This window comes from Hyperoodon ampullatus, assembly GCF_949752795.1.
Source record: "Hyperoodon ampullatus genome assembly, chromosome: 10".
NCBI lineage: Eukaryota > Metazoa > Chordata > Mammalia > Artiodactyla > Ziphiidae > Hyperoodon > Hyperoodon ampullatus.
In genome coordinates, this window is record NC_136923.1 from 73,734,133 (window position 1) to 74,022,490 (window position 288,358).

At 40.5% G+C, this 288,358-nt stretch overlaps 4 protein-coding genes and 1 pseudogene across 8 annotated transcripts; 2 read left to right on the forward strand and 3 right to left on the reverse strand.

Annotated features, from left to right (window-relative positions):
* Window positions 1-21,752: 21,752 nt before the first annotated feature.
* On the forward strand, window positions 21,753-136,211 carry UBR2 (ubiquitin protein ligase E3 component n-recognin 2; the record flags this gene model as incomplete). Of its 4 annotated transcripts, none has more annotated exons than XM_079713355.1 (47): window positions 21,753-21,830; window positions 31,106-31,365; window positions 56,190-56,268; window positions 58,103-58,216; window positions 64,816-64,946; window positions 66,899-67,037; window positions 67,763-67,825; window positions 72,073-72,193; window positions 73,975-74,082; window positions 74,428-74,516; window positions 75,447-75,545; window positions 80,895-81,058; window positions 81,148-81,247; window positions 83,355-83,483; window positions 86,175-86,358; window positions 87,473-87,534; window positions 88,387-88,497; window positions 89,621-89,686; window positions 91,002-91,124; window positions 91,265-91,328; window positions 92,280-92,404; window positions 94,907-94,959; window positions 95,838-95,940; window positions 97,174-97,222; window positions 98,001-98,155; window positions 100,111-100,213; window positions 103,012-103,121; window positions 103,228-103,308; window positions 103,649-103,827; window positions 104,570-104,769; window positions 106,987-107,080; window positions 107,885-108,046; window positions 109,562-109,665; window positions 110,373-110,451; window positions 113,326-113,474; window positions 113,885-113,940; window positions 117,592-117,688; window positions 117,944-118,011; window positions 119,252-119,387; window positions 119,918-120,008; window positions 121,385-121,515; window positions 128,455-128,563; window positions 130,763-130,819; window positions 131,141-131,218; window positions 131,959-132,129; window positions 134,410-134,511; window positions 135,962-136,211. In XM_079713355.1, the coding sequence occupies 47 exons, from the start codon at window positions 21,753-21,755 to the stop codon at window positions 136,101-136,103; spliced, it is 5,268 nt and encodes a 1,755-aa protein (XP_079569481.1). In that variant the 3' UTR covers window positions 136,104-136,211. The 4 variants fall into 4 exon arrangements, with proteins under 4 accessions (XP_079569481.1, XP_079569483.1, XP_079569482.1 ...); XM_079713357.1 differs by having other exon boundaries at window positions 109,565-109,665; XM_079713356.1 differs by lacking the exon at window positions 75,447-75,545 and adding an exon at window positions 75,616-75,714.
* Window positions 136,212-142,538: 6,327 nt separating this feature from the next.
* PRPH2 (peripherin 2) lies at window positions 142,539-156,948 on the reverse strand (the record flags this gene model as incomplete). Its single annotated transcript, XM_079713788.1, has 3 exons — window positions 142,539-142,751; window positions 145,864-146,110; window positions 156,368-156,948. The coding sequence occupies 3 exons, from the start codon at window positions 156,946-156,948 to the stop codon at window positions 142,539-142,541; spliced, it is 1,041 nt and encodes a 346-aa protein (XP_079569914.1).
* Window positions 156,949-174,955: 18,007 nt separating this feature from the next.
* TBCC (tubulin folding cofactor C) lies at window positions 174,956-176,248 on the reverse strand (the record flags this gene model as incomplete). The annotated part of the gene is made up of 1 exon (XM_079712471.1): window positions 174,956-176,248. One exon carries the CDS (start codon window positions 176,246-176,248, stop codon window positions 175,217-175,219), a length of 1,032 nt encoding a protein of 343 aa, XP_079568597.1. The 3' UTR covers window positions 174,956-175,216.
* Window positions 176,249-202,275: 26,027 nt separating this feature from the next.
* On the forward strand, window positions 202,276-284,281 carry BICRAL (BICRA like chromatin remodeling complex associated protein; the record flags this gene model as incomplete). The annotated part of the gene is made up of 12 exons (XM_079712750.1): window positions 202,276-202,364; window positions 251,961-252,006; window positions 252,638-252,686; window positions 252,775-252,843; window positions 256,329-258,008; window positions 273,376-273,481; window positions 274,322-274,422; window positions 275,491-275,552; window positions 277,039-277,184; window positions 278,274-278,368; window positions 281,326-281,428; window positions 283,491-284,281. Exons 2-12 carry the CDS (start codon window positions 251,966-251,968, stop codon window positions 284,279-284,281), a joined length of 3,243 nt encoding a protein of 1,080 aa, XP_079568876.1. The 5' UTR covers window positions 202,276-202,364; window positions 251,961-251,965.
* LOC307058949 (mitochondrial inner membrane protease subunit 1-like) lies at window positions 234,820-235,362 on the reverse strand (annotated as a pseudogene). Its single transcript has one exon. The product of its transcript is annotated as a mitochondrial inner membrane protease subunit 1-like (transcript).
* Window positions 284,282-288,358: the final 4,077 nt, after the last annotated feature.

Below are 288,358 nucleotides of genomic sequence, written 5' to 3' on the forward strand. Positions count from 1 at the left end.
ATTGAATTTTCCTTTTCTAGTATAGCTCCTCTGATCTTGTATCTTTTCATGATGGCTCCTGCTGGTCAAACACCAATCCTTGATGTATGTGGCATTATTCCCTCCGTTGGGAAGCAGCATGACCTTACAGCATGAGGTCGCTCCTTATGCATCAGCTATGGACAAACTGAACACATAAGAAACTCCCAAACCAGGGTGGGATGTATAATAGAGAACAGTCACTTACTCTAATTAATAGTATTCAATTTTACAGTCTTTGCAGACAGAAAGTTATATGGATATAAGCTCAGCTATGGAAGGATTCAACTATTGTAGCCACTGGCAACAATAAGTAATGGACTGAAACAAATGCCTATAGTAACTGATGTTTACAGACCATAGATGACTGGGTGTGATTTTTAAAAATATATATATATACTAGTGCCCTTTTAGCAATAAAAAGTGAACACATCCATCCCTTCTAGTCTGCAATGAGTTTAACTGACTCAACTTGGGAGGCTGGGAATTCTGTTCCTGCAAGTTCCAATACTGGATGCCATATTGAACTACTCCCTTGACAGTGGGAAAAGATAGGGCCATTTACCATCCAGGGAAGAGAATAAGTGTCTCCTATGAGAAATCTGGCAAGGCTAAGAGGAAAGACCTAAAGGTATTGACAGCAGAGGTTTCCCAGCAAAACGTCCCAGACAGATCATCCTACAGCAAATTTCACAACTGATACACCCTACTCATGCTTTCAGAGCATCTCATCAGATTTTTAGTCCCCCACTCTTAAAAATGAGCCAACAACCACAGATTACAGCTTCTAATATGAGAAATAGAGACGAAAAGTAACAGAAAAGAAGAAACCTGGATAAAACCGAAGCTATACAGGAGGGAAGAAAGCTCCAACAACAAAACAAAACCAAGCCAAAACCACACCTATAATTGATATCCTCAGAGACACACTATTGAAGCCATAAAATAAGAACAAGATATTCTTGTAGAGATGTGGATGGACCTAGAGACTGTCATACAGAGTGAAGTAAGTCAGAAAGAGAAAAACAAATATTGTATATTAATGCATACACGTGGAATCTACAAAAATAGTACAGATGAACTGGTTTGCAAGGCAGAAATAGAGACACAGATGTAGAGAACAAACATATGGACACCAAGGGAGGAAAGCAGGGTGGGGCGCGGGGGTGGAGGGCCTGTGGTGGGATGAATTGTGAGATTGGGATTGACATATATACACTAATATGTATAAAATAGATAACTAATAAGAACCTGCTGTATAAAAAAATAAAATAAAATTCAAAAGAAAAAAAAGAACAAGATATTCTTTAAAGGAGTCAATGAATAAAACTGAATTCCTGGAAATGAAAAATGGGAAGAAGAAATGAAAAATTCACTAAAAAGACTGAAGATGGGGCTTCCCTGGTGGCGCAGTGGTTGAGAGTCCGCCTGCTGATGCAGGGGACACGGGTTCGTGCCCCAGTCCAGGAAGATCCCACATGCCGCGGAGCGGCTAGGCCCGTGAGCCATGGTTGTTGAGCCTGCGTGTCTGGAGCCTATGCTCGGCAACGGGAGAGGCCACAACAGTGAGAGGCCCACGTACCGAAAAAAAAAAAAAAAAAAATGAAGATGAAATTCAGGAAATGTCCCAGAAGGAAAAGCAAAGAGGCAAAGAGATGGAAATAAGAGACAAACGATAAGAGAAATAGAAGACTAGCCCAGGAATTACAGGAGGAAAGAAAAAAGTAGAGAACACTATTTTTAAAAATGAATTCTTTAAAATTTCCCAGATGGTAAGGACATGAGTTTTCATACTGAAAGGGCCCTCTTAGTGCTCAGCATTAATGAATGGAAATTGACCCACATTGAGTCACATCGTTGTGAAATTTCAGAACTCTAGGAATAAAAAGAAGCTCCTTTAGACGTCCGGAGATAGAAAAACTGATCATAAATAAAGAATCAGAAATCAGAATGGGGACTTCCCTGGTGGCACAGTGGTTAAGAATCTGCCTGCCAATGCAGGGGACACAGGTTCAATCCTGGCCCAGGAAGATTCCACATGCCACGGAGCAACTAAGCCCGTGCGCCACAACTACTGAGCCTGCACTCTAGAGCCCGCAAACCACAACTACTGAGCCCATGTGCCACAACTACTGAAGCCTGCACACTGCAATGAAGAGTGCATGCAGCCCCAGCTCGCTGCAACTAGAGAAAGCCCGTGCGCAGCAACGAAGACCCAACGCAGCCAAAAAAAAAAAAAAAAAAGAAAAGAAATCAGAATACTTTAGATTGCTCAGTAAACATATTGAAAGATAGAAGACAACTGGGAACTGCCTTCAAAATTCTGGAGGAAAATTATTTCCAACCTAGAATTCTATACTCAGACAAACTATCAGTCAAGTTGGAGAATAAAATAAAGATAATTTCATAATTGCAAGGTCCCAAAAAAGAATTTCTCATGCAACCTTTCTTTGGAAACTACTGGAATACATGGTCCAAAACGGGGGTGAATCCAAGAATGAAGAAGATAAGAAGACATAGGATCCAGTAAACAGAAGCTTCAGCACAGGAAGGATGAAGGGAATCTTAAGGACAATGCAGACGAGATTCCAAAGAGAATGTGAAAAGAGATTTCAGAATGTTGGCTGCGTACCAGACGGGGTGGATCCAGGCTTTGTGGAGCTTGAAGCTTATACAATTTGGGGATCCTCTTTAAGAAAATAAAATACAGGGCTTCCCTGGTGGCGTAGTGGTTGAGAGTCCGCCTGCCGATGCAGGGGACACGGGTTCGTGCCCCAGTCCGGGAAGATCCCACATGCCGCAGAGCGGCTGGACCAGTGAGCCATGGCCGCTGAGCCTGCGTGTCCAGAGCCTGTGCTCCGCAACAGGAGAGGCCACAACAGTGAGAGGCCCACACACCGCAAAAAAAACAAAAAACAAAAAACAAAATTACAAATACAAAGTTAGGTTTGAAAATGAATATGTAGAATGAGAAAAGAAATCATAACAAACTATAAATTTTAAAGAGCTGACAAATACCACAAACATCACACAAATCCAGAAAAATAGAATATTATTTTTATGAGTTACCTACTTGATTCATGTGTCTAATACTTTTTTTTTTTTTTTTGCGGTACGCAAAAAGATGATCAAAAAGTATACAGCGTACACTTAAGAGTTTTACATTTCATTGTATGTAAATTTTACCTCAAATGGAAAAAAGACAAGGATTGTAAAAACATATATTGATCTCCTATTAAGGATAGGCATGCTGAAGTAGTTGGTGGGAAATGTACTGACATCTGCAAATTGTTCGGTCTGATATGCATCAAAAAAATAAGATGAATTGATGGACAGAGAACTGGATAGATGGACAGATTTGTGATAAAGTATAGTAAAATGTTAAATGTAGAACTTAGGTGGTAGGTATATGGTATTGTAAAGTTCTTGTAAGTTTTTCTATAGGTTTAAAATTTTTCATAATAAATTATTGGGGGAAAAATTATGCAGCTGAAAAATATAGAGAAAAAAGTATTAGAGGGTTTCCCTGGTGGCGCAGTGGTTGAGAGTCTGCCTGCCGGACGGAGCGGCTGGGCCCGTGAGCCATGGCTGCTGAGCCTGCGCGTCTGTAGCCTGTGCTCTGCAACGGGAGAGGCCACAACAGTGAGAGGCCCGCGTACCGCAAAAAAAAAAAAAAATTTGTTTTTATTATCAATAGTAGAGATGTATGAAATAAGCAACTTTTACATATACATAGTACTGTTTGTAATAGTGCTACAGGCTTAAGCAGAATTCTGATAAATTCTATTTATGTGTTTCCCACCAAAGAAGAAAAACTGTACAGTGCATTTATAATTGTATGTGTTGCACTAATCAGTATCCTCCTGATAGGAGAAAACTAAATTACTGGAAACTGAATCCATCACTTATAATCTCCTACATCTGGTGAATGGAAAAAACTGTTCTACTGACTAGTTTCTGGCTCCTTACATTCAGATCTTGTTTCTCTGCCCCTACACACCTATTTCTGCTGTCAGGCACCATAGGACATGTTCATATCTTGCTATAACCTCTGACCCTGCACCTTCATGTTACAACCCAGGGTGAGTTAACACAGTAGAAGGTAGGAATATTCCTATAGCAATTCCTACTGGGATGACTGACAATAACTTAACTTTATACAGATGTGACTTCAAACTACATAAATAAATCCAACTAAATCCAAGTTAAATGGATTTCCAACTTACTTCCCCTTGGCTGGATTCCAAAACTGCAATGTGAGAGAAATTGTGACAGAGGGAAAGCTGGATAGGAAAGAGACAATGTATTTAACCAAAGTTAAAATATCTTACTTTGCAAATTATACAGAACTCATCATGTGGATACATTGCTAAGGCAAATGAAAGCTCTTGAAGCTTAAGCTTCATAGTGTCATGGGAAATCCACTGCTGGCTCTAGGCTGACAGGGCAGCCAGTCCATTTTGGAGGAGGTCAGAAAACTCCAGCAGAGATTTCTACAAGATAAAATTTATAGACAACTGGATGTGACTCAGTATAATGAGAGACTTAGACAATCGGTGGAGAATTAGGGCTTGAGCATTCTGGTGTGCTCAGAGAAAATGATGAAAATGAAAAATAAGACAATTATTAACTCCATGGAAAATAAAAAGTTGTTCAGGAAAAGAAAAGTCATCAAAATTTACTGGATGGCTCAGCTATAAATAATTTTTATCAGCATAATAATGTAAGCTCTGAAAGTTTGCCTATCTAAATTACAATATAACTGCATTAGGAGGGTGGAGGAATATGAAGTGTATAGGTACATGGTGAGGGCAGGGGATGAAAGAGAGTGAAATCCTCATCTTTCCTAACAGGAAGTGCATAAATGATGCCTAAAATGGAAAAAAAATCAAGAAGCAGTACAGGGGGACTTCCCTGGCGGTCCAGTGGTTAAGACTTTGCCTTCCAATGCAGGGGGTGTGCGTTCGATACCTGGCCGGGGAGCTAAGATCCCACATGCCTCGCGGCCAAAAAACCAAAACATAAAATAGAAGCAATATTGTAACAAATTCAATAAAGACTTTAAAAATGGTTCACATTTTAAAAAAATCTTTAAAAGAAAACAACAAAAAAGAAGCAATATAAGGAAGCTATTTTGAGATGTGGAAGCAGTTAAAATAATTTAGTGTTTGCCTCTGAGAAGGCAGAAGTTGCGGGAAAGGGACTAGGGACTGCTCTTTCTTTTCCTTTATCTTTTCTTTCATTTTTTTTTCTTTTTAACAAACTTTGTAGAACTATATAACTGTTGAAATTTGCACATAAATAATTTTGACAAAAATTAAAAATTAAAATACACTCATATCCTGTAATCTAGGGATTCTAGCTCTAAGATTTTATCTAACCCACAGACATACTCACACATGTACATAAATTACATTTTTACCAGGTCATTTATTGCCTATGGTCTGTGAGAACAAAAGATTGGAAATGATCTAAACATCATCAATAAGGGATTGTTAAATAAATGAAACATATATCCATTGGAATACTAGGTAGCCTATTTAAAAATAAGGCAACTCTATGTATCCTGATATGGAGGAATCTCCTAAATGAAAAAGCGAATACAGAAAATTTGCATATATGCTACCACTGGTATAAAAACAAAAATAAACACGCTTGTAATGTACAGAAACTCTCTAGAAGGATACAGAAGGAATGAAAACAGTAGTTGTCTCCAGGAGAGGGAACTTAATGGCTAATGGAAGGGATAGGAGAGTGACTTACTTTTCATAACTATACCCTTCTGTACTTTTAAAACTGCAGACCATGTGACATTATCTATTAAAAAAGTAAAATTTTAATTAAAAAACTTTAATACAAAATGGAAAAACACAGAATTAATTAAATGAACCTAAGGACAAGGCAAATGGATATTTGCTAACTAGTAACTGTATCAGTCAGGGTTCTCCAGAGAAACAGAACCAATAGGGACATATCTCCACCACCAAGCTTGATGTCAGTAACAGCCACAGGAAGAGAGAGCCTCCAATTCACTTCCAACTTCTAAATCTCACAAGAGCACATATAATTGATGAAATTTAATTTGTTTCCTGGACTCTAGTTGCAAAGGAGGGTGGGCAGTATGTTTAGCTTACCACACTTAGTGAATGAAAGCATATCAGGAGATGACATTGCCTGGGGAAGCCAATCCACAGCATTTGCCGCAGTAACTAAACTTGTGAAGGTGGTTTCTGAGAGTCTGATATAATAGTACCCATACCTGGCAGCCTTAAGCCCTTGTCCTTTTTGGGCTCGGTGTCATTAGTTTTCTAACACCTTTGTAAAGCCAGAAAGACACCAGAACTTTTCTTTCATTTTGCTTCCCATAATGACCAAGTACAATAATTTACATGCCTTAAAGCATATATTGCACCTGTCAAAGAAAAAATAATTATTCCTGACACTTGTTAAAGATGGTAAGGAAAACTTTATTCAAAAGGGGCTACTACAATGGGGTTTTGCAGTTGAGGATAGAAAACAAGCTCAACTCTGAAAACAACAAGGACAAACAGATATTTATAGCCAAGGAGCAGAGTGGGGTCAATGAGTGGAAAAGTACTAAGAGGACATCAGGGCTAGGGAGATTCTTGCTAGACCAGCTCAACAGGGTTCTTGCTGAAGGCAGGCCAGGGCGATAAGGCAGCAAGGATGGGAGATGAGGAATTTGATCAAATATCAACGTGATCAGACCAAGGGTAGGAGTTTCTTGCTAAACTGACTCAGCAGGATTCTTGCTAAAACTGGAAGAAGCAGGCTAAGGACAGAGCCCAATTCCTAGCCAAAAAGAGGACTCAGAGGAACCTGACGAGAGATTGGTCAGGGAGAGGGTCTTTGTCACACTGCTCAGTACCCAATGGACAGAAATAATTGGGGAGGGGATAGAATGTGCTAGTTGGACAACTCTGCCTCAGAACATGCCATGTGACAATCCTTCCCACATCTAGAAGAAAGATGGCCTTAACAAGCTGACTTTAAGAAGCAGAAAACCACACTTGTAGGAGATCATTTATATCAGTGACAACAGATACAGAAAATATGAAATATTCTTCAAAATCTTTGCCTATATAATGTATTCATTTGTTTACTTTTTTCATTGCCTGAGGACTTTTTAGAGACCAGCTGTTTTATAACTTTCCTATTAAAGATTAGAGGAAAGCTACTCTTTTTTTTTTTTTTTTTTTGTGGTATGCGGGCCTCTCACTGTTGTGGCCTCTCCCGTTGCGGAGCACAGGCTCCGGATGCGCAGGCTCAGCAGCCATGGCTCACGGGCCCAGCCGCTCCGCGGCATATGGGATCCTCCCAGACCGGGGCACGAACCCGTATCCCCTGCATCGGCAGGCGGACTCTCAACCACTGCGCCACCAGGGAGGCCCAGGAAAGCTACTCTTAACCCCCAAAGAGGAAAAAAAAAAGTTGCAGTTTACTGTCATCATGGTCAATTATCTCAGTATGAAAGAGGGAGGTGGATAACCTTGTCCCCAAGAAAAGCAGAGCAGGTATCCACAGACTTAACAGTAGATGGACCTACCTTGGTGTGACTCTCCTGAGATGGAAAGATCTCAGCTCAGTGTTTTGAAACAATTCAAGAACACAAGTTCTCAATCTTTTACACATGGCTTTTAAGAAGGGTCAATTAATTATTTTAGGATCTGTCAAGGAAAAGGGAGACTGGATTTTGACATACTATACTTGAGCTTGGTTATTTTAAATATTAAAAATAATAATAAATTAATTTCCCTAGAAGTAGGTCCATGGGGGAGCAAAATGGCATGGAAAAAATATGAGCCTTGGAGACCTTGGAACTCAGGAGAGACTTGAGTTCAAACGCCAGCTCTGCTACTAATCGAACTATGTATCCTGAAATGATTAGATATTTCTGCATATAAAACCACCTCAAAATTCAGTGGCTTAAAAGCACAATCATTTAGTTCACAATTCTGCAGGTCAGTAATTTAGGCCAGTTCTACTGGTCTCCCGGGAGTCCCTCAGGTGCCTGCAGGTACCCACAGGTCAGCTAGGTGGCTCTGCTTCCAGGAGTTGGCTGGTTGTTAACCTGTGTACTGCTGCTTTCCTTCCTGTGCTCTTATTCTCCAGCAGGTCAGTCCAAATATGTTCTCACGGAGAAAGCAGAGGTCCAAGAGAGAGGGTGGAAGTGTGCAAGACCACATCTAGGGACTTAGGCTTGGAACTGGTATGCTGTCACTTTCACCACATTCTGTTCTCTAAAGCAAGTCACAAAGCCAGCCCAGGTTCAAAGGTTGGGAAAATACGCCACTCAAAGACTGGCAGAGTCACACAGACAAGGGAGTAAGTACAGGAAGGCCATTAATTAGGGCCGTAAAACTGAATCACTACCACAGTGACTTTGGGCAAGTTATCTTATCTTCATGTGCCTCAGTTTCATCACATCTTAACTGAAAATAATAACATGTATCTGAAAGGTTGTTTTTTTAACTTTATGTTATTTTTGGCTGTGTTGGGTCTTGGTTGCAGTGAGCAGGGGCTATTCTTCATTGCAGTGCACGGGCTTCTCATTTTGGTGGTTTCTCTTGTTGCAGAGCACAGGCTCTAGGAGCCTGGGCTTCAGTAGTTGCAGCACACGGGCTCAGTAGTTGCGGTGCATGGGCCCAGTAGTTGCAGCACACGGGCTCTAGGGCATGTGGGCTTCAGTAGTTGTGGTGTGCAGGCTTGGTATTTGTGGCTCGTGGGCTCTAGAGCGCAGGCTCAGCAGTTGTGGTGCACGGGCTTAGTTGCTCAGCGGCATTGGGGATCTTCCTGGACCAGGGATCGAACCCATGTCCCCTGCATTGGCAGGCGGATCCTTAACCACCGCGCCACCAGGGAAGTCCCTGAAACGGTTTTAGTAAAGAATAGGAATAGGGCTTCCCTGGTGGCGCAGTGGTTGAGAATCCACCTGCCAGTGCAGGGAACACGGGTTCGAGCCCTGGTCTGGGAAAATCCCACATGCCGCTGAGCAACTAAGCCCGTGCACCACAATTCCTGTGCCTGCACTCTAGAGCCCACGAGCCACAACTACTGAGGCCTGCACACCTAGAGCCTGTGCTCTGCAACAAGAGAAGCCACCGTAATGAGAAGCCCGCGCACCGCAACGAAGCGTAGCCCCTGCTCACTGCAACTAGAGAAAAGCCCATGCACAGCAACTAAGACCCAATGCAGCCAAAAATAAATAAATAAATAAATTTATTTTTTAAAAAAAGAATAGGAACAATATAACAGTTACTATTACTAGTGAGCATAGCATTTATCAGCCTATCCGAAAACGTTTTGCCATAAAGCCATAGCTTTCTTATTGTTCTTGATTCATTCCAAGTCTGTTTCAGCCTCAGGGCCTTTGCACTTGCTCTTTCCTTTGTTTTCAATGCTCTTGTCCCAGATTTTCACATGACTACCTCTTTCTTTTCACTCAGGGCTCAGCACAATTTTCCCTTCCTCAGATATGCCTCCCTGACCAACCTATCTAATAAAATAAATTTTAAAAAAATTTAAAAGTTCTATTTATTGATTGATTTTTGGCTGCATTGGGTCTTCGTTGCTGTGTGTGGGCTTTCTCTAGTTAAGGTGAGTGGGGGCTACTCCTCACTGCGGTGTGTGGGCTTCTCATTGCAGTGGCTTCTCTTGTCGTGGAGAATGGGCTCTAGGCACCCAGGCTTCAGTAGTTGCAGCACGCGGGCACAGTAGTTGTGGCTTGCAGGCTCTAGAGCGCAGGCTCAGTAGTTGTAACGCACGGGCTTAGTTGCTCTGCAGCATGTGGGATCGTCCCAGACCATGGATCAAACCCGTGTCCTCTGCATTGACAGGCGGATTCTTAACCACTGAGCCACCAGGGAAGTCCCTAACTTCTTATTATACAGACTTTCAAACAATATTCTTCTTCTTAGCATCATCCTCACCCACTTTCAGAGTAACATGGTGCTTCATTTTTCTAAGTTTTTCAGAGTTCTGGATATGAATTAGCTTGAGTCTGTGTTGCTCTACTGCTGTCTTAGGTTTCAGCATTCACTGATTGCTAAGTCAGTTACTTCTCATCCATGGGCTTTCTATCTTCCAAAAGTTTGGTGCTGTCATCTCCATACCTAGTCTACCTTTCTTTTTTTTCATCTTTTACTGTCATGAGGTATTCAATGTGCCATGTCTAACTGAAAGCTCGAGATTAGGGTTTAATGCCCACATACGAACAGAAGATAAGACTTTGGACCCAAGAAGCATGAATTGAAACTGAGATCCCTACATAAAGCCAGAGCTTTCAAAGGAATGGAATATCAGTGAAAGGATAGACTAGGAAAAAACTCATTGACTGGCAGAGGAAAATGACAAAGAAGCTTTTAAACTGGACTCTGAGTAGGAAAAATAACTCTCCCTTAGGAATTTATAAACAGGAACAATGTCACACAATTGAATTAATACTATTAGGGAATCACCAAGCCAAGAAACTGATGTAAAAATTGGTCCTGGGTATATGATACTCCTAGTGTGCCTGGTCCTGAGTATATGATATTCCTACAATACCTGGCCTTGTAGAAGCAAAGGGAAAATTATTTTGAAGATACATGCTCTTAACACAGGCCTCTTAAGATTCCCACAGCTAATGTTAAGCGAAAATGATCTCAAACTTGATAATCACAAAGCACAAAGGAACAATCATTTAAATGAGGATCCACACAGACACAGAAAGTAAGATTCAATTCCCAAGGTCTTTATAAATACAATAATCTACTTAACACTACTGAATAAGCATTTTCTTAAGTATTAAAGATATAAAAGAAAGATTCAGAGCCATAAATAAATAATAAGACATTATGAAAGAACAGGAATCTTTGAAAATGAATTAAATATAATTTCTAGGAATGAGAAATGAAGTCACTGAAAATAAAAACTCAGTAGATAGTTAATATCAGATTAGACACAGTTGAAGAGAGAATTTGTATGCTAGAAGATATAACTAGAATGCAAAACAGTTAAAAGTATGGGAAAATGAAAAAGAGATAGATAGTCATGGAAAATATAAAAGGAAGTCAAACAGAATTCCACAAAGAGGGCTTCCCTGGTGGCTCAGTGGTTAAGAATCTGCCTGCCAATGCAAGGGACACAGGTTCAAGCCCTGGCCTGGGAAGACCCCACATGCCGCAGAGCAACTAAGCCTGTGCACCACAACTACTGAGCCTGAGCTCTAGAGCCCGCGAGCCACAACTACTCAGCCCACATGCCACAACTACTGAAGCTTGCATGCCTAGAGCCTGTGCTCCGCAACAAGAGAAGCCACTGCAATGAGAAGCCCGTGCACTGCAGCGAAGAGTAGCCCCCGCTCACCACAAGTAGAGAAACGCGCGCACAGCAATGAAGACCCAACAGAGCAAAAAATAAAAAATAAAATAAAATAAATTAATTTAAAAAAAAAAGAATTCCACAAAGAGGAAATAGACAGAATGCAAGGAAGGTAATATTTGAAGAAATAATGGCTTTGGAGAGTTACTTGACCATATACCTTAGTCCACAAAGTTAATGTCATCAAATACCAAAGATCTATATCATATAGACCGTGTTCTCTGCCCACAGTACAATACAATGAGAAATGAGTAACAAAAGATAACAATGCCAGAAGTGGCCAAGATTGCAAATAAGGAAAACCCTAAGCTCACCTCCTCCCACAGGCACACCAAAATTACAAACTCCAGAACTATGATAAAATTAAGCAAATATTGGGCTTCCCTGGTGGCGCAGTGGTTGAGAGTCTGCCTGCCAATGCAGGGAACACGGGTTCGTGCCCCGGTCTGGAAGGATCCCACATGCCGCAGAGCAGCTGGGCCCGTGAGCCATGGCCGCTGAGCCTGCGCGTCTGGAGCCTGTGCTCCGCAACGGGAGAGGCCACAACAGTGAGAGGCCCGCGTACAACAACAACAAAAAAAAATTAAGCAAATATTGATGAAAAAGTCTGGAAGACTAACAGAAAAGATCTTCTTCAACTAAAAATATAAAGAAGGAACCACAACAAGACAGGTAGGAGGGGTGGAGACGTGATATAGTCAACACCCATACCCCTGGGTGGGTGACCTACAAATAGGAAGATAACTACACTTGCAGAGGTTCCCCTCAAGGAGCAAGAGGTCGAAGCCCCACATCGCTCCCCAGCTCAGGGGTCCTGCATCAGCAAGATGAGCTCCTAGAATGTTTGGCTTTGAAGGCTAGCAGCACTTACTTTTGGGAGAACCAGAGGTCTGTGGGAAATAAAAACTCCAATCCTAAAGGGTGTGCACAAAACCTCACATGCTCTGGGACCCAGGGAAGAAGCAATAATTTGAAAGAGGCCTGGGTCAGACCCACCTGCTGATCTTGGAGAGTCTCCTGGGAGAGGCAAGAGGCAACTGGAGCTCACCCTGGAGACACAGACACTGGTGGTAGCCATTTTAGGGAGCTCATTCTACGAGGACACTGGTGCTGGCAAGGGCCATTTTGGAATCCTCCCTCTAGCTTATTAGAGCTGGGACCTGGCCCCTCCCACCAGCCTGTTGGCACCAGTACTGGGACACCTCAGGGTGAGCAACTAGCTGGGGGATGGGGAACACAGCCCCACCAACTAGCAGGCTGATACTAGACCCAGAACCCTCTTCCCTGCAACCACCCACCCTGGAACCCAGCTCCACCCATCAGTGTGCCAGCACTAGCCCTGGGACCCCATGGGGTTCCACAGTCAGCTGCCTCATGACCCAGCCCCACCCACCAGCAGCTGGCAGCCTCCACACAATGCAGGGCCTGGCAAACAACCAGACAGGGGGACAGCCACACCTATCAGACCACCCACAGTAATCAGCCTGCCACACCAGAAGGACCCATGCAGCCCACATAGGGGGTACTCCTAAGGCATATAGCTCTAGTGACCAAAGGGGAGTGCACTGCTGGGATACATAGGATGCCTCCTAAAAAAGGCCACCTCTCCAAGGTCAGGAAACATAAGCACTTACCAAATACACAGAAATAAAAACAGCAAATTAGGCAAAAATGAGACAACAGAGGAATATATCTCAAACAAAGTACAAGATAAAACCCCAGAAGAAGAACTAAGTAAAGTGGAAATAGGCAATCTACTCAATAAAGAATTCAATGTAATCATAAAGATGTTCAAAGAACGCAGGAGAAAACTGGATGAAGAGAGTGAGAAGTTGGAAGTTTTTAACAAAGAATTAGAAAATATAAAGAAGAACCAGAGATGAAGAATATCGTAACTGAAATGAAAAATACACTAGAAGGAATCAACAGTAGAGTAGATGATACAGAGGAACAGATTAGTGAGCTGGATGGCAGAGTAGTGGAAATCACTGAAGATGAACAACAACAATAAAAAGAATAAAAAGAAATGAGGACAGTTTAAGAGACCTCTGGGACAACATCAAGCATACTAACATTTGCATTATAGCGGTCCCAGAATGAAAAGAAAGAGAGTAAGGGGCAGAGAACATATTTGAAGACATAATAGCTGAAAACTTCCCTAACCTGGGAATGGAAACAGATATCCAGGTCCAGGATTCACAGAGAGTCTCAAAGGCTATTATCAGCTGATGTTTCAGCATAAACTCTGCAGGCCAAAAGGGAGTGACATGATATACTTTAAATGATTAAAGAGGAAAACCTAAAACCGATAACATTCTACCCAATAAGACTTTCATTCAGATTTGATGGAGAGATCAAAAGTTTTATAGACAAGCAAAAGCTAAGAGCTCAGCACCATCAAACCGGTTTTCCGAGAAATGTTAAAGGAACTTCTTAAAGTGAAAAAGAAAAGGCTACGAATAGAAATATGAAAATTAAAAAAGGAAAAATCTCATTAGTAAAGGCAAATATACAGTAAAGATATTAAATCAACTATGTATAAAGCTAGTAGGAACGTTAAAGGACAAAACTAGTAAAATCAGCCATATCCATACTAAGTAGTTAAGGGATACACAAAACAAAAAGATGTAAAATATGATGTCAAAAACACTAAACGTGGGTGGAGGACAGTAAAAATGCAGGGTTCTTAAAATGCATTTGAACTTTAGAGATCAACAACTTAAAATAATCACATATATATAGATTTCTATATATAAACCTCATGGTAACTGCCAACCAAACATAACACTAAAGATAGTCATCAAATCACAAGGGAAGAGAGCAAAAGAAGAGGAAAGAAAAAAAAAAAAAGAAGAGGAAAGGAACAACAAAAAAGAACTACAAAACAACCCCAAAACAAGTACATACCTATAAGTAATTACTTTAAATGTAAATGGACTATGTTCCAACCAAAAGACACAAAGTGGCTGAATGCATATGAAAACAAGACCCATCTATATGCTGCTGACAAGACACTACTTCAGATCTAAAGATGCACAGATTGAAAGTGTGAAAATAGAAAAAGTTATTCCATGCAAATGGAAATCAAAAGAAAGCTGGGGTAGCAATGCTTATATCAGACAAAATAGACTTTAAAACAAAGATTGTTACAAGAGACAAAGAAGGACATTATTATACATACATAATGATCAAGGGATCAATCCAAGAAAAAGATATAACAATTATAAATATATATGCACCCAACATAGGAGCACATAAATACATAAAGCAAATATTAATAGACATAAAGGAAATTGATAATAACACAATAATACTAGGGGACTTTAACACCACACTTACATCAATGGACAGATCATCCAAAAAGAAAATCCATAAGGAAACACTGACCTTAAATGACACATTAAACCAAACAGACTTCACTGATATATATATAGAGCACTCCCTCTGAAAGCAGCAGAATACACATTCTTTTCAAGAGCACATGCAATATTCTCCAGGATAGATCACATGGTAGTCCACAAAACGAACCTCTGTAGATTTAAGAAAACTGAAATCATATCAAGCATCTTTTCTCACCACAACGTTATGAGACTAGAAATCAACTGCCAGAAAAAAACTGCAAAAAACATAAACACGTGGAGGCTAAAAATTATGTTACTGAACAACTAATGGATCACTGAAGAAATCAAAGAGGAAATTAAAAAATACCTAGAGGGCTTCCCTGGTGGCGCAGTGGTTGAGAGTCCGCCTGCCGATGCAGGGAACACGGGTTCGTGCCCCGGTCTGGGAAGATCCCACGTGCCGTGGAGCGGCTGGGCCCGTGAGCCATGGCCGCTGAGCCTGCACGTCCGGAGCCTGTACTCCGCAATGGGAGAGGCCACAACAGTGAGAGGCCCGCGTACCGCAAAAAACAAAAACAAAAACAAAAACAAAAAACCTAGAGACAAATAAAAATGAAAACATGACAATCAAAAACCTATGTGACACAGCAAAAGCAGTTCTAAGAAGGAAGTGTATAGCGATACAAGCTTACCTCAGGAAACAAGACAAATCTCAAATAAGCAACCTAACCTTACACCTAAAGGAACTATAGAAAGAAGAACAAACAAAACCCAAAGTTAGTAGAAGGAAGGAAATCATAAAGATCAGAGCAGAAATAAATGAAATAGAGACTAAAAAAGCCCAATAGAAAAGATCAATGAAACTAAATGCTGGTTCTTTGAAAAGATAACCGGAATTGATAAATCTTTAGCCAGACTCATCAAAAGAAAAAGCAAGAGGGACCAAATCAATAAAATCTGAAATGAAAAAGGAGAAATTAAATGAACACCACAGAAATATAAAGGATCATGAGAGACTACCATGAAAAACTATATGCCAATAAGATGGACAACCTAGAGGAAATGGACAAATTCCTAGAAATGTACAATCTCCCAAGACTGAACCAGGAAGAAATAGAAAATATGAACAGTAATGAAATTGAATGTAATTTAAAAAAACTCCCAACAAAAAGAATTTGAAAAAGACTAGATACACATATATGTATAAATGAATCACTCTGTTGTACACCTGAACTAACACAACATTGTAAATCAACTATACTCCAATATAAAATAAAAATTAAAAAAAAATCTCCCAGCAAACAAAGGTCCAGGACTAGATGGCTTTACAGGTGAATTATGCCAAATATTTAGAGAAGAGTTAGCACCTATCCTTCTCAAACTATTCCAAAAAACTGCAGAGGAAGGAGGGCTTCCAAACTCATTCTATGAGGCCAGCATCACCCTGATACCAAAACCAGACAAAGATATCACAACAAAAGAAAATTACACGGACTTCCCTGGTGGCGTAGTGGTTAAGAATCCGCCTGCCAATGCAGGGGACATAGGTCCAGGAAGATCCCATGTGCCACGGAGCAACTAAGGCTGTGTGCCACAGCTACTAAGCCTGCACTCTGGAGCCCGTGCACCTAGAGCCCATGCTCCACAACAAGGGAAGTCACTGCAATGAGAAGCCCACGCCCTGCAGCGAGGAGTAGCCCCTACTCGCTGCAACTAGAGCAGCAACGAAGACCCAATGCAGTCAAAAATAAACAAATTAAAAAAAAATACTCAACAAAATTTTAGCAAACCAAATTCAACAATACATTAAAAGGACCATGATCAATTGGGATTTATCCCAGGGATGCAAGGGTGGTTCAATACCTGCAAATCAGTGTGATACATCACATTAACAAGTTGAAGAATAAAAACCATATGATCATGTCAATAGATGCAGAGGAACCTTTGTCAAAATTCAACATCCATTTATGATTAAAATTATCCAGAAAATGGGTATATAGGGAACATGCCTCAACGTAACAAAGGCCATATATGATAAGCCCATAACTAACATAATACTCAATGGTGAAAAGCTGAAGGAATTTCCTCTAAGATCAGGAACAAGACAAGGATGTCAACTATCACCACTTTTATTCAACATAGTATTGGAAGTCCTAGCCACAGCAATCAGACAAGAAAAAGAAACAAAAGGAATCCAAACTGGAAAGGAAGAAGTAAAACTGTCACTGTTTGCAGATGACATGATACTATATGTAGAAAATCCCAAAGATGCCACAAAAAACTACTAGAACTTATCAATGAATTCAGTAAAGTTGCAGGATACAAAATTAATATACAGAAATCTGTTGCATATCTATACACTAGCAGTGAACTATCAGAAAGAGAAATTAAGAAAACAATCCCAGTTATAATCCTGTCAAAAAGAATAAAATATCTAGGAATAAATCTAACTAAGGAGGTAAAATACCTGTCCTTGGGAAACTATAAGACACTGACAAGAGAAATTGAAGATGACACAGATGGAAAGATACACTGTGTTCATGGATTGAAAGAATTAATTTTGTTAAAATGACCATACTACCCAAGGCAATCAACAGATTCAATACAATCCCTATCAAAATACCAATGACATTTTTCACAGAACTAGAATACATAGTTCTAAAATTTGTATGTAAACACAAAAGACTCCACATAGACAAAACAATCTTGAGAAAGAAGAACAAAGCTGGAGTTATCATGCTCCCTGATTTCAAACTAAACTATCAAACCATTGTGGTACTGGCACAAAAACAGACACACAGATCAATGGAACAGAAAAGATAGCCCAGAAATGAACCCACATTATATGGGCAATTAATCTATGACAAGGAAGGCAAGAATATACAAAGGGAAAAGACAGCCTCTTCAGTAAATGGTTTTTGGAAAACTGGACAGAGCTACATTCAAAAGAACCAAACTGGACTACCCTCTCACACCATGCACAAAAATAAACTCAGAATGGATTAAAGACTTAAATGTAAGACCTGAAACCATAAAACTTCTAGAAGAAAGCATAGGCAGTAAGCTCCTTGACATTGATCTTAGTAATATTTTTTTGGATATGTCTCCTCAGGCAAGAGAAACAAAAGCAAAAATAAACAAATTGGACTACCTCAAACTAAAAATCTTGTGCTCAGCAGAGGAAACTATCAACGAAGTGAAAAAGCCACTTACTGAATGGGAGAAGACATATGCAAACAGTATATCTGATAAGGGGTTAAAGTCTAAAATATAATATACAAAGAACTTATACAGCTCAACATCTGAAAAACAAACAACCTGATTAAAAAATGGGCAGAGGATCTCAACAGACATTTTTCCAAAGAAGACAAATAGATGGCCAACAGGCACATGAAAAGATGTTCAGCATCACTAGTCATCAGGGAAATGCAAATCAAAACCACAATGAGTGGGGCTTCCCTGGTGGCGCAGTGGTTGACAATCCGCCTGCCAGTTCAGGGGACATGGGTTTGAGCCCTGGTCCGGGAAGATCCCACATGTCGCGGAGCAACTAAGCTCGTGCGCCACAACTACTGAGCCTCTAGAACCCCTGAGCCACAACTACTGAAGCCCGCATGCCACAACTACTGAAGCCTGTGCACCTAGAGCCCATGCTCTGCAACAAGAGAAGCCACTACAGTGAGAAGCCTGCTCACCACTACAAAGAGGAGCCCCTGCTTGCCGCAACTAGAGAAAGCCCATTTGCAGCAATGAAGACCCAGTGCAGCCAAAAATAAAATTAAAAAAAAAAAACACGAGATAACACCTCTCACCTGTCAGAATGGCTATTATCAAAAAGACAATAAGGGCTTCCCTGGTGGCGCAGTGGTTGAGAGTCCGCCTGCCGATGCAGGGGACACGGGTTCATGCCCCGGTCTGGGAGGATCCCACATGCCGCGGAGCGGCTGGGCCCGTGAGCCATGGCCGCTGAGCCTGCGCGTCCGGAGCCTGTGCTCCGCAATGGGAGAGGCCACAACAGTGAGAGGCCCACATACCGCAAAAAAAAAAAAAAAAAAAAAAAAAAAAAGACAATAAATAACAGGAGGTGGAGAAAAGGGAACCCTCATGCATTGTTGGTGGGAAGGTAAATTGGTGCAGTTACTATGGAAAACAGTACGGAGATTCCTCAAAAAATTAAAAATAGAACTACCATATGATCCAGAAATTCCACTCCTCTGTATTTATCTGAAGAAAATGAAAACGCTAATTAGAAAATATATATGTCCTCCTATGTCCATTGCAGCATTATTTACAATAGCCAAGATATGGAAGCAACCTAAGCACCTACTGATAATGGATCAAGAAGATGTGGTACACATATACAATGGAATATTACTCAGCCGCAAAAAAAGAATGGAATCTTGCCATTTGTGACAACATGGGTGGTCCTAGAGGTTTTTATGCTATGAAAAATATGTCAGACAGAATAAAATAAATACTGCATGATTTCACTTATATGTGAATCTAAAAAGCGAAACAAATGAACAAATATAACAAAGCACAAACAGTGCTATAGGTGCAGAGAAAAAACAGGTGGTTGCCATAGGGGAGCAGGTGGGAGGAGGAAAGAAAAAATTGAGGGAGATTAAGAGGTATAAACTTCCAGTTGCAAAATAAATGAGTCATGTATATGAAAAAGAAAAGAAAAGATCACAATGCCATACACATATGAAAAATTTAAAACATACTAAAGAATGATAATGAAAACACTATATACCCAAATTTGTGTAATGTAATTAAAGCATTATATAATGGAAATGTACTGCGTTAATAAATCTGTGATTCTTGAAGTTGGTCCCCAGGCCCACAGAATGACCAGGAACTTGACAGAAATGCAATTTCCAGTCTCCACCCAAAATCTATTGAATCAGAAATTCTGAGAGTGGGGTCCAGAAACCTGTATTTTATCAAGACCTCTAGGTAATTCTGATACATGCTCAAGTTTGAAAACCACTGCCTTAGATGTACATACTGAAAAAAAAAGAGAATGGTTAATAGCAAACATCCAACTCAAGAATTTCGAAAAAAGGACATTAAAAATCAATCCAAAAAGAATTTAAAAAAATAATAATTTCTTTACAATTTTAATGGCTTTAATTCTATATTAGGACTATTAAAGAGGCATTATCTTTGCTTCTGGGTTGTAACAACCCCAGTTTTCCTCCAGATTGACTCTGACTAGGGAATGCATCAGTGCAAGGAAGTTGGGCAAAGAAGAAAGTAACATATAGAAGAACATTTCAAGATCTCTCATTCTAGATATCTATGCAGATAGATGCATCCTGTTTTTTCTGGATAGAATCATAAGAAAGTATTAAAAAGGCTTTTCTTTGGGGAGAGGGACTTGGGGTAAGAGGCATAGTTTTGTTTTCCTTTAAAAATATTGAATATTTCCATTGAGCTTGAAGTTCTAATCTTATACATATATTAGTTTTATTTTTAAAAGTGATGACAAGGCTTATTTGGACTGTGGGATGATGGGTAATTTTTATTTCCTTAAAAAAAGAAACTTGGTTAATATTATACTTTTGTTAACAACAATAACAACAACAAAAACATGTCTCAAACCTGGATTGGGTCAGAATTTTTTTTGCCTAATGTAATTCACAATTTCTTTGTGGGAATAAATCAGCATGCCTAATAAAATGTTAAGCAATTTTCTGATAACTCTAAAGGAATTGGAGACTTGTTCTAAGAAATCCACTCACCCAAGAGTGGATTAGTCAAGAGCCTAATTACCTCTACCCAAACGTAATTTTCTTTTGTATCTAATCTAACAATGATTATTTATTTCTATAAAATGTCCCTATCAAGAGTAAACCTTTGAATTGGCTTGGTAGACTCCTCCTCTGCAGCAAGATTTCTTATAAATTTTAATAAACGGTCATATCTAAATCACTTGGAAACGTTTCCTTTAACACCATTTTAACATGTTTTAAAACCTTCAAAAACCTGAGAAATGTACACCTCGGTTACCAGTCTAAAGAATGAGGGGGGGCTTCCCTGGTGGCGCAGTGGTTGAGAGTCCGCCTGCCGATGCAGGGGACACGGGTTCGTGCCCTGGTCTGGGAAAATCCCACATGCCGCGGAGCGGCTGGGCCCGTGAGCCATGGCCGCTGAGCCGGCGCGTCCGGAGCCTGTGCTCCGCAACGGGAGAGGCCACAACAGTGAGAGGCCCGCGTACCACAAAAAAAAAAAAAAAGAAGAAGAATGAGGGGTTGATGGATGACAGAGCCATAGAACAAAAGGGATAGAACAACGTAATTCATTCATTCGACAAGTATTTGAGTTCGTACATATGCCAGGCTTTGAAAAGTACTCGAGTTCTGCCACGTGCCAGGCACTGTTCTAAGCTCTGGGGATACAAAAATGAACAAAGGGTGTTAAGGGAATAAAACTCAGTACCACACATGATCTCGCGCTTCTGCCTCTTCCCTGGTGGGCGCTTCTCGCCGCTTAGTCTACGATTCTTGCCGGGCACAAAAGCCCCGCCCGCCCGCTTACCTGCCGTTTGCCCAGGCTCTTAGGAGGAGATGGACTACAACTCCCACAATGCCATCCTGGGGCCTCCTTGTAAGGGCTCCACCTTTTCCCTGGCCGTGCGGACGACGACTACAGTTCCCAGAGTGCTCTGCTTCGCCTTTTGGGTGTTGTTGCCCCTTTCCCGGAGCGGGACGCGGTAGAAGCGGGCAAGAGTGCCAGGCTTGGGTTCTCTGTGTCCTTCCCCGGGGCAGGGACGAGGCAGTGACTTGACTCTGGGCGCAGAGCCCGGGAGGGAGCGCAGGACGCGCCGTCCCTTCTGCCTGGCTCACCTCACACTACTCTCCGTCTTTTCCACCCGCGGCCGCCTGGGTGGCTCGGGACCGACCGCCCCGGGCAGCGGTGGCGGTCTCGGCCGCCGGGGCTGTGGCGAGGCCGCGGCCCTCGGGGCGGCGGTAGCGGCGCCAGCGCTGGGGAGGCGAAGGAGGGAAGATGGCGTCGGAGCTGGAGCCCGAGGTGCAGGGCCTAGACCGGAGTTTGCTGGAATGTTCGGCTGAGGAGACCGCGGGGGTGAGTGCCGGGACCCGGGCGGGGACGTCCGGCCGTCGCAGGCCGCGCCCCGGGGGAGGAACAGATTACTGGAAATCCCGGAGCGGCCGGGCCCTGACTTGGGGTGACGACCGCGCTGGCCCCGCCGGCCTCGCCTTGTTGGTAACGGCCTGGGGAGGCCCCAGATCTTGCCCCTCTCCTTCCTTCTTTATCCACGAGTAGCCCGCAGGGCTGCTGGGTGCACTAGCTACCCTCACGTTCCCTTTCGCTCTTCCATTATTTCTACTTTCCCCCACACTCCCAGTAAGTCCCCAGCACAGGGCCTTTGCCCTTTATGTCAACTCTTAGAAGAGGGGAGGGAAAGACGCTTCCTGTTTTTTTGGGTACTTTGTCTTCCTGATTCCTTTGCCTCCTCCTCTGAAACCTGCTACCTTATTTTGTTTCTGGGACCGCCCTAGGCACCAAAGGATGCCAGCGACACTGTTCACCCTCTTTACCCCTTCAGCGCGTTTTCGCACCGGTTTGGTCAGTCTACAGCGTTGATGAATGTGCGGAAAGTAGTGTCTTGACACGTTCACAGAGTGTGAGAAAGTGGTAGTGGAGACTGGGAGATTAAGACAATAATTTGTCTAGGAGTTGGGGGTAGTTGGATGGAGAACAAACGTTATATAACTTTGAGAGAGCAGCTCTCAGTACATGGAAGCTAATAATGTGAGGTTTGGTCACAGCATAGTGGGAGCAGTTATGCCCCAAACTTAAAGCATTCAAACCTAGTCTTGTACTTAAACTGTAATACGAATATGCTGTATAAGTAGCAGAGTTGTAAAATAATTAATAAAACTCGATGGTATCTTTCCTCAAGGACAAGGGAACACCCCCTAGAACAGATTGTCCAGAATGATTCTGAATGGGCCAAAACAGCTGAGGCCCCACCTCTAGGACCTCCAATTTAAAAAGCTGATAGGAAGGGAGTGACCTTTGAGCCCAAGTCAACAATCTGAATGTTAGGAACAAAATTCTCGTGGGGCGCTGTGGGGCTGTTGGTTAGTGAGGAGTTATTTTGGGTGAATTGATGAGGACACTAAAGTCATAGTGGAAATAAATGTCAGGAGTAGAGGTGAAAAGTTTAAAGAAATACATTGTTGAATGATGCATCTTTGTTTGTTGGTTTGTTTTTAAACCAACTTGTTTAGTCTAGTTCTGTTTTCATTTACTTTCCGCTTAGTATTGCAACAACCCAAGGATTTTCCCCATCTGCCTTTTCATTTATCAAGAGGTTTGAAAAAGAAAACGAAAGCAGTGTTCAAAGTAAACAGTAAAATGGTAATGACAGCTATTCCCTATCCATGTGATCTTATCAGTATCTAGACTGATAGCTAATCTGTTATTTACCTCAAAAATTTTTTTTTACTCCCACCAAATTTTGTCTGTTGACCCAGTGATACAGGCTATGTACTCTGTTTTTCCAATGCTAAAAATGCAAGCTGCCATACACCTGAAACTAACACAACATTGTTAATGGACTATACTCCAATATAGAATAAAAATTATAATAAACAAATAAAAGTGCAAGCTATCAAGTGATTAGAGCTTCTCCAGTTTGTTGAGGTTCCTGAGGAAACTAGTTATAAAACTGGTGCTAGAGAGCAATGCTCCTAGTCCTTGTGTAGTGAAATTCTCAGATGTAGTGGGGGAAATTAAGGAAAATGCAGTCAAAATTTATAAATTTGGACTTAATTCGAGTTTGTGAAGTTCACAGTCTGAGCTACATTTTAGTTTTGCTCTGTTTACTCTTCTTTTTAAATTATTTATTTATTTATTAGGCTGCGCCAGGTCTTTACTTGCGGCATGCTTGATCTAGTTCCCTGACCAGGGATCAAACCCAGGCCCCCTGCATTGGGAGCACGGAGTCTTAAGCGCTGGACCACCAGGGAAGTCCCTTTGCCCTGTTTACTTTTAAATGACTTTCTGAACAATAAGATTAAAAAAAAAATTTAGTCTGAAGGCCAACAAAATTTCTTAAAGAAGATTTCATCTAATATTAAAATACAAGATTCTTCCAGCAGTATAATTTGCCCTTACTTTGTGAGGAGTTTATTGTTTGTATTTGATTAAAACAACATAACACTTTACTGTTCTTTCAGCTTAGGCCCCAGCCCAGCCATTTATCATAAATTAAAATTAATTGGGGGACTTCCCTGGTGGTCCAGTGGTTAAGACTCAGTGCTCCCAATGCAGGTGGCCCAGTTTCAATCCCTAGTCAGGGAAGTAGATCCCACATGCTGCAACTAAGAGTTCGCATGCTGCAACTAAATATCCTGCATGCTGCAACGAAGATCCCATCTACCGCAACTAAGACCCAACGCAGCCCAAAAAATAAATAAATATTTTTTAAAAAATTAAAATGAATTAGTAAAGTTTTCTCCAGTAAAAGTAAATTTTAGAGAGGGTAAACAAGCAAAGCAGTTATTACAGCCTTTAGACCTCTGTTGCTGATAATTTGTTAGGATCACATCCATCTAAAGTTACTTAATAATGACTAGTGGCATTTTTTGCACAATTTATTTACACACTTGCTTTTCTTATTTGTATTACAAGGAGGAAGGGCTTTTTGTGATCCCATCTATTCTTACTCGAATGCCTCACAAATAAAAGTATTTAAGTACTCACTTCAATAATTTTAAGTTTAGGATATTAAAGTGGCCCTTTGTTGTAGTTTTTTCTTTTCCTTGATAGAGTTGATTCTACAAGTATGACTTCCCCAACACTTCTTGACTCTATCTACATTTCATGCTCCACAGATCTGATTGTATGTTCCAGTGGATGATTATGATTTAAGAAGTACATATATTGTTTTTCCCCAAATCTGAAAGAAATACATATTCATTATAAAAGTCTTATGTAGAGTATTATACCTATATTGGTTACTTTTTGCCTTAAAATTTTCAACAGTTTTATATAAAATTCACATATCTTACAATTCAAGTGAGTGGTTTTTAGTATGTACAGAGTTGTGCAGCCCTCACCACAATCAATTTTAGAACATTTTCATCACTGCAAAAAAGAAATCCTATATCCATTAGCTATACACTCCCCATTTTCTCCTAACCTCCCAAACTCTAGGCCCACTGCTGACCTATTTCTTTGTCTCCATAGATTTGTCTATTCTGAAAATTTCATATAAACGGAATCATGTAATATGTTGTCTTTTGTGACTGGCTTCTTTCACTTAGCATAAGTTTTTAAGGTTCGTCCATGTTGCAGCATGTATCATCAATACTTCATTCCTTTTTACTGCCAAATGATAGCCATTACGTGGATATACCATATTTTATTTATCCATTCATACGTTGATGGATGTTTGGATGATTTCTACTTTGTGGATATTATGAATTGTGCTATGATGAACATTTCTGTACAATTTTTTATGGGGACACATGTTTTCATTTCTCTTGGGCATATACCCAGGAGTGGAATTGCTGGGTCAGGAATTGCTAGACTAAAATGGCTGCATCATTTTACCTTCCCACTAGCAGATGTGAAGTTTTCAGTGGGTTTTTTCACGTCCTTGCCAGCACTAGTTAATTGTCTGTCTTTTTGATTATAGCCATTCTGTTAGGTGTAAAGTGGGATCTCCTTGTAGTTTGATTTGTATCAATATTTCCCTCGTGACTCCTGATGTTGAACATCTTTTCATAAGCTTATTGGCTATTTGTATATCTTCTTTGGAAGTGTCAATTCAGATCTTTTGCCTATTTTTTCATTTTGCCTTTTTTTGTTTTGTTTTTTGCCTATTTTTAAATTAGATTCTCGTTTTTTATGACTGTTTCTGTATTATTTTGATTTGTGAATGTTTTTACTTCATTTCTAGAACTCTTAATATGATTTGTTTTAAATTTTTCTTAGTTCTAATTTTTTTCTTAGTATAGTCCCGAAAGCTCCATTTTGGCCCTAGCAATTGTTGTTTTAGATTGTTGTTTTGTAGTTAACTTACATGTTGGTTATCCTTGTTCGAAAGCAAAATCAAATGTGCTTAAATAGAGTACAATTTTAATTTGGCATAGAATAATAATTAGATACTGTGATAAAAGACTAACCCCTAGGGATTCTTTGATTTTTGTGTTTATTGTACTTGCTCTCTATACCAAGGCTGAAATTAGCTTTCAAAAAAAGGAGAGCTCCTGCAAACATTGTCATAACATGTTTACTTTAGTGGAATGAGTTGACAGTTTCTCTACTTCCGTTATTGAGGACTTCTAATAAGATAGTGCTTATTACTCTGGTGTGCACATTAGTGTGACAGCCACAAGTGTCTGAAATATGGACAGATTAACATGCAACCAAATTAGAAATATCAATAATTCCTCATGTTGAAGAAACAGTTACAGTTAGCTTATGTTACTGAGATCTGATATGAAAAGCTATAGGTTTTCTTTCTTTTGAGAAATATGTCAACCATTATTCTTAAAGACAGCCAGAAATTTTTTCCTCCTACTCATTCTCTCTTCACTTTTTTTTTTTTCTAATCTATAGTGTCGCTCACCACTAATTCTGTATTTCTGGTATAGATTTTTTCATGTAAAGGTGTCTTGCTTTATATATTAAGTGTTTAAACTTAATAAAGTTAAAATCCCAAATCAGGTGTTTTTTTGTTTGTTTGTTTTGTTTTCCGCGCAGGCTTTCTCTAGTTGGTGGTGAGCGAGGTCTACTCTTCGTTGTGGTGTGTGGGCTTCTCACTGCGGTGGCTTCTCTTGTTGCGGAGCATGGGCTCTAGACATGTGGGCTTCAGTAGTTGTGGCACACGGGCTCAGTAGTTGTGGTTCACGGGCTCTAGAGTGCAGGCTCATTAGCTGTGGTGCACTCTATGTGCTCTGTGGCACGTGGGATCTTCCCAGACCAGGGCTTGAACCCGTGTCCCCTGCATTGGCAGGCAGATTCTTAACCATTGTGCCACCAGGGAAGTCCTGTTAGGTGGTTTTAAATGGAGCGTATGCCTGCCTTTCTTGAAATAGACTTTTGTGTCTTGTTAATAATTTATAATAATGTATAATAAAAGATATTTAGAGTGAAATGCTTGTTTTACTAATAATATATTTTGTATAAGGCAGCTGATTTTTTTTTCTTAACCAGAAGCTGATATTAGTTTCTGAATTTTTTGTTCAAGAAATCTATGAACAGATTTGACCCATCAGTGTTGTTAGAGCCACAAGACAACATAATTTCTTTTAGAAAGCATCACCCTTTATCCTCCCTGGATTAAAATTCTGCAAAAGTGAAATTTTAAGAGAAATGGGAACATAAAATATAAAACAAAAAATTGCTGTTAAAATAAAACCTTTAAATGTGTTGTAAATTAAACTTGAAGCATAGTTTTCTAGGATTGTGGAGGTGAATTCTTGAATTTTAATGCTTAATTTTTCATCCATAAACAATAAATTGCTTAGGATAATTAGACTGCATTCATATTTTGAATTAGGGTTTGCTGACAATGGGTGAAAACCCCTTTGATGTGGCCAAAAACATGTTTTTTAGCTCAAAGAATTAGATTTTTGTTTGCTTTTTGGTTGACTCTGTCTTTTACTATTGACTATCTTTTTTTTTTTCCTCGTTTGTTTTATAATTACTGAACTTAATGTGTGTGTGTGTATAATTTTGATTTGGAGCCACTTCTCCTTGTAAGACCTTATACTCTTGTCCTACAGTGTTAGACATCACTTGAACAATCTTTAAACCTATGGGATTGTCTCCCCAGAAGTACTGTTTTAATAGTAATTTAGTCTCTTTCCTACTTGCATAAAGCAAACACAGCAAAATTAGTAACATTTAGAAAGGATTGTTTCACTTCTGGGGTGAAAAGTTTTTCACTGTTATAAGCTTCCATCCAGCCCCTTAACTTATGAACGAGATTTTTACATTTTTAGGAAAATTTCTCTAAAATGTATATATCTCCTCATGAATATGTAAAATCTCTCTATAAGTTATTTTTTCAAAGGAAGGAAGTGAGCTGAAGATTGTGCAAGTAATAGTTAAAAAGAAGACCGTATACTCTTGTTTTAACAGTGTTAGACATCACGTAAGCGTAAACTTTTTTTTTTAATTAATTTTTTTTGGCGTATAGCTGCTTTACAATGTTGTGTTACTTTCTACTGTACAGCAAAATGAATCAGCTATATATATACATATATCCCCTCTTTTTTGGATTTCCTTCCCATTTAGGTCAACACAGTGCATAAAGTAGAGTTCCCTGTGCTATACAGTATGTTCTCATTAGTTGTCTGTTTTATGCATAGTATCAATAGTGTATATGTGTCAATCCCAATCTTCATAAACTCTTTTTTAACAAGGATGTAATTTGAAATTTAGGTTGTAATCTATAGGTAAACATTGGACTTATGAGTTAACAGTTAACTGCATTTTTGTAGAAGTGAGTTGTTTCATATTTTCTGATTTCAAATTTTCACTTGGTTTAGAGCCAAAATGAGCAGGTCTTAATTACATAATTTGTAACTAAATAAATTATGTTTATTTGGAAGACAAATAAACACATAGATGGAATTGGCATGGGAGGCAGGAATAAATAAACGACAGAATATAGGGGAAAGCCTTAGGACTTAAGGAAATAGAAAGAGAAAAGAAAGGAGGTGGTTTGAAGGATGCCTATATAGGACTTATTTGGTTTGGTTTTTAAGAACCTGCAGGCCTGGATCTGCTTTATTTCTGCGTCCATTGAAACCACGTTCCATTAAAGCCAAACATCTTTCTGTAATGTCAATGTTAAGTGACAGTCAGTAGTATATACATATTTATAGTCATTCAGTTAACGGATTTTACTAACTGCCCACTGGGGCTTGGTTCTGTTTTAGACATGGGGGGTAGGGGAACAGGAGATGGGGGTGAAGAATAGGCTAAGAAGACGTCTTAGAGAAAGTGAAACATAAACTGAGATCTGAAGAATGAGTAGATAACAGCCCTGTAAAGCAGAGAGAGAGGAGCAATACTGATCAGGAGGAGGAAACTGGAAAGTATGATACAAGGCAAAGGCCCTTGTAAACCGGGGGTCCCCAACCCCCGGGCTGAGGACGGGCAGTGGTCCGCAGCTTGTTAGGAGCCGGGCTGCACAGCAGGAGGTGAGCAGCAGGCGAGCCAGCGAAGCTTCATCTGCCGCTCCCCATCACTAGCATTACCATCTGAACCACCCCCCCACCCCCCGTCTGTGGAAAAATTGTCTTCCATTAAACCAGTCCCTGGTGCCAAAACGTTTGGGGACCGCTGTTGTAAACCATGTCAGTGGACCTGATTTGATCCTAAATAGACGGGGAAGCTGAGTGACATGATCAGATTGGCATTTTGCAAGAAACACTCTGGTAGTTCGTTTGGAAAAATGGACTGTAGAGGGACCAGGCTAGTGGGGATTACTAGTTAGGACACAGTTGCATTAATCCTTGCAAAAGACAGGAGTGGGGAGCTTGGACTAGGGTAGTGGAAGTAGTGCCACCAGAGATGGAGAGAAAGAAATGGATGGATTCAACAGATACTTAGGAGGCCTAATAGACAAGACATGATGACTAATTGGATGTTGGGGTGAGGAAAGAAGATTTCTGAGTTTTTCTGGTTTGGATACCTGGGTAGATGCTGGTGTCTAAAATAGAGAAATGGAGAAAATAGCAGGGTGTTTTTTGTGGTGTGGGAGATCATGAGTTCAATTTTGGACATATTGAGTTGGTGTCTGAAAGGAAAAACTGTTTCTTCCTTTTCTTTTTACTCTCACATCAATACTTCCGGCCACCAAACGTGTTGGGGGGGGCGGTGCGGTTTCCCACACCAGGCAATTCTCTCGTTCTCAGCAGACACCAGTTGGGTGTCCTACAACTCAGTCAGTTCTGACACTGTACACCTGCAGTTAGCATCAGATCCGACAGATTAATGGCTCAGTCCCACAAGGCTGCCCCGCTTCACTACTACAGATGCCAGTCACAAGCAGTGGGTCCTCAGGTTACCCACAACTTACGTTACAAATTAGGGGGTTCCCATAACCCCCTCTTTGGGTTCGATAATTTTCTAGAATGGCTCACAGAACTCAGGGAGACAGTTTATTTACTAGATTACTTGTTTATTATAAAATGATACAACTCAGGAACAGCCAGATGGAATAGAGCAAGGTATGTGGGAAGGGTTGCGGAGATTCCATGCCCTCTCTGGGCGTGCCAGCACCTCTGCGTGTTCATCAACCAAGGAGATCTCTGAACCCCAACATTTTTGGATTTTTATGGAGGCTTTGTGCCTCCATAGGCATGATGATCAAATGATTGGTCATTAGTGCTTAACTCCACCTCCAGCACCTCTCCCTTCCCTGAAGTTGGTTGGGGTGGAGGCTGTAAGTCCCACCCTACTAATCATGTGGCTAGTTCCCCTGGCAACTAGCTTCCCATCTTTAGGGGCTTTCCAAAAGTCACCTTAGTAATATCAACTCAGGTCTGATTGAAGGGGGCTTGTTATGAATAACAAAAGACATTCCTTTCACTTTTATCTCACTTATCACTTAGGAAATTTGAAGATTTTTAGGAGCTCTGTGCTAGGAATGAGAAGACCAAATACATTTTTCTTATCATAATATCACAGTATCTATTAGATATCTAAGTATAATTATCACAGGTAGTAGGACATGAAAGTTTGGGGACAGGGAAAAGTGACTTTTTAAAATGCTTTTAACAGGGAGAGCAAAGGAGAAAGGGCTTACGGAGAGGTTGATCAGGGAATAAAGATATAATCTATAGAACAAACTCTTGTGGACTGACATTCATAAGATACTGGCGTGTCCTTTATAATCATTGAGAAATAGAATTAGTGTATTGGCTGTTCATGTTCACTGTATGCTCTTCCTGTCAGCAAACTGACAGGAGAATCCAAATCACAATCAGAATATCATTTGAGCAAAGCATTAGAAATTAGAAAGGAAGTCAGATGGGCTCAATGACTAGTGCCTTATAAGATGATATGTTGTGGTCATTTTCCTGTATTGCCTACAGAAGGTTGGTTCAGGAGTCATTTTGAGGAGATGGGCTCGTTTCACTTTACTTTCACTTTAAGTAGAATTTTAAAATACTGGGCATTTTAGTAAAATTCTAAATTGAGTTTTATCTTTTTTGGGGAAGAAGACATGCAGTGATGAATGTCAATAAAATAATTTATAGGACTCATCATTATTTCTGCATCTAAAAGAAAATAGAGTATGTTTATTCAAATTAGCAGTTTATTGACCTTGTTTAAAACTCTTTTTTCTTTTTTCTTTTTTAAAGAAATGGCTGCAAGCAACTGACCTCACTAGAGAAGTGAACCAGCATTTGGCTCACTATGTACCCAAAATCTACTGCAGGGGTCCCAACCCTTTTCCACAGAAAGAAGACATGTTGGCACACCAAGTTTTGTTGGGACCAATGGAATGGTACCTTTGTGGTGAAGATCCTGAGTTGGGATTTTCAAAACTTGAACAAACAAACAAACCTTCTCATCTTTGTGGTCGTGTTTTTAAAGTGGGAGAACCTACATACTCTTGCAGGTAAGATATTGTCATTTTCTTTCTTTCCTTGTTTTTACTTGACTTTTTTTTTTCCTGAAACCTTACATTTTTGTTTTCATATTATGAAATATCAGTATTATATATATGTATATATGTGTGTTAGTTTCCACAACAAATATATGTGTTTTAATAAATTATTATAAACAAACATTATATAATTATTTTCCAGGTCAAGATATAGAACATCACCAGCATTCCAGAAACCCATTATGTACTTTCTTCCTCCCCCATAATTAGCTCCTACCTTGACTCTTGTAATAATCACTTCCTTGCTTTTCTTTCTTTTTTTTTTTTTTTTTTTGCGGTACACGGGCCTCTCACTGTTGTGGTCTCTCCCGTTGCGGAACACAGGCTCCAGACATGCAGGTTCAGCGGCCATGGCCCACGGGCCCAGCCGCTCCGCGGTATGTGGGATCCTCCCGGATCGGGGCACGAACCCGCGTCCCCTGCATCGGCAGGCGGACTCTCAACCACTGTGCCACCAGGGAAGCCCACTTCCTTGCTTTTCTTGATGGTTACAGTGATTCTTTTTGATGTTCGAATTACCCTACATTTGGCCTTTGAGAGCCCCATCACACTAGCGTCTTTGTCCTTTTCACATGCCTTTATTAGTTTTTGAGTGCCTCTTCGCTTTCTCGCATAAGATGTCCACACCTCACTTTGTACTTACTCTGACCCGTATGTAGAATCAGCCATTTATGCAGGGAATTTCCTTTTAGTTGGGAATGTTAGTTAGAAACCATGATCTGGGTGCTATATGTACTTACTGCTACTAGGTTGAGTTTTTTGGGGTTTTTTTTTTTTGATTTCTTGTTGAGAATTAAGTATACAAGGGTAGAAGATGGAGAGGAAAAGAGGAAAGTGCTCTGTCTCCCGTTATGACTATCTACTCCTGTTTCTCAGAACTAATCATTGTTAACATACTTTTATGTGTCCTTCCAGAAATTTTCTATGCATGTACGTGCCCACATATGGGGCTATCTTAAACATACACATACGCAGACATACATAGAAAAGGGAATATGTTAGCTAAATTTTCCTTTCTCTATTTAACAAAATCTTGACATTGACATCTGTCCATATCAGCTGATAGAGCTAGGTAATAGTCCATTGTTTGGATATACTATTGATAGAGTCATTTTTTTTCTTAAGACTTTTTCCCATACAACTTAAATTTAATAAGCTTAATTTTGGTTAAGACCTCCAGGTGTCTATGGTAATCTTTCTTTATCAGCGTGGTTAGAATACCGATAGAGATCTTTTTATATATTGAAAGGCTGTTAGATCTAGTCTTTTTGTCTATACAGAAACCTCTTTGAGTCCTTTATTGGTGTTTGGAGCAATAGATCTAGTTCAACCTCATGATTTCCAGATGAGAAAACTGAGATCCAGTTGTTGTAGTACCATCCTTTGTAGCAAAAAGATCCAGTTCCAAAGAAGGCATTTGTATGTCATGTCTTTTAATCTTCAATCTGGAATGTTGCCTCGGTTTTTCTTTGACTTTCATGATCTTGACACTTTTGAAGATTACAGGCCATTTATTTTGTAAACGTACATCAATTTGGGTTTGTCTGATACTCTTCATGATTAGAGTCAGGTTGCCTCTTTCACAGAAATATTGCAGAAATCACGTGTTCTCATTGTATCCTATCTAGTAGCATATGATTTTGATTTGGTTCAATAACTCTTTAAGTTTGATCACTTGATTAAGGGGATTTCTGCAAGGCTTCTCCACTGTAAAGTTACTCTTTTTCCCTCTTTAATCAGTAAGTATTTGGTGGGGAGATACTTTGAGACTATTAAATATCCTGTTTCTTATCAATGTTCAGTTTTTTAATTTATTTATATCAGTATATGTTCATGGAGCTCCATTATTCTTGTGGTCAAAATTGTTCTAGATTTGACCAGTGGGAGGCCCTTCAAGATGTCTTTGTTCTTTTTCATGTCCCCATCATTCTTTGAGCACATCCTTTTTCTTTCTGACACAAGATATTTTGGACACATCTTGGGCTTTTCCCTACACCAGCCCTGAAATCAACCATTTCTCTAAGGAGCCTAGTTCTTTTTCAGTAGAGATTAATGTTCAGAAATAAGATACTTAGTGTGCCTGTTGCCATTGGTATGTCACTAATCCCAGGCCCTGTCAGTGGATCTATGTATCTGTAGGTCTCTCTAGTTCCAGTCTAACACCACAGGATTCTTTCTTGTTTTCTTCCTTTGCATATTTTAACTCCCTTCTCTGCTGATGTCATATGTGTCTATGTGTGGGTCCATCCCAGGGGAGAACAGGTTGGGTGCAGGTTTGAATGCTTTGTAGGAAGGCCTTGTTTAAATTGACAGAGTTCTGAGAGCTTCCATTACTAGAAGAAGAAGTAGGAAGAATTGTGTTTTCAACAGTGTTCATGGAATAGGCTTTTGGGAGTTTGGAGGAGTGGAGGTGGGATGACGGGAGGAGGAGTATATCTATTCCCTCAGTGAAAGTGGTGCACTGAAAAGCTGTTTGCCTGTACTTGAAGATTAAGTGTGCCTAAAGGATTTGTGGATGAAACCAAGTCAGGGATGATCTCAGCAGAGTTTTCCTGTATGTGCATGGTGGAGTTTGGATTTGGATGTGTCAGTCTGGAGTTTCTTTGAGATATAAAATCATTTCACTAGACCGTGGAGGTATAGGTTAATCCATTCATACCTATCCTGGGACTCTAACTATATATTTAGAGGATGTATAGAATTAATGAAAAGGAAGGCACCTTGGGTAAGGGGATTGCCTCATGGTTTGAGGAGAGCATTTTCATTTTCATGACATCATCTAAAGGGTCACAAGGATACATTTATTAAGGATAGAGGACACCAAGAACAGCATTAGCCACTGCTTTTTAAAAATTAACTTGAAAAACTAATATAATAGGCAAAACATGTATTTGGTTATGTCTCTCAAGAGGTACAAAAGTATATGCCATGAAAGGTACCCTCTCCCACTCCTCCCTTAATTTCCCTGTTCCCTTATCCAGAAGTGACCACTGTTACTAGTTTCTTGTGTATTCATCTAGATATCATATGCATATCTAGATCCAAACATTTATACTTTTTTCAATAAATGCTAGCATACCACATAAACTGTTTTCATCTTGCTTATTTCATTTAAAATTTGTCTGTCAGATTGTTAAATAACATATATAGAGAGAGCTGACTTTGTCTTATCTTTTTAATGGCCGGTTATTCTCCTGTATGGATGTTCTGTTCTGTACCTACTTGTCTTGTATTAGTAGACATTTAGGTTGTTTCTGGGACTATAAATAATACTGCATTATTATACTTCGTGTGTGTCTTTGTGCACGTGTAGAAGTATATACACAGGATACATTCCTAGAAGTAGAATTTCTGGGTCGAAGGATGCATGCACTTATTTCCTTTTAACAGCCAGTAGCAAAAACTTACAAAATGAAAAGGAGATATAATACGCTAGTTGGAGGAGGAAAGGCAGAGTGGAGGACAAACAACAGAAACTGCTATAGTTACGATGGAAGAGATTGGAAAATGTCTTTCAGCTAGCCTTATGAGGGGAAGAAACCGGGGAGCAGAGGATAGGCTGTGGCAGCCAGAAAGAAGAGGCAGATTGGCCAATTCCCTGAACTACTGAAGAAAGAAAGCAGTATCTGGGGACCTGCACTTGGACAGACAAGTAGCCTGGAATGGGGGAGAGGGATATAATATATGATGGCCCCACTAGGACTCAAGTTTGAACCAGACTCTTAGAGGATATTTCTAAACTTTGTTGTGACTTGAAGTTGGCCAACTCCAGGTTAAGGGCCCAGACTTCCACAAGACTGTCTAAAATACAGCTGCAAGTTTGGGGATCCCCAGAGCCATCCTCAATTCTCATCAGCTGGCTACAAATTTCAGACATCTCCATAGACTACTTGAGGTTGCATAATTCACTTAGAACAACTCACAACTCAGGAAAATGCACTTATGATTAAAGTTTTATCATAGCAAAAGGACACAAATCAGAACCAGCCAAAGGGCAAGATTTGCAAGTGCAAAGTTTTTATTGTCCTCAGTGACATGTTATTATCCTCCTGGCACATTAATGCTTGACAACACGCAGAGTATTGCCAACCAGAGAAGCTCACCCAAGCTTAGGTGTCCAGAGTTTTTATTGGGGTTTCATTATACAGGCATGATTAATTGAATCATTGCCCACATGACTCAATATCCAGCTCCACTTCCCTTCCCAGAGGTGGGGCTAATATTATGTGCCTGAAAACCCCAGCCCTCTAATTACGTGGTTGGTTTTTCTGATATGGCCAACCTCCACTCTAAGTTATCTCATTAGTATAAACTTTCAGATATGTGGGGGAGGGGTGGGAGCATGACTAGCAAAGACACTGCTATCACATGGGAAATTTTGAGGATTTACAGGTTACCTCCTAGGAACCCTAGACAAAGGTCAGCCAAATTCTTTATCACACAGTTGTTGAGAAGGTAAATGAGGTCCTTTGTGTAGTGCTTTCCACAATACTTGGTACATAGTAAACTCTTAGTAAATGGCCATGCTGGGGTCCTGAGGATGAATGTCTTATGTTAAAAGTAGGTGTTCCCATGAAACCCAGGACCCTGATAAAATGACAATGGAGTCTATTACTTGGAAAGATGAAATATGGTTGTTGGAATTCTGGGAGAGTTTGTAAACTAGACCCTTCAGGATAAAGGTGACTTATGTCTATAGGGTGGAGGTTTTCTTTAACCAGAAAAAATGATATTCAGGAGTCTTTTATGTTTAGTACTTAGAAAAGGAATCTGTGAAGGGAATTAGGTTAATTTTTCTGTTATTCATTGTTTCTAAAATTGTGTAGGTCCCAAATTATCTCTCTGAAGCCTCTGTGATGTCAGAAAAAGCTGTGTTTTCAGGCAGTGGGCTAATGTTTATATTTATCTGTACTTAGTTCTCTATTAGGAAAAATGTAATCAAACCTGTCACTTGTTATTTCTTTCTAAATAGAGGTGGTTGTTTTTTTGTGTTTTTTTAAACATCTTTATTGGAGTATAATTGCTTTACAATGTTGTTAGTTTCTGCTTTATAACAAAGTGAATCAGCTATACATATACATATATCCCCATATCTCCTCTGTCTTGCCTCTCCCTCCCACCCTCCCTGTCCCACCCCTCTAGGTGGTCACAAAGCACTGAGCTGATGATCTCCCTGTGCTATGTGGCTGCTTCCCACTAGCTATCTATTTTACATTTGGTAGTGTATATATGTCCATGCCACTCTCTCACTTGGTCCCAGCTTACTTACCCTTCCCTCTCCCCATGTCCTCAAGTCCATTCTCTACGTCTGCATCTTTATTCCTGTCCTGCCCCTGTGAGGTGATTGTTATTAGGGGCAATCATCTTAGTGTTGATGTTGATCATAGCTGTGTATATTTTGACATCTCATAGCCATTAAGAAAAATAAAATACTAGTAAAATATGAAATCATACTTTGGTGTATGGTTTACATTTTAACTTAAACTAAGTTAGATTTAGTTCCATTGTTTTTGTTGTATAGTTAAATTAAAAACATTCTTTTTTAACATTTAAAAACTTACTGTGTGAATGTTATAGATCACCAGAATTTGGGGTTGGGAGTTACGCTGCCATCAGTTAGGACTATTCTTAGCATGTGTTTCCAGATAGTACTTTATGATGCTTTATTATAAACTTTATTAAACAGTTTTGCTTGTTTAAATTTTTTTAACTCCGATTCTGTCAATAATGATGGATAAGGTTATGCTAAAAATAACAAACAACCCTACAATCTCAGAGACTTTAAATATCCAAAATACATTTATTATTCAGACTGTGTGACCAATTCAGATCAGTGGGGGTGATGAGTGGAGGGTTCTACTCTAGGTAGTTACTTCATACCATGTAACATCTCCATAAACTTAATGTTTTTAGGGTTCACCACAGCAAGGGAAGAGGAGGGTCTTGCACAGCAAATAAATTGCTCTGGCTCAGAAATGATGACCATGCCTACATCCCTTTATCTAGAACTAGTTAGAAGGCCTCTGTCCAACTGCAAAACAGGGCAGGGAAGTGTAATTCTCCTATGTCTGGAAGAGATGCAAACTTGGAAGTGGATGAACATTAGAATTGTTTTCAGTGATCTTCAGGGTTTGGGGGTTATTTTTCCTCCCTCACAGAGTTGTTAGGATAAAATGAGATAATGTGTATAAAAGCACTTGGGGAACTATAAGGAATTTTTGTATGTAAGATTTTTTAAGCCGAATACTCAGTCTTAAAATACATTACTGAGCCATGAGTAATAAATATCTTAAGCAGAGGGATAGAGATGGTTTCATTCCTTTTCTGTTTGGAAATAAAAAGCTCTAATATGGAAGAACCGCTTATTTCTAGTAAGAAGAGTTGTTTGTTAGTTTCTTGCTTTTAACACTTGATCTCTTTTTAGGACAGTTCTATTTTAAGACTTTTTTTTTGGCTGTGTTGGGTCTTCATTGCTGCATGCGGGCTTTCTCTAGTTGCGGCGAGCAGGGGCTACTCTTCGTTGTGGTACGCGGGCTTCTCATTGAGGTGGCTTCTCGTTGCAGAGCACGGGCTCTAGGTGCGCAGGCTTCAGTAGTTGCGGCATGCAGGCTCAGTAGTTGTGGCGCGCAGGCTCTAGAGCGCAGGCTCAGTTTTGGCACACAGGCTTAGCTGCTCTGTGGCATGTGGGATCTTCCCGGACCAGGGCTCAAATCCATGTCCCCTGCATTGGCAGGTGGATTCTTAACCACTGCGCCACCAGGGAAGTTCCTAAGACTGTTTCTTTTTAACATGAATGGTCCAGAGATTGAAATGAACGCTGTGTTAGTTTAAAAAATATTGGTTACCTCTAATTATGGATGTGACACATGAATGAAATTATACTGTTTGTATTGTAAATGTGGCTTTTTTTCATGAAACAATTTGTCTTAGAGATCTTTCCCAGTCAGTATATATAAATCTACATCATGCTTTTAACTGCTGTATTTCCATAGTAAGGACAGGCCATGATTTATTTGAATGCCCTATTTATTAATGAAATTAGAAATCAGTAAATTTTAGGATTTTTTTTTCCGTAGCAAACTGCACCACAAAGAACATTGTGTACTTATTTGTACACTTCTCTTTTTATACCCGTTTCAGTATTTTCCAAGGGAGATACCTAGAAATAAAATTTCAATGCTGTGTATTATCACTGTGGCCTTCAATACATTGGAATTTCCCTTGTCTACCTTGCTCTCTCCAACCTAGGAAAATAACAGGGAGTGGGAAGTCGATATCTCCTAGATAGGTTGGATTCCTGTGGTTGTCTAAAATGAATCTTGTATTCTTGGTTTGGATATTTGTGATCATTTTTATTTATTTACTTTTTATGCACCAGTTTGGTGCAAGATCGAACATAGGAGTATGTGGGGTATAATATCAACTTTACACGTCTGCCTTTGTCCAGACGTTAGGAAATAATAGAGGTATGAATAGATTACCGGTAATCCTTTCAGGTAAGGAGACTTGGATTTATATCACCAAAGTTTTCCTATTGATACCCTATTTGAGTTCTTTATTTTTTAGGGGAAAATTTACATATTTCAAAAGGCACAAATCTTAATTGTACATTTTTGACAATAGTTAACCTCATGTAACTCACATCCTCCCAAGATAGAGAACATTTCCATCTAACTAGAGATTTCCTTGTTAACAGCTCCAGCCCTTAGGTAACCACTATTCTGATATTTTCACCTTAGATTAGTTTTGTCCATTCTAGAACTTCATCAAAATGAAATCATACTCTTTGGTGCCTGGCTTCTTTTACTCAGCATAATATATATCTGATTCATTCATGATCCTATGATTATTAGAGATTGTTTCCATTTTTATTGCTGAGTAGTTGTCCATTGTATGAGTGTATTGTAATTGCCCATAATCCATTGTACTACTGATGAACATTTGAGTTGTTTCAATTTGAGGGTATCATAAACAAGGCTTCTATGACTTCTTTTTTATCAGCTCATTCTACTTTTTGGTAGATACTTTAAATATTTAGAGCTAAGGAAAGTGGTTTATTTCATGAATCATATCAGCTTATGCCAACATTATATTAAAAGCAACATATTAAAGTATTAGGCATTATTATTTTGTACTCAGCTATAAATCTGTGTGTTTAAAATACCAAATAAGGGAATTCCCTGGTGGTCCAGTGGCTGGGACTCCTCACTTCCACCTCAGGGGTCACAGGTTTGGTCCCTGGTTGGGGAACTAGATCCTACATGTTCCACTGCGCAGCCAAACAATAAAAATAAGATAAAATAAAATAAAATACCAAATAATAAATCTTACACTATTAAAAATCTTCAGCTTTTTATGGAACATTTTAGGAATATTAAGACACCATTAAAATAGGCTTTTCTAGACTGTTATCTATGAGAGGGCACTCTTAGCTGGCTACAACCATTTGCAAAACAAGTCTTTTTGTGGACATATATTTAAATATTCATGGATAAATCTCCAGGAGTAGAATTGCTGTGTCAAGGGGCAAGTATATTTGAACTTGATAAGAAACTGCCAAAACTTTTTCTAAAATATTTTTTTGTTCCCACCAGTAATGTTCCACTTGCTCCGTTTTCTCACCGACATTTGATGTCAGTCTTTTAAATTTTAGCTGTTCTGTATAGTGATATCTCAATATGGGTTTAATTTTCTCTAATGACTAATGATGTTGGTGCAATTTTGCATGTGTTCATTGCCCATTTATCTAATGAAGTTTTTGTTCAAGTCTTTTGTCTGTTTTTTATTGGCTTCTTTATATTTTTTATTACTGAGTTTTGGAGTTCTTTATATGTTCTGTTTCTTTGTGTTTGTTTGTTTGGTTTTTTTTTTGGCCATGCTGTGCAGCTTATGGGATTTAGTTCCCCAACCAGGGATTGAACCCGGGGCCTCATAAGTGAGAGGGCAGAGCCCTCGCCACTGGACTGCCGGGAATTCTCTGGAGTTCTTTATGTGTTCTGGATACAAGTCCTTTGTCAGACATGTTTTGTGAATATTTTCTCCCAGTCTGTGACTTGCCTATATGGTGTCTTTTTTTTTGGCTGCATTGTGTCTTCGTTGCTGTTCGCAGGCTTTCTCCAGTTGCGGCAAGTGGGGGCTACTCTTTGTTGTGGTGCAGTGGCTTCTCTTGTTGCAGAGCATGGGCTCTAGGCGTGCGGGCTTCAGCAGTTGTGGCACACGGGCTCAGTAGTTGTGGCACACGGGCTTAGTTGTTCCATGATATGTGGGATCTTCCCGAACCAGGGATCGACCCCATGTTCCCTGCATTGGCAGGCGGATTCTTAACTACTGGGCCACCAGGGAAGTCCCTATACGGTGTCTTTTGATGGCAGGGGTTTAAAATTTTGATGGAGTTTAACTTACCAACTTAAATTTTATGATGATTGTTTCCTGTGTTCAAAGAAATGTCTGCCTTCTCCCAGCTGTCAAGGACATTCTCTCGGTTTTCTTCTATAAACTTTGAAATTTTAGATTTTATTTGTGGGTCTGTGATCTGTCTCAAAACTAATTTTTTTTTGTATGGCTTGAGGTGTAGGGGTTGAGTTTCATTTACTTACTACATGTGGGGATCCAGTTGTTCTAGCACTGTTTATTCTTTTGCCCATTGAATTGCTTTGGTACCTTATCAAAAACCATTTGCCCATATGAGTGTGGGTATATTTCAGAACACTCTAATCAATTCCATTCATTGATATGGCTGTTCTTATGCCAATAACCACGTTAACTTGATTACTGTAACTTTGTAGTAAACTTTGAGTTGATTCCATTTTTGTTCCTTTAAAGTTTCATTTGTCTATTTCAGATCCTTTGCATTTTATAAATTTTAGAATTAACTTGTCAATGTTTATTTTTAAGAAAGACTGCTGAGATTATGATCAGGATTGCATTGAATCTATAGATCAATTTGGGAAGAATTAACGTTTTAACAATATTGAGTTTTCCAATCCATTAACATCTTATATCTCTCCATTTATTGAGGTCTTCTTTAATCTCTTTTAACCGTGTCTTTTGTTTTTATGTAGAATTTATACATACCTCTAAATATTTTATGATGGTATTCTTTTTTCTTAGGTTTTTTGTTTGTTTGTTTTTGTTTGTTTTTTATTTTGGTGGTAACACGGGCCTCTCACTGCTGTGGTCTCTCCCGTTGCGGAGCACAGGCTCTGGACGCGCAGGCCCAGCTGCTCCGCGGCATGTGGGATCTTCCCGGACCGGGGCACGAACCCGTGTCCCCAGCATCGGCAGGCGGACTCTCAACCACTGCGCCACCAGGGAAGCCCCTAGTTTCTTAGTTTTAATTTCAGTTTTCTTCTGTGAATATAAAGAAATACAGTTGGGTTCTGATATTGATCTTGTGTCCTGTGACGTTGCTAAATTCGCTTAGTAGTTCTAGTAGTTTTTGTTATCTTCTGGGTTTTGTTCCTTAGGATTTTTGCGTAATTGTGTCCTCTCTGAATGGACAGTTTTATTTATTCCTTTCCAGTCTTTCTGCCTTTTATTTTTTTGTGCCTTATTGCACTGGTGAAAGTAGGACATCCTTGCCTTGGATGGGAGGTATTCAGTCTTTTACCGTTAAATATGATGTTAGGTATAGTTTTCTCATATACACCCTTTATCTCATTGCGGACTTTCCCTTCTATTTCTAGTTTGCTGAGTGGTGTTTTTGTTTGTTTGTTTTTTGTTTTTTTATAAATGACTGAATGTTGTCAGGTGCTTTTATTGCATCTATTGAGATTGTCATAATTTTCCTTTTTTATTCCATTAATGATTGCATTGACTGATATTTTTCCAAATGGTTTTCATTAGTGAGATAAACTCTACTTGATTATCATGTATTGTAACTTTTATATATTGCTGGATTGAGTTAGCTAGTGTTATATTAAGGTGTTTTTGTGTCTGTACATTTCATAGATTACAGACACAAAAAATCCTTAATATAACACTGTCATAACATAAACCTGTCAGAGCAGCAAGTGCAGAGATGGGGCAAGCTTTCAGGTTGCTTGATTCAGTGGCTCAATCATATCATTCAGGGCTCAGCTTCCTTCTCCCTGTCCTCTGCCATTCTTTTTTTAAAAAAAGTATTTTAATTTCATTGGAGTATAGTTGATTTACAATGATGTGTTAGTTTCAGGTGTACAACAAAGTGGTTCAGTTATACATACACATATATCTTTTAGATTCTTTTTTCATATAGGTTATCACAGAATATTGAGTAGAGTTCCCTGTGCTATATAGTAGGTCCTTGTTGGTTATCTGTCTTTTATATAGTAGTGTGTGTATGTTCATTCCAAGCTCCTGATTTATCACCACCACCCCCACACACGTTTCCCCTTTGGTATCCGTAAGTTTGTTTTAGATATCTGTAAGGCTGTTTCTGTATTGTAAATAAGTTCATTTATATGTTTTTTAAAAATTAAAAAAGAAAATAATAATATAAACCTGTCACTTTCTTGTAATGTCTTCATCTGGTTTTGGTAGAGCAGAGTTATGCTGGCCTTATAAAATGAATTGAGAAGTATTCCTTTTTCCTATATTTTTGAAGAATTTGTATAAAATTGGTATGAGTTCTTCCTTCAGCATTTGAAGAATTTTCCAGTAAAACAAACCACTAAGGCCTGGTATTTTCTTCAGAGGAAGTTTTTGATAAATTAAATTTCTTTGATACTTACTAGAGTCATTTAGAACTTCATTTCATCTTGTGCAATTTTGGTACACTGTACTTTTCAAGAAATATGTTTCATTGTATAATGTCAAATTTATTGACATAGAGCTGTGCATATTTCCTTATGCTGTTGATATCTGTGGTATCTATAGTGAGGTCCCCTCTTCCATTCTGATATTAGTAATTTGTGTTTTCTGTCTTTGAAAAGATTAATAAAACTGATTAAAGAATCAGTTTTTGGCTTTGTTAGTTTTCTTTTTTATCTGTTTTGTTTTTTTGATTTCTACTTTTATTCTTTCTACTTACCTTTTGATTTAATGTGCTCATATTTTATTCTTTAATCCATGGGTTATTTAGAGGCGCATTGTTTAATTTTCATATATTTGAGACTTTCCTAGATATATTGTAACTGGTTTCTAACACAAAGTTCTGTAAGGTTGCAACCTTTAAATTTATTGAGACTTGTTTTATGACTTAGCAACATGGTCAGTCTTGTACATTCCATATGCACTTGAAAAGAAGGTGTATTTTGCAGTTGCTGGATGAGTAATCTATAAACGTCAATTAGGACAAGGTGGTTGATTGTGCCATTCAGTTCTTCTGTACTTACTGATTTTTATGACTGGTTCTTTCAGTTACTGAGAAAGGGGTATGAAAATCTCCAAATGTGATTGTGGATTTGTTTACTTCTTTTAGTTCTATCAGTTTATGTTTCATGTATCTAAAAGCTCTTTTATTAACCACATACATAGATATTTATAATTGCTATATACTTATATATTTTATCATTATGAAATGTCAGTGACCTTTATTAATTCTTGTACTTAGTCCTTGTCTTAAGGTCTATTTTATCAGATGTTGATATAGCCACTCCTTTCATAACATATCAGTGTTATATATACTTTTACCTTTTTCAGTGGTTGCCCTAGAATTTGTGATATATTACAACTAACCCAAGTCCCCTTTGGTTGCCTGAGAAAGTTTTCCTTTCACCTTCACTTTTGAAGGATAATATTGTAGGTACAAAATTCTAGGTTGGTAGGCATTTTTTCTTTCAACACTTCAAATATTTCACTCTGCTTTCCTGTTACTTGCATGGTTTCTGAGGAAAAGTCAGATGTAATTCTTCAACACTTCAAATATTTCACTCTGTTTTCCTGTTGCTTGCATGGTTTCTGAGGAAAAGTCAGATGTAATTCTTATCTTTGCTCTTCTGTAGGTAAGTTGTTTTTCTCTTCTGGCTTCTTTCAGGATTTTTTCTTTATCTTTGATTTTCTGTAGTTTGAAAATGATATGCCTAGGTACAAGGTTTTTTGGTGTTTTTCCCACTTGATGTTCTTTGAACTTCCTGGATTTGTGGTTTGGTGCCTGCTATTCATTTAGGGAAATTCTCAATAAATGTTGTTTTCAATATTCTGTTTCTTTCTCTCGTTCCTCTCTTTTTTGTATTCCTATTACACATATGTTAAACCTTTTGTAGGTGTCCCATAGTTCATGGATATTCTGTTGTGTTTTCCTTCCAGTCTTTTTTGTCTTTGCTTTTCAGCCTTAGAGCTTTCTTTTTTCCCCCAAGACGTATATGTAAAGGTTTGGTTTTTTTAACTTTTTATTTTATACTGGAGTATAGCAGATTAACAATGTTATGATTGTTTCAAGTGCACAGCAAAGGGAATCAGCCATACATATACATGTATCCATTCTCCCCCAAACTCCCCTCCCATACATCAGCCTTAGAGCATTCTGTTGAGATATCCTTAAGCTCAGAGATTCTTTCCTCGGCTATATCCAGTCTACCAATAAGTCCGTCAAAGTCTGTCTTCATGTCTGTTTCAGTGTTTTTGATCTCTGGCATTTCTTTTTGGTTCTTTCTTAGGATTTCAGTCTCTGTTTATATTGCCCATCTGTTCTTGCAAGCTGTCTACTGTATCCATTAGCGCCGTTAGCATATTAATCATAATTGTTTTTAATTCCAGGTCTGGTAATTCCAATATCTGAGTCTGATTTTGATGCTTGCTCTGTCCCTTCAAACTGTATTTTTTGGTCTTTTAGTGTGTCTTATAATTTTTTCTTGATCGCTAGGCATGTGATATACTGGGTAAAAGGGATCTTGTAAATAGTCCTTTAATAATGTGGTGGTACAAACATAGAGAACAGACTTGTGGTTGCCAAGGGAGAAGGGGGTGTGAGGGAGGGAAGTGTTGGGAGTTTGGGCTTAGCAGATGCAATCCTATTGTATATAGGATGGATAAACAACAGGGTACTACATTATAGCACAGGGAACTATATTCAATATCCTGTGATAAACCATAATGGAAAAGAATATGAAAAAGAATATATATATATGTATAACTGAGTCACTTTGCTGTACAGCAGAAATTAACACAACATTGTAAATCAACTACACTTCAATAAAATTTTAAAAAAACAAAAGCATCTGCTAGAAAATGTATAACAGAAAAAAAATAACGTGGTGGTAATGGGTCAGGGAGTAGAAGCATTCCATAGTCATGTGATTAAGTCTCAATCTTTTAGTGTGCCTATACCTCTGAGCTGTGAACTTCACATGTGTTTCTCAGTGCCCCCGCATTCACCCTTTAGTTGGGACAGGATGGCTAGAGTGGGCTGGAATTGGGTATTTCCCTTTTTTCAGGTCAGTTTGACTGATAATACCCCAGCAGGTTAGGCTCTGATTAAATAGTTTCTTCTGCAGGCAGACTTTGCTAAGAACAGAATGCTCTGGAATATTTCAAAGTGGTTCCTTTTACCCTTCTGCTGGAAGCACGAGAGAATTTTTCTCTGATATTCACTGTGAGAACCTAGTAGAACTCCAGGAAATTAAACTCACTAAAGTGTGGGACCCCCAGTGACCGAGTCGCTGGAATTTTTATTTTTTATTTTTTTGGCTGTGTTGGGTCTTCATTGCGGTGCACAGGCTTCTCAGTGCGGTGGCTTCTCTTGTTGCGGAGCACGGGCTCTAGGCGTACGGGCTTCAGTAGTTGTGGCTCACAGGCTTCAGTAGTTGTGGCTCATGGGCTCTAGAGCGCAGGCTCAATAGTTGTGGTACACGGGCTTAGTTGCTCCACGACATGTGGAATCTTCCCAGACCAGGATCGAACCCCTGTCCCCTGCATTGGCAGGCGGATTCTTAACCACTGAGCCACCAGGGAAGTTCCCCTGGGATTTTTAATTTTTCAAACTTGATCACACTGAGCCTTCAACAGCTGGTTAATTACAGTTCATGTTTCCCTACCTCACCACTGGTTCCTGTGCAGGTTTGTGCTAGTGGCTTTCTGCTCTCATAAGTTGTGATTCTCTGTATTCACCTGTTGGTCTCTCCCATTTTGGGGTTAGCAGTTTGCCCTATGACTTCACTTGTCTTACAGATCTAAGAAGAGTTGTTGATATTTCAGTTTGTTCAGCTTTTTACTGTTGTTAGGACAAAGTGGCGACCTCCAGACTTCTTACATGCTGGGCTGGAAACTGCAAGTCTGTGCTCATTTTTTTAAAGCATATTTTCCTGAATATAGAATTTTGGGTTGATACTTTCTTTTCCTTTTCAGTGTTTAAAGATCCTGTTCCACTCCTGACCTCTATGGTTTCTGATGATAAGTCAGCTTTTATTAGCATATCTATATTCCCTTATGTGAAATGTGTTGGTTTTCTCTAGCTGCCTTCAAGATTTTTACTTTATCTTTGAATTTTAACAGTTTGATTATGAGACACCTAGCTATATGTTCTTTGTATTTATCTTCTTGGGGCTCCTTGAGTTTCTTGGATCTGTAAGTTGATGTCTTTAACCAAATTTGGGAAATTTAGGTTACTATATCTTCAAATATATTTTCTGCCTCGTTTTTGCCACTCTTGGGACTCCAGTTACAGTATAATTGAGGGACTCTAATTAGTACAGCAGTGCATATGTATAACCTATCAGTATAAACTTATTAATATAAATATATATGTAATATGAGTATATTTACATATAGATAGATGGTGCGTGCTCTAAACATTTTAATAAAAGGGATCCATGATCAAGAGAGTTTGGAGATGGGTGCTTTTACCAACCCCCAACTTACCTTTAATATAATGGCATTTAATGACTGGTACAGTAACTATGCACATTTGTCTTTTCTGTTAAATGATGGGCTCCTAGAGGACAAGCCACTGGCTTTACTTTTCTTAATAATTATATAAAAATATAAAGACAGTGGTTCTCAGATTTTTAAAAATCCAAAAATGTTATCTGTGAGAGGCAAAGTAAAACAGAAAGTTGCTAAAAATAGGAATAGAAACAGTGGAGAAAAATATACCAGGCAAAAAGTATGATACAAAAGAAAGCTAAAGTAGCAGTTTTCATATTTGACAAATATAATATTTATGGTAGAAAACGTAAGGGACACAGAAAGACAGCCCAATTAAAAAATGGGCAAAGGATTTGAATAGACGTTTCTCTAAATGTTCCGGTTGGTTATAGTTGCACAACCTTGTAAATATATTAAGAACCACTAAGTTGTATACTTTAAGAAGGCGAATTTTATAATATGTGAATTATATCTCAATTTTTAAAAAGTGATCTGTATATTTGGTCTTAAAGACCAAACCTCACTTAATTCTCAAGGCTTAGAGCCATGCAGATTGTTCTCCCACTATATTTATTGCAAAAAGAATTAGAAACAAATAACAAAAGAGTAGGTTAAACAAAGTTTGGGAACTAACATTAAGTAAAAGAAAATCACTGAAATTACTGAGGAAATTTAGAAACAGAACTGAATATAAGATTACATGTTGAAATTTTGGGGACATAGCTAAAGTAGTATTTAGAAGGAAATGTATAACTTTAAAATGTTTGCCCAAAAAAGAAAGGTTAAAAATAAACTATACAAACATACATTTCCTGGCTGTGTCTGCTGAAAGAACCTAGAAACAATGAAACTACCATAGCAGTGAGCATACCCGGTACCCACATACTGGTTTCTAAATACCATTGTCCAATAAAAAGAATCAGAGTTCCATGGAGGAATGATTGATTCCAGGGCTGGAACAAGGAAGATTAAAAAATAAGCCTGGAACATGTTATGTTGCCAGAGGTAAGAAAGTGCTCAAAAAGAAACAGGGCCTGTTGAAAGGGCATGGGGACCAAACTGAAAGAGTTCCCAATGGCCACAGCTAAAACAATTTGGGTAATGAAATAAGTAATGATAGTATTAAATTATAACCCATAGAATAAAATAAATATCCATGAGTCCATACTCTTTGAGTAAATAAACGGGAGAGAAGGGATGTTTTCAGTAGTTTTCCTGTATTGAAGAGTTACAGTTAATAAATAAAACAGAAAATCATCATTAGGCAAGTAACACAGTAATAATTGTAGTCTAGATCCATTGGTAGATGCTAAAGCTAGTGGATGAAATTTTGAGGAGAAATAGGAGGATGTTTGCATAGTCACAAAGTATCTCCCCAAATATATTTAATTACAAAAGGAACAATAACAACTTTACAGTGAAGAAATCCGGCAGACACCATCTTAATGAAGTGAGCAAAGGTAACATCACCAGTAATAAAGCATATCAAATCAACACGTGCCCCGTGTTATGATGCACTGAGAAAGACACAGCATCATTCCTCTGGTGTTTTTGCCAGAAATGCATAACTCAATCTAATCATGAAAACATCACAAACACAAATTGTGGAACATCTGCAAAATAACTAACCAATACTCTTCAAAAGGGTTATGGTCTCAAAGTCAAGAAAAGACTGGGGAACTGTCAGTCTTTTGGAGATTAGAGGAGAATAAGGAGAAATTACATCTATTGTAATGTGGGAGCCTGTGTTGGATCCAGAAGAGAAAAAAATGACCTTAGTGGGAAAACCAATGATATTTGAATAAGGTCTGTAGTTAACAATATTGTACCAATGTTTTTGGTACAATTTCCTTGTACAGTTTCCTTGTACTATGGTTAACATTAAGGAAAGCTTGGTAAGGGTGTAAAGGAACTCTACTATTCTTGCAATTTTCCTATAAATAAAATTATTTCAAAGATAAAAAAGAGGGCCTTCCCTGGTGGCGCAGTGGTTAAGAATCTGCCTGCCAATGCAGGGGATGCAGGTTCGTGCCCCAGTCCGGGAAGATCCCACATGCCGCAGAGCGGCTGGGCCCGTGAGCCATGGCTGCTGGGCCTGCGCGTCCATAGCCTTTGCTCCGCAACGGGAGAGCCACAACAGTGAGAGGCCCATGTACTGCAAAAAAAAAAAAAAAAAAAGATAAAAAAGAAAAATAAGGTAAACATTGAGTTCAAGAAGTTTGTAGAAATAGAACAATTGAGCACACTCAAAGGAAAAAGAAGAAAGGAAATAAAAAGATCAGAAAATGAAGTAAAAAGTTGAGATACTTACTCTTTGGAATTTTTAAGGTAGTTTTCTGAGAAGACTGAGTAAGAAAAGAGAAGATGCACATGTATAAAATTCAGAATGAAGATTGAGACGTACACTCACTGCATTCCTTTTAGTGATGTCATTTCTTGCCGAAGCTGGGCCTTCTCCGTTGTTGTGATTAAAAAGCAAATACCTGTGGAATAAGAAATGAGGGTGGCGGTATCCAGTCTGATTCTAAGATTTGAGAAATTATGCAGTGCCTAACAGGTACTAAGTTTTTTGAGTCTAACTGTTTGACAAATAGAATGATGAGGTGTTTCATTTGGTCTAGTGATACCCTGAAAGAAACTGTTGAGGCACTAAAGATGCCATGAACTGAGAAAGTTTGACAACCTCTGAAATATGAGAATTATGAATAAGTAAATGCTAAAAAAAAAATTGAAAATGTAGATGAAATGGATAAATTTGTAGGAAAACGATAGGCAACTTGAATATAGTATGAAAACATTGGAATGGTAATCAAAGATCTTCCCTCCCGGGCTTCCCTGGTGGCGCAGTGGTTGAGAGTCCGCCTGCCGATGCAGGGGACACGGGTTCGTGCCCCAGTTCGGGAAGATCCCACATGCCGCGGAGTGGCTGGGCCCTTGAGCCATGGCCGCTGAGCTTGAGCGTCCGGAGCCTGTGCTCCGCAACGGGAGAGGCCACAACAGTGAGAGGCCCGCGTACCACAAAAAAAAAAAAAAAAAAAAAGATCTTCCCTCCCAAAAATCGCATACCTGGATGACTGTGTATGGGTGAGTTCTATCAAATTTTGAAGGAACAATTAATTCCTTTCTTAAACAAGTTACTGCAGAAAAGAGGGCAAGAGTGAAAACTGCCTAACTCTTTATGCGGCTACTTAATAAGCTTGATTTGAAACCCTGATAAATTCAAGAGGAGATATTATAAAGCCATTTCCCTTATTAATGTAGATGAAAGGGATCCTAAATAAAATATTAGCTATCTGAATCCAAGAATATACTAAACGAGTGATGCATCATGATCAAATGGAATTTAGTTCAGGAATCCAAAGATAGTTCACCTTTAAAACAATTATTGATGTAATTCACCATTTTAATAGTTGAGAAAAGAAAAATGTTTTTCTGATTTGATTCAGAAAAGCATTTTATGTATTTCAATTATTGTTTGTGATTTAATTCTTAGCAAACAAAGAATATATAAGGGAACTTAATTGAGTATTTGTATATTGGATTTTTAAAAGTTTTTTATTATAGACAGTTTCAAACATAATAAAGATGGGTGAGTGGTACAATAGACGTGACAGGTAATCATTGCTCAGCTTCAGCAATTATCAATGTATGGCAACTCTTTTTAATCTATATACACACACATACACTCTCATACACTTTTTTCGTGCCCTGCTAGATTATTTTGAAGCATGTTCCAGACAACATGCTCTTTTTAATCAATACTGAGTATGTACCTTTTTTCTCTCTAACCATTAATATCCTAAAATAATTAACACTAATTCCTTAATATTATCTGCTGTCTAGCAGAGTTGAAATTGTCCTGATTGACTCATAACTGTGAATTCAGAGTTCACACATTGCATTTGGCTGTTATTCTTCATTTTTTCTTTTAAACTGTAATAGCTCTTTCACCTCTTTCCTTCCTTCTTTTTTCCATTATGTTGCTAAGAAACCAGGTCATTTGTCCTATGGAATTTTCCACATTCTAGATTTGGCTGATTGTGGCCCCATGGCGTTGCTTAAATGTTTCTTTTTTCCCTGTCTTTCCTCGAAACAGGTAGTTAGGCTTGATTAACTTCTATTATTGGGGGGGGTAGATAATAATTTCATAATTATTGATGCATAACTTTTTTTTAAGAGAACTTTATTATTTTTATTTATTTTTGGCTGCGTTGGGTCTTCGTTGCTGCGCGGGCTTTCTCTAGTTGCAGGGAACAGGGGCCACTCTTCGTTGTGGTGTGTGGGCTTCTCATTACGGTGGCTTCTCTTGTTGTGGAGCACAGGCTCTAGGCACGCGAGCTTCAGTAGCTGTGGCGTGTGGGCTCAGTAGTTGTGGCTCAAGGTCTCTAGAGCACAGGCTCAGTAGTTGTGGCGCACGGGCTTAGTTGCTCCACGGCATGTGGGATCTTCCCGGACCAGGGCTCGAACCTGTGTCCCCTGCATTGGCAGGTAGATTCTTAACCACTACGCCACCAAGGAAGCCTGATGCATAACTTCTTAATTCTTAATATCAGGAAGTATATGATGCTTGGCTGCTTTTGTTAAAATTGATCAGTGGGTTTAGGTACCTGGCACATGCAACCATCGTGAAGGTCTCCAGCAGCCTCTTATTTATTTATGTTTTTTGCCGCGCCACGTGGCATGTGGGATCTTAGTTCCCCAACCAGGGATTTAACCTGTGCCCCCTGCGTTGGAAGCACGGAGTCTTAACCACTGCCAGGGAAGTCCCTCCATCAGCCTTTTTACCTAATGTTTTAGCAGTCACTGATGCTTTCTGCCTGGATTGTTATTCATTAGGGGGTAGCAGAATGGTGCTACTCTAATTTATCATCTCTTCTTTGTTTATAAACTAGTCTTCTATGAAAGAAACAGTCCCTCATCAATCCTTCGATAACCCTGAGGCACAGTTTATATAGGAAAGACAAGATAAATGCTTAATTCTTTCTAGAAGAGCACTTTCTTTTTTTTTTTTTTTTTTTTTGCTGTACGCGGGCCTCTCGCTGTTGTGGCCTCTCCCGTTGCGGAGCACAGGCTCTGGACGCGCAGGCTCAGCAACCATGGCTCACGGGCCCAGCTGCTCCGCGGCATGTGGGATCTTCCCAGACCGGGGCACGAACCCATGTCCCCTGCATCGGCAGGCGGACTCTCAACCACTGCGCCACCAGGGAAGCCCTAGAAGAGCACTTTCTTAGTACCTACAGTGAACATAATACTTAGATGAGCTTACTTTAATATCTAAAGACAAGGATGCCTACTATTACTGCTCTTATTTAACATATTACTAGAAGTCCTTGTCAACAGTATAAGGGAAGAAGAATAACTATTGTAAGGAAAAAGATAAAATTGTCATTATGTACAGACAGTATACACATTTACTTCAGGGGAATAAAACAGAGTCAGCAAACTATTAAAACTGCCTTGAGGGCTTCCCTGGTGGCGCAGTGGTTGAGAGTCCGCCTGCCGATGCAGGGGACACGGGTTCGTGCCCCGGTCTGGGAGGATCCCACATGCCGCGGAGCGGCTGGGCCCGTGAGCCATGGCCACTGAGCCTGTGCTCCGGAGCCTGTGCTCCGCAAGGGGAGAGGCCACAACAGTGAGAGGCCCGCCTACCGCAAAAAAAAAAAAAAAAAAAAAAAAACTGCCTTGAGTTCATCAAGGGTCTTAAAAATCAATACTATTTATTTTCATCATCCTTAACCAACTAGAAAATGAAATTTTTAAAAAATGTGTAGGGCCTCCCTGGTGGCGCAGTGGTTGAGAGTCCGCCTGCCGATGCAGGGGATACGGGTTCGTGCCCCGGTCTGGGAGGATCCCATATGCCGCGGAGCGGCTGGGCCCGTGAGCCATGGCTGCTGAGCCTGCGCATCCGGAGCCTGTGCTCCGCAACGGGAGAGGCCACAACAGTGAGAGGCCCGCGTAGCACAAAAAAAAAAAAAAAAAAAAAAAATGTGTATCATTAAAACAACAAAACCTAGAAAGTGCCTAGATATTAGTCTAATCAAGAATACACAGGCCTCATTAAGAAAAATTTAAAACTTCAATAAAAGATACAGGAAATAATCGTGGACATGATAATTTACTCTTATAAGGATGTTATTACTTCTGAAGTTTATCAATAAATTCCAAGTAATCTCTGTCAAAATTTTAGCTGGGTATTTTCGAGGAACTCTGTAAACTTATTGTGTAGAAGAATAAATAATAATTCATGAATAGTTAAATCAACCTTTAAAAAAGGAGAATAAAGGGGAATTTACCCTATCAGATATTAAGATATATCAATACTACAAAAAGCCATAGTAATACAGGGTGGTATAGTATAAGAACAAACAAATAGATCACTCTTAGAGAGCTTAGATAATAGACCCAAGGATATATGGGAACTTAATGTGTTATATAGGTGACACCACAATCAATAGGTAAAAGTTAGGTTGTTTAGTAAATGGTTTTAGAAAAAGCAGCTCATTATATATGGAGAAGTAAAACAGTATCTCTATCCTATATCATATGCAAAGGTAGATTCCAGATGGATTAAACACCTATATGTGGAAGATAAAACCAAAAGGTTTAATAGAAGAAAATTGTTTTCTTTAAAAACATATATATTTTCGTGACCTAGGGCTGGGGAAGGAACTTCTAAAACCTCAAAGCACAAACCAATTTGTGTGTAAATTTAATTGCATCAAAATAGGGAGCTCTATTTAACAAAGGACCCCATGGGCAAAACTAATATACATGTGACAAATGGGAGACAATATTTGCAGTGTTTAAATTGCCAAGTGATTAATGTCCTCTAAACTAGACTATATAGGAAACTCCTGCAAATGAACAAGATAAAGAAAGCAATCCCAGCAGAAAAATGGGCAAAGGATATAAACAGGCAGTTTATAGAAAAGGAAATCCTCAAAGCAGTAAGCATATGAAGAGTTGCTCAAATGTATTAGCAGTCAGAGAAATACAAATTAAAACAGTAAGATAGGGGCTTCCCTGGTGGCTCAGTGGTTAAGAATCCGCCTGCCAATGCAGGGGACACGGGTTCGAGCCCTGGCCCAGGAAGATCCCACATGCTGCGGAGCAACTAAGCCCATGTGCCACAACTGCTGAGCCTGCGCTCTAGAGCCCACAAGCCACAACTACTGAGCCTGCGTGCCACAACTACAGAAGCCTGCACACCTAGAGCCCGTGCTCTGCAACAAGAGAAGCCACTGCAATGAGAAGCACATGCACTGCAATGAAGAGTAGCCCCCGCTCGCTGCAACTAGAGAAAGCCCACGTGCAGCAACAAAACAGCCAAAAGAAAAAAAAAAAAACCACAACAAAAAACAAAAAAGACAGTAAGATATTTCATATATGTTAAGCTGGCACATATTAGCAAATGAGATAAAAACCAAATGCTGATGAAGATGCAGGTTATAAAAACTCTTACACACTGCTGGGACACATGTAGCCACTCTGGACAGTAGCATGGCACTCAGAATTAAAACTCTATATGTATATGACCCAGCTATTCTGCTCTTGAGTTTATATGCCGAAGAAAATCTCAATCAGATCCATAAGAAAACATTTACAGGGATATTCATTGCAGCATTATTTGTGGTAGAAAGGCATTAGAGGTAATCCAGGTGTCCGGTGCAGGGATAGTAGAGAGAAAAAATGTTTTGAATACATGCCATGGCATATTATATACCAATCAGAAGCAGCAAATCAAATGTACACATACAAAATGAATGGATTATGTTACAGAAGAAAAAGAACAGAATGAGATATAACACAGTAAGATTTGCACACATCAAAAATACATGCACTCGGGGCTTCCCTGGTGGCGCAGTGGTTGAGAGTCCGCCTGCTGATGCAGGGGACACGGGTTCGTGCCCCGGTCCGGGAAGATCCCACATGCCGCGGAGTGGCTGGGCCCGTGATCCATGGCCGCTGAGCCTGCACGTCCGGAGCCTGTGCTCCACAGTGGAGAGGCCACAGCAGTGAGAGGCCCGCGTACCGCAAAAAAAAAAAAAAAAAATACATGCACTCAGTAAACAATAAGGATTTACTGTATAGCACAGGAAACTATATTCAGCATCTTGTAATAACCTATAATGGAAAAGAATCTGAAATATATATATATATATACACACACACATATATATATCCAAATCATTTTGCTGTACACGTGAAACTAATAAAATATTGTAAATCAACTACAGTTTAAAAAATAAAAATTTTTTTTAAATACATGCATTCAAAAACATTTTGCAAGAACACACACAAATTAAAGGGCACACAGTAGGCATAGTAGGGTGGTTGCCTATGCGATACAGAAACAAGGATAAGGGGAAATTTAAAGATTTTCATGACTCCCCATCTCATTTCATAGAATCATAGAAATTATTTAAGATATGATCTGTAAATGTATCTAAATTGCAGTATGATAAAAGCAAATGAAATGATCAAAGGCACCACTGTCAACCCATTCACTTTGTGGAACTCCTACTCCCCCATCAGGATGTCTTATGAACCATAGGCGTTGTGTGACCATCAGATATACAGACCGAGTGTGGAGGCCCATGTCAGCCTGTATACTGAACACTTAATATGTTATTGCCATTTAAATTAGTTAAAATATCTTAAGAATTTATAATATTTAAAATCTATCCCATATACATCTGTGTGTTTTAATATAAAATAGAATTTCCCTCAATATTTAGGGAAAATTGCCATTCTAGTAATATGTGCCTTCTAAGACCCCCTAGTGCACATCCAGTATGAGAAGCAGGTTCTTAAGCTGACTCCATTGATCAAAGATCTGACAGATCTTTGGGAAAAATAATTTCTTTTCTTCTAACACTAAGGCATTTCACTATTCTGGCTCTTCCAAGATGGATTCCAATTTGAAATATTATGTGGTAAAATATACAGTTATTTTATGACACTCTGATTTTTTTTTTTCTTTAACTTTACAGAGACTGTGCAGTTGATCCAACTTGTGTTTTATGCATGGAGTGCTTTTTGGGAAGTATTCACAGAGACCATCGATATAGGGTTAGTAATATCCAGATAATAACCACACCTAGTATTGAATTTTATACTCAGTACCTTTTCTTTTTAAAATTCCAAGATTTAACACTGAAACAGGAGAGAGTGGTTTAAGAAATGTGTTACTCAAATACCATTAAACATACGATGGCATTGTAGAGATGAATTATGAATCCAGATTTCATGGAACACATGGTTTAAGATTAAAAGACTATAGATAGCAGCTCTTTCAGTATTGGTTTTCAACTAGTTTTGTTATTTTTTTAATGTTTACTATCTTTATAATTCTAGGTTTATAAAGCAAGTTATCAAAAATTAGAGGATAAAGGTGAGAGTTAAAATGCAGGAGGGAGGTTCTGAAGGGAGATGAGTGAGCAATTAAGTAAAAGTGACAGGATTATACCTTTAAGAAATGGTTCTATCTATTGGTCAGCTTCTACAGAATTGTCATTTCTTAATATTAAAGAGGCATCTAGTACAATGTAGAAAAAGGCCAACTTCAGAACATAAGACTAATCAATTTTTTTTTTTTAACTGCTGTAATGCAATCAGTACTTTTCCAAAAATCAAGTATGTTTGTTTTTAAGTCAGGGATACAAAATACATAGGCAGATTATTGCTAAGCCTGTCCTGGTTCCTCTACTGGATGCTGAAGACAGAGCTGTGAGCATTCAAAAATTTAGGGAACTGTTACTAGCTGGAATTTTTCACCCTAATCTCAAATAAAAATAGAGAAGAAATATTGCAATCTTCTTACTAATTCAAGACTTTTGATTCAGGACTTTTCCTCCTGTTTGTTTTTATTTACTCTACCCGAGTATTGTTAACAGTGAACTAAAACAGCTGCAAAATTGAATTCATATTTTTATATGTTCTTTTTATTTTCATAAATCAGTAAGAGAATCCTAGTTTCCTTTAAACTGTTCTACCTATCTTTGGTTACCAGAACACACATAAAAGCTATAGGGTGAGGTTATCATTTTCCATATGGCTGCCTGCCCATGTTTCTTGGCATATATCTTTGCAGCCCCTAAGAATAACTGTCATTTGTGAGTTTACATTAATTACCCTGTGATATGTAACACACAAATACTTACTTTGGGCAAAATATGAAAGGCTCTTTCTAAAATTGCCTTCTCATACCCATCCATAAACTCTCACAGTATTTTTTAAAAAAGCAAAATTTCCAGTCTACTAATTATTAAATAATAGGTTTTATCTTGCCAGATTCCTTGAATCATTGCTACGTCTTAAGGAAGCATGAATAATTTTGAAGCCCACAGGTGGTAAAAGGTTTTACGACTAGGCACTCCTTGTTTCCTTTTCAAAGAATGCTATTTAGAGAGTGTTAGAAAAGAAAAATAAACTATTTCTATAGTTTTTTTGGTCACTTTCTCTAATGCAGATGCACTCTTATTAGACTTTTGTAGAAGACAGCAGCTATAGGAATCTTTGTCACTCTTGAATCTGTTATGTTATAACCTGGTAGCCTAGATACCAACAATATACCAATTTAGCCAAAACCTAGCAAGAAAACCCTTGTTATTTTCCTAATTAGGAAGTCATGCAAGTGGACATATTTTACCTCTTTAAAATAGCTGTAGCTTGCTAGACACTACAGAGTAGCTTATTTTATTTTGAAATCACTTAAATTAGCCTATAGGCTTATTTAAAATCAGCTTTAAAACATTGAGAGGTTTGGCATTTTATTTAATTTTATCCCTCCAAAGAAATTAACACTTCAGCAATGTTATTTCCTTAGCACTTGATATTCCTATTTATAATCCGATAGCCCTCAGTAAATACTTATTGACAAGATACTTTACAATTTTTTTTCAAGATGACAACATCAGGAGGTGGAGGTTTCTGTGACTGTGGTGATACTGAAGCTTGGAAAGAGGGTCCTTACTGTCAGAAACATGAACTTAACACCTCTGAAATTGAGGAAGAAGAGGTAAAAACATTTTCACAAAATTGTTCCTAAGGAAATACTGTCTTAACCATGTGTTTGAAATATTTTCAGACATAAGCATTAGGTTATAATATAGCAATGGATAAGTAAAATATCAGTAGTCCTCTCACTATTAACAGTGACCAAGTATATACTTCGAAAGTTTTTTGCATTTTATGGATGGCATACCATTACTAGTAGAACACACTTGAAATTCTAGAAATTTAATTTAATTTGGACTTTTGCATTTGTTTGTTTTATTTTAAGCATATATGAGTTTTTTTACGTCCTCATTTATTATTAAAGGGATTATTTTTCCTATATATGTAGATCAGTTAACTTAGTTGGTTTTTGTTTGTGTTACGAGTAAGACTTTGTAGATCAGATACCTTTCTTTTCTGTAGTCCGACATGGCAGCCAATCCTACTCATCATCTCCTGGTAAATCAATGTCATTGGATATGTGATGGGACCAAACATTGGGATGATAGCTCAATACAAGTTATACTCGTTCTAGCTGTAAATATGTGCTTTCTAAAATTGTTGTTGATCCTTTATTATTTTTCTCTAAATGATACTTGTAATGATATAATAGGCTCTCACTAAATAAATACTTGAAACTCTGCCGTTTGTGACAATCTGATGTTTGATTTAAGATCGTTATTTCAGATTTTAATTTTAAATGGCAGAGAGGTGGGTACATTAAAAGAACGTATGCATTGTTAGTAAGTAGGTCTGATACCAATTTGGGGCAAGTGGACATTAATAGTCCTTCCTAGTGCACGTCTTCCTGGTTTCAAGATATTTTAACAGAATGACCAGAGAACTTATGGTGTAGGACAGTATCTTTTAGACTGTGTTTCACTGTGTTTTAGACAGATGAAAATTTGTGCAGAATGATTCAGTGCTATAGAACACATATATATTTGTTGGTGTTTCGTTTGCTTTGTGCATGTGCTTTAGGATTTGCTACAGAGAGATGCCAAGTGATCAGGGTTTCAGATTTCTCCACTGCAATTGGAGCAGCTCTGTTTTTATCTCTTACATACTGGGTTGGCATTCTGTATATAAAAATATAAACAAGGCAAACAAAGACATATTTGGAAAAAATGGTTTTGCTTTTGAAAAAAAATGGAAAGCTAGTGTAAAACTTTAGGACTGGGAGAAAATATTTGCAAGTCATATCTGATAAGTGTCTGGTATCCAGAATATATATCTTAACAACTCAACAACAAAAAACACAATTAAAAATGGCCAAAGGACCTGAATAGACATTTCTCCAAAGAAGATGTAATACAGGTGACCAACAAACACATGAAAACATGCTCAAGAGTATTAGTCATTAGGGAAATGTAAATCAAAACCACAGTGAGATACCACTTCACACCCACTAGGATGGCTGTAATCAAAAAAGTGGCAAATAGGTGTTGGCGAGGCTATAGAGAAACTGGAACTCTGTACAGTGCTAGTGGGAATGCAAAATGATTTAGCACTGTGGAAAACAGTTTGGCTATTCCTCAAATGTTAAACATTGCCATGTAAGCCTGTAATTTCACTTCTAGGTATACACCCGAAAGAATTAAAAACAAGTATTCAAATAAGTACATGCACACACATTAGTAGCAGCATTATTCATAATAGCCAAAAGGTGGAAACAGTCAAAATGTCTATCAGTATGTGAATGGATAAACATACAGTGTAATATTACTTAGCTGTAAAAAGGAATGAAGTACTGATACATGTTGCAAAGTGGATGAACTTTCAAAACATCATGCTGAGTGAAAGAAGCCAGACTCAAAGGGTCACATACTGTATGATTCCATTTATGTGCAATATCCAGAATAAATACATCTGTAGAGAACACAGACTGGTGGTTGCCAGGGAATAGGGAAGGGAAAAATGGAGAAAAACTGCTTAATGGGTAAGGGGTTTTACTTTGTTGAAGTGATAGAAATGTTTTAGAACTAAATAGAGGTGATTGTGGCTCAACATTATGAATGTACTAGACACCACCAGATTGTTCGCTTTAAATTTTCTAAGAAAAATTACAAATCTGCCTGCAGTTACTCTCTTGGCTTTATCCTCATACGTTAGTGGGGTAGCTATCAAATAATGAAGACTTTGGTTAGTTTCCTGAATTTTTAGAAGATGCCAGCAAAATAACCTGCCTGGCTGAAATTGTATGGTCCTGCCTGGAGAATATATATTCCAGCAACTTGACAGAGAATCGAACCTCCAGACTTTGCCATTTAATTCCTATTTAAGAATTCAGTTAAGAGAAATGAAGTCTTTGAGAAAAGACTATAAGATATTAAAAAGATAACAGATAACATTATATTTAGCATACCTGGTCCCCACTCACTAAATCCATACATTATCTAGGGTTTTTCTATTTTATGCTTGAAATGGAAGAAAGCTATATAATATTTGAAATGAACCTTTTTAGCCTGTCATAGAATTGTTTTTATTGAATATAATTTTTTTGTTATACATTCAGCCTACATTTTAAGAAAAAGTTGTAAAAAATTTTGATTATATACTTCTGTTGGGGTAGTGTTTAGAAGTTCCACAGGTCTTCTCAACTTTTGGCATTTGAGGTGGGACATTCTTCATTGTACAGGCCAGGGATCAGCAAACCCTGGCCCCACAGGCCGGATCTTGTCTGCAACCTGTTACTGGCACCACCATAATCCAAGAATGGTTTTTATATTTTTAAATAGTTGAAGAAAAATCAATAAGGGTAGTATTTTGTGGCATGTGAAGATTTATGTGAAATTCAAATTTCATTATCCATAAATAAAATTTTATTGCAACACAGCCACGCTTAATTGTTCATGTATTGTCTGTAGCTGCTTTTCCACTACAACAGCAAAACTGAGTAGCTATGACAGAGACCCTGTAGCCTGCAAAAACTGAAATACTTAGTGACTCTTTATAGAAAAACTTTACTGACCCCAGGTGTACACTGTCAGAAGCACTGTGTTTATTATACCTAATTCCCACTCATTAAATGGTAATAACATCTTCCATCACCATGACAACAATAAATGCCCAACTAGTTTTCCAAATGGGCCCTTGAGCATGGGGGGTGAGTACGGAGGCTGGTGGGATGGTACCTTTCCTAGTGTCTCCTTTGTTGATCTTTATAAAAACCGTAAGAAATTTGTCTTAGGTCTCTGCATTAGGAAATGTTACGTTTCTCTTGGTGTGAGTCTGGTAACTGACTGTGTTTCCTTTTGTTGGGGCATCTTGAAAACAGCTTGTCTGTAGTAGCTATATGGAAATTTATATGATTGGCATTTATAAATAGATGTTATCTTGACTTCAGTTTATTTTCCTTCCTTTATTTTCATTTTACCTGCTTTGTATATCTATTTTTTAATACTGTTTTATTACACTGGATGTATTCTAGTTGCTGAAGGGTCCAAGTGGTTAGGACTCCATGTTTTCACTGACAAGAGCACAGGTTCAATCCCTGGTCGGGCAACTACGATCCCGCAAGCTGCACTTGGCCAAAAAAAGTTGCTGTAAATCCTTTTCGAAATGAAATTTAATTCAATAACATATAATAACTGAATGAACAACCTCAGTGAAAAATTTTTTATCTGAAATTTTCACTTATCAATGCTGCTTTCATCCCATTTGAATACAGAGCAGTGGTAACTAGTAGCTGAATATCATGCTAAATACGATTCTTGGTTTATCTCATTTAATTCTCAGAACAACCCTGTAAGATAAATACTACTGTTACCCATATTTTATAGCTGTGAAAGCTTGAGTCTTAGATTAAGAAACTTGCCTACAGTGTCCCACACAGTAAGTGCTAGAGCTGGGCTTTAAACCTAGGTAGTATAGACAACTCTGACAGTACAGTATACTGGTTTTTGAAAACATTTTTTGGCAGTGGAATTTTTTTAAATAAAATTTTAATTAAGAAATCCCAATAATAAAACAAATAAAAGCAGTATTACTAATGAATTTATTTTTATAAGTTGGAATGTGTATTATTTCTTGTTAGAAAATCGATTCATAACTTTGGTTTCTAGTTTTAGTTGGACAGTGTGGAGAAAACCCTCATTCATACCTTATTTGCATATGACAACAGTTAAACTCTATTATAATATGTGCTTACTTTTCTTTCTTTTTTTTTTTAAGATTGATTGATTGATTTTTTTGGCTGCATTGGGTCTAGTTGCTGCACACGGGACCTTTCGTTGCAGCTTGCAGGCTCTTCATTGTGGTGCGTGGGCTTCTCTCTAGTTGTGGCGGCAGGTTTTCTCTTCTCTAGTTGTGGCACGCAGGCTTCAGGGCGCGTGGGCTCTGTAATCATGGCGCGCAGGTTCCAGAGCGCATGAGCTCCGTAGTTTGCGGCACGCAGGCTCAGTATTGTGGTGCATGGGCTTAGTTGCCCTGCAGCATGTAGGATCTTAGTTCCCTGACCAGGGATCGAACCCGCATCCCCTGCATCATAAGGCGGATTCTTTACCACTGGACCACCAGGGAAGTCCCAACCACAGGTAACCTTTTTAACAGCATGCTATTCTTCTAGTTTGGAAGAAGAGTAAATCAAAGTTGACTCACAAAGGCTTGCATTCTCTAACATAAATGTCACCAAAAACAATTATTAGTCTTAGATAATACAACATAGGATAAGATGGTTATTTATTTTCTCATTCCAACTGACTTATGCTGTGATACGAGCACTTGGAACAGAAGTCTTTTCAAATAGAGTTTAATTTACCATTGTACACGAGTAGACTTGCACAGCCTAGCATCTCTTCACTTCAGAAATAATGTTTCTTAGTCAGTAACCCATTTTCAAGAAGTTAACATGTGCATACAAAGATGGCAGAAGAATCTATATCCATAGGCCATTTAAAAATTTGGATAATCATGGGCTTCCCTGGTGGCGCAGTGGTTGAGAGTCCGCCTGCCGACGCAGGGGACGCGGTTCTTTCCTCGGTTGGGGAAGATCCCACGTGCCGCGGAGCTGCTGGGCCCCTGACCATGGCCGCTGAGCCTGCGCGTCCGGAGCCTGTGCTCTGCAACGGGAGAGGCCACAACAGTGAGAGGTCCGCGTACCGCAAAAAAAATAATAATAAATAAATAAAAATATGGATAATCATATGTTTTTAAACTGGTGTGTATTTCAAATAGGAAACATCCCTACCAGGCCCTGGGATTTTTAGAACAGAGTTTGGACACTACTGGCTTGGATTCTCAAGAATTGGTGGTTGTTTCTTTCCCAACACCATTTAATTCTTATATATCCTGTTTATCATAATTCTTCAATCCTCTAAATGTCTTGTATTATGGGACGTAATTGTAAGAAATGGAATGACTGTATAGTGAGATAGTATCACGAAGAAAACTGAGTTTTGGTTCTACTTTCTATTTTAGTACAGTGTGAGGTTCGTATTATGATTAATAGCCACTCTTTTATGAATCCCCAGAAGGTACCAGTTCCAATACCTACTTTGTAACAGGAGGTTTTGCCATGTTAACTTCTAAAGTCTCCATAAGAAATAGTAGCAAACCCTGGTAGCAGTATAAAAAAAATTTTTTTTTGATGGGACATATAAAGCAGTTTATTGAGAAGAGTTATAGGTAAAAAGTGCTGTAAGACTTTGGAAAATCATTTTCTTACTTTACTTCTTCTTACACTCTTTAAGCCCTAGACCCATCTCCTTTAGGAATCTTTGTCTTTTTTCCTTCATCCTGGATATTATTCTCCTTCTCCATTTGTTTTATATCAGTTCCACTAAGCTGATCCTTGGTGAAGATGCACGAAAATGTTCTGTATCCTTATGTATATTTTCAAGAATGTGCTGGTTCCCATTCCATGATGTTGGAATACATTGATTTTCTTATTGAGAGATGAGTATAACACTATTTAGCCATTAAGCTAAATAACATGTTTAGATTTGATAAAGCATTAAGATTAGATTGTGTAAAACATTTTGCCAACCTTGACTGAAAGATAACCTTAAAGTATGTTTATAGTAATACTTTTCTACATTAACCTTGAAATTTAGTGGCTCATTCACTGTTAAGTCTAATGTACGAAGTTCTCTGTTAAATACATACACAACTTGACTCGCTGAGAGAAGGTGAGTGATTCTTAACAACATCGAGGAGCAGTTTTCTGACCTTGTTGACTTCTCCCCTTTAGAATCCTCAAAATCAGGTTCTCCTTTATACCTATAAAACTAAATATTACTTGTCCATCCTTAGATAACATTCCTTTGCTTATTCTGGAAATTGGGGATTAGAGAGATGTGAAGCTGTAACCATGGTTTGATGTTAGGTTTTAAAGATCCTAGAATGCCATTCTAAAATTTTTAGATTTATTTATTAGGCATTGGAGTGCCGTGGAATATTGTGGTTCATATGATTCAGTAATATGGATTATTATGAACAGAATGTTTTAGGAAGTTTGATTTGCTGAGATGTAACGTATAGGATCAAATTGAACAGAAGCTGAAGCTGGAAGATCGGTCAGCTTTTTACAGTAGTATTTTGAGGAGGGAGGCAGAATGGGAAAAAGGAGAATTAATGTACATTTAACATGGTTGCTTTTTTTTTTTTTTTCTGTTCTTTCAGGATCCTCTTGTGCATTTATCAGAAGATGTGATAGCAAGAACTTATAACATTTTTGCTATTATGTTTCGGTATGCAGTAGAGATATTAACCTGGGAAAAGGAAGGTGAATTGCCACCAGATTTAGAGATGGTGTAAGTACAACCCATTTATTCCTTGTATTTGTATTTGCTCACACTCAATTTTAACCATTTTGATTCTAATTCCTCAAATTAACTTTAATACAGCTAGGATAGAACATAATCTTTTTTAATAATTAGTTTTCAGCATAATAATAACCTTGGTTTTATAGTTTTTAAATATGTGTGAGCCATTTAATTGGTAGAGGTTTTTCCCTGCTGTTGCTTTCGCTGATTTATAGCCATATTTTAGCCACATCAAGGCTCTACCACTGGTTTCAAGCACAGACATTTTTCTCTTCTTTGTGTGATAAAGCTGTTAAGTTAACTCTACAATTCTTTTTGTTTGTTTATGAGATTTGATTAGGGAATGAGCACTTTGATCTAAGTGAGTTTTCTGCTTTGACTAAATGCACAGATTCAATTTTAACCATTTTTGATTCTAAATCTGTATAAAATTTATTCTACACTTTGTGCTTCTTTTAGAGTACATCTAACGTTTTTACCATTTGTTCTTAGATTATTGAGGAGATTGCAAATTTGTGACCAGAGAGCTGGATTCTGCTATAGCTGTATTAAGGTTAAGGGCTTACTTTTCTGCATGAATGTGCTTGCCTTAAGCAGCCTTCTCTTCTACTTTTAATTCTAGCCAAGCTTGTTGGAATTGTATTCACAGTTAAGGTTGAATACAAGTGAGAGTCTAAAGGACATTGGTGGTGTTTCTTTTTTGCTTTCTCAACAGTGTTCCAAATAATTAGGTTGTAGGTTGTTTTTTAGTAAAATGAGGAGTTAGTATTCCTTTTTTGGAAATGTTGAAAATGGCTTAGTTACCTCATGCCTTTATCTTCATGTATTTTGAGTTGGAGACCAACTAAGATCTAAATCTGAGATCCAAATTTAGACCGTAGAGAATAGAAGAGTTGTGTTTTTATTTTTCTGTTCCATTGTAAGTTTGGGACCACCAGCATAGAAGGGAAAAGAATCTAACTTGCATCTCTTGTAATGTTTTCCCATCTTAGTAAATGGCATTTCATCTACCCAGAAACCTGAGTCATGCATATCCACTTAGATTTCAGGTCCAGCTGGTTCTCCCTCTGTCAGGTTGTTTACCTCTATTCATCTCCATTACTACTCTCCTAGTCCAAATTGTGTTAATTTCATCCTTGGACAACATGACGTCCCTAACTAGACTGCCATATCCACTTGTGTCTCTCATGGTCCATTCTCCACATATAGCCAAAGTGAACTTTAAGACAAATCTGACCATAGCTCCTATTTCACTCTTTCAAATCTTTGATTGCCCTTAGGATGGCAAAATCGAAATCCATTACAAGGTCTTTAAGATTTCTGCCTCTCTCTAGACTAATCTCCTCCTTCCTCCCTGTGCTCCAGCTCCCAGTATTTACCTTTGCCACCTCAGGGCCTTTGCTTTCACTTTCTTCTAGCCCATGGTTTCTCAACCTTCGCACTGTTGCCTTTGGGGGCCAGATATTATGGGCTCTACCTGGTGGACTGTAGAATTTTTAGCAGCATCCTTGGCCCTTACCCACTGGATGCCAGTGGCACTCCCACCCCAGTCATGACAACCAAAAGTTTCCAGACATTGCCCAGTGGTCATCTATGGAGGGTAGAGGAGAATTGCCCCAATTGAGCACCACTGATAGCCAATTCTGACTTCAGCTCTCAAATTACTTCTTTGGCAGTTCTCTGAACTCCCATACTGGTTTTATCCCACTCTAGCATCCTATCCTTCTTGATAAAAGCCAGTTCACATAGATTATATGTATAGTATCTATCTTTCCCACCAGCCGGTAGTGTCATAGAGTGTGGGGACCGCAGATGGCTTCATTACAGGTGTGTGCCTAGTACCTAGCACGTTCCCTAGAACAAAGTGTGCTCTTAATTAATCATCCTGGAGCAAGGTGATATGCAAATAGATAATATATAATTAATGTTTTATCCCACAGAGAGAAGAGTGACACCTACTATTGCATGCTGTTTAATGATGAGGTTCATACCTATGAACAAGTTATTTATACTCTTCAGAAAGCTGTTAACTGTACACAAAAAGAAGCCATTGGCTTTGCAACTACAGTAGATCGAGATGTAAGTAATTTCATTATATTGATGTCACATAATAAATTAAACTTTTAGTACAGATAAGTTATCTTAGAAAATTGAGTTAGAGGTATATATGTTTAGGCTATTTTTCTTTAATTTCATATGAATATTGACCCAAATATATATTGGGTATAACTGTAAGCTATTGTCAGAAAGTTTAGGAGGAAGCATAGATACAGTTGCTCTCATCCTACACAGTGGTTAGAAATATTCAGTTATGAAAATAGAAATTATAGCAGCCTAGAAGAATAAATGTTGTGTTGTTCAAGGATAACAACTTGAACTTATTAATGGCTTGAAAAACGTTACGATAGCTTTGAAGGAAAATATTTTAATTTTTAACTTAATGAATAGAATAAACATTGTAGATATTAAAAATTGACCAAGGCTTCCCTGGTGGCGCAGTGGTTGAGAGTCCGCCTGCTAATGCAGGGGACACGGGTTCGTGCCCTGGTCTAGGAAGATCCCACATGCCGCGGAGCGGCTGGGCCCGTGAGCCATGGCCGCTGAGCCTGTGTGTCCGGAGCCTGTGCTCTGCAACCAGAGAGGCCACAACAGTGAGAGGCCCTCATACCGCAAAAAAAAAGAAAAATTGACCAGAGTTGTTATGTGCTCAGATAACACTGTGTTTATTTGTTTACTGTTTCAAAAGTTATTAATACTGAATATAAATATTTTTACAAGTTAATTTCAAATATCTTTATTTACAGGGACGTAGGTCTGTTCGATATGGAGACTTCCAGTATTGTGAACAAGCAAAATCAGTAATTGTGGTAAGTAATTTAAAAATATGTCTACACTCTTATTTTTTATTAGTATAAAACTAGTCCCACATTTTGGTGTATATGAACACATTTTTCTGCCTTCCTGAATGTAAAGCCACATCAATCAAAAATCATGTTTGGGGGCTTCCCTGGTGGCGCAGTGGTTGAGAGTCCGCCTGCCGATGCAGGGGACATGGGTTCCTGCCCCGGTCCGGGAAGATCCCACATGCCGTGGAGCGGCTAGGCCCCTGAGCCATGGCCGCTGAGCCTGCACGTCCAGAGCCTGTGCTCCGCAACGGGAGAGGCCACAACAGTGAGAGACCCGCGTCCCGCAAAAAAAAAAAAAAAAAAAAAAAAATCATGTTTAAATATATGTTACTTGAGCATTGCTTATTGCTTTATCTAGTTTTTTTTTAAGCTATGTAAGATTGATACAGAAAATGAATGTTTAGATGAGATATATATGTATATATTTCTGTCTTCTTATTTTTTATCAGAGACATCTTAGAAAGATTTTTGCTTTCTGTTTTGTTTTTGATAGGGTTTCACATTACTTTTTAGGAATTAAACTGGCCTTTAGCACCAAGATTAGAATTCAAGGGAAGTTGTTTCTTGGTACCTAATAGCAAGGTATGCTGCATATCCTAATAGCATTTAGTGTATAATTTATCTGAAAGAAAACTGTTCCCCACATTTAGATTTATTTTTTAAAGTTATAATTTATTATTTTTAACTATTCCATGTAACTGCATTTTATGTAAATGTCCTTTTAAAATATAATTTTATATATTGTGAAATATTTTAAATATACAGATGAAAATAGAGGTAACAGTAAATGCCTGTGTGCTACATTATACCTTATTTTCTTCATACATATTTTAAATAAATAAAATAGTATAGAGGCCCTTGTATTATCCCTTCTAAATCCCATTCCCCTTCCTCCTTCCCTAGAGATAACTACTTTCATTAATTTATCTTTCGTTTTCATACATGCCTTTATATTTCATCTGTTAAATATCCATCCATATTATATGTATTGATTTGGAAATCTTTAAACATTATATAACAAGATTCATACTGAATATATTATATTGCAATTTGCCTTTTCATTCCAGTGTTGTTTCTAGATTTATCTGTGTTGATACATGTATCTGTAAGTATTCCATTGATGACTATACCAAAATTTTTCCATTTTCCAGTTGATGGACAATTAGGATATTTCCAATTTTTTTCTATAACTATCAGTCCTGCTGTGGTCATTTTTTTGTCCTCTTGTTGCATAGAAGCAAAAGTTTCTCTAGAGTATATACCAAGAAATGGAATGTCTGAGCTGTTAGCTTTTGAGCATTTTCAGCTATACTAGATTTTGCCAAGTTAATCTCCAAAATGGTGGTACCAATATACATTCCAACCAGCATTGAAGTAGAGTTCCCATATCTCTACTGCTTTGTCAAAACTATATATTGTCAAATTTTTTTAATTTTGCCAGCCTGATGTGTATGAATGGCATCTCATCAGTTAAATTTGCACTGCCTTGATTACTGAGTATCTTATTTCATATTTATTGTATTGGTCATTTAAGTTTTCTGTGAATTTCTTGTTCATACCCTTTACCCATTTTTTTGTTATTAGGTTATTTGTCTTTTTCTTACTCATTTGTAGGGGCTCTTTACATAATCTGAATCCTGATCTTTCGTTGCAATATCTTTTCCTAATATGTGACTTATTTTAAGCTTATTTGTGATGCTTCTCCTTGAGCAAAAGCTTTAATTTTAATGTAGCAAAATATATTTTTCTCTTCATGAGTTTGTGTCTTATTTAAGAAATTCTTTATTGATAACTGGACATACTCAATTTAATAATACATCAGAAACTATACTGTGGTTGTATAAAAAGAACATTCCCATTCTTAGGAAATGTATACTGAAGTTTTTAGGGATAAGGGGACATTATGCATGTAACTTAACCTTCAGTGGGTTTTTTTTTTTTTTAATGCTTGTGTGTGTGTGGAGAAAGAAAGATAATGTGCAAATGATAAAGCAGTTGGAATAGAATGTTTACAGTAGATGAATCCAGGTAAAGGAGAAGGTGTTTTTTTTCCCTTTACATTTGTTGCTTCATAGTGTTATTTCAGTTTTTCCCTAAAAAATCAGTACTTGTAATCTCTGGTGGTGTCTGCACAGATATACTATATGCATAATATAGAATAGAAAGTCCAGAAATAGATACTAATATGAGGAAAATCTAGGAAACAAGTACATTCTAAGGGAGGAGGAGAGCTTCTTAACCAAGACTAGAACCCCAGGAGTTAGAAAAGAACTTATTTTTGGCTACATAAAAACTTTGCATGGCAAAATATTATAAAGAATGTCAGTAGACAGTAGATTTAGAAAAATTATTTCTAATTCAAAGGATAGACTTTAATGTTTATAATAAACAGAGCACCCATAGATTATCAAGTAAGGAGCAAACAACAAAATAGAAAAATGGACATAGGGTATGAAAAGACAGTCACAACAGAGAAGATCTAGGTGGTAAACATATGTAAAAAGAGACTCAAACTCCCTAGTTTAGTGAACTGACAGAGATTTCATACCCAACAAGATGGAGAAATTAGAGTGATAAAGTACCTTGCTGGCAGAGATGCAGAGAACAGAAATACTTGTGTAAAAATAAATTGCTACCACGTAATTGGAAAACAATCTAGTAGCTTCTATTATCTCTCCTAGGAATTTATCCTGTAAAAATATAAGCACCAGTTAGTATGTGTACAGAGATGTTCAGTACTATGTTTTTTTGTAGTCATAGAAGACTGAAAACAGAGACTATGAATGCCCTTCTCTAAAGAATGTCTAAATAAATCCACACCACAGAATATTATTGAGTCATTAACAACAACAAAAAACTGTTAACACAAAGATGCAACAGAATATGTGTAGTATCCCATTTTTTGTAAATCAAAAACCTTTATGAATGTGTACATATATAATACATATAGATGGATAAAGTATGCAAAGGTGTACTGTGTTAATGTGGGTTATGGAGATGGGATGAACTGGTGGGTAGAAAGATGATCCAAGCAAAAAAGGAAAAGGGGGGAAATCATGTTAAATTAAAAGTTTTGATAGACTTAAATAGACATTTATCCAAAGATGGTATGCAGATTGCCAAAGCACAGGAAAACATGCTCAGTATTACTAATCACTAGGGGAATGCAAGTAAAAACCACGGTAAGATACCACCTCATATCCATTAGGATGGCTATTAAAAACAAACAACAACAACAAAACAGTAACAGAAAATCACAGGTATTGGCAAGGATATGGAAAAATTGGAACCCTCGTTCACTATTGGTGGGAATGTAAAATGGTGCGACCACTACGGAAAACAGTATGGTGGTTCCTCTAAGAATTAAAAATAGAATTGCCATATGATCCAGCAGTCTTGCTTCTGGGTATATACACAAAAGAATTGAAAGCAGGGTCTCATGTTCATAACAACATTATTCACAGTAGACAAAAGGTAGAAGCAACTTTAGTGTCTATCAATGGATGAATGGATAAACAAAGTCTATACACATACAATAGAATATTATTCAGCCTTAAAAAGGAAGAAAATTCTGATACATGCTACAGTGTGGGTGAACCTTGAGGACATTATGCTAAGTGAAATAAGCTAGTCACAAAAAGATATTATAAATAATGTATGATTCTGCTTGTATGAGGTACCTGGAGTGTTTGATGGGTACAGAGTTTTAGTTTCGCAAGACAGAGAGTTCTGGAGACTGGTTATACAACAATGTGTGCTTTACAGAACTGCACACTTAAAAATAGTTAAGTTGGAAAGTTTTGTGTGTATTTACTACAATTTTTTTAAAGTATTGATAACATCACATTTGTGCAATGAAGTAAATTATTTAAATTAGTGTGTAATTACATTAAAAAATTAGTTTAAAGACATAAAGCCAATTTAAGCATTTAAATAATTTATAATTGGTGGGGCAGATTTTCAAATATAAGACCAAAAATTCAGGTTACTTAAAGCTCTAACTTCTTACTTTTTTATAAGAATCCTAAGATTCCTTCTAGAAAATTAGAATACGAGTAAAGCAAGCCACATGGTATTTTTCTTACACACATACATGAAAAACTCCCCTATAATGATGAGAGTGTAGCTATATTAAATAAAAATATTAACTTCTTTCTCTAAAATAGCCTTTTTAAGTTTGTTTTTTCATCCTGCCATTTCTTTTTAAGAGAAATACCAGTAGACAGACAAAGCCACTCAAAGTTCAAGTTATGCATTCGTCTATTGTCGCACATCAGAATTTTGGTTTGAAACTTTTGTCTTGGCTGGGAAGTATTATTGGATATTCAGGTAGGTTCATACTTGTGCTAATTGACTTAAAAATGAGCTCATATGCCTTTGCAAAACTGTTTTGGAAAAAGTAGCAAGTGGAATTGTTTTTTTGCTTTAGTTTCATGTTTTAAAATACCATCTCATAATATTTTTATACATAGAAAAAAATCTGTTTCCTACTTTTGATCCACGGGATCTTTTTATATGCATACAGAGGAGTCTGTGTTCAAATAAATGCAGGAAACGGTGGGTTAAACAATTGTAAATGACTATAATATGCTAATGAAACCTAAATCTTACCAACTTGATAAAAGAACCTATTTCTTAATGGCGTATCCTGTGGAATTCTCTTCCACAAAGCAAGCTGCATAATGCTACTGTATATAAAACCTAAATGATTAACTGTTTAAAGGATGTCTTTGTTTTGACTTCTACGACTTGTGGTTACTAATATTTGCAACCCTGAAAATTTGCAAATTTGAAGTTACTGTGTATTTGAGTTTTTGTTTTTCCACAGTCTACAAATTAGATAATCTTTTAAAAGTAGTGGTAAACAGAATTAAGAACGTCCAATGCCAAAAATACAAGTTTGTTGTGTAACACTGAAGAGTAAACTAGGAATCGATCTAAGCTGTCATACTGTTCTTCAGGCAAGAGAGGTGGTTTGAATAAATGACATTCCAATGTTTGCTATAAAGAAAATTTCTAAAACATTTGTATTAAAAGGCTACTAGAAAGAGTATTGCCACACTGTGAATTGACAGGTGAAAATATGGAGGTGTGGAAATTTAGGAGAACGTGTTTGTTTAATCTAAATGTCTTTCCAATGATTTCTCTCATCCTCTTTTTTTCTTTTTTTTGGCTTTGGTGTTTTCCATTGGATATCTATATGCCAAGTACTGTGCTACAGCATTAAGGAATAGTATCATGGAAGCAGTTTTCTGCTGAAAATTTTCTTTGAGAAAATGTATTTACCGTCAACAATTTAAAGACCTTATCATCTATTATTTAATTCGTATATAAAGTTTTCTCTTTAGCCTTGTAAACAATTTCTATTTGGTGACTCTTAAAATTAAATTTTAAAGTTACTCTATTTTTTAGGGGTTTTTTTCGGATTATTTTGCATGCTTGTAGAAGACTTAAAAACAGTGATTTTAAATATAAAATATGAAACTAGAAGGTGTTAAAGTTCTGGTTTTATTAATGCTAATATATAGTTTTTAAGTTTAGCATTTAGAATATAAGGGAATTTGCCTTCCAAAACCCCTCATATAGTAGGTGTACATAGTGTATTTTTGTTTAATGAAGAACATTTTACATAACATTAATAAAATGGACTGGTATATATTAAAGTACAGAGGTATTCTTTCTTTTAAATGGTAGCACAATTTTATATTATACCTATCTTCAGTTACCATGGGATATGTAACAATTTTACTGTAACCTGGTTTAATTAGCATAGATGCTTAAAGAACCATGTTTATTTCAGTGGCTTTTGGGTTCTTTGTTGTTTTTTTAAATTCTTTACAGCATAAGAGGTCATTGCTGTTCTGATACACATGTATTTTGGTATTCTGGAATAAGAGTTGGTGTATAATGCAAGATTTGGAATTTTTCTCTATTTTGTGAACATGTTAATAAAATAGTTAATATGTTTACTTTTTCTGAATAAATTTGACCTTTAGTTTAAAAAAAAGTAAGACTCTATAGTAGATCCATTTGAAAATTTCTACTAATATGTCATTTTATTTTAATATTTGAACTTACTGTTTCTTGACTACCTTTTTTCTTGTTTTAAGATGGTCTTCGCCGAATTTTATGTCAAGTTGGTTTACAAGAAGGGCCAAATGGTGAAAACTCTTCTCTAGTGGATAGGTTGATGCTTAGTGATTCCAAATTGTGGAAAGGTATGTATCTTAACTACTTTTAAGGTATAGGGGAACTTACACAAGTAATTGGGATGTTAGTTTCTTTTTCATTTGGGGGGGTATCTAATAAATATATTTATGGTTTTTAGAATTAACACATGCAGTCTTATTCTTTGGGGAAAAAACAGATTTGGGGATCCATGATCCAAATTAAATCACCTTTATGTTTTGTTTGAAAAATATATTTAGAAAAACTGATTAAGGAACACATGTAGAGTGTTGCTCTTGACACTTAAAATACAGTTGATCATATGAAAACTTTGGAAATGTAATTTTTGGCTTGTTTGATACATCCTTATCTTACATCTGCTCTTTTTGTGAAAGGTGCTAGGAGTGTGTATCATCAGTTGTTCATGAGCAGTCTACTTATGGATTTGAAATACAAGAAACTGTTTGCTGTTCGATTTGCAAAGGTAAGTAGTTTCTCACTTTTAAAGATTAACAAAACAGGTTATATACAGAGTAACTGTAGTCCATGATTATATCCAGTGTTTGTAAAATTAACAGCTGATAGTAGTATGTCAGTGCATTGATTTTAAATTCTAAGAAACTTCATAAATGATCTTTTTATCTTTCATCAATAGAATAAAATTCTAGCAGTGAGGTTTTTCTTATTTATCATCTGCCATGATAATGTGAATATCCATCTCTGCAGTGTGTATGATGTGAAATGATAAATGAAGACTTTAAACCTATGTCATTGAATTATGTTATTCCTATTAAATTTTGTGTAAGAAAAGATAATTTTAGTTGAAACGACCTGTATATTTGGATGTGATTTAAGAATCATAACTCTAGGTTGTTGATATTATTGAATTATGTTCTTCTCCCTTTCAGCAGCATGCGATTAAGCTAACTGCTTGGTTTTTTATTCACCTGAATTAGGGGTTATTAACAAAGGAAACATACAAGAATCATTTGGGGAGCTCTTTCAAAATGCATGTGTTTGCATTCCATTCTCAAACCTACTGAAGCAGATTCACCAAGAATGGGGCCCAAGCATGTATACTTTGAAAGAGCCATCAGGTGACTCTGATAGGCATCCAGAAGTAATGAAAGTCTGGTTTAATCAGAGACAGTGTAAAGCTACTGTGATTTGGCTCCACCCATGTACAGTGACGTCCCAGGATTTTAGTAGCTGTTACTCCTATTTGAGCTCACAAATTGCCACTGTGCTAAAGAAGATTGTATAGTGAATCGATATTTACACAGAGTTTAGTTGGTACATTCCAGTTATCATTCTCATAGAATATCTTATTGACTCCTCCAGCACTGATTTTTCATTATAATCCTTAAACATTGGTCATTGTGGATTAGAGGTGAATCTCCCCCTTGTTGTTTAGAATTACCAGCAGTTGCAGAGAGATTTTATGGAGGATGATCACGAGCGAGCAGTGTCCGTGACTGCTCTGTCTGTCCAGTTCTTCACCGCACCTACTCTGGTGAGTAGTGCTTGCCTTTTCTTTGTAACTGATAGTTGGCACTCCTTGCCTTTTTTTGCCTTCTTAATAGAACTATGAGCGTTTGCAGAGTGATTATGTGACAGATGACCACGACAGAGAGTTTTCAATCGCAGACCTCTCGGTTCAGATTTTCACAGTCCCTTCACTTGTAAGTACTAAAAGACTAAGAAGAATTTTCTTGTTTTCCATTAGAAGAAGTAAAGCCTTAAAATAATAGAGAACTGAGATCTGTATATTCCTGAATAGAAAAATATTTTATTAATGGGTGATCAGACTTCAGATGCCTTCAGTCATACTAGAACATGTATCTTTGAATGTGTAATCTGGAGGGGAAAGTCATTTGAACTTAATCTGTACTTTCTCATAGTACTTCCCCGAGGTTTTGAACTGATGAGTTAAAATTAAACTCATTAGTTTAACACATTTATCCATTAGAAACAGCATATTGTGGGAATTCCCTGGCCGTCCAATGGTGAGGACTCAGTGCTTTCACTGCCTGCAAGTTCAGTCCCTGGTCGGGGAACTAAAATCCTGCAAGCTGCATGGCGCGGCCAAAAAAAGAAGAAACAGCATATTGTGTATAATCTCACATTCTAAGAAGCCTCCTTTTCCCTGCTAAGGGAAAGGGTAACTAAGGCAGTTGAATCATGATGATTGGGTGATCTTGTACTAAGTTTCACTAGTTGTTCCAGGAGGCATCACTATGTTTTAGTTCTGTTGAATAATTTATTAATATTTAATTCATTTAAAAAAATTTACTGAGCACCTATTATTTATTGGCACAATTCTAGGTTTTTGCGAATGAACAGTGAACAGACATGGGCCTTGGCCTCATGGAACTTACAGTAGGGAGGGAAAGACTCACATAAATGGTAACTAAAATTATAATAAAAACTGAAGAATTCTGTTGTTTTGATAGAGTAGGAGAGATCTGACCTTTTCCCACAGTTCAGAAGAGGATTCTGTAGGGAAGGTAACTTTATGCAGGAGCGTGAGGAGAAATCATGCATAGGAACCAACACTTGAGAAAATCTTGAAGTAGGGAAGAGAAGAGAAGGGAAGAAGTACGGTCGAAGATCCTTGAACACAGAGTTAAATGAGACCAGAAACATAGGCAAGGGCCTAATTGTATGGAGTTAAGAGTATTCTACAGTTATTTTATTAACAAGGTGTTATGTTCCAGATTCTTTTTTTAATGACTGTTTTTTCCCCAGATTATTTTTATGTTCAAGGGTATATTCTAGGACAGTTGAAGCTGTCTGAAGTCTATTTAGCCACTAATGAGATATTTTGCGCCAAATTAAGGACTTCGGTTTTTCTCTTAAGAACGTTGGAAGGCACTGAAGAGTTTTAGGTGGCACTTATATCATCACATTTGTGATTTTTAAAAGATGATGCTTCTTGTAATTTGGAGAACAAATTTGCAGGAGCAGTAGTGGATGTGGGAAACCTGTGGGGATTGTGGCAGCAGGTACAGACATTGTGAGAGATATGTAAGTAGTGAAATCTACTGACGGGCCACATGTTGGGTTTGAGGAATATTAGGTTTGGTGAATGATTGGTTGTTGGGTTTGAGGGGAAAATATAAAGGTGATTGCTGGGTTTCTGACTTTTGTAACCAAGTGGAGAATGAGTAGAACTTATAAAAAGGGAAAGTGTTGCTTTCAGTTTAGTCAGGGATGAGTTTGAGAAGCCTCTGAGACAATCCCATGTGTATTCAAATCTGTTTCTCTCCTCAATTGATCCTTTTGTCCATTTCCATGCCAGTACCAAGTTTTAATAATATTAGCTTACTATTCCATTTTGATATTTTATAGAGCTAAATCTTCTTTCATTATTCTTTTCAAAAAAATTCTTAATTATTTTAGGCTTTTTTTAAGAGAAGAACTAAAATCAGTTTGTCAATTTCAGAAACCACATTAGGGTTTTTGACTGAAATGATGTTGTATTTATAGATAATATGGGAAGAACTGATATCTTTGCAATATTGAGTATCCCCATCTAGGAACATAACTTGTCCTAAAAGTGTTTATGTTTTATATTTTTGACACTATTGTGAATTATTCACATTTTTAATCTCACTATGGCTAATATGTAAGGAAACTACTGATTTTTGGGCTTCCCTGGTGGCGCAGTGGTTGAGAGTCCGCCTGCCGATGCAGGGGACACGGGTTTATGCCCCGGTCCAGGAAGATCCCACATGCCACGGAGCGGCTGGGCCCGTGAGCCATGGCCGCTGAGCCTGCGTGTCCGGAGCCTGTGCTCCGCAACGGGAGAGGCCAAAACAGTGAGAGGCCCGCATACCGCAAAAAAAAAAAGAAAACTACTGATTTTTATATATCCATCTTGTATCAGTCTGGTTTTCTTATTAACATTTTCTCTAATATTTTGTGTTGATTCCTTGGAATTTCTAGTAATCTACAAATAATAATTTTTGGTTTTTTCTGATATTTCAACCTTTTATGTTTCTTGTCTGACTCCTTTAGTTAGAAGCACTAGAAAAATAACATGTATTCATTTATTCAGAGCATATTTATTTAGCACCTTTATTAACTAGGCACTGTTTGGGGCTCTGGAGATAAATATAGCAGTAAACAAAAAAGACAAAAGACCCTGTTCCCATGGGATTTATAGTGCAGTTGGGGAGAGACAGATGTATATAATATTTACATATTTATATATTTATTATAAATCAAATGTTGAGAAGTGCTGTAAAGTAGGAAAGCGGGTTAAGGGGTTAGAGAGTGACAATGGAAGGGTCATATTTTATACAAGGTTATCAGAAAGCCTCTCAGAGAAGTGGTGTTTGAACAGAGACGTGAGGGAGTGAGTGATGTGACTAACTGGTGACAGAGCCTCCTAGGCAGAGGGAACAGCAAGTGCAAAGTTCTGAGATGAATGTGCACTTGGCATTTTGGAAGAAAGAACCCAGAACAGGCCAGTGTTGCTAGAGTGAGTGAGGAGGAGAATGATCCATGAGGTCATTGAGTCTGGGGATAAGGGGAACATGGGAGTGGATTAGTGCCAGACCTTGAAGGCCATTGTAATACAAGTACTTATATTTTTTGTCTAAAGAAAGTAGAAAAAGGGAAATAGTAAAGAACAGAAATTAATAAAACAAAGTAAATGCACAAAAAAGATTTTTCTTTGAAAAAAAAGGGATGGGGGTAGATCTCTAGAAAGTCTAGTAAGAAAAACAAAAATTTTTATTTAAAAAGGACTACAAAAAACTACAAATCTTACAGATTTTAAATAGAAAATAGGCAATATTAGGATCAAATTAATCAATATAATTGGAAATTTGGATGAAATGAACAAATTCCTACAAAAAAAACACAGGTTGTTAGAAGAGAAACAAGAAATAGAAAATTTTAATTAATATAAAAATCTTCTCACAAAGAAGTCCCCAGGCCCAAAGGCTATACTGGGGAATTCTTCCAAATATTTAAGAAAAAAATAATACCTGTCTTATATAACTTTTTCTAGAAAACAGAGAAAGAGAATATACTTGCCAATTTAATTAAGTCCTCTGTAATCTTGATACCAGAACCCAAAAATTACAAGAAAAGAAAATTACCATTTAATTTCTCTCACAAACGAGGTTGCACAGATTGAATCAAGCAATATAGAAAAAGGATAATACATCACAACCAAGTTTGGTTTTATTTCCTTAACGCAAGAGTAGTATACCATTTGAAAAAAAAAATCAACTGGCGTAATTCAACTTATTAACAGACAAAAAGGAGAGAAAAGATCATATTAGATGCTTTTCCTGAATTCATGATTTAAAATGAACGAAAAATACCTCATAGCAAATGAAATAGGAATGAAAGAATTTATTTAATCTGATAAAATACCTGAAAACAAAGTAAAAACCCAAAGCAAACATTATGCTTGATGGCGAAATAGTAAAAGCTTTTCCCCGAGACCAGAGTTTTTTCTTAGGTCAGTGAAATCACATATACTCATTTAGTTGTCTCAAAATTGACTAATATGGCAAACAAGAAGGAAAATCCTTTTACTTAACTTGTCAGCACCTCCCCTCCTTCGAACTTGAACTTAGTCTTCACTGTCTAGGAAAATTAACAGAAATTAATCCTATTGACTTTTGAGCTTTTGGGGGCCTAAGTCCTGGCAATGGGATGATGATTTAAGAGTTTTTCAAAGGTATGTTTAACTATATCGATTTTCTCCTTATCTGATGACTTTACAGCTTAACCTCTACATTAGAATACAGTTTTACTATATTCTTAGACATCTAACTTCTGCATTGTTTTGTCTTCTTTGAGGGGTTTGGTGATATCAGTCAAAATTTATAATGTATATACACCTTAACCCAGTAATTCCACTTCTAGGAAATTATTCTATAAATATCCTTGCAACTGTACATAGTAGATATTTGTTGCAGTATCTTTTGATATAAATAGCATAAGACTGGGAAAAACCCACATATCTCACAGTAAGGGCCTGGCTAATAAAGTATGATAGAAAAGAGTACTGGGGATAATTTAAAAGAATGAGGGAATTTATATGAACTGGTATGGGACAATCTCCAAAATATATCAAGTGAAAAAACCAAGTGCAGAACAGTGTTTATAATATGCTATCCTTTGGGCAGCGGGGGAGATCATTATACATACCCATACTTACATCTACTTAATAACAGTTATCCATGTACTATAAATGTATATATGTGTGTATATATGCATACACGTATATATTATATACACACCATCTCTGGAAGTATATGCAAGAAAACTGCTAACAGAGATTGCCTTTGCAAGGGGGACTTTGGGAGCTAGGAGACTTAAGTTTTTACCTGTTTTTTGCATCATTTAAGTGTATTTGCTTATTCAAAAATACATTAATGTGTATATCTGTATCTAGAAAGAAAAACAAAAAAATAAATCTCAACTAAGATTAAGAGGAAATAATGGTTTCGTACTGAGTTCTACAGAATCTGTGATATAAACCTGTGAATCCTAGAATAATTATACCATACCATTATAGGTGTCTAAATGTCTCAGTTAAGGAAAATTTGCAACCTGGTTCAGATCCCCCACCCTGAATTGTCTTTGAATAATGAGCCTTGGATCTGTCTCCTTACATTCTGGCATCTTTCTCCGTGATATAATTGTTGCTTCATACACGTGGCAATTGGAGTAAGTAATTGTTATTTAGAAATACACAAAAATGCATTTATGATATTACATAGTTGTGTTGAAAATGGTCTAAACTGAAAGAGCTAACCAACATTGGTGACTTTCTTTTTTAGCTTTATGGTAAATAGTTTTTTATTACCATGTACTCTGATATACTTTGTCCTAGGCTCGGATGCTCATCACAGAAGAAAACCTAATGACCATTATCATTAAGACGTTTATGGATCATTTGAGACATCGAGATGCCCAGGGCAGGTTTCAGTTTGAACGATATACTGCTTTACAAGCCTTCAAGTTTAGGAGAGTTCAGAGCCTTATTTTAGATCTTAAGTAAGTTTTCACTTAATTATTGAACCAGTTGCAACTTGTAAAAGGTCATTGTTTGTCCATATATCCATTGCTGTTTTTGTGTTGTTCAGGTATGTGTTAATTAGCAAACCAACTGAATGGTCAGACGATCTGAGGCAGAAGTTCCTAGAAGGATTTGATGCCTTTTTGGAATTACTCAAATGTATGCAGGTATGTATAAGCTGACACATTTCAAAAGTGAAACATTTACTTTCTCCCTTTTTCGGTTCGCTGAACTAAATACCTTTCTGTCTGTGCATTTTTTTCATACTGGGCACATTTTTTTTTTTTTTAATTTTATTGATTGATTGATTGATTGATTGATTGCTGTGTTGGCTCTTCGTTTCTGTGCGAGGGCTTTCTCTAGTTCCGGCAAGTGGGGGCCACTCCTCATCGCGGTGCGCGGGCCTCTCACTATCGCGGCCTCTCTTGTTGCGGAGCACAGGCTCCAGACGTGCAGGCTCAGTAATTGTGGCTCACGGGGCTAGTTGCTCCGCGGCATGTGGAATCTTCCCAGACCAGGGCTCGAACTCGTGTCCCCTGCATTGGCAGGTAGACTCCCAACCACTGCGCCACCAGGGAAGCCCTGGGCACATTTTTAAAAGAATAATTTGGATAGCTACAATTTGGATCAAGAAGCTCCTCTTAATTGGAAACTCTTAGAAAGGTGTAGAATGCATGAGATCCCAGCAGAGGTTCTGACATCTGCTGTACTTCTGTATTTGGTTATTCTTTTGGTTACCATTAATGTTCTTTCCTTGAGGGTTGCAGATGGTTTTGTTTTGAATATGCTTACATGGAAGTATTGTCAAATTAGTTATTTAGGAAACTATAATGTTTGTCTTCTTAATATTTCCATATTTTTCTTTCATTGATACCATATTTATATGATATAGTATAGAACTCCCCCCCCCCATTTAATTTTCTTTTTGGAAACACTTCAGTATACAAAATAGAATCTAGAAGCAGAAACTGGTATAGTTAACCAGTTTTTTGTTGTTTTGGTTTTGTTTGTTTGCTTGTTTGGGGCCATGCCTCGAGGCTTTTGGGATTTTAGTTCCCCAACCAGGAATTAAATCTGGCAGTGAGAGCACAGAGTCCTAACCACTGGACTGCCAGGGAGTTCTCCTAACTGTAAAAAGATAGTTTCAGAAAATCTGAGGAATATCATTATGATTCCTTTAGTAGCTTTCTGGCTCTCTTAAGAAAGGAATAAGCAAAGTTAACCTGTCATTTTTAGGATATATTCTAGTTCCCATGTTGGTGGTGGTTTCTGGGTGTTTTATTATAGTACTTCTATTTTTTTCCTTGTACCTATAGAAAGAGTATCTACCTTGATCATTTTGAATACTTGAAGTGTCCTGTATTTTCTATTATTTTTAATCAGTTCCAGTGCACCAAGGTAGTTAGGCTAGTTTCTAAAAAAGTTATATTCTTTTGTATTAAAAGCTGTTTATCTTTTTCTTGTTTTGCTTTCTTTCAGTCTCTATGAAAACTTTATTTATTTATTTATTTATGGCTGCATTGGGTCTTCGTTGCTGCGCGGGGGCTTTCTCTAGTTGTGGCGAGCGGGGGCTACTCTTTGTTGCGGCGCGTGGGCTTCTCATTGTGGTGGCTTCTCTTGTTGCAGAGCACGGACTCTAGTCACGCAGGCTTCAGTAGTTGTGGCTTGCGGGCTCTAGAGCTCGGGCTCTGGAAGACAGGCTCAGTAGTTGTGGCGCACAGGCTTTGTTGCTCCACAGCACGTGGGATCTTCCCAGATCAGGGCTCGAACCCGTGTCCCCTGCCTTGGCAGGTGGATTCTTAACCACTGCACCACCAGGGAAGCCCTATGAAAACTTTTAGTTACAGATTACAAATAAATATAAAAATTTTATTTTAGTGTATTATAAAACATATTTATAAATTCAATAGCATTTTAAAGGTCTGTCAAGTTTCTTCTGACAGTTTTTTCTATGGATGATAGAGCTAAAAAGGGATTTGAAGGATTGTTGCAGTGAAGTATATACATTTTATTGTCTAAAACATGTAGAAGATTGCCTCTAAAATAAGTTGTTCTATATTTTACTGGGATTTTTTATTTATAAAATTTTAGAGAATGTTATATAAACGTGTTATTTAAGAAGTTGGACTTCTCATACTACTTGAAACTTCCTGTTAGAACTTTTACTTTATATGTTTTTGTAATCAATATTTCTTCTGCATTATTTCTTAAGTTTCGATGTAAAAGAACAGATGTAATTTTAGTTTGTTTAAAAATCTTTTCATTCCTTTTAAGGGAATGGATCCAGTTACACGTCAAGTAGGACAGCATATTGAAATGGAACCAGAGTGGGAAGCAGCCTTCACACTACAAATGAAATTAACACATGTCATTTCAATGATGCAGGACTGGTGTGCTTTAGATGTGAGTCTCTTCTGGGGTCAGGGATAGGAGATAAATGGAGGAGAGACAGAGATAAACAATTTCCTAAGTAAAATCTGAGGCAGTTTGGAGAGGATAGTGGTGATATGTTCATAAAACAGCATATTTTCTGCTTTCACTTGTATATTCAGTAAAAGTTCAAATTCTGAAACCTTTGAAAATCTTGGAAGTTAGATAAAGGAGGGTATAACCCACACACTCTCTCTTCTTTTATGTTACTATCTTTTATATATATATATATATAATCCCATCAAGATTTTGAGCATATAAAAAGAAGTTTATAAATTTATCCAAAAATGAAATTTTACTATTGGTACATTTGTCCTATGTCTTAAAATTATTTTGGCCTTCCTTTGGCTATAAAATCTAGATGAGAGCTTGTGTAAGTTGGGAGGTCAGAGAAGGCTTCTGTGAGATCTGAACTATGTGTCAGAGTTAACTGATCAAAGAGTAAAGAATATTCCTGACTGAGGGACAGCTGCATCATGCTCTCTGATGAGAACGAGTATGGTTCCAGGAGCTGTGAGAAGGCTCTGGTCAGAACAGAGGTTGAAAATAGTGAAGTAAACAGGTGCCTGGCTTTGCAGGGCCTTGGAAGCCATGGAAAGAAGTTTGAATTTTATTTTAATTAAAGTGGGACGCCATTCGAGACTCCCAAGCAGAAAAGTGACATGATCCAATTTACATGTTTTTAAAAGTTACTCTGTGTGGAGAATGGATGGAAGAGGGTAAGAGTAGAAGCAGGGAGTTCAGTGGAGACATGTTGGCTTTCCTTTGAGTTACTGGAAATAATCAGTGGTCAGGTTTGAGAGAAATTTAGATGAAATTGCCAGCTTGGTAATAGACCGGACAACCGGGAAAGAGGAAGAGAGCCCAGAAATAAACCCACACATTATGGTCAATTAATCCACGACAAAGGAGACAAGAATATGCAATGGAAAAAAAATGGTCTCTTCAGTAAGTGGTGCTGGGAAAACTGGACAGCTACATGTAAAAGAATGAAATTAGAACATTTCCTCACACCGTATACAAAAATGAACTCAGATTAAAGACCTAAATGTAAGACTGAAAACCATAAAGCTTCTAGAAGAAAATTTAGGCAGAACACTCTTTGACATAAATCATAGCAACATTTTTTTTTTGGATCTGTCCCCTAAGGCAAAGGAAACAAAAGCAAAAAAGAAACAAATGGGACCTAATTAAACTTAAAATCTTTTGCACGAGAAAGGAAACCATCGACAAAACAAAGAGACAGCCTACTGAGTGGGAGAAAATATTTGCAAATGATATGCCCAATAAGGGGTTATTATCCAAAATATATAAATAGCTCAATATCAAAAAAACAAAATTGGGCAGAAGACCTGAATGGACATTTTTCCAAAGGAGACATACAGATGATCAATAGGCACATGAAAAGATGCTCAACAGCGCTAATCATTGGAGAAATGCAAGTCAAAACTACAGTGAGATATCACTTCACATCTGTCAGAATGGCTGTCATCAAAAAGACCACAAATAACAAATACTGGCGAGGATGTGGAGAAAAGGAACCCTTGTACACTGTTAGTATGGATGTAAACTGGTGCACTGTGGAAAACAGTATGGAGTTTCTTCAAAAAACTAAAAATAAAACCACCATATAATCCAGTAATTCCACTTCTGGGTATTTATCTGAAGAAAACAGAAACACTAATTCAAAAAGATACATGTACCCCAATGTTCATAGCAGCATTATTTTCTTTCCGACTCACTTCACTCTGTATGATAGTCTCTAGGTCCATCCATGTCTCTACAAATGACCCAATTTCCTTTTTATGGCTGAGTAATATTCCATTGTATATATGTACCACATCTTCTTTATCCATTCCTCTGTGTGAAGTAAGTCAGAAAGAGACAAACAAATTTCGTATATTAAAGCATTATTTACAATTGCCGAGATATATGGAAGCAGCCTAAATGTCCATCAGTAGATGAGTGGATGAAGAAGATGTGGGGGGGTGTGTGTGTGCAGGTGTGTGTGATGTAATATTACTCAGCCATAAAAAGGAATGAAATTTTGCTATTCGCAACAACATGGATGGACCCTGGAGGGTATTATGGTTAGTGAAATAAGTCAAACAGAGAAAGACAAATCCTGTATGTTATCACTCATATGTGGAATCTTAAAAAAAAAGCAACTAGTGAATATAACAAAACAAAAACAGAATCACAGATATAGAGAACAAACTAGTGGTTACCAGCGGGGAGAAGGAAGGTGGGGAGAGGCAAGATAGGGGGGATTAAAAGGTTCAAACCACTGTGTATAAAATAAATAAGCTACAAGGATTATGCTATAGCGCAAGGAATATAGCTGATATGTTAAAATAGCTGTAAATGGAATATAATCTATAAAAATTTTGAACCACTCTCTGTACACCTCTAACTAATGTAATTTTTTAAAAAAAATAGGGAATGAGGGAAAGGATTTTGGAATGACTTCCAGATTTCTGCAGCTCTATAAAGATGTCATTTACTGAGACAGGGCCCTGGAAGAGGGAGCAAGTTGGGAAGAAAAGATTGAGTTTAATTTTGCCCATATTGATATTTGAAGTACTTAATACATCGTTGAATTTGAGGTGCTTGGTTAATGTTGTAGAAACCTTTGAGTAACTTACAGAAAACCGTCTTTTTTAGGAAAAAGTATTAATTGAAGCTTACAAGAAATGCCTTGCTGTATTGACGCAGTGTCACGGTGGTTTTACTGATGGTGAACAGCCAGTCACATTAAGCATTTGTGGACATTCAGTGGAAACTATCAGATACTGTGTTTCCAAAGAAAAAGTTAGCATTCACCTTCCAGTTTCTCGGTTACTTGCAGGTAAAGCATTTCTCCCTAAAAGAGAACCCTGAAATTGTCTTTTAAATTGTTGTTTGTGGTTAATATTTATTGAATACCTACAATGCATTTTTCTGGGAGTTTCACATGCATTAACTTATTTAATCACAGCCTATGAGGTGGGTATTGTTAGGTTTATCACAAATGGAAAGACTGAGACACGGAGGTGGCTCGCTTAGCGTCACACCACAACAAGTCAGAGTAGGGATTTTGAGGTAGTTTGGCACCAGAAACCATGTTTGTAATGACCATACCATAATGCCTCTTCAGACTTCTTAACTACATATACCACATGTTTTATTGTTTATCTCAGCCCAGCTTCAAAGTCTGTGTTGTTAGGATTCAAATTGGTCTATCACATAAGTGATTGCTAATAAATTGAAACCACCCTATACTTTCTCTCTCTCTAAGCTGTTTCTTATTTATTGATAACCTTTTTAATCAGCAGGTTGGAGTGAGTCCCAAATTGGGGTGATAAGATTGTAAAAAGCGTTCTCCGTTTAGACAACAACATAAACAGGACAATTAATTCTTAGTTAACAGAATTAACTAAGGTTGAGCTATAAAAGAGCCCTTTGCAGTTAGGGACTAAAGAGGCTTTGATCCTAAACTGGAAGTTCTGGGGAACTGAATTCTGAGGTCAGGATCAGTGCAGACTATGAATTCCATGGCCAGTTTCTCTGTTCGGTAGCCAGGAGGATCACTCACTACTGTACTTTAAATGGAACAAACTTCATGATCCAGTGGAATATGACTCTTAAAATTGGTATACAAGTTGCTTTGATAGTTATATAGCTGCTTTTGCTATGTTTGTATGTCTAACATTTACTTCTGTAAAATGTCATCAGTGTATGTTGGTACATGTAATTAAGACTCCAGTTCAAGTGTGCCTTTAATTCTGAGGTTCGTGAGAATAACAATTGAAAAGCTTCATTTATGGGTGCAATTCATTTTATATCTTAATGTGTATCATGATAGGTTCCCAAAGAGAAACAGAAAAGAAGTTAGCTATAAAGTTGAGTGAATATTTAGGGTTTTTTTTTTATCTGAATGATTTTCACTTATAGAAATACTTTTTTATTTGTTCTCCATGCAGGTTTGCATGTATTGGTAAGCAAAAGTGAAGTGGCATATAAATTTCCAGAGCTCCTACCTCTAGTAAGTAGTGCTGTTTAAAAGTAGATATCTATTACAAACCTCCAATTAGATAATAAGTCATGGGAATGTAATATCCAGCATAAGGAATATGGTCAATAATATCATAACAACTTTGTATGGAGACGGATGGTTACTAGACTTATCACGGTGATCATTTCATAATGTATGCAAATATCAAATCATTATGTAGTACACCTGAAACTAACATAATACTATACATCAACTATATTTCAGTAATCAACAAACAAATAAATAAAAGTAAATATTTACTATGTTCCACGTACTTGAAATCACTTTGAAACAAACTACTAGGGTTCTCCAGAGAAACAGCCAATAAAGAGTGAGTGAGTGAGTGTGTGTGTGTTTGTGTGTGTGTAGGAGACAGAGATTGATGTATTGTAGGGAACTGACTCACATAGTCATGGGGCTTGGCAAGTTTGAAATAAGCCCGGCAACCTGGCAGGCTAAGAGTTTAAGAGTTGATGTCACAGTCTGAAGTCCAAAGGTAGTCTGGAAGCAGAATTTCTTCATCCTTGGGGAAGCCTCAGTCTTTTCTCTTAAGGCCTTCAACTAATTGGATGAGGCCCACCCATATCATGGAGAGTAATCTGCTTTACTCAAAGTCTACTGATATAAATACTGATCACATCTGCAAAATGCCTTCACGGCAACATCTACATTGGTGTTAATCAAACATTGGGTACCGTGGCCCAGCCAAGTTGACACATAAAATTAACTATCACACAAACATCCTTAAAATAATTTTGACTTGTATTTTATATAAAGCTTCTGTCCCTATAAACCAATCCTCTTTATAGAGTTGAGATTTTTGTGGTTTTTTTGTATACACAGAGTGAACTTAGCCCACCCATGTTGATAGAACACCCTCTTAGATGCCTTGTTTTATGTGCCCAAGTACATGCAGGAATGTGGAGAAGAAATGGTTTCTCTCTTGTAAATCAAGTAAGTGTTTTTTAATTCTACGAAGAGTTTTCAGTCCATTCTTTACCTTCTGTGAAGGTTATAATTTTCAGTGTACTTAGTCACTGAACGTCATCTATATTAAAACTGTTTGTGGCCCCTGGAAACAAACCTTAAAAGAATTTTTTTTAAAAAAACTGTTTGACAAAAGAAATGTAACCTTAAACCAAAGGTTTTTTAGAGTTTTAATTCATATTTTATTAAGAAACAATATCAAAAGTAGAAATGAGTTTTATTTTCACTTGCAGTCATTTTTAGAACAAAGTTGGATATCTTTAAAACATAAAAAATCTGGGGACTTCCCTGGTGGTCCAGTGGTTAAGACTTCGCCTTCCAGTGCAGGGGGTGTGGGTTTGATCCCTGGTCGGGGAGCTCAGATCCCACATGCCTCACCGCCAAAAAAACCAAAACATAAAACAGAAGCAGTATTGTAACAAATTCAATAAAGACTTTAAAAATGGTCCACATCAAAAAAATCTTTTAGGGCTTCCCTGGTGGCGCAGTGGTTGAGAGTCCGCCTGCCGATGCAGGGGACACGGGTTCGTGCCCCGGTCTGGGAAGATCCCACGTGCCGTGGAGCAGCTGGGCCCGTAAGCCATGGCCACTGAGCCTGCGCGTCCGGAGCCTGTGCTCCGCAACGGGAGAGGCCACAACAGTGAGAGGCCCACATACTGCAAAAAAAAAAAAATCTTTAAAAAAAAAATATGGATTTCACTTACTTAAATTAAATTGGGTTAAAAGATAAAAGTTCTGTTAGTATAGCTCTGAAATTGAAGTTTTAATTTTTAAACCTCACCAAGGCTTGGTATAGGATTTTTCTGTTTTTGATAGCTATAATAAATCTCACTGAAAGAACTTTATTAGGAGACCCAGAAAGTTGGCTGCAAAATGTGAACCATAGAGTGACTACTATAATCTGGAAATTTCTAATTAACTAATCTCTACTAAGATAGCATTAACTGCTGGGGAAACCACATTACGTGTGCACATTTGTGTGTTCATGCTCACGTGCACAAGAGCCATGTGCTCTTTTGGTGAGTGGGAAGAGGAGGGAACTGCACAAATAAAAATCTGTTTACCCAATATAATTACTTTTTTTTTTTAGATTTATTACTACCACAATGTGAAATGCAGACGTGAAATGTTTGACAAGGATATAGTAATGCTTCAGGTAAAAAGCATTAAATTTAAAGGTTGTGGGGAGTTTTTCTTCTTGTTATTTCCACAGGACCCAATCATTTATGATCACTCTCAAATCTATAACTGCAGCCTAGCTCTTATCTACTAAGCTCCAAACTCATATGGCTAACAGCTGATAGAACATTTCCATCTAGTTTCCTGGACACATCTCACAGTTAACATATTCAAAATAACTCTTGTGTCCTCCATATGTTCTTCCTATCTTTGAGGTTTCCCTACCTTAGTGAATTATTCAACAATCTGTAGTTATTAGAGTCAGAAACCTGAAAGCCATCCTTTCTTCACTGTCGTCTGATTAAAGACCCAAATCCCTCAAACTGATTTTCAAGGCCTTCAGTACTTAGCTATGTTTAAAATTCCCTGAATTTGTCATACTCTCCCGTAAGTCTTAAAATCTGCACATTTATTTTGTTTGCTCCCTAGATTGCCCACCCCACCTGCTTCCTTTTCTGTTTACCACATATAATGTTGTCCTGTGTGTCTTCGTGTTTAGAGTCACTTTCTCCAGGAAGCCTTCCCTGACACACTAAAATGTGGCTTTGTGTCCCTTTTGGGAGGGCCCATAGCATGATGCTTACCCCCACCATAGCATTCATAAGTCTGGATTGTAGTTGCCTATTTACTTTTTGTCCCCTACACTAAACTGTGGCAACTCTTATCTTGTTCCTTTTTATGTCCATTTTACATAGCACAGTGCTTGTCACAAAGTAGTGTTTCCATATTATTGCTGAATGGATTTAGAAATTATAGAAAAAGTTACAAAATGTAAAATTCAAAAAAAAAATTATTGGTTCAAGATAAATTAAAATTCAAGTTGATTGAGAAGCTATACAAGAATTATAGGAGAATTAAAACTAATATTAAAAAGCTGTCATTTCACTTAGTATAGCATTTATCACTAAAAATTAGTTTGAGTTCTTGATAAGAGTTTAATATGATACATATTGTTTTAAATGCTAGAAGTTTTATTACCATACCACATTTCTGTCCATACACCTGGCAGTGGTAAGATAGCCCTGACACAAATCTTTGAACTGAATTTATAGGGATTATGATATGTGGGTTTAGGGAGTGTTTTGTTTTGATTTGTTTTACCAGCATAGATCCCTGTCCATACTTGTAGCTACCACAAGTAGAGATTGCGGCTAAATGGGTTTTCATCTTTTATTGGAATGGATGAACGAGTAAGCTGCTTTCTCTTGCGCAAGCCAAAATATCTCTCACTAGTTGTTTAGTAGCCCTTTTGACCTTCCTCTTTTCCTTTATCTCAAACATTTTTAAAAAAGACAGGTGTCTCCATGATGGATCCAAATCATTTCCTGATGATAATGCTTAGCCGCTTTGAACTTCACCAGATTTTCAGTACTCCAGACTATGGAAAAAAAATTAGTTCTGAGACTACTCATAAGGTAAGAGCATGCTTTATGAGACCACAACACACTGTTAGAGAAGCATCTTTCATTCTTTTTGGTTATTTTGATCATCTGAGGTAATACAGTATTCTTATTCTTATCTATGAACTTTCTCCCACTACCCCCGATTGTTACAGGATTTAGTTCAGCAGAACAACACTCTAATAGAAGAAATGCTCTACCTCATTATAATGCTTGTTGGTAAGTTTGGATCTTTTGGAACATTTATGTATTATATTGACTTTTGTGGTATCAAATAGTTTAGAATCTGAACTGTTTCCTCTATTTGAGCAGTTACTCAGTTTTAGGGGAAGGAGATGAGAGTGTTTATTTTTATCTCCCCTCTGGTTACTGTAATGATGAGAGAAACAGCACTGTGGTCCTTTGGAAGGAGAGAGGACAACTGCTAAAGCAGGATAAACTAGAAGACTGTGTTGGGAATAAAACGGGGGACAGGAGAATTTAGCAAATAAGAATAGGATATTTAGGAGCTATTTACAGTTACTTTATATCTTAGCTATGTTTTTCCCATGGTTTTGTGGTACAGAAGTGTCCTCTTGACTTCAGATATGAAAATTCCAAGTTAATATGAGACCTATGGCTAATAGACACAGATTTTTTTTTTCTTATTACCTAAATTTTCAGTCCTGTTGCCTCCATCTTTCCTATTCTTTTATCCTTTACTTTCTCCCACCTCCCGTACTATTTCAGTCTCTCTACAGTCCATAGAGCAGAGAATCCTGGCTACTGTCAGGAGGTAATACCAATGAAGAAGGTCTCAGAAGGTGATATCTTATTTGCCACTAGATAAAAGGACAAAGGAAGGCTCTCCCTCCTACCTAGGCTGCTAGTACAGCTACTGCTGTACCAATTCTTGACTACTTCTAATCCTTTCCCACCTTCTGATCCCATTCTTTCAAAACAGCAACCAGAGTTCTCTCTCCGTTACTGAAGACTACACTCACCTGTTGTGTCAGAGACTCAGAAAGATGGTTAGGAGCTGTTCTCACCCTACCTTGTTGCCAGACCAGTCATTGCTTTCCCATTGCACAGAAAGAAAAATACACTGTGTTGCATGACTTATAAATAGATATCACTTATAAGTATTATGATTGTTAAGTGTGTGTATATGTACTTATTCACTGTTGACAGGAGAGAGATTTAGTCCTGGAGTTGGACAGGTAAATGCTACAGATGAGATTAAACGAGAGATTATCCATCAGTTGAGCATCAAACCTATGGCTCATAGTGAATTGGTAAAGTCTTTACCTGAAGATGTAAGTACCTGCAGTTTAAGAAAAGAAAATTATGGAAATCCTTCCCTACCTACCAGTCTAGTATGTATAGATTTACTTCTCTGTACCTTTTCCATAATTGTAAAAACAACAGTTCTAGAACATGTATAACTCTAGTCACTCTTACTAGAAATAATTAGAAAAAGAGAATACTAGGGACTGGGAGTGGAAAGCAGCCTAGGAATAGAATCATTTACAATGAAGCCTTGAAAGAAATAAGGATGCTGAATAAAAGAAAACCTGTTCCAGGACTTCCCTGGTGGCACAGTGGTTAAGAATCCACCTGCCAATGCAGGGGACATGGGTTTGAGCCCTGGTCCAGGAAGATCCCACATGCCGTGGAGCAGCTAAGCCCCTGCGCCACAACTACTGAGCCTGTGCTCTAGAGCCCGTGAGCCACACCTACTGAGCCCACGCACCACAACTACTGAAGCCTGTGCACCTAGAGCCCGTGCTCCGCAACAAGAGAAGCCACGGCAATGAGAAGCCTGTGCACCACAACGAAGAGTAACCCCCACTCGCCGCAACTAGGGAAAGCCCACGCACAGCAACGAAGACCCAACGCAGCCAAAAATAAAATTAATTAATTAATTATTTTTAAAAAAGAAAAATACCTGTTCCTTAGAATGGAATTTATATATCCATTAAAGAGGGGTTTTTATAGGGTGTTTAGTACAAAGTTGCCATGGGTAGAGATAACACTTTATAACCTAGAAATACCTACTCAGCTGTGTTGACTAAAGTTTGCTAGAGTTTTTTCCTTCTAAAGCATCCAAAGACTATGCTAAGCCATCTCTCTCATTTTAGTGAATGTAAATTAATATTCATATGGGCATTCATAGATTCAGTTGTAACTATTTTTACTGCCAGGATCTTAAGTTCCTCTGCCACCTACTTTTCAGCCCTGGGGCTTTTCAGAAACCCAGATTACAGTTGTGAAAGGACTTTATTTTCATCAAGGCTTTTCAAAATGTTTTCCCAAATTTGAAACATAGATCAAAACTCTTAACCTTAATGTTCATTCTTCTGGGATTTAAACCTTTATTTGTTGCATTGTAATACTTCTCTTAAACTTTGTATTATTTCAAACTTGAAAAACTTGAAACATCTATAGAAATAGAAAACATAGTATAGTGAACCATCACCAGCTTCAACAGATGACCAATCTTATTTTATTTATACCCCAGCCACTGATTTCTACACCCTCACTGGGTTATTTTGTAGAGAATACCAGGTTTACCATTTCATCTATAAATAGAATTGTATATATCTAAAACAGTGGTTCTCAACCAGGGATGATTTTGCCTCACCCCCCGGGGGGGTGGCATTTGGCAATGTCACTACTCAGGGCAGGGTGTGTGATGCTACTGGCATCCATTCAGCAGAGGCCAGTATACTACTGAACATCCTACAGTGCACAGGACAGATTCCCACAACAAAGAACTATCTCGTCCAAATGTCAGTAGTGCCAAGGTTGATCAAAAAGATACTAGCTTTTAGAAAAACCTATGCATATGCCAATTATCACACCTAAAAAAAATAATTAATGATTTTTTTAATATCACTGAATATCTAGTCAGAATAAAAATTACATGTACTTTTTTTAATAGGTCTTTGCTAATGGGCTACTTTTGCCATTTCCATTTCTAGTTGTGTATACATGTACTTTTTAATGCAGGAAATGAGGAAACAATTACAGTTTCATTTAGACCATTGGAATAAGGAAGAAATAAAATTTTAAACAGTATTTTATTTATTTTTTTTTTTTTGCGGTACGCGGGCCTCTCACTGTTGTGGCCTCTCCCGCTGCAGAGCACAGGCTCTGGACGCGCAGGCTCAGCAGCCATGGCTCACCGGCCTAACCGCTCCGCGGCATGTGGGATCCTCCCGGACCGGGGCACGAACTGGTTGTCCCCTGCATCGGCAGGCGGACTCTCAACCACTGCGCCACCAGGGAAGCCCTCAAACAGTATTTTAAAAGTGTAACTGCCTTGTACAAAGTGATGGCATCTATATTTACCAAACATTTTTGACCAGAGAATATTTCACAGAATTCCTATGAACAGCTTGTCGTGAATGGGATATGATTTGGGAAATGATGTTTTAACAAAAATAGATAAGAAATTAGTGTAGCTATTTCACAAAATATTGCAAATATATAAATTTTAAATATAAAATTTAAACATTATGTGTACTGTGTGTTTTTATTTTATTCCTTTTGAAAGCTGTCACATTGATTCCATATGGTAGTAACTTGTTTTTAATTATATCAATCTGAATGAATGTTAGCTTACCAACTCAATTTCCCCAACTGCCTATTAATCATTATGTTTACTATAGAATCCTCATTTGTAAAAATCAGGAGAATAGTATATCTGCTTTATACCATTGCTGTATGAAGCTTAATGAGTTAAAAGCACAATGCCCAGAGTGCTAGCAGTTATTAACATGAAACACACTTAATTTGTTTCCTGTACCCTTTAGGAGAACAAGGAAACTGGCATGGAGAGTGTAATTGAAGCAGTTGCCCATTTCAAGTGAGTTTATTTTCTGCTTTTTCACATTCAATTTTATTTTATACATTAATTTTTCTTAGAGTGTTCCCCTTGATGGAACTGAGAATAAAATTGTTGTTTTCAGAGAGTGACAACCACTTTGAAACATATAATTCTGAACTAGATTTCTCACTGACATTTTACTTTTATGATCTAGCCCTGCACTTAGCAACTTCAAGTAGCTTTATGAGGATTTTTAGTTTTCAGGTGTTCCCTAGCTGATAGTTTCAGGTAATTGAAACTAACCTGAGCAGGTGATCTGAGTAAATGCATTGTGCTTTCTTCCTTTCCATTTGAATGTGCCACCTAAATTGTGGGATAGCCTCTGAATAATGCTTTCTTCGGTGTCCAATCAGTAAACTGTCAATAATCTATCCCTTAAGGTTGTTGAGGCAGTTTCTTAATCCTGCTTTTTCTGTGCTCCTCATTCCAATGGCATTGTCTTTATTTTTGCTGATTTTAAAAACAATACATATTTTTAGGGAAAATATAGAAAAAATTATAGAAAAGATTCTCTAAACCCTAAAATTGCATCTGCTTTTTTTCACTTGGTAGAACTTATCACAGACATCTTTACATGTCAAAATATACAAGTTAACATCAATTTTAATAGTGTTCAGTTGTTTGGAGATGCCATAATGTGTGTAACCTGTCCCCTGTTGTTAGACTTTGAATTGTTGTCACTACAGTGACCATCACATTCACTTGTCCAGTTAGAATAAATTCCAGGTGGACGTGTAGATAAAGTGGCTGCACATGAAGCTTTGGATGTAGATGATTAAATGAACCCACAGAAAGTAGTTCCAGCTTACATTCACCAACAGTATATGAGATTTAAGAATTTTTTTTCCCCCCCAAAGGAAACCTGGATTAACAGGACGAGGCATGTATGAACTGAAACCAGAATGTGCCAAAGAGTTCAATTTGTATTTCTATCACTTTTCAAGGGCAGAGCAGTCCAAGGTAATTGAGAAAATTAAAAGTGTACTGAGAAAGGGTTGCTTGGAGTTTTTTTGTTTTTATTTTGTTTTTTCCTAAACAACTTTTACTGCCTTTTACAGATTGAAAAAGGACACATTTTTATTGTAGGAAATTTGGAAAATATGAAAAGGTATAAAGAAGAAAGTACAGATTACCTATACCACCACGTAGCATTTGGGGTTTTCCCCTATTTTATGCGTACATAAAAAAGATCTATATAATTATATACATACCCACACATACCTAATTGTATGTATTTTATTGGCTTTTGAAGATATCATCAACGTGTATTCTAATCAGTTAACCTATTTTACACTCATTTCAGAATTGCTAGTACTTAACATTATGCTTTTCCATGGTGACTTAAGGAATTTTCCTGATCATTCTTAGAGGGTTAAATTTTGCCTTTTAGCAGTCTGCTCTTAAAAATAAGTTTTCAATAAATGGCAGTAAATGAAACTTAAACATGAAGCTTTTGTTTATTAGTTTTCTGGGGTTTTGTTTTTGTTTTTGCTTTTTTGAAATATAGTTGATTTACAATGTTGTGTTAGTTTCTGGTGTGCAGCACAGTGATTCAGTCATATATATATATATTCTTTTTCAGATTCTTTTCCCTTATAGGTTATTATAGAATATTGAGTATAGTTCCCTGTGCTATACAGTAGGTCCTTGTTGGTTATCTATTTTATATATAGCAGTGTGTATTAGTGTTTGATGCATGAAATAAAGCTCAAATCTGAATAAGTTTTTGGTTTTGGTTGGTGCATGTTTCCCCTGCATTTTTTTTTTTTTTTTTTTTGCGGTACACGGGCCTCTCACTGCTGTGGCCTCTCCCGTTGCGGAGCACAGGCTCTGGACGCGCAGGCTCAGCGGCCAGGGCTCACAGGCCCAGCCGCTCTGCGGCATGTGGGATCTTCCCGGACCAGGGCACGAACCCGTGTCCCCTGCATCGGCAGGCGGACTCTCAACCACTGCGCCACCAGGGAAGCCCTTCCCCTGCATTTTAAATCAAGAAAGAATCCACTTGGGGGGATTCTCTTAGTGGCAGGGGGAAATTAACCTTGATACCAGTTTCGGGGGAGTTGCAAAACTAAGGATAGAAATCTTCTAAAATCAGAAGTTAGTATGGCAAAGATTAACATATATCAGTAGTTTTGGATATTAAATTGTTTCATGTTACTAATTCCCTGTCCAAATTACATTCATTTTTATTAGGCAGAGGAAGCCCAACGGAAATTGAAAAGACAAAATAAGGAAGATACAGGTATTTTTAATCTTTCCCCAAATCTCGTTTCAGTCTCTTTTACTTGTTAAACATTGTTTTCTATTGACTATGATGATGATTCTTAATGAAGTGGTAGATTTAAATATAAGCTTTCTGAGTGAGCTTTTTTTTTTTAATTTATTTATTTGGCTGATTTGAGTCTTAGTTGCGTCACGTGGGATCTTCCTTGCAGCATGCGGGACCTTTCATTGTAGCACGTGGGCTCTTCGTTGTAGCACACGGCCTCCAGAGCGTGTGGGCTCAGTAGTTGTGGCGCGCAGGCTCTCTAGTTGTGGTGCCTGGGCTCTAGAGCATGTGGGCTCAGTAATTGCGGTGCACAGGCTTAGTTGCCCTGCAACATGTGGGATCTTAGTTCCCCACCCAGGGATTGAACCCACGTCCTCTGCATTGGAAGGTGGATTCTTGACCACTGGACGCCAGGGAAGCCCCATGAGTGAACTTTCAAGGGCTAATAAATATGCTAATATAGACATAGTCTGTACTGAGTCACCTTTGGGTTAATGGTTTTATCTCGGATCGTAAGACATTTCTAGGGAAAAGAAAGGCCTTCTTTTGTACTACTGCTACTTACAGAGCTGTTTTTATGCATTTGACTGACCTGAGAGGGTAAAATATAGCTTTAAGATGTGTGTAAATGAATATTCTTTGAAGACTATCAAAAGTATGTAACAAAGGGATAGTTTTTTGCTGTTTTTTTTGTTCATTTGTTTTTTAAAGCATGTTCTACAAAAGAAGCCAATTATAACTTTATTTTCAGCACTTCCACCTCCAGTTTTGCCCCCATTCTGCCCTCTGTTTGCAAGTCTGGTTAACATTTTGCAGTCAGATGTCATGTTGTTAATCATGAGAACAGTATTGCAATGGACTGTAGAACATAACGGACATGTCTGGTCTGAGTCCATGCTGCAAAGGGTAAGTTTGAAGACATTTATTATTTATATTTTAGTGGTCTTGTAGTAAAAACCAAAATACAAAATACTCCTGTCAATATCTGTACACAGGAAACTTAGGATAAAATGTAGTGTTAACTTAATTCGAAATATAGTATTTTGTTACTGTTTGTGTCTGACCATAAAAATGAGAGCCTGGCAGGTTTTTTTTGTTTTGTTTTTGTTTTTTGCGGTACGCGGGCCTCTCACTGTTGTAGCCTCTCCCATTGCGGAGCACAGGCTCCGGACGCGCAGGCTCAGCGGCCGTGGCTCACGGGCCTAGCCGCCCCGCAGCATGTGGGATCTTCCCGGACCGGGGCACGAACCGGTGTCCCCTGCATCGGCAGGCGGACTCTCAACCACTGCGCCACCAGGGAAGCCCCTGGCAGATTTTTTTACACCACATGGTTGTGGTTACCTTGGTCTTGTTGGCAGATCTGCTCTCATTTATTGGTCCTGATATGTCTTTGTTTATACAGTACTCTGATATTTGTATAATGTGTTATCTTTGCATTTGCTTTCACTTAATTCTCTTTAAAAACCTGTGAGTTCATTAATACTTATGTTTTGCAGTTGAAGAAATTGAAAGTCAGAGACTTACGCTCCTATAACTAATTAGTGGCAAGTCTAGAACCTTGTTTGTATTTTACTTTATAGATTTAATGTCAGTCATTCATAAATTATTATCTCATTAAATCCATGTAATACCCCTATGAGTATCAGTAGATAGTTTTTCCACTGTATAGATGAGGAAGGCAAGTTTCAGTGAGATAGACTTGTCCATGTTACCCAACTAGTAAGTAACATAATAATAATACTCAGTTAATACAGTTAGCCTACTCTGTGCCTTATTCTATGCTAGGCACTTTTATGTACCATATTTGTAACCCTCAAAACTCTAGAGGAAAGCTTTTTTTTTTTTTCTTTTGATTTTGAAGATGATGAAGTTAGGCTTAGTGAGACTTGAAAGCAGTGAAGCCAGAATTCAGATGAAGGTGAGCCTTCCTCCAGAGCCTTCCTTCAAAGCTACTGTTCCTCCCCTTGCCTCAGCAGGCTCAAGTATCTCATTGGCTAAGATATTTATATATGTATACCCTCCTCCAGTTTACAAACATACACTAAAAATGTAAAAGCATAGAGTTGCAGTATACTGGAGACCATCAGTATTATATGAGCAAAAGATGTATGGGAAATGATGGAGAAAAGAGGAATGAACATCATTTATCTTATATATACATTTGCTTTATGTCATTCAGGCTAACTTAGTTCTTCCAAGTCTGACAACCACAGTAGCCCTATGTTTAGGGAACGATACAGAGACACCACATGCATTATCTCCTTCAAAAATTGGGGAGCAGGATAAGGAACAATAAAAGTGCAAATAGATTAGTGTAGTTATATTCTTAGAAGTCTAGTAAGGAGTTTTTCATGAGGTATGCTGAACATCTTTATAAATGATATGGCATTAGAGATAAAAGTGTGTCTCTTAGATGATTAAGATTTTTAGTCCTTAGAGAAATTGAACTAGGAGTATTATAGATCAGATCATTGCATGATAGATGATTTCAGGTCTAATTATTTGGCCACTGATTCTTAGAAGCAGTGATTTTTAAGACTGTAGTGTAGGGATGGAATAAAACTGAAAATTATATGGATTGCTGGTCACAGCTGTTAGTAATTTTAACTTACCCTAAGAGTTTGCAATTGAATATTCTTCCTAGCTGAAATAGAAATTTTTGTTTCCTTGCTGAGAATTCTTTATTAGAAAATGAACTTTAGAGTTTGGATTTCATGAAAATTGGTACTTGGAATTAATTTTTACTGCACTTAGTGTTTAATAGTTTATCTTTTTTCAATAGTGATTTTTTTTTAATTTCTTATAAAAATATGTACTTGATTTTTGTTTCACTAAAAGTTAAAAAACATCTTGTATTTTAGGTGTTACATTTAATTGGAATGGCACTACAAGAAGAAAAACAGCATTTAGAGAACGTCATGGAGGAGCATGTAGTAACATTTACCTTCACTCAGAAGATATCGAGTATGTATACAGTTTTTACTAAAGTAACTCAACATGTCCATGATTTTTAAGTGTAGTATAACCTCTTTTATTTGATTATATAAGTTTTAAGTAGGTTACATTGAATCCAAATTTCTGAGGCTGTCTGTATTCACCTGTGTATTATATCAGATCCTGATACATTTTTATAAAAATACTTAGGGCCTACCCATACTTTAAAAACATAAATTTTAATTCATAAACAGGAAACAGTAATGAGGATTCCTTAGTTTGAAATCAGTATAGCACATAAATTTAAACTCTAGTATATACTTTTAAAAACACAGAGTGTGCTATTAGGATTTCACTTCTAAATTGTTGCTATTATCTTATAAAAAGTAATGAAAATAAGAAAATTAGCTATAGAGTATTACATTTTATATAGAGTAACGTGACTTTTTTTGAGAAGACCAAAGAAATATTTTTTCTAGCTTTTTAATATTAAAATTTCAAACATACAGACAAGTTGGAAGAGTTGTACAGTAAACATCTATATACCTGCCACCTAGATTCAATAGTTAGTGTTTTGCTATATTTGCTTTATGTTTGAACACTTTTTTGAACCATTTGGTTTTTTGTTTATTTATCTTTTGGCTGTGCTGCACAGCATGCAGGATCTTAGTTCCCCAACCAGGGATCGAACCTGGGCCCCCTGCAGTGGAAGCACAGAGTCCTAATCACTGGACTGCCAGGGAATTCCCTGAACCATTTGTTTCAGATGTCATAATATTTCATCTCTAAATAAAAACGTTTCCTTTATTAATCTTCAGAATAAGCAGTTGTTCTAATAGTTACCTGAAGTAGTGGCAACTGTGAAATTTTTTTGTTTGCTTACGTATTTTTGTGGTTCTTTTGTTTTTTAATATTACTCATGGGTTTTTTTTCAGTGTTTTATAGTCAGTTATAATCAATACTCCTTTTGATGCTCAAACTGTGCCACTTCTGGGCAGTGGGAGTCTGTTCAATTGGTTCTGTGTCCTTTTGACCCAACCCCATTAGTATTTGAGCACCACCTTGCTTTCTGGCACAAAAGGTGTCTGAGGCTCATCTTGTACTTTCCCTGCTCTAGACCTGCAATCAGTGATTTGCTGAGATGCTTAAGTGAATTTGTGGTGGTATAATAGGAATTTCTGAATTCCTTGATTGCAAGGGAGTATTTCTGTAACTTTGTTTAGTATTGTGTTCTCTGCCATTTCTTCCTAAAAGATAATGACTATGAGAATAGTAGGTTCCACTGGGGGATGAGGAGGAATAGTCCTGGTTGCTGCTAAATCTCTATTTTTCCCTTTTTGCCCACATCCAGGTAAGTGGGAGGAAGAAGGGGAGCTGTCTTTCCCCACTGAAGACTATGTTCTTGGATGCCAGCCTTTCCCAGCTCTTTTCTCTGCCAGTGTTTCTTTCTATCGATTAACATTAACAATGTATCTGTTGTACCTTCTTTATCTGCAGTTTTTTTACTTTGGGATAACCACACAGAAAACTCCCTAATTTCATTTGATCTCAGGTTCTCTTTTGCTTCTTTCTTTCTTTTTCTTTCAACAATCATCATTTTCTCTAGACAGTCCTCCTATTTCTCTTTAAACATTTTATATAATTAAAACAAACTATTGGAACTTCTGTGGTGGCACAGTGGTTAAGAATTCGCCTGCCAGTGCAGGGGACATGGGTTCAAGCCCTGGGCCAGGAAGATCCCACGTGCCATGGAGCAGCTAAGCCTGCGAGCCACAACTACTGAGCCCATGTGCCACAACTACTGAAGCCCACGCACCTAGAGCCTGTGCTCCGCAACAAGAGAAGCCACCGCAATGAGAAGCCAGCGCACTGCAACAAAGAGTAGCCCCCGCTCACAGCAACTAGAGAAAGCCTGCACACAGCAACAAAGACCCAGTGCAACCATAAATAAATAAATAAATACATGCATACGTACATACAAACAAAAGACAAACTATTTAGAGTCAGATCCCTAATCCACAGCTACCCAATTTCAGATCTGGAAGGATATTAAAGATCACATAGTTCAGGGAATTCTCTGGCAGTCCAGTTGTTAGGACTCGGAGCTTTCACTGCTGAGGAACTAGGTTCAGTCCCTGGTCAGGGAACTAAGATCCCATAAGCCATGTGGTGCGGCAAAAAAAATAACAATTAAATTAAATTAAATTACATTTTTTTAAAAAGATCACATAGTTTGGTCTCTTAACCTCTTAGGAAAGAGTAATATTTTGCCAGAAATGTTTCTTAAATCAAGAAAATTAATAATTGGATATTTCCAACTATAAAACTAAATTAGCTAATATTGGATTAAATGTATTCCTGAGAGTAACGGACTTTTTGTATCTTTTTCTCAAAATAAAAAATCCATAGAGGAAGAAATTTGTTTTATTTTGAATCTAGGTTTTCTTTAAAGAAAAGGTCAAAACAAATAGATACATGTTATATACACATGGACTCCTCTAATCCTGATTCATTTTCTTAGACTTGTAAAATCTCAGGTAGGCCTTTCAGCTGGGTTTTTAATTTTGCTAGAGGCTATGTTAAAATAATCATTTGGTATAAGATGTCAGTTTTGAATGATTAAAGCATTCTAGTTGTTAACAACTTGTTTGTAAAATACAAATATGTCACATTTCGAGAGGTATTGAAAATTTCTAAGTTGAACTGTAATCAAATGATGGGCAAATGATGGGCAAATGTTATAAGCAACTTCATTTATCTTGTGCATAGTAATAAGCACTATGAAGTCTTAGCTGTTGTTCGTGTGCCCTTTTTTTCTTCCACCTCAGAACCTGGTGAAGCACCAAACAACTCTCCTAGCATACTAGCTATGCTGGAAACACTACAAAATGCTCCCTACCTAGAAGTCCACAAAGATATGATTAGGTGGATATTAAAGGTAAAATTTCCTGCATCACTCTGCTTTTTGTGAGAAATATTAAATGTTTATCTTTAAATTTTTATAATGTTTCATAGCTTCAGAATAACGATATTTTTTTTCATAGACTTTTAATGCCATTAAGAAGATAAGGGAGAGTTCATCCACCAGTCCTGTGGCAGAGACAGAAGGAACCATAATGGAAGAGGTATAAGATGTAAAGTGTGGTAATACTGAAAAATTGTGGCAAGCTCACTATAAACAATTAAATTTATCTGCAGTAAGTTGGTAGTTGATATTATTCACAAACACGTAAATCCCAAGAAGTGTGCCACTATTTATTTATATTTTTGTAGCTGTCTTTTTGGACTGCCTTTTTTTTTTTCTTTTAACATGTTAGGTTGATTAAGAAATCTTTTCTCTTTGTTTAGATAAGTGAGATTATAGAATAGTTTTTAATTAGTATTTACAATAAAGATGTTTCTGCTTTGGGGGAAAAAATATGCATTTAGCCTCTAATGGTCTAACTAAATGAAGCGTAATTTCAGAGTTCGAGAGACAAAGACAAAGCTGAGAGGAAGAGAAAAGCTGAGATTGCCAGACTGCGCAGAGAAAAGATCATGGCCCAGATGTCTGAGATGCAGCGGCACTTTATTGATGAGAACAAAGAACTCTTTCAGCAGACATTAGAACTGGATGCCTCTATCTCTGCTGTTCTTGATAATAGGTAAAAATTAATCACAATTTTTGAAACTCTTGACCATGGTTCTCAACTGAGGAAGATGTTTGGTTTTTTTTTCTGTATAAGTACACTTAATCATAGAATAACTTAGAAGAGTTGATAGATAAATTTTGTGGCCTCGTAGTTAGAGGACTTAATCTTAGAAATCTGAGTTTATTCGCATATGATCATGAGCATGTCTCTTGACTATAGATAAGAGAATTCATATGTATGCTTAAAATGTAAGTTATACAGAAGACCCTTGAGATTCATAAAAGAATGAATACACTGGGCTCAGTTAACTTCGTGTCTGACTTATGTGTTGCATATTGGATTGCTATGAGGATTGAAGGACATGGTTTTGATACGTATGAAAGACTTGGGTCTCTCAAATCAAGTCATCAAAACTGTGTGTTTTAGGGACTTCCCTGGTGGTCCAGTGGCTAAGACTCTGTGCTCCCAATGCAGGGGGCTTGGGTTCGATCCCTGGTCAGGGAACTAGATCCCACATGCCACAACTAAGACTTCACATGCCGCAACTAAAGATCCGCACACCCCAACAAAGATCAAAGATCCCACGTGCCGCAACTAAGACCTGGCACAGCCAAATAAATAAATAAATTTTTTTAAAAAAACACAAAAAACTGCGTGTTTTAAATATGTTTCTACTTACCTAGAATCTACTGTTTTATGATTCTATAGAAACTTCTTAGGCTCATTAATTATACTCCTAACCTTTTTATTGCAGCCCTATGGTTTCAGATATGACTCATACGGCATTGGGCCCAGCACAAACTCGGGTCCCTGAACAAAGACAATTTGTTACCTGTATATTGTGTCAAGAAGAGCAAGAGGTCAAGGTGGAAAGCAGGGCAATGGTCCTGGCAGCATTTGTTCAGAGATCAACTGTATTATCAAAAAACAGAAGTAAATTCATTCAGGATCCAGGTAAGTCATAGCTATATCCTCATCCTCCCTATTACTAATGACTGCCACATAGTATGGTAGGTGATATACAGAGATTTTATTAACTTAATAATAACTGTAGGCTTGGTGGTATCTTGAACAGGTAACTTAGACAGGAATTCCTCACTTGACAGATGTGGAAACACTCCAGAAGGTTAAGTATTATGCCTGAATTACGCAGCTGATAAATAGCAGGGATTCAAAAGAAAGCTGTTCTTTGTTTCATTAATGTACTTTGGTACTTAACAGTCTTTCCCATTCTTCACATTTGTAAAGTCCAATAATTAGTTGACACTGAAATAACAATAATTATTTTATCTCAATAATTATTTTATCTCATAGATAGATCCAGGGTGGAATCCCTTGAGAACAGTGGTGTGAGTCACCCCTGTGAGAAGCTGTCCTTGAGCCAGATTCTCATTTAGATTATTGAGATAGAGATTACCATGCAGTGCAGGATGTTATTCAAGAGAGTCTTGGGGGGCTTCCCTGGTGGCGCAGTGGTTGAGAGTCCGCCTGCCGATGCAGGGGATGCGGGTTCGTGCCCCGGTCTGGGAAGATCCCACATGCCGCGGAGCAGCTGGGCCCGTGAGCCATGGCCGCTGAGTCTGCGTGTCCAGAGCCTGTGCTCCGCAATGGGAGAGGCCACAACAGTGAGAGGCCCGCGTACCACAAAAAAAAAAAGAGAGAGTCTTGGGATCAACATCTATGGAATGGACGGGAAGGAAGCAGGTTTGGGCAAAGGGAGAAGTTGAGCTATGATGCAGTCCCCAGAAGACCTTAGCCAACCCCATGGGAGCTCTGGAGCTGGATGGCCCTTCAGAGGTGTCCCAAGTTGGGGCAAGGGGGCTGGGTCTTCATACCCTGACACTGATCAGTGACTGTTTGTGGCCTACCTCTGGAAAGAGGTGTGACCTTGATCAAAGTAGTGTGACCCTGAGCAGAGTCCCTTAAAGAGGGATAACGGTTGAGTGCCCTCTTCTAACAGCTGAGGGAGTAAGTAATTCATTCCTGCAGGGGCTTCTGGGCTGCACCTTATTGTGTCCACCACAGATACTTTTATGTTTCTACTCTTACATTTGTTTATGTGTGCACATGCCTTAATGATACCAGCCAGTAAACTTCTTGAGAGTAGGAACTGTGTTTTAATTTCCAAAGCACTTATTTAGCCAGTGCTTTTCACATTGTATGATTGGAAGGAGGTTTGAGAGACCACTGGTAAGTTTGCCTTTTCTCTATAATGAAAATCTTCACAGTGTGGCTCTCAAGCACCCTAGTTAAGATACATTGGTCAGCTTCACCTTAAGAAATGATCATTTGTACTAGGCGATTTACAAATTTCATTCCAGGCTGAAGATAAAGTCACCAGTTGTATTTAGTACTTGGCTATAAGTGGATTTTTTTAATGCTTTCACAATTTATATCATAAAAGATTTTCTTTATGCTGTGAAATTTGTACTGTTCTATTATATAAAGCAGATTGAAACTTGAGTAATTTAATGTTAGGGAATTTCTAAGATTATACTAATTTATGTAGAGAATTCCAAGAATTCCCGAAGAAGCCGGCTACCCACTTTATGTTTGTCTTCATTTTTCATCTCCTTGAAATATAAAAAATCAGTACCAGAGCAGAAGACTGTCTCAATTTCCCATTTTTCCCTACTCTTGTCTGGGCTGCTGTCCCAGATATTTTGCTGCAACTTTGACTCTGGTATAGTAATTGTGGCTAGTCTCTGCATGATTGTCTTTAGGCAGATTCTCCTCTACTGCCAGGACATCTTTTTTGTTAGAGATCATTGTGACCCAGCTGCCCTGAAGGTATTAAAGACCTCTCCCTGAAGAATATCCCTTTACCTCAGGCTCAGGGCATTTTCGGGGAATAGGAGTCTCTCGGTGCCCTGAAAATGTGAAATGTTCAAAAGATTAGATGTACTTAAATACGGGATTCCAGTTTCAGTTAACAATTCAGGGATGTTTCATTAACTTGCTCAAGGTAATGAAAATTAGAGAGTCCTGTATTCTGAATAATCCGGGGTCTTGCATAAATTATTGGTACCTCAAATCAAAGGTATAAACTAGCATTTCATTTGAAGTTTACAGGCCCTTAGTAAGGATTTCACAGTTTAAAGTTGTACATTTGTTATAGGAATATTAAATGCTTGGTTTTTCGCTTTGTTTTTTGTTTGTTTTATAATGCAGAAAAATATGATCCATTATTCATGCACCCTGATCTGTCTTGTGGAACACATACTGGTAGCTGTGGGCACATTATGCATGCCCATTGTTGGCAAAGGTAATTTATATTCATAATATTAGTCAAGAGAAGCTTATCCAAAGGCTCAAAATTAAATTTTTTAATAAAGGAAATTCCATTCTAGAAAAACGGAGAAAGAACTTAAGATGTTTGAAGAAGAGAACTCCGTATTACTGCCTAATAAATAACAAAATTAATTTGTTTTGTCATTACATTTAAAGGAGTGACTTAGAAACTTCATAGTATATCAAATGTATTTTTTAATGTGGGGATCTAACAGACTAGATGAAGTAAAGGATTTTTACAGTGGTATAAACCCTAGAAATATGTCTTTCTTTGGGTCCAGGGTGAACAACTCTTGATTCTGAAGATGCTAGCACTTGTCTGGTTAGTTCTTAAGATTGTCATGGCTCCCTGAGCTAAGATGGGATAACTTCAAACTTATTCTACTTTGGTGCTTTCTATGCTTCCACAAAACCAACAAATCAGTGCTGTTATTCTAGTACTCTGCTCATTGAGTTGTTATGAACTGCCCCTAGTACGTAGTCACCAACACTGGGGGAGTAACCGCAGAGCACTGGGACCAAGAAATATGCTACATTGTGAATGATTGTTTGCAACGCAGTCTTTTTTTGATTCTCCTGTTTTAAAACTCTTAGCCCATTTTGGTAATTACAACAACTCAAAATTAAAGTATCACTGTTAAAAATAATTCAGGTCATTTCAAGATTTTAATTTTAGATTTTTTTTGTGGAAACAAATTATTTAAAATGTTGAAGCTTGTGGCTCTCATTTTTAAAAATTACCATTGTTTTTGATACCTCATGTTTTCTAATTGTAAAGGTATTTTGATTCCGTTCAAGCTAAAGAACAGCGAAGGCAACAGAGATTACGCTTACATACAAGCTATGATGTAGAAAATGGAGAATTCCTTTGTCCCCTTTGTGAATGCTTGAGTAATACTGTTATTCCTCTGCTGCTTCCTCCAAGAAATATTTTTAATAGGTAAGTTTTGGCTCATAAAACCTTTATGTCAAAGAACTAGTTTCCTTTGAAGGTAATGAAATAATAAACAACAGCTGGGTGAGGAGATCACTCTAGGTAAATGCATAATGTTTTCCAGGTACTTTCCAAACTTTTTATTTAGTTATTTCTTCTAGCTGACCTATGAAATATGATTTTGGTTTTTAGAAAGGAACAGGCTAAAATTTAACAGTTTCTTGGTCACCTGTAAGCACTATAAAGGGTATAAAGTTCCCATGTGTTCATGAAAACTGTCTCCTTTATTTCTAAGACCCCACTTTAAATATCTCCCTCATACGTTTTTAGAGATGCTCAGTAAATTGATAGGGGGAGAAGGGGCAGCTCAAACTGACATTATTGAACATGCTAACAATTAAATATAATTTTTTGCAATTTACTGGCCAATTCAAAAATTGGGCCAAAAAGTGAAAATCTGTTAGTGTATTTAAAATGCAAAGTTTTTGTTATTTCATAATTTTTAGTGCACTTTTAGCTAATAGGAGTATTAGACATACTCATTTCAGATATGAATTTGATAGTGTCTCCTCTTCAAACCTGACCTTTATTACTCAGTTTATGGTATCTGTCTTACATTCACAAGTACTAATTTGAGTTTTGTGAACATGAATCATCTGTTTATTTCTGTGGTACTATTTGGGTTTAAATAAAGCAGGGTCAGTTTTTTTCTCTTCAATTTTAGGAGTTAAAATCATGGTGTCTTAGTCTATGCTACCACACAGTGTTCTTAAAATACCATTAGATGTGCATGTAAGCTCATGCATTTTAATCAGAAAAGCATATCATGGTGCTGACTTATACCTGCATTTGAACTGGTAAAGAAATTAGTCATTGTTAGATTAAGAATTCTCTGCATGTAAGGAGAAAACAATCACTTCTGTGGTTCAGGTTTTGCTTTTTTCCCAGGAGAGTCAGTTATGGCACATTTGTTAAAAGAACACAGGCTGTGGAGTCTGATATAGCTGGGTTTGAATGCCACATCTGTCCCATATATGGCCTTAGTCAAGTAACATAGCTCTAAACCTGTTTCCTCATCTGTAAAATGGGGACAATAATATAACCTATTTCATTAACGATTCTGAGGATTAAATATAATACTGTAAAATGCTTACAACATAACTAAGTGCTTGCAGTATAATAAGCACTCAATAAATAGTGTCTGTGGTGTGGTGATTGTGATATTTAAGAAATACTAATAAATTCCAGTACCAAAAAAGTGAAATATTTGACAAATAATTCAATATGTTGCTAATAATTATTAGCATCATATTGACGAATAATATATTTTCATTTCCATTGGTAAATACCTATTCTGACTTTTTAAAAAGCAACAAATTTCCCCTAGGTTTTTTTATTGTTTTTTTGTTTTTTTAATATTTGAAGTATGTCTAAAATATACCTGTGATCATTTAAGGAGTCTTTTTGTATCTTAAACTAAGCAGCAACAGAATACTAAACACTCTCTATAATCTCTTCTAGCAGGTTACATTTTTCAGACCAACCAAATCTGACTCAGTGGATTAGAACAATATCTCAGCAAATAAAAGCATTACAGGTTCTTAGGAAAGAAGAAAATACTCCTAGTAAGTTCTGATAACCTGCTTTCATTTTTCCCTAATGTCTGAGACCATTGGGAAATATAGTTTCAGAATAAATTGTTTTAAAATATTTTAAAAGTGAAACCTCTCACTTTAAAATTTGACTTTCTCTAATTTTCTTTGTCTTAATGAACTAAATTTGAATCTGCTACATTACTCCTTATTCCTTGAAAACACACAAACTCATGTGAAGTTTATGATAAATACTTCTCACTTTCTCCCCCATTTTATTGAAGAGCTTCTGGGGGTGGGGGAGATGTAACTGAGCATGAAAGAGCTGGCTTTGTTCTCTGTGGGCTGACTCACTATATTGTTGGCATTACCAAAGGCTTCCCAAGTTTGATAGACATGCACTGCACTTCCGACCTTGAGGGAAAGCAGTCTGAGCAGAATTTATACCATTGGTTTATAAGGAAACAAAACAGCATACTCTTCCTTTTCTTACCTTCCCTAGCTACATTCCAGTGGCTTTACTTTGAGGAGAAGCACAGGTGACCGAAGAAGGTACCTAGGTCATCCAGAGCAATAGTGTTTCTCATGCTTTGAATGTATATTATATTGGTTTTCATTAATGGGAATTTTTCCCACTTTTTAAAATTTCTTTGACCTAAATTTATAATGAAATTTATTACTGAAATTTATAGAAATATTGTGGACTAAAGAATAATAATATAAAATTCTTGTTTCTGTAGATACTGCCTTATCAAAGAATTTAGAAAATGTGGATGAATTGCAGCTCCCTGAAGGATTTAGGCCTGATTTTCATCCTAAGTGAGTATATTATTCCTTTTAAATTTGGCCCACTTGAAATGAAAAATTAAGTCAGCAGTTAGTAAGAATATCGTTTGTCAAGTTAGGGAGCAAAATGTTATAGGACACTGATCTTGAATTCTGAGACTTAAGAATATTTACTGCAGGTGTATAGATAAAAACCTAAGAACTACATGGCATGTTTAATTCTCACAAACCTCTCCTAGTCTATGTTCCTGACTCCCTCCTACACCCCTTTATCTGGCTCTACTTGACAACACCTTATCAGTATATCTAAACCTAAGCTGCTCAGCTCCCCCACCAAAGCCCATGCTTCCTTCTGACTTCTGTTTTCTATTTATGGCCCCACCAACCTCTTAGTAACTCAGGACCAAAACCAGAGTGTTTTCAGCCTAATTTTACCCATAGCCAGTAAGTTACAAGGTATAACCCAGATTCTAGAGCTAGACTGCTTTTGTTCAGTTCCAGCACCGCTGCTTATAAGCTGTGCAACTTTGTGCAAATTGCTTGACCTCTCTGTACCTCACTCAGTTTCCTCATTTGTAAAGGGAAGATAATAATATCTACCTCATAAGTGTTATAAAGATAAAGTGACAATACATTTAATGTTACCTGGAAGCTGTGCCTGGCAAATACTAAATTACTCAGTAAAAATACTACTGGAGGGCTTAAACAGAAAGAACATCAGTCCTGTGCCTCTCACATTCCTCCTCCCAATCCCCATCCTGTAATTTTGTTTCTTCTGCTACGTACTTCCGTATTTCTAATTAAAATGCTTAATCAGCTGTGTCTTGATTTATCATTTTTTTAAACAGTATCTTTCTGTTGACTAGTAATTTAGGATTCAACTTTGACCTCTACCCTATTCACTATTCCTCGCCAGTCTACCTATAGAGTTATTTCACAATTTTTGGTTAAATCATTTGTCAGTTTTTATATTATAATTGTTTCTACTGATAAGTTGTGTGGTAAATTTCCTTTCTTACACATTTTGTTTTCCTGTGGTTAATAATTACCTTATTTTTTTTCATATACTTGGTTTTCTTTGTATACAATACTTTTTTTTTTCCCTAAACGTTGCAATAGACCTGTCAGATGCCTAGCAGTAGCTATCAGTGCTCAGATTCATCAGATGATCTTCCTTCCTGGAGCCCTCCTCCCACAGCCTTTGCCCTCCCATGCCAGTCAGGACAGGACACAGATGTCACCCTGAGACTTCCCCTAGCCCTGCTCCTCTTGTTTGCTGGATCTTGTATCCTTCTCTCTCTCTTTTTTTTGGCCACACCTGTGGCATGTAGGATTTTAGTTCCCTGACCAGTGATTGAACCCACACCCCCTGCTTTGGGAGTGCAGAATCTTAACCACTGGGGAAGTCCTCTCCTTCCTTTCTTAATTTACTCCCTCATATTGCATCTCTCAGCAGATTCCTAAGAAAAGGTGCCTGGGTGTTAAATTTTCCATGCCTGAAAATACATTTATTGTATCCATATGCTTGATGGATGGTTTGGGTATAGAATTATAGGTTAGAAGTAACTTTACATCTAGATTTTGAAGGCAGTGTTTACTAACTTCTAGCGCCCACTGAGAAATTAACACCATTCTGATTCCTGTTCCTTTGTAACTTTATTACTTCTGAAAACCGTTGTGATTGTCTCATTAATTCCCAATGTTCTGAAATTTCTCTGTGATATTCCTTGGTATGTGAGTCTTTCTTCATTCATTTTGCCACGTTTTCAACAGGCTCTTTGAAGATTCATATCCTTCAGTTTGGGGAATGTTTTATTTTGTTCCTTGGATAATTTTCTCCTCTTGGTTTTTCCATTCTTTGAGGTAGTCCTACTGTTAGTTCATTCTTGGCCCTCTTGGACTGATCCCCTTATTTATTTATGTATGTATATATGTAGGTGTGTATGTAGGTATGTATGTATAGCTGCATTGGGTCTTCACTGCTGCACACGGACTTTCTCTAGTTGCGGCAAGCAGGGGCTATTCTTCGTTGCGGTGTGTGGGCTTCTCATTGTGGTGGTTTCTCTTGTTCCGGAGCATAGACTTTAGGCCCATGGGCGTCAGTAGTTGTGGCACGCAGGCTTAGTAGTTGTGGCTCGTGGGCTCTAGAGCGCAGGCTCAGTATTTGTGGCGCACGGGCTTAGTTGCTCCACGGCATGTGGGATCTTCCCGGACCAGGAATCAAACCCATGTCCCCTGCATTGGCAGGCAGATTCTTAACCACTGCGCCACCAGGGAAGTCCCCTAATTTTTTTATAAATTGTTGTTTTCTACCCTGTCTCCGTTTTCCCTGAGTTCCTTTTTTCTGCTTGTTTGTTTTGGTGTTTATGTCTTTGATGTTTGATTCTTTTCTTAAATGTTTATTGGTCCTTGGGTGATTTCAAGAACAAGGCACTAGGAAGCTCACTGGATACCTGGTGGGCAGGTTGGAGCTTGCAGACCTATGAGCCTCACAACGAGGTGATCAGGCCCCCGCCAGTCTTTCACTTGGGACCCCCAAATGTCAATGTGTAAAAACGGCTTTTCCTGAGAATTATTCACTGGAGAAACTAAAATCTATGGCAGTGGGTACACATTGCTGATGTTCTTGAGATGGGGAAGAGGTCCAGGATCCAATAGTTCAGTGTGTAGACCTTCACCCTAATACCCTGTTTTCAGGCCTGTGCCTCACTGCTGCCAACCCAAGTAGAGCATAATCCCTCTCAGGCAGGGACCGTTTGCATATCTTTCATTCCCCCTTTTCGTACAACTATCTTTAGGTAGTTTCAGTGGTTCAATTCCAACATAGAAAATAGCTGTTAAGAAACTGAGCCCTTTGATTGATGTGAGCACATTGTTTTGAGCTAATCCTGTACATGTTCACTTCAGGAATCCTTATTCTGAAAGCATAAAAGAAATGCTAACAACATTTGGAACTGCTACTTATAAGGTGGGACTAAAGGTTCATCCCAATGAAGAGGATCCCCGTGTCCCCATAATGTGCTGGGGTAGTTGTGCGTACACCATCCAAAGCATAGGTAAGAGATTCAGAGTTGTGTCTTTAAATCTCAAGCATACATTGACATGAATTGTGTGTAGAATCCTGTATTTAAACAGAGATGTTTAAAGTGGGCAACAATATCAAATAATATAAAGACTTTGAAGCAGGAAATGTAGTGTACTGGCAGAATATTAGATTGACAGTTTATAAATTAACCACAGCAACAGAGAACTCATTTTAGTGGTGGTTATAGCTTCTTGTCAGTTAAGGGAATATTTCCTCATTTTTACTTATCCAAAGTTAATTCTTGTGAAATGACTTAAAGATTTCAAAACCTGACAATATTGTGCTTTCGGGAGAAACAATTTTTTTTTTACTTTTTTTTTAAACTTGTAATAAAATGTACAAAACATAAAATTTACCATCTTTACCATTTTTAATCCTCAGAAAGAATTTTAAATGATGAAGATAAACCGTTGTTCAGTCCTTTGCCTTGCAGACTGGTAAGTTATCAGTTTACTCAATTCATGGAATGGTGGAGTAGAAATTAGATTGTTCTGCTTTTTTTAATCCAAAAAACCTGAAATGGTTATTTAAGCATAGGTTCACTCCTTTTGAGGTAAAACCCATTTTCTGTAACAATACTGAAGACGTAATTTTTTTTTTTTTTTTTTGCGGTACGCGGGCCTCTCACTGCTGTGGCCTCTCTCGTTGCGGAGCACAGGCTCCGGACTCACGGGCCCAGCCGCTCTGTGGCACGTGGGATCTTCCCGGACCGGGGCACGAACCCGCGTCCCCTGCATTGGCAGGGGGACTCTCAACCACTGCACCACCAGGGAAGCCCAAGACGTAATGTTTATAATTTAATTTTTCATTATTTTTCTTTTAAATAGACTTCATCTCTTTTGGTTAAACATGTGAAAAAATGGGGGGATGGGGAACTAAAAACAAAGTGCTTGTTCTTGAATGTTTAGTGCCGTAGTTGGAAATAGAGATCAGAACATACCCTCTACCACGTTTGACTACCCATTATAAGCAACATGTAAATAAGTACAAATTAATGTCAAAACAGTACATTTAATGCCTAGAAAAGTGAAGGAATATACAATTAAAGCTTGCTAATTTTTACAATGTAGCTAGTGTCAGCTTCTTCTACTACTTACCATTCAAACTTATAATCATAAAAGTGCATGTAATTTTATTCACGTAGAATCACCTGGGGAGCTTTTAGAAGTGCCTAGGCCCTACTATGGGTCAGTTAAATCAGAGTCTCTGGAGATAGGCCCCAGGCATTAATATTTTTTTAAAAGCTTCCCCCACCCCCGAGGCCAGGAGTGAGAACCACTGATGTAAGAGCCCTAACTCTTTGGAGTTTTTTAAAAATACAGATACCTGGTCACTTTGACTTATTACATTGGAATATCTAGGAGTAGACCCTGGTATTAAAACTGCCCTGAATTGTATCTTTGTGGTAAATCAGCAGAATAGCAGTACCCTGTATTCTTAACTGTGATATATGATGGATTGCGATATGACTATCAGTGTTGACTGTGACATTCTTTTGCTACAGTAAATAAGAGTTGATAAGTATGCTGATATTGAAAAGGCAATCACAAATGTATAGAATAGAGTTTACTTTGTCTGGTTTTTAAGGCAGTTCTTACACATTTTCTTGATTCTGTGTACTTCACTCTACCTCTTTGGCACACTGTCGGCTCTTCATCTGTTTTTCTGCTAATATGATTTTGTGTAATCTGTTTATATTGATTGTTAAAGGAACCTTGCATTCCTGAAATAATCCCAACTTGGTCATGTAGAGTATCCTTTTTATATATGATTATATTTGATTTGCTAATATTTTATCTAAGTTTTTTTCTACGTTCATAAGAGAAATTTAATTTTTTAAAGTATATAGCCATTAGGGATGAACTCATTCTATTTTTTTGACTTCTGCTTTTCAAATTTACGTACCTCTCCACTGACCTTTCCCTCCTATATCAGAGGATAAGGGACCTCCGGGTAAAGTGGCTTATCTTTCCATCTATTGTTTGGAATCCATCCCCTCTCCATCAGTTATCCCTTCTTCTACCTCTTTCACTCCTGGCACTTGCCCTGTTCACAAGTGTGCTCCATTATTCCTCTTACTCTTGCCCTCAATATTATCTTCTATCACCCTAGCTTTTTCATTCCTTTTTATGACCAAGCAAGCGATTTTAAAGCTTATTTCACCATGCAATGAAAAATGTTTACAGATAAATAGCACCTACAGTTTTTAATTTCACTTCACATCCTAAGAGAAATTTTATACACAGCGAAACATCTTTAAACAATAATGTATACTCTGGCTCCAATTTCTTGCTAACTCTTCACTTTTCAACTCCCTGCAGTTTGGCTTCACCACCACCACCCCTCGCCAACACTCTCTCACTTTTCGGAAACACCTCTTGCCAAGTTCACCAAATGATCTCATTATCATTGTGAGTGGGCATTTTTCAGCCCTTATTTGACATTCTATTTACTTAATTCTGATAACTACTTCTTTCTGAAGCTCATTTTCTCTCTTGATTTCTGTGACATTCCTGGTTTTCTCCCTATCTTTCTGGCGGCTCCTTCTCAGTCTGCTTTCCCTCCTTTGTGCTGTAAATGTTATTTTAAACCCCCAGAGTTTGGCCCATGACTCAATCATCTGATACTCTTCCCTGGTCAGCCCCATCTATGTCTCTGATTCCAGTTATATCCAAATGATTCCCACCTGTTTATCTCTAAACCAGATCTATTACCTCAGTGCCATTTTTTTCACCTGGATCTCTTAAAGATACCTCAAACTGAACAATCCAAATTAATTTTTCTTCCTATATTTAGAGTCTTAGTTAATGTCACCACTGTCCATCCAGTGACCAAGCCAGAAACTTGCAAGTCCTTTTGGATGCATCATTTGGTCTGGATGTTCATATCCAATTGATCAGCAGAGTTTGTTGAATGTCTCTCCTGCATATTTGTCCTAGTTCTTCCATTCCTACTTCTACTGATTTGGTTCAGCCCCTATATCTTTTCTTGCCTAGATTATTGTAACTGTCTCTACCCTGAATCTCACTCTCTCCTAATATATTATCAGAGAGGTTCTCTAAAAAGTAACCCTGATCATATCTCTTAAATGTTACTTCTCCATTGTCACTCACCTCCTGCCAATCCCCACATCCATGGGCCAGGATTGCAGAATCATTACTGGTCCCCAAATGCTAGTCCCAGACTTTTGCCTCTATTTGAGTGCCCTAAGCAGATGACTTCTCTTTAAGAAGTTCTTCAAGCTTTGCCTTCCCTGGGAAATTTCTGAGCCATGAAGTGGGGTATACCTCATCTGTGATACTGCCTCCTTTAGCTGTCCCCTCCCCCCTTTTCTTTTCCTTCCCACCCTCAAGGCTGTGAGCTCCTTGAGAGCAGGGGGTGGGGGGGGTGAGTTTTCATTTTGAGATCTTCAAAACCAAGACTAGCGTATGGTAGGTCCTCAATATCTATTGAACCAAACAACATTACAAAAAATTTAGAAAATAGGGAATTAAGCAGGAAGAAAAAACTTAAGTCAATCACCCATCTGTCTTTTTCATTAGCATGTTTATACTTTATTATAATAGATATTTACATGTAGTTTTGTTTCTACTCTGTTCTTCACTTTACATTAAGAGTTTTCTCATTGTTCCTACATAGTCTCCATAACAGTTTGATGTTTACAGACACCCTGATTTGTATAACCATCTTCTTGCACGTAATTTCCCCAGTATTTGAAGTGTTTGCCACATTTTAGAGTATTTATTTAGACTAAATATAAAGAAATACTGCATCACATTCCTGGGAGTCTCTTTTGTTTGTTGTCTGTCTTGACGCATGTGTCCTTCTTAACTTTTCCACAGAGAACTAGCAGCATGGTAACAGGAGATAGCCTTGTTTTATTCATCATACAATTAGATATTTTCCATTCCATGCATTCCATGTTAGAGACATGCCATTAAAGATGTCATAGATTCAGTTCCATACCATCTAGAGATTTCATTGTGCATCCAGCTTTACTTCAACTAGCTGTGCTTTGTAACATTCCTGAAAGAGGAGAACTACTTCATATGCTGGCTTCTTTGTTAATTTTGTCATCTCTATTTCAGGATGACTGTCTTAGGTCACTAACGAGATTTGCTGCAGCACATTGGACAGTGGCATCACTTTCAGTGGTACAAGGACACTTTTGTAAACTTTTTGCATGTGAGTATTAATACATGTACCATATGTTATGATAATTTCTCATCTTCTGTAATTTTGTTTTTAGTGGTGAAACTTCCCTCCATTTTGGAAGAAATATTTTGGTAATACTGTTTGTCTTATATACAAGTTCTAGCTCATGAATTCATATATAGCTTGCAAAAAATAAATTTAAACTAGATTATATGCATTTTAAAAATAATTTAATACTTACATTGACATATAATATGTGCTTATGTATTTTTCTTTAAACATTAGCCTTGGTGCCTGGTGACAACCACGGAGACCTTCCATGCATATTAGATATCGACATGTTTCATTTATTGGTGGGTATCTTGTAATTTGTGTTTGAAATTTTTATCATATTATATAGCTTTATCTTAGACTTGATGAGTAATGCAGAGGCAGACAAGAGGAATTATCACCTATTATTCTTACTACTTCTGAGTATAATTCTTTTCTGAAGATCCTCAAAAAGAAAATGTTAAGGAATCCAGTTGAGAGACTTGACCTGGGTGTCTAATCCAGTCTGTCTTATTTTTGTCTTGTGGCTGAGGTCAGTAATGTAACCTCTCTATGCTTTTCACTATAGAGAAGTAAAAAACACTAGTAATGTAAGGGCTGCTGCCAACCCATACAGTGCTTTGGGGCAGATACAGCCCTCTGGTAACACTACTTAGCAACAGTCTCTTTGTGTGATTTAGGGAAAGTTATGTATTCTGAACAGGTGCGGGTGGTGCCAGGTCAGCACTGGCCAGGCAGTGGGTGGCTGAAGTTCAGCCCCACCTCAACCAGGTCCCCTTACTCAGGACACTGAGGGTACTGCCACGCACAGCAGCCCCAAGTGCTGCCTCCTTAATCTCTTTGGGCATCGTATTCTGTGCCTGTAAGTTGGTTAATACCTACCTGATATAATTGTGTCAAAACTCAATGGGATAATCAATGTAAAGAGCTTAGAGCAATGTGTCCCTAGTAAATGTCAGCCATTGTTATTGTTCCCATTGCTCCTCTGAAAACCACCACCACTGACACCACCATACAGGCAGCAGGAGGCTAACAAGGGAGCTAGCATTTATTGTGTACCTGACTGCTTTCCCATTCATCTTCATTTAGTCCTTACATCCTTATTACTGAGGTATTAAAAACATGTATATTATCGCCAGCTTACCAACAGGGAAACTGAGACTCAAAGGAATTGTCTAAAAGGTTCATAAGAGGATCTCGGATTCTTACCTAGATCTTTGTGGGTCCAAAACTCATGCCTTTTCCATTGCTCACTACCTAGAAAGATTTCAAGTTTTTTTTTTTGTTATTATTAACAATAAACTATGTATAGGGGAATCAGTGGATAAATGAAATAATAATGCCCATCAAATGAAATAATAACGCTCTAAATAATTTTCTTTAGTCAATCCTAGTGGAATTTCTAACATGTGTACCCTTTAAGAACAAAGATTTCTTAAGGGGAGGGACTGAGCTCACAAAGAGATCACATTAAGAAAATGGAAACGTGTTCAGCTGTGAAAGGAAAGGTGCTCTTTCTGACCTTCTGTATTTGGTATCCAGGTGGGCTTGGTGCTCGCCTTCCCGGCATTGCAGTGTCAAGATTTTTCAGGGATCAGCCTTGGCACTGGGGACCTTCACATTTTCCATCTGGTTACTATGGCACACATCATACAGATCTTACTTACCTCACGTACAGGTAACTCCTTTTTGTCAGATTCTTGAAGGAAGTACTGGAGTTTTTTCAGTTTAAAAAAAAAGTATTAAAGGAAAAGGTGCTTGGATGAGAGTAATATATAAACTATAATTAGGCTACTTGTAGTAGTAATTAGTAAAATAAACAGTAAAATCCTGTTTATCCTCATGTGAAAAATTTTGAAACAATTTCCCTTCTGTTAAAAACCTTAGTGATGGGAATGTTTTTACTTATTTTTTTTATTTCATAAGTTTAGTAATATTTGAGTACCACAGACTGTATATTTAGCAGATTTTACTCACCGCTTGCTGCCTGGCACCCTGAAGCACTTTAGCTTCCTCTCCCTAAGAGGCTCCTTGTTAGGATGGAGATCAATACTGTGTTCCGACCTGAGGGATTAAAGTTCTGTGTGTTTTGTGAGAGTATTTTCATATTACACGTGAGTGTATGAATATATTTGAGTGCTTAAATGGTGTGGTCATCAGTCCACTTAGTAGGCAAATGCAGAATACTAATATTGCCTTATCTTTCAGAAGAGAATGGCATGGATCAAGAAAATGCTTCTGGGGAAGAAGAATTAGCAGTTCTTGCTTTGTATAAAACACTTCACCAGTATACAGGAAGGTGAGGTCATAATCTTTACATGATAGGCAGTTCCCCAAATATTAGGAGGTGGTAGTATGAAAAACGAATTCATTTGTTAAATAAGGGAAGTTGCTGTCTGTTGACATGTTAAAAATAAGAGATGGGGGAGTGACCTGCAGGACTTCTCAACTTTTAATATACTAACATGATTGGAAATCTCTGAGAGAGGAGTAATATACAGCACTTCCCACACATTTTTAAGGTATACCCAGGGCTGGCAGGAGTGCAGTGACATTCTTAGAACCTCATGTTATTGGAGTCATTGTGATTTGGTTATGACAGTTTCACTTGGCTTGCTTTCTTTTTTTTTTTTTTTTTTTATATTTGGCTGTGCTGGGTCTTCGTTGCTGCGTGCAGACTTTCTTTAGTTGCGACGAGCGGGGGCTGCTCTTCCTTGTGGTGCACGGGCTTCTTATTGCAGTGGCTTCTTCTGTTGTGGTGCACTGGCTCTAGTCGCACTGGCTCTAGTCACACGGGCTTCAGTAGTTGCAGCACGCAGGCTTCAGTAGTTGTGGCACGTGGGCTCAGTAGTTGCAGTGCACGGGCTCTAGGGCATGTGGGCTTCAGTAGTTGTGGCATGCCAGCTCAGTAGTTGTGGCTCGCAGGCTCAGTAGCTGTGGCGCATGGGCTTAGTTGCTCTGCGGCATGTGGGATCTTCCCAGACCAGGGCTGAACCCGTGTCCCCTGCACTGGCAGGCAGATTCTTAACCACTGCGCCACCAGATAAGTCCCTTCACTTGGCTTTCTAACAGTGTATGTCAAGAACCATACTGTTTGTTCTTTGACTAAGTTATCCCATTTCTGAGAATCCACACTGGCAAAATAATCCAACATATAGAAAAACCTACAGACATAAAGATGTACACTGATATTATTTATATTAGCAAAGAATTTAAAGCGATCTAAGAGTTTGCTTACAGGGAAGTAATTTAGTGTAGGTTATGATTGATGTTATCCAGAATATTAAAATTCCAATAAAATTATGGTTTATGATCTGAAAATCATGTTAATTTTAAATTTTATATGTTACAAGTACAACTGTGTAAGACAGATTAGTATGAAAATAGTTTTCCAAAGTAATACCTGCTGATATAAGGTTATAGAATAGTGGATAGTTTTTTTATTTTCCAAATTTTCTCTTTATATAGCTGTATAACTTTTACAAATTTTAATAACAGCATTAGAGGGTGTATCACCAATTATACCTGACATCCTGTAATAGTTAGGGCTACCCATACCTTTTAAGCCAACGTGCTATCAATTCCGAATTGTAGTTGTCTGTTTTCTCACTGTGCTATAACTAGAATGACCATTTTTTAGTTACATTTCCCAGTTGTCATTTTTCTCTTTCACAGTGCCTTGAAAGAAATGCACTCTGGTTGGCATCTGTTGAGGAATGTCAGAGCTGGAATCATGCCTTTCCTGAGGTGTTCTGCTTTGTTTTTCCATTACTTAAATGGAGTTCCTTCGCCACCTGAAATTCAAGGTAATTTCTGATTTCTTTCAAAATGTAGGAAATGTATGTAATCTTTCACTCTAGCAAGTTAAGACTTAAAGTGCATTGCAAAAATGAAAACTTATTAAAAGTTTAGGTCACAGCTAATTGACTATGGTGATGTACAGATTATAGAATTAGATGCATATTTATGTAAATATCTGATTTTATTTGGATGTCAGTAAATGTACTGATTTTGTACATGTACAAAAATGTACTTGTTTTGCTTTCAGATGTTAAAATTGTTCAATTGTATGTTATTCATAAACTGGGTTCTTCAGATTTTAAAAAGTGAAAAGTGACAAATTGAGGTGTGGTTTTTTTGTTGCTTCTTTTTTTTAACTTTTGATTTTATATTGGAATATAGCCGATTAACAATGTTGTGATAGTTTCAGGTGCACAACAAAGCAACTCAGCCATACATATACATGTATCCAAACTCCCCTCCCATCTAGGCTGCCACGTAACATTGAGCAGGGTTCCCTGTGCTATACAGTAGGTCCTTGTTGGTTATCCATTTTAATTATGGCAGTGTGTACATGTCGATCCCAAACTCCCTGACTATCCCTTCCCTCCACCCTTCCCCCCTGGTAACCGTAAGTTTGTTCTCTCAGTCTATGAGCCTGTTTCTGTTTTGTAAATAAGTTCCTTTGTATCATTTCTTTTTAGATTCCACATATAAGAGATATCATATGATATTTCTCTTTCTCTGACTGACTTCACTCAGTATGGCAATCTCTAGGTCCATCCATGTTGCTACAAATGTCATTATTTCATTCTTTTTAATGGCTGAGCAATATTCCATTGTATATATGTACCACATTTGTTTTATCCATTCCTCTGTCGATGGATATTTAGGTTGCTTCCATGTCTTGGCTATCGTAAACAGTGCTGCAATGAACATTGGGGTGCGTGTATCCTTTCGGAGCATGTTTTTCTCTGGATATATGCCCAGGAGTGGGATTGCAGGGTGAAATGGTAGCTCTATTTTTAGTTTTTTAAGGAGCCTCCATACTGTTCTCCATAGTGGCTGTACCAATTTACGTTCCCACCGACAGTGTAGGAGGGTTCCCTTTTCGCCACACTCCAGCATTTATTGTTTGTGGATTTTTTGATGATAGCCATTTTGACTGGTGTGAGGTGATATCTCATTGTACTTTTGATTTGCATTTCTCTAATAATTAGCAATGTTGAACATCTTCTCATCTGTCTTCTTTGGAGAAATGTCTATATAGGTCTTCTGCCCATTTTTTGATTGGGTTGTTCGTTTTGATGATATTAAGCCTCACGAGGTGTTTGTAAATTTTGGAGAATAATCTCTTGTTGCTCACATCATTTGCAAATATTTTCTCCCAATCTGTGGGTTGTCTTTTCGTTTTGTTTATGGTTTCCTTTGCTGTGCAAAAGCTTTTGAGTTTAATTAGGTCCCATTTGTTTATTTTTGTTTTTATTTCCATTATTATGGGAGACAGATCGAAAAGGATATTGCTGCAATTTATGTCAGAGAGTGTTCAGCCTATGTTTTTCTCTCGGGGTTTTATAGTATCTTTTCTCACATTTAGGTCTTTAATCCATTTTGAGCGTATTTTTGTGTATGGTGTTAAAGAACCATCTAATTTCATTTTTTTACATGTAGCTGACCAGTTTTCCCAGCACCATTTGTTAAAGAGACTAGACTGTCTTTCCACCGTTGTGTAGTCTTGCCTCCTTTGTTGTAGATTAATTGACTATAGGTGTGTGGGTTTATTTCTGGGTTTTCTATCCTGTTACATTGATCTATATATCTGTTTTTGTGCCCGTACCATACTGTTTTGATGACTATAGGTAGTATAGTCTGAAGTCAGGGAGCCTGATTCCTCCAGCTCCGTTTTTCTTTCTCAAGATTGCTTTGGCTATTCGGGGTCTTTTGTGTCTCCATAACAAATTTTAAGATTTTTTGTTCTAATTCTGTGAAAAATGCCATTGGTAATTTTATAGGGATTCCATTGAATCCGTAGATTGCCTTGGGTAGTATAGTCATTTTGACAATATTGATTCTTCCAATCCACTAACGTCGTATATCTTTCCATCTGTTTGTGTCTTCTTTGATTTCTTTCATCAGTGTCTTATAGTTTTCAAGTACAGATCTTTTGTCTCCTTAGGTAGGTTTATTCCTAGGTATTTCATTCTTTTTGATGCAGTGGTAAATGGGATTGTTTCTTGAATTTTCTTTCTGATCTTTCATAGTTAGTGTATAGAAATGCAACAAATTTCTGTGTATTAATTTTGTAACCTGCAACTTTACCAATTCATTGATGAGCTCTAGTAGTTTTCTGGTAGCATCTTTAGGATTTTTTATGTGTATAGTATCATGTCATCTGCAAACAGTTACGGTTTTACTTCTTCTTTTCCAATTTGGATTCCTTTTATTTCTTTTTCTTCTCTGATTGCCATAGGTAGGACTTCCAAAATTATGTTGAATAAAAGTGCTGAGAGTGGACATCCTTGTCTTGTTCCTAGTCTTAGAGGAAACGCTTTCAGCTTTTCACCATTGAGTATGATGTTAGCTATAGGTTTGTTGTATATGGCCTTTATTATGTTGAGGTATGTTCCCTCTGTGCCCACTTTCTGGAGAGCTTTTATCATAAATGGGTGCTGAATGTTGTCAAAAGCTTTTTCTGCATCTTTTGAGATGATCATGTGGTTTTTATTCTTCAATTTGTTGATGTGGTATATCACACTGATTGATTTATAGATACTGAAAAATCCTTGTATCCCCGGGATAAATCCCACTTGATCATGGTGTGTGATCCTTTTAATGTACTATTGGATTCAGATTGCTAGTATTTTGTTGAGACTTTTTGTGTCTATGTTCATCGGTGATATTGGCCTATAACTTTCTTTTTTTTTCTTTTTTTTTTTTAATATTTATTTATTTGGTTGTGCCAGGTCTTAGTTGCAGCAGGTGGGCTCCTTAGCTGCAGCTCACCAGCTCCTTAGTTGCCGCATACGGGCTTTTTAGTTGTGGCATGCAAACTCTCAGTTGCAACATGCATGTGGGATCTAGTTCCCTGACCAGGGATCAAACCCGGGCCCTCTGCATTGGGAGCACGGAGTCTTAACCACTGTGCCACCAGGGAAGTCCCAGCATGTAATTTTCTTTTTTTGTGTGGTATCTTTGTCTGCTTTTGGTATCAGGGTGATGGTGGCCTCATAGAATGAGTTTGGGAGTTTTCCTTCCTCTGCAATTTTTTGGAACAGTTTCAGAAGGATAGGCATTAGCTCTTTCTTCTCTAAATGTTTGATAGAATTTGCCTGTGAAGTCATCAGGTCCTGGACTTTGGTTTATCAGAAGATTTTTAATCACAGCTTCAATTTCAGTGCTTGTGATTGGTCTGTTCCTATTTTCTGTTTCTTCCTGGTTCAGTCTTGGGAGACTGTACCTTTCTAAGAATTTGTCCATTTCTTCCAGGTTGTCTATTTTATTGGCATATAACCACGTGTAGTGTCTTATGATCCTTTGTATTTCTGTGGTGTCTGTTATAACTTCTCCTTTTTCATTTCGAATTTTATTGATTTGAGTCCTCTCCCTTTTTTCTTGATGAGTCTGGCTAAAGGTTTATCAGTTTTGTTTATCTTTTCAGAGAACCAGCTTTTAGTTTCATTGATCTTTGCTCTTACTTCCTTTGTCTCTATTTCATATATTTCTCCTCTGATCTTTATGACTTCTTTCCTTCTACTAACTTTGGGTTTTGTTTGTTCTTCTTTCTCTAGTTGCTTTAGGTGTAAGGTTGGGTTGTTTATTTGAGATTTTTCTTGTTTCCTGAGGTAAGATTGTATTGCTATAAACTTCCCTCTTAAAACTGCTTTTGCTGCATCTCATAGATTTTGGATCGTTGTGCTTTCATTTGTCTCTAGGTATTTTTTGATTTCCCCTTTTATTTCTTCAGTGATCCATTGGTTTGTTCAGTAGCATATTGTTTAGCCTCCATGTGTTTGTGTTTTTTTTTCTTATAGTTTATTTTTAATCTCATAGCATTGCTATCGGAAGATGCTTGATATGATTTCAGTTTTCTTAAATTTACCGAGGCTCGCCTTGTGGCCTAGCATGTGGTCAATCCTGGAGAATGTTCTGTGTGCACTTGAGAAGAAAGTGTATTCTGCTGCTTTTGGATGAAATGCTCTATAAATATCAGTTAAGTCCATCTGGTCTAATGTGTCATTTAAGGCCTGTGCTTCTTTATTGATTTTCTGTCTGGATGATCTGTCCGTTGATGAAAATGAGGTGTTAAAGTCTCCCAGTATTATTGTGTTACTGTCGATCTCTACCTTTATGGCTGTTAGTATTTGCCTTATATATTGAGTTGCTCCTATGTTGGGTGCATATATATTTACAGTTGTTATATCTTCTTCTTGGATTGATCCCTTGATCATTGTGTAGTGTCCTTCTTTGTCTCTTATAACAGTCTTTATTTTAAAGTTTATTTTGTCTGATATGAGTATTGCTACTTCAGCTTTCTTGTGATTTCTGTTTGCGTGGAATACCTTCTTCCATCTCACTTTCAGTCTGTATGTGTCCCTAGGTCTGAGGTGGGTCTCCTGTAGACAGCATATATATGGGTCTTGTTTTTGTATCCACTCAGCCAGTCTGTGTCTTTTGATTGGTGCATTTAATCCATTTACATGTAAGGTAATTATCAATATGTGTATTCCTATTGCCATTTTCTTAATTGTTTTGGGTTTGTTTTTGTAGGTCTTTTCTCTTCCCTTCTTCTTTTGTTCTCTTGCGTTTTGATGGCCATCTTTAGTGTTGTGTTTGGGTTGCTTTTTCTTTTTTGTATGTGTATCTATCGTAAGTTTTGGTTTTGCTCTTCCCATGTAGTCTTTCTGTTGTTGTTGTTGTTGTTTTACTTATTTATTTTCAGCTACATTGGGTCTTCGTTGCTGCGTGCACGCTTTCTCTAGTTGCAGCAAGTGGGGGCTACTCTTCATTGCAGTGTGCAGGCTTCTCATTGTGGTGGCTTCTCTTGTTGCAGAGCATGGGCTCTAGGCGTGCAGGCTTCGGTAGTTGTGGCACATGGGCTCAGTAGTTGTGGTTCGCAGGCTCTAGAACACAGGCTCAGTAGTTGTGGCGTACAGGCTTAGTTGCTCCACAGCATGTGGGATCTTCCCGGATCAGGATTCGAACCCATGTCCTCTGCATTGGCAAGCAGATTCTTAACCACTGCACCACCAGGGAAGCCCTCCCATGCAGTTTTGGTACAGCAGTCTATGTATGTACAAGGTTTTTTATTTTTTAAGTTGCTAGTCCCTTTCCCACTTAGAGGAGTTCCTTTAGCATTTGTTGCAAAGCTGGTCTGGTAGTGCTGAATTCTCTTAGCTTTTGTTTGTCTGTAAAGCTTTTGATTTCTTTGTCAAATCTGAATGAGATCCTTGCTGGGTAAAGTATTCTTGGTTGTAGTTTCTTCCCTTACATCACTTTAAATATATTGTGCCACTCCCTCTGGCTTACAGAGTTTCTGCTGAGAAATCAGCTGATAACCTTATGGGAGTTCCCTTGTATGTTATTTGTCATATTTCCCTTGTTGATTTTTTTCTTTGTCTTTAAGTTTTGTCGATTTGATTACTGTGTGTCTCGGTGTGCCCTCCTTGGGTTTATCCTTCCTGGGACTCTCTGCACTTCCTGGACTTCATTGACTGTTTCCTTTCCTATGTTAGGGAAGTTTTCAGCTATTATCTCTTCAAATATTTTCTTGGGTCCTTTCTCTTCTCCTTCTGGGACCCCTATAATGCAAATGTTGGTGCATTTAATGTTGTCCCAGAGGTCTCTTAGGCTGTCTTCATTTCTTTTCATTCTTTTTTCTTTATTCCGTTTTGTGGTCGTGATTTCCACCGTTCTGTCTTCCAGGTCACTTATCCGGTCTTCTGCCTCAGTTATTCTGCTATTGATTCCTTCTAGTGTATTTTTCATTTTAATTATTGTATTGTTCATCTCTGTTTGTTTGTTCTTTAGTTCTTCTAGGTCTTTGTTAAACGTTTCTACATCTTCTCAATCTTTGCCTCCATTCTTTTTCCGAGATCTTGGGTCATCTTCACTATCATTATTCTGAATTCTTTTTCTGGAAGGTTGCCTGTCTCCACTTCATTTAGTTGTTCTTCTGGGGTTTTTGTCTTGTTCCTTCGTCTGCGACATAATCCTCTGCCTTTTCATTTTGTCTAACTTTTTGATTGTGGTTTTCGTTCTGCAGGCTGTAGGATTGTAGTTCTTCTTGCTTCTGCTGTCTGCCCCCTTTCAAGTATTTTTTTAATGTGAAACATGAGGCCTTGAAGTTCAAAATAGCCATAATTACACATAAATCTGATTTTAATGTAGGAATTAAAGGTAGACTTAAAGTTTACTGTACCTCATAGTGCCTGGCACAAGTCATGGGGTGCCTGCATGTTATGCTACTCTCTAAAAGTTTGTTGAATAGCATCTCTATTTAGCTAGTTGTCCAGGCACCATTGAGAGAATAATTTACCCTTCCTAATCATTTTCAGTGATGATTAAGTTAGTGTTTAAATCCATCTCTCAGTGATAAAATCATCTTATGTCTCTGTACTGCCTTATACTTTTCCAGAGCTACCCATGTTATTTTTGTCATTTAACGTTCACAAATAACCCCATGAAGTATATCACACAGGTACCCCATTTTGCAGATGGTAAAACTGAAACATCGAGAAATTGTGACCACTTTGGTAAAGGAGTCGCCTGACTCCACTTTCAGTTATGTCATTTTCTGTGGATCCCTTCCATGTGCCATCTTATTTACTTCTTACAGGTTATGTACCTAGCAAAATTGAACTCTTTCATCTCGTGCCTTTTTTGTTTTAAGCTCTACTGTTGCTTACTCTCCTATAGGATCTACTCTTAGTTATTATATGCAAAACTGTTTTCTTCTCTATTTGCAGCTACTGGAACAAGCCATTTTGAACATTTATGTAACTATCTTTCCCTGCCAAACAACTTCATTTGCCTTTTTCAAGAAAATAAGGAGATAATGAAGTTACTGATTGAAAGGTAACGATTATACACTTTTCTTCTTTATATTGGAATATATATATATGGCAACAAACTTCAGTTTATCACATATTTTACAAAATTCTCAGATAGCCTGGCAGAATTCAATCCATGTGATTCAAAGTATAATTATTAGGCCTTCTTAGTTAAGGATTTACCTTTATGGTAAGATTTTTGCCAAGCCTACTGAATAGCATAAGCAGATTTGCCTGGAAGGAGAGTAGTGGTGGAAATGTTTATTTCCTCATATTAACTTACTTGTTAAGTACTATGTTCTGTAGATTTTTGAAACTGAAAGAAACCTTAAGGGTTATCTAGTCTAATATCCTCACTTTATTTTTATTATTTTATTTTATTTTATTTTATTGATTGATTGATTGCTGCTTTGGGTCTTCATTTCTGCGTGCGGGCTCTCTAGATGCAGTGAGCGGGCTTCTCATTATGGTGGCTTCTCTCGTTGCAGAGCACAGGCTCTAGGTGCGCGGGCTTCACTAGTTGTGGCACAAGGGCTTCAGTAGTTGTGGCTTACGGGCTCTAGAGTGCAGGCTCAGTAGTTGTGGTACAGGGGCTTAGTTGCTCCATGGCATGTGGGATATTCCCGGACCAGGGCTCGAACATGTGTCACCTGCATTGGCAGGCGGATTCTTAACCACTGCGCCACCAGGGACACCCTATCCTCACTTTATATTCGAGAAAACTGAAGTCTAAAGAAATTGACCCATTAATCATGTCAAGTTAGTGACTAAGTTAAGAATAAAATTTGGCTGATTTACCCACAGAATGGGAGAAAATATTTGCAAATCATATATCTGATAAGGGAGTAATAGCCAGAAAATATATATCCAGATTTCCTACATCTCAGCAACAAAAAAGCAAACAACCCATTATAAAATGAGCAAAGGACTTCTCCAAAGAAGATATACAAATGGTCAATAAGCACATGAAAAAATACTGATCACTAGTCATCAGGGAAATGCAAATAAAAATCACAGTGAGATACCACTTCATACCCCTTACAACTGCTGTAATGAAAAAGGCAGACATTAATAACACATGTTGGTGAGGATGTCAAGAAACTGGAATCCATGTACACTGTCGGTAGGAATAGAAAATGGTACAGCTGCTCTGGAAAACAGTATGGTGATTCCTCAAAAAGTTAAACAGAATTACTCTATGATCCAGTAGTTTCACTTCTAGGTGTATATTGCAAAAGAATTGAAAGCAGGAACTCATAGAATTTTGTACACGCATGTTCATAGCAGCATTATTCACAATAGCCAAGAGGTGGAAACAACCCAAATATCCATAAACCAATGAATGGATAAACAAAATGTGTTATATACATTCAGTGGAGTTATTATTCAGCCTTAAAAAGGTAGGAAATTCCGACACATGCTACAATGTGGATGAAACTTGAAGGCAGGCTAAGTGAAATAAGCCAGTCACAAAAGAACAAACATTATGTTTCTATTTATATGAGATACTTAGAATAGTGAAATTCATAGAGACAAAATAGAATGGTGGTTGCCAGGGGCTGGGGGTGGGGGTAGGAATGGGTTAGTGTTTAACAAGCAGAGAATTTCATTTGAGAAAGCTGAAAAAGTTCTGGAGACAGAGGTGGTGATGATTGCCCAACAACATCAATATACTTAATGCCACAGAACTGTACACTTAAAAATGGTTAAAATAGTAAATTTTATGTTCTGTGTATTTTTACCACAATTAAAAATTTTTTATTTTATATGAGTGTTCTAGCTCTAGATTTTAAGAGCTTCTCATTGATTCAGACTGTTTTGGTTTTGGTTTTGGTTTGGTTTTTTTGGCCACACTGCGTGGCTTGCGGGATCTTAGTTCCCTGACCAGGGATTGAACCTGTGCCCTTGGCAATGAGAGCACAGAGTCCTAACCATTGGACCACCAGGGAATTCCCCAGACTGGTTTTTCAGAGTGTCCAATTAATGGGGGTAATAGCAAATTTTAATACGTTAAGCATTGTTGCTTTTAGAAAATCAAAGGTCATATTCTTCTGATTTTAAAATATGGTAGGCAAAGTATGTGGTATTCCTCTAAGCTTCGTCTGAAGAGATAAATATAATAAGCCAAGAAGACTGTTTCTCTCTTACTGGATTTAGAGAAGAAAATTTTTTAGTTCTAGCCCTTAAAAAGTAAAAAAATTTTTTTTCTCCATTTACATTGAAGTTGGTGTCATAACACTGAAGTTAAGAGATACCTGGAAGGTGAAAGAGACGCTATAAGGTAAGCTGAAGATTGTCAAAGACTTGGTTGGAGGCAAGAAGTAGGAAAGAAGCAGAATATAAGTGTACAGGACGGCCTATTGTCCTGATAATTCATCCTGAGTTCTTCAAGTAAAAATGTGAACCCTAAGGCCCTATGTTATTTAAGCGTGCATTTTAAAGTTCTTACTGTGGCTTTTTGCTGCTGTGGGTAGTGCCCAGTCACTCAGATTCAGTCTTCCTTTATTTATTTTGACTAAGTTAAGAGTTTCCCTGTCATTGTTACAATATGCCCTCATATTAACTGGGTTTTTTATGTGGTTTTTGTTTTGTTTTGTTTTAGCTATCCAAGAGAATCTAACAAGTTAATAGACCTTCCAGAGGATTACAGCAGCCTCATTAATCAAGCATCTAATTTCTCGTAAGTTTTTATATTAGCTTATTGAGCACTTCCTACCACTGGAAACACTCACTTCTCTACACAGAATTTGAAGCATTTTGTCATTGTTCTCTTTTGTTTGGGTAGGGAAATCATAACATCAGTAGTACCACCTAACTTGTACTACCGAACTTGTAAAAAGCATGATTCCATGTTTCAGAATAAGATGAGAAAGGGGGTGATGAGGGACAAGTTTGATTCATTAGAGGTTATCTAAACAATTTGTACTTTAAATAACACATTAACTATAAACGGTTATATTCCTAAGCAGTTATTATTATTTTGCATATATTATTATTATTTTAAGCTTTAGAATAGCATTGTACATTATCCTATAGCATTTTTCACTCAGCATTGTTTGTAAGATTTATTTATACATTTGACACATATAATTTTTAATTCATCAGTTTTCACTATTGTGTAGTACTTCATTATATGACAGTAGCAGTATTTTTTTTAATTTTTTAATTTACATATTTTTTTCCTCCTATTGATAATTTTATTTCTCTTTTCTCCACTTGTTGATTGAGTGTTTCCAGTACATGGTGTTGGTGTGTATGTGAGATGTTACCTATTCTAGAAATAAATTTGCCTGGTCCATAGTCTGTATGCATCTTCACTCTACTTGATATTGCAGAATTTTTTTCCAGGGCAGTTTTACCACCGTCAGCTCTTTAGCCAGTCTTTTAGAGCCTTGACTTGTGCTTTTTTATTTCATGGAGGTGCCCGAAATCAGGTGGTGACAAGAGCAGAGCCCCAACTCTGTGCCTTGTATGTGGAACTCTGCTGTGCTCCCAGAGCTACTGCTGTCAGACGGAGTTGGAAGGGGAGGACGTGGGAGCTTGCACCGCCCACACCTACTCCTGTGGTTCTGGGGTGGGCATCTTCCTGAGGTAAGGCCCTGGAAGGAGCTTTCTAGCTTTGGATCTGTCACAGTAGACATCTGTTGAGGGGTGGAACAAGAAACTACTACATTGCAGAGATTTGAGGCCACTCTTTTATACATTTGAGAAAAATGGGGAGCCTTGTCTCCACACATCTCATATTTGGCTCATGCTAACTCTGTGCTGTTCTTTCATTATCATTTCCATCCCCATGACAATTCTGGTCTTTCTTTGTGCCTCATTGTAATGTGAAACTTCTAGCTGTTTGGTTTTCTACCCAAGCACAGTCAGAATTACTCCTTTTGTTGTATCCTCATAGTTGGATTCATACATATCACAGGCTGATGTATGTAGTTGTGTACATTTGACAACATACAGCAAATATTTATCAGTGACTATGTAATGGATATTGAGAATGCAGTAGTCAACAAAGCATATGAAAATCTCTGCCTTCATGGAGCTCAGTTTCTAGTGAGGGAGATAGAAAATAAAATAAGAATTTAGAAAGCAATCCATGCAGAAGAGAAAAAATAAACTAGGGAGGGGAATATGAAATGGCAGCTGGAGAGCTGAATTTTAGATAGGGAACCAAGGAAGGTTCCCTGGGAAGGTGACTTGAATAAAGACCTAAAGAAGTGGGGAGAACATTCTAGGCAGGGAGCAGCAAGTGCAGAATTGCTGGGGAGTGTGCCTGCCATGTTCAAGAAAGAGCAAGGACAAAATTCATCAAACTGTCCTGTAAAAATGGATGGGTTTTTTAAAAAAAATTATCCCTCAATAAAATTTATTTAAAAAAAACAAAAGGAATTCCCTGGCAGTCCAGTGGTTAGGACTCCGTGCTTTCACTGCTGAGGGTGCAGGTTAAATCCCTGATTGGGGAACTAAGATTCCACAAGCCGCACGGCATGGCCAAAAAATAAAGAAAGAAAAATAAAAAAAGAAAAGAAACAGCAAGGAGGCTGCTGCTACTGCAGTACTGAGCACAAGGGGGAGAGTCATGGGCCTGGTGTGTCCTAGCGAGGTCTCTGAGTGAGATGGAAGCCATCGCAGGGTCTGAAGGAGAGAAGTGACATGAGTTTGAGCTCCTCTGGGGCATAGATTATATCCACATCTTAGTCATCTTAGTACCCCCCAGTGCCTGACAATTTCTTGTATATGATAGGTTCTCAATAAATGTTGAGATGAGCTGAATTGTTAACACCAGAAAAAGTTAATCAAACCTCTCAAAGGGATCAGGAGACACATTTTTTTTAAAACCCTTAGGAGAAATGTAAAAGTAGCATTTTTACCTTGTTTGGCATATTTCAGAATTCTTCTGGTCATGTAGAGTGTTGCTTTGTGTTTCAGGTCAACCTAGTTCGTAATGTTTGTGTACCTTTTTTTTTTTTTTTTTTTTTTTTTTTGGCTGCGTTGGGTCTTCGTTGCTGCACAGGCTTTCTCTAGTTGCAGCATGTGGGCTTTCTCTAGTTACAGCAAGTGGAGGCTACTCTTCATTGCAGTGCACGGGCTTCTCATTGCGGTGGCTTCTCTTGTTGTGGAGCACGGGCTCAGTAGTTGTGGCTCGCGGGCTCTAGAGCGCAGGCTCAGTAGTTGTGGTGCACGGTCTTAGTTGCTCCACAGCACGTGGGACCTTCCTAGACCAGGGATCGAACCGTGTCCCCTGCATTGGCAGGCAGATTCTTAACCACTGTGCCACCAGGAGAGCCCTGTGTACAATTTTTTAAGTAAATAATTTCCTCATAACAGTGGTTGATAAATGAATAACTACCTTATGTTTAGAAGTAGTTAACTTTCTCACACTTAATTTTTTTAAATGCCACTATTATATGAGCTGTCGAATCCTAATCCTAAATGTCCCTCCCCCCCCTTATATTGGTTACAATAAAATCCTTTTAGTTATTTTTAAACTTAGGCGGGGTGTTGATACTTTTTCAAGTGTCTCTGCTATAAACGCCATTTCTTCTCTTCCAACAGTGGTTTTGTTTGTTTATATTTATTTATTGATTATATAGTTAATTTATGATATTGCACTAGTTTCAGGTGTACATCATAGTGATTCAGTGTTGTTTTGTTTTTTGCAGGTTATATTCCATTATAGGTTATTACAAGTTATTAGGTATAATTCCCTGTGCTATACAGTAAATCCTTGTTGCTTATCTGTTTTATGTATAATAGTTTGTGTCTCTTAACCCCATATTCCCAATGGTTTTGTTTACTTTTATAAGACTTCAGTCCATTTGGAACTGAATCCAAACCTTGGTTACTAATGTATAAATGGTCTCTCTACAGAGTACGGGAATGTCAAGTGCTATTTTTAGCTGGCAAAACCAAAGGCTGTTTTTATTCTCCTCCTTACCTTGATGACTATGGGGAGACTGACCAGGGACTCAGGTAAGGCCCATCCTGGGGAACTAGATTGACTGGCTCTGGGCCACCAGAGCCTTCAGCATGGGGTGAACACAATGAACCTCGTGGTCCTGAAGCCTGCCTGCTAACTGCCTGGAGGGTTAGCACAAGTGGCTTTTGTCTGTGGACTCTTCGAAGGAGGCTACCCTGGCTGTCTGGTTTGACATTCCCATTCCCAGCCCTCAGAGTGTCATGAAGGCCATCAAGATACATAAGGGGAAAAAATGGGACAGAGTGCAACTTTTTTCCATTTCTTACTCCAGAGAGCTGTTTGAATTGTCCTGTGGCATCCACAGCATCAGAGCACTGCAGGGATAGCTCTTTGTAACTTGTGCGGCTTTGTGGAAAAAATGGGACAGAGTGCAACCTTTTTCCATTTCTTACTCCAGAGAGCTGTTTGAATTGTCCTGCGGCATCCACAGCATCAGAGCACTGCAGGGATAGCTCTTTGTAAATTGTGCGGCTTTGTATGGGAGACCTGGTCCTCTTCAAGTAATATAAAAGAGCAAATCTTGATTGATAAGAGATGTGCTTATCTTACTACATAAGAATCTGAGAGAACAAAGATTTAGAACATATAGAGCAATACAACAGTATTTGAGGCTTAATCACTTCTACTCTGGTAGCTTCTGTTACATCAAAAGCAAAATGCTAACAGCAGTTCCTTCAAGTACTGTTAAAGAACTTTCAGACCATTTCTTTTTGCCCAAATGGGATAAAAGTCTTAATCTAGATGTAACTTCCCAGCCTTGGGGAGCAGAAGTTGAAGGCCTGGAAACCAAGGCAAGATAAGTAGATGGGCTCCTCAGGCACTTGACTGCAAGGATACGGGCTTGTGCCACCTGTTGATGGTTCTTACCGTTGCTCTGAGAAACGTGGGCTCTTAGGAGGAAGAGCTCTGGACGGAGAGTGAGAGGACTGGCACTCTTGAGTCAGGAGCCAAGGCCCCAGGCATGAGCTCAGCAGTGCCTGTGCTTTGGTTAAATTAGACCCCAGTTATTCACATTTGACTGCTTTGCTTAGACTTTGTAACTGAAAGATAGTACTTAGAAGAACATTTTCACCCCTGCAAGTTTTCCATCCTCTCCCCTGCCCCTCCCTGTTTTACGTTTTACCAACAAAATGGATAATAAATGCATAGTTCTAGCCTCTCAGCGTAAACCCTCCTGCTCAACCCCACCCCCAATTCCTCACCCCAGTCTGAGTAGGTGTAGCTTGTGTTCATTTTCCTCTTCTTTTCAGCACTTACTCCCCTTCAGCTGCTCCTAGCAAACCGTCAGAGCTAACACATTAATAGCCACAAGCGCCTGCCAAAGAGAAATTCTGCAGAGGATCTAAAACCAATAACTTGTAACTTTTCCTAAATCAGGAAAGGTTGGAGTATAATAGATGAATAAACTGAATGCATCCTGAGTGACATGTGTCTTCTTTCTAGACGGGGAAATCCTTTACATTTGTGCAGAGAGCGATTTAAGAAGATTCAGAAGCTCTGGCACCAGCACAGTATCACAGAGGAAATTGGACATGCACAGGAAGCAAATCAGACACTGGTTGGCATTGACTGGCAACATTTATAATTACTTCACTACCAAATACATAAATTTGGATTTTTGTAACCCAGTTCGCTTTTCAAGAAAGAGAATAGGTTCTACTGAATTTGGAAATAAATTCTTTATTTAAGCTTTTCTTCCCAGTTTTATTTTTATAGTTTCTGGCTCCAGAGACTGATGAAAATCATCTTCTGTCAGCAGATTTTCTTGCATCGTTTGCTGTGTACTTCAAACGTAACTTCTTGAATTTTAGAATCCAGGAAGGAGCTTCTCTTCCTGGGCTGGACTCAACCCCTTTGTGGGCATCTGACTGCATTTGACTGTTCCCAGTAGTCTGAGCCGTGTCACATTACTGAACACAGGGAACTCCAGGCCTGAAGCTGATGCAACAGCAGCTGGAAACAAAGTCTCTGGTCTTTTGGGGTCACACTTCCTGATCCCTCTCAGTGACTCTCAGCGTTGGGCCTGGGTCAGTGTCCCCACAGCTGATGGGACCCTACCTCTAAGCAAAACAGTGGATTTCAAAAGTGGCATTCCCTTGTCTCTACCGGCTGTGAGGGGGTTGGGGGACTCTCATGCTGGAGGAACCTGTGGGAAGAAGGAGAGAAGGTGGTGTCTTTGTGTGCTGGGTGATTTTCAGGGCTATACAAGGTGGGTTTCCCCCGCCCCCCCCCTTTTTTTTGGCAAGACTTTTGGCTTTGAGGGAAAAAACTCATATTAAAGGGCTTATTGAAAACTTAAGAGTATCCTAATTTTTCAGATGATATAGTCTCTTATTTCTAAGACTTAAGTTGAAAGAGTGTATACATCTAGAATCAAACACTAGCAAAAAAATGAGAATTCAGTGTTTTAAAATTCCCTCACCCCGACCCCTTCCAGCATTTCCTGGAATAGATGAATTGCTGTTTACCTGCTGGCTCACTTAGTACATTTCTGGGACACCTGTGCGCCCAGGCTTTTTATTATTTTTAAACATTATTGTTCTTACTAAGAGGTGCCTTCCTAGAATGATAGCCGCTTAGTAAAATAGTTTATAACCATGACATGCCATGTACCACTCTTGTGTGAGACACGTGCTGAGAGAGCTTGGGTACATGGAGAGTGGTGGCAGATTTGGTGGAAGAATAAATACAGAGCCTCTCTGAGGTGAGGCTAAGGGATAAATGAATAATTAGAGGCTCTTGGATTTTTTTAAGCCAATGAAAATAACCCTTTCACTCAGTTTTCTTTGAACTCTGCATCTAAAAGTTCCATCCTGCTCAGCTTTGCACACTCCACGGTACACCCAGGAGGAAGGTTGGAAATCCAGACTTTCAGCTAAAGTAAGTGGAGATGTAGAAGCCACACTCACTGCTTCTCCAGGGTGGTGTGTGAAGAGCCCCTTCCTCTGAAAGGATGACCTTGACCCTTTTTGCCTGGGACTGAGTCACCCATCTGAGCGGAAGCGCTTCTCACCCAAGAGGAAGAAAATCTGCTTTCGAACACAGCGCTCGCCCCCCTTTCCTGGCCTTCCTTCCATTCATAAGATCTGGTGGTATGGGCTGTGGATGGCATCGTGATTTTAATGTTTATTTTGGCCTTTGTCACATCCTCATTCCTTTAGCTTTTAAGTTCAGCTTCTTTTGGCTTTTCTCCAGTTGTTAACCAAGCTTAAATTTAGAATGATAAGACCAGGTTTCTCCCTCTGTAGTTGAATTTATAAACATGTTCACCAAATCATAACAATACTTCAGCTTTCAGAGCTGATTTCATACAAGCCTGTTGTTAGCAGAGGGTGTCCCTGGATTCCATTCTCTGAGAATGTCAGGGAGTCAGAGAAGATGAATTTACATGAGATAGCAACACATGCGCCCTTTTATCTTCTGGTGTGTGTATCATTAATCTAATTGTCTTCCCTAACTAACGAATCATCTTAGTCTTATGATTTGTTCCGCATGTATTATGTTTATTGTAGAAATGTTTATATAACATGCTTTCCATATCAGGGAAAATCATATCTGTTTAAAAAATTGGCTAAAACTTTATTATCTGTGGACAACTTGTAAAATTTGGAATGTAGCATATGTAAAAAGTTTAAAGATATCCAAATAAATGCTTTAGGTGTTGACATTACTTTGCATCTGCCTACATTTTCTTTCTGTTTTGTTTCACACAGTTAAATGCAGTGGAGGTGTTCCACATGTCACCTTGCTATAGATAAAGTGGGACACTTGTATTAGCTTGAAATTTAAGATGCTTATATTATTAGTGTCAGTTATGGCTGTTGGCCAAACGATCTTGACCTTCTGAAGAAAGCTTGATCATCGTTTCAGCTGATTAAGTTTCATATTCACTATGACAGCTTGTGACCTTTCTGAACTACTGTGGACCTCAAATCACTGGGAAAACAGGGCACTCGAAGTCTCTCCCAGCTCCAAGTCATTTCCTCCAAGAAGGGTTAAACTCTTCTTGCTTATCCTTACGTAGTGATCTCCAGGTCCCTGTTCTAACACACTCCCCAGACACTTGCTGCTTAGAAAAGACACATGTACGAAGGAAGCTACATCCTATATTTGCAAGGGAGACATTGCCTATGAAAGTTCTGCTGTGCTCTTGAAAATCCTCTTAAAAGGAAAGCATCAAACTAAAAACACTAGGTTTCTCTGTCTCCTGGTCATTAATGCTGCTCCTAGCTAGCTTACTACCTTCCCTGGTCCTAATGTCATCAGCTCCAGGACTCATTAATTCCCTCTGACATGCTCCTTCCTTGCTTTGTCCCTACTTTTGTTTTCTGAGTCAGGTTTATTGATGTTTATTTTCCAAATAGTAAAATTCACCCTTTCTAGTGGATGGTTTTATGCATTTTGACAAATGCATACAGTTGTTTTAACAAGCCACACTCAAGAATAGAACAGTTCCATCACCCCAGGAAGTTCTCTCATGCCCTTTTGTGGGCACCTTCTCCCCCCATCCTGACCCTTGACAACCACTAATTTTTTTCTGTCCCTTTGTCTTGCCTCTTCCAGAATGTTATATAAATATGTGATATATGTAGAGTTTTGAGTCTGGCTTCTCTCTAAGAAGACTGATGCATTTGAGAGCCGTCCACGTTCCTTTTGGTTGCTGAATCGGTTGCTGAATCGTGTTCCATTGTGCAGATGTATACCCAGTCACCAGGTAAAAGACATTTGGGCAGTTTTGGGTGGTTATGAATAGAACCATGACAAACAATCCTGTTACAGGTTTTTGTATGGACCTAAGTTTTCATTCCCTTCAGGCATATAGCTAGGAGTTGACTCATATCTTAATCCACTCTACACCATCCTCGCACTTTGACTTTGCTGCTTACTTATACGCATCCTCTGATTTGAAGGACAAGATATAATGCCATCAGGAGTTAAGGGCTGATATTTCCTCCCTTCCAGCCAATCTCATGTCCTCTGAACACCAAGAGGGCATCCGCTCTCCCCCTGAACTTCCGTGTTACTCCCCCACATTCCTAGTCCTTAACACACGGTGCTGCTGGCTGCCACACTGACATCAGGAGCCTTTTTTTAAAATCTAGTAGCAGGTCAGAGACCATAATTGTCATAGTGCCCCCCTTCCCCCCGGCCCCTGGCTAAGCTGCAAACCTGCTGACCTAGCATTACAGGTGCCCGGACGAGGGGAGGTGGGGGAGTGTGCGGAGCAAGCCCCTAATCTTATTAACCTGAATTGAGGTTACTAAGGGTTTATTGGCTGGTGGCTCAGTCCTGGGCTTGAAAATGTTGCAAGAGGCTGTGGGCTCTTGAGCTGAGGCTGCAGACACTAGGACACTTATCTTCCTAAATGTTGGGAATAAGTAGCTATTACTACTTCACTATGGAGTAATTGTTTCAGAAATAAAAGTTCTAAGGCACTGTCTTTACCTCTCACCCTTCCCCAGGGCTAGGCTGACAGGACTTGAAAAGCTGGCTGAGTCCCTTGGGAGAAATGAACCTACATTGGCCCAAAGAAAGACTGCGGTTAGACATAAGGAAAAACCTGGTCCCAGTCTTGCTGGGCACTGGTAGATGACCAAATGAGATGGGCAGCTTCCTCTAGCATATACCTGGCTACCTGAGAAGACTGTGAGAATGCAGCCCACCCTAAGTCTGTGTAATGAGAAAAGAGCTATTGTGAGTTGCTGCCTGAGCATTTACAGTGTGACAGCCCTGCTCAGGACATTTAGATAAGGACCTGAGCTTAGGTTTCCCATCCCTGGAATTCCTGCTTTGCTTTTCCCGAGGCACGTTTCAAAATAACCACTTAGAGTGGAGCCTGTCCCAACCACCTCTTAAGTAATACGTGCTTGCTACCCTGCTCTCTGTCTCCTGCTCTCGAGACCTGGAATGGAGGACCCCTCTTCGACTGGCTCATTGCACACACACCCCTCGCTTCTGTTCTGGGACCTGCGAGTAATAGACCTTGTGAATTTACTCCCTTTGTATGAGTGCCTTGAAACTGCCTTCAATCAAAACAACCCTGGGGTTTTCACTTCCCCAAAGTGGGAGCTGGGATGCTGAGGGAGCTACCTGCCAACCCTGTGTGGGTGGCTTGTGCCCCCTCATTCAGCGGGTCATAATCTGCATGTTCTTAATTCAGTACGCCAGCTCCAGGCCCCCTGCACAGTCTGCTCTGAACCAACTGGTGGTGTTTATTGTGGGATCATTTTCCCCTTGATCCTCCCAACAGCTCTCAGATTCTGACCAGAGCGGGGGGGATAGAAAATGGAATTTTTGCTTAAATCACTAAATTAAGATTCCACACACTAAAATATTGAACTCAGCTCTGGTCCAAACTCTAGCAAATGTTGAGATTATTTGGATAACCTAATAGTCCCTGTTCTTGCAGATAAGAGATAGCAAGAGGGAGAGAGGTGACACCCACGCTGTTGAAACAGCTGCCGTGATCATTAGCAGTGCTACCTTTCAGTGTCAGGTTTGGTTTGGTTTTGTTAACAAATGTTAGCAAGAATCAGGGATCCTGTGCTACATACATGTAGCACATTTAAGACAGGCACTTAACAAAAGTGATTTTCATACAATATAATTTTTAATGTCTATTGTACAGCTGTCAACAGCATCATTAAACGTGTGGGCCTAGAGCAGCATTTTCTTGATGGTTCTCAGTGCTCCTGGGAGGGGAGAGCTCCGGGACCCTCATCAGAGGGGCTGACTCCCTCAGTGTTGTCCATGTGGGTCATTCCTTGGTCTCCACACTCAGAAGTCGAATTGAATTAAACCTGGGACCAAAATCTGACAGCATGTCCAAACATCTTTGATCTGGTCTTAAGCCTGGGAGAATTAGAGCCCCAGAACATACCCCAGGCAGCACCAGAAGTCTTATTTTTTCCACACTGAAAACTCCTAGGACAGCAGTGAAATCATTCCCTCCTTCCCCTGAAAGCTTCCTTTCTCTCTTTTTCCGGAAGGAAGTAAAAACTTCTTTTGCAGTTGCTAGCATGGGAAGATGAGCTGTCTCAAAGAATCTTCTTTAATGCGGAGGCATTCGGGAAATATCGTTCTGCAGGATGGGTGTCTGGGGCAAGAAGCAGAACGAAGCTCGCAGAGGACTCTGTCCTCCACTGTAGACACTGTTGTCCGTGGGGCCTGTCACGGCACCTGTGTGGGCGTCCCAGGAGGTGAGGCCTGGTCTCCAAAGGGTGGACTCTTGTCTGATTGTTGCTCCTCTTCCACAGAAGGGCAGCCGTCTAACCCAGTGCTTCCATAGATGAGCCAAAGGAGGTCACCCGGCAGTTTAGCCAGAACATGCCTACAACCCAACTCCCTCAGCCCGTGGCTCACTCCTGGCTAAGTGGCTGAGGGCTTGTGAAGGTGACACAAAAGCTGTGTTTTTGCTGAGGGACATAATCCCCTCTCTTTAAGTTCTGTTGCCTCATGATTGAGAATTCCTCTTTTGAGCCCTCAGTGCTCTGGAGAGGCCATTACTCTTAGAAAAGTGTAACTGTCCCTCACCTTCTGTAATTAAATAAAATGGCTGATGTGTCAATCTTCGCATTTGAAAAACATGACAGCATGGCCAGTACATTTTTCAGACTCTTAAGCTTATGCATCAAGTGACACTTTGGATATAGAATGAAGCAACTTGGAGCTCATCGTAACAGCCAACTCATAAAAAGGGAGCAGCCCTCAGGTGTAGCCAGTAGCCTCAGGGTGGAACTGAACTCCTGTGCCATGAAGAGTCATTCACTGAGAGACCCCCATGAGTCCACTGTGAGGGTGCGTCCTAGGGCAGTGGGCCTGAGTGGGACTCATTCACTCACATTTTGAGACAGTCATTCAACGAAAGTTTTTAGGGACCCTGAATTTTAAATCCCACCATCCAGAAGAGTCTCTGAGACGGCCACCCTCCTTGGGAGATTCAGATTGGATTAGGGGGGTATCCGCGTTTCCTGGAGTCCACTACTTTTCAGTGTTCAGAGGGGAGGGGGTCCCGCGACCGTCAACCAGCCTCTGGGGCCTGGCCTGCATCCACACCCTCGGCTTCCACCTGGTTACCCTTGCCCAGCTTCTTCACGCTCTCCAGAAAGGCCTTCCAGGTCTCCGGAATGCTCTTCTCCAGAATCCAGCCCTCACTCTCGCACTCGGGGTCTTCGGGGTTGGCCACGCCTTCCAGCGCCGTGTGCAAGTAGCGCAGCCCGATGGTGATGGTCACCTGGTGTGGGGAGAGGAGACTTAGAGGAGATCTGGGAGAAGTAGCTGGGGCAGCGGTTACCAGGAAACCGTGGCAGCCACCAGCCTGCTCATCCTGGGGGCCCTTCAAACAAGGTTCTGTTGGGGCTGGGTTGGCGAGGCCCTGCCCACCCCAGCCAGGCCTAGGTGCTCGCGATACCTGCCTGTGCTCCAGCCTCATCTCAGACCCCATTCTCCTCCCTTTCCAGTCACCCTGGGTTTCTTTGGATCCTGCCCACACCCAGCCTTTATCCTCTCCAGTTTTACCATTTGCTGTTTTCTCTGCTTAGAACATTATGTATGGGTGCCCCTGCACCTGAATTCTCCCCTCCTTGCCCTCAGGTCTCCCCCTTCCTGGGGACATTAATCCTGGGCTTCTTCTCTCTGTGTCCACCCCCACCCCCACCTTGTTCCTGGCACATTGCTAGGCACATAGCGGGTGCTCAGCAACTATTTGCTGGACAGAATTAAAAAGTCATCTCCTTTTCTGCAAACAATAGTGATATATGGTTTCCCTCTACTTCTGTTATTTTTTTTATTTTTTATTTTTCTTTTTCCTTCCTTTTTGCGGTACGCGGGCCTCTCACTGCTGTGGCCTCTCCCGTTGCGGAGCACAGGCTCCAGACGCGCAGGCTCAGCGGCCATGGTTCACGGGCCCAGCCGCTCTGCGGCATGTGGGATCTTCCCAGACCGGGGCACGAACCTGTGTCTCCTGCATCGGCAGGCGGACTCTCAACCACTGCGCCACCAGGGAAGCCCTACTTCTGTTATTTTGATACTAGAGGATGAGTGGGTGATTTGTTTGGATTTGTTCACTGGAAGTCACTGCAGCAGACTCGTGCCAAAATGCCTGGGTTCAAACCTCAGCCCTGACACTTAGCCAGCCATGTGACCAGGAAACCTCAGCTTACTCATCTGGTTTGCAGATTTTCAGATGAAGTACCACCTGCTCCATGGGCATGCTGTGATGCTTTGATATGTGTAGAGCATGGTACCTGGTGCACAGCAAGGATGAACAGGAATGTCAGCTGTAGTTGGTTATTAGCATGGTAAGTACTGTTTCCACTTTTCTAACCCTGTATTGTGTTAGCCACTTGTTTCTACACAAATTCCTGGTTTGCTGTCTTACACTCTTCCTTCGATGGTATAGCAAACTCTGTGAGAGGCCTAGGCCCACTAATGGAGAACATCCACCCCCTGAGGGCAGGGGTGGCCTTGATGCATCTTGTTCACCTGCTGTCCCAGCCCCTAAAACAGCACCCAGTGGTGGTAGGGCCTCAGTAAACATCTGTTGAATGAATGCTCTGGGAGCATTTTATAATTACAGCAGTAGATGATAATAGTAACTAATAGTTTTAGGTTATTGTTATTGTTGACTGAAAGTTTAATAAGATATTTTTACAGTAGAGAGACTCACCTCCAGGAAGTCCTCCTGGTGTGCGTGTACCCACTCTGATTCCTTCCTGCTTTCCTCAAGAAGGCCCCCTGTTGCACTATGAATTTTGCACTAGGTAATGGTGCTCCCTTTGGTTCATGAGTCTGATGTGGACTCATGGATTGTGAGACCCAGGAGGGCAAGGCTGAGGGCAGAATCTTATCAGCCCCCCTTGTGCCCATCACAGAGCTCTGCCCACTAAAAGCCTCAGGGGAAAAGTGAAAGGGGATTCAAACTCCCTGTTCCCAGTGAACAGTTCCTCTTCTTAAGCGGTCACTAGGTTCCTGGAAAGGTGGGTAAACTGAGAAGCAGCCAATGGAACTCCATTTTCCCACTGACTTCATTTATCCTTTCAGTCTTCTTTTCATGTGTTTTCAAGGGATGCAAACTTCTAACCTTCTAGCAGTAAGCTTCTCTCCTTACTCTACCCACATATTCCCAAGACTCTGCCTCAAGGAGCTGGTGACTAATAAATCATCATGAATATGCTTGCATTTGCCTTAATGTGAAAAGAAGGCCTTCCTCCCCATCTCACCCCCTCAACAGGCAGTACAGTCCTTCTGGTGTGATGTGGTAAGTTAGAAGTGGTGTGTCTCAGCTGAGAGCCCAGCTATGTGTGAATTTCCATAGCACTAAAGATTGACTTACTTAAGGGAACCTTTCAGTGAATCTTCTCTGATGGGCAAAGTTTCCCCACCTAATGTTTCTGGTTTTGTACATTTAGGTTTTGGAGTTTGGGTTTCTGCTGTCAGCTCAAAGCATGAGCCCATGAGTCACTCTCTGTGCCACCTTGGTTTACCCCTCGCTGACAGTGGGCTCTCGTTCAGCACCCAGGACAGCGCCCAGCACTCGTAGGTTTTCGAGAACTATTTCTTCAATAAATGAATGAATGAGGGCTTGCTATATCCCAAGCCCTGCAGCTACAGAGAGGAATTAAACCTAATAGATGAGATAAGATGAACCTACAAATAATTAGAATACCAGGTAAGTTGCTACCAGAATCTCAAGAGAATCACAAATCATTGACTGAACACTTTGATGTGCCTGTATCTCCTGTTGCCTCCCAATAGTTCCAAAGCTAAATGCTGGCAGCCTCCTATAACAGAGATGTTAAAAAACTTTCCGAGTCCTTAGACTCAAAAAGTGGAGACACAGGATAAACCTCTGAAACATGCAAAGTGAAAGAAGCCAGACCTAAAAGGCCACATATTATGTGATTCCTTTTATATGAAATGTCCAGAATAGATAAATCCACAAAGACAGAACACAGATTGGTGGTTGCCAGGGCCTTAGGGGGAGGGGAGGAGGGGGACCGACTGCTTAATGGGTAAGAGGTTTTCTTGAGGGGGCAATGGAAGTATTTTGGAACAAGGTAGAGGTGGTAGTCACACAACATTGTGATTGTACCAAATGCCACCAAATTGTTCACTTTAAAATGGTTAATTTTATGTGCTGTGAATTTCAACTCAACGAATTCTTTTTTTTAAGTGACAGGACAGAAACAAAAAATAGAGGTGCTGATATTCAAGCCTGGGCGTGCCTGCACGGCGGGCAGAGGGCTGGTTCCCAGGAGGGAGACCCAGGCCCAGCTCCACCCCATCAAATCCCAATGGGGCAGGTGGCTCCCTCTTGCCCTGCCCCCCACCGGCCCAGGGCCTACCTCAAAAAGCCAGACGAGGAGCGTCACAGCGCCCACGGAATTCATGAGGTTGCTGTAGTAGCTCAGCAGGGCGGCCCTGCAGCCGCGCGCCCACAGGTTGAGCTCCTCCGTCTGGTGGTCATAGCTGTAGTGTGCAGAGTTGTTGGTGAGCTGGTACTGGATACAGGGCCGTGGCGAGTTGGGGTTGCAGCAGCTGAAGGGGACTCCATCCACCAGGTACCGCCCATCCACGTTGCTCTTGATGCGACTGGAGGAGAAACAGACGGCTTAAGACCAGCTTCTTGAACTTCTCACCAGGGGCCAGCTCCTCCCATCCCCCACGTCTGAAAACCTGGAATATTCATTCATTCATTTGCTGTCTTGAGAAATATTTGCTGTACACCGACTATGCGCCAGCCACTGTTCTAGGTGCTGAAGATGGAGCAGTGACCCTAGAGGGCGAATGCCCCAGCCTTCCTGGAGCTTATGTTTAGAGGGTTAAGATAGATGATAAACCAAGAGGCAAGTAAATAAGGAACATATGTATTCTAGCCCTTGTGGAGCAATGGAGATTCAACAAAACCTTACAATGACATTTCCAGAATTCTGTGGACCTGCTGATCCTGAAACTGCCTGGCATTTACGCCTTGGAAGCCTCTGAGCAATCTTTGGTAAAACTAAGATCCAGAATGCTGTTCACCGTACTGATTTGCCAGAGGATGGCCTATTAGAGGTTCAGGATTTCTTCAAGATCCTAGATAACTATCCTGGATAGTAAAGAAGTCACAAGTTGGGGCATTTAGACAAGAGTGAGTCACACACATGAGAAACGTGTTCGTTCTTTTATTGCCCATTGTTTTAACCTGACTGAATACAAGATCGACAAGAGCACTGTACTCCTGGCAATTATTAGGTGTGTTGGAACATGGATGTTGCACTGTAGACAACATTTAACACCAGTCTGTGGAGTACTGCATTGTAAAGTGCAAAATAAAGATTTATTTTTTTTAAAAATCAACCACTCTGTGTGCTGCCAGGCCCTGGCATGCAGTGATTTCTTGGGTCCGTGCCAAGCTGGTAGGAAGAGTAGCAGGAAAGGTGGTGACTGTTGAGACAAGACTGCCTAGCATTCACGACCATCAGCTTCAGCCCCCAGCCCCCTCCCCAACCTCATCTCCTCCTTACAGATCACTGGGGACCGAGGTCCCCTCTGGCCAGATCACTTCTGCTCAACAGATGTTTCCAGAAGGCCTGCTCTGTCCCTGGGCCTTTGCAGGAGCAGAGAATGGGTCTTTGCCCATGGCTTGCTCTCCATCCACACTGACCTCTGCCCCCAGCTGGGTGGGGGCTGCATACTCACCTGAAGGATGCAGCTTGCACAACTTTTGCATCTCTCTACTTACACATATATTTGGTTAGAGCACACCATACATTCATGCAGGTTCAAAATTCAAAAGGGGCAGCCATCGTTATAACAAAAATTCACTCCCTCCCCATCAGGCAGGCTGGGTATGTTCCGTCTGACCTGCTCGTGGTTACCCAGGCAACTTTACGTGTCAAAATTAACGGAGGGAATTCCCTGGTGGTCCAGTTGTTAGGACTCGGCACTTTCACTGCCAAGGACGCAGGTTCAATCCCCGGTCAGGAAACTAAGATCCCACAAGGCACGTGGCGCAGACAAAAATTAAAAAAAAAAATTCATGGAGCTGCACATTTAAGATTTGCACCTTTAACTGTGTGCATGTTATCTTGAGTAAAAAAGATTTTTTTTAAGTTGCACATGAACAATGCATTACATAATAGCAGCAGACTTTTACAGCACAAGAACAGGGAGCATGTAATTGTTCATAATAGAAATTGTTTCCAACAATGTTCATTGAAATGGTAATTAATTATACTCTTTAAAAAAAAAAAGATGTTCGTGTTCAACTTCTAAATAAAATCCTCTCAATACAAAAAAGTCTCCCACTCATTCTTGTCCCTTGGCCCCCAAGTTCCCTCACTGTGGCCAGCTCTGTCTATCCTTTCACAGAAGCTTCAAGCATGGATAAGCAAGCTCAGATTTTGCAGAGTTCTTATTCTTCCTGTATGTTTGTTTATCCAAATGGTAGCATTATATACACACTGTCTTGAATCATTTTTTTTCCCCCAGCAATACCTTAGAGATCCTTTTTTTTTTTTTTGCGGTACTCGGGCCTCCCTCTCACTGCTGTGGCCTCTCCCATTGCAGAGCACAGGCTCTGGACGCGCAGGCTCAGCGGCCATGGCTCACGGGCCTAGCCGCTCCGTGGCATGTGGGATCTTCCCGGACCGGGGCACGAACCCACGTCCCCTGCATTGGCAGGCGGACTCTCAACTACTGCGCCACCAGGGAAGCCCCTGCGAGATCTTTTTATATCTATCAAATGGAGAGTGTTCTCCAGGTTTTAATGAGGTGCATGGTGTCCCCCTTGTGCAGATGGCCCATAGGGTATTTATCCATTTCCTATTGATGGACATTTGGGATTTTCCCAGTGTCTTGTTATTTTTCTTTTTTCTTTTTTTTTTTTAACTTATTTATTTATTTATTTATTTATTTTTGGCTGCGTTGGGTCTTCGTTGCTGCACGTGGGCTTTTTCTAGTTGTGGCGACTGGGGGCTACTCTTCGTTGCAGTGCGTGGGCTTGTCATTGCAGTGGCTTCTCTTGCTGCGGAGCACGGGCTCTAGGCGCGCGGGCTTCAGTAGTTGCGACGTGTGGGCTCAGTAGTTGTGGCGCACGGGCTTTGTTGCTCCGTGGCATGTGGGATCTTCCCGGGCCAGGGCTCAAACCCGTGTCCCCTGCATTGGCAGGGGGATTCTTAACCACTGTGCCACCAGGGAGGTCCCCCCAGGGACTTGTTAATACAAACATGGACATGGGTCATTTTGCATATTGGGAATATATCTAGAGGATCAATTCCTAGAAGAGGCATCTCTGAATCAAAGGGTCCACCTGTGATTGCACCCGAGCTCTGCCATATTTCTCCTCTCAGGGGTTGTACAGTCACACCCACACCAGCCACACCCACATAAGTCCTGGTTTTGGTCTTTGCCAACCTGACAGATGAAAAATAGTATCTCAGAGTTGTTCTGATTTCCGTATTTCTCATTAAAAGTGAAGTTAAGTATCTTTTCATGTGTTTAAGATCCATTTGTGGTTTCATTTCAGTAAACTGTCTGCTGATGGGTGTGATTAAGACCTGAGGAAGGCTCTGAAAAATGTGGCCTCCTTGGTTCCAGAACAATCCTCACCTGGGTTATGGCGACCGTATTTCCACACACCCTGTAGTCCCTGCCCTCTGCTTCATGGACAGAACCCACTGCCCAGAGAACAACTGGCCCTGGATGCACAGGTGGTCCAGGACCAGGACCATGATAAGAGCAGGACAGCCTGAGTTTACTCCTGGTTCATCCCTCTGGAAAAATTCCTTAACCTCGCCAGGCCTCAGCTTACTAATCTGTAAAATGGAGTTGACATAAGAGTTGTATGAAGGGATCCACGTAAAGAGGCTAAGAAGAGTGCTTGGTACGTACTAAGTGTGTAAGAAATGTGGACTCCTGGGCTGGCGCTGGAAAGGGTGACAGAACAAGAGCCTTCACTTCACATGAGCTCTGTGTGTCGTCGGGGAGCAGCTGTGACAGTGGAACAGACCACATGACACTGCTGGGGAATAGTCTCTTGTGCATGGGTGGTGTGGCCTCTGCCAGCTGTGGAGAAGAGTGCCTTCTGTGACCAAGACTGCAAGGGCAGGGACTTCCCTGGTGGCGCAGTGGTTAAGAATCTGCATGCCAATGCAAGGGACATGGGTTCGAGCCCTGGTCCAGGAAGATCCCACATGCCACGGAGCAACTAAGCCCATGCACCACAACTACTGAGCCTGCGCTCTAGAGCCCATGAGCCACAACTACTGAGCCGGCGTGCCACAACTACTGAAGCCTGCACACCTAGAGCCCATGCTCCTCAACAAAAGAAGCCACCGCAATGAGAAGCCCTATCACCACAACTAGAGAAAACCCACGCACAGCAACGAAGACTCAATGCAGCCAAAAATAAATAAATAAAATATTTTTTAAAAATTTTAAAAAAAGACTGCAAGGGCAGAGCTCAATGCCAGCCCGAGGCAGGGGCTGTGAGACATTTGTCCAATGACGGGAGTGGCCACTGCTGAAGCTCAACTGCACTGAGCACCATGGGAGCAACTCTCCCTGCACAGCCCCACACGGCACCTGGTTCCGCTGGCTGGGGTGATCCTGGGTGGTCCCAGTGGGAGGACTGGAGCAGAGGCCCTTCAGCTTGGAACTCCCACCCGCCTCCTGAGGGGCCAGCCACCCCCCTCCCCCAGGACTGAGCAGACGTAGTCTCCTACCCCTAGGACCAACCCCAGCAGGCCTGGTCCCCAAATGCAAACACTGTTCGTCCCTCTTCCTGACCTGCAGGCTGTCCCTGGAGCCTGCTCCCACCTGCACAATGTCCCACCTGGGCCATTCCCAGTGTCCCCATGGAACGGAGTGGGTAGAGCACAGAGAGCTGGCCTTTGAGTCTCAAATGTGCATTTGTGAGCTGTGGACTTGTGTGAGGCGTGATAATCACACCCCCTCTCAGGGGCTGTGGGAGGTTTAAAGGAGGCAGTAGGAGGATGCACTTGACACAGGCCCTGGGAGAATGCTGGCTCCTCCCCACTCATGGCCATCTGGGGGGGACCCTACAACCCACCAGGCTGTTCTACAGAGGAGGAAGTGGGGCCCAGAGCAGGGCAGGGCCTCACATGAAGTTACACAGTAAGTGGAAGTCCAGCCCACAGCAGTTGCCCACCCCTCCCCTCAGAGTTTCCTCAGAGCCTCTCAGGTCCTTCCTGCCTATTGGCTTTTCTAGCTAAACTTCCTAGGAAAGTGTGAGTTCTCTCCCGTGTTCCCTGCCCCAGGAGCCCTTCCTTGTCCAGCATCATCTCTCCTATGCACTCTCCAGGTGTCCCTAAGGTGGGGTGAAGCCTACAGATCTGCCTCATACTCCCTGAGGCAGGGCTGTGTCTTCCCTCAGACTGGGGACCCTGAGGGTAGGCCTGGCTTGGTGGACATTGGGGTTCCCCCAGACCCCCAGCCTAGGACTTCTTGGGGTCCCACATCTCTGAAACTAGCCCTCCCTCTCCATTGGAAACATTGTCTTGTTGACTTAGCACTTGCCCTGGTTTCAACCACAGATTAAGGCTCCACTCACCCTCTTAAGACAAAGGCAGAGGAGAGCTCCTTAGGTGGTGAGCTGGCTATTTATATCAGAGTATTTCCCAGGCTACAAAGCTCTGCTCAGGGCTCACCAAGGCTTGTAAGGGTCTTAATTAAGATAAGGCTTTCTTTTAGCCGATTCTCCCATAGCCAACCTACATATGACTTGGGAAAATCATCATGTTGGAGTTTTCCTGGAAAAAGCAACATAATTTAGTAGGTGAATCAATAAGGAAAGCCATATGGAAATGAGCAGGGGAGCGGAGAGGAGGGAGCCAGGAGTGTAACTGATAATGTGTCAATCCCCAACCCGAATGCTAGCTGAGTGACACCTGTGGAATCTTGGCAACTCACTTGACCTCTGTGAGCCTCAGTTTTCTCACCTGAGAAATGACAATATAAGTCTCTGACGGGTGTGGTAGAGATTAATTGAGATAATACACATAGAGCACCTGGTATACACATAGAGCACCTGGTATACAACAAGTGCAGTATTAGTATTCCTTTGAAATACTAATAGTATTTCTTTTATTTCTTTTTTGAGTAGTCACTGGATATAAAGAACTGCAGGTGGTGAGGGAGGACACAAGAAGGAGGGGACCCAGCCCTGCCCTAAAGAAGCCCCAGTCTGAGGGGAGACACAGCCCCGTCCTCAGGGAGACACAGCCCCGCCCTCAGGGAGCCCCGGTCTGGGGAGACAGCCCAGCACTCATGGAGGCCCAGTCTGAAGGGAGACACAGCCCTGCCTTGGGGAGCCCCAATCTGAAGGGAGACACAGCCCTGCCCTCAGGAATCTCCTAGCCAAGGTCCAGAATTCTCTAGGTATCTATTAATTGTTTAGGAAGAGGGAACAGGTGTCATAGCCTATGGGTTCCGTGGGAAGGACAGTAAAGTGAGAGAGCTTAGTGCCAGCTTCTTTCTCAGACTGAGGGCCCCAGGCCAGGCTTTCCTGGCTGACAGTTCCTTCAGGCTGACAGTGCCAAGACCTCTGAGCTGCTTCATGCTCTGCCTCCCACCCCGAGACACTGAAGCTCAGCTCATCCTGAAAACAGGAGGCAACTTTAAAGGAATTGTTATAACCTGGCTGAAGACCTCAGGTGCCTCCTGGTGTGATGCAGTAAGGTACCCAGAGCAGCACCCTAGGGGGTGCTCTTGCCAAAACTGAACCTGAATCCAGCCACACCTCAGCCCTGACTACTGTTTTACAGGGAAATACAGGAGACAGAAGAACACGTTAGAAGACAGCGATTGGCTACAGTGGCCCAACCCCAGAACGCGGGAAATTCTGCAGGACAAATGGCCGACTTCCTCCAAGACGCACATGGCATGAAAAGGTAACTATTTAGAGTAAAAGAGACTTAGGAGACCAGACAACCAAATGCAATGTCTGGTTTAGATCCTGATTTGAATAAACCACCTGTAAAAGACGTCTTGAGACAATCAGAGAATATTGAACACAGGCTGGGTATTAGACGATAGTAATGTTAGTAGGCATTATTAATATTGTGCTTCTGTTAAAAACAAAAAGGCAATAAAGCAAACCCTCTTTATCTGTTAGAAATTCCTCCTAAAGTGTTTACAGGTAAGAGGAAACAATGCCCTGGATTTGCTTCTTAATACTCAGAAGGGGGAAAATGTTATGGGGGAGCGAGGGTACATGGGGATTTGTTATAATCTCTCTACTTTTGTGAATGCATGAAATCTTCCATAATAAAAGTTGAAAATGCAAAAAAAAAAAAAAAAAAGCAGCTCTGGTGGTTAAGAATCACAAATCTATATCCCGATATCTTTTTTTTTTTTTTTTTTTTTTTTTTTTTTTTTTTTTTTTGTGGTACGCGGGCCTCTCACTGCTGTGGCCTCTCCCGTTGTGGAGCACAGGCTCCGGACGCGCAGGCCCAGCAGCCATGGCCCACGGGCCCAGCCGCTCCGCGGCACATGGGATCCTCCCAGACCAGGGCACGAACCCGTATCCCCTGCATCGGCAGGCGGACTCTCAACCACTGCGCCACCAAGGAGGCCCTATATCCCGATATCTTGCTCTGAAGACTGAGTCGCTGAGGGAGGCGACATTCCTGGACTCATCCCTCTGAGGGCCTCCCCCAGTTATAACAGAGTGTGCCCGCCCACCGCCACCCCAGGACCACCAGGCTGGGGAGGGAGTGAGAAGGGAAACACAGATGCAGGAGGATGGAGCACAGCATGGCCCCACGTGCCGCAGCCCACGAAGAGCCTGGGCGGGGTGGCAGTTCTGGCTTCTGTGGGGCCTCATGATGATCTGAGACCCTGGCACAGAAGGACCAGAATCCCATCACGATCCACAGGTGTTTATCGAGCTTGTATCTTATCTGCCCACACCTTCCACTGTCCCTCTGGAGGAGGAAGAAGAGAGCAAGACAGAGAGAGGAAGAGGGAAGACCTGAGGCCCCCCCACCAACGCCCCCCAGGTTTCAGCTGTCGGAGAACAAGCACTCATCTAACACCGAATCTGTATGAGGCAGAGTGGAAAGAGCAGAATCAAAACCTGGCACTGCCTACAGTGGGATACCATCCCAAAAGAAGAAGGAGTGAGTGCTGACGCATGCTGCAACGTGGATGAAATTTGAAAACAGTATGCTAAACCAAAGAAGCCAGACCCCAAAGGACCAATATTATATGATTCCATTCAAATGAAATGTCCAGAACAGGGAAGCCTATAGAGACAGAAAGTAGAGTAGTGATTACTTGGGCTTGGGGGCAGGGGAGGCCGGAGTGAACACTGAAGGGTGCAGAGTTTCTCTGTGAGGTGGTGAACACATTCTAAAATCAACCTCAGTATTGGTTGCACAACTCTGTGAATGTACTAAAAACCGTTGAATTGCACACTTGAAATGGGTGAGTTGTATGGTGTGTGGAATATATTTCCATAAAGCTGGTTGGTTGGTTTTTCCAAAAATTTGCCCCACACCCCCAACCCCAGCTTGCCACTTCCCGCTATGAGATTTTAGGAACATCCCTTAAGCTCTCTGAGGTTCAGATTTCTCATCCACAAAATAGAGATTAACAATAAAAACAACAAAATACAAAACCCCCAGGAGAGGTTTTGTGCACACCAAATAAGGGCCTTTTTCCTCCCCAAAGACCCAGCAACTTAGCAACAGGGCAGGCTGGGGTGGGGGTGGGGTGCGGTCAAAGCCTTGTAAATTCTTGTAAAAAAAATCTTGAATTGTTCCCACCTGATCTCCATGTTTAGCTCAGGAGCCTTCAGGAACCAGCTGTTGACCTTAAATATTCCCCTGAGAAATCTCCAAAAACCAGCCATCCCCCCATGCTTGTCCAAGCTCACAAGTGCCAGGCTCAGTTAGGGATGCTCAGTTTCTCTTAATGTTGTGACCATATTTGTATGTGTGTGTTTGTGTAGCAGAGAAAATTTTTTCCAAATCAATGGAGTTAAGATTGTTTCACACCAATAAGTTGGTGTGGGGCACTGAGGTAATTTTGATCAAGTTTAATGTTTGCCTGAAAATTTGGATATGCCGACCATTGGGACTGGAGCAGCCTGGAGCGTTTCTCCACCCGGGGACAGAAGGGGATTTGGGGATTACAGAGAGATCCTGTAAGTCTCATCAAGGACTGACTCTGTGCGGAAGACGATCAAGGAAAATGACAGAGGAGAAGATGAGAAGCCCCTTCCCGTCCATCACAAAGGCTAGTTCTACCCTCAGCTTCTGCTCCCCCCACTCTCCCCATCCCCAGGAATTCTGCTTGTCCCTCTGGCTTCATACCCTCCTAGGGCAACTCATATAAGTCATGCCACTTTGTGCTGTCCCTGCGGATCTGTCCCCTAGGAAGGGCAGAGTGGTTTACAAGCCTCCTTGACAAGGGATTTGTAGAAGTAATCCCCACCCACAGAGAAAATACAATCCCAAGCAGTGACCTTCAATCTGACTTCGCTTCCATCTGAGGAGCAGCTAAGCTAGCCATCTGGGGTTCACCAGTGTTGTCTGGGCTTCAACCATGTCCTGATGCCAGTGTGCCCAGCGCCCAGGGTGCATGTCCCCTTGGACTCACCAGCCTCACTCAGAGGATAAACCAGCTGGATGAACAACTGAAGCCCTAGCCTCAGGCAGGGAATGGGTAGAGTTGGAGAGAAGGAAGAGGTGAGGGAGAGCCACTGGCTCTGGACAGGCTGACCTTTCCCTGGAAAATGACTCAAAACCCGCAATGGTGGGTCTCTGGGAAGGGGTATGCTGGGATCAGCACAAAGGGTGAGATTCTCTTTCTCACCAACACCTCCCTACATCTGCCGCTCAGGATTTTATTTTTACACATGCCAAGAACACTTTAGAAACACTTTATTGAGTTGCACTATCATGATTTAAGTAGTAAACACCAGCAGGCATTTATTGAGCACCTGTTGTATGCCAGGCTCTAGACAGAGCTAGGAGGTGACCTCCAAAGTGTATTCTGGTGCCTTCCTTTAAAAGATGGGCAAGCAGGGCTTCCCTGGTGGTGCAGTGGTTGAGAGTCTGCCTGCCGGTGCAGGGGACACAGGTTCGTGCCCCTGTCCGGGAAGATCCCACATGCCATGGAGCGGCTGGGCCCGTGAGCCATGACCGCTGGGCCTGCACGTCCGGAGCCTGTGCTCCATAACGGGAGAGGCCACACAGTGAGAGGCCCGCATACTGCAAAAACAAACAACTAAAAGATTGGCAAGCAAAGGCCCAGGGTGTCAAATGACTTATCCAAGATCACCATCTAATTAACAACAGAGACAAAACTACAGCCTAGACCCCCTGGCTGCCCCATCCTCTGCTCTTTCCACCGTATCCAAGGACAAGCACCTTGAGAATGGTTGCTCAGGGTTGAAAGGTTGGAAAACAAGGGAACCAACCCAGAAATTTATGCTTTTAGGACCGAATGCATTCACTTTGAGTGAATGAGACAAGCAGCCAGATAAAGTCTCAGTATATGTGATCCATGAATTCCCTCCCGAATGAAGCAGACACACAGTCCTGGCTGGGTCTCCCCCTGGTGACCCCCATTCAAATAGTTTCTATAACTTGACACTTTCCTCCCATCTTAGCCAAACATTAGGTTGAACCATATGAAGCTGCTATTTTTATAGGTCAAAAATGATAGAATATTGACAATTCCATATGGTCCAACCAAATACACCCTCAACACGCAGTAATAAGTTGTGCACACAGAGCACCCAATGGGGAGGAAAAGGCACTGGACAAGGGAAGTCACAGGCTCGTGTCTCCGTGTCCCCATATCACTCTGACCCCAGGACTGGAGGCTACTCACTCTTTGACTTCTTTGGAGGAGAAGTCGAGATAGCGGTTGCTGATCCACTGAATCTCAAACCAGTCCCGAAAGCCGTTGTTGCCACAGCACTTGAACTCAATTTGCAGCATGTCGATGGTCTTCTTCATGAAACACCTGCCTGGGGTGTCTGTGTCCCGGTAGAACTTCATGCCATTCTTGAGCCCGTGGGCCAGCGTGCTCTCCAGGGAGCCCCGCAGGAGGAAGCAGCAGAGGGCCACCAGGAAGAGGACAATGTTGAAGAGGACACACACGGCCAGGTATGGCTTCAGCCAGGGCTTCCACTTGGCGTACTTGGCAGGGTCCAAGGCGTCATAGCAGATTTTGCCCGCCAGAGAATTGAAGACACAGGACAGCACCCCCATCCCTATCAAGGAATTGGGCACAAAATGGCTCTCGGAATTGTCCATCATATCACTCCGCTTCCTGAGTTCAATCTTGAGGAACAGCCCTAAGCTGAAGATGATGATACCAGCCAACACGGAGAGCCAGTTCATGAGCCAGAGCCCTTGGGCCAACTTGACCCGCTTCTTCTGGTCAAATTTGACTTTCAGCAATGCCATACTTGCAGAGTGCAGTCCAGGCAGCCTCTCACTCCTGACCTCAGTAAGCCCGGAGCCTGAAGACTCAGGGCCTTGGGAAGGGTGCAGATGGCCCAAGCTGCAGGGAGCTGCTCTGGGGGCTGCCCATGCTGCGTCCCCTAGCCTGGGACCCCTGTTAACTCACTAGTGGGAGCAGGGGCCTCAGAGTCACAGCTCATGAAGGGGCCAGTCCTCCGCGTGTCGTTTCTGCAGCTCCCTTCCCAGCAGAGGAGGGACAGCCTGAAGGCTGCAGATTAAAAGTGGGATCCACAAGACATCTTGCTAATCTCTTTTAGCCAGGTTCATCCCATTAGATAAAGCCCTGCCAGTTTCAAAACATGGTCAAGAGGAGCCTCCGTGGACACCCTGGAGCAGAGAGCTCTGGGTTCAGCTTGAAGAATCAGGAGTAAAAAAGACAAGACTAGCCAGAGAAATGGGCTTTATCTGGAGGTCTGGCTCAGATCACATCGCATGTCTCCCCAGAATACGTTTCTGGGCCAAACTCCTTCAAAATTTAAAACTTTCTAATGGTACAAAAGACATCACTATCCAAGTTGAAAAACAAATGACAGATTGTGAGAAAACATTTGCAACATGTAAAAAACAGAATGAATAGGCAAAAAAAGAAAAAAAATTAACTGCCACAGTTCCACATCAAAAAAAAAAATCATCAACTGGAAAAACAGGCAAAGGAAAGGAACAGGTGATTTATAACAAGCGAACCTGGAAAGCCCAATGATCTGGAAAACTTGTCAATCTGAGTAGAACAAAGGGCAATGCAATTAAAACAATAATAAAAGACCAAACTTGCACATCTGTCAAAATTCTGTCACCAATATAAACAAAGATAGTAGAAATGAGATATACATTCTTGATGAGTCTGTAAATTTATTATTATTTTTAATTTATTTCTTGGAGTAGTTTCAGGTTTACAAAAAAAATTGAACAGAAAGTACAGAGCGTTCCTAAATACTCCTTTCCCCCAACCAATTTCCCTATAATTAACATCTTGCCCTTGTGTGATACATTTATTACAATTGATTAATCAATTTTGATACATTATTAACTAAAGCTCATAGTTTACATTAGGGTTAACTCTTTGTGTTGCATGGTTCTATGGGTTTTGCCAAATGCATAATGTCACGTTTCCACCATTATATCATATAGTATCATACAGAATATTCTCACTGCTCTAGTAATCCCTGTGTTCCACCTGTTCATTCCTCCTCCCCTCCCTGCCCAATCCCAGGCAGGCAGCCACTGTCTCTATAGTTTTGTCTTTTCCATGTCATATTGTTGGAATCATACAGCATATAACCTTTTCAGGCTGGTTTCTTTCCCTTTGAAATATGCACTTAATGTTTCTCCATGTCTTTTTGTGGCTTGATAGCTCATTTCTATTTATCGCTGAATAACATTCCATTAATGTGAATGTACCATTGTGTGTTTATCAATTCACCTATTAAAGGTCATCCTGATTGCTTCCAATTTTGGGCAATTATAAATGAAGCTGCTACCAAAACTCTACTATGCAGGTTTTTGTGTGAACATAAGTTTTCAACTCATTTGGGTAAATACCTAGGAGTGCAATTGCTGGATCATATGGTGAGATTATGTTTAGCTTTGTAAAAACCTGCCAAATTATCTTCCAAAGTGGCTGTATTATTTTGCATTCCTACTAGCAATGAATGAGAGTTCCTGTTGCTGTACGCCCTAGCCAGCATTTGGTATTGTTAGTGCTCTGGATTTTAGCCATTTTAATAAGTGTGTAGTGGCATCTCACTTGTTTTAATTGGCATTTCCCTAATGGTATACATTGCAGAGCATCTTTTCATATGCTTATGTGCCATCTATATATCTTCTTTGGTGAGATGTCTGTCCAGCACTTTTTCCCACTTTTTAACTGGATTATTTTCTTTAGATTGTAAGTTTTTACAGCCTTTTGGGAGAGTGATTTATCTATCTCTATTAAAATTTAAAATGCACATTGCCAGTGATCCAGCAATTCCACTTCTCAGAACAGCCTGTGTATCACCAGAAGCCGTTTTAAGAAGAAACCGATCCTGTCCTCAAATTCATGTCCACCAGATACCAAGGAAGTCTTCATGATTAGAATAAGAGGCCCATGAGCTCAAGGCAGTAAGAGGATCAAATCTCCAACCTGGAATCTCCTTTTTTTTTTTTTTTTTTGCGGTATGCGGGCCTCCCACTGTTGTGGCCTCTCCCGTTGCGGAGCACAGGCTCCGGACGCGCAGGCTCAGCGGCCATGGCTCACAGGCCCAGCCGCTCTGCAGCATGTGGGATCTTCCCGGACCGGGGCACGAACCCGTGTCCCCTGCATTGGCAGGCGGACTTTCAACCACTGCGCCACCAGGGAAGCCCTGGAATCTCCTTTTTTCCCTATGTGTTTGTTGGGTTCCACTAGATTCACCACCTACACACTCCTCTTTAAGATCTCCAAATCACTAAGTAAAATCGAAGGAGTATTTCCCCACATATAGAGGAGGTGTGAGAACAGAGCAATGGGACCTGATTTTTTTGTCCTCCAGCGTAGTCACCTCGGAAAACAAAACACGTATTCCATTGCTGGACCCAAGTCTAAACTCCAATTTGAGAGTGATTTCCAAGGCCAGGTTCTGAGCCATTTGGGGAAATCAGTCTTGTTATTCTATTGTCAGACCACATTTTGAGTCAAAAACACTATTACACAGAATGATCACTCTTCTAACAGCCAAGGTTCAGCTTCTAAGTAGCTTTGGACCTTCAGAGGATTTCAACTCTTCATCATCAGAGACATTGAATAGAATGTGCTGCAGTTTCTGAAGTTCCCCCTCCCCCCAAGAGAGGACGTTCAGACAACCAGAAGTACGACCAGATTTACACCTCATATACACAAAATCTGAGGACAACTGTCCCAAGAGAAAAGGGACATGAATGAGTGTGAAGCTGTCTCAGAGAATCTCTTAGGAGCACACATGCATGTGAGACAATCAGAGGGAAGGAGAAGAAAGATTTGCTGTAGAAAACAGAAACAAAAGTTAAAAATAGTTCTACAGGGATAAACCAATTAGTCAAGGACCTCTTTCTCCTCAAATGACCCAGAGGTGTATATCCTGAGGAGGGGCAGGGTTGAGTCTATGGCAAGCCTATGGATGCCCCCTGGTGGCCAAAAATATAATGACTTCAGTGGATGGGAAAGGGAGATTTCACCTCTCAGGCTAGCATCTCTGAGGATGTTAAATTATGTAGAAAGGCCAAAGAGAAAGACCAGACACATCAGAAATGTCCCTGGCCAAACTTTTCAAGTAGGAAGCAAGGCAGGATACGCTGAGGAACGAGCCAAGAAAAACAGACTGCAGAGGAAGAAATAATGCATCCCTGCTGGAGGATGGGGAAAGCTGGCTACCTCCCCTGCTGGACCAATGCATGTAAGTCTTGACGCTATAAGTCTATTACAGAGATAATAGAATAGGTTAATTGAATTAGGGATGATTAGTTTTTCTTCCTTAGAATTTCCTTTAATGTTATTATAATAATGGAATGAAAATAATGAAATTATACATTTAAAACAAAAAAAATAAAGGAACCCAAGAGATCATCTCTCTGGACTTCCCACCCAAGGAGGAATGAGGCACAGGTTGGCTCTTTGAAGAATTAACTGACTCTTGCTTTCTTAACCTCTCTCCCTTGTCATCCTGACTTCTCTTTACTCTTTTTCCTTCTTCCTTCCTTCCTTCCTCCCTCCCTCCCTCCTTCCCCCCTCCGTCTCTTTCCTTCTTTCTTTCTTTCTTTTTCTTTCTTTCTTTTTCTTTCTTTCTTTCTTTCTTTCTTTCATTCTTTCTTCCTTTCCTCTTGTTAAATATATTATACGTAAAGAGCATAAAGAATAATGCTCATTAAAATAAATAAAGGAAGGAAGTGCAAAGCAACAAAAACCTTTTCTCATGAATCTTTGCCCTCCCTCTTTCAGGTGTAGTCCTGGTTACTCCTCAGAATGAAGATCAAACAGAGCCATTAGACCAGTTTAAAATTGAAAATTCCATAATGAACACAAGCTCCAGTTTGATAAGAACAAACAAATCAAGATCATAAGGACTGTTTATGAAAGAATATTTCAGAAAGAGTTAAAGAGCAAGAAAATATCCCTCTGAGTGTCCCTCTGCAACAGCCAGCTAACCCAAAAGCTTGACCTGGAGCTGGCTTGCAGGTATAATGTCCCTGAGCTTTACAGCCAAAATGTAAACATCTCCAAGACAGCAGAGGAATGCAGTGTTCTTCCCACAGGTGCCAATCTGAGTGGAAGAGTGAGATTACACCACTTGATATCACTTGACAAATATTTAATTGTTTGCTGAATTTAGACTAAAGCAGGAAGAAGACAGAAGTGAAAATAGTAACTAAACAGGTTCGTTTTTATGTATCTCAAAGGAGGGTATAAGCATTTGGAAAATAGTCATCTTAAGGAACAAATTATATACAATCTTTGACTAATTGAAATTAATATGAGTAAAAAAAAGTATAATGCTCAAATGAACATTCCCGCTCCCCCATATTCCCTCCCCCAGCATAAAAAATAGAATATCACCAGCACCATGAAGCAACCTGGGTGCCCCTCCTTCCGTACTCCCAGAGGTAACCTGAATTTGGTAATTGTTCGTCTCTTGATTTTCTTTAGTACCTATGCGTGTGTGCTTCAACAATATATTGTTTAGTTTTGCATGATTTTGAACTTGCCATAAATAAAATCACATGGTAAGTATTCTTTTTGCTTTTGTTTTTTTCACCCAAACATTACTTTTAAATCTTTTGTACATACAGAAAAGCCCACATATCATAAATGTACAATTAGCATTAAAATTTTATTTTGAATTTCACTGATATTAATACACACAGCTATAGTTCATTAATTTTTAAGCTTTAAATATAATTTTTATGTAAGTTTCAAATGTACAGCATTATAATTCAACATCTGTGTATACTACAAAGAGGTCGCTACAAAGTGGTCTATATAAACTACAAGTCTAGTTTCCATCCATCACCATACAGTTGACCCCCTTTTCCCATTTCACCTACACCCAACCCAGTTCTTTTCTGTTAACCACTAATCTGATCTCTATATCTGTGTTTGTTGGTTTGCTCTTTTTTTTTTATATTCCACATATGAGTGAAATAATACAGTATTTGTCTTTCTCTGATTTATTTCACTTGGCATAATACTGTCAAGGTTCATCCTTATTGTCACAAATGGCAGGATTTCATTCTTTTTTATGGCTGAGTAGTGTTCCATTGTGTATATATACCACATCTTCTTTATCCATTCCTCCATTGATGGACACTTAGGTTGTTTCCATATCTTAGCTATTGTAAATAAAGCTGCAGTGAACATTGGGGTGCAATATATCTTTTCAAATTAGTGTTTTTGTGTTCTTGGATAAATACCCAGAAGTGGAATAGCTGGGTCATATGGTGGTTCTATTCTTAATTTTTTTTGAGGAATCTCCATACTGTTTTCCATAGTGGCTGCACCAATTTATAGTCCCACCAACAGTGTATGAGTGTTCCCTTTTCTCCACATCTTCTCCAACATTTGTTATTTCTCATATTTTCGATAATAGCCATTCTAACAGGTATGGGGTGCCGTCTCACTGTGGTTTTGATTTGCACTTCCCTAATAATTAGTAATGTTGAACATCTTTTCATGTGCCTGTTGGCCATCTGTATGTCTTCTTTGGAAAAATGTCTGTTCAGATCCTCTGCCCATTTTTAATTGGGATGTTTGGATTTTTTTGTTGTTGAAATGTATGAGTTCTTTATATATTTTGGATATTAACCCTTTATCAGATATATGGTTTGCAAATATTTTCTCCCATTCAGTAGGTTGCCTTTTTGTTTTGATGATGGTTTCCTTTGCTGTGCAGGAGCTTTTTAGTTTGATGTAGTCCTATGTGTTTCCTTTTGCTTTGGTTTCCCTTGCCTTTGGAGTCAGATCCACAAAAACTTCACTAAGACAGATGTTGGTGAGGTTACTGCCTATTTTTTCTTCTGAGAATTTTATGGTTTCAGGTCTTACATTCAAGTCTTTAATCCATTTTGAGTTAATTTTTGTGTATGGTGGAAGATAGGAGTCCAGTTTCATTCTTTTGCATGTGGCTGTACATTGTTCCCAACACCATTTATTGAAGAGACCATTCTTTCTCCATTGTGTTATTTGCTCCTTTGTCATAAATTAATTGTCCATATAAATGTGGGTTTCTTTCTGGTCTCTCAATTCTGTTCCATTGACTTGTGTGTTTGTTTTAGTGCTAGTACCATACTGTTTTCATTACTGTAGCTTTGTAGTATAGTTTAAAATCAGGGAGTGTGATAACTCCAGCTTCGTACTTCTTTCTCAAGATTGTTTGGCTACTCAGGATCTTTTGTGGTTCCATTCAAATTTTAGAATTATTTGTTCTATTTCTGTGAGATATGCCATTGGAATTTTGATAGGATTCATTGAATCTTAAATATAATTTTTGATATAAAGAATATATGTAACGTAAGTTATAAATCATAATAATAAATTAAACATTCACTCATCACCCAACTCGAATATCACACGTAACTTGTATCAATATATATGATTCTTCTCATCACATTCTCCTCTGTTCTAGACTCATTGAGTCCCTTCCAAATTCATATGTGGAAGCCCAATGTGACTGTATTTAGAGATAGGACCTATAAGGAGGTAATTAAAGTCAAATGAAGTCATAAGGATGGGGCTGTAATCCGATAGGACTGGTGTCCTTATAAGAAGAGGAGGAGAGGGAATTCCCTGGCAGTCCAGTGGTTAGGACTCTATGCTTTCACTTCTGTGGGCCCAGGTGCTAAGAAAGATCCCGTAAGCCTCTCAGCCAAAAACAAGGGTGGGGCGGGGGAGAGACCAGGGCTCTCTCTCGGCTCACAGGCACTGAGGGAAGCAAGAGGACATGTGAGGACATAGCAAGAAAGCAGGAAGAGAGTTCTCGCCAGAAAACCAAATCAGCCACTGCCTTGATTTTGGACTTCCTGCCTCTAGAACTGTGAGAAAATAAATGTCTGTTGTTTAAGCCACAGTCTGTGGCATTTTGTTATGGCAGCCTGAGCTGACTAATACACCTTCCCTCCCACTCAAGATGTAGCCATTATTCTAAATACCTTAGCTTTTCCTTTTCATATAAAAAGCACGTAGTGTTTCCCTACGTATATATATATTTTTGCTTGTTTTTGAGATTTACAAAATTGTATCATAGAGTAGATAGTCTCCAGGGATCTTTTTTTAAACCCAACATTATGTCTTAAGATTCATGCATGTTGCTGCATGCAGCTTCAGTTTATTTTCATATGTTGATCATAACACATATGATCTATTCTCCTGTAGGTGGATACAGAGGTGATTTCTAATGTTTATTTTTAAATGATTTCTAGTGTTGCTTTTATGAACAGAGCTGCTCTCAACATTCGGTACCTGTCTTCCACTGAGCAGAAGTTTCTCTGGGGTGTAGCCAAAAGAGGGGAACTGCTGAGCAGTAGGGTATATGAATCTTCACCTTTATGGAGTGAGTGATGCCAAATATTATCTAAAGTGATCAAGCCAACTTTTACTCCCACTTGCGGTGAATATTTATCATCCACAATTTCTCCAACTGTTACTATTGAGTCAAGACTTCTTAATTTTTGTTTTCCCTGTTTCGACTGTGGTCTTAATTTGCATTTCCCTGGTTACTAATGAGTTTGTGTACATTGTCATAAATTTATTTGCCATTTGTGTTTCCTCTGCAAAATGTATGTTCTTGTGTTTTGCCCATTTTTCATATCAGTGGTTAATATTTTTCTGATTGACTTCCTTATATTTTCCATATAATATTTCTTTGGCGTTTATATGTGTTACAATGATTTTCTCCCAATTTGTGACTTGATTTTCACTTTCTTTATGGCATCTTTTGAAGATCAGAAGTGCTTACTAATATAGTAGAAGTTTTCAATCTTTTCCTAGTGCTTGTTTAAAAAATTATTCCTTCCCCATACATAGAAACAAAGGTACTATCCTCCATTGCCTCCTAAAATTGTATACTTTTTCTCTCTTTAAGATTTGAGTGTATCTGGAGTAGATTTGTGTGTATGGTGTGATGAAGGAATATGATTTAATTTTCAGTGGTTAGGATGCTGGGCTTTCACTGTCATAGGCCTGGGTTCGATCCATAGTCAGGGAACTAAGATCTTGCAAGCCTCATGGACTGGCCAAAAAAAAAGAGGTCTTCATATTTGATTAGGCAACACACTCACACATACACACACACCTCTTCCTTTTTCATCAAGAATATCTTGGATGTTTATTGCTGATATATAAAAATGTGATGCTCTTATTAGCACTAATAATTGCTCTATAGATTATTTTGGAATTTTTATGCTTATGATCATATAATACACACGGAGTAAGTTTTGTTACATTCTTTTAAGTCCTTATAACTTTCAAATTTTCTATCTTTTTTTAAAAAATTGATTTCTAACTCAGTTGCATTGCAGTAAAATGATGTAACAATACCAAACCTAGAAAAAAAATTTTGAGATTTGCTTTATGGCCTTGTTTGTAGCCAGTTGTCATGTGGTCAATATTCCATGTGTGTTTGAAAAGAATGTGTGTCTTGTATAATAGTTGGATGCAATGCTCTTGTTAAAAAGTGTTGGGGCTTCCCTGGTGGCGCAGTGGTTGAGAGTCTGCCTGCCGATGCAGGGGACACGGGTTCGTGCCCCGGTCTGGGAAGATCCCACATGCCGCGGAGCGGCGGGGCCCGTGAGCCATGGCCGCTGAGCCTGCGCGTCCGGAGCCTGTGCTCCTCAATGGGAGAGGCCACAACAGTGAGACGCCCGTGTACCGCAAAAAAAAAAAAAAAAAGTGTTAATGTTGTTTAAATCTTTCATGTTATATTTGAATTTTGTCTACTTATCCGTTAATTACTGAGAGAAGAAGGTTAAAATCCTCCCAGTTGACAATGAATTTGTTGTTTGCTCTTTTGCCAAATTTTGTTTTATACATTTTGAAGTTCTGTAATGGGGCATACAAGCTTAGACCTATTATATCTTCCTGTGAATTGAGCCTTTTTCATCTTATAGGGACCTTTTTTATCCCTAGTAAAGTTATTCTTTACAGTCTGTTTTTTCTGATATTAATAGATCTGTGCCAGCTTTCTTTAAAAGTATGTGCCTGATAATTTTTAGCCTTTCACTTTCAACACTTCTCAATCCATGTTTAAATCTATCTCTTGAAAACAGTATATAGTTGATTTTTAAAATGCAGACTGACAATCTGTGTTTTAAGTGGAAGCCTTATTCTATTTGCATTTCCTGTGATTACTGATGTATTTGGATTTATTTCCACCAAACTTATTTAGTGTTTTTTCATTGTCCAACTTTTTCTTTGCTTCTCTTTTTTCTTCTTCCCTTTATTTTGACTTCTTTAGGATCGGTTAAGGTGTTCTTCCTCATTTAACTTTTCCCTTTTTACCAGTTACAAGTTATACACTTTATTACTATGTTTTAAATAATTATCCTGGAAATTTTTTCATGTATATTTAATAAAGTCTAAACTTAATAAGTATATTTTCCTTCCTTTAGGATAATACAAGGATCTTAGAACATTTTTTTTAAAGATTAGTGACGCATTGGCAGAATTTTTTTTAATACTGCAGTTGTTTTTATTTATTTATTTATTTATTTTTAGTTTGGGCTGCGTCGGGTCTTGGTTGCGGCAGGTGGGAACTTTCATTGGGGTGCGGTCAGGCTCTTCGTTGTGGCGCACAGGCTTAATTGTCCCACGTTCCCGGACCAGGGATCCAACCTGCCTCCCCCCGCATTGGAAGTCGGATTCTTAACCACTGGACCACCAGGGAAGTCCTTTGTTATACTTCTTAATCCCCTCCCCACCTTCCCTTTCCCCACTGGTAACCACTAGTTTGTTCTCTGTATCTATGAGTCACAAGCAGCACTTTTTATTAAGCCCCCTGGGGACATATCCCAGTCAGTAGGAGCTACTGTACTGAACAAGTTAATTTGTTCCTTATCGGCAGTTACAAGTTAAGCCACTTCAGGTCTCACCCATATTTCCAGCGCTGGAAACACATTTCCTACCATAAAAATGCCAAAATTGAAGATGAAAAGAAATGAAAGTAAAATATGAATATACAGCAAACATAAACTAAGTATGTATAAGGTCAAAAAGCTGTTGTTGATGTTCTTTTTGAGGAAAATTTGTGCACAAGTTGGGTTTGCTAATGTTTCTTAAACTACAGCTTCAATGAAATGTTCTTGGTGAATGTCCATAAGCCTTCTCATTACTCAGGGACCTTAAAAATCTTTCAACGTTCCAGGCATCTTTCTTGGAAATTTCCATAACCAATGAGATGTGTGTGAATGCCCCTTCCCCTCTCCTCCCTCCTCCATTTCCTTCTCTTCAAAGATTACAGCTAACTTTTGTGTAAGTCTCAGTACTTTTGTATTGGCACTGGAAGCTTCCCTTTTTCCTTTCCTGTAGAGGTCATTCTTTGGTCTTTCTGAGAAGTTATTCTTTTTTTTTTTTTTAATTTCTTATTTTTGGCTGCGTTGGGTCTTCATTGCTGCGCGTGGGCTTTCTCTAGTTGTGGGGCTACTCTTCGTTGCGGTGTGCGGGCTTCTCATTGCCGTGGCCTCTCTTGTTGTGGAGTACGGGCTCTGGGTGCTCGGGCTTCAGTAGTTGTGGCACGCGGGCTCAGTAGTTGTGACTTGCAGGCTCTGGAGCGCAGGCTCAGTAGTTGTGGCGCATGTGCTTAGTTGCTCTGCAGCATGTGGGATCTTCCCAGACCAGGGATCGAACCCGTGTCCCGTGCATTGGCAGGCAGATTCTTAACCACTGCGCCACCAGGGAAGTTCCAAGAAGTTTTTCCTTTGATGTCTTATCTTTCCTTAAACTTCTTGAAAGACAATGACTGCTGAAATTATTGCTTGACTCAGAGGCATACTGGATTCTCTGTTTCTAATCATGCTGCCAGGCCTTCTAAAGTTCTGCCATCACATGAATGTCATCTGAATTGGCCTACACTTCTCACTTTCTTCAAATTTTTTTCTTTCCCTCAAAAATTGTCTCTACTGGACAATGCAACAACTTGGCCTCAGAGACTGGCTCATTCACTTTTCTTTCTTGCTCTTATTGTCTCAAAATATCATGCTTCGTTCTCAAAGAGACTGAGGGAAATCCCAGAAGACTTCCCAGATTGGCTTTTGCAAAATTTTGGCAAGTGCACACGGACTCAAGCTGTGTGGGAACTGCTTGAGAAAAGACCAGAAAGTATGGCAGAAGGTGTTTGTAGCAAATATCTTCCATTTGTTCCTCCAAATCTATTCTTTACTTTTCTCCACGCTGGAGCTGTCCTGGGAGCTGGCCCATATGGACTGCATCAACAGACTTCCTTGCCCTAAAGTTGGGAAACCGACGTCCTTGCCCTAAAATTCTAATTGGGTTCAGCCAACGGAAGGCACAATTGAAGAGAGTTTTGAAATTCCTGTTGCTCTTCGGCCCACAGGTCACAATGGACTGGCTACATCCATCTACTGAAGGCCACAGCTCCTGCCACGTAGCGCGCTCTCTTTCTGGGTTCAGGTAACAGTTTTGTCCCTTCAGCCCTAGGAGTGATAAGAGGTATTGCACTATCTGTTATTGCTTTTCCTAAACTCTGCCCACAGCTTTGTAAATAGCTCCTGTGTTAGGCTTTTCTCAAATTATCCATTTTAAGTGTGCCATCTGTTTCCTGCCAGGTCCCTCACTGATACAGTGTGTTTGATTAATGGGTCTTATTTCAGACTAGTTGGAGCATGAAGTGTGTGTGCTGAAACAGTAAAACATCATGTAGAAACAGTAGGCTGAAAGCAGGTGGTGGAGGGACTTGTTTTCCGAGCCAGGGAGTCCAACAGGCTATGGGAATCTCAGAAGGTTTTAGACCAGGAGTGACAGGCTTTAAGAAAACTAATTTGGTAGCTGCATGCAGAATGCTTTAGAAATTGGAGCTGAGGAGACAAGTTAGGAGACAATTACTATTACAGAAAGATAATATTTTGTAACTCTCAGATTGGCAAAGATCCAAAAATTTGATAGCACAGTATGTCAATAAGGATGTGAAGAAATAGCACTCTCAGTCATCGCTAGTGAGTGTGTAAATTGATAAACCTCCTCAGAAGGCAATTTGATAATATCTTTCAACATAATAAATGTTCATAACCTATTGATCCACCAATTCCACTTCTAGGTACCTAGCCTACCCCTAAGAACCCACTGCACATATGCTAAATAATTTATGTATCAGGATATTCATTGTAGCATTTTTCTACTGGCTAAAGATTGGAAACAACCTAAATGTTCATCAGTAAGAGACTGGTTAAATAAGTATGGCACATTCCATATAACAGAACACTAGGGAGCAGCTAAAGAGAATGAGATGACTACATACTTATATGGGAAGATCTCCAATATAATGTTAAGGACAAAGGCAGAGTGCCCAAGCGTATACATAGTGTGCTTCTCCTGGGGTGGGAGGATAGAAGGATATACTGCACATATGTTTGTAAATGCATAGACCAGAAGAATACAAAGGAAACTGGTAAAGCGTGGTTGCTCTCCAAAGAAAACTGAATCGCTGGGATCAAAGGAAGGAGGGAGATTTTATTTTAATCTTTTTGTACCTGTACATGAATTATCTGTTTTGAAAATCCATTGCGCTATCATCTCAGAATCAAACGTCTACCTTGTTATCAGTTCTAAAAATTAGTTTATGTATAGCTTTCTTGGTGAAATAAACACAACTAAAAGGTATTCAACTAAAAAATATTTCTCAAAATATAATCAATTACTTAAATGCCTGCACAGAATGCTGAGCTTGGTTACCAGGTGAGTAAATGGCCTTGAATTTTTTGCTTGGTCTTGTCAGCTCTTAAAGTTCAGAGTGTACAGTATCTGAAAATTTGGAAAGCAGGCCTTTGAATAGTAACTACTTCCTTCTGTGACTGCTGCTGATCTGAGTTCAGCCAGGGAATTCAAACCCTGGATTGGTGGTTAAAATAGAAGCCTTACTTAAGGTCCCTTCTAACCAGGAGAGGTTATATTGATAATAATAGGGCACTACCCTATCGGAGCTCTCAGGGTTTCTCTCTCATGATTGTTGTTTCATTCATCTGATCTTCAACTAGGCCGTAACCTCCATCAAGGAAGAGCATACGCTTACCTTGTTTACCATTGTGCTCTTAGCACCCAACATGGAAAAGTTGCATAGTGGATGCTCAAATATTTCTTTAGTTGAATTGAACATGGCTTTTGTGTCATATTGTCCCTGCCCTTCTTGAAACTTAAAGCTGGTAAATAATTGACCATCTAATTGTAATGGCCAACTCATTTTTTTTATAAGAGAAGAAAATTGTCAAATAGTGTGATTAAGTTTTTGAGTTGGTGGTGAAACTTTTGAATTAAATGTAATTTAGCTGTCTAATTTCTGTGGCACTACAGTAATTGCCACGATGTTGATAGAATGTATTACCATATAACATTACCCATAGAAAGTTGAATCTTTACATCTTGCTGTTTCTGTTTATTTCTGCCTCATTAACACAATTAAAAATAAATTTTTTTTGTTAAATAATGACTCTTGCATTGCAATCAGAAGTTCAGCATTAAAACTTATAATTGACCATTTCTTCTATTCTTATGCAGTTGAGAGTAGAGTAACAATTTTTTTTAAATTTTGTATATATTGTACATACTGGGTTTTTTATTATTTATTTTTTTGGCTGCATTGGGTCTTCATTGCTGTGCATGGGTTTTCTCTAGTTGTGGTGAGCAGGGGCTACTCTTTGTTGTGGTGTGCAGGCTTCTCATTGTGGTGGCTTCTCTTGCTGCGGAGCATGGGCTCTAGGTGTGCAGGCTTCAGTAGTTGTGGCATGTGGGCTCAGTAGTTGTGGCTTGTGGGCTCTAGAGTGCAGGCCCAGTAGTTGTGGCACACGGGCTTAGGTGCTCCACGGCATGTGGGATCTTCCCAGGTGAGGGCTCGAACCCGTGTCCCCTGCATTGGCAGGCAGATTCTTAACCACTGAGCCACCAGAGATGGAGTGACACTTTTATAATTATATAATACTCATATAATACTGTACTAAGTTATATTTAACATACGTGATCATAAATGAAGTTTAATAAACTGATTGCTTGACTAATATGCAATTTTATTGCTTTTCCAGAGTTGATCTTAATGAAAATATATGGTCATTACACTTATTGGTGAATATGCCCTCACCGCAACGACCATTGTCATTAGATTTGCTTGATAAAAACTTACTAAAGTGACTTTAAGTCAATGCTTTTAATTCAGGGGTGTGACTTTAATATAGATTTGTTTTGTCTTGTTGTTGTCTTTGTAAAAAACAAACAAAAAAATCCATCCCAGTTTAAGCGTCGGGAAACATATAGGGTCTATCTTCCTGAAACGGCAGAAAGACTTGAGAGGACAGGATGAATAGGCAAGACCTTCCAGGGAAGGAACTGACATGAATGGGCATCACTCATCACTTGGGGCATCACTTATTTTAGTTACAAGTTGGCCAGCTCCAGGACCAGACGCAGACTGCAGAAAAAGTTTTGCTTGTCTTATCCAATGTTTTTTAAATGCCTGAATTTGTCTGCCACGTTATCTGGTCCCCCACTCCCTAGCGACTTACTCTCAGCAGCCTTACTCATTGACTTCACCTGCCTGGTCCTGGTAAGCACTGGGTGCCTGGAGAAGAGAGACCTCCTTAAAATAAACATGGAACTTGGGAGGGAAAGAAGTGAAAATGGAGATTTTAAGAATATGTGGAGGGACTTCCCTGGTGGCACAGTGGTTAAGAATCCGCCTGCCAATGCAGGGGACACGGGTTTGATCCCTGGTCCGAGAAGATCCCACATGCCGCGGAGCAACTAAACCCGTGTGCCACAACTACTGAGCCCACGCGCCTAGAGCCCGTGCTCCACAAGAGGAGCCACAGGCACGAGAAGTCCACACACCGCAACGAAGAGTAGCCCCCGCTCGCCGCAACTAGAGAAAGCCCACGCACAGCAACAAAGACCCAATGCAGCCAAAAATAAACAAACAAACAAACAAAAGTATATATGGAATTTGAGGGAAGTCCCTGGCAGCCCAGTGGTTCGGACGTGGTGCTTTCACTGCTGTTTGCCCAGGTATCCCTGCTTAGGAAACTAAGATCCTGCAAGCCGCACGGCGTGGCCAAAAAAAAAATATATATATATATATATATATATATATATATGTAATTTGAAAGGCAGGTGAGCCCAATAAGGGTGGAGGCTAGGGATACAGACACAAGACTATGCATATAGGTTGAGAGTTGAGGCTCTGAGAGAATGAATACAAAGAAGCTAATGGCAAAACTTTGGGCATCACTCATATTTAAGGGCTACAAATCATCAGAATCCCAATGAAGGGAAGGAAGCTGACATAAGAGAAACAGGTTAGAGAAAGGTTATGGCCAAGGAAAGAGAGAACTTCAAGGATGAGTAAACTGTACCTAAAACAAACAAACAAAAAAGGGTAAACTGTACCAAGAGTAATACCAAGAGTAATAAGGAGGGGGAGGGGAGGGAGCCGGTAGATTTGGTGACTAGGCCACTAATACCATCAAAGAGCAGTTTCAGCAGAGAAGAGTTAAAATTACAAAGACTGAAAGAGGGAAGAGATGTAGGTGTTATGTGGACACAGCTATTCTTTTAAGATGTCTGACACACAGGGAAGGAGCTGGAACATCATTCAGTAACATGTAGCGTGGAGGATCTCAGGATCTGGTGTCTTAAAAGAAAAAAGGCCAGTGGAAAGGGAGGCCATAGGAGGTTGCAGGGGATGGGCACAAGCGAAAGAGGAATCTCTGGGCAAGAAGAGATATGCCTCTAGTAAGGAAGAAGACCAGCAAAGATGGAAATGTTTTCAAATATTGAGGGACTTCAGTCAGGGGGAGCTAGTTGGATGGCCTACAACTGGTCAGGTGGTCAGCAGAGTTACAGGTGTAAAATTGTGAGCTTTAGTAGAAAAAGGTTGGGAATTCCCTGGCGGTCCAGTGGTTAGGACTCCGCGCTTCCAATTCTAGGGGTCCTGGGTTCGATCCCTGGTCGGGAACTAAGAGCCTGCAAGCCAGGTGGCGCAACCAAAAAAAAAACAAGCATGGTTTATTCTTAACTGCACTTGTGTTAAACTATCAGTCTCTAGGGGCATGACTTTAGGATACTGGTCAGTTTCTAATGTAAAGATATGGTTGAGAATTTCATTATATGTTGTTTCTTTTTATCATCAGGATTAACTCTCCCAAGCAAACGATTTTCCCTCGTTTGTGGATGCTGCGAATTGTGAAATTGATTAGGATCCCTTTTCAAGTTAGCTAATAGTTGAGGGGAAAAAAATCTGGATTCACCTCCAGCTAAGGAATAGGGCTTGGCAGCTTACATTTTTTTTATTGGCTTCATTTCTGCCTCCAATCCATCATTCTACCCTTGTTCCTCCTTGTCATTTGTTTTTATTATCTTGTTACATTTCACATATCCTAGAAGCCACTTTATATCCTTTTTCAGAACAAAAGAGAACATATAATATTAAATACATAAATACTTGAGATATTTAAGCACCTTAATGCTTGTGATAATTATTAAATAAAAAGCACATCCACAGTTACAAGGCCACTAGACCCAAAAAAGCTTTTTGAAAATCTTACAACTTTCCATTTAAGGATAATGAGTGGTAGTATATAGAGCAGAAAGCCAATTTTGTAACAGTAGCGAATTACAGCAAAATGAGTGGAAAAATTAAGACTCAGCCAGATGTTTGCCTCAATTCTTCTTGTATGAGGATAGATACGTAGCACCATTATGCCTGAGAATTTAAGAAAAGCAATTTGCCCTCTTTACTTTTGGAAGCTTTCTTTCCAACTCAATTAACACTATTCAAAAATCAATATCTAGCAGAGGTTAAGAACGTGGGCTCTGGGCTTCCTTGGTGGCGCAGTGGTTAAGAATCCGCCTGCCAATGCAGGGGACACGGGTTCAAGCCCTGGCCCAGGAAGATCCCACATACCGCAGAGCAACTAAGCTCCTGCGCCACAACTACTGAGCCTGCGCTCTAGAGCCTGTAAACCACAACTACTGAGGCCACGTGCCACAACTACTGAAGTCTGCGCGCCTAGAGCCCGTGCTCCGCAACAAGAGAAGCCACAGAAATGAGAAGCCCACGCACTGCAACAAAGAGTAGCCCTCACTCGCCACAACTAGAGAAAGCCCACGCACAGCGACGAAGACCCAACGCAGCCAAAAATAAATAAATAAATTAAAAAAAAAAAAAAAAAAAAAAAAAAAAAAGAACGTGGGCTCTGGAGCCAGACTACATGATTTCAAATCCCAGTCCACCACTTGGGCTGTGTGCCCTTTGGGCAACTTATCCATTTCCTCACTTGAAAAATGGAGTTAACAGAAACTACCCTCATAATATTTTGAGGACCTTACATGAGTAAGGTGCTTACAATGGTGTCGATAACATTTTAAGTGCACAAAAAATTGGTAGCTATAACTATTTTGGCTTTACAGGTGATTAAGACTCATGAGGCTCTTGGGGTCCGTGCCAAAAGTTCGGATCCAAATAAGTCGATGACTAGCTGGATGCCAAAAACCCAAGCTAACATGTAACTGAAGACCAGAGAGGAGTCTTTCCATTTGCCCCACTGAAAAATACGTATGGAAGTCAAACCTGCAATTCAGAAAAGCTCTTGGTTAATGGCAGTTTGAACACGTTTGATACCTTACTTCAACATTAACTGGCTCCTACTAGCCCTACTGAATTCGTTTATTAAACAAATATTTATTGAAGGCTTACTTTATTCTGCAATAAGTTTTAAACACCACAAATCTTTAAAAACCGACACACAACCACTCTGTTCCCCTTATGGCTTCAAATTATCACCGTCAAACAAAAGCTCCGAAACATCACCAAAATAGCAAAAATTCTTTAAAGTGCTAGACCTGCCACAAATTTAATGGAAATCGAAAGTAGGAGCCTATCACAATCTAAAGTCTTAAAATAATGAAAGCAGACAGCGTGACAAGAAGTAAATTTTGGGGTCCCATTAGCTGGAGTCAGTCCCACAAGGGAGTGTATTTGGTAGGAGTGAAGAAAAGAGTGACAACTGCTTAGTCTCACTGGATTCTTCGCTCTTCTTCAGGAAGAATACTCCAGTTTGGGGAGGCCACATCACGGGCCAGCCAGTTAAAATCGTCAACGTCGCTCCAGTTATTTTTGTTCCTGTCTAAACCAGAGCCCTCGAAGTCCGTGTCGATCCCCGGGTAGCTCCAGGTATACGGGGCGAACTGTATCCCGGTGCAGTCCTCCACGATGGCCCTGCTGGTCACCTGCAGGAAGATGCGGGTGTCTTTCGTGGTGTGTACGCGGAGCTGCTGGCAGGCCACGGCCAGCACGCAGTCACTGCAGTTCTCCAGGAACACGGAGGTGGACACCGGGCCGCAGAGCAGCGTGCAGCCTCGAGCCTTGGTCAGCCGCAGGGTGTTGGGATTGCCATACAGTTTGATCGTGCAGTTAATCAGTTGGGTCAAAAGGACGTCCCGCTGGTGCAGCTCCTCGGCTCTCTTCTCCAAGACTTGGGACTGCAGATTGGAGAAGCCGCAGATCCAGCTGGAGCCGAAGTCTTCCTCCTCCTTCAAGGGCGGCGGGGAGGCCAGGATGCCTTCCGCTGCCGGGGCGCCGGGAGCCGAATCTACTTTGGTGGTTGAAGCAGCATCCTTCCTGCGGGTCTTGAAAGCGAAACGCTTCTTAGGCTGCAGCTCCTGGCGCCGCTTGGCCAGGGCCTCCTGCAGCCGCGCCAACACCTCTTGTCCCTGCCGCAAGTCGTAGGCGGCCAGGAACAAAACCGAGTCGTTGAGTAGTTTCTGCAGCCCCTGGAGCCGAGCGGCCGCCTCCTCCAGCTGCTCGACGGACTCCCCGCCTTCCAGAAGCTCTTCCACGGCCGATCGCTCCCGAGAGAAGGCGGCGGCGAAAAAGTCGCTCTTCTCCTCCTCCACCTCCTGGTTCTGCCGCTTTTGCTTCCGCCTTTCCACCTCCAGTTGCCGCTCATGTTCTCGACTCTGAAGCCGCTCAGGCACCAGGCTCCGGACCCTCTGGGATCCCAAGTCCCTGTTCACCACAGCAGTGGCAGAGTCACTAGCAGTCTCCATCTTGACTTTAAGCTTCCTTTCTCCTGCCTTCCTTCCTCCGGGCGCGCCCTCCGCGAGGCCTCCCACCAACGCGCCCTGTGATTGGCTGGACATGCTGACGTCAGACCCCGGCCTTATTTTCTTCATCCATTGGTTCCTCTGCGTTGGAGGGGGCGGGGATGTGGGGCGGGGCCGACTGACAGAGGGGGTGGGGAGACAAAGGTCCTTGTGGATGGGTAGGGTGGAAGGCAGGCGGGGGAAGCTTTTTTTCCTCTTAAAGGGGCAGGACTTATATCCGGGATTGTGGGGTGAGTTGCAGCAGCGGCAGCTGCACATGTGGGTTTGTTTATAAGAACAAGGTTAGAAACTCGCAGGCCTCCCCCTCCCCCCCAGCTCCTTCCTACTACCCCCTTACAGGCTGGAGATCCGCTACTGGTGGGGGGAATGTGTGCCTGTGGTGGGTGGGTGGGACAGGTAGTGGTGAGAAAGATGGAGGGGGGGGGAATGTTACACCGCCCGGCCCGCGCCGGAGGAAGCGGCAGCTGGAACAGCTGGCTACGGAGCCTTTTGCATGCCTCTGTTTTTCTCCTTCTCCCTTCCACCACCCCTTCCCCCCACCCATTCCTGCCGTCCCTAAACCCTCATCCTACCACCACCCCCACCCCCGCCGCTGCAGTTCCGCGTGGCCTGGGGCTCCAGGATTCCCGCAGTCACTTACGGGGCCGGGAGAAGGCGAGGGGCACCGGAATGGGAGAGACTGGGTTCCTCACTGCAACCAGGTTCAGGGGGCCCTGGGGAAGTCTAAAAACGGCTTATTTTTTTTGCCAATTACTGCAGTCGGAGGGATGGGGGCGGGGGAGGTGAGATTCCACACCCCCTTCCTCTTCCTCCCACGCCCTCCCCGCCCCCCGACCTTGGCCGTCACTCCCTCCGCAGCTGGAAGCTGCTTGTCTCGCCGGGGTGAGACCCCAGACCCGGACTCGGCGGCTGTCTGAGGGGCCGTCGGTTGTTAGGAAAGTGATGGGGGAAATGTTACATTATTTCTAGAAGTGGTGGGAGGGATTTGTCACCGGAAGTGAATGAACCTAGCCTAAAGTCGGGACCAGCCAGAGGTGTGAGTGGGCACCCCGGACGGCGCAGTCGCTGGCAAAACCCAGGACAGTTGGCCAGGCCAGGCCAGAACCGGGGCGCGGCCGGCAGCAGGCGCGTGGTGACCTCGCATGCTCGGTGCAACCCGGCAGAGCGCCGGGGCCTCTGACCCGGCCCACCCTTCCAGTCTTCGGTTTCACCTTTATCTCCACCGCCTGTTCCCAGACTCCGTCGGGGTATTTAACTGCCCGAGAAACACACTTGAAATTTCAGTGATATACCTGCATTTTGATGCAGAGAAGGATGGGAGGAAACAAGAGAATTAAGACTCATTTCCAGTTTTTCACGCCCCACACTCTTCCTTTCCTTCCCATTGAAAGCCAAAACCACAACTAAACATAAATTCCTGTGTTTCTCCGCTGAAAGTCAGCACATGTCACACTGTTTGGCAAATTCCACGGCGGGGGGGGTGAGGGTTATTGTGTGTTTGCGTGGGTAGACGTGCACCTGATGGAAACGGGGTTGCTAAAAAAAAATCCTGTGCTTGCGCTTGTAGTATATATTCTAAGTTTTTGTTCTCTTTGTTTCCTGGGCGAGATAGATGGAGGCTTTTGGTTTTTTGTGAGGTATGTTTCCAAGGCTGGTGAATGAAATATAACTGGTTATCTTGTCTTTGGGTAGTCCGGGGGAATGCAGTAGCTGCTTTATTTTATGAAGGGTCGATTTACCCAAGGAAGCTTTAGAGAAGATTTATTTTTGCTAGGGAAAAAAATCTGACCTGCCTCCCTTAAATTTTTCAGCAGTTCAATCTGTCCTACTCAAATTAAGAAAGTCTGTAGCCAAACAAAGTTTATTGGACTTGAGAGTTGCAGCTGGAGTTAGGCAACATTTTTGAATTAGCTATAGTGAACCTATGGGTAGGGGGTAGTGTTGTCTGTATCAGAAGTGGAATGGAAGATCGTTAAACCCTCTCAAGAACTTCATTTCTGCCCAACGAGAGGTTTTGGCATAGAGTCCAGTAGACTTTGGAAGTTTCCGAATATTTTAAGTTGGCTAGTTCAATCTTTTATGGGAAGGGAGCAGTAAAGGACAAGAATGGACAGGCTACCCTGCAGACCCAGTGTGCGGGAGGCACCTTCAAAGACTGATGTGAGACCCCATTGGGAATGGACAGGGGTCAGGAGTATGGTCATCATGAAGCATTGGTTTGACAGTTCTTGACAGACCCCAGCACAACTGCAGGCCAAGATAGGTGGTCAAGACATGGGTTTAAAGCTGCATTTCAAAAGCAGTAGGAAGGCATTGCCAGACTGTATTTGCCTGTTCTGATGGAAGGAAAGAGGGTGATGCATTACAGTGGAAATGTGGCAAAAGGCAAGCAGCCGGTGAGTGCTGAATCCCACTTTCAAAGATACTTTACAGAGTTCGTTAATCAAAGTACTGCTCTACTGTAGACATCTTGGAAAGTGAAAGAATTCTAAGGTGTTCCAGACTTTAAAAATTATTTAACAAAAATTTAGATACTTTAATGGTTCAGTTTGTTAGTTAGATTTCTTTTTTAACTTTTTGAAAATTTAAAAGTGGAGAGCAGAGTGTTATGTGTACCAACTTCAACAATTCCCAACTGGCAGTCTTGTTCCTTCTACAACCCTAGCTCTTCCCCACCCCACCTCACTCTGATTATTTTACAGCAAATCCCAAACCTTATATTATTTCATATTTTACAAACCATAAATATTTCAATATGTATCTCAAAAAGATCAAGACTATCTTTTAAAAACATAGCTGCAATACCGTTACCACACTCCAAAAAAGTGGTGATTATTTCCTCATTATCATCAGAGTTTCAGGCTATATTCACATTTCTCTGATTATCCTATAATTTCCTTTTTTAAAAGTTACTGTATTTGAATAAGGAGCCAAACAAGCGCTACACAACATGCCTAGTTAATGTCTCTTTAATCACTTTTAAATCCTTCCCCCCTCTCCCAAGTGTTTTGTTGGAAAAAAACCCAACGAACGGTCATTTGAGTTTCCCACAGTCTGGATTTTGCTGGTTGCATCTCCATACTATGTTTCTAATTTTAAATACTTGTCATATTTATTTGGTCTTTTAAAGTCCTTAAGTGAATATTTGTATAGAGATATGCCACAGGAAATCAATAACCAAGTAGTGAAAGTGTGTAACACAATAAAATAGTCTTTGGGTGTGGTTAGAGAGCAAAGAATGAGGCCTTTTGTGTTCTCTGGAGTTTATCAGGGACCCTGTGCAGGTGGGACGTGCCAGCCACACCTGGGCAAATGAAAAGATCCAGGCCCTGTTTTCTAGTAGCTCGATGCCAGAAGGAGGTGTCACCTATTCATCTTTCAGCAAATATTGAACATGTAGTGGTTTAAAAGGATTCATTAAGAGTTCTGCGTGTCAAGTATGAACTATTAAGCAAATTTGCCTACCTGAGTTGCTGACTTTTCTGACACAAAGACAGTGAAAGGTGTCAGCCGTGAAGGCATGTGCTGTTCTGCAAAAGGCCCCAGATTGGTCTGGGAAGCAGGACAGTAGCTGCCCCTTATTTCCACCTCTGCCCCTGGCTTTCTCCTCCCCCTCAACACCCTTCACTTTCTGGGACGTTTTTCATCGTTTTACACGTAATGCCTGGCACGGGCGCTGGTGCCGATTATTTATCTAACATCAGTTTATTAAGCACTGTGCCCAGCGCTGAGCCGGGGAGGCTCTTGGGCTGCCGAGGGGCATCAAGATAGGCAGAGTCCCCTTCCTCCTTGAGGAGGCCTAATCTGGGCAGATAATTACAAAAACATGTAAAATTGTCACAGCGACCATTGACAACTGTTAGGAAGGACAGAGGAACAGTGAGTGCCCCTAGTGGGAGGTTTGACCTTGTTGGGAGGTCAGTGAAGCCTTCCGGAGGGAGGGGGAGGGGTTGAGCCCAGGCTGGAAGAAGGAGCAGGAATGAACACGGAGTCATGAACACTGGAAAGTGTCTTCTAGATGTGTGGGCTCAGGGCTCACTGGTGACTTTGCGGAGAGCTGTGTCCCAGGAGTGCTGTGGGCAGGAGGCACACCGAAGGGGTGAGACGAAGGGGTGGGAGCAGGGTATGGAGTTGATGTTGAACCCAGATAACTCTGGAGAAGTTTGACTGTGAGGGGGGAAGAGGGAATAAATGGGGGGTATGAGGAGGCCAGTGAGGTGTTTTTGTTTTTTACAGAGAAAGAAGACATAAGGTCCATAATATAAGGGTCCTGGAGGGAATGGGACCCAAAACACAGGTGTGAGGATTAGCCGTAGATGGAGGGAAGGACAGCTTTCTCTATGGCAGTGTTGTTTTAACTTTTTATTGTGAAAGTTTTCAAACATACACAAACTTTTTGACTTCAACTCATAGTAACAGATGCATCATAATTGAAACAGAAGCTTTAAGAAACAGTAAATACTCTTAAGATGTACAATAGATGCTGTTTTCTATTCTTTTTATTGTATTTTTAAATGTTGGTCAAGACCCGCTAAATTCAACGGCAGTTTTAAAATGGTGTATCAGCAGGAGAGGGTGCAGCTGTAGGTAAGTTTGCATGTTTGGTAGTTGGCAGATGAGTCTGATGGTGTCTGTGTGCTCTGTAAAGTAGACAGTGGAGGGGGGGGTGTCTGCAAAGGTGGGGGGAAGGTTTGGAAGCCCTGTGGGAAGAGGGAGAGCGTGTTGCCCAGAGAAATGGGGCTCGTGGTGTGTACGTTCAGCAAATACTTGGAGAGTGAAGAACCTTCCAGGCAGCAGTCTAGACTGACTCAGGGGAAGGAGCTGGGTTTGGGTCAGGCCAGAGGAGAGAAGCTGGTATGGAGAGCCTGACCCTCAGAAGGCAGGAATCCCCATAGAGCAGCTTCTGTCGAAGAGTCAGGAGGCTTGACTTCTGTTGCCCCTCATGCATTCCCTACAAAATCTTCAGAAACTTACATCACTCTTCCAAGACCTGCACTGCCTGTCAGCAGATGACCTTACCTACTCCTCTCTGAGAAAAAAAGGCCATCAGACGTGAACCTCACCTTGCCTCCATCTCACTCATGACTTCTCTGTGAAGATCCACCCCTTTGCCTCTTGTCCTTCTTCTTCAAAGCCAAGCCCTCCACCTGAACTGTGTCCCTCCCATTTCCTGGGACCTCAAGCCACTTCCATCCTCTCATTCTTCGTGATCTTTAATGCCTCTTCTTTGGCATCACCTCTGAGCAAGCAAGTTCCCTCAGCTTAAAACAATTTTCCTTTTGTCCTTTCATCTACCCAAGCGAATGCTCTTTTCTCCTTCTCTTGTCAATAGACTTTTAATTTTATTTATTTTTTGAAAAAAATTTTGGGAGGAGGTAATTAGGTGTATTTTTTATAGCTTTGTTGAGCTATAAGTGACATATACCACTGTGTGAGTTTAGGGTACCCATTGTGATGATTTGACATATGTATATATTGTGAAATGATCACCATATAGTTAACACATGCATAATTTCATATAGTTACCTTTGTGTGTGTATGTGTGTGTTTGTGTGTGTGTGTGTGTCTGTGTCTGTGTGTGTGGTAAGAACTTCTAAGATTTTCTCTCTCAGCGACTTTCAGATATACATTACAGTATTGTTACCAGTAGTCACCATGATGTATGTTATATCCCCAGAACTTACTCATCTTATAACTGGAAGTTTGTACCCTTTGACTGCCTTCACTCATTTCCATCCAACTCCTCACCTCCCACCCCACCCCTGGCAGCCACCAATCTACTCTCTGTTTCTATGGGTTCAGCAGCACGGCTGGCGGAATCTTAGTTCCCTGACCAGGGATCGAACCATTCCCCCTGCAGTGGAAGTGTGGAGTCCTGACCACTGGACCACCAGGGAAGCCCCCAGGTTCAATAGACTTTTAAAAATAGTCATCTAGGGCTTCCCTGGTGGCGCAGTGGTTGAGAGTCCGCCTGCCGATGCAGGGGACGCGGGTTCGTGCCCCGGTCCGGGAAGATCCCACATGCTGCGGAGTGGCTGGGCCCGTGAGCCATGGCCGCTGAGCCTGCGCGTCCAGAGCCTGTGCTCCACAACGGGAGGGGCCACAACAGTGAGAGGTCCGCATACCGCAGGAAAAAAAAAAAAATTGTCATCTACATTTGCTATGTTCAGATTCTCAATTTCATTCCTTCCTTAGCCCCTTATCATCTGACTGCTGCCTCTGCTACTTTATTTGAAACTCCCCATTCCCTCCTAACGTTCAAGTGCATTGTTCTTTGTAGCTCTAAGCACTGGATGACCCCTTCTTATCAAAGTAAGGCTCCCTGGTTCTGTCAGTTCTCTGTCCATCCCTGATCACTGCTCCTTGTCTTCTTCATAAGTTTCTCTCCATCCACCCCTTAAGTATCCACAGGGCCAGATTTCTATCCTGGTATCCCTTTTCTCGTTCCTCGAACCTCCTCTGTTGAGCTCACCTTCCCCTCCCGGGGCACCACGTCCTGTCCTTATGCTGACTGATTCTCGAATCCCTGTCTCCTCCCACTTCTCTCCTGAGCCCAAACTTGAACTTCCAGCACCTTTTTTTGATATTTCCGTGTCTCCATATTTTTACCGTACAAAATCTCTCTCTCTTTTTTTTTTTTTTGCGGTATGCGGGCTTCTCACTGTTGTGGCCTCTCCCATTGCGGAGCACAGGCTCCGGACGCACAGGCTCAGCAGCCATGGCTCACGGACCCAGACACTGCATGGCATGTGGGATCTTCCCGGACCGGGGCACGAACCCGTATCCCCTGCATCGGCAGGCGGACCCTCAACCACTGCACCACCAGGGAAGCCCTCTCATATTTTAAGATGGCTTAAAATGAAGTCCTTATTGTCCCAATGATCTCCTTTTTCTTCTACATAAGTTTCGGTTTATTACTGTGTAGCAAACCAACCCCAAACTTACTGGCTTGAAACAGCAATAATTCATTATTTCTCACAATTCTGTGGGCTGAGCTGGGGCTGGAGTCTCCAAGACAGCCTCTCTTACATGTCTGGGGCCTTGGTGCTGCTGTCGGCCTATGTACCTCATCTCCTCCACACAGCCTCTCTCCCACTTGGTCTCCTAGCATTCAGTAATTGGGCTCCAGCTTTGCATGGTGGCTGGCTCCCAAAGGGGCAAAAGTAGGTGCCACCAGGCCTCTTAAGGCCTGGGCCAGAATTGGTACAATGTCACTTCATTTGGTCAAAGCAAATCATAAAGCTGCCCAGATTCATGATGAGGAGAAAGAGACTCCACCTCTTGATGGGTGGAGCACAGGCATTCAGAGGGATGGAGGGAATTGTTGGCAGACAATAACTCTTTGCCGATAATCTAGCATGCTGTATATAAATAGTTTTGCTAACTCTTGTATGGCATTTACTATGTGCCAGGCAAGTGCTGAGCATTTATACATATTACCCCATTGATCCTTTACAACATCCCTGTGGTGTAGGTACTACTTGTTATACCCACTGAACAGATGAAGAACTGAGGAGGTGAAGGTGACTTCCTCAGGACCGAAAGCTAGTAAGCAGTGGAGCCAAAATTTTAATTGAGGCAGTTGAGTTCCTGAATCCAGGCTTTTAGCACCACATATCTGGTCTTGATACCACATCTGATCACACTCCTGACACCACATCCGTACTCTTACAAGCAGGAAATCAGAGTCATCCACAGAGCCGAATTCCTCCTCACTGGGCCACCCAGTCTGCAAATACCATTAATTCCACCCCCCCCCCTCAGCTGGCTCCCTCTCTTCAGGCCTCAGCCCCCTCCTCATCTCCTCCTTGGGCTGTTGCTCTAGACCCCCATCTGGTCCCCGACCCCCGTGCTTCCCTGAACTCCCCCAGTCCTCCATGCCTCAGCCACTTGTTGCCCTAAAATTTAAGCTGATCGTGTCACTTTACCTAAAACTTCTGCTGGCTCCCTATTGTCTGATACTGTTCAGAGTCTTTGCTGTGGATGCCAGGCCGTGTCCCCAGTGTGCCTCTCCAGCCTCATCTCCTACCATTGCCGTTACCCAAGCTATACCATACTATGCTGTTACACCCATACTCATGCTCCTTCACTTCCATTTATTCATGCTGTGCTTATTAAATCAGAACTGACTCTATGCTAGGCGCTTTGCTAGGGGATGGAGGTGCTATACTGATGAACACACAGACAGGGCTCCCTTGGAGCTTACAGGCTACGTGAGGGATGCAGATGATTGCAAGGTGGTGTGATATATACTATAATGGGAGAAATCTTGGGTGCTGAGCTCACACAGAGTCACCTAACCCAGAACAGGGGAATCAAGGGAGGGAGTGTCTTTTAGGAAATCGAAGCTGGATCTTAAAGAATGAGTGAAATCTAACCAGGTGAAGGGAGAAAGCAGAGTCATTCTAGCACTGTTCTAGGTGCTGGAAATACTGCAGTGAACAAAACAGACAGAAAGTCCCGGGCCTCAAGCCTGGAGAGCTCCAGTGCCCCTGGCAGCAGAGACGGGGCATGTGCAGCAAACCTGTCAGATGTGTTGGACTAGGGCAAGTTTCTCAGCCCTGGCTGCATGTTAATATCACACAGAGAGCTTTACAACACCCTGATGTCCAGGGCCTTCCCCTGAGTAATTCAGTCACGATGTCTGAGAGTGGGATATGAAGTTGGTATTTTTTAAAGCTCCCCAGGTGGTTCTGCTGGGCAACCAGGGTCATAAACCACCGTGTTAGAGGAACTGAAGATCAGAGATGAGGTTTTAGGGAGGTGAGCAGGGGCCAGATGACCAAGGATCTTGTAGATCCTGTTAGGAAGTTTTGTCTTAAACTTGAAGGCACTGGGATCTAGTGAAGTTTAAGCAGGATAATGACAAGATCAGGTGATTCCTACCACCACCTTTTTTTTTTTTTTTTTTCCCTTTAACAAAGGCTCAGTCTAGATGCTCTGTGCTGAATGGATGCACATGGAGCAAAAGTAAACTGATGTCCCTTTGGAGGCTGTTGCAGGAGCCAAGGAGAAATGGTGGTACTGGGCTATGGTGAGGGGAGTGAGGATGGAGAAGGAGGAGGAAAGGTCTGAGGGAGACTTAGAAGGAGACTAGACAGGACTCAGGGATTCACTGGAAGTAAGGGCTACAGGAGGGCAAAGAGTTATGGAAGGTTCCAGCTTGGAGAGATGGGTCTGTAGTGGTCTTGGTGCCAGGACGAGTGGGTTTGGAGAGAGAGCTGCTGGGTCCACGTGGGACCTGCTGCTTGCTCCCTTGTTCTGCTGCCTGCAATCTTGTGCTTTTTCTTCTCTGCATGACAGGGCACTTGTCTCCTATAAGACCTCTTTTACACATCTCTTCTTCCAGGAAGCCTATCTGGATTCTCCCCTCCATTGGCTGTGGGTGAGTGTTTGTCAGTATCCTGACTGTATTTACAGATATCTGTTCTGTAGCTTGGGCTCCTCCAAGGAGGGATGTGTTTTATTCTATGCCTAGCACAACACCTGATACACATTAATAAATGCTTGTTAAATAGATGAATAATGGATGGAGAGTTGGGCCAGAAGCAAGACTTCTCCTAGGAGTGTGAATAGAAGTGGGTCAGGGGGCTTGCTGTTCTCGTTCCTAGGGTAAAGGATGGAAGGAGTCCAGGGACAGAGAAGAGGATATTTGCTGAGCTGATCAGGAAAGAGGCCTAGTTAAAGAGGTGTCAAGCCACTGACTCCAAGATAGAGCGATATGTAGTCAGCTCTCTGAATTGTCTTCTTTAAATTGAGGTACAGTTATGTATAATACTATATAAATTTCAGGTGTGCAACGTAGCGATTCACAATTTTTAAAGATTATACTCCACTTATAGTTATTATAAAAGTTTGGCTATATTCCTTGTGCTGTATAATATATCCTTGTAGCTTATTTATTTTATACATAGTATCAATAGTTTGTACCTCTTACTCCCCTACCCCTATCTTGCCCCTCCCCCCTTCCCTCTCCCCACTGGTAGCCACTAGTTTGTTCTCTATACCTGTGAGTCTGTTTTGTTTTATTATATTCCCTAGTTTGTTTTATTTTTCAGATTCCACATTTAAGTGATATCATACAGTATTTGTCTTTCTCTGTCTGACTATTTCACTAAGCATAATACCCTCCAAGTCCATTCATGTTGTTGCAAAAGGCAAAATGTTATTATTTTTTATGGCTGAGTAATATTCCATTGTGCATGTGCACACACACACACGTGTGTGTGTGTATCACATCTTCTTTGTCCATTCATCTGTTGATGGACACTTAGGTTGCTTCTACATCTTGGTTATTATAAATAATGCTTCTATGGACATCATTTGGGTGCATGTATCTTTTCAAATTAATATTTTCTTTTTTTCAGATACATCCCCAGGAGTGGAATTGCTGGGTCATATAGTAGTTGCATTTTTAGTTTTTTGAGGCACCTCCATACTGTTTTCCATGGTGACTGCACCAATTTACATTCCCACCAAAAGTGTGAATTGTCTTTTGAACATAGTTTCAAATTTCTCTCATGTCAAAAGGCACATAGGGCTTCCCTGGTGGCGCAGTGGTTGAGAGTCTGCCTGCCGGTGCAGGAGACACGGGTTCGTGCCCCGGTCCGGGAAGATCCCACATGCCGCGGAGTGGCTGGGCCCGTGAGCCATGGCCACTGGGCCTGCACGTCCGGAGCCTGTGCTCCGCAACGGGAGGGGCCACAACGGTGAGAGGCCCGCGTACCGCAAAAAAAAAAAAAAGGCACATAAATCTCTTAAAGCTTTTCTGCATCTGTTCTTTCTCTGATGTCTCTTCCTTCCAGTGAGGTGTGATGGTGGCAACAAGTAGACAGATCTGAGTTTAAATTGTGATTACTAGCTGTGTGACATTGGGCGTGATATTTAACCTCTCTGAGCTCAGTCTCCTCCAACTAAAAAGTGGAGATAAAGAAAAAAATATATTTCTCATGGGATAGTTGTGATGTTAAAGTAACGTGTGGGAAAGTACCAAGTTTGGGGCCAGACCTGTAGTATATCCTCAACAAGTATTCCTTTCTGCCTTCCAATCACCAGGACCTTTGTCCCTTTGCACTTCCCAGAGCTCAGGGTCAAGGATGGAGCCAGAATTTGCTGTGTATATTATGACTTTCTCAGAAATGACCCTGTAATGATTCTCCTAGGAACAGGTCTCTGGCCTTTCTGCAATTCTGGGGGATATTTGGCCAGAATTTACATGTAAGTAGTACTGCAAAAGAAAACCAAAGAATCCTACAAAGTCAGAGCTGGGCAAGCCCTGAGGGATTCTTAAATTCCAGGACAAAAACTGGCTTATATAGTAAAAGGGAAAAATAAGACTATGTGATGATTTTTTTTTTTTTTTTTTTTTTTTTGGTGACAAGTCATTCAGTTTAAAGAATTATGTTGTGAGATCATATTCTTTCTTTTTCTTTTTTTCTCCCCCCCCCCTTTTTTTTCAGTTTCTTTTATGAAATCCTTTTTATCTGTGATATCTTCAGTTTTGAGAACCATTGATCTAATCTTACCTCCCTTTACAGGTAAGGGAGTGTAAAACACTTGCATGCTATGTAACATTAATGGAATGTGAAGTATTTTCACAAACTCTAAGCTGTTACTTGACTGTAGGCTCCATGAGGGCTGTGGTGTGTCTTCTATTTTTTATACCCAATAATCCCTGCACACAGGCAGATCATGCCTGGCATGGAAGGCTCACAGTAATTATCTTTTGGAGGAATAAGTGAAATACTCAACCCAGGCACTCTAGAATCCTAGTTTGTGATGATATTTATTCTTATTGATGGAACCAGTAAACTCCTTGTGGGATCCTCTGTCCTCTGTTGCCCAACAGGGTAGGTGTTCAGTGAATGAGCCCCCAGGTCACACAGAGTTCAGGCATGTCCAGGAAAGGATAATCCAAGAACCTGAAAGATAGCAGGAGCCACCGGGCCCTTCTCTCACACTATCTCATTTAATCTTCATGGTAACCTTGCCAGGAGGGTAATAATTTGAAGCAACATAATTTTAAGATTCTTTAAAAGATACAGCCAAATTTTAATTCCCAAACAGATGTGCATTTTTAATACACATGGTTGGGGGAATACCTTTTCAACCTCAGTTTTTTTCTTCAGTGTAAGGGGAATAGTGACCCACAAAGTTTTGAGATGGGTTTCTGTAGAAATGGCTCATTTATTGAGATCAAGGGCTTTTAAAATGTCCTGGCAGTTGCAAGTTAGAGAAGAAGCAAAAAAAGTATTCCTCTTCAACTTTTCTGCCTAGAAGTTGAAAGGTTCTCTTCTTTAGATAGGATTTCATTATTTTCTACAAAACACCACTTTTCTGTGAAATACTATATGTTTTCAAACCACAGGTTCCAACCCAATAAGGACACAAAATCCGTTTAGTGGGTGGAAGTCTGCATTTTTTAAAAAAATGACAAAAGAAATAGAATAGAAAATGTCAGAGTGCATTGTACTGCATAAGCAGGTTTATAGTGTACATATACATTTTACATATACATGACTTGCAGGATAAAAATGTATTTCTTTTTATAGGTTATGGTCAAAAAAGTTTGGAAAAAAATGGTCTGGTGATTGATGCCTTGCACATTATGGTGTTCAAACATGCTCATTGACATGGAGAAAGCGATGTCTTTGTGTCATTATGATGTGATAACGATAAGGAAATGTGGATGCACAGTGGGAACCCATTTGTGCTGCAGATACTTTCTTCTCCTTCATTTGTCAGGATAATGAACGTTTGCTTGCAAAAAGTGAAAGATGCCAATTTGTTCTTTATTTATTTTTTTGTAAAAGATGCCAATTTGGATGTGGGAACAGTGGCACATAAAGTTCAGGGATGTGGCTGTGTGACGGGAGCTACAGCATAAGGCACGTGTGGCTCTGACAAGTGTGAGTTCCACTGTCTGAGAGGGATCCAGTGGTCCTTGACCTGTCGTAAGTTGAAATTTGCTGGGGCACAGATCTGAGCACATCCCAGAAGGCCTGTGGCTGGGGAGAGACAGTGATTTAGCTCATGAGTGAGCCACGGCCCCTGCCCTCCATCTGCGTTTCAACAGAGCATGAGAGTTTTTCTATTCTGTCTTAAGAGCACAATTCTCTTAAAGTAATAAAAAGTTTGTTTCCGTGTGAAGAATGACCACGAAGTGAAAGGTGAAGTTTGAGTGAAACTTGGGATCTGAAGATAAGCTGAGAAAGATAGCCTCTTGACAAAAGTGTGATTCCCCAGAAAGCCAAAGCTGCTGCGGGTATTCCGGTGTTCTACAAGTTGGTGATTCCTGGTGCTTTGTGTAGGTAGTTCTAGAGGCTGTCAGGGGTCTATGCAATATGCTTTGCTGCGTTTTTAGAACCTGTGGGGTAAGCATTGATTTGAGGCAATATTCACTTAATATATAGCCTCTGGAAGATAGAAATTTAGAATGTAGAAATCTTCACTTTTGTTTAAAAAGAGGAGAAAACCTGTGTATGGGTTTTTGGGGGTTTTTTTTGCTTATTAATTCTGATACTTCTTGATCCATTGCTTTAGGAATGACTGCGTGACTTTCTCTGCTATTTTCTTTAGGATTCTGGGTTGTCTGTCTCATGTCTTCCCAGAGCTAGTCCTTCCCACAACTCTGGGAGGGAGAGGAAGAATTGGGGACAGGAGAAGGATTATCAGTGGACAAATCAGGACCAGATTCTGCTTCTTCCTTCACATGTCAATGCTGACTCTTTTGAAAGAGGGGCAATGAAGTCACTTGTGGGTTGACCCACATGCCCTTCTTCTAGAACATGTAAATTATATAACTGTGGAGGTCTCCCCCATTCCCATTCTCCAGTAATTGTTGACCTAAAGCTTCCATTCTGTAATGTGCCTGTGAGTCATAATTGCAACTGTAGAAAGAGGGGGAAAGAGAAGAAAAGGGGAGCAGCGTGTTAGTTTATCAGGATATGAGAAATAGCGCCTCGCTTTTTATTCAAAAAAAAAAAAGTGAGGCTGAGATTCATTCATTCATTGCTGTACCGCGGGTGTCACGAGGAGTCTGACTGTGCTCTCTCACCTCTGCACATGCAGAGGCTAGGTGGGCACCTCACCTGAATATCATCAGGTCCAGGGGAAACTTGTTCTTGCCACCTAACTGACTGTCATCGATTCAGTGGCCATTTGTTGAGTGCCTGCTACCTCCATCACCTGGATACAGAAAACACTCAACGAATGTTGAAGTGTTGATGCAAGATGCTTTATTCGGCCCTGGGTGAGAGAAAGATAAACATGAAAAAAGCTTAGTCCTCGTCTCCTTGAGGCTCACCATACAGGGATAGACAAGAAGACAAGTAATTATAAGTCAAGTCGACTGCAGTGTGTGTTACAAAGGAGAGGCGAAATTCTGTGGAAGTACAAAGGGAAGAGGGAGGAGGGGCACAGAGAGGAGTGAGGGAAAGTGAGCAGGCAGGGGAGGTACCCAGAGGAAAGGGATGCTAGCAATGGGAAGAACAGGAGCAGAGCAGCGTGGGTACCAGTTGCATATGAGGAACTTGGAATAATGCCACATGGCAAGAAGGAGTCAGGAGGAGTGTCGAGGGGTGTGGTGGAAGATAGGGCTGTTGCCTGCAGTCATTCCCAAGGCACCGGGGACCATCAGAGGTTTTGAGCAGAGAGCAAGGCATCGGATTCTTTGTGTTTTAGGAAGAGAAGTTGAAGAGGATGGACTGGAGAAGGGTTAGTGCCATGGGAGGCTACTGTAGTGGGTCACTGGATAAATGACAGGGCTTGACCGAGGGCAGTGGAAATGAAAGGGAGATTACTCCAGAATGATTTGTACTTGAGAGCCAATCTGTGAATTTATAATGGGCATGAACCTACCCAACCACTCGAATGATTAATTCAGCTGGCCAGAGCACAGCTTTTTAAATTGAAGTACATTAATAATCAAAGGATTATTTGGTGAAAATGGAGTTAAGGCAAAAGGAGTTGGATGGTCTGAAAGGACCTTTTACTCCATCTATAGCCATTTTTGCATCGCGGTAATAACACAGCTTAGTCTCTGGCCAGTTGTTGCTCTTCTCTGGAGAGATCCTTGGCCTGCCACAGCAGAAGGAGCCACTCCCCTTGCCAGCACTGGAGAGAAGTTGGCCCGAGGCATATTCGAGGATCTTTTGGTTTCAAGAAAGGGAACTCAGTCATCAATGAGCAAGTAAAATGGGAAATAATTATAAGGAAGGGGAATCTTACAACCCTAATACTAGAAAGGCAGCCAGACCCCCTGGGACTTAGAATATCTCAGGCAGTTTCCCCTCCCCACTTCCCTCTCTCCACATCCACTGAGAATCTGCTTTCTTCTTCTTCCGGACACATTGGCCTTTCTGTTCCCATCCACTTGCATAGGCCCCATTATAACTTCTCCAAAATGGTGGCCTTGACCCCTAGTCTTTCCAGACTTACGGTCTGCTTCTCACAGCTGACCCAGTTTCTGTGTCTCAAGTACTAATACTAGAAGAGAGGATCCCATTTGTCCAAGTTGGGTCAGGCCTTTTCCTAATCTAGTCAGGCTGAAAATGTGACATGATAGATTCTTAGAGGAAAAAAAAAAAAAAGGTAAGCAACCCTGGATAACTCTAGTATACTGGTATTATTGTTCAGCTTTTCTAGACTTCATGAATAATTCACTGTATTCGTTGTCTTTTGCTGTATAACAAAGTACTCCAAAACCTAGCAGCTTAGATAATAAGCATTTATTATATTATATACCCAGTTCTGTGAGTCCAGAACCCAGGAACAGCTTAGCTGGATGTTTCTGCCTCAGAGTCTCTCATGAGGTTGTAGTCAAGCTGTCCCTTGGGACTGTAATCATTTGAAGGGTGGGCTGGGGGATGATTTGCTTCCATGACAGGGAGAAAGCCTCCTTTCCTCATTGGCTTTTGGCTATTGGAGACCTCAGTTCCTCTCCATATGGGTGTATCCACCCATATGGCTGGGTATCCTTAGGACATGGCAGCTGGCTTCCCCCAGAGTGAGTATTCCAGAAAGAGCACCTAAAATGGAAGTTGCAGCCTTTTATAACCTACCCTCAGAAGTGACAATCACTTCTGCCCTATTCTGTTGGTCACACAGACCAACCCTGGTACATTGTGGGAAGGGGATACACAAAGGTGGGGATGCCAGGAGATGAGGCTTTGGGAATCTTCTTGAACATTAGTTACCATACTCCATCAACATTTATTTAGTGCCTTCTTGTGTGCCAGGTGCTAGGAATTGAGAGCTATGTGACACAGAGTTTCTGTCCTTGAGGAGCTCACTGTCTGCTGGGGGGATACCTTTTATTTATTTATTTATTTATTTTTGGCGGTACGCGGGCCTCTCACTGTTGCGGCCTCTCCCGGTGCGGAGCACAGGCTCCGGACACGCGCAGGCTCAGCGGCCATGGCTCACGGGCCCAGCCGCTCCGCGGCATGTGGGATCTTCCCGGACCGGGGCACGAACCCGTGTCCCCTGCATCGGCAGGCGGACTCTCAACCACTGTGCCACCAGGGAAGCCCGGGGGATACCTTTTAAAAACACCACCATGGGGCTTCCTTGGTGGCGCAGTCGTTGAGAGTCCGCCTGCCGATACAGGGGACACGGGTTCGTGCCCCGGTCCGGGAAGATCCCACATGCCGCGGAGCGGCTGGGCCCGTGAGCCATGGCCGCTGAGCCTGCGTGTCCGGAGCCTGTGCTCCGCAACGGGAGAGGCCGCAACAGTGAGAGGCCCGCGTACTGCAAAAAATAAATAAATAAAATAAATTTTAAAAAAATAAATAAAAAAAATAAAAACACCACCATGTGTCTCCTGAGCTATCACACGTATCCTCATGAAATTCACATCTGTTCATAGCAGTCTCTTATTTTAATCATCCTCAAATGGGTCCCTTTCTTTTTTTTTTTTAAATGGGTCCCTTTCTTGCCCAGATGGGGTTTTTTTTAAGTTTAAATCACCACCACAGTAAGAAATACACTTTATATCACAAACCAGTATATACATAGACACATTTATATTGGGAACAAATTTCACAAAAGAGTTTATACCCTCAGTGCCTGCAATATATTCAAATATTTTCTATTCTAGGCAATTTCATTTTTGTGAAAGCTGGTCACAATCTCATGGATTTCACAACCTATCGCATTGTGACCTGCAGAGTGGAAAGTGGCAGCCTAAAGGGTCATACAGACTCTCTGCCATGAGCAGCAAAGCCCCTCACCGTCTACCTGTCTGCAGCTCCCCCCTCATTCATATTTAATAAAGACTCCCCCACACAAAGTTCCTCTACCTGGAGCTCTCTCCTCTCCTTCCCCACATGGTTTGGAGAACTCTTATTCATCCTTTAAAACCCAGCTTTAAAGTGACCCTTCTTCCCCTCTCTCCTTGGAAACACTTGCCTGCTCCATCCTCTGGCCCCCAGAACATTTCACTGACACTTGGTCCCTCCTCCACTTCCAGCCTGTCCTCGGGCCAGCTCCTCCAAGCCCACAATATATTTTCACTGAATCTCAGTACGTTTAGGAGGACATTGAGCAAATGAGCATCACACAAATGACGATGCTGCAAATGAGCGGTGTTCAGAGTTGGGGGGTGTTGCAGGCAGGTTTCCTGTCGATGGAGCCATGTGCTGCAGAAAAAGGATCCCTCCCTCTGCGAGTCCGCTGTCTCCCCTGCGCATCCATCACAGGTACAATTCGCACCGGAACTTGCCGCTTAGGTTCATTGCTGTGGTTCATTTTAGCTGGTCTGGTTTCTTTTTGTTTTGGGGTTTTTTTTCCCCTACTTTTTGCATGGGCTTGTGTCGATGGGGACAGCCTAGTGAGACATGGAGCTTTAGGCAGCACAGATAGAAAGGCCTCTATATCTGCACCCGCCCTGCGGGAGGGGGGTTTCCTTTCTGAAGTGGTACGGAAGGAGGGTTTTGAGGTTTTTGAATATTTGCTTCTAAGTATCTTAAGTAAGAGATTTGTTTGCCCACATTTGTACTATCTTGGCAAGCTAGCAACCCGACAGAATATTTTCTGGTTGGTTTTGCCTGTACGTGGTTTTTATTTTTGAGGGGAAGAAAAATTTACACCTTGGTTAAATTGTACTGAAATACAATGGCTGTTTTTAAAAAATTGCTGTTAACTTAAAGGGTTGAAGCGAATATGATTTCCAGGCTCATGGGAATCGCTGATAGACTATGCTGTGAACCATAACCAGAAATGGAAAAAAATAAAAAATTAGACATGAGCAAAAGCAATTAAATTATTCCTTCTTCAATATTCTCATTTCCGCATTTGTCAACGGCTGGGTAACTGCCCAAGGATATGCTGACTTCCTTGTGGTGTGTGCGTGTTGGGGGGAGGGTAGTGGAGTGGGAGACAGACTGTAAACAGATCATTACTGTAGAGTGTGATAAATAATATAATAGAGTACATATCACATGCATAGGGAAGGGGGTCATTTGTTCACTTTCAGCAGTATTTTTCAAATGAATGTTGCCTCCCTTAGTGGATCATGAAATCCATGATGTATAAGGTGGCAAACAGCATTTTTTTAAATGGGATGATAGAATGAAATAGATCAAGTTACATCCTCCATAGTAAGTTTAGATATTGTTTTCTGAAACCTTCATTTCAGTTATATATCTATTGCATTGGAATGTGAAATCTATTTCTTGAAATTGAATCTCAGACGATGTTTTGAAGCCACTGCTGTAGGGGTAGAGAAAGTCTTCCCAGAGGAGGTAACATTTGAACTGGACCTTGCAGAATGGTGGGCTTGCCCCAGAAGAAGAAGGACATTCCAGGCAGAGGGGAAAGGATATGCCCAAATGGAGAAGAGTTTGTTCTTGTTCAGGGATAGGTATTCTCTGTGATTGGACTGCAGGGTACCAGGAGAGGAGCGGCTAGAGATGCGCCTGGGAAGACAGGTGGAGCTAATGAACCACTTTTAAGTACCAATATCAGGGCCTCAGCTCTCCCCAGAAACTCCATTTTTCTGGTGATGGGTTTTGCCTTGAGAATCTGTATTTCTAATAAGCTTCCCAGGCAGTGAGGTGCTAATGGAGGTGTGACATGAACAACTCTGGGTTTTCAAAAGGTGATTTTGGGTAGTAATTTAGATAGAAGATTAATTGGAGGGAAGTAAAATCGGGAGGCCAAGCAAGAGGTAAGGGCCTGAATTTAGGTGAGGCAGTTAGTGGCGAAAAGGGGCTGGATTTGAGGGAGATTTTTGAGGTGGGTTGCATGGGTTAAGGTAGATGAGAGAATAAGAAGGAATCATACACGATCCTAAAATATGTTGAGAGTACATGTCCTTTGCTCTGATTGCCCATCTCTGAACAACCTCCTTGCTGTCTTAGACCTGACTCAAGTTAATCTAACTCACAAGGGACTGATCAGTATACCCAAACTGCTGGTTGGTTAGTATGATTTACAGTGAGGGAGGTGTCTAAACCTTTTTGGGTACAAAAGTACTTGTACCTTTGTTCAGTATCAGAGTACCTGGAAAATGGCCCCAGTAATTAGAAGATTTAGGAAAGAGAGAATTGTATGGTCTGAGGGGTATTTCATGGGAGCTCTACAATTGCCTTATTAACTTTACTATGCTCACATAATGTGATTGAAATACTTGTGGAGATGATACAGTGTCTCTACTCCTTCACTGTTTTTCTTCAGTGTTGAGTATATATCTTGGTGCCTGCTTTGTACCTACTTATTTATTTGTATTCGACTTGTTTTTACAAGTCATCTTTTAGGGGTGGTTCTTTCTTCAGATGTCTTACCTCTTAGTTTCATTTTCAGAAAGGACACTGACATTTATTTATTGAGCAAGTCCCTTTGCATGGGTATCCTATCTTGAAGGCTGACTTTCTCACCAAATTCTGAGCTTATGAGACCTCTCTTCTACTGCCTCTACAACCCACCATCCTCCTGGGCGTGGTGGAGTGGAAGGGACGCTCTGTTGAGGAGATGTTGGGAGTTCTGGCACCACAGGGGCCTGGGAGCTGGTGAGTGACACCTCCAAGGCATGTGTGTGGCATCCTCCTAACCTGATGACTGTCCTCCCCCTCACATACTCTGTGGGGAAACAGGCTGGATGTGTAAGACTGCAAGGCCAGTGGGAGTGCCGATGCCTCTATTTTTTTAAACAGTTCTGCTATATTCCTTATCCTTGTACTAGAAGCTTGTAGGAGTTCAGATTTTTTTTTTTAAAAGTCTGTCAAGGAAAATAACCAGCTTGAAATGTGTCAGGACTAGAATAGCCTTAGTCTCTACAAAGATGATTTAAAGTGTTTATACTCATGTAGCAAATAAAATAATAATGTAGGCAAGTTATTGAAATTACTGCAGTAATTTGCTTGTTTACCATTGCTTTGAAAACAGTTCCATGTTACTTTTTTTTTTTTTTACTTTAATTTATTTTTGGCTGTGTTGGGTCTTCGTTGCTGTGCGTGGGCTTTCTCTGGTTGTGGCAAGTGGGGGCTATTCTTCGTTGCGGTGCACGGGCTTCTAATCGCAGTGGCTTCTCTTGTTGCAGAGCACGGGCTCTAGGCACGCGGGGTTCAGTAGTTGTGGCACACGGACTCAGTAGTTGTGGCTTGCAGGCTCTAGAGAGCAGGCTCAGTATGTGTGGCGCACAGGCTTAGTTGCTCCACGGCATGTGGGATCTTCCCAGACCAGGGCTCGAACCTGTGTCCCCTGCACTGGAAGGCGGATTCTTATCCACTGAGCCACCAGGGAAGTCCCCACTTGCTTCTAATAATAGTATTAACAACCACAACAGTAACGGCAACTAATATTGAATGTTTACTGTATACCAGGCACTAAAACAAGGGTTTTGCATCCTAATATCATTGAACTCTCCCTGCTACTGACCCGAGATATACATATTGTCACCTTCACTATACATATGAGTAAACTGAGGTGAGAGAAGTTAAAAAAAAAAATAGGCCAAGTTTACATGGCTAAAAAGTGGCAATGATAAAGGTCTACTTGATGAGAGAGGAAGAGAGAGAGAGAGAGGGAGAGGAAGAACTTCTAAACCGTTAGACGATACTGCCTGTGATCAATTGGGCAATGGTTTTATGTGGTTCAGGGAGACTTACTGTATTACCCTCTTAATATACAGGTATCTAGGTAGAAACACACTGATTTCTTGTATTCTTTTTTTTTAAATAAATTTATTTATTTAATTTATTTTTTGGGCTGCGTTGGGTCCTCGTTGCTGCACAAGGGCTTTCTCTAGTTGCGGTGAGCAGGGGCTACTCTTTGTTGCAGTGCACAGGCTTCTCATTGCAGTGGCTTCTCTTGTTGCAGAGCACGGGCTCTAGGCACACGGACTTCAGTAGTTGTGGTATATGGGCTCAGTAGTTGTGGCTCGCAGGCTCTAGAGCGCAGGCTCAGTAGTTGTGGCACACGGGCTTAGCTGCTCTGCAGCATATGGGATCTTCCAGGACCAGGGCTCGAACCTGTGTCCCCTGCATTGGCAGGCGGATTCTTTTTTTTTTTTTTTTTTTATAAATTTATTTATTTGTTTTATTTTTGGCTGTGTTGGGTCTTCGTTGCTGCGTGCGGACTTTCTCTAGTTGCAGCAAGCGGGGGCTGCTCTTCGTTGTGGTGCACGGGCTTCTCATTGTCGTGGCTTCTCTTGTTGCAGAGCACAGGCTCGTGGCACACGGGCTTAGCTGCTCCGAGGCATGTGGGATCTTCCCGGGCCAGGGATCGAAACTGTGCCCCCTGAATTGGCAGGCAGATTCTTAACCACTGAGCCATCAGGGAAGTCCCTGATTTCTTATATTCTTATACATCTTGTGGATTGGGCCTGTTTTTCTTTTATCCCACAAGTACTGATTGAGAGCTAACTGTATACAAAATACTCTGGTAGGCCCTTAGAAAATAAAAAGCCTTTGCGGAGCTCCCTATCCTGGACAGAACATGAGAGAGATATATTAGGTGGAATTAGATATATTAGGTGTGAGATTGCCATTGGAAATTTACATGGGAAGACTTCACATGGTTCAACTCGACACACAACTAAAATGAGGCGATAGAATATTAGCTGAGTATACTGACCTCTCGTTATGTTTCAGGCACCATGCTAAACGTTTTATGTGCGCTAGTTCCCGAATCCTTAAAATAACTCTCAGATATGAGTACTATAATTATCCTGGTTTTATAGATGAGGAAGTTGAAGCTCTGTGGGGTGAAGTGACTTGCCCAGAGCCACACACCTGGTGTGTGACAAAGGTGGAATTTGAACCCTGGTCAGTACACAGCCAGTGCCCATAAGTCTCAGAATATAAGTACCTCAAGAGGTACAAATAAAAGTAACTACCTTATTTATGCACATTGAGAACTTTAAATTTTTTATGTCACAAACACTGTATAGAGCACTTACTAACTTATCAGGGATATTTCAGATTTCTGTGATCTGGACACATCTGGTCATGCATATCACCACTTCATCTCCAGTATTTGCATTCTCCCCCTCTGAGAACGGCCAACCAACCAAGGGGAACATTTGGAGGAAGAACACAAAAAAAGAGGAACATTTCTACTTTTACTTGTTATGTGGACATTGGACCTGTTTATTTAGAGGCCCAAACACATGCCAGAATGTATCAATTATAATTACAACTTTTTTTTTCTCCTGTGTCCAGTTGCCCTTCTTTCTAGGTCACATACACAGACGAGCATCATAGGAGTGAACATTTAATTGTACATAATTAAATTGTAGGCAATACAATTAAAGTTTTTTGCATATAGTCAAGCCTTTTAAAGAACTTTCCTCTTTAAAAGTTTCCTAATCTTACATTCAGATACCAAAATCCTGTCTATATAAACCATAACTTAAATTTTTATGTACAAAGGGATATCCCTTTTTTAAAATGTTACATTTTTTTTTTGCATGCAAAAAAATTTAAGTTGTTTTTATTATTAAATGATACCGATTTTCGTGTTACCTGATGAATCTGAGATTCTCCCCACTGCTGTCCCAATATTTTTTGGACCCCCCCGAAATATTTTAAATTAGCTTTGACAACTGGCATTCTCAAAGTAGGTCTTCCCCAATTAGAGGGTGGTCCCCTCTGCCTATACCACACCACTGAACTTGGTTTGTATTGAAACATCAAGGACTTCTTGTTCCTAGGATCGTTTTTGGGCCTTGAAGAGAGGGTGAGTTGAGGAGTCAACCATGCCTGGGTTCCCCCAGCCCTTATTAGACTGATGACCTCAGGCAAATTACAGAAACCACTGGGAGACTCATCTGCAAAAATCTGGATAATTAAATATTATTCTATCGGTTTGTGTGAAGGTTCATGCAATAATGTATAAGATAAGAATAAAGTATATAGAATAATGCCTGGCAGCACTTAGTAGGCCCTCAATAAGTGTTAGTGCTCTTATATTTGGGCATTCATGAAAAAGCCTGCCATGCCCTATCCTCTTCCTGAATTCACCTCTTTGTTAGGTGATCTCTTAAAGTCAGATTTGTGTTTCCTAGGGGTCTTGGCCTACTTGGGAGAACAGCTTTCTGAAATCCATTAATATTTCATTGGAGCTGTGGAGCAACAGCTGTAAAACTTGTTTGGTGGGCCCTAATTGCAATGAATACTCTATGGACTCTTTTGAAATGTAATTCTTCAAAATGTGTATTATAATTAAACTCCAGCCAATCCAAAAGCACCTTAAAACAGGTTTTAAAATTTCCCAAGCCAATTAGAAAACTGGTTGGTCCAACTGTCAAGTGTAGAGAAATATGCAAATTTATGCAAAGACTACTGTTCCAGGAAGACCTTGGCTGAATGTGAACACAACACACATCTGAAAAAACACCTCGATGATACTATGTGATACTAAATCATTGACTGTATTTATTAAGACGGGTCTAAATACAAAGCACACATTGTGAGTGACAGAGTGGCAGTTACTAGAACAAGATATGTTTTGTTTTTTAAAAAGATCTTCTATCTTAAATATGACAACATTGTATGCCGACCTTGACATACTTACTTTGTGCAATAAAATAGCATAGTTACAGTATCCTTCTAAAAGCAAACAAGGTGTGCTACCATTATGTTTTTTAATGCTAAGGGGATATTATATTAGAAACTAACAAATTCCACTTAAGTAATTTAAATCTAGGGATAATTTTATTTAGAACTCAACAAATATCTGGGAGATATGGGTTTGATATGAGCTTTCCTGTTTATCAGCAGGACCCCATTGCTATATGCATTACAAACTAATTTAAAATAATTTTAGAGGGCTTCCCTGGTAGCGCAGTGGTTGAGGGTCCGCCTGCCGATGCAGCGGACACGGGTTCGTGCCCCGGTCCGGGAAGATCCCACATGCCGCGGAGAGGCTAAGCCCGTGAGCCATGGCCGCTGAGCCTGCGTGTCCGGAGCCTATGCTCCGCAACGGGAGAGGCCACAACAGTGAGAGGCCCGCGTACCGCAGGAAAAAAAAAAATAATAATAATAATTTTAGAGTGTTTCTGGGGCTTACGTATTTTTTAAAATCTGAATCACAGTTTTGTACAGTTTATCTTTTACCTTGATGTTTATTTAAAATAAAACAAAACCCCCACTATATTTTTGTGGGCATTTACAGGAAAAGTAAATGTAATTAACCTAAACCACAAAAGCACCCACTCCCAATCCACAGTCATAATTAACATTTATTTAAATGCTCTGGATGCTGGATGGTTTATGGAGACGTCTCAGTTTGAGATTTGATATTAAAAATGGGTGGTAGGGGCTTCCCTGGTGGCACAGTGGTTGAGCGTCTGCCTGCCGATGCAGGGGACACGGGTTCGTGCCCCGGTCCGGGAAGATCCCACATGCCGCGGAGTGGCTGGGCCCGTGAGCCATGCCGCGGAGCGGCTGGGCCCGTGAGCCATGGCCGCTGAGCCTGCGCGTCCGGAGCCTGTGCTCCACGACGGGAGAGGCCAAAACACTAAGAGGCCCCACGTACCGCACAAAAAAAAAAAAAAAAAAAAAAAAAAAGGTGGTAATTATACTTGGACTACAGAATGTTAAAAGGTTGGGTACCTCTCTCTCTTTTTTAACCTATTCTATTTCACTGGATGTTTGGGAAGCTCTCTTTTTAAGACTGGGGATCACGTCATGAAAATTCCACAAATGTGGCGGTACAATTATCTGCAATAAAGAGAAACCAGTGGGAACTGGATGTTTTGAGAGTGACTTACTTAGCTCTTCACCTTCATCTTGGCTGCTAAGGTTTTTTTTCTGTTTTTTGTTTTAATGTTAACATACAGGTTTACAGATAAGGTTTCACTGCATTTTGGAATGGAAAGAGGGTGTTGCAAAGGAAAGCTTAGTAGAATTAAAAGTTGGAATGAATCAGTTATTTGCCAAATAACTAAGTTAAAAGTTATGTTTTCGTTTTTATGTGTTTTTTTTAAAAGCATATGCAAAAAGTATATACTGGGACATGTTCCAGTTAGAGTTCTAAACAAATATTGTGTTTTTTGTTTTTAACCCCCCCCATCGGCGCGCCCCCCCAGCTAAAACTGGTGTGTGTGTGTGTGTGTGTGTGTGTGTGTGTGTGTGTGCAGGGCGCCTGCGGAGAATGGCACGCATCTTGTAGATCTTCAAAAAAAAAAAAAAAAAAAAAGCCAAGAACCCTGTTTCTTGAATAAACCACTGCATTTATTGAAGTTAAAAAGAATCCCAAAGGAAACAGGAATTATCAGCTTTGGAACTTGATTTTTCTAAAAAAAAAAAAAAATTTAATTGAAAAAATCCTAATCTTCACATTTTTTGGTAGGCGAGAACCGAAGTTTGGAGGTAGACGAGCAGGCGAGCGGTTTGCCCGGGCGCAGAGCATGAAGGCCGGGCGGGCGCGGGGAGCGGGCGCCCGCCGCCCGGCGCGGGGGTGAGCAAGAGAGAGAGCGGAGCGCGTGTGGCCGGCGCCGCTCGGCCGGGAGCTCCCGCGCCCGCGCCCCGCGCCCCGCGCCCGCCGCCGCCGCCGCCGCCGCCCCTGGTGCGATGGCGCAGAAACCCCGTTGACAAGGCACTGCTTTTTCATGACGGTGAGTTTCCCTTTGAGTGTATTATAATTTTGTGATAAAAATTTCAAGGAGAAAAAAAAAAACACACACAACCTCCTTCCTCTGCCTCTTTCCTTCGGGGAGGGGAAAAGCGAGGGGGGGGCTGGAGATATATCTCCAGACAGAAAAGAAAGAGGAGCAAATTAAACACCGAGTTGCCAAAACCAGGATATTAGGTTTCAGCCCAGAGAGCTATTGGCTAAGGCTGTGTTTTTTTTTGGGGGGGGTGGGTTTGTGGGTGGGTGATGGTGGTGGTGGGTGGATGTTTAATGGACACGGAGAAAAGGGGAATCGAGTGTTTATGCCTTTCCCAGCGATGCCCGGGCCCCGGGAAGACCAAGTTCAGTGTCTCGGGCGGGGGCGCGGGCGGGCAGGGGGCGGCGGGGCCGGGCTGGGGGCGCCTAGGCGAGGTGGGGGCCCCGGCGCCTTTTTTTTTTTTTTCTTTTCCGCGGATGCAAATTTCTGGAGCGGGGAGAGGGAGAGCCTGGGAAGGGGGATGGCGTGGCTGTTGGTGGTGGGGAGGAGAGGGGAGGGAAGCCGTTTAATGACTCATTGATTGAGCCGGTTTAAAATTAGTTGTGTGCGCGAGTGCGAGTGTGTTTTCCGCCCCCCCGCCCCCCCCGGAGCCGCCGGGAGCCGGGAAGGAGGGAGCGGGGCTCGGCGAAGGGAGGACGGCGCGGCGGGGCCGCGAGCAGGGGCAGGGAGGGCCAGGAGTGACGGCGAGCGAGGAAGAAAAATAAGCTTTTCCAATCTCCTCCCCTCGGTTTTCCCCCCCTCGTTTCTTAGCTCTCTCGGAAGCTCTTGGGTGTGAATCGCATTTTCTTTCTTCTCGGCAAAATGGACCCCGCGTCTCGAGAGGGGGAGGGGAGCGGGTGGGTGGGTGGGAGGGAGGCGGCGGCGGCTGCACGGGGTTTATTTTTCATCTTGGCTTCCTCCTTCCCGCCGCTTGTGCGGGCGGCCGCGGCTGGGAGAGCTCGGGGTCGGCCGGCCTCCCCGGGCGGTTTTCGGCGCGCGCCTGCCGGCAGGACCGGCTCTTCCCCGTCGCCTCGCTGCCTGGGCCCAAAGCACCGCAGACGACCCGCGGCCTGGCCCGGACGAGCCCTTGTGCCGCGCGGAGGACCCTCGGCCCAGCCAGGCGCCTCCTGCGGGGCCTGCGCGGCCGGTCCGAAGAGACGAGAGGCTCGGTGGCACTCTTTTGGCTGAGAGCGCGCGGGCCCGACGCGGTTCGCGCCCCCGGATCGTCCCGGACGCAGGATCTTGCGGGGGTTGTGCGGGGCGGGGTGGGGGGGGGTGGCAGCTGGAAGGCGCTAAGATGGCGCTGGGCCTGGCCCGTCGCCAGGGCTGGTGGCGCAGTTGCTCCGCGGGCGCCATCTTACCTGGCGGCGCGGGCGGCGCCCTTCGGGGACGCTTCGCCGACCCCAATGCCGGGCGGTCCCGGGCGTGGGGGCTACGCTCCGGGGGCCGAAATCTGTACTTGGGCCCGGGGCCGAGTAGCCTGGTCCTTCCCAGTGCCCCCAGACCCGAAAGGCGAGGCAGCGGCTCGGAGCGGGAAGGGGCTGGGGCCGGCGGCATCTTGTTCCTTTTACCACTTGCGTTGAGGAAGGAAGTGGGCTGAGGGTCGGGCCTTGCAGCCGAGGGGTTCCCTCCCTGAACCCGCAGCCCCCTCCGCCCCCGCCCCAGTCAAAATTTGGAGGTGAGGGCTTCCCGTCGTCTTCCTACGGCTTGAACCTGGACGGCTTTGCTTTCCCTGGCCCGGCCTCGGGCAGGGCATGGAGGCTTTTCGTTCATCCTCTTCCACTTCATTTTGAGAGTAAAGTCGAACCAGGTTACAAAATTGCAGAAAAAAGAGTCGAGGGCACTGCCTGCCTGCCTTACAGTAGCGTGGTTCTGTATAGATCCCCTGTGTTCGTTTTTTTAGTTGGTTGTGTTTTCACAACCCTGGAGAGACTTTACTCTAGTTGTCAAATTGTGGGAAGGTGATGGGTTCCAGTGATTTGAAACTTCTTTTTGGCTTTCATATCCCCTATTCCAAATGGTAGTAAATTACGATAGTTTCTTAGAACTCTGATCTGAAAAATTAAACTCGCCTTGAAACACCCCGGAGACTTTTTTCCTTTTCCTTTCTAAAAACAAAGAACAAACAAAAAAGCACTGTGTTTTGGTTCATCTCTTTCTGATCATATAGGACTTCTCAGTTCCCCCACTCATTAAAGTGTTTCCTTAGAAGCATTCATATAAGTATTTTTCTGTCCTGTAGTAGCTGTTTATCAAGGTGTGTGTGGGTTTTAACTTTGTTTTCAATTGTTACTGAAAAGATTATTGGGAGGAGGAAAAGCTCTGATCTCTAGGAGTCCACCGCGATGGGAAGTAAATAGTTAATTTCTGGTGGATAAAAGTAACATGGTGGCACCATTAGGTGTGTGCTTGTGTTTACAAATACTGTAGTGGATGTTTTAGGCCCTTTAAGACCTACCATGTGTTGAACACTGTTGTATGCCAGGAACTCTATATATTTAGCAGGGAAGGAACTAATAATGTTTGCCAAGATATTCGAATTGTTCAAGGTCTCGAAGTTTTAAGTGGTAGAATTGACAGTGGATCCCAAAAGCCATGTTCCTGGCTCTGTATCTGTGGTTTCCAAATCTGAGCATCAGAATCAACTGGGGAGATGTTTTAAAATACAGATTTGTAACATCCATTTGTTAGGGACAGTTGGGGTTTTTTCAAAAGGTCTAACGTGTTAGGCAGTCTCAGTTTTAAGATTCCTACTTTCAACTTCTCAATGCCCCCAACTCCCTCCAATTTTGAAATTCTGGCTCATCCAGGATCCCCTGAATCCAAATATGTAGGATTCTGTGTTATTCCAAAGCTCTCCAGGTGATTCCATTGTGACACAGATAACACATTCAGAACATCACTGTACTACACTATGCACTGTGCTGCTGGCTTTCTTGAATTGGAACATGAGACGAGGTCTATATTATTTTGAGTTTCACCACAGTTTTATTGCTCACATTATTTTTATTTTTCTCCTCTGCCATTTATCAAATCGTTGAAATGATTTTCTTACAGAAAGAAAGCTTAAGTATTGCAAGCCATTAAAATCTTAGTACATATTTAAAAGTATATAATTTCATTCTACTAGAAGTTACATAACATACTGGCTTCTAGGTCTAGCCGGGCCATCTAGTTTAGTCAAGACAGCTATGCAACAAAAATATTGATAGAATTGAATCTAGGGTTGATACAGAATTTAGGAATAGGGTAGGAAATATCCTGAAATAAAAACCTAGAGATAAATCCTTGAAAGGAAGGTTTCTTTCTTATTTTGAATTGGGAAGGTATTTTTTGGGTTTGGGGAAGTAGGATGGGAAAGTTATGCTAAACATGAGACTTGATAAGAACAGAGTATGCATTAAAGACACAGAAGGTCAGGAAGAAACATCCAGAGCAGGTAATGAATAGCCAACCAGACCAAAATGAGAACCGAGTCAGTGAGGAAATCATTAACTTCTCTGGAGCAAGGACCACGTATTTTAGTTATTTTGTGCTTTTCTTTCTTTATTCTAAAATTCTAAGATTTTCATTCTTTATTCTAAAGTGTTTAGTGATTGCTAGGGGGAATGGTTGAAAACTTTGATTTTTGATGCAGATGTCAAAATTATATTATCTTTGCGTATATCCACGTTCCTCTGTCCTACATTTTGAAAAGTTTTATAAGGGGCAACTGTTGGATACCTGTGTGCAGTCTGTGTCCAGTCTAGACTAGTGAGTGCGTGGAGTCTTAGTATTTGTGTCATGTGGTTTTTCTCCCCTTGTTTTTCATGGTAAATGCCAGAGTAATTATTTTCTTTGACTAAAATCCAATAAAGCTTGAAAGGAGGGGAAATCTAAAATAAACCTGCTCAGAGGGAAAGAGTAGCTTCTTTATTTTAAAGTAGCCTTTAGTGAAATTCAAGACAGACAAGATCTCTGCCCTTATGGACTTTATAGTATAGTGGGAAAAACAGGAAATAAGTAAACACAAACAAGATAATTACAGATTAATAAAATTTATAAGAAGTTAATAAGCTAGTGGGTCTAAAAGAGTGTGTTGTAGGGAATGACTATTTTGGCTAGTAAGAGTCAAGGAGTGTTCCTTTAGAAAAGGTGACATATGAGCTGAGACTTGACACATGAGCTTGTGCTAACCATGTGAAAAGCTGGGGAGACATTCTTGGCCTGGGAACAAGTGCAAAGACCTTTAGGCCCAGAAGGGTGCGGGTGTTAGAACAGCGAAAAGCAGGAGGAGAATGCAGTGACCTAGAGAGAGAGAGAGTGCAGGGCCTCTTATATTAGGGCTTGTGGGAATTTTGAGATTTTAATGAAAATGAGAAGCTATTGTAGGACGTTAATTAGGACAATGATATGTTTTTGTTTTTAAATATCACTGGCTGCTCTGTGGAGCAAGAGAGGAAGCAGAGAGGGCAGTTAGGGGACTATTGCAATGGTCAGCTCAAGGCTGATAGTATCTTAGACAAGTACAGTGGCAGTGGAGATGGAGCAGAGTAGATGGTAGGTTTCAGATATATTTTGGAGGTTGAATCAGGAGTATTTTCTTCATGGGTTGGCTGTGGAGGGAGAGAAGGAGGAATCAAGGATGCCTTCAGATTCCTGGCCTAAGCTTTGGTGGCTGGTGGTGCCAATTGCTTGTAGAGAAGACTAGGAGAGGGAGAGGTGTGAAGGGTGGGTTCTGTGTGGAACCATTTAGGTTTTTGAAAGACTTGTGAGACATCCAAGTGGAAAGTCAAGTAGGCAGTGAATATTCAAGTTGAGCTGAGTGGAGTGGACATAAATTTTGGGAGTCGCTATCATAGAGATATATGTCATGGAACTGGTTGAGATCATTTGTGATCATGGAAGACTTAAGATCAAGCCCTAAAAGTTCCAGTGTGTAAAGGTTGGGTCAAGTAGACCGAGAAGGTTAAGCATTAAAGCAGGAGAGCGAATTATCCCTTTCAAGAAAAGAAGGACGGGTCTGCTCTGCCAAATACTGTTGAGAAGTTAAACAGTGAGGATAGAGAAATTCCACTTGGATTTGGCTCTCTTGACAAGTAGTTTCTGTGGCACATGAGGATGGAAGCCAGGTTGGAATGCATTGAGAGAATGGGAGTGAAGTGAATGTAAACTGCTTGTTGGGGAAGTTTTCCCATAAAGCGAGGACAAACTGCGCAGCAGTGGTTGGAGAGAGAGGTGTGATCAAGGAAGCACATTTTAAAAAATGATGGGAAATAGAAGAGCATTTTCAAGTAGGCTAGCGAGAATATCTAATAGGGAGAGACTAATGCAGAAGAGAAATAAGACTACCAAAGGAGCAAAATTCTTTATTTTTTAATTTATTTGTTGGCCTCCCTGCGCGGCTTGTGGGATCTTAGTTCCCCAACCAGGGGCTGAACCCAGGCCCCAGCAGTGAAAACGCCAAGTCCTAACCACTGGACCACCAGGGAATTCCTGCCAAAGGAGCAAAATTCTTCAGAAGGAGAAAAGGAATTCAAAACACAAGAAGAGGGTTTGCCTTTGGTGGGAGCAAGATGACTTGCAGTCATCTTGCAGTGTAGCGGGAGAGAAGGCAAAAAATTGGCACAAGTGCAAGGAGGTTTAGGAACTGGAGACAGAATATAGGGCTTTCTGTTCTGGTGGCTTCTGTTTTCTCAGTGAAGTCTGAGGCAGGGCCAGCAACTTAAAGGAGGAAAGGGTGTGGATGGTTTGAGATGAGGAGGACACCTCACCTTGGACAGCAGGAAGTGAACTCACTGAGACACCAGATAGGGTGGCTGGGCATTATTGAATGCCTGGATGTGGCTGGAGGTGGGGGGTAGGTCTGAATTTAAGGTGAAACCAATCGACCCAGTTAGTTGTGTGGTTTTCTGCCACCAACGTTCAGCTATAACAAGGGAAGCAAAAGCAGCCAGGTGATCAGTTCAACCAAGATTGGAGTTTGGCCCCCCAGATGTGATAGGAAGAGAGGAGCTAGGGAATTGAGGGTGGTTGCAAGGGTGTGATTAGTGATGAACCTTGGGATGTTATCTCGGTAGGAAAGCAAGAGAGGATAATGGGGGTGGGGTGGGGGGAGAATTTAACCATGAAAATCAGTTTTGGTTAATAAAAAGTGACTTAATGGGTAGAAAATTTCAGCCGGGGTTGATGAAAAAGTTCTGGAGCTGGATAGTGACAACAGTTGTACAACAATGTGAATGTACTTAAAGCTAATGAACTGTACACTTAAATGGTGAATCTTATGTATGTTTTACCACAATTTAAAAAAATGCAGTTGGGAGTTCCCTGGCAGAGCAGTGGTTAGGACTCTGCACTCTCACTGAGGAGGGCCCGGGTTCAATCCCTGGTCCGGGAACTAACATCCCACAAGCCACATGGCACAGCCAGAAAAAAGAAAGAAAGAAAAAGAATTAACATTTAAAGGTTTGTGGCAGGTACAGATGTTACTTGCACACTGCCTTGGACTGTTTGCAAAGTACTATATTTTCTATGGAAAGAAGGTTTAGAAAGCATATCTCAAATTATTGAGGCTAAAGAGACGGTATCTCCTCTTTATCATGGTCCCAAACTTGAGTAGGCATAACAATCACCTGTAGACACAGAGGTTCTGGAGTGGGACCATGAAATCTTATGTTTCCCTGTTCCGCATTTACTCTAAGCCTTTAGCATAGCATTTAAAACAAGCTGGGCACTTAGTAAACATTTTCTGGCTAAATACTTAGACAACCCAGGTTAGAGTAGAATGATGGGAACCAAAGAAAAAAACATTTTTGACATAGGTAAAAATCAGCAAGGCCTTATAGTACATTGTGATCTCTGGGGGTAAGAGAAAAATCAGATTAAAGGGAGAGAAATAAGGGAAAGTCATTTTTTAAAAAATTCAGATAATACCAAGTGGAACCTTGTAGCACTTTCCCTATCCTCCCTTTCTCTATTCTTTTCTCAGACTGCTGTCATTCATCTTTTCTTAAGGTTCCTCTGTTCCCCAAATGGCCTACAGAATAAGTAACAGTAAAGTAAAATTAGAGGAGAGGAGAGCAGGGTAGATGATAGGATTCAAAATAGAGGTCTGTGGTCTTTCCTGAGAAGATAGCAAGGTCATTTGTCGGGCAGAGGCAAAAGGTTTTGAGTTTGAGGGGAGTAAATTTGTGGAATGTGTCAGATGTGGGGAAGGTGGATGAAAGGAATGGTACTTAGCTGCAGTGAGGCAACATGAATTAAGCAACATACCAGTTCCATCTGCATGGCATGGTTCTCTCATGATCAATAATGTTCTAGGGTAGAAGTGGAAAATACAGTGGGTGAGGGGGCTGGCAGAAAGCGGGGGTGGGGGGGTGGGTGTGGGTGTTAAATGAATGTGAAGTGGGAGAGCTGACAGAGAAGGAAGGAGGTGTGGACTTTAAAGGAAAGCCCTAAAAGGGAAACCTTGGGGCTTCCCTGGTGGCGCAGTGGTTGAGAATCCGCCTGCTGATGCAGGGGACACGGGTTCGTGCCCCGGTCCGGGAAGATCCCACATGCCGCGGAGCGGCTGGGCCCCTGAGCCATGGCCGCTGAGCCTGCGTGTCCGGAGCCTGTGCTCCGCAACGGGAGAGGCCACAACAGTGAGAGGCCCGCGTACCGCAAAAAAAAAGGGAAACCTTGTCAGTGGTCCTTTGCTGAATGGAGATGGGCCCAGGAGGCGGCTCTGCTGGGGTGGTTTGCCCACGTGTAGTGCAGTTCACAAGTGCTCAGGACTGGCAACATACCCAGTATGGGAACGTGGAAGAAAGAGGTCTTGGGGAGAGGCAGCTTGATCTTTTTTCCCCCTTACCTCATATGTGCTTCCGCTCAGGAAAAGATCCTGAGACCTCACTGTACCAGATCTGAAACCCAGGTTCCCCTTCCCTGTAATCCTAATCAACTTTATATAGTTGGTGTTTAATTATAAATTTCTTTTTAATAAAATTGGAAAATGGAACGTTTTCTGTTTTTGTGGGTTCTTTGGCTTATCTTGCAAACACATTGAACATTCATATTACCTGAAATAAAATCCTAAATGTGAGGGAATGAGGTATGAACGGTATTGCCTTTCTAGGAAAGGCTTATTTCAGTTCAACTAAAATCCAGGGTGTTTCCTGTAGCATCAGAAATTAAACATGTGTCACAGGTGTCCCAACCTGTGACTGTAACATTTTCACAAGAAAGAAAATGGGGGAAAGGAGAAAAAATATTGTTAAACCTTAACATTATTTCGGGCCCTGATGGGTGTTTAGTATTATTAAATTCTGACAACACCCTGGAGGTAGGTTTGTCTCCATTTTATAGATAATGAAACTGAGGTTTAGAAATGATAAATAACTTGCCCAAGGTTACATTACTAAGCGGCAGAGCTGGGATTTGAATATATACTGCATGTCCATGCATGATACATTTTGCCATTAGTATTAAGCCCATGTATAAGATTTTATCTACAAATGACTGCGTACTAGTTAAACATTTTGAGGTTTTAAAATTAAAATTGGATGACCTTTGTTTCAATAGGAGGAATAGGGAAATGCGGTGTTTTATTGATGAATAAAAGTGGTGATCAAAAAACCTAGAATCTTGGGCTTCCCTGCTGGCGCAGTGGTTGGGAGTCCGCCTGCCTATGCAGGGGACGCGGGTTCGTGCCCCGGTCCAGGAAGATCCCACATGCCGCGGAGCGGCTAGGCCCGTGAGCCATGGCCACTGAGCCTGCGCGTCCGGAGCCTGTGCTCCGCAACGGGAGAGGCCACAACAATGAGAGGCCCGTGTACCACAAAAAAAAAAAAAAAAAACCAGAATCTTAACCCAGAATCTTATATCGATAGTCAAATTTTAGGTCAGAGCAGTTATTCTGCTCCTTGTGCAGATAATTCAGTTTTTTATTTGCATAGTATGGTGAGTCAAACATGCATAGTATTGCTCCCAAGCTCTATACTTGGGAGCAGTCAGGGATTATGAATCATATCGTTCACTTAGCAAAAATCCTAATTGGAAAAAAGAACACTTAGAACCTTAATTAAACATGATATGGTACAGCTCAAGTTGTTCCTTGCTTGGAATGTTGTCAGTGTAATCAAAGTACAGATTTGGATTTAAAACGTACAAAGTGTGATTCACTTAAGAAACATTCTTTTAAAGAGGCCATACTGTAGGTTGAATATAAGGCCAGTAAAATAACGTGTCAGAAGGATTTTTTCCTTTTCTTTTTGACCCTATGAGAAAGCTGAGCCCTGATGGACAACAGTAATAAAAGATGATGAATCATTCTTACTGTGGATTTTTTAGTTCACTGGGGCTGACCTACAGCTCTTGATCGTTAAGTTGGTCCCTGAACAGTCTGAGGTAGTGCATGAGTTCTTCATGCAAGGTTGCCAGAGCTAACCTGAATTTTCCTTCTTTCCCAGTGAGAACCAGTCCTCTCACTACTTACTAGTGGTAAGCCTAATTTGGGGAGATGAAGAATTTCAGACTCTTGTGGTAAATGTCATATGGGAGAGACTTTCAAAATTTGTTATGTAGACTAAATATTTCGAACATAACTAAGGAATGTTAAGACTGCTATTGTATGTATTAAAATCACCCATCTTTAACAGTTGCTTGCAGTGATTTCAGATTTTTATTGTAATTTTTTTAAAAAGATAATCAGTTTATTTATCTGATTTCTTGGTTTTTATTGTAGAGTTGGTATTCAGCTCTCCTTAGAATAATATTTTACAGTGTTAGGGCCACCACCATCAGTTGATTTTTTTTTTTTTTTTTTTGCGGTACGCGGGCCCCTCACTGTTGTGGCCTCTCCCGTTGCGGAGCACAGGCTCCGGGCGCGCAGGCTCAGCAGCCATGGCTCACGGGCTTAGCCTCTCCGCAGCATGTGGGATCTTCCCGGACTGGGGCACGAACCTGTGTCCTCTGCATCGGCAGATGGACTCTCAACCACTGCGCCACCAGGGAAGCCCCATCAGTTGATTTTTAGCAATAATTTTCAAAGCCCTAAGCATTTCCCCTGAATTAAAAAAAAAAAATGCCGTAGTTGTTGAATGTTTAGCTTTAGTATAATATACATGAAAGTTTTATGAATATAAAATAACTTAGGGTAGTTATTTTCAGTAGTCATTTTCAGTAGTCATTTCTCAATAAGTAGTAGAGCTGGAGAAACCTGGATGCCATTATTGAGAGATTAAATTTAAAATCTTTATATTTGTGTTTGGCAAACAAAGATATTACATACCTTTGGCAAACAAAGGTATTACATACAAAATTTAAATTACTGTCAAAGAAAGTTTTCTAGAGCAAAGTTTAGTTTTTTAAACTGGACTTAACCTGGGAAGTAGAATAATAGATTTTTTTTTTAATGTGGAGAAATGTCTTCAGATTTAGAAGTAACTCATTCCATGTGTAGAGACTGTTATCCACACAAAAAAAAAAAAAATCAGATTTTTTTCTCCTGATTACTGAGAGTAAGTTTTCAATTGTGTGGTTTTAACTTGGAAATCTTTCTCCTAGGATTTAAAATAAAAATGAATGCTGCTACATTTAGATTTTTTAACTCTGATACTTCCTAGAAGTGCAAAGAAATATATTTAGGAAGAAGAAGTAAGAATAAACTGACCTATTTGTATTCTGATTCTCCAGATCTGTGAGAATCAGGATTGGAAAGATCATGAGAGTCCAGCCCCTTTTCTCTAGGTCTGATCACACTTAAAAGATGCAGATTTACACCTAGAGATGTTTGGAGCTACCTATATCCATAAACCTCAAGATCGCTTGCTTGCTTATTTATTTATTTTAGGTATTTTTTTTCACTTTACTGGTCTAATTTACAAGGTAAACAATAACTGATTTCTTTTTTTTGAGCTCACTTCTCCCTCCAGCTACTGCCCTAATTCTTTGCTCCTCTAGGTTTGTTGGGGTTTTTTTTTTTCCCCAAAGTTTTAAAACTATTTTACTTGTTTCTCTTCATTAGTCTGATTTTTATGCCACATGTATACTTAGGATTATTTTCTGTTACAGCATATATTACGTAGGTAAAACAATCTGAAAGTAAATGTCCAAAGAGAATAATCAAAGAAAAATGAAATTTAGGGAACTGTGTTTGAAAAAGAGGAGTGGAGAGGGCCTTAACTTACCTAGAAATGTAAAATGGACATTGTGCCATGTGAAAACCTGTGCATACCAGAGAAGATTTCCTTATCTTTTTAATATATTTTATGAGTACCAAATTATTACTGTACCTTCTTTTTTCATTTGCACTGTCATGTTAAGGTTCTAAGGTTAAATGAGATAAATAATCAATTAAGGGCTTCCCTGGTGGCGCAGTGGTTGAGAGTCCGCCTGCTGATGCAGGGGACACGGGTTCGTGCCCCGGTCTGGGAAGATCCCACATGCCACAGAGCGGCTGGGCCGTGAGCCATGGCCGCTGAGCCTGCGCGTCCGGAGCTGCGCAACGGGAGAGGCCACAACAGTGAGAGGCCCGCATACCGCAAAAAAAAAAAAAAAAAAGTCACCATAAGTCTCGCAGGGGTCTGTTTACATGTCTTCCCCACCAATACTCACAAAGAGAATAGTGCATGTGCTACAGTCAAGATGACTGAAAAGATCTGCATCTAATGTTAAAAAGTTGTCTAAACTGTTTTTCAAAAATACGCACATTGGATATGCAGTACAAAATGAACAATATAGAGAGAGATGTTAAAGTCTTCATGTAAACGAATACTTTAGTTCTATACATACATGTAAACAAATTGTTTTGTTTTTTTTATTATTTTTTGTTTTATAGAACACATTTTCATTACAATTAGATGCTCCCCAACTATTGCATCAAAAAATGTGACATAAAACCTATTTGACATTAACCTTTTATTTTTGTCACACATTACATAAATTCTCAACTCATTATTTAAAATATGTTCCATGTTCCAAATTACCTTACTATCCAAATGTTACCTTGAGCTTGACTCTCAAGTATGTCTTCAGGATATAATATACATGAAAGTCACAAAGCAAATAATTTATTTTCAGAGCATGACATGGATTTGGTATATGTATATGCGTTGTATGTATATACCTTTAAAATATTTTCCACCCTTTTAAGATTAATTTAAAGTTAAAAATATTCTGGGAATTTTCTGGCAGGCCAGAGGTTAGGACTCGGTGCTCTCACTGCCGAGGGCCTGGGTTCAATCCCTGTTTGGGGAACTAAACTCCCATAAGCCACGTGGCACAGCCAAAAATAAAAAAATAAATAAATAAAAATATTCCGGTTTTTTTCTTCCTTTCCAGGATGTTTCTTTTCTAAATGGAATGTCATGTTTTGAAAAGTTATTACTGTAACTATTTGGAAAGAAAAAGCCACTGCACTGATAATTCATCATCAAATATTTATTAAATGCTAATTTTGTACAAGGCACTTGGAGGATACAGGAACATGTGATCTAGCTGGGTGGGTAATAAGTACATGCAGAAAAGTACACAGCAGCATGTGATAAGTGCCAAATGAGAGCAAAGGAGAGAGAGCCTTTGACCGAAGTGTGTGAGCGTGTTCCATCCATTCATTCATTCAGCAAATATTATTGAGTACCTAATATGTGCCAGGTGCCATTCTAGGCTCCAAGATGCCTCAATGAGCAGGACTCTCATGAGAAGACAGACAGCATACCTAGGTAAATTTGTAAGTTATAGGGAGAAAAATAAAGCAAGACAAGGAAGATGTGGAATGCTGGGGGGATGGGAAGGTGGTCACTGGTAGGTCATGATCCTCGGGGCAGAGAGTCAGAAAGAAGTAGTGAGCCTTATCTTAAGGAATGACATTCCAGGCAGAGAGCAGCCAGTGAAAAGGGCCTGAGGCATGAGGTTTGGGGGTGGGGGTGGGGGCCGTTGTTTACTCAATGGTTATTCACAGTTGAACATAGAAAAGGAGTTTGGTTTTTACAATGAGAAAAATGGGGATTCATTGGAGGGTTTTGATTTATGTTTTAAAGGCATTGCTCAGGAGGTTGGGGTGAGAATAGATGCAGGGGGTAAAAGGGGGAGAGCAGAGAGGCCAGATGAGAGGTGATGACGGCTCCGGCTAGGGAGGTAGCAGTGGAGGTGGTGTGTGGTTGGATTCTGGATCTGTTTTGAAGGTATAGCCGATGGGATTTCTTGATGGATGGGATGTGGGGTGTGAGAGAATGAGCAATGAAGGGTTACATATAAAAAATGAAATTTGAACTGGAACCTAAGGAATTTGTTGACCGGGAGAAGATGGCAAAGCAGAGGAATTTAGGTGGGAAAAAAAGAAATTAAGTGAGAAGTATATAAGAGGGGCAAGACAGTGGGGAATCTTCGTAGGATGAAGTGAGAAGTTTCTCAAAGAGGAGAGAGAAAAGAAGGCAGGCTGGGATGGGACATTGGGATAACAGTTTGTGAAATGCACTCAATGCAGGGCCGAAGTATTTGAATTTTTCTTTACGTACAAAAAAATCATAAAGTTTTTCAAGCAAGGCAGTTATTTGACTAAGAGAGAAAGAAGCATTGTAGTTAATAATAGCCTTGGAACCAGACAGATGTGTTCCAATCCTGGCTCTTTTCCTTTCTGTGCTGTCTCCAGTAAATTATGTAACCTCTCTGGGGGCATGTGCCTTAGTTTCTCTGGATTGAGGATTTACCTTGCAGAGGAAGTTTGCCAGGATTAAGTAAGACCATGCATACAAAGAGCTAACAGTGCCTCACTAATTTGGAGCTTAACTATCACTACTTTTTAAAATTATTGTTATAAAAAAATGTTAAAGCAGTGTTTAATTAGACCAGTCTGCTAATAGTGAATGAATGAGTGAATGGCTCCTTTAGAAAATGAAATTGACTTTTTGTCTTAAGTGAATTATTTCTGTCAGTCAGTATTGCTTTCCAAGACTAGGCAATGCCCCTTGAAATTCCTGTTAGTTGTCCAATGGTATACTTTTATCAGAACAGCAGGGGATGTAATACAGAGTTCTCCCCTCAAACAGTTAGAGATCAAATATAACAAATTCCCATCTTGACATTCTCAGTTTAGTATAGAAAAGACTGAGAAATTTAGCAGTAGAAACCTGATGTCACTTTAAAACCCACTTTCCAAAAATCAGTGTCCTGCTGAACACTGGTCTGCAGAATGGAGGTTTAGAAAATGCTGGGAAAGTGAAAAAAGGCATATGGGCTTTGATTTCGTTTAAATATAAAACATACTTTAAAAAATAAAAATATACTAAAGAAAAAGATTGAAAAAGTATGTTCCAAAGTATTAGCTCAGGCTGCCGTAACAGGATACAGATGACCTTTGAACAACATGGGTTTGAACTGCATGGGTCCACTTATGCACGGATTTTTTTTTTCACGGAATACCTACTACAGTACTCATGATCCACAGTTGATTGAGTCTGCAGATGCAGAGTAACTGCCTATGTAGAGAACTGACTATAAAGTTATATGCGAATTTTCGACTGCGCAGATGGTCAAAGCTCCAACCCTTGAGTTGTTCAAGGGTCAACCGTACCATAGACTGTGTGGCTTAAACAGCAGAAACTTATTTTCTCACAGTTCTGGAAGCTGGGCAGTCCAAGATTGGGGTGCCAGGCAATTCGCTTGCTGGGGAAGGCCCTCTTCCTGGTTTGCAGATTGCCACCTTCTTGCTGTCCTCACAGGAGCTCTGGACTCTCTTCCTCTTCTTATAAGAGCGCCAGCCCTATTGGATTAGGGCTCTACCCTTGTGAACTCATCTAACCTTAATTATTTCCTAGAGACCCTGTCTCTAAATCCAGTCACATTAGAGCTTAGGGTTTCAACTTGAGTTTTGTGGGGGACACAATTCAGTCCATAGCAGTTACTGCTAGGCAGTGGAATCATAAGTGATCTTCACTTTCTTCTTTATGCATTTCTGTACTTTCCAAACTTTCTGCCGTTGAGGGTGTTGGGTGAAACTGGATTCCACTTATATGAGTTACCTACAGTAGTCAAACTCATAGGGACAGAAAGTAGAATGGGGGTTGCCAAGCGCTGGGGGGAGGGGAAAGAGAGAGTTAGCATATAATGGGTACAGAGTTTCAGTTTTGCAAGATGAAAAGACTTATGGAGATGGATCGTGGTGATGGTTGCACAACAGTGTGAAGGTACTTAATACCACTGAACTGTACAGTTAAAAATGGTTAAGATGGTGAATTTTATGTTATGTGTATTTTACCACACACACAAAAAAATTCTCAGCTCCCTCTCCAAGAAAGGCCCCCAAAAACTTCTAAAAAATATACAGCTTTTGGAGTTAGACAGATTGGGTTTAAATACTAGTTCTGTGTTGATGTAGTGGTTCTCAAACATGAGTGTGCATCAGGATTACCTGGATGGCTTAACACCCCCTGAGTTCCTGGTCCAGTAGGTCTGGGATTGGCCTGAGAATTTGGATTTTTAACAAGCTCCCAGGTGATTGAGAGCCTACAGCAAGTTCCCTGTTTGTAAAAGTGGGTCTGTTTGTCAGCTGTGAGGCTTATGTGGGAGTACCTGGTTCAGGAGCTCTCAGCATCAGTTTTAGTTTCTTTTTAGCAAATTGTTTGTTTGCTTTTTCCTCAAATAATTTACTATTGGATCTTTTTCTCGTGTATTTAAGATCATTTTACACAAACATGAAGAAATAACTTATTTTTAAAATTTATTTATTTATTTTTATTTATTTTTTTTTTTTTTTGCGGTACGCGGGCCCCTCACTGCCGTGGCCTCTCCCGTTGCGGAGCACAGGCTCCGGACGCGCAGGCTCAGCGGCCATGGCTCACGGGCCCAGCCGCTCCGCGGCATGTGGGATCCTCCCAGACCGGGGCACGAACCTGTGTCCCCTGCATCGGCAGGCGGACTCTCAACCACTGCGCCACCAGGGAAGCCCTTTTTAATTTATTTTATTCAAGTATAATTGATTTACAATATTGTTAATTTCTGCTGTACAGCAAAGTGATTCAGTTATACATATATATATTCTTTTTCATATTCTTTATCACAGGATATTGAATAGAGTTCCCTGTGCTATAGAAGAAACTTATTTTTAGAAATATATATTAAAGTCTTTAAATATGTAAGAAGCATGTAAAATTAACTTTGCTTCTTAGAAGATTAGGATTATTTCAGTCCAGTGGCTAGACTAGGGTTATCTTTGGAACTGATACTTAATATTCAACTTTTTTCCTTTTCCAAATTATATCTGTGTGTGTGTGTGTGTGTGTGTGTGTGTGTGTAGGGGGTTATAATCTGGTGAAAACAAGGGTTATGGCAACTCCCTTCCCTTCATCCCCCCCTTCCATAAAAAAAATCCCACAAACAAAACCTCTTGGAAACCATATGTAAATAATTAGGGTAAATATTATTTATACCTCTTTAACTGTTCTTAAATCTTAAAGATTTCCACCTTGTAGCTGTCCATAAAGGCTAACAAGGGGAAAATGAGCCTCTAGGCCAGTGTTTTTCCTAAACTAAGTTCTAGAAAAGTCTCTATATGGGAACTGTCCAATATGGGGGGCACTAACCACATATGGCTGTTAGTGCCTGAAATGCACCAATTGTGATGTGCTCTAAGTATAAAGTCCACACCAGATTTTGAAGACTTTGTATGAGAAAAAGGATGTAAAATATCTCATTAATTTTATATTAATTACATGTTGAAATGATTAAATAAATACTAAATAAAATTTTTTTAAATTTTGTCCAAAATATTTTTTGGGTATTCTGGACAAAATAAAACACAGTTGACCCTTGAACAATGTGAGGGTTAGGAGCACCAACCCCCTATGCAGTCAAAAATCCACATATAACTTTTTATCCCCCCAAAACTTAAATAATAGCCTACTGTTGAACAGAGCCTCACTGATAACATACAGTCAATTAAAATATATTTGGTATGTTATACTTATTATATACTGATTTCTTACAAAAAAACTAAGCAAGAAAAAGAAAATGTTTTTAGGAAAATCATACACATGGGAATTCTCTGGTGGTCCAGTGGTTAGGACTCCGTACTTCCACTGCGGAGGGCTCGGGTTCAATCCCTGATCAGGAAACTAAGATCCTGCATGCCACTCAGTGAAGCCAAAAAAAAAAAGAAAATCATACAGAAGAGAAAATACATTATTTAGAGTACTGCATATATCCATACCATTAAGTTTATGATGTCTGTTTACAAGATGAATTGTCTTGTCAGTACCTATATCAATATTGTCTTATATAATACAAAACACTATAGATGTTACATGTATCTCTAACACTAGACATCAAAAATGAAAAGATAATGTGAAAAAGAAATTTATATTTATGTATGGGTATAGTGATTCATGCATTGGTAAAGAAAAAGCAGCAATATGATTGCTTTATGGTGGCCTAGTGTCATCCATACGATTGCTTCACAGTAGCCCAGCCTCTGTGGGCTGAATGAATCATTATATGAATGAATCATTATAAAGTGAATGAATGAATGAATCATTCATTCATTATAAAATGTTTATGGCATATAGTATTATAGTCATATTCATAATACAGTATTGGAAGCATTGTTATATTTTTCTAAAAAGCCACTTACCTATTATGATAGGCTGATATGCAGGTTCTCCAATTACGAGAGAAAGAGGCATACTTTACAGTAATGTAATTCCTTTTTTTTTTTTTTTTTAATTAAAAAAAAATTTTTTTTGGCCTTGCCGCACGGCATGTGGGATCTTAGTTCCCTGACCAGGGATCAAACCTGCGCCCTCTGCATTGGAAGCACGGAGCCTTAACCACTGGACCACCAGGGAAGTCCCACAGTAATGTAATTCTTTGAAAGCAAAGTTATAAAACAGTAAGAAAACAAGCACTGTTAATTTTGTATTAAATATCACTCACCTTATGCCTATGTAAGGATAGGCTATCCACTTCCATACAAGTCTTGCTCATGATGTTCTACATGTATATATTTGTAAATGTACTGGAAAAAAAATCTGTGTATAAGTGGACCCTCGCAGTTCAAACCTATATTGTTCAAGGATCAACTGTATATTACAACAAATTACACTTTAAAAAGTTTAGCTACTAGAACAGTTTGAATCTCATGTGTGGCTCTCACTTGTTACTCATGGTGTTTCTATTGGACAGCTGTGCTGCTCTAGACCCACGGGAGTTAATAGGTGTTGGGAGTGGAGTTGGGAGAGAATGGAGGGTTCTGTGGCAAAGTCAGTGAGGGAAACAGTGACTTGTAAAAAGCAGGAGGTCTGGGGACTTCCCTGGTGGTCCAGTGGTAAAGAATCCGCCTTCCAATGCAGGGGACACGGGTTAAATCCCTGGTCGGGGAACTAAGATCCCACATGACATGGGGCAGCTAAGCCTGCGCGCACCACAACTATTGAGCTGGCACGCCTCAACGAGAGAGCCTGCGTGCTGCAAACTACAGAGCCCCCGCGCCCTGGAGCCCACGCGCCACAACTACAAAGAGAAAACCCACATGCCACAACTAGAGAGAGGCCTGCACATCACAACGAAGAGCCCACACAGAAAGAAAGAAAGAAAGAAGGAAAGAAGGAAAGAAAGAAAGGACTTTAAAAATAAATAAAAAGCAGGAGGTCTGATGTATATCATGAATTACTGAGACGGGTATGAGATATGTAACGTTTCCCAAAGTTATTTCATTATGGAACCTCTGCCAGCCTTTTTTGTTTAAAGGACTCCTTTCCCTGAAGTCTTACATGGAAAAGACTAAAATGCAGCTCTCAGCTACAATGTTCCCACAGCTCCTTTTCTTGAAGCTGGTGCCAATGTATTTCTCCTTACTTATATTTCTCCCTACTTTTTAAATATAATTATTTACTTATTTTATTTATTTATTTTGGCCCCACTGGGTCTTAGCTGTGGCACGCGGGATCTTCGTTGCATTATGCGTACTTCTTAGTTGCGGCATGCGGACTCTTAGTTGCAGCATGCATGCGTTCCCCAACCAGGGATCGAACCCCGGGCCCCCTGCATTGGGAGCCGGAGTCTTATCCACTGGACCACCAGGGAAATCCCTCCCTACTTTTTTTTTTTTTTTTTTTTTTTTTTTTTGTGGTACGCGGGCCTCTCACTGTTGTGGCCTCTCCCGTTGCGGAGCACAGGCTCCGGATGCACAGGCTCAGCAGCCATGGCTCACGGGCCCAGCCGCTCCGCGGCATATGGGATCCTCCCAGACCGGGGCACGAACCCGTATCCCCTGCATCGGCAGGCGGACTCTCAACCACTGCGCCACCAGGGAGGCCCCCTCCCTACTTTTTATAGTGATAGATTTACAATAATGTGCGTCACTTTTCTCAACAAAAATGTCTTATAATAAGTTGATTTAAAATTTTAGAATTGTAATTGATGGAGTAATGAGGTTTTTTGCTGTGGGAAAAAATGTTTTAAGATTCTCAACTGATGTTTTTTGGCATGGGAAACATTTACAGAAATCAGACCTTCCAAAAATCCTGTTTCCACCCACAGAGATGAGAAGCATGGGCTTGGGAATTAGAGATTTGAATTCAAACTTCTGTCTCACTGCTTACAAACTGCAATGTTGGGCAAGTGTCTTACATTCTCTCTAAAAATAGAGATAATAATACATACCTGGCAGGACTGTGTTAGAAGGATTAGGACTGTTTAAAGTGTGTGGCAGAGGGAAGGCACTTAATGAATGTTAGCTGCTACTACAGTTTTTATCATATCATATGCTTTGGTATATTAATAATATTAATTTAATTTATATTTTATAATAGTTAATAGTAATAATAATAGCAATAATCATTAATTGTAAAAAGAGCTTAATGTTACTGTAAATATCCATGCTAGTATATGTTTATTTTCATGCACATTGATAATGCTTACTACAGTTTGGAAGATTATTTCAGATGTAAGTGTCTTGCCTTTCCAATAAGATTATCAGCTACTTGAGAGCTGAGACATGTTATACACTTGTGTGGGGCTTCTTTTTTTTTTTGCGGTACGCGGGCCTCTCACTGTTGTGGCCTCTCCCGTTGCGGAGCACAGGCTCCGGACGTGCAGGCTCAGCGGCCATGGCTGACGGGCCTAGCCGCTCCATGGCATGTGGGATCCTCCCGGACCGGCGCACAAACCCGTGTCCCCTGCATCGGCAGGCGGACTCTCAACCCCTGCGCCACCAGGGAAGCCCTTGTGTGGGGCTTTTTTGTGTTTCTTTAATCCTCTACCCTGCCCTTCCAACACAGGCTTATTTTAATAAATAAATGATCATTGAATCAAGCCCTCATTATCATTAGTATGATAAATTACAGTTCTGCTTAATATATCATGCTATTTTAATGTAATTTGTTAAAGAAAAATTGTGATATTAGTGATATGAGAATCATTAACAAAATTTGCAAGCTTTCATTAGAAGTTTAAGAAAAAGTTAATGACAAACCTTCATAGAAAATAATTTTACTAGTTGAAGCAAAACCAAAGAACTTAAATATTTAGAGAGGTAAATAAGGTGTTCTAAAGGCAAGACTATGAAGACATAATGAAACAAGAAAAATTTATTCTAATTTGTCCAAAAGAACGATACTGAATAATGGTGGTAATGGAGCTATGGGTCTATCCTATTTTAAATGACCCAGAAGTGATAGAAGAGGGTCAAACTAAATGAAAAGTCTTCACCTCTTTCCTAAGGAAAAGGGTTGTGTTGTGGCACAAATCTCTCAGAAGATAGGACTGCATTTGAAACCAGTTACGCAGTTTCCCGACACCACTTGCTTCTAGCACATGTGACTGCCACTTCAGAATGATGTGGTTTTAAGTCAAAAAAAAATTTTTTTTAATTACACTGAGCTGGCCTTAAAAACGAAACATAGTGTTTTATTCTTAGATCACCAGAGGCTGTTTCTAAGTTACTTGACTCTTATATGAAGGTTCAATAATCTATAGCAGGATAGCCCAGAAGTGAGTATAGAAAAAGGTGTTAATTTACATGTCTATTCAATTCTAAGCATTCATGTAAAAACTAGAAAAGTAAATGATTATGTGGCTATTTTCTACAGTGGACATTTGGGAGAATAAAGATGTGAATTTTGACTAAGCTTTCCAGAAAGGACTGTTGCATGTTTATCAGATGAAACTTGCCTTTGTATCTCACTCTGGTCCAAGGTGGAGAATGTTGATGGGCTTTTCCACTGCAGTGTCAGGTTTTTTAAATTGTAAAATGCATTTCTGTTGCCCTCTACTAAGCTTGCAGAAAACTAGGTTATACTTCACCTTCCTCCCTCAGGGCATTCTTTGATATCTTTGGTGATAGTGAAGAGTATCCTTTCTGCACTGTTGAAATTGACAGCTTGCTGCTACCATCCTGTGCATCTGACAGCACCTTCAGCATCTTTGCATTGCAAAAAAGTACATCCAAACAGTGTGTAGAAATGGCCATTGTGTGCTTAGCAAGTTTAAAAATATATTGTGAATTATATTCAGATGTTCAGAATCCCTTTGTTATTTGTTACTGGATTGAGTTTATTTGTTTCACATGTTGAACAACTGTCCTGGACCCCAAGAGTACAAGGGCTCCATGGACTGACCCCTAAAGGATCTGTGGTTAGAATTAGGGAGAACTGGGGAGAGGGAGGCCTGTGAACTTGGATACGAAAAAAATTGCATGTTATTTTCACTAGACTCCAATTGAAATTTATTATTTCCTAAATCTATGAGTGAAGGCCACCAACCACAGTAGTATTAACAGTGCCTGAGAAATGTTACCGGTAGAAATATTGTTTATCACATTACATTTGCAGGTATCTTGAAAGAATACTATCTCCTAAATGATAGTAGTTACTAGACTCACCACTACATCTAGTATATTAATGCATTGATGAAGAACCACATATATAACTATATTACAATTTTTAAATATTTTTATAACTGTATTTTAAAAAATCTTCCATATACTCTGCATCTTGAAATATTACTCTGAGAAGGGATCCATAAGCCTCACCAGACAGACAGAAGGCACAACAGGGTTAAGAACCCTCCTCCTTCCTTTGTGGGATGATTTCTTCCTACATCTGTGCCTGTTGGTAGTTGTGGGGTGATCTGCCTCAGCTTCTTTCACCCCACTGTTTGCTGGGGTTAATTTTAACTGATGTGCCATAGGTCCCTCATTTTCCCTCAGTGAGCATGTGTCCTGAAGCTGCCAGCTTGAGGGAGAGAATACTTTTCCAGAAATAGAAAGATTTTTTGGGGGGAGGGATTTTTTTTTTATTCTAACAGAAAGTCACAAAAATTATAATCATCCTCATCAGTTCACTCAGTCCCATGTAATTAATTTTTTTTTCATCTTGATCTTTTTAAAGCACTTTTATGAATTCATCAGTTTTCCATTAGAGTTCTGAAAATGCTTATTCATTCAGTTCAGCAGTATAGTTAGTTACCAGAAACCTGTACTTGTCAGAGTCTTTTCCATGAATTCCTTGAAGATGAAACCCTTTTATAGGACTATTTTTGCGAAAGCATCAGAGTCCAGAACTGTCTGTAAATGACAAAAGACTTAAAAATGACCACGGTTAAAGATTTGATGAAAGTTCATAATAATGCAATTGACAAGGAAATTTAGTTATTTCTGAGTTATACATTTTAAACTAATAACTAGAATTATGACTTATAAAATTATACGAGAACATATAAGATTTTTAGAAATTTGATGTAATGTCTGAAACATTTATTTATATTAACATATTTCCATACAAATAACCCAAATAAAGTTTAGAATTAGTTGTTTGTTTGTTTGTTTGTTTGGTTTTTTATACTGCAGGTTCTTATTAGTCATCAATTTTATACACATCAGTGTATACATGTCAATCCCAATCGCCCAATTCAGCACACCACCATTCCCACCCCACTGCGGTTTTCTCCCCTTGGTGTCCATACGTTTGTTCTCTACATCTGTGTCTCAACTTCTGCCCTGCAAACCAGTTCACCTGTACCATTTTTCTAGGTTCCACATACATGTGTTAATATACGATATTTGTTTTTCTCTTTCTGACTTACTTCACTCTGTATGACAGTCTCTAGATCCATCCACGTCTCAACAAATGACTCAATTTCATTCCTTTTTATGGCTGAGTAGTATTCCATTGTATATATGTACCACATCTTCTTTATCCATTCGTCTGTGGAGGGGCATTTTGGTTGCTTCCATGACCTGGCTATTGTAAATAGTGCTGCAATGAACATTGGGGTGCATGTGTCTTTTTGAATTATGGTTTTCTCTGGGTATATGCCCAGTAGTGGGATTGCTGAGTCATATGGTAATTCTATTTTTAGTTTTTTAAGGAACCTCCATACTGTTCTCCATAGTAGCTGTATCAATTTACATTCCCACCAACAGTGCAAGAGGGTTCCCTTTTCTCTACACCCTCTGCAGCATTTGTTGTTTGTAGATTTTCTGATGATGCCCATTTTAACTGGTGTGAGGTGATACCTCATTGTAGTCTTGATTTGCATTTCTTTAATAATTAGTGATGTTGAGCAGCCTTTCATGTGCTTCTTGGCCATCTGTATGTCTTCTTTGGAGAAATGTCTATTTAGGTCTTGTGCCCATTTTTGGATTGGGTTGTTTGTTTCTTTAATATTGAGCTGCATGAGCCGTTTATATATTTTGGAGATTAATCCTTTGTCCATTGATTGGTTTGCAAATATTTTCTACCATTCTGAGGGCTGTCTTTTCGTCTTGTTTATGGTTTCCTTTGCTGTGCAAAAGCTTTTAAGTTTCATTAGGTCCCATTTGTTTATTTTTGTTTTTAATTCCATTACTCGAGGAGGTGGATCAAGAAAGATCTTGCTGTGATTTATGTCAAAGAGTGTTCCTCCTATGTTTTCCTCTAAGAGTTTTATAGTGTCTGGTCTTACATTTAGGTCTCGAATCCATTCTGAGTTTATTTTTGTGTATGGTGTTAGGGAGTGTTCTAATTTTATTCTTTTACATGTAGCTGGCCAGTTTTCCCAGCACCACTTATTGAAGAGACTGTCTTTTCTCCATTGTATATCCTTGCCTCCTTTGTCATAGATTAGTTGAAGATAGGTGTGTGGGTTTATCTCTGGGCTTTCTATCTTGTTCCATTGATCTATGTTTCTGTTTTTGTGCCAGTACCATATTGTCCTGATTACTGTAGCTTTGTATTATAGTCTGAAGTCAGGGAGTCTGATTCCTCCAGCTCCGTTTCTTTCCCTCAAGACTGCTTTGGCTATTCGGGGCCTTTTGTGTCTCCGTACAAATTTTAAGATGATTTGTTCTAGCTCTGTAATAAATGCCACCGGTAATTTGATAGGGATGCATTGAATCTGTAGATTGCTTTGGGTAGTATAGTCATTTTCACAATATTGATTCTTCCAATCCAAGAACATGGTATATCTCTCCATCTGTTGGTATCATCATCTTTAATTTCTTTCATCAGTGTCTTATAGTTTTCTGCATACAGGTCTTTTGTCTCCCTAGGTAGTTTTATTCCTGGGTATTTTATTCTTTTTGTTGCAGTGGTAAATGGGAGTGTTTCCATAATTTCTCTTTCAGATTTTTCATCATTAGTGTAGAGGAATGCAAGAGATTTCTGTGCAGTAATTTTTTTTTTTTTTTTTTTTTTTGTGGTAGGCGGGTCCCTCACTGCTGTGGCCTCTCCCGTTGCGGAGCACAGGCTCTGGACGCGCAGGCCCAGCGGCCATGGCTCACGGGCCCAGCCACTCCGTGGCACGTGGGATCTTCCAGTACCTGGGCACGAACCCGTGTCCCCTGCATCGGCAGGCGGACTCTCAATCACTGCGCCACCAGGGAAGCCCCTGTGCATTAATTTTGTATCCTGCAGCTTTACCAAATTCATTGATTAGCTCTAGTAGTTTTCTGGTGGCATTTTTAGGATTCTCTATGTATAGTATCATGTCATCTGCAAACAGTGACAGTTTTACTTGTTCTTTTCCAATTTGTATTCCTTTTATTTCTTTTTCTTCTCTGACTGCCGTGGCTAAGACTTCCAAAACGATGTTGAATAATAGTGGTGAGAGTGGACATCCTTGTCTCGTTCCTGATCTTAGAGGAAACGCTTTCAGTTTTTCACCATTGAGAATGATGTTTGCTGTGGGTTTGTCATATATGGCCTTTATTATGTTGAGGTAGGTTCCCTCTATGTCCACTTTCTGGAGAGTTTTTATCATAAATGGGTGTTGAATTTTGTCAAAAGCTTTTTCTGCATCTATTGAGATGGTCATATGGTTTTTATTCTTCAATTTGTTAATATGGAGTATCACATTGATTGATTTGCGTATATTGAAGAATCCTTGCATCCCTGGAATAAATCCCACTTGATCATGGTGTATGATCCTTTTAATGTGTTGTTGGATTCTGTTTGCTAGTATTTTGTTGAGGATTTTTGCATCTGTATTCATCAGTGATATTGGTCTGTAATTTTCTATTTTTGTAGTATCTTTGTCTGGTTTTGGTATCAGGGTGATGGTGGCCTCATAGAATGAGTTTGGGAGTGTTCCTTCCTCTGCAGTTTTTTAAGATTTTTAATCATAGATGTACAGCTAGTTATTTTCAGATAAACCCTTTTGGGTATTTTTTTAAGTAGGAATATTCAGAGATGCTTTCTTCTTTTTTTGTGGTAAAATATACATAACATAAAATTTACCATTTTAGCCATTTTATTTATTTGTTTGTTTGTTTATTTATTTAAAATTTTTAGCTGTGTTGGGTCCTCGTTGCTGCGCAAGGGCTTTCTCTAGTTGTGGCGAGCAGGGGCTACTCTTCATTGCGGTGTGTGGACTTCTCATTGTGGTGGCTTTTATTGTTGCGGAGCATGGGCTCTAGATGTGTGGGCTTCAGTAGTTGTGGCGCACGGGCTCAGTAGTTGTAGTGTGTGGGCTCAGTAATTGTGGCTCGCGGGCTCTAGAGCGCAGATTCAGCAGTTGTGGCACACGGGTTTAGTTGCTCTGCGGTCTGTGGGATCTTCTTGGACCAGGGCTTGAACCCATGTCCCCTGCATTGGTGGGCGGATTCTCAATGATTGCGCCACCAGGGAAGCCCTTTAGCCTTTTTTTTAAAATTAATTAATTTATTTATTTTTGTGTGCGTTGGGTCTTCGTTACGGTGCGCGGGCTTTGTCGCGGGTGAGCGCGGGCTACTCTTCCTTGCGGTGCGCAGGCTTCTCATTGCGGTGGCTTCTCTTGTTGCGGAGCACGGGCTCTAGGCATGAAGTCTTCAGTAGTTTTGGCTTGTGGGCTCTAGAGCACAGGCTCAGTAGTTACGGCGCACGGGCTTAGTTGCTCCGCGGCATGTGGGATCTTCCTGGGCCGTGGATCGAACCTGTGTCCCCTGCATTGGCAGGTGGATTCTTAACCACCGCGCCACCAGGGAAGTCCCCCCTTTAACCATTTTAAGTACAGTTCTGTGGCATTAAGTACATTCACATTGTTGTATAACCATCACCACCGTTTTTCCCCCGAACTTTTTCATCTTCCTCAACTGAAACTCTGTATCTTATGGTCTTTTGATAGAAAAAAACTATCAATTTAAATTCCAGTTCACATGGCATTTCTTAAAGTTTGTAAAAGATTTCACACTAGATAGAAGTTTATGTTTCTTAAACGGAGTTTAGAAGAGTGAGATTAATTCAGCTTCTTTAAAATTTTTGTAGAAACTGGGAAATCTTTCTTGGAGTAATATGCTACATATATATTTGTCCATATTCTTTCTTAAATCGTTTTTAAGCTTTAAAAGTTTCCTTTTATTTTCTTCTCCTTAAAAGATTGATTCATGCACACATCTTCCTTTTGAGCCTGCTTTTATAAAAGAGAATCCTCAGCATCTCTTCCATGGTAACATCATTGACTTTGTAAAATGGAATTTTGTTTAATATTGTTAGTTGTTTTTATAGGGCTTGTTTTTCTTGGAACATACTGTAAAACCAAAATATTTTGAATGTTACTCATTGACAGAGAGCAATGAGAGTCAGGAGTTTGTATGATAACTTTAGCCAGATTGCTAATACTAAAGCTCAATAAAAGAAAAAGATTTTTTATTTATAATTACTGCCATTTCGAAGTATTTTTTAAAGCAGTTCCATACATAGAAACAATAACATGTACAAACTATGCTAACACAGAGCAATGGTGTCCTATTGTATTTGAGGAAATACAGAGAAAGATCAGGCAGTTTTTATTTTTTTAATAGCTTAATTATTACCATACTGTACTCTAGTAAATTTTGTGATTGTAAGATGGAAATGCAAACAGCAGTCCTCTTTCTATTTATGACTGGTATTGTGCAATGATATCCATTGTTTTTAAAAGCAGGAAAAAAATGCATTGGGAGGATTTTTCTTTTACTTCATTTAAAATGCTCTCTAAAAGAAATCCCTTTCAATTAGAAAAAAAACACAAATGACTCATTAAATCTCCATTTAATAAATGATATCTTTTTTCTGAATGAAACTAAAAATTTTAAAAGTGTCAAGAGCCGTTTGTGTTTAATATTTAGGTAGTTTGTTTTTATGGAGAGGATGCAAGTAAGACTTACTTTTGGCTTTCTAGTTTTTAATTCCTATTCCTAAAATTTTGGCTTAATGTGTTTTTGGTTGATGCATGACCAGATTCATCTTCATGAGTGTTTATTTCAATGTTGGCATTGCTTCCTTTTGCTAAGTCAGCTTGTCATTGGAGCCGATTCTCCGAATGATTGATTATTTTTAGTGGAAGAAAGTAATAAATATGGCAATCAATGATTAAAACAGAAACTCACCTTTTATTTGGAAGTATAATACAAGAGTTCTTTGAAATTTAGTAGTGTAACTGAAAAGAACTGACTCATCTTTTTAGTACTTATTATTCTACGTAGTGCAGTATTGTGAATTATCACAAAGATAGTTTCAACTTAATTTTATTTAACATTTAATAGCAATCAGGACAGCAGTATTTCTTGGTCATTTCTCAATCATTTCCTGTTTACTGTTTTCCATAGTCATTAAAAATCTTGTCTCTTATAAAACACAGTAAAGAAATTATGAAAACATTTTTGGCAGAGCATCTGTTTTTCCTATACTGCAGAGTTTTTTTCTTTTCTTTAAAGGTCTAGTGTTGATGCCCTCAAAAAGCCATACATGCCTGTGCCAGAGACTTCATCTTAGACTTTTACTTCTGAGTCTTTTAATGAACACAACTGTTTTTTTTTTTTTTTTTTTTTTGGCTGTGTCGGGTCTTAGTTGCAACACGTGGGATCTTTTCATTAGGGCGTGCAGGCTCTTCCTTGCCGCGCACAGGCTTCTGTCTAGTTGTGGCAGGGGGGCTCAGTAGTTGCAGTGCATGGGCTTAGTTGCCCCACAGCATGTGGGATCTTAGTTCCCCAACCAGGGATCGAACCCATGTCCCCCTGCATTGGAAGGTGCATTCTTAACCACTGGACCACCAGGGAAGTCCCTGAACACAACTATTATTAATATAAATTACTGCTCAAGATTTTGGGACTCCAAGAGTTATTTTATGTTTATGTTCAGTGCATAAATCCCTGTTTTAAGGAGGTTTATTAAATATTAAGTAGGTTATTATGGAAGGATACACAATTTTTTTGTCATATGGATCTTAAAAAATGACATTTCCATATGCCTCAGAGAGTTGAGCTGTCTGATCAGATGGGGAATCAGTTGACCTCGAAAGCCTTTTTCTCCCTGGCAGGAATGCCTGGCTAAATACATAAGGGCCCAGCATAAGCTGGTGGATCCCTGACAATGGATGACCAGCCTGCATCCGAATCCTGTGTTTTATGATTGTGCTAAAGTGCTCCTGTGTAGCCTAGCTGAATATTCTTGGAAACCAAATGATAAGGAACTGACATCACTCCTGAAAAAGTTAATTTTTAAGACCAAAATTTTACTTAAGTACTGAGTAAAACATGTTTATTGGGCACATTTGTATCGGGCATTGCACTAAACTCTGGTAACATGAAGATGGAACAAAATTGACCCAGCTTTCATGGAACTTGTAAGCTAATGAGGGAGTCAGAAAAGCAAAGTTTTGTCACACACATGTCAGGTCTAGTAACATGTCAGACGTGCTCTAGGGATACAGATACATGAGCAATTAATTTTGCTTCAGGATTTTCTTAAAATAAGTTAATTTTATTTTTGGCTGCATTGGGTCTTCATTGCTGCTCATGGGCTTTCTCTAGTTGTGGCAAAGGGGGGCTACTCTTCGTTGCGGTGTGCGGGCTTCTCATTGCAGTGGCTTCTCTTGTTGCAGAGCACGGGCTCTAGGCACGCAGGCTCAGTAGTTGTGGCTCACAGGCTCTAGGGCGCCCGGGCTTCAGTAGTTGTGGGCTCTAGAGTGCAGGCTCAGTAGTTGTGGTGCACAGGCTTAGTTGCTCCACCACATGTGGGATCTTCCTGGACCAGGGCTCGAACCTGTGTCCCCTGCATTGGCAGGTGGATTATTAACCACTGCGCCACCAGGGAAGTCCCAGGATTTTTTTTTTTAAAAAAGAAAGGCAAAATCATTTTACTCAGAGCCTTAAAAGATAAGGAGGTATTGTTACTTGACCACTTGGAGATGGGCGGGAAGGTCTTTTGTCTTCTAAGTGAAGGGACAAGTGCAAAGCCAAAGAATTGAAAAAGTGGCATGATAAGTTTGGGGGACATCAAATGGTCAAGATGGCGAAGAAACAAGGGTTCCATATAGGGGAGGGTGAGGTGGGTTAAGGTACAAAATGAGGCCAGAGCCTATTGTAATGGGCCAGAATTTTAAGTTCACTAATGCCAAAAAGCCATGCAGTCTAAAAGTTGCTTGGCTTTAGGATGGGAGAATTCATTGTACTCTTGTAGCACTTTATACTGTTTTTGTTTAAATTTGGGCTCTGCTTTAGTTGGGTACAGAAGATAGGTATAATTAAGCTAATCACACAGAACAGTGGCTGATCAATGTCAAAAGACATGGTTGGTGCTTTTAGAATTCTCGGTAGAAAATCCAAAAGACAGCCCAAGGTTGTCAGAGAAAGACTCAGAGAGGTAGATTCAAACTAAGTTTTGAATAACGGATGGAATTTCAGTACATGTAGGAGAGAAAGAAGAGCATTTCAGATAAAATTGTCACCTGAACCAGGGCAGATGCTGGGAAAGTGTGCATTGTGTTTGGGGGCTAGGAGAGTAGCAGTTTGGCTAGAATAGTGTGCAGAGGAATAGTGGGAAGTAACTTTAGCCCCACTGTATGTTCTAGGTTTAAATATAATTCTTTGTTTTCCACTTTAGATTGCTCTCCCATAGGAATAACCCGGTGTCCAAAGTAAGCATGCTTTCTTGGAAAACTGAAGTAAGTTTCAAGAAAAAGGGAATAAGCACACTTTCCCTGGTATGCCTGATCCTGTTGCAGGTTTTGCCATCATGTGACCAACATATTGGAAAGGGTGATAAGTTCATTTCAAAAAATGTTCATGGACCACAGTGCGATACCACCTCGCACCTCTTAGAGTGGCTATCATCAAAGAGACAAGAGATGGCAAGTGCTGGCAGGGATATGGACAAAAGGGAACCCTTGTGCACTGTTGGTGGGAATGTAAATTGATGCAGCCACTATGGAAAACAGTATGGAGGGTCCTCAAAAAATTAAAAATAGAGCTACCATATGATCCAGTAACCCCACTTCTATATGTATATTTGAAGGAAATGAAATCACTATCCTGAAGAGATATCTGCACCCTCATATTCATTGCAGCATTGTTCACAATAGCCAAGATATGTAAACAACCTAAATGTCTGTGTTGGATGAATGGATAAAGAAATTGTTATATATAAATACAAATATATAGATAGTTGGTTATACACATACATACAGTGGAATAGTATTCAACCATAAAAAAGAAGGAAATCCTGCTATTTGTGACTAAATGGTTGAAACATAAGCTAAGTGAAATAAGTTTGACAAAGATAGACAAATACTGTATGATCTCATTTATATGTGGAATCTAAAAATGTTGAACTTGTAGAAGCAGAGTACATTGGTGGTTGCCAGGGACTGGGGGGTGGGGGAAATGGGGAGATGTTGGTCAAAGGGTACAAACTTTCAGTTATAAGATGAATAAGTTCTGGGGATCTAATGTATAACATGGTGACTATAGATACCAATACTATATTGTATACCTGGAATTTCTTGAGAGAGTAGATTTTAAATGTACTCACTACACCAAAAAAAAAAAAATTAACTATATGAGGTGATGGATGTGTTTGTGGTAATCATTTCACAATATAGATATATATCAAATCATCAGATTGTACACCTTAAACTTACACAATCTTATTTGTCAATTTTATCTCAATAAAACTGGCGGGCATGTTCATTGAGCTCCTGTCATGTGCCAGGCACTATTCTGAGGTTCGTCAGTGAACAGACAAACCTCTGCCCTGGTGGAGCTGACATCCTAATGTAAATATGAGTAAATACAGTAAAGAGGGGAAGGGAGAAATAAATTATTTGAGGGGAAGTAGTGGAAAGGGACTGGTACTGAAGGTGGTTGAGAGTGATGAATCCTCAAATAAAGTTTCACCTACAGCATTTCCTTTAGTCAGATTACCAAGAAGCTACCCTTCCCCTGAGTTTGGAAAGTTGGCAGCCTAGATTTGGGTCTCTGAGCTGACCAGAGGCCATTGTTTGCTGGTCCCATCTGCCTGCAGTTGGGGACAGTTTCCCTGAAATGTGCCCAAGTGTGTGCTGTAACATGGGGGGAAAAGAGTGACCAACCTCAGGGGGTCAGGGAGAAAACCCCATAGTAACCCCAGATTCCTGGTGAATCAGAATCTCTGGAGGGGGCAGGGGAGACAGATTTCCATGTTTTTAATAACTAACTCCAGTCCATATTATTATTATTATTATTACTATTATTATTATTATTATATTTTATTTTATTTATTTGCCATGTCACGCAGCTTGCAGAATCTTAGTTCCCCAACCAGGGATCGAACCCATGCCCTTGGCAGTGAAAGCGTGGAGTCCTAACAGTGGACCACCAGGGAATTCCCCAGTCCATATTATTTTGAAGCAAATCCCAGACATCGTATTACTTCATTCATACCTATTTCAGTATGGGATCTCTAAAAGATATGAGTTATTTTTTAAAATGTAACCCAAGTTTCATTGTTACACCTTAAAAAATTTTTTAACAGAATGTAATTGCAAATTTTCAATGCTGATGGATTTTGGGAAATTATAAATTTCTTTTTCAGGATTAAACTAGAATTATGTGAGTTTTTAAGGCAAGGTCTTTGGGAACACAATATTTGCATGAAATGCAGCTGCCCTACATTTATTTATTTATTTATTTATTTATTTATTTAGAATAGCAAATAGTTTATTAGCAAGTACATGGTTTTAGTGACAATAATAAATTCACTTGAACAGAAGACAATAATCAAATCAAAAGAATAAATGCTTGCCAATCAGAAAATCTGTGGCCATTAGGGCTGTCATGTAGAAATCCAAAATCATTGAGTCCAAATCTTAAAGAAGATATGTCCTCTTATTAGTCCATATGGAACAGGTCCACAGTACCTGGAATCTGTAGAATTCTATAGATTATCACCTTCTAACCAAACGTGACCCGTTGGCACATAACTGTGCTTTTAAATAAACCTGATGGACTATTGATAAGAATTTTGTCTCCTTCCAAACCAATTACTCTTTTACAAATATTTGATTTTGGATCACTCAGGCTTTTTGCAATCACAGTGTCACCTCTTTGGATACCATAAAAATGTCGACTAAAATTTTCTGCAAAGACGATATCTGAATTTTGAATTTTAGGCTCTATTGATGGTTCAGAACACATGACAACACCACCAAATTATTCAAAAACACAACAAGTTATACAGCCAGACTGAATAGTATAACCAACAAGCCAAAAGGTTTTTCCTGGAACACCACGAAGCATGGTTCTATGTAGACTCTGCCACCATTGGCCATATGTCTTTTCAACAATACATTCCATTTTTAGGGTAGTTGCAGGGCTTCCAGAAAAAAACATCTAAAGCATGTCTCAAAACATATATAGGTGATCCATGGTTTCAAGATTCCTCGAACCCCAAAGAACCCTGGAAGGCTCTCGCCCAGCACTCAGGTGGCTCTTTCTCCACAGCTGCCCTACATCTAAACCCTGGATATTTATTAAGTATTTATTATACCTGTTTATGTGCTATTTGCTGGGGATATGAAGATGAATATGACAAGATTCCTGCTTTTGATGGTAGCACTGTAATATGTTTTTTACTGTAAGAAGGTAGTCTGTTAGTAACATTTAGATTTGAAGTCAGTCTTTTAGTCCACTATACTTGAGCCATAACTTAACACCCAGAGTTCTTTACCACCACTAGCTGTGCAGTGGGAGAGAGTAGGCAGTTAAGAGCATCCTCCCATGCTGCAGGGCCTTGTTACTTCCAGAGTTTGGTATCTCTTGAACCACCTCAAAGACTTTTGAGACCCAACCCACAGTCTCTTTTGATGCCATCCTTTGTTTAGACCTACTCTACCCAGCCTGGCACAGCATTGGCAGTTGAGATTAAAGGAGGATAAAGAGAGACCTGGAAATGTTTCCCTAGGACCATCTTTGCATCAGCGAGACAACGCATACGCAGGTCTTCTGTCAGTAGATTCCCATTAGATCTCAAGATTTTGAGAGGGTTTTAGCAAACATGTTAAGCAGAAATTTTATCAGCCCTGAAAATTTTCAGCATGTGTATTTCTGGCTGGTTTTAAAATCTGTTGATGTTTCTCCAACTTGAGAATTCAGACCACCCAAGATTACTTCTGCAGACCTCAGTTTGAGAAACACCGATCTGTGTATGATTAATGGTTCTATAGTCAGTAAACTTAGGATCATTATCACTATGTTGGAATTTATCTTAAAGAAGTTTGATATATTTATCAAACAATATTTATCACTATTCTCTTGCTTGCTAAAATAATCATGAATGTCTTGCTTTCTATGGATCCTTGTGTTTCCATTTTCAGTTTGACCACCATTAAAGGTCATTCCTTTACAGCACACAACAAATCACTGAGTTCTGGAGTTGGATAAGTTAAATGATGTTCAAACTTTTTTCTCCCAGTGAAGAGTTCTATCACTGAGTTAAAGGGGAGAAGTGGAGCATTACAGTGCCTCTACCACCAGCCTTTAGGCCTCCAAGACAGCTCCTGGACCCCTCGGAGAATCCTAGGTCCCCAGGGATCAAAGTTTTTAAATCACTGATGTGGCTATTAATTTCATTTAAAGATGAAAAAACAGGCCCTGAGAGATTGGAATTTGTCAGTAATCACAAGCCTAGTCAATGTCAGTATCCAGAACAAGCCCTTTCCAAATTCAGTGTCCCCCCCGCCCCAACCTGTACATGTCCCCAGCCCCTGTAAAGCCTGGCCAGACTTCTCCCTGACCCCCCAAGGTTGGTCACTCTTTCCCCCCATGTTATAGTGCATTGTTTAGCCAGCTGGATTGCTTAATATATTAGGTTTATTTCTATTCTACCTCATTCCAAGTTGGAATTAAAGCAGCTTTAAGGCCTGGAATTTTTTTTTTTTTTTGATTCCTACGTTTTTCTCCTAATAATGTTTCTTAGTTTTTTCCACCTTTCTTCCTTGCTGTTAGTATGCTCTAGCTAGTTACAAGAAGAATGAAGGTCTTGGTTGAATAACAAAGGAAAAACTCAGAGCCCATCATGTTGAGTTTGACAGCGTCTTTTTATTACAAATGGGCATAATTGTGAAAATATAGTAGTGTTTTCTCCTAGTAAAATGTCATATTATTTCACAAAAAAAATGACCAGTGACTTCACCTGAAAAAGCTTGGGAACCCCCGCCAAAAGCTCTAGCACTTCTTACCTTGCGTTGTGATGAATTGTTGCATCTCTCTCCCAAAATAAAGGGAGTTCCTTACAATCAGGAACTGTGCCAGGAAGTTTGACACAGCCTTGTAATTACAAAATTTAACAGTCCAGGGACTTTCCTGGTGGTCCAGTGGTTAAGACTCTGTGCTTGCACTGCAGGGGGCACAAGTTCGATCCCTGGTTGGTGAACTAAGATTCCGTGTGCTGCACAGTGCAGCCAAAAAATAATAAAAATAAAATTTAACAGTCCATTACAATGACAATATAGTAAAAGGAATAAGATGAAAATACTTTATATCCTAGGTGACATAAACAGTTACTTGCCCTGGGTAAGTGACTGTTTTATGGTGTAAATTTTGATCATGACACTTATCAGAATATTGTTCACTTAAACCTAATAATCTACTTCTTGGCCTTGCTTTTACAGTCCTACAAAAATGTTAAGGGTATTTACATTTATTATTGCATTTTATGTCATACTCATTTGATATTCCCAGTCCTTAACAGAGGACCTGGCACATAGTGGGTGCTAAATGTTGGTTAAATGCTTATTCTTTTCACCCACTGAACAAGTTCATTAAAGGTAGTAATTAAAGAAGCGGCTTTCCCCATTCCCTAAGCTATTCTTCAGGGTAGAAAACAGAAGGAGGCAGGGGATAAAACTACAATTTACTGTCCTCCCTTTCTCCTTTCCTCCTTTGAGGATGCTCTGATTCTATAATTCATGCTAATGAACTCATATAAGCTGTTCATACCTCCTAAAGTGATTTCTTCCAAAACCTTAAAAATCGCTATAGGACCAAGATGCAATGACAGGGACTGGATTGACCTTCCTGCATAAAACAGTTAAAAATTAGATAAAATATATTAAACAATGGTTTTTAGACATTGAATATCAGGCAGCACAGGACAGGGATTCATGAGAAATAGAAAACAGATAAGGTAAGCCCTGTAACTGCCCCAGCTTCTGTCTGGGGAGTTTTCAGGCCATAGCACAGGGAAGGGGAACCCAGATGGACTCTGGTAATCTTCCTGAGTTGAGCTGATGCAGCTGGGGGGTAAAAGTGGCTAAAACTCATTGGACAGAGCACCAGAGGAGAGAGCTACATGGAGATAAAACCCTGGAGAGCTGCAGAGAGTCTCCCTTGAGTTTTCAGCTGGTACCTGATCGGTACATGTGTGTGGGGAAACTACCCAAGTCCTGGGAAAGAATCAACCCAAAGGATTAGAGGAAATAACACTTGGAGCTCACACAGGGCAGAGGAGAGTTTGTGTTCCCACCTGCAAGACTGCAAAAATCATTGTAATTCATGTGACAGCAAGTGAAGTACTCAGAAGGGTATTGCCTCACTATAGGGCAAAATTAGCCCTAGACTAAAGATGGACAAAGCTTAAAAACAGACCTCAAGAGAATCAAACCATTTACATGTAACTTAATTGTGTCCTAGACAAAGTTCAAAAATATCTATAGGAATACAAAAATATCCAGTACTCAATAATGTAAAATTAGCAATGTCTGGAATCCAATAAAAAAGTACCAGGCAGGGCTTCCCTGGTGGTGCAGTGGTTGAGAGTCCACCTGCCGATGCAGGGGATGCGGGTTCGTGCCCCAGTCCGGGACGATCCCACATGCCGCGGAGCGGCTGGGCCCATGAGCCATGGCTGCTGAGCCTGCGTGTCCGGAGCCTGTGCTCCACAACAGGAGAGGCCACAACAGTGAGAGGCCTGCGTACCGCAAAAAAAAAAAAAAAAAAGTACCAGGCATACAAAGAAGGAGAAAAATACCACCCACTATGAGGAGGAAAAACATCAATCGTAGAAAAAGACCCAGAAATGATATAAATGATAGAATTAGTAGAGAAGGACATTAAAAAACTGTCACTATTCTGCATAATTTCAAGAAGGTAGAGGAAAGATTGAGCATATTAAATAAAGAAATGGAAGATATTTAAAAAACCCAACTTCTAGAGATGAAAACTACAATGTTTGAAAATAAAAAATACATTGGATGCAATTAACAAACAGATTAGACACTGCAGAAGAAAAAATTAGTGTGCTTGAAGACATAGCAATAGAAACTATCCTAAATGAAAGCCAGAGAGATAAAAGGACACTTAAAAAATTTTTTTAAAAAGAGCACCAGTGAGCTGTGGAACCACTTCAAGCAGCATAATCATAGGTAGTTGGAGTCCCTGAAGGAGGGGTAGGGACACAAAATATATGAAGGAATGGCTGAAATTGTTCTAAATTGGAGGAAAACTATAAACCTACAGATCCTAGAAGTTTAATGAACCCCAAGCACAAGAAGCATGAAGAAAATGATGCCAAGGCATATCAGAATCAGATTGCTTAAAACCAGTGATAAAGAGAAAAATCTTTAAAACATTGGGGTGGGGGTGGGGTGAGGAGGGGAGACCTATGTACAAAAGGACAAAAGTAAGAATGACAGCAGAATTCTATTTGGAAACAATGCAAGCAAGAAACAGTGTAGCAATATCTTTAAAGATCCAAAAGAGGGCTTCCCTGGTGGCGCAGTGGTTGGGAGTCCGCCTGCCGGTGCAGGGGACACGGGTTCGTGCCCTGGTGCGGGAGGATCCCACATGCCGCGGAGCGGCTGGGCCTGTGAGCCATGGCCGCTGAGCCTGCGCGCCCGGAGCCTGTGCTCCACAACGGGAGAGGCCACAGCAGTGAGAGGCCCGCGTACCGCAAAAAAAAAAAAAAAAAGATCCAAAAGAGAAGAAAAATACTCAATCTAGAACTATATGTCCAGTGAAATACATTTCAAAAATGAAGGCAGAATAAGCACTTTTTTTAAAGACATACAAAAACTGAAAGAATTCATCACCAGATCTGTACTACAAAAATATTAAAAGGAATCCTCCAGGGGCTTCCCTCGTGGTACAGTGGTTAAGAATCCACCTGCCAATACAGGGGACAAGAGTTTGAGCCCTGGTCTGGGAAGATCCCACATGCCATGGAGCAGCTAAACCCGTGCACCACAACTACTGAGCCTGTGTTCTAGAGCCCGCAAGCCACAACTACTGAGCCCACGTGCCACAACTACTGAAGCCCGCATGCCTAGAGCCCATGTTCTGCAACAAAGAGAAGCTACTGCAATGAGAAGCCCGCGCACCACAACGAAGGGTAACCCCCACTTGCCGCAACTAGAGAAAGCCCGCACACAGCAACAAAGACCCAACCCAGCCATAAATAAATAAATAAATAAATAAATAAATAAAATTTTTTAAAAAAAGAAATCCTTCATGATACCAGATGAAAATTGGATTTACTCAAAGGAATGAACAGCACTGGAACTGGTAAATATGTGGGTAAAAATAAAAGTGACTACAGCTCATTATATACTTCAATAGCTCAGGCACAGATCACATGAGAACACTGCAACCATTCCACAGCTCATGATTGCTTAAATAAAGTTTCCCAATGATCCCTGTGCTAGCCTCAGCACCTTTTAGAGGTAAATTTGTTTGTAAATGATTGGGAAATTATGGCATATACTGATGCTATACCAAATTAATGCAAATAAAGCAAATGTCAGTAATTTTTTGTATGTAGGTAAGATAGCCTATTATATTGACTCTTGGTGATCTTTTAAAGTTTTAGCTTCCTAGTCATTTTCACTATGTAATGTTTTTGGAAGAAGAAAAAGAACAGAGAGGCATATAAGGAAGAGAAGAGAATCATTTGTTAGCAGTCACATACCAAATTTCATTTTGTGAAGTGTTTGAAATCCTGTGTATGACTTTAAAAGTTTTCTTCTGTTATGCTGTATCTTAAATCAGTAGAATTGATTTGCTTAGCTAGCTTTCCTGAAATAGCTGTTCTTGAAACCAATACATTTCTTGATATGAGAGCTCAGACTGTTCCCACTGTATGAAAAAAATTTTAAATAGCTTGTCATCTTCCTTTTTATCTCTGTCTTAGAGGTCTTTAAAATCTTTCTGTGATCTTAATGAAAATCAACTGTCTGGAAGATATTTCTTACAGTTAGCTGATGTAGATTATTCTTGAGGCCACTAGGCTGCTTGAAAATTTCCCAGGTATTTGATCTCTGGTATGCTTACCTAGAGTGAGACTGACTTGAGATTCTTGTGTTTCATGGGTCTCCCCCATCCTCTTTGTTTTATTAATTGTATTTGGTGTGGGGGGCACCGTGTGGCTTGCAGGACCTTAGTTCCCCAACCAGGAATCAAACCCCGGGCCCCAGGCAGTGAAAACCCAGAATCCTAACCACTGGACTGCCAGGAAATTCCCATATTAATTGTATTTATTTTTAAAAATAGGCCTTACATGCATGTGGCATAATATTCAAGAGGTACAAAAGGACATATAAGTGAAGTGTATACCTTCCTCTGTGTTTCCAGCCACCCAGATTCCCTCACAGAAGCAGCTGGTGTTGCTGGTTATTTGTGCCTCATTTCAGGGTCTGAATATTTACAAACACATGTATATATTCTCCCTCCACCCAGCACTTGGGAGCATAAATCATGATTCATCCACACTGGAATATTACACAGCCATTAAAAATAATGAGAGAGACAGTTTTGCAGCCTGTGGAATGAAAACCACATTCACAGAAAGATAGACAAAATGAAAAGGCAGAGTACTATATACCAGATGAAGGAAAAAGATAAAACCCCAGAAAAACAACTAACTGAAGTGGAGATAGGCAGCCTTCCAGAAAAAGAATTCAGAATAATGACAGTGAAGATGATGCAGGACCTCAAAAGAATGGAGGCAAAGATTGAGAAGTGCCATAAATGTTTAACAAAGACCTTGAAGAATTAAAGAACAAACACCTAGAAGAATTAAAGAACAAACAAACAGAGATGAACAATATAATAACTGAAATGAAAAATACACTAGAAGGAATCAATAGCAGAATAACTGAGGCAGAAGAGTGGATAGGTGACGTGGAAGACAGAATGGTGGAATTCACTGCTGCAGAACAGAATAAAGAAAAAAAGAATGAAAAGAAATGAAGACAGCCTAAGAGACCTCTGGGACAACATTAAACACAACAACATTTGCATTATAGGGGTCCCAGAAGGAGAAGAGAGAGAGAAAGGACCCAAGAAAATATTTGAAGAGATTATAGTCAAAGACGTCCCTAACATGGGAAAGTAAATAGCCACCCAAGTCCAGGAAGTGCAGAGAGTCCCAGGCAGAATAAACCCAAGGAGAAACATGCTGAGACACATAGTAATCAAACTGACAAAAATTAAAGAGAAAGAAAAATTATTCAAAGCAACAAGGGAAAAACGACAAATAACATACAAGGGAACTCCCATAAGGTTACCAGCTGATTTCTCAGCAGAAACTCTACAAGCCAGAAGGGGGTGGCATGATATATTTAAAGTGATGAAAGGGAAGAACTTACAACCAAGATTACTCTACCTGGCAAGGATCTCATTCAGAATTGATGGAGAAATTGAAAGCTTTACAGGCAAGCAAAAGCTGAGAGAATTCAGCACCACCAAACCAGCTCTACAACAAATGCTAAAGTAACTTCTCTAAGTGAGAAACACAAGAGAAGAAAAGGACCTACAAAAACAAACCCATAACAATTAAGAAAATGGTCACAGAAACATACATATCGATAATTACCTTAAACTTGAATGGATTAAATGCTCCAACCAAAAGACACAGGCTCTCTGAATGGATACAAAAACAAGACCCGTATATATGCTATCTACAAGAGACCCACTTCAGACCTAGGGACACATACAGACTGAAAGTGAGGGGATAGAAAAAGATATTCCATGCAAATGGAAATCAAAGGAAAGCTGGAGTAGCAATACTCATATCAGAGAAAATAGACTTTAAAATAAAGAATGTTACAAGAGACAAGGAACGACACTACATAATGATCAAGGGATCAATCCAAGAAGAAGATATAACAATTATAAATATATATGCACCCAACATAGGAGCACCTCAATACATAAGGCAACTGCTAACAACTAAAAAGAGGAACTCGACAGTAACACAATAATAACGGGGGAATTTAACACCTCACTTACACCAATGGACAGATCATCCAGACAGAAAATTAATAAGGAAACACAAGCTTTAAATGACACAATAGACCAGTTAGATTTAATTGATATTTATAGGACATTCCATCCAAAAACAGCAGATTACACTTTCTTCTCAAGTGTGCATGGAACATTCTCCAGGATAGATCACATCTTGGGTCATAAATCAAGCCTCAGTAAATTTAAGAAAATTGAAATCATATCAAGCATCTTTTCTGACCACAACGCTATGAGATTAGAAATGAATTACAGGGAAAAAAACGTAAAAAACACAAACACATGGAAGCTAAACAATACGTTCCTAAATAACCAAGAGGTCACTGAAGAAATCAAAGAGGAAATCAAAAAATACCTAGAGACAAATGACAATGAAAATACGACGATCCAAAACCTATGGGATGCAGCAAAAGCAGTTCTAAGAGGGAAGTTTATAGCTATACAAGCCTAACTCAAGAAACAAGAAACATCTCAAATAAACAATCTAACCTTACACCGAAACGAACTAGAGAAAGAAGAACAAACAAAACCCAAAGTTAGTTGAAGGAAAGAAATCATAATGATCAGAGCAGAAATAAATGAAATAAAAACAAAGAAAACAATAGCAAAGATCAATAAAACTAAAAGCTCGTTCTTTGAGAAGATAAACAAAATTGATAAACCATTAGGCAGACTCATCAAGAAAAAGAGGGAGAGGACTCAAATCAATAAAATTAAAATGAAAAAGGAGAAGTTAAAACAGACACTGTAGAAATACAAAGCATCCTAAGAGACTACTACAGGCAACTCTATGCCAATAAAACGGACAACCTGGAAGAAATGGACAAATTTTTAGAAAGGTATAACCTTCCAAGACTGAACCAGGAAGAAACAGAAAATATGAACAGACCAATCACAACTAATGAAATTGAAACTGTGATCAAAAAGCTTCCAACAAACAAAAGTCCAGGACCAGATGGCTTCACAGGTGAATTATATCAAACATTTATAGAAGAGCTAACACCCATCCTTCTCAAACTCTTCCCAAAAATTGCAGAGGAAGGAACACTCCCAAACTCATTCTATGAGGCCACCATCACCCTGATACCAAAACCAGACAAAGATACTACAAAAAAAGAAAATTACAGGCCAATGTCACTGATGAATATAGATGCAAAAATCCTCAACAACATACTAGCAAACAGAATCCAACAACACATTAAAAGGATCATACACCATGATCAAGTGGGATTTATCCCAGGGATGCAAGGATTCTTCAATATACGCAAATCAATCAATGTGATACTCCATATTAACAAATTGAAGAATAAAAACCATATGATCATCTCAATAGATGCAGAAAAAGCTTTTGACAAAATTCAACACCCATTTATGATAAAAACTCTCCAGAAAGTGGACATAGAGGGAACCTACCTCAACATAATAAAGGCCATATATGACAAACCCACAGCAAACATCATTCTCAATGGTGAAAAACTGAAAGCGTTTCCTCTAAGATCAGGAACGAGACAAGGATGTCCACTCTCACCACTATTATTCAACATCGTTTTGGAAGTTCTAGCCACAGCAATCAGAGAAGAAAAAGAAATAAAAGGAATACAAATTGGAAAAGAACAAGTAAAACTGTCACTGTTTGCAGATGACATGATACTATACATAGAGAATCCTAAAAATGCCACCAGAAAACTACTAGAGCTAATCAATGAATTTGGTAAAGTTGCAGGATACAAAATTAATGCACAGAAGTCTCTTGCATTCCTCTACACTAATGATGAAAAATCTGAAAGAGAAATTAAGGAAACACTCCCATTTACCACTGCAACAAAAAGAATAGAATACCCAGGAGTAAACCTACCTAGAGAGACAAAAGACCTGTATGCAGAAAACTGTAATACACTGATGAAAGAAATTAAAGATGATACCAACAGATGGAGAGATATACCATGTTCTTGGATTGGAAGAATCAATATTGTGAAAATGACTATACCACCCAAAGCAATCTACAGATTCAATGCATCCCTATCAAACTACCAATGGCATTTTTTACAGAACTAGAACAAAAAATCTTAAAATTTGTATGGAGACACAAAAGGCCCTGAATAGCCAAAGCAGTCTTGAGGGAAAGAAACGGAGCTGGAGGAATCAGACTCCCTGACTTCAGACTATAATACAAAGCTACAGTAATCAGGACAATATGGTACTGGCACAAAAACAGAAACATAGATCAATGGAACAAGATAGAAAGCCCAGAGATAAACCCACGCACCTATGCTCAACTAATCTATGACAAAGGAGGCAAGGATATACAATGGAGAAAAGACAGTCTCTTTAATAAGTGGTGCTGGGAAAACTGGCCAGCTACATGTAAAAGAATGAAATTAGAACACTCCCTAACACCATACACAAAAATAAACTCAGAATGGATTCGAGACCTAAATGTAAGACCGGACACTATAAAACTCTTAGAGGAAAACATAGGAGGAACACTCTATGACATAAATCACAGCAAGATCTTTTTTGACCCACCTCCTAGAGAAATGGAAATAAAACAAAAATAAACAAATGGGACCTAATGAAACTTAAAAGCTTTTGCACAGCAAAGGAAACCATAAACAAGACGAAAAGACAGCCCTCAGAATGGTAGAAAATATTTGCAAACCAATCAATGGACAAAGGATTAATCTCCAAAATATATAAACAGCCCATGCAGCTCAGTATTAAAGAAACAAACAACCCAATCCAAAAATGGACAGAAGACCTAAATAGACATTTCTCCAAAGAAGACATACAGATGGCCAAGAAGCACAGGAAAAGCTGCTCAACATCACTAATTATTAGAGAAATGCAAATCAAAACTACAATGAAGTATCCCCTCACACCAGTTAGAATGGGCATCATCAGAAAAATCTACAAACAACAAATGCTGCAGAGGGTGTAGAAAAAAGGGAACCCTCTTGCACTGTTGGTGGGAATGTAAATTGATATAGCCACTATGGAGAACAGTATGGAGGTTCCTTTAAAAATCTAAAAATAGAATTACCATATGACCCAGCAATCCCACTACTGGGCATATACCCAAAGAAAACCATAATTCAAAAAGACACATGCACCCCAATGTTCATTGCAGCACTATTTACAATAGCCAGGTCATGGAAGCAACCGAAATGCTCCTCGACAGACGAATGGATAAAGAAGTTGTGGTACATATATACAGTGGAATATTACTCAGCCATAAAAAGGAATGAAGTTGGGTCATTTGTAGAGTTGTGGATGGATCTAGAAACTGTCATACAGAGTGAAGTAAGTCAGAAAGAGAAAAACAAATATCGTATATTAATGCATATATGTGGAACCTAGAAAAGTGGTACAGATGAACTGGTTTGCAGGGCAGAAATAGAGACACACATGTAGAGAACAAATGTATGGACACCAAGGGCAGAAAGTGGTGGGGGTGGAGGGTGGTGGTGTGCTGAATTGGGCGATTGGGATTGACATGTATACACTAATATGTATAAAATAGATAACTAGTAAGAACCTGCAGTGTAAAAAATAAAATTCAAAAATACAAATAAAAATGAGGCATATTTATACAGACTGACTTAGAAAGATATATGATCAAAGGAACAAGAAAGGTACACACCTCTTTCATTATGGACATAGAGTTTTAAAAAATGCTTTAAATAGAATTTAAATACCATAAAATGCACCCTTTAAAGTGTACAATTCAGTGGTTTAATTACACAACATTTCCATCACCTTAAGAGGAAACCCCGTACCCCTGACATCGAGGTTTTTACAGTCTTTTGCTAAAACCAGTCATGCTGCACTGGATATTCTTATACACATGTCATTTCACACGTGTACAAGAATATCTGCGGGACGAGTATCTGGAAATATTTGCTAGGTGAAGTGATTTGTGCACTTAAAACTTTGAAAGCGACTGCTAAATTGCCCTCTCCAGAGGTTACATGAGATTACACTCTCACTACCAGGGTATAAAAGTCCCTATTTCCCATTTCCTGACTGGCATAGCCCTTAACCAAACTTTTTTATCTTTGCCAATCTGACAAATAATAGTATCTCATTGTAACTTTAATTTCTCTTATTCTAAGTGAGGGTGATTACTTTTACATGTTTAGGAGGTACTTGCCTTTCCTTTTTTTATGAACTGATTTTTCATACCCTTTGATTTTCTGCAGGGTAGCTGACTTTTTAAAAATAGGAGTTCATTATGTATTAAGGAGAAAAGCTGTTTGTGATATGAATTGAAAGTATTTTCCCGATGTATGTTTTTTGGGGGTTTTTTAGTCTTTGACTTTATTCATGTTTTTTTTTCTTTTATCATGCAGAATTTAAAAATGTTTTGTCATCAAATTTGGCAATCTTCTTTTATGACTTCTGCATCTTGTGACATACTTAGCCTTTCCCTACTCCAAGATTATAAAAACAAAATTCTCCCATATGTTATTCTAGTACTTTAAGCTCTCCTCCTCCCTCCCATTTAACTCTTAGATCCACCTGGAATTTATTTTTGTGTAAGATGTGAGGTATGGATCCACCTTCTTTTCTCTAGAAGGCTAACATCTTTCCCCCACTGATTTGAAATGTCACTTTCATAGTGCCTCTTGACTAAGAATAGTAAGAGCAGTTTTAAATATTAGCTTTAACTTTTTGAGAGTGGTAGTCAGGTGTCTGGGGCAGTGATTTCTGATCTCTTGGGGTGCCTATGAGGATTCTGTAAGAACTGCAATCCCGTTCTCTCCCTGACAAATTCTACTGCTGTAAACTGCTATTACTGAGGGGATGTGTGTTGCTCAAGTGTGCTGAACCAAGAAGTAGTTTTTAACCCTTTAGAGGGGGGACTTATCTTTCACACAGCCTTATAGGTTTCACCTGTGGCCAGAGGCCCATCTAGTGAATCCAGGGTTGTTACTTTAATGAGAAAAGAGCCTCAACAAGAGTCCAGAAGTAATGGGAGTATCTTTTCCAAAAAAACTAAGCTCTTCACTTTTGAGTCAGTTTTTTTTTTATTAGTTTCTGCTTTATAACAAAGTGAATCAGTCATACATATACATCTGTTCCCACATCCCTTCCCTCATGCATCTCCCTCCCTCCCCCCCTCCCCATCCCACCCCTCCAGGCGGTCACAAAGCACCGAGCTGATCTCCCTGTGCTCTGCGGCTGCTTCCCACTATCTATCTACCTTACGTTTGGTAGTGTATATATGTCCATGCCTCTCTTTCGCTTTGTCACAGCTTACCCTTCCCCCTCCCCATATCCTCAAGTCCATTCTCAAGTAGGTCTGTGTCTTTATTCCCGTTTTACCCCTAGGTTCTTCATGACATTTTTTTTTTAATTCCATATATATGTGTTAGCATACGGTATTTGTCTTTCTCTTTCTGACTTACTTCACTCTGTATGACAGACTCTAGGTCTATCCACCTCATTACAAATAGCTCAGTTTCGTTTCTTTTTATGGCTGAGTAATATTCCATTGTATATATGTGCCACATCTTCTTTATCCATTCATCCGATGATGGACACTTAGGTTGTTTCCAGCTCTGGGCTATTGTGAATAGAGCTGCAATGAATATTTTGGTACATGTCTCTTTTTGAATTATGGTTTTCTCAGGGTATATGCCTAGTAGTGGGATTGCTGGGTCATATGGTAGTTCTATTTTTAGTTTTTTAAGGAACCTCCATACTGTTCTCCATAGTGGCTGTACCAATTCACATTCCCACCAGCAGTGCAAGAGTGTTCCCTTTTCTCCACACCCTCTCCAGCACTTATTGTTTCTAGATTTCTTGATGATGGCCATTCTGACTGGTGTGAGATGATATCTCATTGTAGTTTTGATTTGCATTTCTCTAATGATTAATGATGTTGAGCATTCTTTCATGTGTTTGTTGGCAGTCTGTATATCTTCTTTGGTTGAGTCAGTTTCTGATCCTCAGGTTGTCTTCCCACTGTAGAATCGTAGTCAATTTCTACAGTTTTACTTTGGCAGATTTGCTTTGGTGGGCCGTGTGTCCTCCTGGGAAAGGACTACTGGCTCGGGCTGTAATATGACTGTTTTGGCACCATGTAGAGCTGGGCATGTAGGGATAAGAGTCATCTCTTCTAATTTGAAACTGTTTATAGTCAGGAAAGAGTGCGACCCTTTAAAAAGTAGAATTCTCGGGGTACCCCTGACGAGCTCGTAGAGTTCTACCCAAGGGGGCCTGGAGGAGGAGGTCTGTGTGTTAGGACTGATGCCCCTGAGTAGGGCGGATGTCCCCAAGGAGCGTTTCGTCAGGCATTTGAGCGGCCTGCTTGGTTTGCTGTGGGGGATGTGCAATGGCTTTTAATTTCATCCAGTATTATAAAATTGTTCTTTTATTTGGGGTACTCAAGGAGTAGCTTGTCACTTTGAACTTTGGGGTAACAAATGTTCTCTGTGCTTGAAAGTCCCAGTGGCAGTGACACCTCAGAGGAGTGACTGGTGCTGCCTTCCTCCCTCAGTGTGTGTTAACCCTTGGGCATCTCATCCACTGGAGGAGCTGGGTACAAGTGTAAAGTAGTGAGGGAAGCTGGGAGAGGCATGAAAGTGTTCTGCTTTGGTGTAAGCTATTTTTCACGTACGTTTTTATTAATTAGTTTTTTCCAGAGACTGTTAGACACTTAAAAAATATAAATTTACAAAGGATACAGTGGAGCTCCATTTAAATGGTCATGTTGAAGTAAAAAAATAATATCCACTTTATAGGCTTAATTATACGTCATATTTGGCTAATTTAGTCCATGCGATTGTGATGTCTGGGAGACAAGCCCAGGATACGGTAATGAGCAACAGCTAGTGCAGTTCTACATATTAAATATGATTTAAGGGAAGATCTTCACACTGATTTCTACATATCTACCTAATGATAGTTTTCTTGTTCCTCTTTCCTGTCCCTTTTCACACCTCAAAAGTCGTATTAGGGCTTCCCTGGTGGCGCAGTGGTTGAGAGTCCGCCTGCTGATTCAGGGGACACAGGTTCGTGCCCCGGTGCAGGAGGATCCCACATGCCGTGGAGCGGCTGGGCCCGTGAGCCATGGCCGCTGAGCCTGTGCGTCCGGAGCCTGTGCTCTGCAACGGGAGAGGCCACAACAATGAGAGGCCCGCGTACTGCAAAAAAAAAAAAAAAAAGTCGTATTAGTAGAGTCGTCCTAGAATGCCCCTGAGCACCTGGACATCTGAGTGCTACATGCAGATTTCACTTAGCCTGCTGTGCCTTTCACAGTTTTGGCCATGGATGTTACCTTTTGATAAGCTTTCCCCACTCTGACCTCCTCCTGTCTCACTCATCATCTCTCCTCTCCACTGATGATCCACTCAAGTGGATTGTAATCGTCCGGATCATTCAGCAGCTGAACCAGTTCTCCCATCAACGGGAAGGTCCCACATCGGGGGATACTTACCCCTTCCAGACCCTTCCTGAAGACAGCAAGTTTCCTTCCATGTGGCAGGAATACATTTTATATTTGTTTGGCCTTGTGACTGATAGGATGGGAAGTTGAGGGGAAGTGGAGAGGAGATGGCAGTTTTAACCGAGAAAAAATACTTAGTAGAAACTCTGCCTCTGCCTTCTTCGGGCGTGTCCCTCTTCTGGGCATCTCTTCAGGATTTCATTCCTCCGTCCAACTGCCGTTCACAACTGCCCTTTCCAACGGCTCCAGAACTCTTGGCCTTGGCATTCCGTGATGTAAATTATTCCACGCATGGCTGGAAATGGGTGTGAAACAGTGTTGCCAGGTGCCGGATCACTAGTGTAAGTTTCCTGGATCTCAGGGGAGGGAGGAGAAAGAAAGGGGGAGAACTGCTCTTGAAATTTACACAGTTGTTATTGTTTCAGCCAGAGCACAGTGATTGCGCTGGTTAAGCTGGATACTATCGATGGTTGGGGAGAGAGAGAGATTTCGGCTTGGAGCTGGGGTGAATTTGGGGTTGAGGGTTTCTACTTTAAAGATTCCAGTGTTGGGATGCAGATTGTTTGCAACTGAACAGTTGGCGTTACTGCTGTAGAGGGAGGAACTTGGGACCTTCAGGGCAGAGCCTGTCTCAGTACTGCCTGGGGCGATGGTGCCTCTTCTGTCTCAAAAAGTAGGGACAACTGACTTTTCTGTTTTCCTAAAGATGGCCAAAATATGGCTAGAAATCCAGATTGCTCACCAGGTTTGGAAATATCCAGTGACAAAATTCAAAGACCTCTGTATGCATGAGATTTTTTTCTAAAACAAAAATACGATTTCTCCTCTTGTTCACTGTGTACATTTTGAGGAAGTTACTGTTCATGGTTTACCGCCCCTTTGAGGAATCTGTGTGTGAGTGGTTGCTGCCAACTATCCTTGATTTGTCTAGATTGCTTTTTGACTTGTAAGTTAAGGATTTGTGTTCAATAAAAACAATTTAAATTGAATACTTCATCTCTTGAATGACCACAAAAATTTAAAAGTCACATTCATAATAAGCAATTAGAGGGAAAACTCACATGAATTAGTTATTTATCTAGGAAAGTATAAGGTATATTTTTGTGTTGCATTGATGCTACTGGCTTTAATCTGCTTTGCTGAAACAGTGCTTTCTTATTCATTTTCTTTATAGTTGTCATGGATGATGATGATGACTCGTGTCTCCTTGATCTTATTGGGTAAGATGTTCATTCCAAAATAAGGGTAAATCAAATGTGTGAGGTTTGCTGTACTAAAACAACCTAATAAGCATATTAAAACCAAGTGGGTTTTTTAAATAAAGATTAAATAATCATCATAGATATAGTAGGGAGACAAAGTGACATGGATTAACATAGGGGTCATAATTAGGTAATCCTTTATTAAATTTATTTTATAAAAAATCCTAGGAGGGGCTTCCCTGGTGGCGCAGTGGTTGAGAGTCCGCCTGCTGATGCAGGGGACACGGGTTCGTGCCCCGGTCCGGGAGGATCCCGTGTGCCACAGAGCGGCTAGGCCCGTGAGCCATGGCTGCTGGGCCTGCGCGTCCGGAGCCTGTGCTCTGCAACGGGAGAGGCCACAACAGTGAGAGGCCCGCGTACCACACACACACACACACAAATCCTAGGAGGCAGAAATGAGTGATAATGGGAAATGGAACATCAAAATGAAACAAAACAAAACCAACAAAAAAACTACTAATAGTTTTAAAACAGGGAGAGGATTTTACTCAAACTAATACATCATTTTCTTTTTCCCCTGTAAAAATGAACCCTAAATATAAGTAATGTATTTATTTGCTGTTTTCTCTTTTTGGCTGTTGTTTTCTAGAGACCCCCAGGCATTGAACTATTTTCTACATGGACCTAGTAATAAATCGGTAAGTAATACTCAGACCATCATAGGCATACATTTTGTTTCTTCTTCAGAGTCAAAGTGATCACTTTTTTGAATTTGTACTTTTGCAGAGCAATGAGGACTTGACTAATGCAGGATATTCTGCAGCCAATTCAAATTCAATTTTCGCCAACTCTAGTGTGAGTATTGGAAACTGAATGCAATGATCAGATGTTTCTGTCTCATTGATGCCTAGTGAATTGAAGCTTTAATTGCCTTTGTATCATGATGGGAATCCCTACTTTGTCTTTTGTGGTTGACACAAGAGGAAAATCTATTGAATTTTGTTGACATTTTCTACTTTTAACTTAGTCTATTAAGATTTTTACTTTGCCATTTTCCTAAGGTTTCAACTTTCTTTCTAAAATGCCTCAGAAACATTATAGCCTGAGAAACTTATATTAGAGTCTTTTGAATGTTGTTACATAACCTTTAAAAAAAATCATTCTGTATTGTGGTTACTTTCCAATCATTTTCATCTTAAACAAGGAGAAAGATCATAGTAGCTGACACCTACTGAGCGCTCGGTATGTTCTTGGCACTCAGAGCTTAACATATATTGACCTTGTTACAATAATTCCATGAAGTAAGTTCTATTATTATCCATATTTAAGGATGAGAGAACTAAAGGTTGGTATTTACCCAGTATTACACAGCCAGGAGTCGCAAGCTAGGAATCGAACCCAGGCCACCAGGTTCCAGGGCGCAGGTTCTTAAGCTCTAGGAACATCTAGACAAGAAATCTGACCTGAGGGCAGGGAAGTCCTGCCTGGAAACTATATCCGGATTGCTGTGTTTAAGCCTATGTTACTTTAATCTTTTCAACTGCTTTGTTCTACCATGGATGGTAGTCCAGAGTCCGACCACCCAAGTTTGAATCCTTGCTCTGCCACTTACTAGCTTTATAACCTTGTATCTATCACTAAATCTCTAAGACTCAGTTTCCTTATTTGTGAATCCAGGAGAATGATAAATCTACCTCATAGGGTGGTTAAGATGAATGGACTAGTCCATGGAAATCAGTTGACACAGTGCTCAGTTAATGTCAACTTATTGTCATCATCAGGGTCTTTATTTTCTTCATCCATAAAATGGAATAGTATTCAGAAAGTCCTTGGGAATGCACAGTTCTTTATAAAGTATTTGAGTATGTGTAAAGTATGTCAGATCATAACATGCAAGACTCCTCCACATGCTAGGGGTGGCTTTAAAGCCACAACACTGATTTCCTGTAAGGTTTATGAATTAGTAGCAATTCTGAAATTCATTCTGAGTGGGCAATAACTGCATGTGATGCCATTAAACCCATAAAGTAGACATTGAGCCTGTTTCCCAACACTAATGATTTTTACTTACCAGCTCTCCCACTTCCACGTAAGTATTAATTCTAACTCTTCAGGCTGCTTCATTCAGGATGTATTTATTGTAAACGTGAGTTGCATCATGTCAGTAAAACATTTTAAAAGCTTTTAAAAATATGGAATTTCAAACCTATGGTCTGTTAATTTGTGCATTGTAAAAACATTAAACTGTACCACCACTCAGGAGATAATCCACTGTTGCCTTGATATTTCTCTGCAAAAACAAACAAACAAACAAACCTCCTTGCTTTCAGTTGCTTTTTCCCACTTCCTTTCAAATGACTGTTCAAGTCCTAAGGTGGTGTCCACCTAACTGAGGCCACATTAGTCCCGTTTCAACTGTTGATTGGGTGTCGAGTGAGCTAGTCTTGGCTTTTCTACCCGGGTCTCCCCATCATCTAGCCCCCAACACACCTTATTAGCCTAGCGCTGAGAATCTCTATAGTTTTGAAAGTTGGACTAGTCATTCTTTTTTTTTTTCCTTTGGCTGCGCCATGCAGCTTGTGGGATCTTAGTTCCCCAACCAGGGATTGAACCCAGGCCCTGGCAGCTAAAGCGCCAAGTTCTAACCACTGGACCCCCAAGGAATTCCCTGGACTGCTTTCTTTTTTTTTTTTTTAATTTTTATTTATTTATTACTTTTGGCTGCGTTGGGTCTTTGTTGCTGCGCATGGGCTTTCTCTAGTTGCGGCAAGTGGGGGCTACTCTTCCTTGCGGTGCGCGGGCTTCTCGTTGCGGTGGCTTCTCTTTTTGCGGAGCACGAGCTCTAGGTGTGTGGGCTTCAGTAGTTGCGGCGCGTGGGCTCAGTAGTTGTGGCGCATGGGCTTAATTGCTCTGCGGCATGTGGGATCTTCCCAGACCAGGGATCAAACCTGTGTCCCCTGCATTGGCAGGCAGATTCTTAACCACTGCACCACCAGGGAAGTCCTGGACTGTTTATACTTGATTGATCTATTTTTAATTTTTTTCTTCATCTTTTTAAAATTTTTAATTGTGTTAAAAATATATATAACAACAAATTCACCATCTTAACCATTTTAAGTGGACAGTTCAGTAGTGTTAAGGATATTCACATTGTCTTCACCTTATGTTAAATAACGACTGATTCCATTTTTTTTTCTTTTATAATTTTGACATATCCCATGATAAACTGCTGGCCAGCAGCGTGTCTCTTATCTATCAGTGACTGAGTTCAGTTCCCTTCATTTGCCTGTGTTATTGTCTCTAGTTGGAATGCGCAGTCCTTAAGGACTCATTATGGACAGACACAAACGCACAAGTGAGCGCTTGACAAATGTTGACCAACTTTTACTCTTGAATAGGACATTGAAATGGCTTTTAAAGCATCATAATAAGCTGATAACTTCTAAGAAATCAAATAACTATTCACTCATTTCATATGGGAAGCTTGTTTTTATCCAGGCCGATTTTGCCTGGAGTGGGGCAGGTTAGAACTACGGGAGTTTCGAGAAACCTTTAAAGTCAAGGCTGGATCTGGGATACCTTCTGGACCTCTAGTAGAACCACACTCGGAACTCTCAAAGCTCACATCTACTCCTGTGGTACAAAAACTAGACACTGCTGTGTCCTGGATACACACATACCCTAGGCTGAGTCCCACTCAAGCTTTGGACTTGGGAGCAATCCTGAAAAAATTAAGCCATGCCACTATCTAAAAAATAAAGCTAAACTCCAGGTAGTCATGAGTATGTTGGCATTATTGATCTGTTTCCTGTAAAATAATTTATCAGAGCAGTGAATGCATATACTTACAAAAACAACATTAAACATCATTAGTAAGGAAATCAAGTATCAGAATAAGGTGAGCAGGGCTTCCCTGGTGGCGCAGTGGTTGAGAATCCGCCCACCAATGCAGGGGACACGGGTTCGGGCCCTGGTCCGGGAGGATCCCACACGCCGCGGGACAGCTGGGCCCGTGAGCCGCAGCTGCGGAGCCTGTGCTCCGCGACGGGAGAGGCCGCGGCAGTGAGAGGCCCGCACACCGCAATGAGGAGTGGCCCCCGCTCGCCGCAACTAGAGAGGGCCCACGCACAGAAACGAAGACCCAACAGAGCCAAAAATAAATAAATAAATAAAAATAAATTTATTTTAAAAAAAAAAGAATAAGGTGAGCAGTTTGGAGAGTTGTGTCTGAAAAGCAGACTGTTATGCTTTATTCATATTCAAAAGTGAGATTAGTTTTTTGTTTAAGAATCTCTTTCCAAGGTTAGATATGCCATGTAACATCCTGCTTATTTTTTTAGAATGCTGATCCTAAGTCATCCCTCAAAGCTGTAAGCAGCCAGCTTGGAGAAGGGCCCAGTGATGGACTGCCACTTTCAAGTAGCCTTCAGTTTCTTGAAGATGAACTTGAGTCTTCTCCTCTTCCTGATCTCAGTGAGGACCAACCTTTCGACATTCTTCAGAAATCCTTGCAGGAGGCCAATATCACTGAACAGACATTGGCAGAAGAGGCATATCTGGACGCCAGTATAGGTTCAAGCCAACAGTTTGCACAAGCTCAGCTTCATCCCTCTTCATCAGCATCCTTTACTCAGGCTTCTAGTATTTCTAATTACTCAGGTCAGACGCTGCAGCCTATAGGGGTGACTCATGTGCCTGTTGGCACATCGTTTGCAAGCAATACAGTGGGTGTGCACCATGGCTTTATGCACCATGTGGGGATCAGTGTGCCCAGCCAGCATTTGTCTAATAACAGTCAGATTAGTGGTTCTGGTCAAATACAGTTAATTGGGTCATTTGGTAATCAACCTTCCATGATGACTATTAATAACCTAGATGGATCTCAAATCATATTGAAGGGTAGTGGGCAACAAGCCCCATCAAATGTGAGTGGAGGGCTTCTGGTTCACAGACAGACTCCTAATGGCAACTCCTTGTTTGGGAACTCCAGTTCCAGTCCAGTAGCACAGCCTGTTACCGTTCCATTTAATAGCACAAATTTCCAAACATCTTTACCTGTGCATAACATCATCATACAAAGGGGTCTTGCACCAAATTCAAATAAAGTCCCAATTAATATCCAGCCAAAGCCTATCCAAATGGGTCAGCAAAACACATACAATGTGAACAATTTGGGAATACAGCAGCACCATGTTCAGCCAGGGATCTCGTTTGCCTCTGCGAGCTCACCCCAGGGCTCAGTGGTTGGTCCGCACATGTCGGTGAACATTGTAAACCAACAGAACACAAGGAAGCCGGTCACCTCGCAGGCCGTGAGCAGCGCTGGGGGCAGTATTGTTATTCATTCTCCCATGGGCCAGCCTCACACACCCCAGAGTCAGTTCCTCATACCTACAAGCCTTTCCGTCAGTTCCAACTCAGTACACCACGTCCAGACCATAAATGGGCAACTTCTTCAGACTCAACCCTCTCAGCTCATTTCTGGCCAAGTGACCTCAGAGCATGTCATGTTGAACAGAAACTCTTCCAACATGCTCAGGACCAACCAACCATATTCTGGGCAGATGCTGAACAACCAGAATACCGCCGTCCAGTTAGTGTCTGGGCAGACGTTCGCCGCCTCGGGAAGTCCAGTGATAGTCAATCATGCCTCTCCTCAGATCATTGGTGGGCAGATGCCCTTGCAGCAGGCATCGCCAACCGTCTTGCACCTGTCCCCTGGGCAGAGCAGCGTCTCCCAAGGAAGACCTGGCTTTGCCGCCATGCCCTCGGTGACAAGCATGTCAGGACCTAGTCGGTTCCCTGTTGTCAGCTCATCCAGCACTGCCCATCCTAGTCTTGGGGCTGCGGTTCAGTCTGGTGCATCAGGATCAAACTTTACGGGAGATCAGCTGACCCAGCCAAACAGGACTCCAGTACCGGTCAGTGTGTCTCATCGTCTTCCAGTTCCTTCTTCCAAATCTACTAGCACCTTCAGTAACACACCTGGAGCAGGAAGCCAGCAACAGTTCTTCTGTCAGGTAATATTGTCAAACAAATGATAATATCAAACATATGTTTGGATGATTACGGAATGGAAGAGTGGAATGAGTATCTGATAGACTATAATTTTCATCCTAGGCTCCCAATTTACTATCTTAAGATGTTCAACTTACTATTGATTGCCTTTTTTCTTCTTAACTAAAATGTTTTATCCAGGGTAGTGTTGTGGTTTAGAGTGGAGACTCATGGATTTGAATCTAAGCTTAATGACGTGGAGCAAGTCTTACCTTAACTAACCTCTCTAGAGGTTAAGTTTTTTCATCAGTAAAGTGGACATAATAATACTACCATCCCATGGAATTATTGGGAGAATTAAATGAGGTAACCTATATAAAGCACTTAGCATATTCCCTGGCAAATGACAAATACTTAATAAGAGCCAATATTAAGACATATACTTGATGGAATGTATTATAGGCATTTAAAAGGAAAGCTTGTTTTGGATGGACTGGGTAGAGAAGTCACGGCTGTCTCTTGGGTGCCAACTGGAAAGGCTCAGGGACCCAGTGAGACTCAGCAGTGGGTAACTGGCCTGCACAGAGGGATGCATATGGAGGGAGGGATCCAGGGCAATGGATTTGACCAAGTACCTGAGCCTACTCTTACCAGAGCATTGTGCCGGTAAATGACTGTGGGCAATCTGTAAAACCATGTAAGGATTATGTTTCTGAAAAGCATTTCAAAGGGTCATCACCTTTGGTCCTTCAGCGCATCTGCCGATCTTTGAACTCCTCTGGCTTTTGGTTCTCACTCATTCTTAGCATGTTCTGTAGTTCCAGCTCCATACCCCACTCCCCCACCAACCCCCTGCCGGTGGTCTACCCTCCTTACTCCTCCATTTTCCCTGCCTTTCTTCTCCACATTTAGAAGAATTCAAAAACTTCTCTCTACCATGTATATCAATATTTTTAAAACTGTATACCTTTTTTTTTTTTGCTGTACGCGGGCCTCTCACTGTTGTGGCCCCTCCCGTTGAAGAGCACAGGCTCCGTATGCGCAGGCTCAGTGGCCATGGCTCACGGGCCCAGCCGCTCCGCGGCATGTGGGATCTTCCCGGACCGGGGCACGAACCCGTTTCCCCTGCATCGGCAGGTGGACTCTCAACCACTGCGCCACCAGGGAAGCCCAAAACTGTATACCTTTGACTTAGTAATTCCACTAAGAATCCTAAGGAAACAAAGATTATTTATGATCAAGGCTGTTCATTGTATTACTTTCGGTGTCAAAGGTGTGTGTGTGTCTTTGTGTTTTGAAATAATGTCAGGTTTATAGAAAAGTTAAAGTTTCGAGACTAGTGTAAAGAATTCTCATATACCCTTCACCAAGATTCCCCAGATGTTAACTTTTTACCCCATTTGTTTTATCCTTCTCTCTCTCTTTCACACACACACACACTTACACACACAAACACACACACACATAGTTCTGAGAGTAAATTGCAGGCATGATGCCTCTTGACCCCTACATACTTCAGACTTCAGTGTGTATCTCTTAAGAACAGGGACATTCCCCTACATAACCACAGTACAGTCATTAAAACCAAGAAAAACAGCATTATTACAATATTATCATCTAATCTACAGACCTTATTCTGATTTAGTCCATTTTCCCAATAATGTCCCTTACAGCAAGAGAGAATAAATTATATTATGTTTTGTTTTTATGGTCTAGGATCCAACCTAGGATCACTGCCTAATTCTGTTGTCATGTCTTTAAATCGGAAGCAGGTTTTTTTTTCTTTCTTTCTTTTTTTTAATTTTTGGCCATACCGCGTGGCATACAGGATCTTATTTCCCCAACTAGGGATCGAACCCACGCCCCCTGCAGTGGAAGCGTGGAGTCTTAACCACTGGACCGCCAGGGAAGACCTGGAAACAGTTTCTTCATCTTGCTGTCTTTCATGACCTTGATTGTTTGTTTGTTTGTTTGTTTGTTTTTGGCTGTGTTGGGTCTTCGTTGCTGCGCGCAGGCTTTCTCTAGTTGCAGCAAGTGGGGGCTACTCTTTGTTGCGGTGTGCAGGCTTCTCATTACGGTGGCTTCTCTTGCTGCAGAGCACGGGCTCCAGGCGTGTGGGCTTCAGTAGTTGTGGCACGTGGGCTCAGTAGTTGTGGCTCTCGGGCTCTAGAGCACAGGCTCAGTAGTTGTGGTGCATGGGCTTAGTTGCTCTGCGCCATGTGGGATCTTCCCGGACCAGGGCTCGAACCCGTGACCCCTGCCTTGGCAGGCAGATTCTTAACCACTGTGCCACCAGGGAAGCCCGACCTTGATTTTTTTGAAGAGTCAAACCAATTGTTTTGTAGAGTGTCCCTCAATTTGGGTTTCTCTGATGTTTCCTCATGATTAGATTCAGATTATACATTTTTGGTAGGATTGCCACAGAGGTGATGGATGTGTCCTCACGATGTGAACTTGTCGCATTCCTGGTGATGTTAACTTTGAACACTTGCTTAAGATGGTGTCTGCTTCATGTGGCGTCTGATGCATAGTTAATAAGTTTCTTTGGGGAATTACATTGAGATTATGTAGATATCCAATTTCTTGTCAAACCTGAACACACTAGTTTAAGCTTTCATTGATAATTCCTGACTGCATCAGTTATTACTAAATCAGCTGTTACTGTGACAGTCACCAAATAGAGACTTTCTAATTCCATTGTTTATTCTACATTAATTGTTGGCATTCTACTCTAAGGAAGAGTTTTTCTGTCTCCCCCTTTTGCTTATGCCAGTATGGACACATAGGTTCTTATTTTATTTCATGTGTTAAAAATTGTTACAATCAATTTTTTTGATGCTCAAATTGCTTTGATGCCATTGGGCACCCCTCCAAATTGGCTGCTGGTCCTTCTGACATGTTTCCATCATGCTTTGAGCACTTCCTTTAATTTCTAGCAAAACATGATGTTCCACGTTCGTCTTTCACTTTCCCTGCCCCTGCCCTGGAATCAACCATTTGAGGGACCTTGTTCCTTCTAGTGGAGAACAATATTTAGAAGCCAAGATCTGAGCTGGGACTTATATGTATTTACACATACACAACATCTATAGCTGTCTATCTATCTATATTAAAAACCATGAGTTCATACTGATACTTTCAATTCTAATCCAGTACCACCAGGTTCATTATTCAAGTCTCCTTTTCCATATTTGTAGCTCTCTTTTCTAACAGTGAGAAAGCCTGCCCCACAATATATTTGCTTATTTGCCCAATCCTAGAAAACAAAGAAAATAGTTTTAGAATTGCTAATTCATAGCACTGTGAAAAACAAACCTACTTCAGACTTCAGTATTGGTTTACATTCTGTCTTTAACCTAAAGGTGTATAGTCAAAATACTGTGTTCAACACCTGAAAATACCACAACATTGTAAATCAACTATACTCCAGTAAAAATTAAAAAAAAAAAATACTGTGTTCAAAAGTTACTAGAGTTAGTACTTTTTTTTTCCTCCCTTGGTATGGTTATGCTATTCTTTTGAGCTATACTTTTGCTTGTTTCTGTTTGCGTTTCATTTTAGAATTCTTTTCCCACTACCTTTGTTGATTTTATCTATGTAATTTCTTTTGAATGAGTGAACCATTAGCATGGTCCCAAAAGCCAGGGCTATGCAGAAAGTGTGCTGGGCAGTCTCCCTCCTCCCTGGCCTTTCTCCCTGCTCCCACCCCTCCCTCCATCCTTTCCTGCCAGTTCTCATCCATCCCCTATTTGCAGAAATCTCATTAGTTTCTCCTTTATTTATCCTCTGTTTTTTTTTCACACAGATAAGCAGATACATGTATATTTTCTTATTTCCCCTCCTTTCTTACTCAAATATAGCATACTATAGATAGATATTCTTCTATACTTTGGTTGCAAAAAAGTTTTCTAAACCCAATATAATAATTCTCCAATAGTAGGAGGATTATTGGATATAATGAAGTATTATGTAGCCATTTTAAATGTTTTTGAAAAATAATTAAAGATTTGGGGGAAGGCTTACAAAGTCATTTTAAGTGTGCAGTTAAATGTGAAATATTTTAAATGCACATTTAACTGTAAAATATTTAATAAGAAATTTGTTTTCTCTTTTAGAAAAATGATGAAAGACAATATGGTGAACTAGAAAATAGAAAACCCTCTTGCTTACAAAACATCCAGAAACTTGATTAGGAGGAAATGTACTGCTCCCTTAACAGCAGTTTTCTGAGTGGTAGAATTACAGATACTCTTGTTTTCTTCTAGTTTTAAAAACTTACCCCACGTAGAGGAGGTGATACCTGGACAGCATTTATCAACATATTGATGCATTTTTCAAAAATAAGTAAAACATGCCATTGGTAATCATTAGAAACAGTTCCAAAATAGTTTAGAATGAAAAGTAAGTCTTCCTCTTCCAGAGGCCACCACTGTTTCTAGGTTCTTTCTCTTCCCCCAGATATGTCCTCTGCATATACAGCACAAACGTCACATATATACTTATCTCTGCAACACACCATACCTGTTTTTACTTAATTATAGAACTTGAGGATTACTTTATACCTATATATATTGATCTGCTTTACGTTTATTATAATCAATTATACATAATCAGCCACAGCATGGTCATTTCCTTTCTTTTTCTTTTTCTTTTTTTTCAATAATGCTTCAATGAGGGGGAAAAAAATCTGTCTTTCTGACTCCCCAAAGTTTCAACTATCCAAAGGTAACAAGAAGCCTATACCAGCAGCTCCAAAGTAATTTTTAATGCCAAAGAGTATTGGGAACTAGATCAGTTTAATGCCAAAGAGTATTGGGAACTAGATCAGTTGCATTATGTCCTGTGTGTTCTGCTGCAGGTTTCCAGAACAATTAAAGCATCAGGTGTTTTGGATTAAGGAAGACACAGCCTTGGAGGCAACACAAGTTGGAAAAATAGTGTTGAGGTGTCATCTAACATTTAAACTCCTAGGACATCCAGAGACATTTACAGTGACTCTTTTTATAATTTCTGTATAAATTACTTTATAGAACATTGTAATGACCAAAAATACCATTATCAGGGGCCTTCAGTGTTTATCTATTTGGAGAAATTTAATATGTAAAGTTTTGATACTATAAAACATTAATATTAGAGAACAATGAGTTTTTAAATATAAACTTTATTTTTGGTATAGATAATACATTTATTTGGTTCAGAATTCAAAAGGTACAGAAAGTTGTATACTACAGTGAAAATTTTCCTTCCTCCTGTTCCCCAGGCACACAGTTGCCTTCAGGCAACGAATGTAACCAGCTTCTTGAAGAGCGAACTTAAGTCCCCACCCCACATTTTCCATTATGAAAACTTTCAGAACCACAGAAAAGTTGGAAGAGTACCGTGAACCTATTCACCTAGATTCACCAGCTGTTTATGTTTTGCAACATTTGCTCTGTGTGTGTCTCTGTGTGTCTCTCTACACACACACACACACACACACATACGCACACACTCTTTTCTCTGAACCTTTTGAAAGTAAGTTGCAAATGGTATGACCCTTGACCCCTAAATTCTTCAGCAGGTATCTCCCAAGAACAAAGACCTTCTTCAACACAATCTCAGTATTACTATCACCCCCAAGAAATTTAACATTAACGTAATAACATTATATCAGATTCCTTCCAGTTGACTCAGTAATGTCCTTTATGACAATGCCTCACTCTAGAAAGCAGAGAACACTGATTTCATTTATTGTCACATCTCTTTAGGCTACAGAGCCTGGATCAGTTGTCTGGTAGGGTGGCCCTCAGTGTGTCATCTGATTGTTTCCTCATGATTAGATTCTGGCTGAATGGTTGGCACATAATGTTGATTTTTCCCATTATGGGTGATTCCGATGTGATCACTTGGTTACGGTGGCCCCCTGCCAGGTTTCTCCTCGAGGTATTCAAAGGTATCTTGTTCCCATGTAAGGAAGAAATGATCTCTAGGATGGTGCTTTGGGACCACGTGACTCTCCTGTTTCCCGGCCTCTCACCCAGTGATTTGACTCCATTGGTATATATTGCATTAGTGGTTGCAAAATGCTTTTCTAGTTATATTATCCTATCTACTGTTATTGACTGGGATTTTTCCATAAAAAAGAGCTTTTTCTTCTCACATTGTGTGTGGGTTTAACACTATGAAATCATAGTTGTTTTTTTGCATTAATTTAAAAACTTTATTACAGGGAATTTTAAACATGAACAAAGACAAGTTAGTGTAATGAGCCCCATGCTCAATCAGCTCCAGTGCTCACCAGCTCATGGCTATTCCTGTTTCATCCATACCCCACTCAGTCTCCCCTGCCCAGTCTTACTCTGAAGCTAAACCAGACATATAAGTTCATCTGTAATATTTTAGTGTATATCTCCAAAAGGCCATGTATTCTCTTTAAAGTTAACGTTGCAATTTATTGCTTTCATTATTCTTTTTGATGCTTACTATGGCCTACTTAAGCTGACTTCTACACTTCTGACACATCCCCACCTCCTTTGAGCGCTTTGAAGCACAAGATATTGTAGGCATGTCTTGTGATTACCTTGCCACAGACCTAGAATCAGCCATTTCTCTAAGGAGCCCTGTGAATTTAAATCTCTTAATGCAGAGAGTCATTTACAGGATTTAAACTTTCTTTTAAATGGATTAATATTTCAAAAGTTAGTGACAAAGAAGGCAGTTTGCAAGGGTTTAGCCTATCAAACAAAAGTAAACAAATTATTTTAAGTCCAAATCTCTTTAGATCACTGAAAGTTTTAGTAGATTTTAAATTCCTTGAGAGCAGCACCTACTGGTGCTTTGCGGCGCTTTGCTTTGCATGTGAGATTTCCAAAGCGATTACCACTGAAGTCTCCAGCCTGCCCTGCCCCTCCCTAATTCCTTTCCCCATCCAGCTCAGCCTGCCTACCTTACTGTGGAGGCACTGTATTTTCAGATGCCCAGACTTCATAATCTAGATGTTCTTGTTTGTTCTCTTCCTCTGTACCTTTAATAAGTTACAAATCCTACAAATTCTTCTTTGAATGTCTTATATCCATTCTTCCCAATAATAATGAAAATAAAGATCATATTATTAACAACTGGTACATGCAGGGACTATCTGTATTATTTCTAATCCTTACTTTGGGGCTACAAGTAACATTACTGTTCCCATTTCACAGTCAAGGAGATGGAGGTTCAGAGCATGGGCAAATTGCTGTAAAGGCAGACTTCACCAGCTAGCTGTCTCTACCACACTGCTTCCCTTTTCTCTCTTTTCTACATCTGTACCCTGAGCTAGGGACAGCAGTATAACGGGGAAAACAAGAGTTGGAACAGGAGTCAGCTCACTTGCAGGTCCTCCTCTGCCAGTGATTGGTTTTGTGATCTAAGTTCCTATCTTACATTCTGAGCCCTAGTTTTCTCTTTTTTTTTTTACACCTCTGCATTTTTTTTTATTAGTTTCTGCTTTATAACAAAGTGAATCAGTCATACATATACATCTGTTCCCACATCCCTTCCCTCCTGCGTCTCCCTCCCTCCCACCCTTCCAGGCGGTCACAAAGCACCGAGCTGATCTCCCTGTGCTCTGCGGCTGCTTCCCACTATCTATCTACCTTACGTTTGGTAGTGTATATATGTCCATGTCTCTCTTTCGCTTTGTCACAGCTTACCTAGTTTTCTCTTGAAAATGAGGAACCCACGGGCTTCCCTGGTGACGCAGTGGTTGAGAGTCCTCCTGCCGATGCAGGGGACAAGGGTTCGTGCCCCGGTCTGGGAGGATCCCACGTGCCGCGGAGCGGCTGGGCCCATGAGCCATGGCCACTGAGCCTACGTGTCCGGAGCCTATGCTCCGCGGCGGGAGAGGCCGCAGCGGTGAGAGGCCCACATGCCGCAAAAAAAAAAAAAAAAAAAAGAAAATGAGGAACCCTAGCAATGCAATAGCATCATCTGGGGAGCTTTGTAAAAATATGGATGCTTGGGGCTTCCCTGGTGGCGCAGTGGTTGGGAGTCTGCCTGCCGATGCAGGGGACACGGGTTCATGCCCCGGTCCGGGAAGATCCCACATGCCGCGGAGCGGCTGGGCCCGTGAGCCATGGCCCCTGAGCCTGCGCGTCCGGAGCCTGGGCTCTGCAATGGGAGAGGCCACAACAGTGAGAGGCCTGCGTACCGCAAAAAAAAAAAAAAAAAAAAAAAAAATATGGATGCTTGGGCCTCACCTTCATAAATTCTGATTTAAATGGTCTAGATTGAAGGTTCTAGGCAGCAGCATTTTTCAAAAGCTCCCCAAGTGATTCTAAAGTGCAAACGAAGAAGAATGGACTGCTGGGTAGATGTTTTCCAAGGCCCATTTGTACTGTAATTAGACAGCTGTAACAATTGTCTGGATGATTAATCTGCCTTCAGACTCTCCCTAAAGTCTGGCTTCCACCACATTTATCTTCCTAAAACATTTGCTTGGTGACCTGAACCAAATCATCTGGGAGCTTCCCATTGCACAGGAGAAGGTACCAACCCCCAGCCTGGCCACTAAGGTTCTCAAGCTGAACTGCTCCAGGTTAGCCAGGCAGGACCCCTCATGGCTCCCTGAACAGGCCAGACTCATCGTGAGCCTCAAGCCTTTGCTGACGGGCATTCACTGAATGTCCTTTCCTATCTGGCCTAGATGCTTCTCCTCCCTCAGGGCACCCAAAGCCCCTAAAAGAATGAAGCCTTTTTCGGACCCTCCACTGATCTCCTCTCTGCACTTTTTTTTTTTTTTTTTTTTTTTGCGGTATGCGGGCTTCTCACTGTTGTGGCCTCTCCCGTTGCGGAGCACAGGCTCCGGACGCGCAGGCTCAGCGGCCATGGCTCACGGGCCCAGCCGCTCCGCGGCATGTGGGATCCTCCCGGACTGGGGCACGAACCCGTGTCCCCTGCATCGGCAGGCGGACTCCCAACCACTGCGCCACCAGGGAAGCCCCTGCACTTTTTATTTATACTTCCCACCAGGTATAATATTTCCTTCACTGATTCATTCATTCAACAGTGTATCAGGCCAGGGCCAGCCCTGGGCCAAGTCCCAGGGATGCAACAGTCTTTTGCAGAGCAGGAGGCAGCAGATAAGCCGACAGCCACAAGACAGTATTCTGAGTGCTCTGGTGGAAGCAGCCCAGGGCACCAGGCTCCGAAAAGGAGCCTCTTACCAAGATGGGATGGTTTGAGCAGGTTTCCACGAAATAGTGGTTTCTGACTGAGCCCTACTATGGGAGAAGGAAGTTATCCAGCAAGAGAGGGTCTGAGTAAAGAATGTTCAGGCAGTGGAATCAGCAAGTGCAAAGCCTTGCAGAGAGAAGAGAACGTGGTTCTGCAGGAGAAGGAAAGCAAGTTCAAGTGAGAGGTGAAGATTTAGGTGGGAAAGGTAAGCGAGCCCTAAACACTACAGGACCCTGATGCCAGGCTCAGGAGCCAGTGTCGTAACGTAAGCATGAAATAGTGCAGACCCACTTGAGCCTAGTGGCAGAAGAAATGGAGAGAAGTGAATGGATTTGAGGCAGGTTAGATAGAACTTCGGATTGATTGGCTATAGTGGAGGAATAAGGGTGACACAGAAGTTTCTGGCAGTGACACCCAGGTTCACCGAAATAGAGAACATGGAAAGAAATCATGGTTTGAAGGGAAGTTCTGAGTTCAATTTAGGTTGTTTGTCAAGGGTGAGGTACCTTTGGAACAACCAAGTTGTATGGGCAACAGCTACATGTGCTGAAGCAGAGAGTGAATTGTCAGCTGAAGTGGGATTGACCAGCATATATATCATGATGGAAGCGGTGGGAGTGGATGAAACGGATCAGGAAGAGTGTGTCAGTAGAGGAGGAGCAGCCAGGAGAGAGCCCCAAAGCACCAACACACTTAGGGGGTGGACACAGAAAGAGGGGTCCTCAGGGAAGACTCAGAATATTCCAGAGAGGAGGCGTCAAACCCATAGGGCTCAGCATTTTGGAAGCTAAGAAAGGAAAATGAGGCAGGCAGGAGGGATGGTGTCCACAGAGTGGAGTGTTGCTGGGAAGTGGGTGGAAGTCAGGATGGGAATGTTTCTGATACATGTAGCAACAAGGAGGCAGTTGTTGACCTTGGTAAGATTTGTCTCCATGGAGTGATATGTGCAGAAGCCAGATTGCAGTAGATTAAGGGGAGTAGGGGGGGTGTGGTGATAAGCACAGACAACTTCCAGAAAAATGACAGTAACTGACACTGCAGTAGCTCCACGGATGTGTGGAGTCAGGGTGTGGTTTTTATAAGATACGGGAAAGGCTTGAGCTCTTTTCCAAGCTCATGGGAAGGAGAAGGACATGAATTCCAGAAACGTTGGTGGGATTCTTTGTATAAAAGCATTGGGGGATTATTCTTTCACTGTAACAGAGAAGCGGGAAGGGATGAATGGGGTTGCAGGTGATGTCGTAGCTTTGGTAGTAGAAAGTTGAATGAATTCTCACCTGGCTTACAGGTTTGAAGATAATGAAATAGGCTTCAGTGGAAAATAAGCAAGAAGCTGGCCAGGGGAAAAAGAGGATTGCTGGTCATGCATGAGGGCCTGAGGTTGGACACCATAATATGGTACACTGTGTTTGGGTGGGCCTGGTTGTTTTCTGGATGGTAAACTCTCAGAGGGCAGAGACTGTGTGTGGTATCCTTCAGCTGCCTTCTCTGTGATTACCATGGTGCTGTGCATACAGTGAACACCCAAATGTCTTAGTCAAGGTACTTTGGGCTGCAACTGTCTAGAAACTCACCCTAACACATTTAGCAAAAAGGAGAACGTCTTGTGTAGTGTAGCTTCTTTGTAAGAGTCAGAACCAGGCTCTCTGCTCTTCCCTTGGCCTCTTCAAGATAGCATGGCCTCACCTCTCTCCTTCATGGTCCTCTCTCACTCTTCCAAGCGTTTAACAGAAACAGGCGGTACGCGGGCCTCTCACTGTTGTGGCCTCTCCTGCTGTGGAGCACAGGCTCCGGACGCGCAGGCTCAGCGGCCATGGCTCACAGGCTTAGCCGCTCCGCAGCATGTGGGATCTTCCCGGACCGGGGCACGAACCCACGTCCCCTGCATCGGCAGGCGGACTCTCAACCCTGCGCCACCAGGGAAGCCCTGGAGAGCTTTTTTAATTTATAGATTCCTAAGCCCCACATTAGATTTCTGAATCGATCTTTGTGGATGGAACCCAGAAACTTTGTCTTTCAGATGCTCTCCCAGGTGATCTTGATGCAATTAGGCTATAAACCTGCATTTGAGAACCGCGGCCCTTAGGTATCCCTCCCCCTCCCCCAATTCTCAGTTCCAAGGAGAGAGAGTCTGATTGGCCCACCCATGGTTCAGTCACCCTTGACCAGAGGAGCCAGTCGTGGGCAACATGAGGAAGTGGCCATGCAGGGCCTCTATACGGAGCTCTATACGTATAGAGCTGATGCTCTATATGGAGCCTTTGTTCAAATTAGGAAAAAGTGCCCCTCTGAGCCAAAATAGAAAAAAACACCCCTCTGGGTAGAGAAGCTGCTCACTGGCAGGCTTGGCACTTTTCCACGGGAAGAAAAGGTGCTCGTTCCCTGGATTCTAGCTCTTAATGCCCTCTAGCAGGTAACAGACCTTTGTGTGTCCAACTGTGCTGGCTCCAACCCATTTCTATGGCAATGGGGCAATTCCCAGAGGAGACTGTGGGCTGGGAAGATCCCAGATGGCCTCCCTCACTCAGCAAATGCCTATCGGTTGACGAATATCATCTTGCTAGTTTGTCGTTGGCTTCTTACAAGGTGTACCACAGAGGGGGATGGGGATATATTGAGTATTCTGATTCATTGGTGGATTTCTGTATATTCACGTGGTATCAAGATAGTACAGGGTCTAAAGAGTTAAAATTGTACATTGATATGAGCAGAGTTCTTGGAGCCAAGTTCTCAACAAAATATCCTTAAATAGCTTCTCTATTTGTGAAGAAAATATATTTCAAGAGCAAGTCTTCTCTAAGAGGGACTTCCCTGGTGGCGCAGTGGATAGGACTCCATGCTCCCCAAGCAGGGGGCCCAGGTTCGATCCCTGTTCAGGGAACTAGATCCCACATGCATGCCGCAACCAAGAGTTCAAATGCCGCAACTAAGGAGCCTGCCTGCCTCCCTCAGCTAAGACCCGGCGCAATAAATAAATAAAATTTTTAAAAAGTCTTCTCTAAGAGTTCAGAAAAAGAAAACCTGAATGATATATTTTCTTTCTGGAAAAGATTGTCAGTTCAGGGGCAACCTAAATTTGGGGGGAATGAGAGAAAGTTGCTGGCTCCTGGGCAGGGGCATTAGACTAGGAGGAAGTACAGACCCCTATGACTTAATGCCGCAGTGGAATTCACTCACTTATTTTCATTTAACAATGATTTACTGTGTGCTCACTATGGTATCAGGCCCTCTTCTGGTGCTGGGGATACAGCAGTGAACCAGACACACAAAAGTCCTGCTCTGAAATCAGGGGACTGGGAGTGACCAGTGACCAGCGAACATCTGGGAACAGAGAAGATCCCTCGGGCAGCAGAGCTTTCCAATACAGACCTAGTGAATGGAGGAGATTCCAGTGGGGACACCAAACCAAGTTCCCAGTGGATTACAGTACTACCACCATCCTGGCCCTACCCGCCCCACCCAACCTCTGTGTTACCCTTATAGCATAGGAGGTGGGGAGATCATTCCAGTCCCAAGGGGAGGGACACAGTGAGGGGTACTGGCAGTAGCTGAAAGATGAAAATGCACTGATGCCAGTGTTCAACCCCCACATGGATGTGGGCAAGGGGACTGTAAAACACTTACACCAAAACCTGCTCAGGACTTCCCTGGTGGCACAGTGGTTAAGAATCCGCCTGCCAATGCAGGGGACACGGGTTCCAGCCCTGGTCCGGGGAAGATCCCACGTGCCGTGGAGCAACTAAGCCCGTGCACCACAACTACTGAGCCTGTACTCTAGAGCCCACGAGCCACAACTACTGAGCCCACGTGCCACAACTACTGAAGCCCACGTTCCTAGAGCCCGTGCTTCGCAACAAGAGAAGCCACCACGATGAGAAGCCCACGCACCACAACAAAGAGTAGCCCCCGCTCGATGCAACTAGAGAAAAACCACCTTGCAGCCAAAAAAAACAAAAAACAAAAAACCTGCTCAAACAAGAGGTGTCCCTACAGTTAGTAACCTTGTTTTCAGACACAACAGTACTTTATACCCTTAAATGATGGCAATTTTTCAAGCTTTGACATTAGATTAGATTGTTCAGAGTATTTTTTTTTCTCTTTACTCTTCTATATTATGAAAAAACACATAGAAAAATACAGAAAACATAAATGTACAGTTAACAAATAATTATAAAGCAAATACCCATGCATGTAACCACTTGAGAAATAGATTATCAGTACCCCAGAAAGTACCCTCTTCCATGCACCTTCCTAACCTAGCCCCTCTCCTGACTTTTATGGTGATTTCTTCCTTGCTGTTCTTTTAGTTTTACTACTTCCGTATGCATGGATTTTGTTTTATTTGTCTGTTCAATAGCTAGGAATCATTCAAGGTGATATCTGATAAATAAGGTGGGAGATCAGGCTGGGTAATGACATTTATTTATTTAAAAAAAAAAAACAACTTGTGTGCTCTTAAGCAATTCGGATGATATTCTTCTGTTTCATGTGAACTAGGCATATTGAAAGAAATTCCAAAAATGTTGTCCTGGCAACACTGCTATGAGGATTTTGGTCATTTGAACATATTCATTCTGGTTCATCTATTCAACTGTTGATCTCGTTATTTCAGAGTCCCATCTAGAATATAGCCTTGCCCTGTTAGACCACATTTTTCCAACTTTTATCTGTTTGTTTTTTTATTCAAGTTGGCCCTTATTTTTATTTATTTACTTTTTGGCTGCACCGAGCGGCTTGCGGGATCTCAGTTCCCCAACCAGGGATTGAACCCGGGCCATGGCAGTGAAAGCCCAGAATGCTAACCACTAGGTCAAGGTGGCCCTTAGTGTTCATCCCTTGGAAATATTTGTGAGGAAGGCCTGTGCTCACTGTTCACCCCAGGCCTCCTCACAACATGGTTGTCCTTCTTGTGAAGAGCTTCCCTACAGTAGGAAGGTGTGGAGTTATGTTCTAGGGCAAATGCTGTGAAGACTGGGAGATTTTCCCCCATGGTGTTCTCACTAAGAGACGCAGGTCCGACCTTCCCTGCTAATGGAAGGATGAGCAAAGTGACTGTTTCCAACTTTGTAATGACCTCCTCCAGTCTTTCTTGGTTGATGTCAAATCCATCTCCATTTCTGTATTAGAAAAAAGGACCAAATAGATAATTAATTGTTTAGAATAATACATTGTTTAGAACAGAAATATTAACATGAGTTTAGTTGGCCAATGGCCAGGTATTGCCAAGGTCTGTGTGAGCGGCCGCATGTGAATGGTTGGTGGGCACATTTTGCTTAGGCCAGGGTCACAGGTCATCACCCCTGGAGATGGTTAGACTAAACTCTAAATCATCTGCTGGTATACAAAATATAAAACTGAAGGAAAAACTGAAAACTTACTGCACTGTGAAGTAGTAATGACATAAAGGATTAAAATGTGGGAGTAGTTTAGAAACCCTTTATCATCTTACTTTAAATGCATTATAGAGAGAACAGATTTTTTTAGAGCTAAAAGGAATTTGTTAGTCCTTAAACTTCATCCAGTTCATCTTCCTTATTTATAGAAAAGAAGCACACAACAGTTTAAACATTAATTTTTCTAATAATATTTTGCTCAGACTAATATTCAGTTGAATTTACATTTCCCAATTACATGCCACCTGAGGTTATCATGACATGAACTAGAGACATCCCAGACGGCAGGGGTGAGATTTCCTTTAGATCATCCACACAGTGGACAGCGAATGTTGACAGTAGATTTGGGGTTGGTGCTTGGGCCCTGACCGGGTGCTCAGCATCCCTGCAGACCCCACATAGGAACTGGTACTCAGGGTCATAATCCTTGCAGGCGAGACATTGCATTACTGAGGATAGAAACTGTTGGGGGTAGAGACTTGTTTCAGGCTCAGCTTTGCATCTGAGCACCATGAGCACAGGAGTTCCAGGAGTGAGAAAGCAGCTGCTATCAATCAGCTCAGCTGGGATCAATCATCCCTCCCGAATGGCGTCAAGAAAATTCAGCAGGCTTGTAGACTTTAAAGGGTACTCTTTGCAGTTCTCCCAATGTGATAGGAGGATAATGTTTTTAAACTTTTGTTTTGTAAGCTAAACCGAAGGTGATGCGGGAGACTCATTAACAGACTTGGTTGGCACTTTAAGTGATCTAGTAAAGCTTTTATCATGCAATTAATTTTTCCATCTTGGCAATGTTTTTTCACAGGCTCCGAAAAAAAGTTTGAATCAGACTTCCCCCATTTCTGCTTCCAAGACTGCAGATGGCCTGAGGCAAGCGCCCATCCCAGGCCTCTTGAGCACCGCACTGCCAGGTCAGGAGCCCCTGTTGTGAGCTCTTTTAGTCTGTCGCAGTCCTCCCAGCACCAGGGGACACTCTTCACACATCCCTCATCCTGCATCTCTTCCACTCAGCCTCACCTCCGCTCTGATCCTTCCTTCTTTCCGTATCCTTTCCACCCAAATGCTGTACAATGTTGCATCTGTAGTATCTTATATACTAATGAGGAAAAAAAAAGCACTTCTATTTAAATTACAACACATTAAATTATGTGAAAAAAATGTGCTGCTTAGAAACAATGAAACCTAGTATTATACGGCACATGCGACTTTGTAACTATCCTGTATTTGTATATTTAGAATCTCCCCCCGCCACTCCCCCGCCCCAGACAAAAACAAAAAATATCGTGGGCCATGTCTTCCATTTCTTTTAAAGCTTTGAACACCCGCACTGCTCAATAAGTACTAGAAAAGATGACAGCATGAACACTCCTAGCCAGTCCCCTAGTTGGGCCTCCCTTTCTTAAGTTGTGAGTATTTGGGGGTTCAGTAATACGGACAGATCACTGGTTTGAGGCCTATTCCTTAGACCTTAGATAATTTGAAACTGTAGCACTGACAGCTTTTATTTATTACCATTTATTTATGTGTTTATTTCCATTTATTACCTAAATAAGCTTTAATAATCCTTACCTCTGTCTTTAGAGCTTTGGTAGATAAATGTACTTCCTGCTCCCCTTCCTCACAGCCAGCACCCAGGATAAACAAATCCCTTTCAGAATGTTCAGTAATCTGTGTACATTGGACTCTAGGGGTTACACAACGGGCCTGATTTACTGTTTCTGTTGAACGTTGTCTCGTGTTCATTCTAACAGGACAGGATTCTGGAAGCAAAGTTATACCGGTGTCCTTAGGAACCACACAACCACAGCAGGAAAAAGTCATTGGATCATCTCCTGGACAGCCAGCTGTGCAGGTAGAAAACAGTTTGCATAGCTTCTTCTCAATGTTCAGCATGATTGACAGAAAATGTGGTCACATCACCTTCTGTTTGCTAGTGGCTGTCTGGCATCATCTGCACAGTCAGCCTTGTTGCCCTGTGTGCCCATAAAAGTGCTCACTGGAGACCTTCCCTGAGAGCCATGCCTTGTAATGTTAATGTTTATAGGATGAATGTGTCTGTTCTATTTCTCACATGTTTACAGTTCTTTCCTTTCCTCATGAATTAATAGTATACCAGCAGCCAGCACATCGTAGGCACTCAAAAAATGTAGTTTACTGTTGAATGATAATGATTATTATCCTATCAAAAGTGCATCTGTTCCTCTTAGTTATACTAGAGATTTTTTTTTTCCTGCAGGAGTGTATGAAGTAGTCAGTCCCTATGGTCTTTTAACCCATACTGGTCTGAAAAAGAAGAAAAAAAATTTTTGTTTTCAGTTTTCTAAGGCCTTAGGCTCTTCTCCATCAAACTTAAAATAGCTTAATGAAATCTGTGGTAGTCTGGGCCTGCCTGGAATACTTAGTGAAGGATCTGGTTCAGTTCTCAGGTTCTGACGTAAGGCGTATTTGTTCCTTACTGTGATCCAAGAAATGCCCTGCTAGGTCACACACCTGGACTGTATGTGACAGGAGCTCAGATGTGTTTGCTCCCTTCTTTACCACTGAGAGGATGAATTAAGGACTGTCTACTGAATTTTCAGATGTTTATGGAGTTGTTACTTAAAATATATTTCTTCAAAAATATAATGAAGCTTTGTAGAGGGAGTTGGGAATTCAGGCTTTAAGGTACAGCTAAGTCCTTCCAAGGAACTGATAGTACAGCTTTCTATAATCTTGACACAGTGCAACTTTGCTACATGGGTCTGTGGATTTCCTTGTTTCATTTTCCAACACTGGCAAATTACAGCAAATGTTACATACTTAGAGTCTGCTCTTGATAAGGATTTGAAAATATTGGAAACATAGTGACCTTTATGTATAACTGTATTTTGCTTATTTTTTTCTACAAAAGGGAATAATAAGAGGTGTGTTTTGTCTTTAGGTGGATAGTCATTCGGGAGGACAAAAGAGGCCTGCTGCAAAACAGCTAACTAAAGGAGCTTTGTGAGTTACCTTCGGAAATGACCCATTTTGAACATTTTTCTAGGCTCCTAACCTTCAACAAATATACAACAGTCAGGTTATGATACTACATATTTTTTAAAGTATACTTTGGAAATCTTTCCCTATAGTTTGTTAGGAGATATATATATCTATATATCTATCTATATATCTATATATATCTCAAATGTAGTTTGAGCCTACTGTTCACCCTTTTGTTCTTAAGGAGAATAGTTCTTTGTCTTTTTAGCAACCACATACCCTTTGATTGGCCTAAGGGTCTCTGAGGAGAAGCAAGGTTTAATAAAGTCCTATGTCCAGCCAAGCCACGCAGTTGGTGCTCACACTGCTGAAGTGAACTGCCTTTCTTTCAGTCCTTATAGTGAGTTCCTTCTTGCCACAGGATCAGCTGACAAGACTGTTGCCTTGTGGGATCTGAGAAATCTGAAACTTAAGTTGCATTCCTTTGAATCACATAAGGATGAAATATTCCAGGTTCAGTGGTTGCCTCACAATGAGACTACCTTGGCTTCCAGTGGTACTGATCACAGACTGAATGTCTGGGATTTAAGTAAAATTGGAGAGGAACAATCCCTGGAAAATGCAGAAGATGGGCCAGCAGAGTTGTTGTTTATTCATGGTGGTCAGACTGCCAAGATATCTGATTTCTCCTGAAATCCCAATGAACCTTGGATGATTTGTTCTGTATCAGAAGACAATATCATGCAAGCTTGTCAAATGGCAGAGAACATTTATGATGATGAAGACCCTGAAGGGAGCATGGATCCAGAAGGATAAGGATCCTAGAGAATGTCTGCACTTCTTGTGATTTTAGACTCCCCTTTTCTTCCTCTCAACCCTGAGATTGATTTAACACTGGTTTTGAGACACAGACTTTGTTTGGTTATCGTCTATAATAAGTTCTATCAATGATGTTATTAGTCCAAAAAATAAAAAAAATAAACTACTATGTTCAGAACAGAAATATTACCATAAGCTTAGCTGGCCAGTGGTCAGGCATTGCCAGGGTCTGTGTGAGCGCCCACACTTGAATGGCTGGGGGGAACACCATGATTTTGAGGCCAGAGTCATAGTTTGAGTCCCCTGTGTTGATGGTTAGACTAAACTCTAAACCCACCATGATGTATGAAGTATAAAACTGAGGGGAGGGCTTCCCTGGTGGCGCAGTGGTTGAGAGTCTGCCTGCCGATGCAGGGGACACGGGTTCATGCCCTGGTCCGGGAAGATCCCACATGCCGCGGAGTGGCTGGGCCCGTGAGCCATGGCCGCTGAGCCTGCGCGTCCGCAACGGGAGAGGCCACAGCAGTGAGAGGCCCGCGTACCGCAAAAAAAAAAAGGGGGGGGGAAGACCTGCTATACTATGGATAATAACATTCCTGTGTCTCTCATTGTCTTTGCATGCAAATAACCATCATGATTAGATTTCTTACATGACTCAACACTGCCATTGGCAATTTCTCTTTAACAGCATTCTCCAGCAGTTACAGAGGGACCAAACCCACACGGTGACACCTGATAAAAGTCAGTTCCGATCACTCAGTGACGCAGTGCAAAGGCTGCTCTCCTACCATGTGTGCCAGGGCTCCATGCCCACAGAGGAAGACCTGAAGAAAGGTAAGCAGGCTGGACCCCCAGGGTGCCACCTTGACACCAGACACCCTCCTAGGGATGCCCTCCTGGGGACTCACCCCACAGGCGAACCAGAGCCTCGTCACCCCCAGATGGTAGCCAGGTTACTGTTTTTCATTGCAGACCTACCTTCTTCCCAATTTACTTGATTTCCCAGTCCATGTTTAGGGTTGTGACTTATTTTTCTCAACATTCTGTGGAGGGACACCCAAATGTCCGAATATTTTATGGACACGTTTGAGGGCAGTGAATCCAGAGCACTGTTTGGACTCTGGCTGCAGACAGGATGGCCCTGGACGAGGTGCTCTGCACAGTGATTCAGGCACAGTCCCTGCGTTTAGATAGAATGCATACATACCCTGAGCTGCTGCTATCACTTTTATGAATTAGATAGATACTGTAGCTCCCAAAAAGCATTCTTTGAAGTTCCAAAGTGAGTCCAGAGTAGGGCCTCTGAGGGGAGTGCAGCAGTCAATGCACTGTGAGCTTCCCTGGGAGGAAGAGCGTCCACATCCAGCATTAAACAGGGATGTGGAGGCTCTGAGAAGAGCGAAGTGGAAAATGTGAGACCTTTGGAGACAGACAGACAAAGGACAGAGCCACAGGACCATGACCTGCGAGATGCCATGGACGAGTTGGTGTTGTTACGTGAAACTGGTCTGCCCAGCCCGGACAGTAGGACTTCATTGTCTCAGCAGTTTCAGTTTTTCATGCTGTTGGAAGGAAGTGGAGGCTTAGGTCACCTAAACTCGTAGATCATTCTCTGTTCATTGATATTTGCTGCTGGTCTGTGTTAACGTGGTTTTCTTTTATAAATGATCTTAATTAAAGGCATTATGTTTTTAGTTTCCTAATTAGAGTGAAAATAAGCTAGTGTTAAAATGAGTTTCTGTGATCACATTCCAGTGAACAGTGAGGGACAGGAGTGCAGAAAGATGATGTTTAACCAAGGAAGAACTAAACTAAGAAGAGAAAATGGAGGAATAATTCATTTCAGTCCTAAGGAAAAAAGGACCTAGTGGGTGATTTGCACTCTCTTACTTTTTTTTTCTCTCTCTCTCTCTCTTTTTAAAGTTGACAATGAATTTGAAACAGTTGCCACTCAGCTCCTAAAAAGGACCCAAGCTATGCTTAACAAGTACAGATTCCTGCTCCTGGAAGATGCCATGGTAAAGTTCCACTACCAAGCATGTTTGTTTCTTAAACTCCACAGGTCACAGCTACTAATTCAGAGAGAAAAACTTCAAGAAATTACATTTTTCCCAACATAGTTTAAAAGGCACAGATACTTAAAATTGTAGAAAAACTTACCTTTGACTGAACCTTCTACTAACAGCAGCTATATTTGCTATGCTTTCCATGGTTGATCACACTGAATCAGTGCTATTGTTTTCCTGGTTCCAAATGAGGGACTAGTGCTTTGGTTATGTAATTTGCCCAACATCATACAGCCAGTAAGTTTGCAGTGTAATTAGCAGAGCTAGAATACAGACCAGGACCACCTGACCCCCATCCGCACTCCGATGCTGTCCACTGCCTCTCACCAACCAGAAGATGTGGGAGAGGACTGGCAACACTTCTGCTGAATATTGTTCAGAATAATATCTGAAAAGATGAGGTGGTGACAGATGTTAAAATTAGTTTTGTCTTGGGAATTCCCTGGCGGTCCAGTGGTTAGGACTCTGTGCACTCACTGCCGAGGGCTCGGGTTTTCACCCCGGTCTGGGAACTAAGATCCTGCAAGCCACGTGGTGCAGCCAAATTAAAAAAAAGTTAGTTTTGTCTTGTTTTCAATTGAGAGATCACTAGCATGTCATAAAAATCATGCTTAACAGGGAGATCAGCTTGTTGCTTTGTGACCACCTAGAGGGGTGGGATAGGGAGGGTGGGAGGGAGGCTCAAGAGGGAGGGGTTGTGGGGATATATGTATACATATAGCTGATTCACTTCGTAGTACAGCAGAAACTAACACAACAAGCAATTATACTCCAATAAAGATGTAAAATAAATAAATAAATAAATATGAATCTTTTGTCATATATTACAATAATAATTTCCCCCAAAAAAATCATGCTTAATTTTAAAACGTACAACCTGATGGATTTTAGTATATTCACAAGGCTGTGCAAGCATCACCACTCGTTAATTCCAGAGCATTTTCAGCACCCCAAATAGAAACTAAAATTAATTGGTTTTTTTTTCCCTTTGGCCACACCGCATGGCTTGCAGGATCTTAGTTCCCCGACCAGGGATTGAACCCCAGCCCACAGCAGTGAAAGCGTTGAGTCCTAACCACTGGACCGCTGAGGAACTCCCCTAAAATTAATTTTAAAGCACCAGATAATTAGAGAAAGGAGTAAGGTATCTCAGAAAATGATGGAAAGACCAAACCTATCTGAGATTTTAGAAGCAGTTCTAAAATCATACAGACTTTAATAAATTGGTCTCTTACCAGTGGCTTTTAATTTGAGATCAGCTTTGAAAATGTACCTTGAGAGATTAGCTGAACTACATTATACACGTATGCAATATAGTATAAATATGTATGTGTGTGTGTTTGTGTTTAACTAAAGTGTATATATTTACAGGCATACCTCAGAAACATTGTGGGTTCAGTTCTAGACCACCTCAATAAAGTGAATATCTCAATAAATCAATTCACATGAACTTTTTCGTTTTCTGGTGCAAATAAAAGTTATGTTTACACTATACTGCAGCCTATTAAATGTGCAGTAGCATTGTGTCTAAAACAACAATGTGGGCTTCCCTGGTGGCGCAGTAGTTGAGAGTCCGCCTGCCGATGCAGGGGACATGGGTTCGTGCCCCGGTCCGGGAAGATCCCACATGCCGCAGAGCGGCTGGGACTGTGAGCCATGGCCGCTGAGCCTGCGCGTCTGGAGCCTGTGCTCTGCAACGGGAGAGGCCACAGCAGTGAGAGGCCCGCATACCGCAAAAACAAAAAAATAAAAAATAATAAAACAACAATGTGCATACCTTAATTTAAAAATACTTTATTGCTAAAAAATGCTAATCATCATCTGAGCCTCCAGTGAGTTGTAATCTTTTTGCTGGTGGAGGGTTTGAAATATTGGGAGAATTACCAAAACGTGACACAGAGACATGAAGTGAGCAAATGTTGTTGGAAAAGTGGTGCCAATGGACTTTCTCGATGCAGGGTTGCTATAGCCTTCAATTTGTAAAAAAAACGCAATACCTGCAAAGCGCAATGAAATGAGATATGCCTATACTTATGTATATTAAAACGGTGCCACCAAAGTCTGAAATAGTTGTTCTTATATTGACAATCATTTCTGAAACAAAACTCTGAGATATCAAAAAGACTAACTCTGTCATTTATGAGAAAAGGACCATTTGGACAGACTTGGACAAATGGACTAATTACTTGGACAAATTATATCTGCCATGAATTTTTATGTTAAATAAGACCCAGAAATATAATTTAAGCTTTGATTCTGTACAACAAAAAATAATTCTAAGGAAAGCCTTAATACAAAACATAATTATAGGGAATTCCCTGGAGGTCCAATGGTTAAGACTCTTGTGGTTTCACTGCCGAGGACACGGGTTCAGTCCCTGGTTGGGGAACTAAGATCCCACAAACCATGCAGCACAGCCAAAAACAAAACACAACACAATGATAGCATAGCAGAATATAAAGTAAAAGATCATCCTAATGAAAAGATTTCCCACATATTAGGCAGAGGAGGAAATAAGAAAAGTACAGAACAGTGTGTATAGTTGCTTCCATTTGTGTGCAAAAATAAAGAATGAAGAATGTAAATTTGGGTGTGTGCATAAACTATCTCTGGAAGAGTTTACTAAACTGCTTGGCACGAGGGTTCCTGCAGGGAGGGCCCTGGGTGGGTGGGGAAGGCAGTGCACAGGGGAGGTGAAGAAGGAAGGCTGACTTTCCACATCCCCTTTAGTACCTTCTGAAGTTTGTACCAATGTGGTAAATTACCTTTCCCCAAAAAACACGATTCAAAAAAGTATGTCAAGGATAAACATATTCTCCTTTCTGATTGCTTCCTTTGTCCCCAAAACACAGCGAGCTGTTTGCACTTGTTAAAGGGCATCTGAAATGACTAGGCTCTCTCATTTTCAGCGGATCAATCCCTCTGCTGAGATGGTGATGATCGACAGAATGTTCAACCAAGAGGAAAGAGCTTCTCTGTCCCGGGACAAGCGTCTGGCACTTGTAGACCCCGGTAAGAAACGCCAGAGTAAAAGCAGAGGAGAGCTCCCGCCAGGGTTCAGGGGCTATGGCTTTGCGGAGACTGTCTGAAGTGACCTTGGAGTATGAAACCTGAAGGTAGATCCTGAATTCTGGGGAGAAAAAAATCCAGAGTTGAGAGCAGGATATGAATACTCTGAAAAGGTTGTTCTGCAAAATCCAAACTGGAATTTTACATTCAGTTAAGTGATTCTTCTTCCCCATTGTAAACTCGAACTTATCAATCTTTCCCTAGTCTTTGAGAACTAAAGTAAGTCAGAAGCCTTCCCAGAAGCAACTAAACCTCAGCAAATGATTGAGTTTTCTTACTATGTGCAATGCATTGTTGGAGGGGAATCAGTGAGACATGGTCCCTGCCCACAGGCTCTGGTAGCTTGTAGTGCTCCTTGTTGGTACTCTTCCCGCACCCCATCAGCTTCCTGCCATTTGCATCTGTGCTAGATTCGACCCACATTCTGCCTTTTAAAAATGAATTCTCTGTACTTCTTTCTAGTGTCTAAAATTTTTTAAATTGAATAACATAACAATTTGTGGAATATCAATTTTTACCCATACTTTTACCATTCTAGAAAAGGAATGTTTTTATTTCTCCAAGTTTTCTTCCAGTTATGGTTCCCATTTGCATACATCACTTACAATATAATTAAATCATATGTCACATGCTAGATATTATTTTGTTATTCTAATTTTCTTCCATTTAACACATCTGAAGTTTTTATCCTGTTGCTGTAGTCTTCAAAATAATAGTTAATAAATTTTTAATATACTAATTTGATAATTTGGCTAATCCATTCCCCTCCTATTGGAATATTATTTTCCTCTGGCTTTAATTTTTCTAACATCTTTTCTGATACTTAAATATTAAGGTTCAGCCTTGTGTTTGATGTGGCTTAAGGAATTTTCAAAGAGAATACATGATCCTTATACTCAGTGTAAAGGGAGAGTCCTAAAGAATTGCTGTATACCTAGGAGAATCCTCAAATCTTTCCAAAAAACAAGAGAATAATGTGAGATATATTTCTGCCCCTTTTTCTTAGAACCTGAAATCCCCTATTGCCATTGGGTGAATTGGGCTTTGGGGATAAACCCTCCTCTTTTGTCACAGCCCCTCAGGCCTGGTGTCACGCGGGCAGGGGCATGCTCCGTTCTCCTCTGTATTGTACCTGCACAGTGTTTATGGGGTGGAATCACCTTTTTTGATTTCAAGGCTGTATCCCCTAGATCTCATATTTTGGGATTTAGTGAACAAATTCACGTTTGTGGCTTTATAGGTATCATCAAAGCTCTGTTTCACTTTCATTGCTTCCAGAGTGAACACTTTCTTTGCCCTTGCATAACAGCAACCTGCTTCCCTCCCTCCGTACCCTCAACCCCCTAAATCCTCACTCACATTTCTCTCGCCATCCTTGGCTCTTCAGGCCTGGCACAGGTCAGCACTCACCCTCAGACCCGGTTCCTCCATGCCCCACTGTCCTTCCAAGCAGATACCATTTAAGGTGCATGTTGATCGTTCGTTTTGTGTTCCTGGCAAAGTGCCACTAGTTATGCCAGGTCCCCTGCCACGTGTTTAGAGGGACTGAAGTGCCATCACCCACAGACAAGTAGTTGTGTCCTCCCCAGCCCCCCGCCAAAGCCTCTGTTCAGGGCCTTCTGCTCCAAGGAAGAAACGAGGCTGATCCTAACATCTGATTTCTGTTTTCAGACTGTTTCAAAGCAGTCATTAGTAAAAAACTGATCAAAAACTACAGTAAGAGACCAAGACAAAGTGGAGCTTTTTGCCCATTGGGTTTTCCCATTTGTCATCCAGCAACTCCTTTTTCAAAGAGGTTTAAGCTCCTCTGGAAGCTGCAGCTCCGCAGCCTCGGTTCCTTTTGAAGGATGCCCCCAAGTACTGTGCTTCTGCACAGTCCTGGACATGAACAGCTGACTCGGTGTGGTGGGGTAGGGTGGAGTGGGTTTGCACCTGACCCACTGAGGGGCTACTGTCTAGTCCTGTCTCATTCTTTCATTAATGTTCTTTTTGTTCCCATTTCCAGAGGGCTTTCAGGCTGATTTCTGTTGTTCCTTCAAACTTGATAATAAAGCTGCTCATGAGACACAGTTTGGCAGGAGTGACCAGCATGGCAGTAAAACAACCAGTTCTGTGCATCTGACGGCCAAGGCCCAGAGCAGAGACAGAGCCAAACCAGGCATGGCAGAACCAACAAATCATGACCAGTTTCATCTAGTGCCTAATCACATCGTGGTCTCCGCAGAAGGAAACATTGCTAAAAAAACCGAATGCCTCGGCAGAGCACTGAAATTTGACAAAATGGGCTCAGTTCAGTACCGGAGTGCATCTGAAGAGAAAACCAGCCGAAAAGACTCTGTGAAAGGCAGCGAGTGCTCTCCCGGCCCTGAAGGGCACCGGAAAAACTCGTCCAGACCAGATCACGGTCCTGAGAGCAAACTCTCAAGCCTCCTAGTAGATTCGCACCTGGAGATGACGTGTAATAGCTCCTTCCAGGACAAGACTCTGCGGAATTCTCCAAAGAATGAAGTTTTACACACAGACATCATGAAAGGGTCAGCCGAGCCCCAGCCTGATCTCCAGCTCACTAAGAGTTTAGAAACAACATTTAAGAACATCTTGGAACTCAAAAAGGCGGGGCGGCAGCCCCAGAGTGACCCCACGGTTAGCGGCTCTGTTGAGTTAGATTTCCCCAACTTTTCTCCAATGGCTTCGCAGGAAAACTGCCTGGAAAAGTTCATCCCGGACCACAGTGAAGGCATTGTAGAAACTGACTCCATTTTAGAAGCAGCTGTAAATAGTATCCTAGAGTGTTAATAGCCGCAGTCCTCCCCAACCTGCCCCCCGAGACCCCGCCCCGGACAAGTTACATTCTTTCCTGGCAAAAGCAATGGAAATGGTCTCCTGTCTCCAGCCTGCTTGATCTTTCATCACAGCTTATTCTTTCTAATCTCAATCCCATTCTTTGTTTAAGAGCAATACTCGTCGTGGTTACAGGGAGATCCTTTAGTAAAACTGATCCTTGTTAGAAAGCAGTCTGATAGGCCCTACACATTTCAAGTGTTTTGAAAGTGCTTATAGTCATTTTTTTGTTTGTTTTTGTTTATTTGTTTTATTTTTTTTAAACACTGTAACTCAATGAGATCACAGTACCCTAGGCCCTGGGTAAAATTCTGACAATCATAAGTCATTTGAAAAGAACAGACTTATTAAAGAAAATCAAACAGGACTGATAGAAGATACTTTTTAAAGAATATCCCACTGCATCTCCAAATTTTGGCTTTGGGAGGGTCTTGGGGTGTCATGGGCGGGGAGACCACATGGCTCTCCCCTTGGCCGTCTCTGAGCAGTTAGTCCTGGCTGCTCTGCCAGGACCCACGGCCCTGGCGTGAGCCCCTATAGCGCACAAGCAGGGCTTCCTGTTCATCGTTCAAGTGCTTTTCTGATGCTCCCGGAGCAAAACCTCACCTCTTCAGCATATCCGCGTTGAGTTTCATCTAGGGAATACTTTGTTTTGAGTTGTGACAGCACGACTTGAGATAATCTCACCAGGCGAAATAAAAGAAAATGGAAACCAATTAAGTGGCACAGTGTACAGGGGAGGCCGGGATAGAGCCATGAGGAATATAATATGTATATATGTAAAAGCATATATATGTTAACTATTGAGAAAAAACAAGCGTTTTGCATTCTATAATTGGATCTAGGCAGCATACGATGTATGTTTTTGTTGGTTGCTGGGTTTTGTTCCATTTAACCTCTCTTTGCACCCCTCCCACAACAAATAGGCAAGCGTCAAAAGTATTTTCATTTGAAAACTATGTTGTAATTTTTCAGTTTAAACGTTAAGGGGACTTTGGCCTTGTTTCTGCTTCTTGTTGTCTGAGAACAGTAGTCACCCCTGGCAGCAATCATTACCAAAACACAGACAAACCAAAGGTAACCAGCCAGCCCACCACTGAGAGGAAAGATCTGAGACCCGGGATTCCCACTTGAGAGCCAAAGGACATTCCCTGCCATAGTTTGTGTTTGGCCCATGTTCATGTTCGTGAACGTGACTTATTGCTTTATTTATTTATATTTCTTTTCAGGGAGCTTTCCCCAGTTTCCTTTCTTGTATACCCGCCCCAGGTCATCCCGTTTCTGTTGGCACTTTCGTTCTCAATGTCATTGTAACCATCAGTATCTCCTAGCATTGGGAAAGCTACATATGGTATTTTGTATGTACCCTCTTACATACATGTGTGCGTGCATGTGTCTGGGCTGTTCAGATTCAGAGGTCATTTTGGCAACAGTGTGTACACACTCACCCTCCCCGTTATGTGCACGGGCTCTCATTTATTCTGTCCATCTCTCTGGCTTTAGAGGCACACCCACTGGTCTTCACTCTAACATGTTGCCAAGATCTGCTTCTGGCCATCCTCAGAATGGGGATGACCCCACTGTCATCATGTTGGGCATTTCTCTTCCAGGTCGGCCTGCAATGGAAAGGAAGGCTTCTGATTACTAGAAAACACAGTAACAGAAGACCTAGACTCTCCCTGCTCCTTAGTCCCCCCAAACAGAGAAACCCTGTGAGACAGCCAGTCTTCACAAAAGCAAAATACCTTCTCCCCACTCCCACCCCTGAGCCAATAGAAATTGGAAAATCTGGGCCATTTTACGGTTACCATGTTTTCCTTATTTGTGCCAATGTCCAAGTTGCAGATTTCCCCTTTTTCCTGTATTATAACATATTAGAAAGATAAGTTGGTATTGCCAGTTGGAACTTTCTGTTTGGGTAGCCCTGGGGTAACACCCTGCCCTGAACCCCATGATTTCATAGGCTCTTCTCTTAGGGCTCATGCTCCCCTAATTCCTAGCAAGACTTAAAGATGGTCCCTCCTGATCAAATTCTTCTCATTGTGGAAATTTATACCTAGAAGCCTTCATGGAAGCTACTGATGAGTTACATTAATTACTGAATCAGTGGAATTCTTAAGAGACAACATAAGCTCCATGTACATTTGTCACCTCTCTTTCTTCCCTACCCTGCCCTGCTACCCCAGTCCCAACTTTTCGATATACCATCTTAAAGGGTTTTTAAAGCCTTGACACTTGTCTAGAAAACGGAGAGCCTAATTTACCAAAATGAAACTTGTAAATTTTTGTGTCCTTGTATGTAAGTTTACTTTTTATGGAGGAAAGATTCTAGGTAATGACAACTGACGATTATGAAATGTCTTTTACTCCTGTGATTAGGTCATAACTCGCATGTCGAGGCCCCTCTGGTGGAGGGTGAGAGCTCAGCCTCGGATGGCCAACATTCAGTTGTTCAGATTCATTAGTCAAAGTTAAGTTTTAGAGCTACTCATACTCAGTAACAAAAATCATTTTCTTTTCTTTCTTTTTTTTTCTGTTGTTGTGGAAAAGTGTGAATTTGTTATTAAGCATTTGACTTTCTGTGTCCTTAAGTACTGCCTAAAGATAAAGCAAATTTTAAACTGGCAATTACAAAAAAGAACTATTTTAGCGCTGAAGAATTTAGCAGACTTTGTTAGATTAGGGAGGCCTTACAGACTGACTTAAAGAGGACGCGTCACTCACTGTCAGTGTGGTGTGGGCTTTATTTGCTTAAATACCTTCATTTGTATAGTATGTCTCACTTGAAATTGCTTTGTATACATTTTGTAAAAATATTTATAAAATGTTTTGTAAAAAAAAAGTATAACAAATTGCAGTTTATTTTGTTATGTTGGATAAATGCTGTTAAAAGAAACCAGTCAGTAACTATATTGTTAATCCATGGTTAGGAAATGTTTAGTTGGAGATTACAAAATGAAACAACCATTGCAATACAGCCAAAGATTTGGGAAAATGTGCAACTGTGATTGTCTTGATTTTGCAAAGAGGAATGGCTGCTTTTCCCAGAAGAAAAGGGTAAGTAAATGTCCAGTGGGAGTTCTGTTATTAAATACCACTACCAAAGAATACCCCGGCCAGTGAGGGGGTAGGATTTTAACTGATCAGCCTTTCTAAATTACAAATTAAAATTGGTCAAGGAGAAAGTTGAGTCATGAACATCTCTGGCCTCCTCCCTCCCTGCTCCCGTCACATGGGCCCTTAACTAAGGAAGGAAAAATGAGGTCATTTAAAAGTTAGATAAATGTGCCTCAATCTGCAGGAATTTTTCTTTAATCGTTACATTTCTTTTGTTTCTGCAGGAACGAGAAGGCTAAGGGATAGGTAAAAAAATGAAAAAAAAAAACTATTTTACATAAAACTTGTTCCAGAATTAACATGTTTCTCTTTGGATTCACACGTTTGACCAAATTGTAACCTTATCTGTAAAATCAGCCCCACTAAGCCCTTTTGAGTTCCTGCCCTCACAAGTGTGACTCTACCCAAATTGTTAGGGAAACTAACAGAGGGGAAACTTCCTGGGGTAGGGGTATAAGACTCCTTAAATTTTCCTTTGGGGCCTAGAATTGATACTTAGACTCCCTACTTTATGGTTTAATTGCTCTCCACCACCACCAATAGGTAGTAGCAGTCAGGATATCAAGATTCTTCAGTAATCGATACATAAAGTGGAAGTTGTCCTCATATAACTAACAGAAGTTAGAATAATTATGGCTAGAATAATTACATCAGTGGATGGATCCCTTAATGTCTTTTACAGTGGTGTCCTGCTGTCAAGCTTCTCTCCTTGCTAAGGACAAATGTGTGTCCAACGTGACCCTCTTGCCCCTCTTCAGGCCATTTGCAATGGGTGTGCCCCATGAATAAAGAGTTAGAAGGATCATCTGGCTGCTTGATTAGGATAGGAGTCTGTGTGTTCCGCAGAGGCACGCCCAGAGGAAAGACCAGGCACCTTCTCCTAGGATGGTTAAAGCCCTCAGGCCTGTGTACAGG